The sequence below is a fragment of the Vipera berus genome, assembly GCF_964194415.1.
Source record: "Vipera berus genome assembly, chromosome: 1".
NCBI classification, from domain to species: Eukaryota; Metazoa; Chordata; class Lepidosauria; order Squamata; family Viperidae; genus Vipera; species Vipera berus.
Genome location: NC_138202.1, coordinates 50,653,098 through 50,940,953, shown reverse-complemented (window position 1 = coordinate 50,940,953; position 287,856 = coordinate 50,653,098). Strand labels below are relative to the sequence as shown.

Sequence of the window (287,856 nt, the reverse complement as noted above, 5' to 3'; positions counted from 1 at the left end):
TTGAGGACTACTCGCTGAGTACGGTTTGTCAGCCAGCTGCAGATCCATCTGATGGTGTTGTCTATCCCATCTTTTTCTAGCTTACTAAGCAGCAGGTTGTGGTTTACTTTGTCAAATGCCTTACTGAAGTCTAAGTATACTATGTCCACAGTGTTTCGCTGGTCTATTAATTTGGTTACTTTATCAAAGAATTAAATAAGATTCGTTTGGCATCTGTTTTTAACAAACCCTTGCTGGCTATCAGTTATAACTTTGTTTGCTTCTTTTAAAAAAAACAAGTTTTATTAATTTTCCAATTTTACATCAAAATATCAAAATGCTTAGAAAGCAACGTGGTGATTGGGTAATCAATAATCCAGTAATAAAATCATTTGTACCTATCTCAGGTTAAATCATCTAAAAATTCCGTTTCCCATAATTACTATGTCACAATCAAATTAATACATTTCTAGTTATAAACCCGTGGTGGCGAACCTATGGCACGCGTGCCACAGGTGGCACGCAGAGCCCTCTCTGTGGGCACGCGCTCCGTCACCCCAGTTCTAGGCCTTCAGCTGGGTTTTATAAAACCTTTCCAGTTTAGGCCTCTGCCGCTGTGTGCAAAGAAAAAAAAAGGTTCAATCAATTTCAACTTCTGGTGGGGAAAAAAAGATCTCGCAAAGTTGGAATTGATTGAACTTTTTAATCCCACCCAGTCTGCCATTACCACCGCAACCATGCCCACCAATGGGCCACACCCATGCAATGGGCCACGCCCACCCAGCACCCAACGATACATAACTGGCTTTTGGGTTGCAGTTTGGGCACTCGGTATCTAAAAGGTTCGCCATCACTGTTATAACCCAATCAGTTAAGATATTTATCAATATATTTTTACTTATAGTTATCATATCCTGTTTTTAATATTTTACCAATTTTCAATTAAAGGTAAAGGTAAAGGTTCCCCCGCACATGCGTGCTAGTCGTTTCCGACTCTAGGGGCCGGTGCTCATCTCCGTTTCAAAGCCGAAGAGCCAGCGTTTGTCCGAGGACATCTCCGTGGTCATGTGGCCGGCATGACTAGACGCCAAAGGCGCACGGAACGCTGTTACCTCCCCACCGTAGTGGTCCCTATTTTTCTACTCGCATTTTTACGTGCTTTCGTACTGCTAGGTTGGCAGAAGCTGGGACGAGTAACAGGCGCTCACTCTGTTACGCGGCACTCGGGATTTGACCCGCCAAACTGCCGACCTTCTGATCGACAAGCTCAGCGTCCTAATCCACTGAGCCACCGTGTCCCTTAATTTTCAATTACAGTGCTCCAATTTAGCCTTTAAGATCCATAGTATTTAACTTTCAGGCAACCCAAATTTCCCCTATTTCATTATATAATAGTTATCATATCTAAAATACACATATTGCTTAAATACATTCTTATTTTATTTCACAAATATATTTCACAGATATATTCTGTCATCCTAGTACCTCATCACTTACTAATAAAGTATCCTTTATTGCCTCAATCCAACTTCCATATTATAAGTCAAAACTATATTCTAATATAGCTAATTTTAATTTCCCTTACAAATCTAAATCCTAAATATTAAATTAAATAATATCTTTTAAAGTCTCCATTAAGTAAAATTTTAGGCTCTTCCATTATAGATAAAAAAGGGAAAAAAAGAAAAAAACCATTTTTTTTAAAAAAAAGTCTATCTCTGGCTTTCTTTTTGTGCCAAGCAGGCTTCCATACCAGTGCCTTTAAATCCTCAAATGGATCTCCCTTCATTCCTACATGTTATTTGAATCAAGAGAGACCATCCAGTTGTCAATTTTTCAAAGGAACTGGTCCCTTTGTAATCATTAAATTGTTGCTCTGATAGATCAAGTCTCTGTGTTTGGATCAGTATATTTGTCATTAGTTCAGTCTGGTCTTCTTCTTCTTCTTCCAGTTTCATCTGGCTTGGGTGAGAGGTCATGTCCAGAGTTGAAGTTGTTGTATGGTTGTCTAGGTTTTCAGTATGTTGCAGTTGTAAGTCTTTAGAACCCTCCATCTTAGTGCTGTTTTCTTCAGTTTGTGTTGTTTTTTGGGTTGCAGGTTCTATAGTTGAGATCAAGATTTGGCTATTGAGGTTCTCAGTAGATTGTACTTCTTGTTCTTTAAAGTCCTCTGTCTTGATATTAATTTCTTCCTCTTCTGTTGCTTTTTGGATTGTAGATTCGTCAGTTGAAATCAGGGCTTCATTTTGTAAATTTAGGCTGGCACCTTTGACTTTCAGTCTGGATTTCGTCTGCTCAGTAATTTCAAGGATTGTTTCAAGTATAAGTTTATAGTTGTGGATAGTATTCCTCCATTTCTAAGATGTCTACAGATAGTTCTTTAGTGGAGGCTATTTTTAATAGAAGTCAGTGAATGTCCACCTCCACTATTCCTGGGAGTTGTTTTGTCCGCCAGCTGTTTCAAATTATCTTTTTTTTAGATAATGCCAAGGTCAGCTAGGCTGTAGCCAGGTCTCACAGTAAAAGGTAAATTTCCTTGCTGTTCCAGGCTTCGCCACAATATGTCCTTAATAGCATATAAAATCCTTTTCCAAGCTCCAGTTAAGCTTTTTTCCAGTAATTTTTCCTCTTTTTTTCCAGTTTAACAAGTAGATAGGGTAATAGGTCCCTGTAGAAATAGGAACTTTTTGGGACCCCAAATATCCAAAAGGTGCAAGTCCAATTTTTTAGTTGTTTGTTATATTTTTCTTTTCTTTTCAAAGCTTTAAATCCTCAAGTAGGCACACGGCGCTATTCCAAAGAGGGGTGGGGAAGAAATTTTCAAAACGCTCCCACAGGAAAGTAGTTGGGGGAATAAGAAATGTAGGGCCTCACCCAGTTCCTCTGCGTTGCTTTCTTCGTGCTTGTTAGTGCTTTTGGCTTTTGGCTGGTATGGCTTGATGATTGGCCATGTTGATGGCCAATCTTTTCTTTGTCTGTCCAGAGGAGCTGCTCCAGATCAGAGGGGCTACTGCCCCTCCGCGATCAATCGGAGGGCCTCCTCATGGTCATCACCCCTCCAGGGAGACTTTTGACCCTTTTCAGGGTCTTCCAACGAAGGAAAACCGGGCGGCGGGGAGGAGAGCTCTCCGCGCATGTCCGCCAGCACCACGAGTGCAAACCAGAAGCCCTAACTTTGTTTGCTTCTAGTTGTTCGCAGATCTGTTTTTTTATTATTATCTTTTCCAGGATCTTCCCAGGTAGTGATGTTAGACTGATTGGTCTATAGTTTCCTGGGTCTGTTTTCCCCCCCTTTCTTGAAGATGGGAACCACATCAGCCCTTTCCCAAACCTCAGGTACTTCCATGGTGCTCCAGGATTTTTGAAAGATGTGGTGCAATGGTTCTGAGATAACATCTGCCAGCTCCTTCAGAACTCTGGGATGAAATCTGTCAGGCCCCGGTGATTTATATTTGTCAAAGTTGGATAGGTGTTCTTTTACTATTTTCTTGTTTATTTTTTGTTTCTAGTTTGTCTTTTGCAGTGGTTTTTTTTGGTATGTTGTACTACAGTTTCTTTTTGTGTGAAGACTGATACAAAGTATGAGTTAAGCAGTTCTGCTTTCTCCATTGCCTGTTATTTCCTTGCCATCTTCTCTCTTTAGTAGACCTACAGTTTCCTTGACTTTTTTCCTTGTTGTTAATGTGTTGGAAGAAACTTTTTATTGTCCTTGATTTCTGTTGCAAGTCTTTGTTCATTCTGAGCTTTTGCTTTCCTGACTTCATCTTTGCATGTTCTGGCTGTCTGCTGATAATCAGCCTTAGTTATGCATCCCTCTTTCCATTTTTTGTACTTGTCCTTTTTGTCTTTCAGTTTGTCGGAGCTTTTTGAAGCTATGCTGGTTTCTTCTTGACTTTGTTTTTCTTTTTCAGTGGTATTGTACCGGACTGGGCTTTTATGACATTTTTCAGAGTTTCCCATGCTTCTTGCGTTGTTTTTCCCTTTAGTATTTTCGTCCATGGAATCTTTCCTAGGTTCTCTCCAAGTTTGTTAAAATCATCTCTTTTGAAGTTTAAGACTAGATAGATGTGACCTATGACCTATGTGGATACTACGGTATGTAATTATTTGGATCTATGAGGATCCTTGCCTCTGATCTCATTTTTGCACACAATTGCCAAAAATAATCAGATCTGACTGATATGACTTGTCTGCAGATTAAATATGTGTTTCATTTAGATCCCATGTAAAATTTATATGGACCTATATATCTGATCAAGGCTTACCCATCATAGTAATGTACAAAACTATTCCATGATGTGAACAGTGATTTAACAAAATTTTCAGTAGATAACTGGTTAAAATCAAGCAAAAGGGAAAGAACCATTTCTCAGATTCACATTCGTCTTGGTGGCATTTAGATCCATTATTGTGATAGTGCATTCATTGCTGACCAATATATCAAGTTGGTTTCAGATACATCACATCTATCAAATCCATATTTAAATTTCAACCTTTTCCTTAAAAAATCATTATATTGGGATAGTTGTTACTCAGTAACGTTGTTGAACTCCAAACCCTATGGCACCAACTCTTTGGCAACTTACTATTACTGACTGTAAGTGGATGTGTAAAATGTAAACATTTTTGATCTCTGTGAGAATGATAATTTGAGGTCACTTCCTTCTGCCTTTTTCCCCAGGCATAAAAACACAAGAGCACATGTCTTTTGATTCTTCTAGTACAAAATAGTTAATTAGGCACTCTACCTATAATCTATAAATAAATTCTTATAGCTACTTCATTAATTATTAACTCAAGTCAGATTCCCACTCTCAGGAATGCTGTCTCACATAGAACACTTCAGGCCCAAATAGATACCTCCAAACTTTAACTGAAGAAGTGGATGTTGTGTGGAGTTATTCTTAGCAAGATTGTTGGGCTGGGAAAATGGGGCATAAGGATTACCCTATTTCATGTTAACAGTCTTACATAGGTGGAGAGGAAGCAAGGGATGCAAGGCTCAGAAGTAATTTCACTTTCATTCTACTACTCAAATACTTGGTTTGTGCTCTGCTTGTACTGCAAGAAAATTTGAAAATTGAATTGAAATCTTAGTATGTTTCCTTGGCCAACGTACACTGAATCAGATGAATCTTCCAGAGCGGCCCTATATAGAACAAATTGCAATAGTCCAGCTGCAAAGTGACATAGCCATGAATAATCATGACCAATATTTTCTGACCCACGAATGGCTGCAACTGGCAAAGAAAATATAATTGTGCAGAGGCTATACTTGCTGTTCAAGTGGGAGCCAGGAGTCAAGGACAGCCTGCTTTATCTAAGGAAGCATCTTGCATCCAGAGTCAGAGATGGACTGTTCCTAGATGACAGTTCTACTAGGCAGACCAGAACATGAAATCAATTCCACAGCTATCTTTACTGACATTGGCTATAATAAAAGAACCACTCAAGTCTCATTTTGCTGTAAATTCTCATTCTAGACCAGGGGTGTCAAACTGCCAGCCCACGGGTCAGATGCATCATCCGGAAGCTGCACCCACCCCATTGCCAGCAATGGCAAAACTCTCCAGATACGTTGCGTGACATCACGAGGTTGACATGTCTGTTCTAGACCAATGACTTAAGGAGGTATTTGTCTGAACTACTGTACTTCCAAACTTTACCTGAAAGTTTGGTGCTTTAGCTCTTGCTACTTTGCGAAATGGTCTACTTTCAGACTTGCAAAATTTTGTTACTGTAACTTTACAATAAAGTTAGAAAAAGTGTTCAATCTCATAGGTTTCAACATCTATGAGCATTCTAATTCTATGATTGCCTGGCAGATAAAAATGTGTCACTATTATGGCTTTTTATTCTGCAAGGAATTTTCACCAACTTTTTCTAAGAAATAAAATGTTCTGACACCTTTTTATGAACTCTTTATTAAGCAGAACACAAGTAGATTTTGTCAAGCAGTTTCTCAGCTTAACATGCATTGTTATTTTCTTAAAAGTCATTGTAAAATCTGCTTCTCTTTCTCCTCCCTTCCCATACGGCACCCAAGTTTGTATGACTTCCTCACAGTGTAAAAAAGTTGTATTTCTGGAAGAAATTAAAAAGTTAATTAAAAAGTTCATTTAAAATGTTTAACATTTATTTTAAAAATCTTGGATAGATAGATATATACACGCGCACACACACACATTATTACCAACAGAGGAGAGTAGGAGCACAGTGCAATTTAAGATTTTCAAATTGTAACTTATAGTGCAAGCCTGTTTACTACCCAAATATGGGCCACCATTAGCTAATAAGCCTCTGGCTCCATATGTGGGGTTTTGTGGGGTTTTTTTTTTGCTCAGTTTATTTCCCAACATTTTCTACATATAAAATGCAGACAATTTTAATAAACAGTTCAGTGAAATACTGGCCCAAGAAGGTCCATCTGGCAAATGGACAACATAGAGATTTGCATTTTTCAATGCACTTATGTAGTTCGAGAGGATTTTGGTAATGATGTCACTTTTTGACATACTCCGACTGCTTTATACACACTTTTATTGAGAAAACATCATTTTGTCAGCTGCCACAAATAGCTATATACATAAATTATTTTTTCCATCAGATCATAATTCTAGTGGTCCCCAAAAGATCAATATCATGTGAAGCTCATAGAGACAAAATTGGCTCTTAATTTTTAGTTCAGATTCTTCATTCCTTTTCATAATCAGATCTAAACAATCTAAAATCATCATATCAGCAACTGAAATTCAGAACTTTATATAGAAAATGTTTCATACAGAAAATTCTAATATAACCAGTCAGAACTCAACCTTCAATGTTCATTCTATGATGAAACTTGCCCAAGATAATTTAGTATGTTAGATTTACATGGTAACTATTATAGCTTCACTCTGTAGGATGTGATAATCATATATTTACCATATTGGGGAAAATACATACTCCTTGATGGAATACATCAACTGAATTCACAAGGATATAATTTTGTAATACCCTCTATGAAGAAAATAAGAACAAGTAGAGTATGCATGAGTAATTCCATTGAAGAAAAAGAGAATGCTCACATAAAAATCTCTCCTGCTCTCAAATATTATTTGCTACTTACCCAAATACAGAAAGCTTAATACTCAGCCTGAAAATCCAAAGTGGCCAATGGTCTGGAAGACTTCTATTATGCATTGATGGACATAATATTCCTTGTCAATCACCATTTTACTAATAAAAAGGCACTCTCCCAACGGCATGAAATAATGGGGAAAGGAAATATTTAGGTTGATTCTTTCTGTTCAATATATGTTAATTAGCTGTCAACAATCTCTTCAAGAACCTTAACTGATTCATTTGACCAGTCATATATTCTGAGGAAGATCAGACATTTCTAATGAGAAAAGGGGAAAGTAAAAGAAACACTGCAGCATTTACTAACACCAACAAAGTCTCCATAACAGAATGATAAATAATGCAGATGTGCCAACAGAAGTCAATGCGATCTTACTGCAACATAAATAAGGAGGCAGCATTTTAAAAATGCAGATCAAGCACCCACCTACAGCTGGACCTTGGAAGCAATGAGAATAAAATCCAGTTTTGTTTTGTCATTTACCACACATACTTTAACAGCTCTTGTGGCCACTTCAGTTTGGTGAGTAAAAAGTCATTCTGTGTATGCTGAGCAGTCATTAAGTGTTGCATTCAAGAATCTTGGTCTTTGAGCCATATAAAGTTCTAGGGAGCATACTCAATTCACAGAAGACATCAAAAGAGTTCAGTCATCTGTCTCTTCATATGTTGTCTCATCAAAAGGTCGGTCAAGGAGAGGTACCATTCGATGACGAGAATATTTCAATAGCAAGAGGTTTCCAACTTCATCTATTTTCTTTAAAGCCTGGAAAAATAAAACACATATAAATTAAGATTACTGCTTGGAGTAGAGAAGTGCCACAACTAGGATTTAAAGAGCTAGGTAATGTTATGAAGAGGCTTATGAGAAGGACAAGTGTTTTGCGGTTTTTAGTTCTTTCAAATGTTCCCTTTTGTTTCATTAAAAATGATGAAAACTCAGGAAAAAGTTTCTTATTTTATAACATCAAATGCACAGCCAATGGAATTATGATTATATCTATCCTGTACCACAATCTAACACAGCTATGGTGTGACTTTGTATTTATTTCATGAAACTATTTAATTGCAGTTTGTACTGAAATGCAGTAAATGCTGCATTTGAGTGAATAAGCATACCACCAGAAAACCATTATATAAGTTATGATACTACAGGGCCAAGTGTAGAACTTGAAAATCTCAGCTTTAATTTTAAGAAAGCAGAGTTCAAGCTCTTAAACTAAGGTTTGAAAGTGGCAGTATCCAATGAGATCTCTAAAATAATCTTTAGGATAATAATGTTTAGGAAGACACCCATTCAAGACTAACAGAAATAGATAAGAGGGCAGTCAAATGTTGATCCCAGAAAAAACTGAATTCAATTTGGAATTTGAGTATTTGAGTCCCTGCTCATTTTTAAAAAATATACTCTTAATTTTAATGTTTGCTACAGTTTTTTTTATTCTTTGCTGAATAGGAATATGTGGCAGTCAGAGTTAGTAACAATTAGACCAGTAGGTAAACCAAATAGATAAGTAAAATATTCACTCCAAACACTTGGCTCTTGCAAGATTATAGAAAATATTCTTAACTGTTTTTCATTTATACTATAGTTTTTTTCTTGTTTTTATTTAGACAGATGTATTCATTCAAGAGTTCAAGGTGATATACACAGCATTTCCTGTTTCTTCTCCACAAAACAACCCTGTGGGGAGGGAGGGAGAGGGAGCGGGAGAGAGGGAGAGAGGGAGAAGGAGAGAGAAAGAGAGGGGGAGGAGAGGGAGACTGCCACCCTGTGAGATTTATCTTTTCATGTTTGCTCCAATTTATGAAGTAACGTGTAGGAAAGCTGGGCCAAACTTATTTCATCAACAATTCAGTAGATCTTATCCATTCACAAACACTTGGTTTCAATAGTCAGCAACATAAAATTAACAACTGAGTACCACATATCAGGAAACCTCCAAATTGGTGAAATAGTTAAGAGCTTTTTCTTTCCCTGCTCATTGCCCCAAGTTAAATAACCTTCATGGATTTGAAAGAGGGCAAGAAGAAAAGAGGTATAAAAGTAAACACGGCCAAATATATCTTAGCAGTATTTTATTATTTTATTTTATTTTAGGCAACAGCTCAGCCAAAAATAGCATATGGAAATAATTTGTGATTGATTTTTTTTCTTGAAAGACTGTTATTCTTGAAATTGGATTTAGGATTTTATTAATTTAAAACAAAGAGAGGCTTGTGACTTGCAGGGACTACAAAGGAAAAGGCACCAGTGAACTGTGATTTCAGGAGAGTATATTTTTCACTCCTGAAAAGAAATTAAGAGCCCACAGGAATATATTTTATATATAGAAAATCTTTGCTCTGGTTCAGGGCCAAAATATTTTCAGGCAAAGTTATATCAAAATACCCCTTCTGAACAGAAACCGTGTGCATGCAGAAGAATGGAATATAATATTTTATATTACTTCCTCTATGCAGGTGGTCGCCAGGAATTATCACCTCTACTTTTCACTAAACATTCTGATTGTTCTGATTCATTCTGTCTTATGTTGTTACTATCTGATCAATCTGATCTTATTTCATTGACCACCTCTAACTACTGCTCTATAGTTTGTACAGTATGTTATAGTATTTCCTCCAATTTTTCTTAAATATTTAGAATTCTATGTTGTTTCTTTTTACCGTAATTGTGATTTTTTTTATTTGCTGATCAAATAAATGATTTATTTATTTATTTATTTATTTATTTATTTATGATCAAATAAAGATGTTTGATTGATTGAAGCAAAGAAGATACATTTATATCACCTACTTATATACTATAACAGGGAACCATTCTTTATCATATGGGATGATTTTATAAGGAGGTATTACAAATTTAAGCTTGTTAAGAGAAATTAGTATATTCTTGACAATGAAGGAGAAAGAAAAGAGCAATATTCACTTTAATAAGCACAGATAAGATCCAGATATGATTAGACAAGCTAAAAATGGTATGTCTTCACACTTCTTCAGTTTACATTCTGGAAAGCTGCTTTAGAGTCCATTTATCATGTAATAATTCAATAAAACCAACCCAACTTAACTACTTTTTTTACAGTATCAATATTTGAAAATAAGAAAAGATTAAGACTCCATGATGATTTTCCTAATATGAATTTTCTTCCAATACTCATTATTGATCTTATCAGTGCCTCCATTTTCTACTGCTATTATTTGAGTAAAAATGGACCCGTTACTGACATCATATAGTTAAGGAAATTACACACTTAAAAATATATGGTATGTTCACTACAGCATCACAAATTTGTGAGATTTTAAAAACCAATATTTACATAGGGGGTATGTTTTAATGGATTATACTCTGCTTTGTCAAAAGCAACAGTGAGATCAGTTTATGAAAGCATATACCATGAAACATTTTTTTAGTTCTTTACATATGAAAGGGTACTTAAATACTGGAAGAAGTACATTTACTTAAAAAAAGTTTTTATTCAAATGACAGTTTTTCAAAACAATATAAATATTTAGAATACAGACAAGCTACGGACATATTACAGGAAAGACATAGCATAAGCTAAAAGAAATGCTTCATCAAATGAGTAAGGAGAAGAGAGAGACAAGATAAGTCAGTTTACTTGTACTATTAATATCTTAGGCATCTGTCCAAATATTAACACAGTTAATGATTTTCTAAGACTGGGCTGTAGCAAATCAACTGTTCAGTTAACAGAATAGCTTGCTGAGAAAGAGAATGTACCTTTTAATCAATGTCTACAAATTCAAATAGTAATTTTAAAATTATCCAATCTACTATCAAAAAGACTGTGACATTAGGAGCTGCTGCCTAATTGGAAATGCTGATACTTCAAAGTACATTTGTTATGTTTTTACATAATTTTTCTTACTCTGTAAACATATACACACTTGCACATATATAAATGCTCGCACTTCTCTTTATTTTTTCCAGACTGATTCTATTAGCCATGCAAATGTATACTATAACCTATATTTTTGTACATGAAGCAACGTATGTATGTATGTGCTATTTATTATTTAGGTCAAGATCTTTTTAAATATTTGGCAGTGTTTTATTGAAATAAAAGCCAAAGCAATGAATTTCTCAAGAGTTATTAAAGAGCAATCTTTTCACAATACAGTATACTAAAATACTGCTATTGTTAAATTAAATTATAATTTGGCATATAAAAGCAAATGCTTTCATTGGCACAAAAATCCCCATTAACTGTTATATTGAACTTAATGTTTCCAAAAGGAGATATTATAATGTTGCAGAACAAAAGTTATGTAGAATATTTTCATATGCCTATCTTTTTAGCTTGCAATTTGATTACTACTAGCACATAAAACAATAATTGATTCAATACAATAGCTCAAGTAATAAATATATCAAGTCTCTAACTCAGTAACAGACCTCTCCACTTGGATTTATTGATGTGTCCTAGACTCATGTGATCCACTTCTGAACAAAGTCTTTTTTTGGTGTCTAATTTCTATAGCTAATTATAATTAAACAAAGAAGAACATACTGATTTTAGAGAAGGACAAAATAGACACAAATGTAGGTACTTACAGTGTCTAGTGTCTCTTTGTTATGAGATGCAGACAAACAAATTCTTGCTCTGGATTCAATGATTGGGGTAGCAGGAAAGCCCACTACAACAACAGCTACCTGCCGTTTCAACATCTCTCGTCCAAATGCACTGCAAAGGGACCAAGGCAGAACTAATGAAATCATAACAAAAACAAGATCAGTGCTGTTTAACACAACGGGGTGGTGGGGGTGGTGAAGAATGTCTGAGAGGTTGCAGTCAACTGCTTTAACTTAATATCTGTACATAAAGTCCTCTTTTGTTCAGTCTTAAGGTGGTCTTCTTAAAAAAACTGTATTAAGTTCTCAGAGTTGAAAGATTCTATGTGGCAGGGGCTGTCTTTCAGCAGGCTACTGGTAACTTAAACATGAAGCTCTCTGCTATAACACAGCAACTTCAGCTTGAGCATTAATTTATTAAGAATTCTACTACATTCCTCTCAAGTTGATGACAGTAGTATTACTCAGTACAAATACTAATAGTGGATTTACTTGATACTCTGCAGTTCTACACTGCTGCAAAGCAGAAATCTAAGCATGTTGACCTTAAATACAGCCTATTAAAAATAAGATTTGTCTCCAGCATTAGGAATTTTTAATCTTGTGCCACATGTTCTCTTTAAAAATGACTACATTTCAGGATATATAGTAGGAACTATTTCTAAAAGTTACCCAATTTTTGCAGGCATATACAGCATCAGAGGTATAACAGGAGAATCTTCATTTCCATATATTATAAATCCCATTTTCTTAAGTTGTCTTCGGAAGTATCTAGTGTTCTCCGCCAATTGTTGTATGCGTAACTTGCCTGGAAAAAATAATGAATCTAGTGTTATCACATTTTTGCAAAACCATGCTATTACATTAATGTGAATTTGAATACTTCAACAAAAAGTCCTGCCTTCTTCTGACAGAGAGGGTGGCTAGTCCAAGGTCACCATGCTGGCTTTGTGCCTAAGGAAGGACTAGAACTAGGTTTTCTGGATTCTAGCCTAGGGCCTTAACAACTACATAAAAGTGGCTCTTATTTGCATCATGGTATCATTTAACTTCATTCTAAATGGAAACCCTCAAACCACTCCATTAATTCCTTCACCAAAAATATCCTCCTTCCAAAGGGGAGGTTACAACTTCCCTTTTGGAAGGCAGATATTTGCCACTATTGCAAATTTAAATACTAGCTGAGAATTCAAAGGTTAACTAGTCACTCTCAGATTCATATCGGCACAATACAAAAACACAGAAGCAAAATCCTTCAACATCAATATTATGAAGAACTGACATATCCCAATTTCATTTATATGAAAAAATCAAATTAGAACCTTAAGATGGAAAATGTATTTTGATTTTTAGAGACCTCTAACCATAAAATACAAAGCAAGGATATAATCTTATTATATTATTGATTTTCCTACATATGTAAGAAGAGACTGCAAAACGATTTTGACAATCTGAAACATGTAAAAAAAAGCAAGTCTAATTTATGATTGCGCTATTATGCCCATGTTCGCTGTCTTCTACTGTATGCAGATCATGAGTGCTAGCTGGATAAACCCATCACTCATCCTCTGTATATTCACCTTGTATCCATTCATCCACATTTCTTGAATTGCTGAATAATGTATATGTAGATTACATAGATACATTTGCTCAGATATGTAATTGTACTCTAGCAACAGAAAGCAATACTGAGTTTGAGAGCTGATTCCCCAACAGATTTAGCAAGTCAGATCTTTTTAGTTCCTGCTGAAGGTCTTTCCCTTCTGCCAAAGTTTCCATCAGCAGGGAGAACTCTGAAGTGCAAGTTTCTTTTACTGCTGCTTACATAACACTAGTCCACTGGGGAGATTTCTCTCTCTTTCCCCAGTATCCAATAACGAAAAAAAAAAGAATATCCCACCTCTAAATGTGAACTGTTTATAGCCTTTACATGTGTCATTAAACAGCCCACAAATAGATGAACGCTACAACAGAATAATAGGAACTAAAATATCATGTTAAAAATCTTTTTAAAGGCAAGAGTATATTTCTTCTATCACTTTCTTCCTTTTCTCTGGCCCATAAGAATCTAGTCTGTTTCTCCTCTTGGCTCACCCACCAACATTCACCTCCTATCTGAAGCATCCCCTGAATAGAGAGGACTGTGCAGGCTCCTCTGCTCCATATTAGGGAAAAATGTCGGCTGATGTTCCTAGATTCCTTATGCCAAGCTTCACATCTTTTTTCCAGCTATTGCTTGCAATTAGTCCTTCTGCCAATAAGGGGGGAGGTTCCAAGGTTTCTTTTATTCCTTTTTTCTCTGTTTTGCCAGAGCCTGTTTCTCAGCTAGCGCTCTCCCTCCCTCTCCCAAATGGCCTTTTTTTCTTCCACTGTATTTGGCTTCCCACTACCAGGCTTTCAGAGGCTGGGACTAACTGAACTACAACCTGGAGCCAGTAGGTCTACCAGCTTATCTGTCTCTTTCCAAAACCTGGTCTTCTATTTACCCACTGTCTCCAAGAATCCTGTTATGTGCATCCCACAACCATTTAGATTAACAATTTTTAATTTTTCTTGCCTTGCATCAGTTTCTCTGTAAACCACTGGTTGCAGAAAGTATCGCTCAAGCTTGCTGAATTAATGTATGCTTCTGCAATAGGTCTTTCAGCTGTTTAGATTTTGCACTGTATTTACTCACTCAGAAAGAGGTGTAGGAATAGATGGGGTAACTGGTGAATTGTTAAAATATGCTTTGGGAGTGCCTATGCAACTTATTCATCAGGTGTGTAAATGCTACAGGGGTGCCTAATGTATACAGGGGCTCAATTAAGATTCTTTCAAAGGAAAACACAACAACATTCAATGCATGTTAGTTTTTGAGGTAGATCAGGTCAGAAAACAAATACAAGAAGTACTAGAACACTACATTATTGATATAAGGTAAAATAACGGAATCTTAAAAGCCTGATAGTATTTCCACTTTGTTCTCTCTTATACAAAAGAGTGTTAAGGCATGACAAATTTCTTAAAGGGGAAGGGGGGGCTCTCTAGAGGGAGTAAAGAGACATTCCAACTTTCTTCCATTGAGTTACATCTGCCATTTCCCAAGGACAGGCAGACAGTCTGGGGAGATTCTTGTAATATAGGTGATTAACAATAAAATATCTACTTGGGCCAGTCTGCAAGTGGTTCTGATTGCTTGTGACTGACACAATCTAGATACTCAGCTCATGATTTCAATGGTCTCAATGAACCATAGTCACATGATCATGAATTCTGACATTCCTTGTCTGCTTATCATAAGCAAAGTAAGTGGGAAAGCCACCAGGAAGTCAGAAGTCACAGTCAGGGGAGATCTTTGCTTACTAATACACGTGGTAATTCACTTAATAACAGTAACTAGAAGTGTGGTTGTGTTTTATGACCATGTCGCTTAGCCACAGCAATTCTGATCCCAATTGCCATTGTAAGCCAAGGACTCTCTGTATGTCCAATTTGTTTAGAAAACTTTGGAACAGATTCAGTGTAGGGTAATGAGAATGATCAGAATGCTAGAAGCTAAGTTGTAAGAAGAATTTGGAGCGCTAAAGATACTCAGCCTTGGTTTAAAAAATGAAGGAAAAGGAGACAGGAGATATCTGATGGAATGTCATGTAGGTCAAATCTGATCTCCTTTACTGCAAAACACAGAACATTTATGAATGGATTTCAATTACAGGCTTCTATTCAAAAGTCAAATTATTATGGGCTTAAAGCTGACAATTAGCCTAAATACTGGGAAAATAGTTAAATTCATTGCAATTTAGACACCCCCAGATTACAGTGCAGCTGTTTTTCAGGATTAACACCTTCAAAATATTATGTAAACACCAAACAATAGCGTAACTGAAGTCTGAACTAGATGATTATGGGAATATAGTGATTCACAGTGATGTAGAAAATGACTCAAACATGTGGCCTGAAAGCCATGAGTTTGTGATCCCTGCCATAAACAAAGGTATTTTTTCTGTTTATTTATTAAAAAGAACAAAATCAAAACTAAGCAAAAAGGTAATAATATGATCTCCACTCTCCCTTCGAAGGTGCTATGATACTACACATAAAATTTCCAGGCTGTATCATACATAGACTGAAAGGGCACTAAGGAGCTATCAGGAACCATTTCTATGGACATGTATAATATATGTGTCAGCTCTATATTATAGATCAGTAAAAAACAACAACAACTAAGAAATCAATTAGTTTCTTGTAATTATTCTAAAGCACATTTGTATGATTGTAGTCTTGGTAATGGATTTTCCCATTGCCTCCAAGACCATTCCCTAAACTCAGTACATTTTTTTTTTCAAATGTCAGTATTATTATTTTTTAAAATTGTTCAAGCTAGGAATTGCAATCCAAGAATTCTGGAAACGTAACAGCAGCAGCAAGCCTTTCTTCATCTGTATTCTTAGATGAAAACCAGACAGAATGGAGAAATGAAACAATATGTTCAAGTCTGTCAGGAAGAGCTATTGCAGAATCTCTTCACTAAAGAGGTTTCCAGGTCCCTAGATGAAAAGCAATTGTGATAAACCTCATGGGAACCAGTGATACAACCAGACACAGCCATGAAGACACTGCTAGGAACTATATAGTGCTTGGCAGAAGGGTGAAGGAAGTGGGGATATATTATTATTATTATTATTATTATTATTATTATTATTATTATTATTATTATTATTATTATTATTATTATTATTATTATTATTATTAAATTTATATACCACCCTTCTCCCGAAGGAGTCAGGGCGGTGAACAGGGCATATAAATAGAAATACAAAAGTTAAAAAAGGATTAAATAATTGCCCAATTAAAACAATCACAATATAAAACCCATTAAAACCCTAACGTTCCCCCATCAGGCCAGGCCAGCTTGTTCAAATAAATGGGTCTTTAGTCCGCGCCGGAAGGAGCGAAGATCCGGTGCCGTCCGGAGCTCAACCGGCAGTTGGTTCCATAAAGCCGGGGCGCCCACAGAGAAGGCCCTGTGTGGGCGCCCAGCCGGCATTCTCTGACCGGAGGCACCCTGAGGAGGCCCTCTCTGTGGGAACGCACAGGGCGGAGGGAAGTCGACGCCGGCAGCAGGTGGTCCCCGAGGTATTCCGGACCCATGCCATGTAAGGACTTAAAAACCATCACCAAGACCTTGAACCTCACCCGGAAGACAACTGGTAACCAATGCAGCTCGCGGAGCAAAGGTGTAACATGGGAGTACCGGGAAACTCCCAAGACAACTCTCGCGGCCGCATTCGGTACCAGTTGGAGCCTCCGAGTGGTCTTCAAGGGAAGCCCCATGTAAAGAGCATTGCAGTAGTCCAGACGAGAGGTCACGAGCGCATGAGTGACCGTACACAGGGCATCCCGGTCCAGATAGGGCCGCAACTGACGCACCAGTTATATAACTTTCCTCATTTCTTTTTACAAAATTATGAGGCCTTGGGAAAAAGTCAAGAGTATAAGAAGTGAAAGACTGGCTAGGACAATGCTGTCAATGGGAATCATTTGGATTCTTTGATAATGGAATGTATTCCCAAGAGGAAATAAGGGAGTAGTTAGTAACTTACAAGTTAATAATGCTGTGATAGATATATCTATCAGTTTACATTCCAATTCCAAAGAAAGGCAATGCCAAAGAATGTTCAAACTATCGCACCATTGCACTCATTTCATATGCTAGTAAAGTTATGCTTAAAATCCTACAAGCTAGACTCCAGCAGTATGTGGATCAAGAACTACTAGAAGTACAGGGAGGATTTCAAAGAGGCAGAGGAACTAGAGATCAAATTGCCAACATATGCTGGATCATGGAGAAAGCTAGGGAGTTCCAGAAAAACATCTACTTCTGCTTCATTGACTATGCTAAAGCCTCTGATTGTGTGGATCACAACAAACTGTGGCAAGTTCTTAAAGAGATGGGAGTACCAGACCATCTTATTTGTCTCTTGAGAAACCTATATGTGGGTCAAGAAGCAACAGTGAGAACTGGACACGGAACCACTGATTGGTTCAAAATTGGGAAAGGAGTCCGGCAAGGCTGTATACTGTCGCCCTGCCTATTTAACTTATATGCAGAGCACATCATGAGAAAGGCAGGGCTAGATGAATCAAAAGTTGGAATTAAGTTTGCCGGGAGAAATATCAACAATCTAAGATATGCAGATGATACAACTCTAATGGCAGAAAGTGAAGAGGAACTAAACAGCCTCTTGTTGCGGGTGAAGAAGGAGAGTGCAAAAGTTGGCTTAAAACTTAACATTAAGAAAACCAAGATCATGGCATCTGGCCCTCTCAATTCCTGGCAAATAGATGGGGAAGAAATGGAGGTAGTGACAGATTTTATTTTCCTGGGCTCCAAGATCACTGCAGACGGGGACTGCAGCCAAGAAATTAAAAGACGCTTGCTCCTGGGGAGGAAAGCCATGGCAAATCTAGACAGCACACTAAAATGCAGAGACATCACCCTGCCAACAAAAGTGCGTATAGTCAAGGCTATGGTCTTCCCAGTTGCAATGTATGGCTGTGAAAGTTGGACCACAAGAAAGGCTGAGCGCCAAAGAATTGAGGCCTTTGAACTATGGTGCTAGAGAATACTCCTGCGAGTCCCTTGGACTGCAAGGCGATCAAACTGGTCAGTCCTAGAGGAGATCAACCCTGACTGCTCTTTAGAAGGCCAGATCCTGAAGTTGAAACTCAAATACTTTGGCCACCTAATAAGAAGGACGGACTCACTGGAGAAGAGCCTAATGCTGGGAAAGACTGAGGGCAAGAGAAGAAGGGGACGACAGAGAATGAGGTGGCTGGATGGAGTCACTGAAGCAGTAGGTGTGAGCTTAAATGGACACCAGAAGATGGTGGAGAACAGGAAGGCCTGGAGGAACGTTGTCCATGGGGTCGCGATGGGTCAGACACGACTTCGCAGCTAACAACAACAGATATAATTTACTTTTATATTCAGGTCTCTTGCACTAAGTGGTAAGCTTTAAAAAATTAAGCTCTTTCTCTGCAATGTCATTTCTTTACTCAGCACAATGATTTTGTACACAGTCCTACACTACACTTGCATTTTATTAACATAGCTTTAGCCACTCATATTGGAATATCATACAAACATGTAATATGTACAATTCATATTGGTACATAGATAAAATATGGCATTAATGTTTTTAGCATGCATATATGTCTATATCAATGATAGAGAAATGAAACACCTTAAATGCCAGGTTACACAATTTAGCTGCTTTACATGTCAATGTGGAGCATAGTTGCCACAAATTTGCTACTTTTTTCTCTAGGGAAATCAATAATGTTAATTATTTTCTTGCACCCAGGCTTACTAGCAAAATGATTTTGGTAATTGTTTGGATGACTATCACAGAGAGGAGGAAGATTTTTCTGTTTTATTTAGGGCTTTAAAATGTGCTTATTATTTTCCATTTTTTCAAGTCCATTGCTAATGCAGCAAAGAGTTTCAATATTAAGCAAAATTCAATAAATCCAAACATCCTAATTAAAATGTTTTTTGAACTAGGACTGAAAGTGCATGAACCTATTTTAGATAAGAAATGGATAAGAAATAAAACAGCATTCACATACAATCAAGAACCATAATTTACTATGAAAAACTTGAAGAAAATATAGGATAAATAAGGCCTGATCACCGATAAGACTGAAAGTTGTTTAGTTATTGATTTAGTATCAAGTCTACAGTTTTGATAATGCAGACAACTTTTTCATTTATTTTCAGAAAAAGTAGCAACTTGGGTCCTCCAAATGTTTTGGAATGAAACTATTTATCTGTGATGATGCTGACGGGATATAAATGGGATTAAAATAAAAAAAAATAAAAAAAATTGTTCAAACAAATTTGTCCTTTGGCAGTTAGCATAAGTTCAAACATTATCCTTCTTACAGAAAAACAGATGTCTACCACTTCCTTTACACACAGACAATTTTTTCAATTTTTTAACATTTTCAGTGTTTCAGAACTACCAATACATTTGAAACCCTGCTAAATAGCCGAATGAAAAGTCCTATGAGCTCAGCATCTCTGAACATTCCTCTGCAAGGACCAAAACATTCTACCTGGACCAAACAAAGAGAACTTTCCAAAAGCCACTTTTATGCCTCAAGGAACTGCAAGGGGAAGGAGCAGTCTGTTAGATTTAAAAGACCCCCTGCCAGAACCACATCCCCACTAAGTGATGTTTTAAAGTTGTCAGTCCCCTGAGGAGAAGCAGGAAACTCTTTATGACCTACAAAGTATTTGTTTTCCCAACAGCTCTTTGGCACAGCTTGGGATTCTTGAGGTCAGCAACAACAACAACAAAAGTTTGCTCTGTTCAAATTAGTTTTGACTAGTTTCCGAGTTCCCAAAGTGATAATTCAACACTATATTAAAAATTGTGTTACTGGAGGAAATTCAAAAGAGAAATAGCTATGGTACAACCAAACATTCTTAGCTTTGATTTAAGTTTTTTAAAAAATAATTTATAAGTAATCAAGAGAAAAATAATCTAATTTCCATATTACGAAAAAAATTACATTAAAGTGTATACACAATTTTGTTTTGTCAACTAAACAACCTTCGGATTTATTATTCCAGAAGAATCCACGTATTTTATAACTTAACAAGTTTCTAAATTCTTGATTGAAAAGTTACTGAATTTAACCTTAGCATTTTTGTAGCATTTTTATTTTTTTCAACTTCTTTCAATAATACCTCTTAGGGAAAAACTACAATAATTGTCACAACTCCAAAGTATGTTCCCTATGATTACATCTTTTCTATTATTATCAGATTGCTAGACATTAAAATTCAATTTCCCAATTTTATAAGTTAATTAGAATGTAAATCATTGGCCAATTTAAATCTTAGGCAACCTTTCTTGGACTCTTTATAAAAGTTTGTGTCATTACTTCCAAAATGAAACCTTTTTTCTAATTTGATAGAAATTCAATCAGTTGCAAGTGACTTGTTGCAAGTATTATATGGAAAATATTATTGAAAGATAAAAATAGTATATAAACATAATTCTTCAAGAGTTTTCACAGTTATGGTATCTCTCAAATTTGCTTTTCATTTACTTTTCATATATGGCTTTTAGAATGGGGAGAATATACCATATTTAATTAACATTCAGAGTTAATTATAAAGATTGAGTCCCAATGAACTTAAAATGGTATTATGCATAGAATTAGATCAGGCACTCACACTGCACCATGTACCACAGCAAAATCAATGAAGAACTGGTTTATATATATGTACACTGAAATAACCAACCTGTAACTAAAGCAAGCAACTGTAAATATTAGAACCGGAATAATTTCAGAAAGATGATGCATAATTCAGTTTCAAAAAAGTGTACTGCCTGTCTACATCTCTTTAAAGCAGCAATATCTTTTCCCAGAATCACGTAGTTAGAGCTGCACAGTCTCAGAAAAAAGCATGCCTGCTTCAAAGAGTTGGAGACAATTGCTAAGTTCATGGTCCTTCTATGGATCCAGTCTATTCAAGAGAGAAACTATACCATGAAATAATTAAAAAGACGTCAAACTTTGAGGACTAATCAACCAATTTGAAGTCTTGATAGTATTGTGGATATTCTTACAAAACACTCTGGGGTGAGGGAGTCTGCTCTTACCATGGGCATGGTAAATCATGAAACATGCATTTACTGGACATGAGAACATTGCTCATAATTTTGTCTATTTCCAGCTTTTATCTGTCCCTTTTCTGAGCAAATGGACACAATTCAAAACCCTGAATGCCTATCTCCAGCAATTTTATTTTTTTCATATACTGAAGGACCAATGTCAGGCCCATATACATTTTTCAAATAAAACTGATGTTGAAGACTGTCCATCTAATTTGCTGTAGAGGTCTCCGGCCATTAACTAAAAGCGTGTCTTTAAAAAAAAGTGAACTAAAGCAGAAAGACTAGATCAACAATATAGAAATACTTGGAGTAACTTCAAGGGCAAGGCAAAGGAGAAACCATTGATTCTTCCACTGTTAAATAGTCGCTGCCACCCACCATGATTTAAATGGTGTAACAGATGAATTTGCTTAAGATGAAATATGGATTGGGTTGGGAAAAGAAACAAGGGAGGGCTATGATTCAGAAGTAGAAAATGTGATTTACGAACAAGTGATATGTTTACTGGTTCCTCACTTAAAACTGAATCATGGGCATAGTTCCATCAAAAAAAACTACCACCTATCTATTGATTGCCACCAGTCAATGGAAAACACTAGAAACCTAAATGGATCAACTGGCTGACTCAAAATGAGGAAGATTATACTTCATACTCATATTTACTTCTCAAGAAATTTACTACTAATCTCTCTTGGTAGTTTACAAATTCCTACTATACATATGTGAACTTAAACCATGAACTATTAACTCTGTTCTTTTGTATTCCCAAATGAGAAAAGAAATGGAATACTTTTTCCTTCCCCACTTTCAAGTTCTTTGAGTGATGTTGGCTAGGATAATGCAATATACAAAGCTAAAATATTTAGTATACTGGGGGAATCCAACCATTGTGGTTCATAAACAGTGATTCATAGCTTACGTGATAGATGAACCTAGCAAATCAAGATTTATTTTACAAGCTACAGTTAGCAAGCCATAGCTAAGCAAGCCATAGCCATGAATCTAGTCTATAAATGTACATAATGAAAGATAATTCCTTCAAGCAGATTAATGTGCAGCAATGACTGCACATCATATTTACATTTTTTCAGATTACTTATAGTTTAGTCAATTATAGCTAGATAGGCAACTCTGGCTCAGCTATGGACTACTTTTTGCTATTATGTAATTTTTTGCAAATATTAAACATTGCCATTTGAATTCATTTAGTAATTATTCAATTCATGAATTGGGTAAAAGAAAATAAATCCAGCATTTTAAAAAAATTACACAATACCTTTGGACCAATATTTTCCTCTTTTTCAGATCCCTATCTGAAGTTATACACAAAATGTGTCCAAAAGTTTCCTTTAAATTTCCTTCTACCTGTATAAACACAATCTTCTCTAACACTCAAGGTTTTAATTAAAATCTCTTCTCCAAAGAAACCATATTTTCTCCATATTTCAGTTCTTTTTGGTTCAGTTGAACATTTATATAGATAGTTAATTTGTCTTAAAAGAGCCTTACTATGGTGGTTTAAACATGCGTATTTTATTTTAAGTTAAATGTTACAAAACAGAAGTTGGTTGGGGGTTGTAGGCTCTTATGAATTCTGAAAATAGGGACATACAAGTTAACTGGAGAGCAATATCTAATATGCTAAATATAAAAAATGTGGAAACAGATTTTAAGAACATAGCACCTGTATATAAACCAATTCATGTTCAGTTATGAAATTAAGATACAAAACTGTCAGAAATTGTATTCTTAAATTGCATGAATTATTTGAGACAAATCCCTGGGGATTATCATTATGAGTGCTAGACAGAAACACTAATGGGAATTGAAAGATTTGTTGAAACAAACAATAAGAAATAAAAGAAAGGAAGCCACTGTCCCCTTTCCAAATTGCATGTGCTGTCACCTAATTACAACTATTCACTCTTCATTAGCATCTTGTCCCATTCTGGAAATGCTATTTTCTGAAGCATGTGTGTTCTCTCCATAGGTCTTCTATTACCATCCTGTTTGGCCAAGGATCTTTTTTGGAATAATTACAAATATTTAGCAATATGCTACGGACATTGAAAATAAGTGAATTTCAAATTTAAAAATCTACCAACTGATTATATAGCTTATGAAGAAAATTCTCAAGAAGCCTACCCACAACCTCTCCTCATGGAGAATGTAAAACTTCTGTCAGACAGATTTGATCAAAACTGATCGGACAAACCAATTATCAATTCCCATAATAGGAGGCCTACTTAACCTACTTAATCATATATGGGGCTTCACTGTCTATGTGAAAAAGGTTATAAAACCAACATGTAACAAGATGCAATTTGAAAGTCCAAGTACTGAAAATAGCGTAATCAACTTTATACACACATCTCAATACTCACATTCTAATGTTATTTCATATCTCTTCCTGCTTCATACATACTGTAAATGCTACACAGCCTCAGCAATCTGATTATTCTGAGAGAGATGACTCTGTCTAGCATACAGGTAGTCCTCAACTTACAATCATTCATTTAGCAACCATTCAAAGTTACAATGGCACTCAAAAAGTGACTTACAACTGGCCCTTGCACTGACACCTAACAACCATTGCATTATCTCCAGAATCATGTAATCAATATTTTGGCGCTTGGCAACCAGCATGTATTTACAATGGTTGCAGCATCCCAGGATTGTGTAATCACTATTTGCAACCTTTTCAGCCAATTTCTGACAATCAGAATCAATGGAGGAAGATGCATTTACTTAACAACCATTACTTTGGGTAATGCCTATAGCCTCTGAGCAGAGCCACCTAGCTGGCCTTTTCAAAATGTTTTGAAGAGCTGATTTTGTGTCTGAAACTAGGGACCCAGGTTTGGGGCAGAGCCCATTTTTGGTCATGTTGGAGGTTTATTTATGATAAGCTGCTAAGCTTTATTTTAATATTTGTATATATTTTATTTTTTTAACTTTATGAACTAGCCAGTCACATACTTGTGATGGGCAGTTATGTAAATCAAGAATAAATAAACAATTTTATTTTCCAAATTTAAGAACACCGTATTATTATTTGATAAACTGCCACAACTTCTATTTTCAAAACAATCTGAAGCAAACTACCTCATCAAATTTTTGTGGCTGCAGTTCTAAAGGTTCCAGTAAGATAGCAATGGCAACTTTCCAGATACATTTTAGAGGCAATCTGAAAGACTCAAACTAAATTTTTTTTATCTACAAACATATAAGCACACCACTATAGTGTCAGTGAAGACAATCTATTCCCTCCATTTAGTTTATTGAGAAATCTGATAGCGCATAAGATACTTTTCATGTAAACATGAACATGGCTATACAATCATGAACATTTACAGAGTAACAGAAATATTCAAGAAGATACTTATATGCCATTTAAACCAAGGCATTTATCTTTTATCAAGTTTTCCCCCTGATAAAAAAGAGATATCCTATCTTTACCTGGCAATGATGTCAAGTTATATTTATATGAAATAAAAAGGATAAAATTATCTTTTTCCAAAACAGTCTTCTATAAAAGATTAAGACAAAATTTTAACAAGTTCCATAACTAGTGCCATCTCGTGGCCAATAGCAAAATTTAGATAGCTTTAATTAAATTGTGAGTTTAGAGGCCTTTTGTGTTAAGCCCAATGCTTTACATATCATCCCATATCATCCTATTAATATGAATCAAGTATTTTTAATATCCTGAATATAGCTGAGTAGGAAGAACTACTCAAATCCTGTGAAAGCTGGCAAACATACTAAATTTTCAATAAAAAGTGCATTAGTTTACTTAAATCCATCTCTAATCTCAGCACAGACTCCATTTCTAAAAGATCTGAATATTCAGTACCACATTCCATTAGTACCCAAGGCAATCAACCTGATTACTAAGGTTGTGCAATATTTTTGCAAATAGAGTTTTGGAATTCATAAGGATGTATATTAAATGTCTCTATTTCAATTGTTAAAGCAGCTACGGTATGTCTTTTTCATGTACGGTGGCTTCGGAAACAGGATGCATACATGTGTATCCTGTTCACAGAGCATGCGAAGACAACTGGGATTAGCTTCTGATACTGTTATATAAGCCTTAAAAATGACAGAGTTGTTTTACAAATTTCAAAAGATACTTTGTATATGTTCTGAAAGATCTACACAGTCTATGGATTTCTATAGTACAACTGTTAAAAGATTGATTCGTTATGTATAATGAATTATTTTTAGGCTTTTGCCAAGCATTTGAAGGGTGCTTTTGTAAAACATACTAGTGCAAATGAAGCATCACTCTTAGAAGCATTAAAGTAGCTGTTTCCTTTGCAAGACTCATACAATTGCTTTGCAGGCTGCCTTTTTTTGCTCACAGGTGTACATGCATAGACAATATTGATGCTGAACAGCCAGGAAAATGAAGTTGCTATGCAGAGACATAGATGCAAAGGCAACAGGGAGCAGGCTCCTAAGCAGTTTATATTATGATTCTTTGTGAAGTGCCTCTTTCAAATGCCTTATGTAGACCTATTCTTTTCTTCATGCTCCTGGAAAAAGTTATTCCCTTATTTATGCCAAAGCTAGAAAACCTATTTCCTTAGGTATAGATACACACACAAAAAAACTACTGTAATGACTGACTCTCACCAAGTGTTGTGCCATCTTCACCCATAATACACTTCATTGATGCAATGATTTGCTGAAGAACTGGAGGGGAAAATGATGTGGCATATACTGTACTGTGTGAATAGACACGAAGGTAATCAATCAGCTCCTGGTAAAGCAAATATAACAAATTATTAGATGATATATTCTTTATAATAGGTAAATTAGAACTGGTTTATTGAAACAGTATCTTGGAACTGAAAAGAAGTAGGTGTGAAAAGAGAATTCACTTAGTTGATGGTATTAACTAAGGTTCTGTAAAAATACACCAGTCATTGCAGTTAGCCAAATGGTTTTAGGAATAAATTCTATATAAGAACTGGATTAATATATTGAAAAATTACAAGACACTGTCAATTGTTAACTCTAACAAAACACATTATTATGCATTTGATTTATAGCATTTTTGCATATGCAGTATTTATTATTTTAAAATTATGCTAAAAAAAAGTTGAGGGATAATTCAAAATTAATTTCTTCCTGGTGACTACCCTAATACAAAGTTAGCTCAACAATTTTCAAGATATATTCAAAGGAAAGAAAAAAAACAAGGAATATTTCCTAGATTTTTGAATTTGAGTTCTTAGTATATAAATCAATTTCTGCATTTTTCCATGATTAACCATTATAGGCTTCCACCAAAGTATGCTATCACCAAGACCTTTGCTGAATTCTATTATAGTTTCTACTATAATAGAAACTATATTAAGCGTACTGAAGTGTGAAGCAATCTTAAATATGTCATATAGTGCTTTCAACAGGATTTTGTTCAAAGCACGTTTAGCTGAATATAATCTCTAAACATTTCTGACAACTTTGTTGAAAACTGACTATACTATAACAATTGAAGATTTTTTTAAATATAATTTTATTACTTATCAGAGTATAAAATAACCAATGAAACTGAAAATAGTGGAAAAAGAGAAAAAGTGTAGGATGAAGGGAGGAGAGGAGAAAAAGTATTAACTTCCAACTCTTTTCAGCACAGTAGACTAACACTACAAACTCAACTTTTTACTTTACATACTCAGTATATACTAACCATTTCTGCAGTAAAAAACATATATCAGTAAATCCCAAAGTCAAGGTTTCGTTTTTTTCTAACTTAAGCACAAAATCCAGGAGTGCTTTCCAGATAGGAAAAAGTTAGATGTATTCTTTTCTTTGATAAAAACAGTTAATTTGGCCATCTTCGCTAGTTACGTCAGTTTCTGCAACCATTCGTCGTCCATTGTGGGAATTAACATCTCTTTCCATTTTTGTGAATAAAGCATTCTTATTGCTGTCAACATAGACAACAAGAAATTTCCCATTTTTTTCAATGTAGTTATGATTTTGGAGTAACTGATGTACTGTACATCAATTTTCCAGATAACACCAAAGTGTTCAAACTTTTAGATGGCTGCAGCCTCATGGGATGGATCTTTTGAGGTGGTGCAAGAGATTAACCAAAGCCCCTAAAATTGAAAATATGACAAGCCAATCGTGAAATGAGGATGGGAGAAAAGCAAAGTGTACAGGAATAGTTTAAGTATTTAAGTATAAAGCCTTGCTTTCACTGAACTTTGAAAATTGTACTAGGGCTGAATTTCATTATACTGTATTAAATAAAGTATACAGTATTAAAAGTGAGTATGTAAGACTACTATTGTAAAAGGAGATGCTTTTATTAAAACAAAAAAAATAACCTTGAACAGCAATATTTTACTACATTTATATGTCATTCTTTGAGCAAAATACATCTAGCACCTAGAACAGACTACTGCCACTAATCTTCTGGCTTTAAAAATTTTAAATGCTGGCAGTAAGTAAATACGTTGGGCTATTTATTTTTTAATAGGAACACTGTGAAAAGAGTACAAAGAAAAACAGCACAGTACAAAACCACTTATCTGGTTCTTTCTTGTGATTTTCAGTAAACTTGTGCACAGCTTTTTAAAAACAAGTCTTTTTACCTAAGATTCTAATGGCCAGCTTCGGCATTCTGAAATTAGTAAATTGCTAATATTACTGTTAGAACTCTCTCCTTTTACAATTAATCAAATTCTCAATAATTATTTTTTACCTTCTTGCCTCCAACGTATCCTCCAGCAGCTCCAAAGCTCTTGGTGAATGTCCCCATCATAATATCCACATCTTCAGGGTTAAGTCCAAAATACTCGACTACACCCCGGCCATTGGGACCCAGCGCTCCTATACTGTGAGCTTCATCCACGTAGAGGTAAGATTTGTATTTTTTCTTAAGAGCAATTACTTCAGGCAGTCGGACTATGGATCCCTCCATGCTGTTACAGAAAACCACAAATCAAATTGAGAATCTCCCTAATAATGCCAAAATCATCTTTAAAAATGGTTTGCCTAATATTTTCTAAAATGGGCAGGAGATCTTATACACAGCAATCAGGCACAGAGTCATAAGTCCCAACCGGGAAAGAAAATAGAAGTGACCAAAATCCAAGGATCAAATTTTGAGTACGGTTAACTATTTCCAAAGGTTGGGAGGCTATGTTGCAACCATATATATTTAAAGGAGGACAGGGAACTTAGCAAACCTTTTAGTATAACACATATTTAAAAATCAGAATGTCAGTTGCTTTACAAATCATGGCAAGGACTTTTAATACTGCCATTTTAAAAACTGTTACTTAACATTTTAAATCCAACAAAACCAGTTCATTTTTTGGTTTGTGGAAAAGTATGATTAAATTTGTAGTAAATCTAGAAGCTTCTGTTCAAAATACTGAAGCACTCATTCATTTCACCAGGATTCCCCAAAATGTCCATGTGAAGAAAAAAACAGACTCCATTGCTGCAGAGCTTGAAAAGTAAAAGTAGTTTTACTGGTATTAGTACTACTTGGGGCATGCATGCTTATTACTGCTACATTAAAGAGAACTGCCAACATCAAGTAGTGAAAATCCTATATTTTGTCTTTCGTTACATTTTGCCTTAAAACAGAAATGAAAAAGTGAATATGGTGAATATAAATGGAATGGTGTTGTAGGGTACCTATATATGCCTTCAACAATGATGAGAATTTTTTTCCATGGCCTGTGAGTGCGAGGTTGCCCATATGCAATGGCATCTTTCAGGAGCTTCTCCAGGCTTTGCATGTCTATACACAAAGAGCATAGTTACAAACCTTTGTTACTTCAGAAAGGGACTAAAAGCAGAAACAAATAAAAAAGCACAATTGCAATAAGTATTTAGATCACGGGTCACCAACACCTGGGCTCTGGCCCATTACCGGGCTGCGGCCTATTTGGAACTGGGCTGCTCAAGAGGCTGGCTGGCACACGCAGCTAGACTTATGCGAGCAGCAGGCCGATGCGCATGCACACAGCTTGACTTGTGCGAGCGGCGGGCCAGCATGCACGCACATGTGTGGTGGCCTGCTGCTTGCATAGGCTGGTTCCCCTCTCTCCCCCACGCCAGGTCGCCAAGCCGTAAAGGTTGGGGACTGCTGATTTAGATCAACTAGTAACTCAGAAAGCCGTATTCTTATATGGATTAAAGGAACAATGACATGCGAAAATAAAATTGTATCTATATTTATGATGTTTATATAAGTCCAAATGAAATTAAACATTTTACCATCATGTTAACCATAGAGGAAACTGAATCAGATATGCGTACAGTAGAGCAATGTCTAAACTGATCCAAGAGAGAAAAACATTAGAAGCAACTAATGTGAGGTGAATTGATGAATACATTGGGAAAGCTAAACATGTGATTAGGCAGAAGAATTATCTAATAATACCATGACTTCTTAAATCACTTTATAAATTAACTAGAATTAAAGGTAAACAATGAGATCACTATGTCAACATAAGTATTCAGATGGTAAAAATGAAAGGTACTGTGAAAAGTTCAAAAAGGATATGTACAAGATGAGTAGTCATAGCAACATGGGAAGTGAAACTCAACATAAACATAGATGATACAGATAGTATCAAGTCTCAGTACTGATTTACTGTGCACAGCAATACTGATCGTCCATTAAAAAAAGAACTATTACCAACCTAGTAAAGTCAGTCAAATCATCTGATAGCTAGAAAATTTCCTCTATAAAGAAAAATTAAAATATCCTTATTTTAGAAAGATTAATAATAATAATAATAATAATAATAATAATAATAATAATAATAATAATAATAATAATAATAATAATAGTTGGAAGGGATCTTGGAGGTCATCTAGTCCAACCCCCTGCTCAGGCAGGAAACCCTATGCCATTTCAGACAAATGGCTGTCCAGTGTTGGAGCATTCACAGTTTCTGGAGGCAGGTTGTTCCACTGGTTAATTGTTCTAACTGTCAGGAAATTTCTCCTTACAGGTGAAACTCGAAAAATTAGAATATCGTGCAAAAGTTCATTTATTTCAGTAATGCAACTTAAAAGGGGAAACTAATATATGAGATAGACTCATTACATTCAAAGCAGGATAGTTCAAGCCGTGATTTGTCATAATTGTGATGATTATGGCGTACAGCTCATGAAAACCCCAAATCCACAATCTCAGAAAATTAGAATATTGTGAAAAGGTGCAATATTCTAGGCTCAAAGTCTCCCACTCTAATCAGCTAATTAAGCCATAACACCTGCAAAGGGTTCCTGAGCCTTTAAATGGTCTCTCAGTCTGGTTCAGTAGGAATCACAATCATGGGGAAGACTGCTGACCTGACAGTTGTGCAGAAAAACATCATTGACACCCTCCATAAGGAGGGAAAGCCTCAAAAGGTAATTGCAAAAGAAGTTGGATGTTCCCAAAGTGCTGTATCAAAGTACATTAATAGAAAGTTATGTGGAAGGGAAAAGCGTGGAAGAAAAAGGTGCACAAGCAGCAGGGATGACCGCAGCCTGGAGAGGATTGTCAGGAAAAGGCCATTCAAAAGTGTTGGGGACTTTCACAAGGAGTGGACTGAGGCTGGAGCCACCACACACAGACGGATCCTGGACATGGGCTTCAAATGTCATATTCCTCTTGTCAAGCCACTCCTGAACAACAAATGACATCAGAAGCGTCTTACCTGGGCTAAAGAAAAACACACCTGGTCTGTTGCTCAGTGGTCCAAAGTCCTCTTGTCTGATGAGAGAAACTTTTGCATCTCATTTGGAAACCAAGGACCCAGAGTCTGGAGGAAGAATGGAGAGGCACACACTGCAAGATGCTTGAAGTCCAGTGTGAAGTTTCCACAGTCTGTGTTGATTTGGGGGGCCATGTCATCTGCTGGTGTTGGTCCACTGTGCTTCATTAAGTCCACGGTCAACGCAGCCGTCTACCAGGAGATTTTGGAGCACTTCATGCTTCCTTCCGCAGACGAGCTTTATGGGGATGCTGACTTCATTTTCAAGCAGAACTTGGCACCTGCCCACACTGCCAAAAGCATCAAGACCTGGTTCAATGACCGTGGGATTACTGTGCTTGATTGGCCAGCAAACTCGCCTGACCTGAATCCCATAGAGAATCTATGGGGCATTGCCAAGAGAAAGATGAGACATGAGACCGAACAATGCAGAAGAGCTGAAGGCCGCTATTGAAGCATCCTGGTCTTCCATAACACCTCAGCAGTGCCACAGGCTGATAGCTTCCATGCCACGCCACATTGAGGCAGTAATTACTGCAAAAGGGGCCCAAACCAAGTACTGAGTACATATGCATGCTTATACTTTTCAGAGGTCCGATATTGTCCTATGTACACTCCTTGTTTTATTGATTGCATGTAATATTCTAATTTTCTGAGATTGTGGATTTTGGGTTTTCATGAGCTATGCCATAATCATCACAATTATGACAAATCACAGCTTGAACTATCTTGCTTTGCATGTAATGAGTCTATCTCATATATTAGTTTCTCCTTTTAAGTTGCATTACTGAAATAAATGAACTTTTGCACGATATTCTAATTTTTCGAGTTTCACCTGTAGTTCTAGGTTGCTTCTCTCTTTGATTAATTTCCATCCGTTACTTCTTGTCCTGCCTTTGGGCGCTTTGGAGAATAGCTTGACTCCCTCTTCTTTGTGCCAGCCCCTGAGATATTGGAACACTGCTATCAGGTCACCCCTCGTCCTTCTCTTCATTAGACTATACCAGGGGTAGGCAACCTTGGCTCTTTTATGACTTGTGGACTTCAAAACCCAGAATTCCTGAGCCAGCATGGCTCAGCTTGGAAACCTCTCCCTTTCCCCACAGCATGGCTGGCTCAGAAATTCTGGGAGTTGAAGTCCACGAGTCATAAAAGAGCCAAGGTTGCCTACTCCTGGACTAGACATATCCAATTCCAGCAACCGTTCCTTGTATGTTTTAGCCTCCAGTCCCCTGATCAACTTTGTTGCTCTTCTCTGTATTTCTAGCTTCAACATCTTTTTTACATCGTAGTGACCAAAACTGGATGCAGTATTCCAAGTGTGGCCTTACCAAGGCATTGTAAAGTGATATTAACACTTCACGTGATCTTGATTCTATCCCTCTGTTAATGCAGCCTAGCACTGTGTTGGCTTTTTTGGCAGCTACAGCACGCTGCTGGCTCATATTTAAGTAACTGTCCACTAGGACTCAAAGATCCCTCCCACAGTTGCTACTATTGATGCTATCACTTATACTATACCTGTGCATTTGGTTTTTCTTGCCTAAATGTAGGACCTTACTTTTTTCACCATTGAATTTCATTTTGTTAGATAGCACCCAATATTCAAGTCTGTCAAGATCCTTCTGTATGTTAAGCCTATCTTCTGGAGTGTTAGCTATTCTTGCCAGCTTGGTGTCACCTGAAATTTGATAAGTTCCCCATCTATCCCCTCATCCAAATTGTTGATAAAGATGTTGAAGATCACTGGGCCCAGAACAGAGCCCTGGGGCACCCCACTACACACTTCCCTCCATGTAGATGCAGTTCCATTGAGGACCACACGCTAAGTACAGCCAGTCAGCCAGCTACAAATCCATCTAGTGGTGATGCTGTCTAACCCACATTTTTCTATTTTATCAAGTAGTAGGTTGTGGTCTACTTTATCAAATGCCTTACTGAAGTCCAAGTAAATTATATCCACAGCATTCCTCTGGTCCACTAATTTTATCACCTGGTCAAAAGAATGTAATAATATTTGTCTGGCATGATCTGTTTTTGACAAACTCATGATGGCTTTTGGTAATGACTTTGTTTGCCTCTAAGTGTTCGCTGATTTGTTGCTTGATTATCTTTTCCAAGATCTTCCCAGGTATTGAGGTCAGGCTGATAGGTCTGTAGTTTCCTAGATTCATTTTTTCCCCCTTTTTTGAAGATGGGAACTACATCAGCTCTTTTCCAGTCCTCCGGTAGTTCTCCAGTGCCCCAGGATCTTTGAAAGATATAGTTCAGTGGTTCTGAGATCACATCTGTCAGTTCTTTCAGAACTTTAGGATGTAGTCCATCTAGTCCTGGTGATTTGAACTCATCTAGGGTAGACGGGTGCTCACTTACCATTTTTTTGCCTATCTTGAGTTTCTATTCTGTTTTTTATGGCACTTTTTGATAGGTTGGACTGTTTTTTTCCTCTGTGTAAATACGAATGCAAAAAATGAGTTGTTCTGTTTTCTCCCTGTTGCTTGTCACCTTCTTGCCACTTTCTCCCACTAGTGGACCAATCATTTCCTTAACTTTTTCCTTGTTTTTTCCTTGTTGAAAAAAAGCTTTGTTATTTTTGACTTTTAAATAGGGAGGGAAATGAATAGAGGCATAGACTTTTGTTGTTCTTAATAAAGTGAAGAGAATATCAGTGTGTGAAAGACATGTATATATTATTTCAGTTTTGAGCACACCTGACTCATAGCAACTTAGAGATAAAGATTTTAGAAAAAGCATCAGTTCTGAAGATCTGCACATTGGTTCTAGGAGGTTAAAGGATCCTCTGGCCGGGAAATACAGGGGCATGGAAATTGCCAAAGATGGTTTTCTATTTTCTGCCAACAGAAGTGTGCTCAAGTGACCTCCACTTTGGAATTCTACTGTTGGAACAACAAAAACCTTGGAACGAACTGATTAAAATTCCAGAAATTAAAGATGTAAAATCCTCTGAACAATATTCATTACTCATTAATGCTTTGAAAAACTGATATTGTAAGTTCAGAAAAGAAGACTTAGCCTTATAAAAAAGGCATAAGATACCATATTCAGAGTGAAGTCAATAGTATGCATATGTACACCATAACGTAAAGAGAAAACCCAAAATGCATAAGCTGTTTAATGAGGGTAAGAGACCAGGCAAGCTACTGAACAGCAATCAGATATGACTTTAGAATTGTAAAGTAGAAAGTCATGGAAGAAAACAAGTTAGATAAAATTCAAGCGCAATTAATAGAGGTTGAATGTATGTTTTAGACAACATGGATGGACTGCCAAACAGGAAGTAAAAAGATGGCATATAATGTCAAAATTTGACTTACTGTAGCTTGAGAATGGATCAAATGCCTACATTTCTAGTGTGAAGATTATTTATTTATTTTTTTAATAATTTAATTGCTCATGGGCTTTCTTTTTTGTTTCACAATGCCTTATTTGGACACTTATATGCTATGATATTTCATTATTGAATTTTCTTTTATCTGTATTCTACTCATAATGGTGCAATTTAATAAATTACAATATAAATTTCCTATGTAATAAATGGCAATTCTGGTCATAAACTTACTTTTTATTTATGAAAACTGAGTTGGGAGAGACACAGTAAAGAAACAAAACTGGAGCCGAGCTTGATTCTTTGCTTTTTCCTAGCATGGCTTTACACCTGACAGATAATGTCTGGATTAAATATTTTGTAAGAGGATTAACAGTGAAAAGGGAATAAGACAAGGATGTACAATGTCTTATTAGTTTGTAATGTATTTATAATCTTTGAAGAATGCTTGTGGAAACATCAAAGAACTATTGACTGTGGATGTAAACATACTGCCTTTGGATCAGATTATTGATATATCAACCCTCTTAGAGTAATAGCAGTTATTGATAGATCAATCCTCTTAGGGTAATACCTATTTTGAAATTGTTGCATCAGGCCTAGTAGTCATGGTGCTAGTCATTCCCGTAAAAACTATTATGATATAGTGTTGCAATATATCCCTTAGCCCGCGAGAGACCACCGTCCCTCAGATGGTCGGGTGTGAGTCTCTCCTACTGAGATACGGCCCAGGGGCGCAGTTGGGCCTGCTGCTGGCGTACCTACCACCTAATCGTGCAGCGGCGGCCCTGCCCGAGCTACTCGATGCCCTCTCAGGGTTGGTGGTTGAATTCCCAAGACTCATGGTCTTGGGCGACTTTAATCTACCGTCCCTGGGAGGATCGTCAGAACTGGCTCGGGAGTTCATGGCTTCCATGGCGGCCATGGACCTGTCGCAAATAATTTCTGGACCGACTCATGAGAGAGGCCACACCCCAGACTTGGTGTTCTTGTCTGGACGGTGGCGTGATGATATCGGTGGGGGCACCACAACTGTTACGCCCCTGTCATGGACCGATCACCACCTCCTGCGGCTAGACTTCCCCCTTGCCACCCCCCACCGTGGGTGCACGGCGCCAGTCAGATGGTACCGCCCTAGGCGCCTAATGGACCCTGATAAGTTCCAGGCAGCGCTTAGGGACACGCATGCACTCCCTGCTCACAGCTCGGCGGATGCCTTAGTGGAAGCCTGGGAAAAGGCAGCCACGGAGGCTCTGGACCGAGTTGTACCCTTGCGGCCTCTGACCCGGCGCAGATCCCAGCGAGCCCCATGGTTCACCGAGGAGCTCCGGGAGATGAAGCGTCGGAGACGGGGCCTAGAGAGCCGTTGGAGATCCAGCCGAACCGAATCCGACCGATTGCGACTAAGAATCCTCACCAGGTCTTATCTCGCTGCGATAAGGGTGGCAAAATCCAACTATTTTTCCACCCTCATCGCGTCCGCAGATAATCGCCCGGCTGCCTTGTTCAGGGTGACTCGCTCCCTATTAAACCAAGAGGTGAGGGAGGAACCCTTGCAGGGTCGAGCCGAGGAATTCGGTCAATATCTGCTGGATAAAATTGCTCGGATTCGAACTGGCCTGGACTCCAACTGGGCTGAGATGGAAGAACAAGACATGGACAGTCTTGTCGACGTCATCTGGGATGAATTTGATCCTGTAACTCCTAAGGAAGTGGACAGGATTATGAGAAGGTTGAGCTCCTCCACATGCTTACTGGACCCGTGCCCTTCCTGGCTGGCCTATGCAGCTCGAGAGGGGACACGTGGATGGTTCCTAGCGGTCATCTCTGCTTCTCTGAGTGAGGGTCACTTCCCCACCGCCTTGAAGGAGGCGGTGGTGAGACCTCTCCTCAAGAAGCCCACCTTGGACCCATCCTCTTTAAATAACTTTCGTCCAGTCTCCAATCTTCGCTTCCTTGCGAAGGTTGTTGAGAGCGTGGTGGCGCACCAACTTCCTCAGATCCTGGATGAAGCGGTTTATCTAGACCCGTACCAATCGGGTTTCAGGCCGGGCTACAGCACGGAGACGGCATTGGTCGCTCTGATGAATGATCTCTGGAGAGCCCGGGACAGGGGCTATTCCTCTGTCCTAGTCTTATTAGACCTCTCGGCGGCTTTCGATACCATCGACCATGGTATCTTGCTGCGACGCCTCAGGGGACTGGGAGTGGGAGGCACGGTTCTGCGTTGGTTCTCCTCCTTTCTCCAGGGTCGCTCGCAGTCGGTGCTGACAGGGGGACAGAGGTCGACCCCGAGGCCTCTCGCTTGCGGAGTCCCTCAGGGGTCGGTCCTCTCGCCTCTCCTGTTCAACATCTACATGAAACCGCTGGGTGAGATCATTCGCAGTTTTGGAGTAGGGTTCCATCAGTATGCTGATGACACCCAGCTTTTTATCTCAACTCCAAACAATATCAGTGATGCCCTAGACGTGATGTCCCGCTGCCTGAAAGCGGTCCGGGAATGGATGGGGAGGAACAGGCTTCAACTGAACCCGGACAAGACTGAATGGCTGTACGTTCCGGCAAACCAGGATATTCAGAATGTCCCATTGCTTAACATCGGGGACATGTTACTACCCCGTTGATAGGGCCCGCAACCTGGGTGTCCTCCTAGACTCGCAGCTCTCCCTAGAAGACCACATAGGAGCTGTGACCAAGGGGGCCTTCTCCCGGGTTCGACTAGTTCGCCAACTACGGCCTTATCTAGACCTGGATTCCTTACGTACAGTCACCCATGCCCTTGTGACCTCTCGCCTAGACTATTGTAACGCTCTCTACATGGGGCTGCCCTTGAGATCCACTCGGAAGCTTCAGCTGGTGCAAAGTGCGGCGGCACGGACACTCTTGGGAGCCTCCCGATACTCCCATATCACACCTCTCCTCCGTGCGCTGCACTGGCTTCCGGTTGCCTTCCGAGTGAAGTTCAAGGTGCTAACAATGACATACAAAGCCCTACATGGCATGGGTCCGGACTACCTACGGGAGCACCTTCTGCCGATGTCAGCACCCCACCGTCCTGTGCACTCCCACAGAGAGGGCCTCCTCAGGGTGCCACCGCTCAAGGAATGTCGGCTGGTGGCCCCCAGGGGGAGGGCATTCTCAGTGGGTGCGCCGGCCCTCTGGAACAGTTTACCAACCGAAATCCGGATGGCCCCCGACCTCCGTACCTTCCGTCGCGACTTAAAAACTTTCCTGTTCCAGCAGTCTGGCCTGGCATGATAGCGTTAATTGGGGTCCCAGTCTGTTTTCACTATTGTTTTTATTACTTTTTATTGTTCATCTGTATACCTTCCTTCCTCTGTACACCGCCCCGAGTCCCTCGGGAGAAGGGCGGTTTATAAAAACTAATAAATAAATAAATAAATAAATAAATATCAAATAATGCCCTGCCAGAAGTGATGCCTGGTGTCTGGGCTGGGCATCAAGGGAAGCTTGCGGCAGGCGTCCACTCTTTGTAAGTTACATGATACAGAGAGCAGGTGATAAGCTTTCTCAATAGCATTTTATAGTGTATCCTCCCCACTCCCCCCACCAAAAAAGCCACAAAAAACCTAGGATGGTACTGTCTCTGCTAGCATTTGATAAAAAAGCCAAGGAAGATCTGTTTCAGTTTGCAGTCTGCCCTCAAAATTAAATTAAAATTTAAACATGAAATCAAATTAAATTATTTTCATTGTAGGGATAATTATAATGTATAGGTTTTTGATATTCTTATTTTAATTATTTACTGATTGTTTTAATTGCTGGTTTTCATTTTGCATTATACAGTTCAGATTCTATTAGGATTGGACAAGTTATAAATACTGTAAAATAAATAAAAATAATCCTTCCAATTCTTTAAGAGTGACCAGGTATATTGGCAGAAAATACATTTGAATAATAACCCAATCTCCTCCCAAATACTCACTGTTGTGTTTAAAGATCCGAATTGTTGCTCCTGACAGTCTTGCTCCTAGAACCAGTGATGCATGATTCAACTCATCACTCAGTATTAGACAACCCTGAACATAAGGAGACAATGCAAAAGAAATAGTTCAGAAAGATAAAGATAAAGTTTGGTGGTCCTTCAGAATCTATTTCCATCTAATTTGAAACATAAAGCTTAGAAGCAACAGCAAAGTTTCTTCTATAATGTAATTAAATCCACATATTCCAACCAAGAATACATAAATGGCTCTTCACAGGATTTTTTTCTACTTAACCACCACACACATGAAATTGTGGATACCTTGGAAAAAATATTTTATGCCTGCACAACAGACAACTACGGTACTCTGTGGGCGCGCCTGCCCTATGGAATCAACTGCCAACGGAACTCCGGACTGCCCCCAACTTTCGTTCATTTCGCCGGGACCTAAAAACCTGGCTCTTTGAGATTATCTGGTCTGGACTGAGGGGTTTAATGTTTTTAAATTGTGATTTTAATTTTTGCGGCTAGACTTAATTTAATTTAATTTTAATTTTATATTGTATTGTTTTTAAATTTTGCCTTGTAAACCGCCCTGAGTCCTTTGGGAGTAGGGCGGTATATATACCGAATAAATAAATAAATAAATTTACAACCCCCTGAATACTCCAAAAATCCTTCTCCAAAAAAAGAACCATATACCCCAAACTGCAAATACATGAAAATCTTTGCACAGATAACAAGACCAGATCTGTACTTACTAACCACAGATATTCAAAACTACAGACAATATAACTGCAGATATTATTCTCTGGTTGTTTTTTTAATTTAGTTCATTTTCATAGGATGGAATATATTCATGCAAAGGTAGGTAAGCAGCATTACAAAACAAAAGGTTGTTTATCCTGAATTCTAGTTTATGATAATAAGAAGGCAAAAATAGTGCAGTAATTAGATCACATAAATTTATAGTTTTGCTGATAGAATGTTTTCATGAAAGGAAACTTTTCAAATCAATGAATATTCCATCTTTTATAAATTTCTCAATTTATTTAATGTTACTTGAAAGACAAAGAATATACCAAGTTAAGAAGAAGCTTTGATGTATTAAAAGTTAAAAACTAGCACTGGGGTAATGGTTTTGGAATGTAAATATTGGCATTGTGTCTATATATTGCTAATGAATTATTTATATGAATGATCTGTTATCTTTCCTGCTATCATCACTTCTCACCAAGTTGAGATATTAAATAATATTGGTTATATTTGAAAGATATAATGGGAGAGCTATAAAACTAAAAGAATTGACCATATTCTGGACTGCAAAATTTTCTTCAGATATTTACTATGACCAAATATTTATGTGATTATCAGCAGATACTAGGTAACAATCATTTTTTTAAATTAAGAAGATGAATAATATCTTTAATTATTTAAAGCTCATTGATATCTTCCTGACTTATTGCAGCCTTAAATATTGAAAAGCTGCTTCTTTAAAATTATAGTCGTGTTAAGTTCTCCTATAATAATTTGTTTTTTCCTCTAAGTATTTGTTAACAAATTGTATTTGTTAAACACAATTGTATTAAATACTGGAATTTTCATTCTTCTTTTTTATCAAACACATGTTTAAATATTTATTCAGCTATTGTTATTTATTTATTTATTTATTTATTTATTTATTTATTTATTTATGGATGGATGGATGGATGGATGGATGGATGGATGGATGGATGGGACTTATATGCCGCCCTGTCTCCCGAAGGACTCAGGGAGGCTAACAACAATAAAAGACAATAATACAAATGTTTTTAAAAAAATCTATATATTGTGATCTATGTTACTGTGATCTATATGGCTCTAAACAATTTTTACAAAGAGAGGTTTACCAGGGACTTGCAAAAACAGGATCAGGTCAGTCCCTTCTCCTGAAATCATACCTTGCCAACCAAAGCAGGAATATTCATCGAGTTTGTAGCAAATCCCATCCCATATGCCAAAACTGATTCCACACCAAGAAATCTGGCTATTAAACTTTCTAGTTCCTCATGTTTGTCCAGGTTTCCTGTAAATATGAAAAAAGTAGGCTCACATTAGGTAAAATACCATTGTATATCCAAAAGGATTTCTTTTATGGTAAGAATAAAAAATATTGGAATTATTAGAAGAATTCTATTTAACTGAATTAAGAAACGAAGTGCAACAATACATTTTGTGAAGTCTGGGTGAAGAAGCTTGTCTGAACTTACCCATCTCTTGCCTAGTACTGCATACCCCACATCCATATTTTGAGAGAATTTTAGCCACTGCATCTTTGCAAACACCAGTGTTTTCTGCAAATCCAAGATAGTTGTAGGATCCCATGTTAATTACATCTTTTATTACGTTTCCTGTATACCTACATTTTAATTAAAAACACAAATATTTATATGGAGAGCACCAACAGTATCAAGTACATTAACAATCAGTTAGGGCTATTACTTTTTAGTTCACTAGCAATGTCTGAAAGCTGAATGTCTGCTATGCTGAAAACTGTTTTTTAAAACAAAGACCTTCAAATTTACAGCATAATATGATGTGGATAAAAGCTACTGGCATTAGTAATAAAAGCTAACTAGTTAAAATCTTCAGTATCTTTTGTCCAAAACCTACTAAGGGCCAGGTTGAAATAGCAAAGACAAATTATGTAATTTTGGTCTTTTTTCACAATTAGATTAAGCATCTTTTTAAATGTTTTTTAAACATTTCTAATATAATTGTCTTTGAGCAAATAAAATGAGTACAATACCAGTGTGCAGATTGAAAAATGAAAGCTCTCTTAAGAATTAAATCTGATCAATCAGCAATTTTAAAATAGCTTGATCTCTCTTTGTATTAATTTCAAAATGATCCTGTTCACAAGGATTTTGACTTATTTATTTGTCACTTCCTCACACAGGATATGCCCCATCAACTTAAAGGAAGTGACTCTGAAAGTCAGTGAACTGCTGTAATAAGGCCAGTGCTAAAAGTATATTAATACAGAAGCATATTAAAGCAGTCTAGAAGCATGTTAACTTAACACCAAATCATAGAACAATTATTCCTGATCAATTAGATTGATCCCAAATGCCATTCTTCTTACTTATCACATCTAGAACTTTTTATTACTTAAACATAGGCCAATCTGAAAAAAATATAATAATTTCCACCTAGAAATAATTTTCAACTCCAAATAGAAATCGGAGATCTTTCAATTATTAAAATAGTATTCATTCCTATTGTATTTGTCCTTCCAAAGATTGTATAGCACAAATAAATAATTGAAAGGGCAGAACATTTATTAGAATACTGGTGAATTTGCTCGAGTTCCAGATTACTCTCATTATTATGATGCTTGGTGGACATGCCATAAAGCTAAAAAAATGTCCAAAAATATACTTTGATACAAAGGATTTTAAAGATAAATATTCTATTGAAGCCAGAACTTTTCCTTTTAGGATTAGTAGACAAGCAGTTAGAAAAAAGCCAGGGAAGATTATTTTAATATATCATCACAACAGATTATTGTAATGCAAACTTTTCCAAGATGGAAAAGTTTGGCACTATCCACTATGGAGGAATGGTTAGTGAAGTTGACAGATTTTTCTGAAATTGATAAATTAATTTCTTTGATTGGAGGAAAAACATTATCTACATTTATTGCTGACTCAAAGCAGTCTTATGGACTTTTTGCATAAAAATGAAAAAAAAATGAACTTGTGACTTACGTTTTTACAATTAGGATAAATTATAGAAGGAAGAGTAATATGATATAAGTTTAGAGAGAGAAGTTAAAATATTTGTACTTATAATTGCTGTGAAGAATATCGATAGTCACTTTATATCTTCTTTATTTTCCATTTTTCTTAACTTCTTTTTCTTAACTTTTTTGCTTTTTCCTTGCTCTTTCTTTTCTTTTTCCGTTTACTACTTGTCAGGAAAATTCATTAATGCAGAATTACAAAACATAAAATGAGGCTTTCAAGCCCACTTAATATGTTGGTTACCATTCATAAAACATGGCCCCAAGATAAGTCAGGGACTAAGCATGACCTCTCTTATTTGTCCAAAACTGAAAAGCACTTGCTAAAGATCCTCCCCGCCTCTGAAGGAAGCTTAGAAAGGAGGCATACTGTGGAATATGCTGCCCCATGAGGTACGACTTTTGTTTAGGAGGCCCTAGGAAACATAAGAAAGGGCAAATTATGTCACCAAATTCTGCAACAAGTTCTAAAGTTGAACTGAGGATGTAGCCTACCTCTAAAACTAACTGTTCAAGTCCTCTAAAGATTAGCTACTTATGAACTTTTGAAAACTTTTTACTCACTCAAATGTCCAATTGTAATCATGAGAAACTCTTTCCAATATATCCATTTTTGCTCCAGGAACACTGCAGATTGCTCTGTTCCAGTTATCTCTAATGCGCATGTAAAGATTCCTTGTATAGAAATTCTCAAAATCTTGGTAGAGAGGAACAAAGTCCTAAAAACATGAGAAGTGCATTAATATAAATGGTAAGTCAACTTTGCAAATTATCTGGAAGCCGTAGATCAGACATGTCAAACACAAGGCCCGGGGGCCAGATCCGGCCCGCGAAGTGGTTTCATGTGGCCCGCAAAGCCATCCTGGAAACAGTGAGGGAACGGCCCCCACTGCCTTGGCCCTGGCCCAGAGACCCTCCTTCTGCCAGAGACCCTCAGATCTGTCCCACTCCTGCTCAGGCCCCCATAGGCACCCTTGATGCAAACGACGTAGAGCTGGCCACGCCCACCCAGTAGGCCATACGTACTCTAGCTGCGCCCAACCAGTAGGCCACGCCCACCCAGGCCATGCCCACCCGGCCCCCTGAGGGCAACCGCAATGCTGATGCGGCCCTCAATGAAATTGAGTTTGACACCCCTGCCGTAGATGATCTATTTACCAGATTCTCATTTCAATAGTTGAATATGTATTAGTCAATCCCCAGGGAATATAAGACTCTTATTTTGAGAAGCTTCAAGTATTAATTATTTATAGGCTTTTTATCAGTTAGCTAAATAGGTAAGAGCTCATTTTTACATACTTTGGCTTGCACTTTACACTGAAACAAAATTTGATATCCCAGCATTGATTTTCTCAACATTTTATTACTTGGAAAATACAACTTGATGATATCATCTGTTAGGTTACCTCCAAGCAGCATACCAAATTTGTGAAGCCTAGTTAAAATGTGCACACAATACAATATTTAAAATACTACTTGACACTCCTAGAACTGAAAGCCAATTTTAGCAACACAGTTCACTTTTGTTCATTTTAACTTGTATAAAAAAATTAAGTTCAAATGCAAAAAACAAAAAACAAAAAAACCCCTTTTTATATGCTTAGTCAAATGCTGTTGAATGCTCAGATTCTTGGTTCGCAACATGTGTGCATTTTTTCCACATTTAATAGCACTTCTTTGCCTGGACTATTCTTTTTAATTAATCTATTTTTTCATTCCACCAAGTTTCAATAATATTAATGGATCATATTGTTATTCCTGTGTGAAGACATGTAGTACTATTTTCTGTTTGCTCCCCATTTTCTGTGCATTATACAGACACAATGGGATCCTTGGGTTATATACACTAACCTATTCCTTTTTGTATCTATGCTCTTATTACTTAGTGCCTCCTCTTCACGTAGAGAGAGAGTTTTTTCTCAGTACTTGGCATTCATTTTTTCTGGGATCTGCCCTCCCTCAATCATAGGTTTGAGTTTAAGATCTTCTGAATCAAGATTAGAAGGCAAGGGATATCATGCAAACTGTCATCCCAAAATTTTACTGCGTTTATAAGTACCACTACATATTTGTCAAAAATATCAGAAAATATTTCATTCATGATTCTGGAGAGCAGACTATGTATTCAGATTTGGCATAATGTGTGCCCAGTGCTAAAATATTCATGTCCTTTTTTCATCCTAATCAAATTGTACTTCTCAAATCCAAGTCTATGAAAAAAGGGTGTTCTGGAGGATGTACAGGTGAGGCACCAGATAGATGTCCCTAATGATCACATGCTTTAGGACTTTATAGGCGTGCAATTTTAACAGAACCATTTCTCTTAGGAATGAAAAATGTAGGTTATGAATATAGAGATTTAGAAGGGTAGTTAAGCTCTTTTTTCAAATTGTCACCCAGAAATTCCTTCAAGAAGGCAGTAGATAGGTTACTGCCTCTCTACTGGCATTTGGGCTCTCTGTTTCAATGTGGAAGCAATGCAGTTGATTCCTTATCCTCAAACACATCTGCAAAGCCTGTTTTCCTTGGTGGGAGGAAGGGTAAGAGTCAAGAAGCTTCACAGGCATGGAAGCTGAGAATGGGAAGGTTGCAACTGATATTGTTAACATTTTGGGGATGGCAAAGAAATTGTTCCTTGTTTCCCAGTATATATCTATACTATTCATTTGTCACCAATCAATCCCCAGCACAATGGGAATGTGCTAGGAAGCAGTCATATAGAGTAGCAAGAATTATATGTGATCTTTTATTAACAATTGTAAGGGTGTGATGTGTGGTAATATAGGACCAGCTCATGATTACATTCTTATACAATCCAGATTATGCATTTGTAGCCAATAAGTATCCACCATAATAGAAAAAAGGAAAGTAGTAGTTCACATAGAATGGCAAGAATTCCATTTATCTTTTATTGTCAATTGGGAGAGTGCACTGTGTGTTAGGACCAGCTCGAAGTGCTTAGGCAGCTAGCTGAGATGACTCTTCTCTTAAATCAGTGATGGCAAACCTTTTAGAGACCGAGTGCCCAAACTGCAACCCAAAACCCACGTATGTATGGTCGGGTGCCGGGTGGGTGTGACCCATTGGGTGGGCATGGCCCATTGGGTGGGCGTGGCTGCAGTGGTAATGGCAGACTGGGTGGGACTAAAAAGTTCAATCAATCAATTCCAACTTTGCAAGATCTTTTTTTTCCTGCGAGAAGTTGAAATAGATTGAACCTTTTTTTTTTTTTTGCACAAGTAGGCGGAGGCCTAAAGGGAAAAGGTTTTATAAAACCTAGCTGAAGGCCTACGACTGGGGCGATGGTGTGTGTGCCCAGAGAGGGCTCTGCGTGCCACCTGTGGCACGCGTGCCATAGGTTCGCCACCACGGTCTTAAATGCTCTGTTAATTGCAATCTGGCATTTTAAGTGTTATTTGTAAATCCCTTTGTTGATGTTACAGTAATAGCGCAGTAAGATATCCCATGGACAGTAGGGTGCCCTGAAGGCTTGACATCATTTCTAGCGTGACAGATAAGATTCTCAGTCTCTTTTAAAGAAGAATATGAAGATTTTGATATTGATCTCAGCTCTGAGAAGTTCAAGTCAGAAAGCAGACTCCGTAAGTTTGACTGGAATTAAGCTTTATTGTGCTGACTGTGTATTCCATCTGGAGTCACTTATGTATGAGTTGGGCAACGATACCAATTTGTCAAACAAACACACAAATACCTATGTATAAGTTAGGCCAGGGTTTGGCAACCTTAAACACTCAAAGAGCCATCTGGACCTGTTTCCCACAGAAAATTAACAATTAACAATCAACAACAAATTAACAATTAACCAGTGGAACAACCTGCCTCCAGAAGCAGTGAATGCTCCAACACTGGAGGTTTTTAAGAAGAGACTGGACAGCCATTTGCCTGAAATGGTATAGGGTTTCCTGCCTGGGCAGGGGGTTGGACTAGATGACCTCCAAGGTCCCTTCCAACTTATTATTATTATTTATTATAAGAAAACACTGGAAGCCACAAAACCCTTTTGACATCTAAAATGAAGATAACACTGCAAATATCATTTTTTTACCTTTGTGCTATGTATAAAAAAACTATAGTGTGTTGCATTTATGAAATGAAGGCTACAAAGAAAACAAATTTTAATTTCTGCATGCAACAAAAACATTTTGAACTCCCCAAAAAAAGATGCTGGGTTGAAGGTTACTTTCAAATAAAATAATGTCTATTTGAGTCCTCCTTGTATTTATGAAAGAAGCAGCCTGTGGAAACTATAAAAACTACAAATAGAAAAATAAAAAATACAGGCGGGGGAGAAAAAAGGACAGAAGAGGGGAAAAAACCCTTTCTCCTTCATCCCAATGGGTAAAAACAATTTTAGTAGCTTATCTACCATCTTTAAATACAGCATAATTATCCCCATACCTTATCTCTTAATTTAAAAAAAACCATCAAAATATTTCATTAAATGTTCTTTACTAAAAGTCCAGTAAGGACAACCACATATATTCATATTCTCTCTCTTTTTCTCTCTCCCCCTCCCTCTCTCTTTCTCCCTCCCTCTCTCCCTTCCTCTCCCTCTTTCTGCCCTTGGTCTGCCAGTCCTCTTCCCCCACTCTGTGTGTGTGTGTGTGAGAGAGAGAGAGACAGAGAGAGAGACAGAGACAGAGAGAGGCACTTGCGCTTCCCTTCTCTCTCTCCCCTCCCTCTCTCTCTTTCTGCCCTTGGTCTGCCAGTCCTCTTCCCAGTCCCCACTCAGTGTGTTTGTGTGTGTGTGTGTGTGTGTGTGTGTGAGAGAGAGAGACAGAGAGAGAGAGAGAGAGAGAGAGAGAGAGAGAGAGGTACTTGTGCTTCTCTTCTCTCTCTCTCTTGGGAGGGTGGGGCTTTAAGGCTGCAGACCTTCTGGATCTCCGTCTTCTTACAGGTTCCAACCAACTGCTTTGTATCTCGCCGAGGTCCCTCAGCTGTAGCCAAAACAGCTGCGATTGGAATATGCAGATAAAGCAGCGTTACACTGGCATTGAAGGCAAGCGGAGGCAGAGGATGGAGCAGGCAGAGCTCACTCCCAACGTCCAGCCTGGGATTTGGGGCAGCTCCTTTGGATTAACAGACTGCCTGCTTGCTAAGCACTCGGAACTGGCAGCCTGGCGAGTGAGTCTGACTGCACGCCGTGGTCAAGTTGCTGCCAAAACAGCCACCCCCATTTCTCCTCTGCTGTGTGCCCTTCCCGGGATGGCCTCGCATGCTCTCTCGCTCGCTTCCTGCAGACGAGGCAGTGGCGTCCCGACTGCAGTAGATAGAAGAGCTCAGCTGGGCAGAGGTGCTGCTAAAGAAGCGGGACCTGGGTGAGGGGGAGTGAGGGAAAGGCAAGTGGGCCGGGAAGGTACCGCAGGCATCGCACCGCTAGCAGGAGGAGGCTCTGCTGCAAGCGGCAGAAGAGAAATTGGGGTGGCCTTTTTGGTAGCAGCTCGGCCGCGTTGTGCAGTCAAACTCGCTCGCCAGGCTGCCAGCTCCGAGTGCTTAGCTAGCAGGCAGTCTGTTAGTCCAAAGGAGCTGCCCCGGGTCCCAGCTCTGTCCGCTGCCTCCGCTTGCCTTCAATGCCAGCATAACGCTGCTTTATCTGCGTATTCCGATTGCAGCTATTTTATTTATTATTTATTTTATTTATTTATTTTTTATATACCGCCCTTTTCCCGTGGGACTTAGGGTGGTTTACAGGGCAAAATTAAAACAGTACAATATATACAGGTTAAAATTAAATTAAATTAAATAGCCCCAAAGTAATTTAAAATTAAAACCTTAACCCAAAACCCTCAGTCCAGGCAGGCTTGAATAGCCAAGTTTTTAGGTCCCGGCGAAACGAGCAAAGGTCGGGGGCCATCCGGAGTTCCACAGGCAGCTTATTCCAAAGGGCAGGCGCATCCACAGAGAACGCTCTCCCCCTGGGGCCGCCAGCTGGCACTCCCTGACCGGCAGCACCCTGAGGAGGCCCTCCCTGTGGGGGCGCACAGGATGATGGGAAGTTGATGCTGGCAGCAGGTGCTCCCGAAGATAGTCCGGACCCATGCCATTTAGGGCTCTATAGGTCATCACCAGCACCTTGAATCTCACCCAGAGGGCAACTGGAAGCCAATGCAGCTCACGGAGAAGAGGCGTTACATGGGAGTATCGGGAAAACTCCATCACAACTTGCGTGGCAGCATTCTGCACCAGCTGAAGCCTCTGAGTGGTCCTCAAGGGCAGCCCCATGTAGAGAGTATTGCAGTAGTCTATCCGGGAGGTCACAAGCGCATGAGTGACTGTACGTAGGGACCTCGGCGACATACAAAGCAGTTGGTTGGAACCTGCAAGAAGACGGAGGTCCAGAAGGTCTGCACCCTTAAAGCCCCGCCTCCAGAGAGAGAGAGAGAGAGAGAGAGAGAGAGAGAGAGAGAGAGAAGGGAAGTGCAAGTGCCTCTCTCTGTCTCTCTCTCTGCAAATGGCGGAGGACTGGGAGCCGTAGTAGAAGGCTGAAAGAGCCACATGCAGCTCCAGAGCCACGGGTTGCCAACCCGTCAGTTAGGCCATGATGATTGATAGATAGATAGATAGATAGATAGATAGATAGATAGATAGATAGATAGATAGATAGATAGATAGATAGATATCCTCTCTTTTATACTCCAGACAGTAAGGGTAAAAACAATTTGGGTATTTTATACTTTCTTCATTTCCATGAGTATAAAAGATGTTTTGTTTTTGTAACTATCACTGAATTGATTTTTGAAGATCATCTCAATGACTTTCTATTGCTCAGATTCGGGCTGGACTCTGACTGGGCAGTATCTGACGAGAGGAAAACGATGAATTTGACCGAGTACATTTGGGAACAGTTTGATCCTGTGACTCCGGATGAAGTGGACAAGATCATGGGGAAACTAAGTGCCGCCACATGTTTGTTGGACCCGTGTCCCTCCTGGCTAGTCTATGCATCTCGGGAGGTTACACGAGGCTGGCTCCTAGCAGTTATCAATGCCTCACTGAGTGAGGGGTACTTCCCTGCCGCCTTGAAAGAGGCGGTGGTAAGGCCCCTCCTCAAGAAACCGGCATTGGACCCAGCTGTTTTAAACAACTTCCGTCCTGTCTCCAACCTTCGCTTCCTTGCGAAGGTCGTTGAGAGCGTGGTGGCACGACAGCTCCCTTTGAACCTGGAGGAAGCTAAATATCTAGATCTGTACCAATCGGGTTTCAGACCCGGGCATAGCACGGAGACGGCATTGGTCGCACAGGTGAATGATCTCTGGCGGGCCCGAGATAGAGGTTATTCCTCTGTCCTGGTCCTATTAGATCTCTCAGCGGCTTTTGATACCATCGACCACGGTATCTTACTGCGTCGTCTTGAGGGGCTGGGAGTGGGAGGCACCGTTCTGCGGTGGTTCTCCTCCTACCTCTCGGACCGTTCGCAGACGGTGTTGGCAGGAGGGCAGAGGTCAAGCCCTAGGCCTCTTAGTTGTGGAGTGCCTCAGGGATCGGTGCTCTCGCCCCTCCTGTTCAACATCTATATGAAGCCGCTGGGAGAGATCATTCGTGGCTTCGGGGTGGGGTATCATCAATATGCTGATGATACCCAGCTATTCATCTCCACCCCGAACCAACCCAGTGATGCCCTCGATGTGATGTCCCGTTGCCTGGAAGCGGTACAGATTTGGATGGGAGAAAACAGGCTTCGACTCAACCCGGCCAAGACTGAGTGGCTGTACATACCGTCATCTCGTTTAGTCCAAGAGGTTCCATCTTTGACTATAGGAGGAGAGATGTTACCTCCCATTGATAAAGCACGCAATCTGGGCGTCCTCCTAGATTCACGACTCAGTTTTGAAGATCATATTGGAGTCGTGGCTAGGGGGGCATTTGCACAGATTCGCCTTATATACCAATTGCGCCCCTTTTTGGACCGAGATGCCCTACGTACAGTCACCCACGCACTTGTTACCTCCCGTATAGATTACTGTAATGCTCTCTACATGGGGCTGCCCTTGAAAACCACCCGGAGGCTTCAGCTGGTGCAGAATGCAGCTGCACGGGTTGTGATGGGAGCACCCCGATACTCCCATATTATACCCCTCCTGCGTGAGCTGCATTGGCTACCAGTTGCCCTCCGGGTGAGATTTAAGGTGCTGGTACTTGCCTTTAAAGCCCTACATGGCTTAGGCCCGGAATACTTGCAGGACCATCTGCTGCCGGGAACAAATTCCCATCGTCCAGTACGCTCACACAGAGAAGGCCTCCTCTGGGTACCATCAGCTAGGCAATGTTGGCTGGCGACCCCCAGGGGGAGGGCCTTCTCTGTGGGAGCGCCAGCCCTATGGAATCAGCTCCCCCCTGAGCTTCTGACGGCCCAAAATCTCCAATCCTTTCGCCGCGGCCTCAAAACGCTCCTGTTCCACCAGGCTGACCTGGACTGACAGGCATTTTAATTAATTATATTTAGAATTTTTAATTTATTTTTAATTTTTAATTTTAATTTATTGCACAGATGATTTTAATTTCATTTTTATCTTGATTTCTGTACTTATTATATGTTTTGTTGTTAGCCGCCCTGAGTCCTTCGGGAGATAGGGCGGGATATAAATCCCATCAATAAATAAATAAATAAATAAATATACAGTAGCACCATCAATCCATCTTCTAAGCAGGTTTTAGTTCTCTGTCACTGATTTAAGACATACATCATCATATATTGTAGCAAAATGATTGAGTCTATAAGATAAAAGGCTGGCAGTCTAAAATAATATCTGCTGAAGGCCCTTTAGATTCTCACACCCTGATCTGAGACAGAAGTTTGATAGTTTCCACTGCTGCTACCTCTCTTTCAGATGAGCTTCACCTAGCATTGTCCCCTCAATTCCTGGTGAGTGAAAACAGTAGTTTCATAACTTGTACTTCAATCATGATTTCAGTAATCCAACCTCTTAACTGTGAACTATATAGAGATTTTAGCCCCCATCCCAGGAGATAAACCCATCTTACAACTGAATCAGTTGCCCAGAGTCAATTTTGAGATGACCTTATAAATCACAACTATAAATTATAAATATAAATTTAAAAACATAAAACAAAACTTCATTTAAACAAAGTACTGCCTGTTTTTACATATAAAATGGAAACAATCCTGCTGAGGGGTAAAAAAAAGTAACTGTTTCTTCATGATTTAAAAGATAAAAAAATACATCCGTGTCGGTCAGATCACAAGTTTTATGTATTGGTTTTTAATTCAGAAACAATTCTACAGTTAATAATATTAGGTAAAGGTAAAGGTTCCCCTGCACATGCGTGCTACTCGTTTCCGACTCTAGGGGCTGGTGCTCATCTTCGTTTCAAAGCCGAAGAGCCAGCGCTTTCTCCGAGGACATCTCCATGGTCATGTGGCCGGCATGATTAGACGCCAAAGGCACACGGAACGCTGTTACTTTCCTACTATAGTGGTCCCTATTTTTCTACTTGCTTTTAATAATATTAAAAACATAAATAAAACAGGTGCTACTGGTTGGCTACAAAGCCTTCATAAACAAATTGGAGGTATACTTTACTATACATTTGTCATACAAATGAAACTATTCATTCTCAGTGTGAAGCAGACACAAAATAAAACTAATATCAAGCATCAACATTCCTAATATATCCTAATGTATCCCATACAACTGTCCGTTGAACATTCTACTACCTGTTATTTTCTGCTGCAGAGTCAAACAAGAGAAGTTGGTGACTTGCCCTTCAGAGTTGCAATGTACCAAGATTTGTTCTTGGTCAAGTCTCCAACCCTTCTCTATAATATAGCTTCCTCCAAACCAAAAGAAGTTCATGGACAGAAACATAAACCTATGAAAATTGCAGGGATAGGCTGAGTATGGCAGACTCAGCTCTTGTCCTTCCAATCCTGCAAAATATACTATACTTTTCTGGAAAAAATGCCTGCCTACATTTATTTTATTTTATTTTATTTTATTTTATTTTATTTTATTTTATTTTATTTTATTTTATTATTTTATTATTTTAATTTAATTTAATTTTATTTTATTTTATTTAATTTTATTTATTTTATTTTATTTTATTTTATTTTATTTATTTTATTTTATTTTATTATTTATTTATTTATTTTTGGGACTTATATGCCGCCCTATCTCCCGAAGGACTCAGGTCGGCTAACAACAATAAAAAACAACAATACAAAAATTAAAAAAGAATTAAATAACAGCCCCAAAATAAATTAATTACACAATTAAAAATTAAAACATATTTAAAAACCCATCATCAATCCAGGTCAGCCTGATGGAAGAAGAAAGTTTTGAGGTCGCGGCAAAAGGACCGGAGGTCTGGGGCCATCCAAAGCTCAAGGGGGAGTTGGTTCCAAAGGGCTGGTGCTCCCACAGAGAAGGCCCTCCCCCTGGGGGTCGCCAGCCGACATTGTCTGGCCGACGGCACCCTGAGGAGGCCCTCTCTGTGTGAGCGCACTGGGCGATGGGAAGTCGTCCCCGGTAGCAGACGGTCCTGCAAATATCCCGGGCCTAAGCCATGTAGGGCTTTAAAGGCAAGTACCAGCACCTTAAATCATGGGGAACCAAAGCATTTTGAGATACACACAATAAAGTATCTTTCATTGGCATGCACAATTCCAGAGATCACTGGCCTCCTGGCTAGAATAATGCAAAACAGCCCCAGTTTCAGCAAGATAGGCTATTTATCCCCAGAAATGTCATGTAGGGATGATACAGGAAATAGTGTCTATCATATTGTGACCTTTAAACTTGGAACGTAGCATCTAGTAACACTATAGGCTGCCCAAGCACTTCTAAATTACATTCTACTACAGGACACTCTAACCCTCCCCCACCCCCACAGATGCTAATACCATAAACAATTACTTTTATTGTGTCTGTATACCGGCTTCTTTCAAACCAAAGAAAAGCAATAATTTGCTTTCTATTTGTCTCTTCCTCCTCCTTCCTCCGGGATCATCAGGTAATTTGCTTGTTCCTTTTTCTATTTCTAAGCCATAACAGAAATAATGAAAATGAAGGAATGAGGTTTGCCTAAAAAACTCAATGTGGAATTCCTAATTAATTTTTAAACCTATCTTTGCCAAAATAATTATCTGAAATATCTTCCTTCTGCCTCTATTATTCTTGAACTACCCACTATCTGAGGATTAAAGTTACTGAGGAGGAGAGCCAAGTCTTTTTCCTGACTTTAATTACTACCTGTAGCTCTTGCCTTACAAAACAAAACAAAACAAACAAAAAAAACCCAAGACTTTTCTCTATCTTCTGCTCTAAGAGAGTAAAGGGTTAGAGGAATCTGCTTACGTCTTTGCAAAAGATAACACACTTCTGTCTTATGCATGTTTATTGGGGATGTCTCTGTGACAATCTAAACCTGCTGACTGGGAAAGAGGGTACATTTATTTATTTCCAGAACTATGGCTGCCCATCTCATGTCATAATTCTAAGCAGCTCACAGCAACAATCATAGTTTGCATCACATTCAAAACTGAAAGAGAAATATAGAAAGTCATCGATTTGTAACCACAATCGGGACAAGAATCTTGGTCATTCAGTGAATCAGTAGTTAAGCAAAGTGCAACGTAATGGTCTTCAGAATTTTAACTCCTGTCTGCTTGCTTTGCTTGCAACCTTTCCTGCCGGCTTTCCCAAGTGACTTTTTTGGGGAAGTCAGCAAAGAAGATTGCAAAAGGCAACTGCATGATTGCAGGGTGCTTGGCAACTGGTCATATATGCAAACCAGTTGCCAATCACCAGAAATGCAGTGATGTGACCATGAGGGGTGGTACTGTGACATTTTACAACATACAGAAGTCTTTTATGGGCTATAAAACACCATGTCCAAGACCATTATAACTTTGAATGGTTCTTAAACAACTGTACCCTTTATAAACCACAAAATACTCATGCCACTTTTGAGCATACATAAGGCAGAGTTTAATAACCTAGAAAAAGAAAACTAAATGATATGTAAAGGTAAAGGTAAAGATTCCCCCGCACATGCATGCTAGTCGTTTCCGACTCTAGGGGCCGGTGCTCATCTCCGTTTCATAGCCGAAGAGCCAGCGCTTGTCCGATGACGTCTCCGTGGTCATGTGGCCGGCATGACTAGACGCCAAAGGCGCACGGAACGCTGTTACCTTCCCACCGGAGTTGTCCCTATTTTTCTACTTGCATTTTTACGTGCTTTCGAACTGCTAGGTGGGCAGAAGCTGGGACGAGTAACAGGCGCTCACTCTGCTACGCGGCACTCGGGATTCGACCCGCCAAACTGCCGACCTTCCGATCGACAAGTTCAGCGTCCTAACCCTGTAGCCCTGCAGATATAAAAATTACAATTCTCTGTTTTGGTACAAATTTGCCATCCACTTACTTACCCTTCTGCCAGTATATTATTTGCCACAATTACTAGAGTTTGATAATATTTCAGAAATATATTCTGTTATAAATTACAGCTAACTTAATATTCCCAATAAGCTTTATTAATCAAGCAACAATAGGTCAAATTTATACAATTCAGTTATTCCCTAAAGGTGGTAGATGATAACTATGTGACCATAGGAATAACAGGTTCAAATATCCCATATTTAAAACATGCTCTAAAAATCAGAAACAAGTTAGTTTTATTCTTAGAATGGAGCTAAAATATTGTTTTATCCAATGTCTCTGGGAATAGTTAGTTGCAGTTACCTTGTGGTTGGAAATACAGTTCAAGAACTGGAATATTAGTGTGTGTGTGTGTTTGTGTGTGTGTGTGCGCGCGCGCTTGTCTTAACTATTACCACATATTGGGCTAAAACTGATAAACTGCTAACAAAATTTCAGAGAAATTGCTGCTTGTCAAGGATTTAAAGATCTCCTTGGCTAGAACTTCCTATAGTGGAACATCAAAATGCAACATTTTGGGCTCTTTGCATATGAATTACGCCTAAAAGACTTCTTATACAATAATGGAAGGATAGGTGTTTTATACTAGTGGATTGCTGGATGTTTTTCAGAATAGAATAGAATAGAATAGAATAGAATAGAATAGAATAGAATAGAATAGAATAGAATAGAATAGAATAGAATCTGAAAGGGACCGTGGAGATCTTCTAGTCCAGCCCCCTGCTCAAGCAGAAAAACCTATACCATTTTAGAAGAACCTATACCAATTCAGCGTTATATACATATAGTCAGCAAATATATATATATATATTTTAAATAGAGAAGCAAAGAAATATAACCTTTTCCAATATGGTCAAATTTGTAGGGAGGAGTTTTATGTTAAACAATTCCAGCATTTTTTTTCTTTTCTTTATTTTTAAGAAACATGAAAAAAGAAATGTATATTAGAGAAGCAATAAAAAGGAATCTGTCTCTGAATATATTATTTTTACCTCTTCCAAGATCTGCCCAAAAAGGCAAGTACATCTTAGCTGGCAGCCAAAAGCAAGAGTATGCTGTAATTCACATGCTGATACTGGGCAGTACTGTATGATTTAGAATACTTTCAGAGGAAAAGAGGAGGAGCCTGAAGCATCACAAACCATGATTTAACTAATTTAAAATATGTTGAACTACAGATAATTAAGCATGCTTTGGTCCATGTTTTAACGCTAACTAGTGCAAATTGAAAATTATACTTGGAAAACAATATTGCCTATTCTAACATTTGCATCCATTTCACTGCAAGCATATTTAACTACTACTTTGCTCTAAATCAAAACATTACCTTCTGTTCCTCTCTTTCTGATGCATTATCGCATTTCTCAATTTTCCATTGGCGTAGAAAGTCTCGAAGATATCCAAAAAGGGTGAGCACACCATAACCTACGTAAGTCAGCACAGCAACCAGCATTGGTGTTTCTTCAAAGGTTTCATTGAAAGGTCTCTTATATAAACCTCCATTGTGTGTAATATGATGAATCTGGAGGAAACAATAAAATGTAAGAAAAATATGGGAGTAATCAATTTCCTTTGAGCTCTTATTCTACGTAGAGACAAATAGAGTTAGTATTATGTTTTGCTTATTATACCTCAGGACCTAATATCCCATTAGCTAATAATCACATTTTAACTCTGTAAATTAATTTTAAAACAAATATTAATTAAATTCAAATTTGGGGTTGCTTTTCATAAGATAATTTGAAAATATTTATGAACCAATTAAACCCAAAGGTACCATACAGGGCTGCCTTTTATCACCTTTACTATTCACTCTAGCCATAGAAGTGTTGGCAATAACATTTAAATTTAGTAATCAGATTTTTGGAATGAAAGTGGCATATAAGATGTTATCTTTTAACTCTATTTACAGATAGTACCGTATATACTTGAGTATAAGCCGACTCGAGTATAAGCCGAGACCCCCAATTTCACCCCCCAAAACTGGAAAAAGTTATTGACTCGAGTATAAGCCGATCCGCCGTTCTGCAAGCCTCTGCCGCCAGCAGAGGCTCGATCCGCCATTTTGCAAGCCTGAATACACAGGAATACCCTGTGTGGCCGCGGCTCTCGGGGAAGCCCTGGCTGTCCGCTTCCTCGCTCCACGCTGCCATTCGGGGCCCGCGCGTTCCCCGGGCAAATCGCGGCGCCCAGCAGGCGAGGAAACACGCCCGCTCCAGTCGCCCCCCCTTCCCTCAGGAGACGCGAAGCAAGTGACCGCCCGGAGCTTACCGAGGACTTGCGCACGGCCGAGGCTTCGGTGCTTCCAGGATTGCGCGCACCTCTCCCAAGCCGCCGCCGTCCGGAGACCTGCCGAAGTTTGGGGAGGTTTGGGGAGATGCGCGCGCACCTCCCCAAACCTCCCCAAACGTCGGCAGGTCTCCGGACCTCCGCGCCCTGCCTGCCTGCTTCTTTCCGCTGCGGAAAGAAGCAGGCAGGCAGGGCGCGGAGGAACGGAGACCTGCCGACGTTTGGGGAGGTTTGGGCGCCTCCCCAAACCTCCCCAAACGTCGGCAGGTCTCTGTTCCTCCTGCCGACGTTTGGGGAGGTTTGGGCGCCTCCCCAAACCTCCCCAGGTCTCCGTTCCTCCGCGCAGACCTGCCGACGTTTGGGGAGGTTTGGGCGCCTCCCCAAACCTCCCCAGGTCTCCGTTCCTCCGCGCAGACCTGCCGACGTTTGGGGAGGTTTGGGCGCCTCCCCAAACCTCGGCAGGTCTCCGTTCCTCCTGCCGACGTTTGGGGAGGTTTGGGCGCCTCCCCAAACCTCCCCAGGTCTCCGTTCCTCCGCGCAGACCTGCCGACGTTTGGGGAGGTTTGGGCACCTCTCCAAACGTCGGCAGGTCTCCGTTCCTCCTGCCGACGTTTGGGGAGGTTTGGGCGCCTCCCCAAACCTCCCCAGGTCTCCGTTCCTCCGCGCAGACCTGCCGACGTTTGGGGCGGTTTGGGCGCCTCCCCAAACCTCCCCAGGTCTCCGTTCCTCCGCGCAGACCTGCCGACGTTTGGGGAGGTTTGGGCGCCTCCCCAAACCTCCCCAAACGTCGGCAGGTCTCCGTTCTTCCTGCCGACGTTTGGGGAGGTTTGGGCACCTCCCCAAACCTCCCCAGGTCTCTGTTCCTCCGCGCAGACCTGCCGATGTTTGGGGAGGTTTGGGCACCTCCACAAACGTCGGCAGGTCTCCGTTCCTCCTGCCGACGTTTGGGGAGGTTTGGGCGCCTCCCCAAACCTCCCCAGGTCTCCGTTCCTCCGCGCAGACCTGCCGACGTTTGGGGAGGTTTGGGCACCTCCCCAAACCTCCCCAGGTCTCCGTTCCTCCTGCCGACGTTTGGGGAGGTTTGGGCGCCTCCCCAAACCTCCCCAGGTCTCCGTTCCTCCGCGCAGACCTGCCGACGTTTGGGGAGGTTTGGGCACCTCCCCAAACGTCGGCAGGTCTCCGTTCCTCCTGCCGACGTTTGGGGAGGTTTGGGCGCCTCCCCAAACCTCCCCAGGTCTCCGTTCCTCCGCGCAGACCTGCCGACGTTTGGGGAGGTTTGGGCGCCTCCCCAAACCTCCCCAGGTCTCCGTTCCTCCGCGCAGACCTGCCGACGTTTGGGGAGGTTTGGGCGCCTCCCCAAACCTCCCCAAACGTCGGCAGGTCTCCGTTCTTCCTGCCGACGTTTGGGGAGGTTTGGGCACCTCCCCAAACCTCCCCAGGTCTCTGTTCCTCCGCGCAGACCTGCCGACGTTTGGGGAGGTTTGGGCACCTCCACAAACCTCCCCAGGTCTCCGTTCCTCCGCGCAGACCTGCCGACGTTTGGGGAGGTTTGGGCGCCTCCCCAAACCTCCCCAGGTCTCCGTTCCTCCGCACAGACCTGCCGACGTTTGGGGAGGTTTGGGCGCCTCCCCAAACCTCCCCAAACGTCGGCAGGTCTCCGTTCTTCCTGCCGACGTTTGGGGAGGTTTGGGCACCTCCCCAAACCTCCCCAGGTCTCTGTTCCTCCGCGCAGACCTGCCGACGTTTGGGGAGGTTTGGGCACCTCCACAAACGTCGGCAGGTCTCCGTTCCTCCTGCCGACGTTTGGGGAGGTTTGGGCGCCTCCCCAAACCTCCCCAAACGTTGGCAGGTCTCCGTTCTTCCTGCCGACGTTTGGGGAGGTTTGGGCACCTCCCCAAACCTCCCCAGGTCTCTGTTCCTCCGCGCAGACCTGCCGACGTTTGGGGAGGTTTGGGCACCTCCACAAACGTCGGCAGGTCTCCGTTCCTCCTGCCGACGTTTGGGGAGGTTTGGGCGCCTCCCCAAACCTCCCCAGGTCTCCGTTCCTCCGCGCAGACCTGCCGACGTTTGGGGAGGTTTGGGCACCTCCCCAAACCTCCCCAGGTCTCCGTTCCTCCTGCCGACGTTTGGGGAGGTTTGGGCGCCTCCCCAAACCTCCCCAGGTCTCCGTTCCTCCGCGCAGACCTGCCGACGTTTGGGGAGGTTTGGGCACCTCCCCAAACGTCGGCAGGTCTCCGTTCCTCCTGCCGACGTTTGGGGAGGTTTGGGCGCCTCCCCAAACCTCCCCAGGTCTCCGTTCCTCCGCGCAGACCTGCCGACGTTTGGGGAGGTTTGGGCACCTCCCCAAACGTCGGCAGGTCTCCGTTCCTCCTGCCGACGTTTGGGGAGGTTTGGGCGCCTCCCCAAACCTCCCCAGGTCTCCGTTCCTCCGCACAGACCTGCCGACGTTTGGGGAGGTTTGGGCGCCTCCCCAAACCTCCCCAGGTCTCCGTTCCTCCGCGCAGACCTGCCGACGTTTGGGGAGGTTTGGGCACCTCCCCAAACGTCGGCAGGTCTCCGTTCCTCCTGCTGACGTTTGGGGAGGTTTGGGCGCCTCCCCAAACCTCCCCAGGTCTCCGTTCCTCCGTGCAGACCTGCCGACGTTTGGGGAGGTTTGGGCGCCTCCCCAAACCTCCCCCAAACGTCGGCAGGTCTCCGTTCTTCCTGCCGACGTTTGGGGAGGTTTGGGCACCTCCCCAAACCTCCCCAGGTCTCCGTTCCTCCGCGCAGACCTGCCGACGTTTGGGGAGGTTTGGGCGCCTCCCCAAACCTCCCAAAACGTCGCGCAGACCTGCCGACGTTTGGGGAGGCGCCCAAACCTCCCCAAACGTCGGCAGGTCTGCGCGGAGGAACGGAGACCTGGGGAGGTTTGGGGAGGCGCCCAAACCTCCCCAAACGTCGGCAGGAAGAACGGAGACCTGCCGACGTTTGGGGAGGTTTGGGGAGGCGCCCAAACCTCCCCAAACGTCGGCAGGAGGAACGGAGACCTGCCGACGTTTGGGGAGGTTTGGGGAGGCGCCCAAACCTCCCCAAACGTCTGCAGGTCTGCGCGGAGGAACGGAGACGTGGGGAGGTTTGGGGAGGCGCCCAAACCTCCCCAAACGTCGGCAGGAGGAACGGAGACCTGCCGACGTTTGGGGAGGTTTGGGGAGGTGCCCAAACCTCCCCAAACGTCGGCAGGTCTGTGCGGAGGAACGAAGACCTGGGGAGGTTTGGGGAGGCGCCCAAACCTCCCCAAACGTCGGCAGGTCTGCGCGGAGGAACGGAGACCTGGGGAGGTTTGGGGAGGCGCCCAAACCTCCCCAAACGTCGGCAGGAGGAACGGAGACCTGCCGACGTTTGGGGAGGTTTGGGGAGGCGCCCAAACCTCCCCAAACGTCGGCAGGTCTGCGCGGAGGAACGGAGACCTGGGGAGGTTTGGGGAGGCGCCCAAACCTCCCCAAACGTCGGCAGGAGGAACGGAGACCTGCCGACGTTTGGGGAGGTTTGGGGAGGCGCCCAAACCTCCCCAAACGTCGGCAGGTCTGCGCGGAGGAACAGAGACCTGGGGAGGTTTGGGGAGGCGCCCAAACCTCCCCAAACGTCGGCAGGTCTGCGCGGAGGAACGGAGACCTGGGGAGGTTTGGGGAGGCGCCCAAACCTCCCCAAACGTCGGCAGGAGGAACGGAGACCTGCCGACGTTTGGGGAGGTTTGGGGAGGCGCCCAAACCTCCCCAAACGTCGGCAGGAGGAACGGAGACCTGCCGACGTTTGGGGAGGTTTGGGGAGGTGCGCGCGCACCTCCCCAAACCTCCCCAAACTTCGGCAGGTCTCGGACGGCGGTGGCTTGGGAGAGGTGCGCGCGATCCCGGAAACACCAAAGCCTCGGCCGCGCACAAGTCCTCGGTAAGTTTTTTTGTTGACTGGAGTATAAGCCGAAGTGGAATTTTTCAGCCCAAAAAGTGGGTTGAAAAATTTGGCTTATACTCAAGTATATACGGTATAACTTTGATTCTCTCAAATTGTTCAGCCAGCCATATTAAGGAGTTAGAGGAATTTACAAGGTTGTCAGAACTTTGTTAATTTTCATAAATGACATCTGATTTATTTTCATGTTCTCCCAAAAACTAAAATCTCCATAGTTTTAAGGATTTCAATAGGATATAAATCTTATTTAGATATTACTATTACTAGAATATTAATCTTGGAATTATATTAATGCAACTACCTGATATTGTAAAGAAAGTAACTACTCCTTCAAAAATCATATTATTTAATTCTCTGATTGGTTTTCAATTCATAACAATGATTCTCTGAAACATTAATCCAGCAGGATTTTAAACAAAAGCAAGCCCCATGAATTGATATTTTGTTAATTCTGGGAATGATGAGTAAATTGTATCCTTCTGAGAGTGAAGAATTGCAAAACAAATTGTTTTGTCAGAATTCTGGCTTTCCAATGCCTATCCACTGACATGAATAGTGGACATTAAGGACCGTATTAAAAACTAAAGCAGCAGCGTCAACACCTTGAGCAGATCATGATTAAAAGCAATAACAGGATTTCCATTATACTGATGAACACTGAGAGAGGTTACATAACAGTTGTAAAGCTCTTTATGTAGCATTAAGTTCAGGAAGTGGAAAGAAAGGGACTTTGAGAGATACGAATGCAAAACTATGATTACTAAGAAAATCATTACATTTTAACAGCCATAGACAACCACCAAGTTATGATTGTACTTTGTATAGGATATAAAACTTACAGTTTCTGAGAGCAAAGTACTAGTATAAAAAGCATGGGACCACAAGGATTGCTTTTACTCCTATACAAGTCTACCTGATCATCAACATTGGACTCAGGTTCTGATCCTCCAAATGCTCCAATCTAGAAGAGCATGTATGAACTGCGTGGCTTTCCTGCTGAATGTTATTTTTTAAATAGATTTATTAGCTGAATATTATTAGAGATTTGTAGAAAATCTGGTAAATTACTTTTATCTTTTTACATAGCTTGCTGAACATTGATTTTAAAACTGGGTAAAAAATTTAAATCTTGCACAAGCTAGAGGCCTGTATTATTAACAATAGATATTAAGAAATTAACCGTTTTGTTCCCTGGGTGATTGTAAAGATTACTTCTTTTTAAAATATAACTTAACCTTTTAAAAAATAAAAAAACTAACAGAAAACTAATAGCCAAGAGAGAAAATAGAAGTAGGAATATAGAGAGAAATAGCATATAGAGGAGCAGTAAAATAAAAGTATAGGAACAAAAATACATAAAAACAAATGACTTCCAACTTCTTTTACAGCAGCTAAAAGTTCTACTAAAATTAAAATGTAACCCCATGTTTATAATATACATATATATGTCACTAATACTCAAATCCGTATGTTGTTGTTATTATATTATATTATCATTTCATTTTTTCTATTTTGTGCAGAAAATCCAAAAAGTTCTTCAAATTGGTATTAAATTTAGCTAACGTCTTTTCTCTAATCACTCATCCGTTTAGTCATCCCATTCAGCTCCATCAACTTTACCAACCACTCATTGAATCCATCCAACATTGGACTTATAGAAGTCTTGCTGCTATTATCATATATGAGGACAAAGTACCATGAAATTTTTCAAACTTTTGTCCACCAGTTCTAAAAGAAATGTCTCTGGTCTGAATTGTATTCTGATCTTCAAAAAAAATTAATATATGTATTTCAGTCCAGTAATTATTGAGTCCGCCAAAAGTGATAAAGAGTCCCTTCTTGATGTTTACATTTCCAGCATGTTAGCAGTTCCATTATATGTATCTTTCAATATGTCTGGTGATAAATACTATCTATACATTATTTTATAAAGATTCTCTTTCAGACTGTAACTGTAAATTTCAACTCCTTGGTTCACATGTTTTCCAACTGCTGCATTTGTATACTATACAGCAGGGGTGTCAAACTCAATTTCATTGAGGGCCGCGTCAGCATTGAGGTTGCCCTCAGGGGGCCGGGTGGGTATGGCCAGGGTGGGCGTGGCCTACTAGGTGGGTGTGGCTAGAGTGCATATGGCCTACTGGGTGGGCATGGCCAGCTCTACAGCGTTTGCATCAAGGGTGCCTATGGGGGCCTGGGCAGGAGTGGGACAGATCTTGAGGGTCTCTGGCAGAAGGAGGGTCTCTGGGCCAGGGCCAAGGCAGTGGGGGCCGTCCCCTCACTGTTTCCAGGATTTGCTTCGCGGGCTACATGAAACCACTTCGCGGGCCGGATCCGGCCCCCGGGCCTTGTGTTTGACATGTCTGCTATACAGTATATAACATTTGTAATCCACCTTATTGTTGTTAAATTTATATTTACAATAATTTGTGCTTTTTGTGAGATATATATTGATTTTATGCATGTTATAAAGTTCTCACCAAAACCATAGTTCATAGAGCTTTAAACAAGAAAGACTATTTAAGAATGTCAAAAGCTTTCTCTGTACCTAAGAAAATTAATACTGCTTGCTTTTTGTTGTATTGTTCCAGGTATTCTATAATTTCCTCACATTATGTTTCAGGTATTTTTTGGTAAGAATTCACATTGTAGACCTGTTTTCAGTCTATCAGCAAATATCATTGTAAATATCTTATAGTCACCATTCAGTGATATAGATCTACAATTTTAGTTGTCTCTCTTTGGGTATTAATGCAGTGCAATTCTTTCCATGATTCTGGCATCAGTTCTTTGTATAATTTAGAAGAGTTATGAATGCTCATTTTCAAAACATCAATTACAGTTCCTGAGAGTCCATCTGGACCTGGTACCTTTTCTGGTTTGATCTTTTTATAACTTCTAAAATTTCCATTATTGTCACAGGATAATTCATAATCTGTCTTTGTATATCTGCTAGTCATGGTAAATTTTGCTTTTTAAAATAAAATTCTATTTTTCAGGAAAATATATTATTATATAATATATATTATAATATAATATATATTATAAAAATAAAATATATTATTTCTGTATGTAATTAATCTTTCCCAGTATGGATTTATTATTTTTGAGTGAATCAAGGAAAAAACAAGAAGAAAGCAAATAACAACAACAAGGAAATTATAAAAAATCAAGAGAAACAAAAGATCAGCTGCTCACTGACAAAATGGTACTTAAAAATGCAAAACAATGGAAAACGAACTTAAATATGGCGTGGACTGATTACAAGAAGGCATTCGACTCATTACTCCACAGCTGGATTGATGCGTGTTTGGAAAACTTTGGAATCAAGCAAAAATATCTGTACATTTTTGAAAGCAAATATGCAAAAATGGAAACCAGTCCTAACAGCAAATGGGGACAACATTAGGGAAATCAACATCAGATGAGGAATTTTTCAAGGGTACTCACTTCACCACTACTGTTCAACATTGCATTAATTCCATTGACAATAATCTTACAAAACACAAAACTGGGATACCACATCTCAAGCCAGCACGGCAAGATAAACCATCTACTATACATGGACAGAACCATCACAAGAGGGTATAGCAATACATCACAATCAATGGTGTAATCGATGGGTGACCAAGGTCTGCCTAGTTTTACAGGCAGTATATCAAAAACAAGCTATGTTCAGAAAACATCCACGAAGTGACATTGACAGGTTGTAACTGCCAAGAATCACCAACCCAGTGATGCCCTCGCCGTGATGTCCTGTTGCCTGGAGGCGGTCCAGGTCTGGATGGGGAGAAACAGGCTTCGTCTCAATCCCGCCAAGACTTAGTGGCTGTGCATACCGGCATCTCGGACTAACCAGTCCATTCCACCTTTAATGATGGGGAGTGAGGTGTTACCCCCCCCGTCGATAGGGCTCGCAACTTGGGCGTCCTCCTGGATTCGCGGCTCAGTTTTGAAGACCATATAGGAGCCGTGACCAGGGGGGCCTTTGCCCAGGTTCGCCTGGTACACCAGTTGCGGCCCTACCTGGACCGAGATGCCCTGCGCACAGTCACTCATGCACTCGTGACCTGCCAATTGGACTACTGCAATGTTCTCTACATGGGGCTGCCCTTGAGGACCACCTGGAGGCTTCAGCTGGTGCAGAATGCAGCCGTGTGGGTTGTGATGGGGGTTTCCCGATACTCCCATGTAACACCTCTGCTCCGTGAGCTGCATTGGCTTCCAGTTGCCCTCCAGGTGAGATTCAAGGTGCTGGTGATGACCTATAAAGCCCTTAATGGCTTGGGTCCGGGATATCTGAGGGAACACCTGCTGCCGGCATCAAGCTCCCTTCGTCCTGTGCGCTCCCACAGGGAGGGTCTTCTCAGGGTACCGCCGGTAAAAGATTGCCGGCGGACAATACCCAGGGGGAAGGCCTTCTCTGTGGGTGCGCCGGCCCTTTGGAACCAGCTGCCTGTAGAGCTTAGGACTGCCCCTGACCTTCGCTCATTCCGCCGGGACCTGAAGACCTGGCTCTTTGAGCTTTCTGGCCTGGACTGAGAGTATTAACTGGGGTTTCAATTGTATTTTAATTGGGGTTTTTATTTCAAGGTTAATGTAATCATTTTAATTGTTTTTAATTTTTGTAATTTGCTGTATTGTTTTTTAAAAAACCTTGTGAACCGCCCTAAGTCCTACAGGAGAAGGGCGGTATATAAGTCTAATAAAATAAATAAATAAATAAATAAGAAAAAGAGGGGGCAGAGGACAATTGCAAATCCACCAAACTGTAGTAGAAGAAAAACGAAGTTTGAATGACTATGTGAATCAAAGTACAGAAAAACTCCTGCAGGCTGTGAAAACAGAGAGCATTATAAAAATAACAGGAACAAAGGCAGAATATAAGGAAAAATGGCTGGATGACAGATTAAATGGATGGAAAACCAAAGCTTTGCATGGACAGCATTTGAAAAACATTGAAGGAAAATATAACAACTTGACATGGGCATGGCTTAAGATGGGAACCATCAAGAAAGAAATGTTAAGCTTAAAATAATGCAAGATGCACGTGAGAGAGGGGGTTTGAAGATGCCCAATCTGAGATTATATTATGATGCAGTTGTTATCAACAATTAGTGATTGGTTCAATTTAACGGATGAAAGAATATTGAATATTGAGGGATATGATTTATTGTATGGATGGCATGCGTATTTATTTTATGACAAAAAGGTGGATAATATTTTTAAGACTCATATTTTAAGGAACGCTTTGTTCCGAGTTTGGAAAAAGTACCAATATATATTAAATAATAAAATACCTATATGGGCAATACCTAGACATGCAATAGGAAATATAAATGTGGAGCAGAAACAAGATGTGATTACTTATAAAGAACTTCTATAAAGATCAGAAAATTGGTATAATAAAAGTTGATGAAAATTTGATAAAGCAAATTAGAGATCAAAGTCAATCGCATATAAAAAGGTTATATACTGCTCTTATAGATTGATTCAGAATCGGAGTTAGTTAAAGACTGTATGATAAAATGGGCTCAGAATATTCAAGAGCCCATAATGATGGATACTTGGGGAAAAATTTGGGTTAGAAATGTAAAATTTACACAAGCACAAAACCTAAGAGAGAATTTTTATAAGATGTTTTTATAGATGGCATTTAGATCCTAAAAAGTTAGCATGTATGTATCCAAATCAACCACCTAAGTGTTGGAGATGTGGTAGTGAAGAGGCAACTTATCATATATGGTGGCCTCCTCAGGGTGCCACCGGTCAGAGAATGCCGTCTGGTGGCCCCTAGGGGGAGGGCCTTCTCTGTGGGTGTGCCAGATTTGTGGAACCGCTTGCCGGTTGAGCTCCGGACGGCGCCCGACCTTCGCTCCTTCCGATGTGATCTAAAGACCTACTTGTTTGAACAAGCCGGCCTGGTCTGATGGGTTTGGGTTTTATTATTGTTTTTAACGTATTGTATTTATTGTTGTATTGTATTGGGCATTATGTTTAATCTTTTCTTAATTTTTGTATCTTTGTATTTTAGTATTTATTGCCCTGTTCACCGCCCTGAGTCCTTCGGGAGAAGGGCGGTATACAAATGAATTATTATTATTATTATTATTATTATTATTATTATTATTATTATTATTATTATTATTATTATTATTATTATGTAAAAATGTTAAAGCCTTTTGGATAAAAATATGGTGGATTTTTCAGAAGGTTTTTAAGAAAAAAAAAACAAGATTTACTCCGCAGCTATTCTTATTGGGGATTATTTTGGATTGTACTGTTATAGAAACTAATAGAAACTAAATTAATGTTAGTTCGGTCACTTTGTCGAAGAAAAAAATAAGATTTGTTTGGCATAATATGTTTTTGACAAATAAAAGTTGGCTTCTGGTTGTAACTTTGCTTGCAGATTTGTTGCTTGATTATCTTTTCTAGGATCTTCCCAGGTATTGATGGTCTGTAGTTTCTGGGTGTGTTTTTTTTTCTTTTTTGAAGATGGGAATCACATCAGCTCTTTTCCAGTCCTCAGGTGAAAGTTCCCCAGTGCTCCAAGAACTTTGAAAGATATGGTACATTGGTTCTGATATCATATTGCCAGTTCCTTCAGAACTCTGGGATGTAATCTGTTAGGATCCAGTGATTTGAATCCTTCTAGAATGGACAGGTTTTTCTTTTTTATTTTAATTTACATTTCTAGTGTATCTTTTATGGCTTTTTGGTAAGTTGGGCTGTATTTTTGCATGAAGACAGATGCAAAAATGAATTAAGCAGTTCTGCTTTCTCTTTATTGTCTGTTACTTCCTTGCCATCTTACATCAATAATGTAATCTCAACGAGATCGCTTTTGAAATGATTTTTCTTAGAATTATCAAGTTTTTATCTCTCATGGATCTTAGACTTTTGGGCCACAGACTTATTATTATGAGACTTAAACTGAGTGCTATTGGCTCCTGGGGAAAAGTCAGTTAGATAAATAACTGCACAACTAAAAAATCTACAATTACAGAAGTCAATCAAACAGGGAGCAGTCAACTGGGATGATGTTGTCTATTTAATGGTTTGTTAATATATAGCTTTGAAAGGAATAAAAGTGGTTAAATTAAGGTGATCCATGTTTTGGAAACTTCCAAGACCAATTAAGAATACAAGTGTCTATGATAATCATTTGATCTTGGATAAGTGTAGTAATTTGATCTGTATCATGAAGATTAGATGATTGACTGGACTGTGGAAATAAATTTCTTCCAACTTTGACTATCTTCATTTCTGTACAATGTAAACAAAATGCAATGGATAGAGAAGTGGAGTTAAAATGTTTACAGTGTTTATTATGATTATTTTTCCAGACACTTATGCACAGTTTTGGTTGTCACTTAAATAATAGAAGAAAAAGGTTGGAATGGACCTTGGAGAGCATTTGTTTAATTTCTTTCTCAATGCAGGAATCCCCAAATAGATGACTACCCATCTTATGTTTAAATAGCTCCACAAAAGAAAAACTACCAACTTCCAAAGGAGTTTTTTCAGTCTATTTTTTATCTATATCCTGCTGAAATAAAATCATTTTTTCTATTTATTACTTATCAATTTATATAACCATCCATCTTCCAATCATGATTCTGGGTGGCTCTATAAATTCTATCGTGCCAAAGAGAACTACAATAAGCTTTCCTAAGCTATGGGGAAACATCCAGGTCATCAAGAATTTACAAAATGCCGACAGAGTTGAGGCAAAAGAAATCTCAGGATGTAGGAGCTGTGGTGACACAGTGGTTAGAATGCAGTACTGCAAGCTAAATCTGCCCACTGCCAGGAGTTCAATCCTGAACGGCTCAATGTTACTCAGACTTCCATCCTTCCAAGGTCGGTAAAATGAGGGCCCAGATTGTTGGGGGCAATATGCTTACATTTGTAAACTGCTCAGAGAGTGCTATAAAGCACTATGGAGTGGTATATAATGCTATTGCTACAGTGCTATATTCTACAAGGCAGGCATTGCAACAAAAAAGGCCCACTTCCTGGGTCTACCAAACAGCATTGTTTAATAGTGGGAGCTGGAATATGCCCACTCTTTCAGGTATACTGGGCTGGGCAGAAACAATTGAAGAAAAGTGGCCCTGGCCTCATACTATGAAACACTTTATAAGTGGTAACCAGCACCTTGAACTGCACCTGGAAGCTTATTGGGAGGCAATGCAGTTCATGGATTGATTGTTTAGATTTCTCAAGCTGTATATTGATATTGATTGGTCCCTAAGAAAATATTTTTGTGTTATCTGCAAATTTTCTAACACTTTGTATCCTAAATCAACTATGACTGTGACTTGCCAAAGAGGCTATGGTGTCTAATCTGAAAAAAAGCCCAACCAGGCTGAAACTTTTAAATGTACAGTCATGGCCGAAATTGTTGGCACCCCAGAAATTTTTCCAGAAAATCAAGTATTTCTCACAGAAAAGTATTGCAAGAACACATGTTTTGCTATACACAGGTTTATTCCCTTTGTGTGTATTGGAACACAACAAAAAAAGGGAGGAAAAAAAGCAAATTGGACATAATGTCAAACAAAATTTCAAAAATCGGCTAGACAAAATTATTGGCACCCTTAATTTAATATTTGGAAAAAATATTATTGGCACCCTTTGGAAAAAATAACTGAAATCAGTCGCTTCCTATAACCATCAATAAGCTTCTTACACCTCTCACCCGGAATTTTGGACCACTCTTCCTTTGCAAATTGCTCCAGGTCTCCCTTATTGGAAGGGCACCTTTTCCCAACAGCAATTTTAAGATCTCTCCACAGGTGTTCAATGGGATTCAGATCTGGACTCATTGCTGGCCACTTCAGAACTCTCCAGCACTTTCTTGCCATCCATTTCTGGGTGCTTTTTGACGTGTTTGGGGTCATTGTCCTGCTGGAAGACCCAAGATCTCGGACGCAAACCCAGCTTTCTGACACTGGGCTCTACAGTGTGACGCAAAATCCTTTGGTAATCCTCAGATTTCATGATGCCTTGCACACATTCAAGGCACCCAGTGCCAGAGGCAGCAAAACAACCCCAAAACATCATTGAACCTCCACCATATTTCACTGTAGGTACTGTGTTCTTTTCTTTGTAGGCCTCATTTAGTTTTCAGTAAACAGTAGAATGATGTGCTTTACCAAAAAGCTCTATCTTGGTCTCATCTGTCCACAAGACGTTTTCCCAGAAGGACTTTGGCTTACTCAAGCACATTTTGGCAAACTGTAATCTTGCTTTTTTATATCTCTGTGTCAGCAGTGGGGTCCTCCTGCCATAGCATTTCATTTCATTTAAATGTCGACGGATAGTTCGTGCTGACACTGATGCTCCCTGAGCCTGCAGGACAGCATGCATTCCTTTAGAACTTGTTTGGGGCTGCTTATCCACCATCCGGACTATCCTGCGTTGCAACCTTTCATCAATTTTTCTCTTCTGTCCACGACCAGGGAGATTCGCTACAGTGCCATGGGTTGCAAACTTCTTGATAATGTTGCGCACTGCGGACAAAGGCAAATCTAGATCTCTGGAGATGGACTTGTAACCTTGAGATTGTTGATATTTGCCCACAATTTTGGTTCTCAAGTCCTCAGACAGTTCTCTTGTCCTCTTTCTGTTGTCCATGCTTAGTGTGGCACACACAGACACACAATGCAAAGACTAAGTGAACTTCTCTCCTTTTTATCTGCTTTCAGGTGTGATTTTTATATTGCCCACACCTGTTACTTGCCCCAGGTGAGTTTAAAGGAGCATCACATGCTTGAAACAATCTTATTTATCCACAATTTTGAAAGGGTGCCAATAATTTTGTCCAGCCCATTTTTGGAGTTTTGTTTGACATTATGTCCAATTTGCTTTTTTTCCTCCCTTGTTTGTTGTGTTCCAATACACACAAAGGGAATAAACCTGTGTATAGCAAAACATGTGTTCCTGCAATACTTTTCTGTGAGAAATACTTGATTTCCTTGAAAAATTTCTGGGGTGCCAACAATTTCGGCCATGACTGTATTATTGCAAGAGTGGGAAAGTTTCAACTCTGTGGAAATCTAGAAAGCTTTATGAACTAGACTGCACCAGAACTTCAATTTGACTGGGGACAATACTTTTTGCTAGTTTTGTTAGCAGGCTTTCCCAGTTAAAAATAGGGAGGAGGAAAATATTGTTTGATTTCATTTCAGGCTATGATTTTGATTAACATTTACATTTACAATCTTGGATTTTGTGCAAACTCTATTTCTGAGCTTTAACATTTGGACAGACTAAATGAAATAAACAATGAGGAAAAGAATAGCAGGATAGAGTATCACTTTTTATTCTGGATCCAAGCCATTGTACTGTAATTAATCTCTTGTTAAGACTTTTATGGTCTATATAAGCAGATGTCATTAACATTAACAGCTCTCTCCAGATAGTGGAAAACACCTTTTATCATACAGAAATACCTTTATTGCATGTAGAGTCGAATACAGTAGGTGGGGTGCATTACGATGATGTTTGTACAGCATTTCCAAGATATTTCCAAGGTCAGAAAATGGTAATACTCCCAGTGTCTGCACATGTCTGCTGTTGTCACATGTTAGCTGGTTAATGGAGGAGATTCTCTAGGGCATGGGTGTCAAACTCAATTTCATTGAGGGCCACATCAGTATTGCGGTTGCCCTCAGGGGGCTGGGTGGGCGTGGCCAGGGTAGGCGTGGCCTACTGGATGGACGTGGCTAGAGTGCATATGGCCTACTGGATGGGCGTGGCCAGCTCTACATCGTTCGCATCAAGGATGCCTGGGCAGGAGTGGGACAGATCTGAGGGTCTCTGGCAGAAGGAGGGTCTCTGGGCCAGGGCCAAGGCAGTGGGGGCCATTCCCTCACTGTTTCCAGGATGGCTTTGCGAGCCACATGAAACCACTTCACGGGCTGGATCCGGCCCCCGGACCTTGTGTTTGACATGTCTGCTCTAGGGACAAAGGAGGAGGAAGTCCATCCCAGAAAGGGGAGGGAAGAGGAAATACATCATAGGGTAGGAGGGTCTGACTGCCCACATTGTAATTTCTCCAAAACAGCCACGTGGTGGCAGCACACTTTTCCTTTAATAAATGCAAGAGCTAAGACTATGAACAAAACAAACATGGGAACTGACAAAAGAATTTTTAAGTGCATACTGTTTTTAAGTACATGGCTTAGGCCCGGGATACTTGCAGGGCCATCTGCTGCCGGGAACGAATTCCCATCGCCCAGTACGCTCACACAGAGAAGGCCTCCTCAGGGTACCGTCGGCTAGACAATGTCGGCTTGCGACCCCCAGGGGAAGAGCCTTCTCTGTGGGAGCGCCAGCCCTGTGGAACCAGCTCCCCCCTGAGCTTCGGATGGCCCAAGATCTCCAGTCCTTTCGCCGCGGCCTCAAAACACTCCTTTTCCACCTGGCTGACCTGGACTGACAGGGATTTTAATTATGTTTACAATTTTAACTCTATTCTTTAATTTATTTCAATTTTTAATTTTAATTTACTGTACAGAGACCTTTAAGTTTTGTTGTTGTTAGCCGCCCTGAGTCCCTCGGGAGATAGGGCGGGATATAAGTCCCATTAATAAATAAATAAATAAATGTTACTTAAGTGAATCCCTCCAACTTGTTTGTAACTTCCTTTTGTGTATAAAAAAATTAAAGAAGTGGGGAAGAATCATCCACAGAACAGCAATGATTAAAATTTTAGCTCAAATTTAGCACATTTTTTTCTGTTGCAGTTCTTTGTGACACTCATATTTAAAACACAACTGAGAACTCCTGAAAGCTTTCTGAGGCCATAAGCATTGTACTCTATGAAAACACATCACTATCTTGCCAAAATATAATTTAAAACTATTAATCTCCAATAAGCCTCATTACAACACGATACCAATCTACTTGTACAAGTTACAAAATGTTCAGAGGATTATGGGAGAAAGCAATGACATGCTAGCCATAAATCAAGGCAGTTTTACACTGCTTACAATAAATAAATAAATAAGTATAGTGTATACTTTAGCAGGTGTTCTAGAAATAAGCTGTAGGTTCAATACTAGAGATTCAACGTTTTGCTAGTTGAACATCTACTCACATTCCCAGCATACTCATGACATACCCTGCCATAGTTAGCCGTAGAAAAGGCAATACTGTTTGCACAACCCCCAGAAACACAAACGAGGGCAGCCTGTGTGGTTATTTTATGATTCAGTGTGCCATGTATACCTAGCTAGAGCCAGTTAGGAAAAACAAAAAACCAAAAACGGGAAGGGAAACTTTTGCCTCCGACACAAGTCAGAGCGAGGAGACGCCAAGCCGCCGGGACGCCCCAGGAAAAGAGGGCAGAAAACAAGCCACTGAGGAAGCCGACCGCTCAAGGCCATCCTTTCCTCACTCCGCCGCGTGACCGACAGCGAGAGATTCCAGCAAGGCACAGCCCGGTCCGGCCCAAGGCCTCTTGACTGGGAGCGCGAGCACCGACCAGGCCTCCGCCATCCCAAGAGGCATCCTGGCGGGCGCGTCTTCGTGCAGATAGATGCTCCGACCACCGCCTTACCTGGCCGTGAGCCTCGGGCCCGGCGAAACCTCGCACGTAACCGTTTTTCCGACCGCAACCATTCGCTGAGAGGCTGCAGCCGTTGGCACGAGGTTGTCCGCCTCCCTTCTTGGCGCTGCGCTTCATCTCGTCGGGCTCGGAAAGGAACAGTCTAGGAGGCACCCACTACCGCCCGTCCCAGGGCTGCTTGATCGCACCGGAAACCCAACCGGGACCCTTCGCCAATCGTAGGCCAGAGCGTCACTTCTGAAGCGGGGACGACGCGCCCTTGGCCCGAAGCCGCGCTTGCCTCGCCCGGGAGAAGACGCTCGCGGAGGAGGAGGAGGAGGAGGAGGGAGCGGCTTTATTCGCAGCCGAACGGCAGCAGGGCCCAGAGGCGGAAGCGGCGGATGATGATGATGATGATGATGTTCCAAGTTTCGAGGAGACCAATCACGAGAGGGAAAGTGCGTTTAGGGGCGGGGGGAAGAAATAATTGGTCCAATCGTTAGGTGCGGATCCCACGAGAGGGAGGGTGTGTTTTGTCCTGTGAAGAAAAGCGGGGTGTGGACCGATGGCGGGCTTGTTCCCTCTACGAGAGGAAGAACAGCGCTTTTAGGGGCTTTTGTGTTCTCCGCTTGTCCTTGAATGGCGGAAACTGTAGCCGCATAGAATTTGCCGTTCCGGCCAATGGCGAACTTTTTCCCTGTTACTCTCCACTTCTCGTTTCCCCCTAAAGCAGGGGCAGGCAACCTCGGCTCTTTTATGACTCATGGACTTCAACTCCCAGAATTCCTGAGTCAGCGTAGCTGACTCAGGAATTCTGGGAGTTGAAGTCCATGAGTCATAAAAATTTATTTTATTTTATTTATTTTAATTCCATTTATATCCCGTCCTTCTCCAAAGACTCAGGGCGGCTTACAAGCTTAGCAGTAGCCTTCATTCTATGGATATGCCTGCTTATTAGGGCTTTCACACACACCCCAAGCGGCATTATTACAAAGTCAGCTTAATTGCCCCCAACAATCTGGGTCCTCATTTTACCTACCTCAGAAGGATGGAAGGCTGAGTCAACCTTGAGCCTGGTGGGATGCGAACCTGCACTAATTGCAGGCAGCTGGTGTTACTTAAGGAGGCATTAGCCCACTGCTCCACCAAGGCTCTAAAAGAGCCGAGGTTGCCTACCCCTGCCCTAAAGTACTGTTTCTCAAACTTGGCGATTTATTTATTTAGCTAGCTGGATGGGGAATTTTGGAAGTTGAAGTTCATCCATTTTAAAGTCGCCAAAGTTTGAGACACTCTAATGCTCTAAAATAATAGGCGATCAATTTTTTAAAAAGATTTTATTGAATTTTTATAGGGTTAGGGATAAAATAGGATCGGGTTAGAGATTAGGGTTTAGGGTGGGGTTGGGATTGGGATTAGGATAGGGTTGGGATCAACATTCAGGTTATCCCCCAATGACACTCATTCTTTAGCAAACAGGCTATTGTCCGGGTACATATGTTCAATTAACAATAGTTAATATAGTAATAGATAACTGTAATATAATAATAATAAATAATAAACCTTTATTGTCAAAGTACAACATGTGTACATTGAGATTAGCTGAGCCTCCCCCCCCCCCCGTGCTCTCTCCCCCCAACACACAGTGACAACAAACCCTCCATCCCACCACACTATGTGAACCAACTACACCACACACCGGCCTCCCAAGTCAATTCTGCATGTTGTAAAACGATAATCAAAAACTCAGTTAATAGATGTCATTCTTACTAATATATATATTCAAAGTAACATACCACATTTATTTCTCACTAGTTCGTTTTCCTAACCATTGGTAAAAATTATCCCATGTTCCATAATAAACTGAATCTTCTTTCTCTTTAATCTCTAACGGTCAGTCTATCCATTTCTGCACATTCTAACATTTTCTTAATTAAAACCTCTTCAGTTGGTAAGTTTTCATTTTTCCAGTATTGGGCAAATGCTATTCTCGCTGCTGTCAGTACATGCAATATTAAATATTCTCCTCATAATTAAATCCTAATATTCCTAACAAAAACAATTCTGGCATAAATTCTGTCTGCCTTTTAGTCATCTTTTCCAACCATGTATGTATCTTAACCCAAAACTTTTTTGCTTTAGGGCATGTCCACCAGATATGATAGTAAGTACCTGGCCTTTGTTTACATTTCCAGCAATTATTCAAAGTGTTTTTAAACATTTTCGCTAATCTTACTTGTGTCATATGCCATCTATGAAACATTTTATACAAGTTTTCTTTATATGAGACTGCTTTAATCAATCTGATATTTCTATCCCAGTTTCTGCCAGTCTTCCAAGTCTATAGAATATCCAAAGTTTTTTGCCCATGTTATCATTTTATTTTACTTGTTCTTCTTCCATCTTTAAATTTAGCAGAAATCTACAGACTTTCCTAATCAGGTTTTCATCTGTTTTTAACAATGGTTGATCAAATTCTGTCTGTTCTTTATAAAATCCTGTTGTCTTTAGATCTTTTCCATTTAAAAGTATGGCCACCATGCTAACTAAATCAATACCTTGTCGTCGTAAATCTTGTCTGTCTTTCAATTTCTCTTCATTATCCAAGATATCTTTATAAGTCACAACTTTGTCATAGTTAATTAAATTTGGGTAAACAAAAGCTTCCATTGTTGAAAGTCATTCAGGTAGCTTAGTATAAATTTTCTTCTTTATTCTTTCCCATTCTAAAAGAAGTACATTCCTTATAAGATGGCTTTGAAAATATATCTGTGTTTTATTCTTCCCATACCGTAGGAAGGCATGCCAACCAATTTGTAAGTCATGTCCCTCAAGGTACAATAGTCTTATTTCTCAGCATTATCCATTCCTTAAGCCATGGTAGAATAGCTGCTTGATAATATAGTCTCCAATCCGGGAGCCTAAATCCACCACTATCTTTAGCTTCTTGTAACATTTTCACTTTACTTCGTGTTTTTTCCCCTTGCCAAATAAATCTCAGTACTATTGTATTTAGCTCGTCAAAAAAGACCTTTCCCAATTTTACAGGAAATTTGAAATAACAGTATTTTCGGTAAAATATTCATTTTCACTGTAGCTATTCTTCCTAACAGTGACAGTTGGAGATCTTTCCACTTTTCCAAATCCAATTTTATTTGTTTTAGCAGTCTTTCATAGTTATCTTATTTTAATGTTACACATCTTGCTGTTAAATAGATTCCTAGGTACTTAACTTTTTTAGCTATTTGCAGATTTGTCTTTTTTGTAAGTTGACTTTTCTGTTTATCTGTTAAATTCTTTGTTAATACTTCAGTCTTTTCTCTATTTATTTCCAATCTGCAAACTCTTCTATTTTCTCTAACAATTTAGTAGTTGTTTCAAGTGGCTCCTCCAAGATTAAAAACCAAATCATCCACAAAGGCTTGTAATTTATATACTTGATCTTTTATCTTTAATCCTTTGATTTCTATATCCTGTCTAATATTTCTAGTCAATACTCCCAATGTTAGTATAAATAACAATGGGGATAATGGACATCCCTGTCTTGTACCTTTTTTGATGTCAAAGTTTTCTATATAATCTCCATTTAAAATTATTCTAGCTGTTTGTGTATGGTAGATTGTTTGAATTGCATTTATAAAGTTTTTTCCAGTCCATTTCCACCAATTGCTGAAACATAAATTGCCAGTTTAGATTATCAAAAGCTTTGATAATAAAGCACACATTGCCTTTACTCAATGGTGGCAAAGGGTCCACAACCTCCATGGCTATTTTAGAAAAAAGAATAAGATTAAATGCACTCTCTCCATAGCAACTCTATCATGTTCCCCTTTCGGCTTTACCAATTAACACACAGGAAAGGCTTTACACTAATGGGCCATATCTTTACAAATTTCTAGCTAATAAAATCTATCCAAAATTCTGTATGTACCAGTATGTCTAGACCAATATGTCTACGATATTGGATTGTTCCAGCATCTTCTTCCAATATCCCTGGTGATCTAGTATTTGTTCCATTTGTTCCTTTGTATATGGACGAAACCTTATTCTTCTCATCTTTCTTTCTGATCTTTTTCCTGGCATGTAGTGCATAGCCAGTTCTACTGCCCTTTTTTGGGTTGTGTTCTTGCAACTAAAAGGAGTATCATGGAGTATCTCTAGAAACTCTTCTAAAATTACCTTTCTCTACCACTTTTTCTTTGCTCCTTTCATCTAGCCTCATTTACTTACTTACTTATTCAGCTTCTATGGCTGCCTATCTCGGCTAATGACCGGGCAGCATTTCTTGCCTAAGTCACCCAATCTTGCCCAGAATTCACAAATCCGTTTGTCATATATGTAGCTCCTAAAATTCTGCTTATAGGTATTAGGGGTTACATGATATCTATATAAGATTATCTTTTTAATATAGTAATCATTATTTTGTTTGCTGGAAGACTGTTTTAAGCTGTCAAAAGACTTTCCCGTTAAACACAGTTATTCTGTGAAATTGAATCCTGGGACATCTATATTCAAGGTGCTGGTTATCACCTATAAAGCCCTACATGGCCTGGGTCCGGGGTATTTGAGGGAACACCTGCTGCCGGCATCAAACGCCCTTCGCCCAGTGCGCTCCCACAGGGAAGGTCTGCTCAGGGTCCCGCCGGTAAGAGATTGCCGGCGGGTGACACCCAGGGATAGGGCCTTCTCAGTGGGGGCGCCTGCCCTCTGGAACCAGCTGCCGGTGGAGCTGAGGACTGCTCCCGACCTCCGATCATTCCGCCGGGGCCTGAAGACCTGGCTCTTTGAGCTCTCGGGCCCAGGCTGAGGAGATATTCATTTTAATTGGGGTTTTTTAATAGTACAGGGTTGATTTAATATTTTTTAAATTGGGTTTTAACTTTTGTATAGTTGTTTTTTAACTCCCTGTAAACCGCCCTGAGTCCTCAGGGAAAGGGCGGTATATAAATGCAATAAATAAAATATATTTGCCTTCATTCGAAAGAGCTATTCTGGCCATCCATTTATTCTCAGAGGTAACAACTCTTTTAAATAAAGTAAAATAGGTTTCCATGTGCCCCTTTTGGTAACTGGACTCCTTTAAGCAAATCTACCAGCCCCTAAACTCTTCTCTTCTTGCCTTTTTTACCCTTTTCTCTTTCTAACCATGCTGGCTGGCTCAGGAATTATGGGAGTTGAAGTCCACAAGTCATAAAAGAGCCGAGGTTGCCTACCCCTGATTAAAACTATCACACACTGGAATTAATCTGAGGAAAGACCAGAGTTAAAAGCCAGCTACAGTAAGGTAGAAAGGACTTTTAAGAAGCAGCCCAGATTTGTTTGAACAATTGCATAGGCAACACAAAATACGTATTGCAATTTTTTTTTTGCTGATATATGAAATTCAGATTTGAGTCACATGCTTTCTTTTATCTCATCTGGATATTGATGAATAGCCCTGGACTATTGAATAGAAACACTGAATGTATTTGACCTTGGATTAGATTTATGATTAAACAGGATATCTTGAACTATTTTTCCCTGGAGATATATTTCTATCAAGCTGATGTTGAATTTTAGTGATCCCATAGCTAAATTTTCTCCTGGAGCTTCAAGTCCTCCAATAGTGCACTCATTATCACTGTGACTGAGTCCATACACTTTGCTGCTGATCATATTCTTCTCTTTCCTTCCACCTTTCCCAACATGGGATCATAATGTATCCAAGGCAGGATGATATAGGCCTGGAAACCTGTGCCTTGAGTGACAACTCTGAACTGATTTGTTTGATGGTCCAATTGTTTTCTTGGTGAACCAAGGAATCTCCTCCAACATCCAAGTTCAAGCATGACAATATAAATGTTATTAAATTAAATTAAATTAAATATTCTTTCTATCTTGCCTCTTCAAAGACCAACTTTTGCTTCTGAAAAGTTTCAGAGGGAAAACCATTGTCTGTATGATTCTGATTGTACACATCATGGCATCTGAATATCTTTTCCAAGACCTTCAAGTCTACCATGTAGTAGTCTTTGGTGTACGGTATATGGTTATATTGATGTCAATCCTAAAAGGTAGAAGCTATTAACTGTCAAGTGTACAGCTGGTTTCTACGTGTGTGTGCTGAATCTTTGTGTACCAATGACTAAGCAAGGACATATATTTTTTATCACATACATCATGCACAACCAACATAAAAAACTTTGCCCCAATATTTGTGACTCATTTAAGGGCTGTACTTCAATTAACCCCATTTAACTATTGAGTGCTACACAGTCTGAAGGGTTTTCATTAATAATAATATTAAGTAACTTGGAAGGGACCTTGGAGGTCATCTAGTCCAACCCCCTGCTCAGGCAGGAAACCCTGTACCATTTCAGGCAAATGGCTGTCCAGTCTCCTCTTAAAAACTTCCAGTGTTGGAGCATTCACCACTTCTGGAGGCAGGTTGTTCCACTAGTTATTTGTTCTAACTGTGAGGAAGTTTCTCCTTAGTTCTAGGTTGCTTCTCTCCTTGACTAGTTTCCATCCATTGCTTCTTGTCCTGCTTTCAGGTGCTTTGGAGAATAGCTTGACTCCCTCTTCTTTGTGGCAGCCCCTGAGATATTGGAACACTGCTATCATGTCACGCCTCACCCTTCTCTTCGTTAAACTACAAATACCCAATTCCAGCAACCGTTCCCTATATGTTTTAGCCTCCAGTCCCTCAATCATCTTTGTTACCCTTCTCTGTATCCTTTCTCGACATCTTTTTTACATCGTGGTGACCAAAACTGGATGCAGTATTCCAGGTGTGGCCTTACCAAGGCACTGTAAAGTGGTATTAGTACTTCATGTGATCTTGATTCTATCCCTCTGTTAATGCAGCCTAGCACTGTGTTGGCTTTCTTGGCAGCTGCAGCACACTGCTGGCTCATATTGAAGTGATTGTCTACTAGGACTCCGAGATCCCTCTCAGTTACTACTATTGAACAAGGTACCACCTATACTATACCTGTGCATTTGATTTTTCCTGCCTAAATGTAGAACCTTACTTTTTTCACCATTGAATTTCATTTTGTTAGATAGCACCCAGTGTTCGAGTCTGTCCAGATCCTCCTGTATTTTAAGCCTATCTTCTGGAGTATTTGCTATTCCTGCCAGCTTGGTGTCGTCTGCAAATTTGATGAGTTCCCCATCTATCCCCTCATCCAAATCGTTGATGAAGATGTTGAAGATCACTGGGCCCAGAACAACCCTGGGGCACTCCACTACACACTTCTTTCCATGTAGATGCAGTTCCATTGAGGACCACACGCTGAGTACAGCCTGTCAGCCAACTACAAATCCATCTGGTGGTGATGCTATCTAACTCACATTTTTCTATCTTATCAAGTAGTAGGTTGTGATCTACTTTATCAAATGCCTTACTGAAGTCCAAGTAAATTATATCTACAGCATTCCTCTGGTCCACTAATTTTGTCACTTGGTCAAAGAATGTAATAAGATTTGTCTGGCATGATCTGTTTTTGACAAACCCATGTTGACTTTTAGTGATGACTTTGTTTGCATCAAGGTGTTCGCTGATTTGTTGTTTATCTTTTCCAGAATCTTCCCAGGTATTGAGGTCAGGCTGATAGGTCTGTAGTTTCCTGGATCTATTTTTTTCCCTTTTTTGAAGATGGGAACTACATCAGCTCTTTTCCAGTCCTCTGGTATTTCCCCAGTGCTCCAGGATCTTTGAAAAATATAGTTCAGTGGTTCTGAGATCACGTCTGCCAGTTCCTTGAGAACTTTGGGGTGTAATCCATCTGGTCCTGGTGATTTGAACTCGTCTAGGCTGGACAGGTGCTCACTTACCATTTTCTTGCCTATCTTAACTTGCATTTCTATTCTGTTTTTTATGGCACTGGTTTTGGTAGGTTGGACTGTTTTTTTCCCTTTGTGTAAAGACAGATGCAAAAAACGAGTTAAATAGTCCTGCTTTCTCCCTGTTGCTTGTCACCTTCTTGCCACTTTCCCCCACTAATGGACCAATCATTTCCTTAACTTTTTTCTTGTTTTTTATATGTTGAAAGAAACTTTTCTTATTTTTGACTATGGTCACAAGCCTTAGTTCATTTTGAGCCTTAGCTTTCCTCACTTCATCTTTGCAGTCACGGGCTATTTGCTGATATTCTGCCTTAGTTATATGCTCCTCTTTCCAATTCTTATATTTGTCCTCTTTCAATTTATCAGAGTTCTTTATGCAGCCATGCTGGTTTCTTTTGAGAGCTGTTATTTTTCTTCTTTGTTGGTATTGTGCTAGACTGGGCCTTTATTATCTCACTTTTCAAAATTTCCCAAGCTTCTTGAGTTGTTTTCCCCTTTAGGATTCTCATCCATGGAATTCTTCCCAAGGTCTCTCTAAGTTTATTGAAATTAGCTCTTTTAAAGTCCAAGACCCAGCCTTTTCTTTCCCAATACTGTAAGCAAGTACAGACAGTTCTCATTTAATGAGATTAATTGGAGTTGTAAACTCCATCACTAAGCAATGTAGTCATTAAGTGCAACATCATATGACTACTCTGCTTAGTGATGGCTGTTGCAGCAATCCCAGTTCTGTTGTTGAGTGAATCCTATGCGGTCTTTAGGCAAGGATGTACCCAGATCCAAGCAATTCTTGGAAAAAGGTAAGGGACTGCCTTCACTTCAACCCTGCCCTCCCCCCATCTCTCTCCCCCCATCTTTGCCCTTTTGCCTGCCTACCTGCTGCTGCCAGAGATCCCTACTGCCCAGACTTGCTTGTTGCTACATCTGCCACACCATGTCACTACTGTATCTGCAAGGCCATTCTTTTGTGCTATCTTCTTTTGCTCAGGTGCAGAATGCAAAACACCATCAGAGTGGAGGCCCTGGCCAGCAGATACAAAGGCCTTGACTTACATGAGAATGGAGGGCCTGGCTAGTGTACAGAGGCATTGGGTGGAGTGCCAACAGAGGTTTTGCAAAAGAAGGCAGTATGAAAAAGAGGCCTAGCTGGTACAGTAATGGCATGCAGTGGTGGGTGCGACAGAACCAGCTGGCAGCAGTGGGTAGATGGGCACCAAAAGGTGCTTGTAAATGCAGATGGGCCTAAATGGGTCTAAATTATGTTCATGTGACTGCAGGTGTGTTGTAATGGCCAAAACACCAAGGACTAGTCTCTTTAGCACCATTGTAATTTTTAATGGTCACTGAATGAATGGACATTAAGTGAGAATTACCTGTAAGCCATTGGGAGTAGCAAGAGTAGCAGCTGTTCCCAATATGTTGCTGCTATGCTTTGAGGCCTACTTTTTAATCTAGATTTGCCTTTTTCTCAACTGTAATATATCATTCCATCTAGCTACCTTTAATAACCTGTTCAGGTTACCTAATGAAATTAGGTTTATAGATTTTTCGTAGATTTTAGTCACAGAGTACTTCTGAGCAATTTCTGTTAATAGTAGCAAGTTTCACATTTGAATGTTTCCGTTGGCTATAATGTTCTTGGTTGCTGTACCAGGAACAACCATGGGATGGAAGAATTGCATTATGAATGGCAACATATCATTTATAAGGCAAGCCTCCCATAAACCTGACCTGGGGCACCTAAAACAATCTCTGACAGACAAAAACACTGTTCACATATTATAAGAGGGGACCAGGGGGGCAGGCCTGGCTGCCAGCAGAGCAGTATCTGCAGCTTTCAGGCTGTACTGTCTTCTTTTCAAGAGATAAAAACAAATTCCTTTACCTTGTGATGTAAAATAATTTTTTTCAAAGGGAGAGTACATTTCATAAAAGAGAAGGAAAAGGTACTTTTTTCTTTTAGCTTGGGATGGCCAAACGCACACGCAATTAGAACATTGACACTGATAAAAATGCAATTAGCGTTGCTAACTTCATCTTCCATAGCATACTGTGGGAAGACACAAAAATCTAATAGTAAACTTAATATAATTCGTATAAAGGTCAGTAAATGTCTGATAAAAAAATCAGGCAAATTCCTTGATACAATTGCAAAATACAGTATAAATATCATAACTGAAAATCAGATAAATTAAAGGTAAAGGTAAAGGTTCCCCCGCACATGCGTGCTAGTCGTTTCCAACTCTAGGGGCTGGTGCTCATCTCCGTTTCAAAGCCGAAGAGCCAGCGCTTGTCCGAGGACGACTCCGTGGTCATGTGGCCGGCATCACTAGACGCCAAAGGCGCACGGAACGCTGTTACCTTCCCACCGTAGTGGTCCCTATTTTTCTACTTGCATTTTTACGTGCTTTCAAACTGCTAGGTTGGCAGAAGCTGGGACAAGTAACAGGCGCTCACTCTGCTACGCGGCACTCGAGATTCGACCCGCCAAACTGCCGACCTTCTGATCGACAAGCTCAGCGTCCTAACCCACTGAGCTACTGCGTCCCTTCAGATAAATTAGCATACCTAAAATAAAGTGATCTGAATACAGACTCTGATATAGAACTTTTATTTGTGGTAGAGAGGAAGGATATCCCACAGCTCCTTTCTGTAGTTAGATGGACCTAACTAATCCTTAACTTTCATAGATTGCAACTTTCCGTTAAAGACTTTAGGAGCACTTCCTCTTAGGTCCTGTTTCGAGTGATTGGTGATTGATCAATTGATTTTATGCCATCATATCATTTTTGACTGCTAATAACCACACAGATAGATTTTTCTCCATGACAATATATCTCTAACCTGGTCTTTCAATGCTCCCAACAATGCACTCATTGTAATTTTAGCTGAGTCCATCCACCTTGGTGATGGCCATCCTTTTCTTTACTTCCACTTTTCCCAGTATTAGAGCCTTTTCCAGAGAGTTTGGTTTTACCATAATTTGTCCAAAATAGGATAATTTGAACCTGGACAAGGGTGACCTCTGGCTTGATTTTTTTGATGATTCATTCTGTTTGTTTTCTTGGCTATCAAGTATTCTCAGGAGTCTTCTCCAAGAACAATCTTCAAAAAGATCAATAACCGCTGTTAGTTTGGTACTCCTAATTTATTGGTTCCAGGAGGCATGGTGATTTTCCTCATAATCGAGATCCCACTGCCAGCAGGATGTCAGTTCACCATTGCACTCCCTGGAAATCTCAAAGCAGCCAGTTTTTCCATACATGCATACCTGACTCAGATTTGTTGCCCAGTTGTCTTTAAAATGCAAAATCACACTGCTCTGCAAAACTGCAATTATTTTATGAAATAAATAACAGAATTTACAACAATGTGGTCAATACGCAATAACAGAGGGTACAACAATAGTGCTATCAACTAAGACATCTTTATTATGTGCTGCAAGGACAATTCCCCTCCCCCCACCAAAAAAGGTCTGTTTTATATGGAAAAACGGCTATTACACAGACTAGATTGATCACAGTAAAGTGCTTACTATAGTAATCCCCATCATACGGATTAACAATGCCAGGCCAAACTGCATTTTTAACTGTCCTGGGATTAACTGATTGATGGAAGTTTCTTTTAAAACAGACTTCCTATAAGGTATCCTTTTCTGCTTAAGAAATATTTCATAGTACCTTAAGTACATTTTTATAGGAAGAACATTTTGAGTGCATTCCTGGACATACCTGCTTAGAAAGAGGTCCTAGATGCAAATATAATTATTACACTAAGACAGGCATGCTGTACTTCTGTTGGCTTAAGAGTTGTCCTCCAAAAGGAATGGGACACAAAAAGGGATTAAATGATTTTGGTGTATGGAGAGGGGGGATGAAACAGGGATGTGAAGTGTTACTAAGTCATAAGATGCCCATTCTGTTTCTTAAAATTCTGTTCTTGCCTAAATCATTAAAAATTGAGTATCTGCCCACTAAAAGAAGTGTTAGTAGACCACCCTTTTCATACCCATGAATTAAATCATAGCTTAGTACGAAGACCACAGTAAGCAGGGTTTATACAACCCTATGGGACCATCTCAGGCAGAAAATGAGAGCGGATGCCCCCTTTTCTGCAAAGAACAAGTAAATAGCATAGCTAAATAGAGAACGGAGAAAAGGGTGAGAGTTTTGCACAAAGAAGCTTAAGCAATACAGGAAAATAAGGTGAGGAGAGGATAAAGAGGGATGTGATGACAGAAACTGTTCTTCAAGTTAGATATAGATCTTTAATTTAAAATAAGAGTAAGCTTATTCATGGGGAAAGTATGACAAAATACCTGTGGGATACAGCACTGCACTCTAGCAATTAAAACTGCATTAAAAGCTAGATAAGGAAGCCAGGATACTAAAATAGATGGGCATAAAAGACTGTTGTCCTTATTTGTTTCAATATATTTACCTTTTGGGGAACAGAGATAGTCACTGATTAATTTTCTTATTGGGTGCTTCTTCTACAACTCCATTGTTCCCATTTGTAAAGTCATTCTCTTCAATCTCCTCCTAAAGAAAGCAGGCTGCAAAGATTGCATTATGTATGCAGATAAATGGTCTGATGCTGATGGAACAGGGCTGCTTTAGTATTCATAGACAAGGGAGAAAAAAAGGACATTTAAAAAAGAAAAATCACCAGATAATTTCTAATTATTTTGCTCCAAGAATGGAAGATGTTTTAAATAAAACAGCCCGTCCTGCTCACAAAATGAATCCTTGATATCACTTAATAGATTATATATATTGGAAAATCTTATAGCATTTCTCTAGACAGCACAGCATGGCTCCAGAAAAGCCAACATTGAAGAGTTAGTATTCAGGGAAGTTGATGTACTCATATGCAGTGAGCAAAGTGCCTCATGAGGTTTGATGATTATTAAATTTATAGGCTGTCAGTGACATATGGCTCATTCCTCAGGCAGTGTCAGCTATTAATGAGCTTGCGGTCTGAGGACTTCTAAACAGATCAGGATAAAATGGGCTTTAGCATCAGTTTGCTGACAGGACCCGTGGTGCAATGGACAACTCCATTCCTCACACAGATCAGCCCGCTCCTGGATGATTTTGCAGGATTTTGTGTGCAGCTGAAGAATATGTTTGAAGACCCCATTAAGTCCCAAACAGCAAATAGGTGACTGCAGGAGTTGAAACAGGGTCATTGTCCAGTGACTAATGATATTCAGAATGGGACAACTTGTCGAGGCCAGGTCGTTGCAGTCAAGTTGTCCTTGCTGACTGGATGTGAAACAAGTCGTCCCAGCCAATGGCATATGAGGACAACTTGCCGCCATGGGACAATTTAGACAAAGCAGGGAGGGGAAGAGGCACTTCCCCCCTGCCACCAGAAGAAACATCAGCCCTACTGTGCCAAATGATGGGACACAGCGATGAGGACAACTCACAGGGAGGTGAATTGTCTTCTCGGGACAATTCAGATGAAGAAGGGAAGGGCTAATATTCTGCACATTTATTGCACATAAAAATATCTCTAGTAGACAAATAGTAAATGTAAAGGTTTCCCCGCACATGCGTGCTAGTCGTTTCCGACTCTAGGGGCCGGTGCTCATTTCCGTTTCAAAGCTGAAGAACCAGCGCTTGTCCGAGGACGTCTCCGTGGTCATGTGGCCGGCATGACTAGACAAATATACAGGACAAATATTCACCTCTAGCAGATAGGTATCAAAGCCCAGTACGATCTTAAAGCTTCAAATGTATATTTATCCCAATGAAATGCTACTCCAGACCATCCTGTATATTATGTAAATTTTAACTGACACTTCCTATCTCACCACAATAGCTGGTGAGGAAACCCTCACAGAGGGAGTCTTGGGAAAAAGAAGTATAACTGATTCTCACGGGAAGCATGATCTGCCAGCCAAAGTCAGGTGTGACATTGTTGGTGTTATGTACTTCCTCTCTCACTCTTTCCTTCTCCTTCCTCCTTGATCTGGCTTATTCCTCTCCCCCACACACTGGCATTAATGGATGATAAAAATAAACTACAGTATGGCATATAGAATCTTTTATTAAGCAATTTGATAATTATGTACTCTGGCATATAAATAGCCAATAGGGTTTTGGTTGCTGTATTCACTGGCAATCCTGGCAATGTGTTTATCTGTCATGTGGTAGTTCTTTAGTTTCAATGGAGCACCACATCCTGAACGCAGCTCTTCTTAAAATCTGTCTCTGCCTTTCTGGACTTCCTGCAGCCCATTGATGAATTTCCAAATGATCAGATGGCACATTCCCAATTGGGCACGCAGTCACCAATGAGCAATTACATGTTCGTACTTAACCTCTCGACCCACATTTGTTTCCCATATGGCCATCGGGAACAAAGGTGCTTGTCTTGCTTGTCCTCTTCTGCCTGGACGACTTATGTAGTTGTCCTCAAACTAGTTCAGAACAGTTTGCAGCTCTCCTGGCAGATATTCTTCTAAAACAGCAACGTATTCTTCTAGGTCTGGGACAGGCACAAAAGCCAAGGCCACAACCATTTTTGCCTTCACAGCGAACTCTGCATTGCTAGTGAAGTCATGGGCAGCTCCATTTCTTATCAAATGCTTCCTCATGTTGTGGGCGAGGTAGAAGAAACAGCCTTTTAAAGTGACTTTGGGGAAGCATCCCCTGACGGCATTCATGGCAGCCACTTTAAAATCACAGTAAATGGATTGTGGGTGGGTGTTAGCCATTAGGTTTTTCACGAAGCAGAACAGCCGTTTGTATGTAGCATGCTATTTGTTAGGCAGAAGTGCATGCAACAAAGGTGCATGCCCTGGTACTGCTTTGCTAGGATGACATAAACCCGAGCAAAGAGTTTGGGAGCAACTGGAAAACTGTCGTTGACATGCCCGGTGTCAAATGACTGCAGAATGTACAACCAAGTACCTCTGCCAAATATTTGGATCCTCCTAGGTTCCTCTCTGAAATTGCCCAGTAAGAATGGCTCTTCTACACCCAGTGTTGGCAAATAGGTCTTGTATTCCTCAGCTAATACCACATCATCCAGGCTGACTGGTCCGAAGTTACTGCCTGTATTTCATTTTGCCTCTGCCAGAGATTTTTCGTAAGGCTGAAGTTGCAGGTATTACAGCATAGACTACTAGGCTCATGTTAGCCAGACAAGTATTAATAACGTGGAATATTCCTTCCACTGTCTCTTCAGCTCAGCACTTCATCCTGGTCAGGAATCTTGCCACTTCCACATTTGCTGCTGAAGGACAATGGTAATGCTCGTTGACCCTCTTGATTACGTTTCTGGTGTGAATTCTACCTTGCACTGCTCATGCTGCTCACAGCACCAAAATCTAACAGAAGAATCAACTGTGCTTAGCTTGTTGATTACATAAAGGTTTCTATTAGATGCCTTCCTCTTTAGCTTAGAACAGAAGCATGCATCTCACAAGGTTAGGGAGCAACAGCTCCCGCCTGTGGCCACATCTTTGTGGTGTGCTGCAGGGCTGGGTACTCTCTCCGCTCCCTTTTAACATCTAAACGTAGCCCTACATAACACCATCACCATGGGATGAAATATCATCAGATCACTGATGACTCAGCTTCACATCTCCATGCCAGGTGAAATAAATGTTACTGTTGCTGCCCTTTTGCGGTGCCTGGGGGCTGGATGAGGGACAACAGACTTCAGATAAAACTGTAGGCGGAGTCTCAAGATCCGGGAGTTTAACATCTTTAGTTCTGGATGGAGTTGCACTTCCCCAGAAAGATCCCATGCATTACCTGAATGTTTTTTGCTAGTTGGCTAGCAAAGCTTTTGCACAACTTCATGTTGTGTTCCAGTTGTGCCCTTTCCTGAATTATGATGCCCTGAACTCAGTTACTCATGCCCTGGTTATCTCATGCTTGAATTGCTGCAATGTGCTCTACATGGGGCTAACCTTGAAGCGTATTTGGAGCTGGCACAAAATGCAGTAGCATGAACAGTTTCAGGAGCCCTTATGGTGGCTCATGTAATACCTCTGTTGCATGAGCTGCACTGGTGCTGGTTTGTTTCCAGATCCAATTTAAGGTATTGATTATCACATTTGAAGCCCTTTTTGACAAGGGTGCAAGCTACTTGAGAAACCAACTCACCCCAGTGGGACTGGCCCACCCCACTTGTGCTTGCAGAAGAGGCATGCTGTGGATCCCATCAATCAAGGAGTTGCAGTTGGCCAAGTCCATGCCTCTCACTCTTTGGAACATCATCCCCTTAGAAGTGAGAATTGTCCTCACGTTCTTGGTTTTCTGTAAGGGCCTAAAAACTTGGATATGTCAACTGCCTTGGGGTCCAGAAGGAATGTCATATTCTGGAGGTGGTTATGTTTCTATTTTAATTGTTTGCATTGCTTTTATGATACTGTAAGCTGCCCAGAGTTGCTCGATAATGAGATCGGCAGCACACATTTAATAAATAATGAATAAATAAGATTAGAAAACCAGTAGAGAACTTTCAAACAGCTTGTGTAGAAGCTGTTAAAAACAGGTAGAATAGGAAAAAGAATCAGAAGAGAAAAATATGGGAGCTGAAACCACAATGGTACCAGTGAAATTACATAGACTGGGGGTGGAGGAAGATTCACGGGACTATCTTGCTACGTTTGAGAGAGTGACTAGAACACAGGGCTGACCAAAAATGGATTGCTTCCATTTTTGCTGGAAGAGCCCTTTGAGTGTTCGTGCAATTGCCAGTAGCTCAGGCAGGAAACAATGCTATGAGGGAGGCAATTGACCAACACTATGAGAAAACTCATCAGATTTACAGTTGAAAATTCTAAGACTATGTGTTCAATGCAGAACAAGGCTTTCATAAATCATGGGCTACCCTGGAGGAGACAACTGCTAATTGGTGATAAGTGGGTGTCCCAGGGAGAATTGTGTACAATTTATTACAGATTGACAGTGTTAAGAGTTATTCATGAAGATTCTACCTAGATCATTTCTGAATATAGGAGCTGCAGAGAGGTACAGTACAACTAATTGAGGGCTATGCAGCAGGCCAAAAAGCAGAGAAGACTGGAAGAGATGTAGTAGCTGTTGACAAGAAGAAAGGAAGGTTGGGAGAAAATCAAATTCCCCTCCTCCCCAAAAGAACAAGCATTTTCTTCTTAAAAAGGTGAAGTACCAAGAAATACCCCCAAGGGAGATAAAGGAACATGAAATAAGATAACTCCCATTAAATGTTCGAAATGTCAGAAATCTGGACAAGGAAGTAAAATGTGCCCAAAGAAGAAAGCGCAAACACCTAATTATGCGAGGTTTCAGACAACTGCATGGTCCTGGCCATGGACCCAGTCAGGCTCAAGAACACCACTACAGGTAGTCCTCAACTTACAACCATTTGTTTAGTGTCTGTTCGAAGTTACAATGGCACTAAAAAGTGACTTACAACTGTTTTTCACACTTACGACCATTATACAGTATCCCCATGGCCATGTGATCAAAATTTGGAAGCTTGGCATTTATGACAGTCGCAATGTCCCGGTGATTGCCTTTTGCAACCTTCTGATAAGCAAAGTCATGGGGAAGCCAGATTCACTTAACAACCGTGTTACTAATTTAACAGTGGCAGCGATTCACTTAACAACTGTGCAAAGTAGATCATAAAATGGGGCAAACTCATTGGCTGTCTCACTTAGCGACAGAAATCTTGGGCTCAATTGTGATTATAAGTTGAGAACTACCTGTATGCAGGCTTTAGATGACACAGGAAAACACAGGGAAAAGCAATCAGACAATGCAGGGGAATGTTGATCCAGAAAGGAAGCATCTTTGGAGACAAAGGAAAATATCCATTATAGAACAAGTGATATGACAGAATGTCTGAAAATCACTGCTATGTTGGGAGATGTCAAAGGTCACTTGATATGGTGTTGGGGATGAACATATCTATAATTAGGGAAGTGGTGGCTGGCATACTAGCAGTCTTTCACGTAGCTCAACTGACACAGACACACACACAGACACACAAATTCAGGCACTACGGGACCGCTAGACCCAGAGAAAGCCGCTGAGGTAACTACGAATATCACAGCCAAAGGGAGGCATAAAATTCATCTGCAAAAAGCAGATCAGTCTTTATAAGACCGTTGGAAGAAAGTCTTGCCTAATGACATGATGTGCAAAGATAAGCTAGTTTTTGTGTGAAGAGGAATGCTACTGATGCCCAGAAAGGTCCCAAATACAAAAAAAGTGAGGGAACAGGCAATTGTGCCAAAGAAATTCAGAGTTAAGCTGACCATCTGGCACTTTATGGATTACCCAGATATGCTTTTTAACTTGAAACCTCCCCTCTGATAGCTCAAAGCAAACCACAAGAAAGTTATAGGCTAAGGAAAGTTTTGATTTCTGCAAAGCATCAAAATAACTTAGCTCAAAATACATAGATTTGCTATCCTGAGACTGAAACAGCACTGATATTCCTCACCTGAGCCATATACTTTGGCTTTGAAGTTCATATACATACTTATTTTCAGAGTTAATCAATTGTCTTTCAATGGCATATCCCATCTCTTCTGTGAGGTGTTGGCTTTTCGTGCATCTGAGATCATGGTGAAAAGAAGAGAGGCTCATCTGTTGGTAATAGGCTTGTGTGTTTTGGTTTCACTAAACTTTCCACAATGGTCTGTGGAGAAGGCATTTCGTTCGCTCTCTGTCCTAGTTGCAGTCAAGAAGCTCTGACCTTCAGCTAGTACCTGTCTCACAGTCACATTAATACGGGATGCTTCCAGATATCTGGCACATGTTTGCCAATCGTCATCGGAGCAGGGCTCAATCACAGAGTCTGCAGGCAGGTCAGCAGAGAGAGGTGGCTCTAAGGAAGATGGCAAAGGCTTTCCTTCTAGATTGGGAAGGATCTTGGGAACTGCGTGATACAGTAGGCGGCTGAAACCAGACATTATCATAATGTCTCCACTATGTGTGAACAGGGCCACAGGGGTTTCATCTCGTTTCAATCCTCCCAGCAGAAATATGGATGACTGTCCAAAGCTAGGAAGTTAAAACAGAAAAAAGAAAGAAGGGTTAGTAAAACTATAGCTACGCACAAATATGGGACAACTTTATACTTTTTAAGGGATATTCTCCTTTTAGTAAGCTATTCAGAAACTTCATTATAATTAAGGACATTGACACTACCAGGCCTATATCATATTGGCTCTTGTTTTTGCAAAGTATTAATTTACAAAAAAACCCTTAAAATCTAACATTATTTGTCAGAGCACGCAGAGTCTTATTGCACTGAGATAACCGAGGAGTAAACACAGTAAACAGTGGTCTATATTAAATGGCGGTTTATTAGGAGGTACGCCATTATTGCTACGTTCAGACCTCCTTGGTATCATGTTCCTGTGATTTCTCTCTTTACCTCAGGTCTATCCTCTTCTATTCCTACTATTTCCGACTTGTTATCCTGTCCTTCCTTCATTGGGATTTGTGTAGTCTCTCCTCCCTGAGAACTAGCGCTACATGTTGGCATGAATACCTCGGTGTTAGCATGCACCCTGACCCAATTGTTTTGTTCTGCAAACTAGCAGACCTTGAAATCACAACCTTTTTTGTTCCATCTGCGAATCTATACCCTTTGGAAGCTGGCTCATATCCAACAAACTTAAGTTTCCTGGCCCTTTTCTGTCCTTTCCTTCTGGTGCTTTTGGGAATATGCACCAAGGCTTAACTGCCAACTTCCTTAGGTGAGCCAATGAAGGTTTCCTTCCATGTAACAGGAAATATGGAGTTTCATTGATAGCAATGCTCCATACCCTGTTTACCAAGTAGTTGGCTGTTTTCATGGCTTCCCCCCAGTATGTTTTACTCATTCCTGCATCTGCCAACAGTATTTCATGTTTTGCAATACGCCATTCCTCCGTTCAGCCATATTGTTTTCTGCCGACGAGTATGGGTTTGTACGTCTATGCCTTATGCCTAAATTCCTCAAACACTTTTGGAAGTTGTCAGACATGAACTCTGTTCCCGTCTGTTTGCAGCTGGCCATACGACCAACTAAATCAGCGTGCACTAACTGCAAAACTCTGTTTGTTTGCCTTTAACTTTTCTTACTTACAGGATACACTCTGGACTTTGACTCCTTACAAATAGCGCAATCTTAATATGTGTTGCATTGCTTAATTTTAAGTCCTTCAGCTACGTCTGGTATCCTTTGCAGCACTCTAAAACTTGCATGACCTAACCTCCGTTGTAATAAATGTATGCAATTATTATGTGTGAGAGTGTTTTTAAGTGTTCGTGCACAATCACCCTGCTTCTTTCCTAACATGTATAAATTATCCAGCTTAACACCTTGTGCACAAATCCTCCCACCTTTCCTAATAGTGTATTAACCGTTTGCAAACAGTACTTCATACCCCATGTTATCCAAGCTCGAAATACTGAATAAATTATGGTCTGTGGTACACATAATACATTATCCATTTCTCCTATACCAGTTACATAAACTTTACCTTCCCCTTTAACAGCAGACTGTTGTCCATTTGTCAAGCTAACAAATGTTTGTTTAGCTCATGGGTCGGCCAGCCACATGCGGCTCTTTCAGCCTTCTACTGCAGCTCCCAGTCCTCCTCTGCCATTTGCAGAGAGAGACAGAGATAGAGAGAGGCACTTGCGCTTCCCTTCTCTCTCTCTCTGATCTTCTGCTCACCTGGCCAGCCAGCCTCACACTCTTCTCTGACAAGCTAACATACCGTGGACATTCCAATTGGGCTGGCTTTACACCAGCACTCCACTCCCATTAGAATCTATGTCCCACGATTGGTTGACTCCCTCAATGTGTCCCTCCCCCACAGAAAGGGCGTGGCTCTTCATGCAGGCTTGCCCCCTCGCAGGGCTCCTGATTGGCCCTGCGCCTGGGCACCTCGCCCCCTGGGAGAAGCGCGGCCAGGAAGTCCCTTTCCCGGGCTGGCCCCGTCCGAGGCGCACGTGGGTGGGGAGCCGCATGGGGCATCCCCAGGATCCCCGCTGGGAGTGGCCTGCTGGAGCCTCCACTGAGTAGACCAGCCCTCCCACAAGCCGTGGCCCTGAGGGAGCGCAGTTCATGTGATCCCTAGCTGGTGCTACCATTGGCCCTGCTGGCCGGGAAGGCGCGCCGGAGTCCTGGCTGCCGGGAAAGCGATCAGCCCACTCGTCTCCCATTGCCTGCTCTGCCCAGCTCGAGCCTGGCTGGAGCAATGTTGGTTCTTCCAAAGGTGGCCGCTTCAAGGTCACACGAACACCTCTCGGCCGCTCACCTCCAAATTGATTCCCGGGCCGCCGCCTGCGACCCCCAGCACCCTTGGCCAAGTGGATCTGCGCAAACGGGCTACATTTCTATTTGCCTGGGCCTGCAGCTTTGAAATGCAGGTGACACCCCCCACCCCCCGTGATAGGCATCTATCAATTTCCCAAGAGCTCTGGCAGGCTCAGGAGCGAAAAGAAGGAGGGGAACAGTGAGAGAAAAAAGCTGTAAGAGCCAGGGGGACCTGAATGGCCACCCCCTTCCCCACCTTCTCGCAAGATACATTCCCCATTACCAGGACCTCAGACCTGTGTAGCCCTCCCTCAAGGCATGAGAAATGCACAGACGTTTTAAGAAATCTTTTTATTTACAAAGGGGGTGGGGAACAGACATATGGAATGTGGGATGAAGGATGAGAGGTCAGGAACTGCTTGGCATCCCAAGATGAAGAAAAAATCAATCTGGAATCAGGAAGAGTTAACAATTAGTCCACAGCGCTGGGTTTTCCCCGCAAGCAGAATGCAGGACAGGGCTTACATTGGTGGCCTCCCCGTTAGGTGGTGACACACTTGGTGCAGAGAAGGAGGGTTCCAGGCACAGAGCAGCTTCCTTTGCTGCCTCCTGGCTTCTAGAGTGGAAGAACTTTGTGCCAAGTTAGACCACAAGGAAACTTGCAAGCTTTGCTCTGTGAGCGGGGTTCCAATCCTCCTTGCTGCTGAGAGGCCATGTGGGGTGCCAACCTTCCACCCCAAGGGCAAGAACATGGCTACAGTTCTGACTTGCACTGCAGACACATGGAAATGTGCTGTGTAAACCAGTGTTGCCCAACCTTGGCAACTTTTAAGACCTGTGGACTTCAACTCCCAGAATTCCTCAGCCAGCATGGTTTTCATTATGTTTCTTGACCCAACTCTTTCTCCTGTCCTTTTCTCCCCCCCCTTGCAATTTTTTTCTTTTCTATTTTTCTATTTTTAGTTTTTATAGTTTGCACCTGCTTTTTATTTCATAAATACGAGCAGGACTCAAAGAGACATTGAGTATTTTATTTGAAAACCCAGCATCTTTTTTTGGAGTTCAAAATGTTTTTGTTGCATGCAGAAATAAAAAATTGTTTTCTTTGTAGCAGTTCATTGATTTCATAAATGCAACACACTATAGTTTTTTTATACATAGCATAAAGGTAAAAAACGATACATGCAGTGTTATCTTCATTTTAGATGTCAAAAGGGTTTTGTGGCTCCGTGTTTTCTGTGGGAAATGGGTCCAAATGGCTCTTTGAGTGTTTAGGTTGCCGACCCCTGGTTTAGCTGGTCCTAGGTTTGAAAACATTTGTGGGTCATTTGCAATATGCTGACTTGCCCCACTGTGCAACACCCAATAGTGTTTCCCTGTTAAAGTTGCTGCCAAGGAAAATGTCGGTTGTGTAGTTCTATGATCATGTTTCGTTGCTCCTCTGTTTCTCTTCTCAGGGCATTGTGTCTGGAGATGTTCTGAAGAACCACATGTGAAGCAGCATTTCACCACACAAATGTTCTCAGCTGCTCTACTGGCATCTTTGGACATTGCAGTTGTAGGCCTCGTCTGTACGTTGTTACCCCCTCTCTGCTGCCTTTTCAGCAATTTCTGTTCCTCCTCCAGCAACTGGCCAGTCAAATAACTCATGGTTAAGTCCTTCTCCTACATGGAATCTAAACGGGTCACTAGGATGTCCCATGAAGTGTCCAATGAACTGAGCACCACATACACCTTATGTACATCAGTAAAAGTCATTCCTCTTTCTTCTAACTCTAGGAACTTCTTTCTCATGGACTGCAAATGAGTAGACATGCTCTTTCCTGGTTTCAGCTGGGCTTTATATAGCTTTCTTGTCAGCATTACTTTGCTGCTTGCAGTCTCTCTCATGTATACACTGCACAAAGCTTCCCAGCACTCTTTAGCAGACTGGAGACCACTCACAGGTATCAGCAGGCTATCCTCCAAACTCAGGATTATGCTGGTCAATGCTTTCTCATTCTTTCTCTGGTCCCCATCATCCAGGGCTGCAGGTGAATCAGTAACTATTATCCACAATTCCTCCTTTCTCAGGTACATCTCCATTGTCAGACTCCAGGAGAGGTAGTTTGTCTCATTCAGACGAGATACTACGAAACCTTCTCCCATTATGCTGACGGAGTCCATGTTGCCTGCTACCACCACAAACCACAAGCCTTAACTTCTCAAGCTCTCACTGGGTTTCTCCTCACTCTGGGCCCATAACCTGTCAGAGCATGCACAGTCTTATTGCACTAAGATAACCCAGGAGTAAACAAAGTAAAACTGGCCTATAGTAAATGGTGGTTTATCTTACACTATCTACAATATCATACACCAGGAACAATATACATACATGAGCTAATACATCAGGATCCAACAGTAATTACAGCAGGAAACAAAAGAGAGAGAACATAGCAGCAGAGCCTTCCCTTTTATACAAAGCTCTTAAAGGGATACAGACCCAGCTGGCTCTTAAAGGGACATAGACCTTAACTTCTCAAGCTCTCACTGGGTTTCTCCTCACTCTGGGCCCATAACCTGTCAGAGCATGCACAGTCTTATTGCACTAAGATAACCCAGGAGTAAACAAAGTAAAACTGGCCTATAGTAAATGGTGGTTTATCTTACACTATCTACAATATCATACACCAGGAACAATATACATACATGAGCTAATACATCAGGATCCAACAGTAATTACAGCAGGAAACAAAAGAGAGAGAACATAGCAGCAGAGCCTTCCCTTTTATACAAAGCTCTTAAAGGGATACAGACCCAGCTGGCTCTTAAAGGGACATAGACCCTGCTGACTCATTCCCATCATTACATCATACATTTCACAATCCATCAGCTGGTTAGCTTCTAAATCATTACCTTGACATCATCAACATCATATTCTAAAATACACCAGTACAAATGATTTATTAAAGAAAAATAATGAAAATGAAGATTCAGCTGAATAATTAAAGCTTATTTAATTAAATTAACTATTAAATTAATTATTAAAGTTTTGCCTAGCACTAGTTTTTACCTTGTAAAATTTCAGATGAGCAAGCTACTTAAACTATCTAGAAAGAGTGGGAGCTAGTCACCCTTCTCTTGGACAGTGTTCTGTAACTGGCTATTCTCTTAGTGCTTACATTGTCCGCAGGCCAATAGATGGGTTCATGAGCAGGGTCTACCCAAGTGATCTTAACATGCGATGGATGGTATGAATTACAGAATAACAGAGTTGGAGGGGATTTTGGAGGTCTTCTAGTCCAACCCTGTTCGCAATGCAGGAGACCCTATACCATTCCAGACAAATGGCTGTCCAATGTCTTCTTAAAAACCTACAGTGATGGAGCACCACAACCTCTGGAGGCAAGCTGTTCCACTAATTAATATCCCCTCAAAATTTCAAATGTACCCAACAACTTGGAGACCCCTAGGTAAACAGATAGCCTGAGTGGTAGCGTTCATGTAGATATATCATAAAATTATGTGAGGCAAATAAAATGTGCCACTGAAAAAAGAAAGATGAAATAAATAAAATGCTACTATTTTGGCTTTCACATAGTATAGGTAACCTTTGGCCCTAAAATGCCTAGTTTCTAGTTATTATATCCAGAAATGTAGGTCTGCACCTGTCAGAATGTGTGAAACATACATATCTGTACATCTAAAAATATTTGCACTGCTTACCTGAATGATAAAAGAGGTGGAGAAAAGTCCAGTTCAGATTCATCCACATGAATTCCTAAAGATGAATCAAAGTGGTAATAGTTCAGGATCCCTGCTTCTGCTTGGAAGTTGGGAAATCCACAAGCTTTAGACACTTGCTTTGACAGGAAAGCCAGATCAGATGGGAAGGGGGTATAGTTATCTGCTGAATATTTCTAGTCGAAAGAGCAAAAAAGTTGCAAATAGAACTTTTAAGTAATAAAGCCAGCGTATAAGGAATGTTTCAAAGTGATCTAAATTTAAATTATGCTACTTTTTAATAATCTAAAGTGAACTTCAGGTTACCATCTGGCTTAAAGCCCAGAATGCCAAAGTTATAGAAGGAAAATAATCAGATTTCTTTATTGCAAGCTCAAGTATAACAACTCTTTAAAATATGAAGTCTTATTATCTGAATCAATTTCTCTGTTATAGTTTACAAGAAATTTAGTTAAATGTTTTTAACTGAAACAGCAATTTTGCAGTGTGATTTAACTAATTTTCTCAATTGTGACTTAAAGCAACTTCAGAGCATCAGTGTACACTGTCCTCATAGTTGTTTTTGTCAACAATGCTTAAATGACTTAAAAGACCGATTATATAATTAGCAGTTTTTGTAACATTCCATAAGATCAGCCCCTCTTTACATTATCAGGGCCCAGAATTTTATACTTAGAAGGTTGGTAAGAGGTCAGTTTCTTATGAAGACCAGACAATAAAAAACTCAAAGCTCATTGAGTTAACCTTGTCTGTAGCTGGCTGATAAAGAATGTTTTCTTTTTAGTCCAGGTTTATATTCTGAATAGAATATTTGGGGTTTAAAACCCTGATGTCTGATTGTTGCCCTTGGTGCCATCCACAGAAAAAATAAAAACAAATATCTGCTGTCACATCTTTTAAGAGATTCTATTGCCCCTTGCATACCTTTGTATTCCAGTTATAGTGGTAACCTAGAGTTACCCAGCGCAACCTTTCCAATAAGCTTTTTGGCTGTGATTTAGTGGCACTTTTGTTTCTAAAAAGATAAAGAACAACACAATCACAAGCAGTTTCAGTTATAAAAAGCTTTGCATAAGTTTGCCACGGAAAAGTTGCCTTATCGGAGAGATGGATAGCATAACAAATTAATAAATAAAATGAAATCCCTGACATAGTTCTAAATAAAACTGGTCAATAAATTTAATACAGGTAGTTCTCGACTTATGACCACAACTGAGCCCCAAATTTCTGTTGCTAAGTGAAACATTTGTTAAGCAATTTTTTCCTCATTTTACAACCTTTCTTGCCGCAGTTATTAAGTGAATCACTATAACTGTTAAGTTAGCAACATGGTTGTTAAGTGAATTTGGCGTCCCCATTGCTTGTCAGAAGGTTGCAAAAGGTGATTTACATGACTCCACGACAGTGCAACTGTCATAAATACGAGTCAGTTACCAAATGTCTGAATTTTCATCAGGTGACTATGGGGATGCTGCAATGGTCAAAACTTTTTTCAGTGATGTTGTAACTTTGAAAGGTCACTAAACAAACTGATGTAAGTCGAGGGCTACCTGGAGTTATCTGAAGAGAGAAATGTGATCTATAGTGCATTTTTAGAAATCCAATGCACACACAAAAAATATTCACCAAGGTGGAAGAAGGATAGTTTAGGAACAATGACATATCGATTACTGTGGATAGGATTCAGCTGAAGCCTGTTCTTCCCATCCAAACTCTTACAGTTTCCAGAGATTCAGGCAGAACCTTGACAATTTCACTTGGATGGCTGGGGCAGAGATACAGAAATGAGTATATCAGCATACTGGTGTTGATGTTCTCTGATCCAGTGGAAAACCTCTTCCAGTGGATTCATGTAGATTTTAAAAATCAGAGTATGTAACATCTGAAGTACCTCAGAAAACAAGGGTCTAGCTAGCACTAGACTTATCTCACTACCACTGTTGACTGGAACTAGTGATTTATCCAGGACTACTGGTGACTGATGAGTGTGGGGCATGAAATTCCTGGTGGAGTCTGCTCTCTGACTGCCAGAGATTTGCTGGGGAGCAAACTTTACCTTCTGTAATTGTGCCCATTGCCGGATTAGAAGGATCTGCTCATGATTATTCATGATTTAGTTACCTCTCAATTGGATTTTGGAATACACTCTACATGAGGCTACCCTTGAACACTATCAGGAAACTTGGTTCAGAATGCAGTGGCTCAGGTAGTTTAAGGGTGTTTCACAAAACATATCTACTTTATGAGTTACACTGGCTCCCCACAGAGTTCCAGGTGCAATTTTTCAATATTAAAAATATTAAATAGGAGGAAGAAAGAATAGTAGATATATTTATGCCTTGAGATGGGCAACCATACAGACAGTCATTGCTTACTAAATCCTCATTTAATGACCATTCTAAGTTACTATGGGGTAAAGCCTTTGTGACCAATCCTCAATTTACAACTGTTGCAGCATCCTGTGATCACCTGATCGTCATTTGTGTGCTGCACAAGAGGTTTACAATCAGCAGAGTACATGAAGAAATAGAAATCATAAGTCATTGTCATATGATGTCTCATTTACAATTATGGTGATTTGCTTAACAACTGAATGTGAAATAATGGGTTATAAGTCTGTTATCATCCCACAAGAACTTTGGACATAATATAGAATTAGAAAATTGGCAAAGATTATGGGAAAGAAATGCTAAATTAATGAAAGTGGTGGCTTACAAAGAAAACTTATACAAAATGTTTTACAGATGGCATCTTACACTGGTGAGATTAGTGAAAATGTTGAAAAATATATCAAATAAGTGTTGGAAAAGTAAACAAAAACCAGGTACTTATTATCATATCTTACCAAATATGTTATGAGATAACTCAGAGATAGGACTTACCGAAGCTGAAATTTACTCTTCTCCCAGATATCAGTAATTTCCTCAGAAGACATATGCATATCCAAATTACACACATTAGGTTTCTGGGTATATTTCTTTAGACATTGCTTCACCCAATGGCACTGAGAGCCCGGAAGAAAGGGATTATTAATATATATGAATCCTAGATAAAAAATAAAAATGGGTGAAAAAGAAAAAATATAGATGTGGCCTGACTCGGATATTTAACTTATGAACACTGAAAAAACCAGAAACGTAAGTATTATAACATGTCTCTTCCAAAAATGTTGCATACATTATCATTTGCTCTAGTGACTAAATTTAGATTTCATGTATGCTGAGATATCCCAAATATGCTCACCTGGATAATTATCTAGACCATAAGCTTTCCACTGGGTAACTGGATGTAATCCTGCTCTGTAGGCATCTTGATCACTTACTGAGGTTAACTTCAGAGGACAGCTGACTACCTAGTTAAAAAAAAAATCTTGAATATCAGATACCCAGAAAGATATTCATAGATTCTTATTGAAAAGTAAAAGTAAAAAGAAGTAAAAGAAACCAGAAGTAAATACTACCAACTCTACCCATTCCTCAGAAGGGTAAAGGAATGTAGCAATAATTTTGATGAAGAAAAGATCAAGCCTTTAAGTAAAGTGAAATGGCAACTGAATCTGGGAAAATGGAAAGCATGAGAAAAAAATTCAAAATAACTTGTCTTGATTCTGTTTGATGTAAAATGAGACAAAGAGAAACTCTTGACAGCCTGTCAAAATTCTATTATAATTTACAAAGGTTAAATAGTATTCCTGGAATCTTTGTGGTATCTATTTCTAGACCTGATTTCACAACCATGAAATTAACCTTATATTTGTATGTATATTTGTATTAAAATGTATCAAAGAACCCCAGTTTGGTACAGAAGTTAAAGCACCAGGCTAGAAATTGGAACATTGTGAGTTCTAATCACAGCTGGGTGACCATGGCCAGGCACTGTATCAGCCTTAAAAAGAAGGCAATGGCAAACCACTTCCAAAATCTTGCCAGGAAGACTGCAGGGACTTTGTATAGGCCAGGGGTGTCAAAGTGCCAGCCCACGGGGTGAATGCATCATAGTGAAACCGTGCCCACCCCATTGCCGGCAATGGCAAAAAAAGTCACGACACATTGCGACACGTCATGTGATGTTGCGAATTTGACACCCCTGGTATAGGCAGTCACCAGGAGTCAACAGTAACAAAGATGAATACTTTATTTAAAATATCTTAAATGTCCCAGTAACGCATGATTATTTGGATTCTGAATGCTTGTAAACCACATATATTTAAACATACAATATATGCTGATTTTTAGCTTTTCAAAAGCGATGTAACGATATGAAAATGGTCAAGTACCAGAAAATAAATAGTACTTAATTAGGAACTATGAAGAAGTTCATTACATTTTATTCCTGATTCAATAGTAAGATAATTCAATCTGAAATCACAACGTTCTGACAAATAGCTTGCTTTTCTTCCTGCAAATAATTTGATATTTATAATAACTAATAACTCTGGAAATGCTAAAACCAGTAAGCCACAATTTATATCCTGTGATAGACCAGAATTCCACTCTGAATGGGATAATGGATAAACATCCAACTCTTGCAGATACAGGATTTTAATTTAAATTACAAATTATGCTAGAGTATAAATAGGTAATCCTATGATCCAAACAGTTTACTTTCTATGTCAGAAAGTCTCTTGGGAAAATTGTTCCTATACTGCATTCATTACTTTATTAACTGAGGACTAATTCACCTGTCCAAGAACTGGCACAAGTCAGAAAACAATACTTTGTTGTAATTTTAAATATGTTATTGTTAGTTAAATTAAAAGGGATCTTTTGTTATTGAAGACAGGACTTAATCCTTATCAGGCTGCAAATATCTGGTACATGACTGATTTTCTCTTCAACAGATAAATTCTAACTATCTTGAGAAGATAATGGTATCAGGATACAAAAAGAAATATGCAAAAGATTTTTCTTTCTGATAATACCAAACTTGTTTAAAAAAATAAGAACCTGTACATAATTTTACTCAGCTAACTAGTAGGATGCAAAAAAAATTTCATATGGCATCATAGTTTCTACTGTATGTTATGCTCCTATACAATTTCTTTTAGAATTGGTTACTGAACTTTTATCACCTGTTATTAAAAGTCAAAGATCATAAAAGGAAACACATCTTCCTTTTTGGTACATTATGGTACAAGCATAGTATACAAGTCAATGTTTACAATGCAGTAATCTCTCTTCAGACTAAAAATATAACAGTACAAGAATACAATTATCTGGTGTACATTAAAACAAAGTTCTGTTTGATCAGGGTAATATTCATGGTTCGTATTGTCCATCAGAAGGCTAAGATCCCAGCAGTTCTTGAAAGGAATGTGATCATTGTGTTATTTCATCCAACATTAATCAAGTGGATTTTCACTCATTCACTTACAGGTGAAACTCAAAAAATTAGAATATCGTGCAAAAGTTCATTTATTTCAGTAATGCAACTTAAAAGGGGAAACTAATATGAGATAGATTTATTACATGCAAAGCAAGATAGTTCAAGCCGTAATTTGTCATAATTGTGATGATTATGGCTTACAGCTCATGAAAACCCCAAATCCACAATCTCAGAAAATTAAAATATTGTGAAAAGGTGCAATATTCTAGGCTCAAAGTCTCCCACTGTAATCAGCTAACTAAGCCATAACACCTGCAAAGGGTTCCTGAGCCTTTAAATGGTCTCTCAGTCTGATTCAGTAGGAATCACAATCATGGGGAAGACTGCTGACCTGACAGTTGTGCAGAAAACTATCATTGACACTCTCCATAAGGAGGGAAAGCCTCAAAAGGTAATTGCAAAAGAAGTTGGATGTTCCCAAAGTGCTGTATCAAAGCACATTAATAGAAAGTTATGTGGAAGGGAAAAGTGTGGAAGAAAAAGGTGCACAAGCAGCAGGGATGACCGCAGCCTGAAGAGGATTGTCAGGAAAAGGCCATTCAAAAGTGTTGGGGACTTTTACAAGGAGTGGACTGAGGCTGGAGTCAGTACATCAAGAGCCACCACACACAGACGGATCCTGGACATGGGCTTCAAATGTCGTATTCCTCTTGTCAAGCCGCTCCTGAACAACAAACGACGTCAGAAGCGTCTTACCTGGGCTAAAGAAAAACAGACCTGGTCTGTTGCTCAGTGGTCCAAAGTCCTCTTTTCTGATGAGAGCAACTTTTGCATCTCATTTGGAAACCAAGGACCCAGAGTCTGGAGGAAGAATGGAGAGGCACACACTGCAAGATGCTTGAAGTCCAGTGTGAAGTTTCCACAGTCTGTGTTGATTTGGGGAGCCATGTCATCTGCTGGTGTTGGTCCACTGTGCTTCATTAAATCCAGGGTCAACGCAGCCGTCTACCAGATCTGGAGCACTTCATGTTTCCTTCCGCAGACGAGCTTTATGGGGATGCTGACTTCATTTTCCAGCAGGACTTGGCACCTGCCCACACTGCCAAAAGCACCAAAACCTGGTTCAATGACCGTGGGATTACTCTGCTTGATTGGCCAGCAAACTCGCCTGACCTGAATCCCATAGAGAATTTATGGGGCATTGCCAAGAGAAAGATGAGAGACATGAGACCGAACAATGCAGAAGAGCTGAAGGCCGCTACTGAAGCATCCTGGTCTTCCATAACACCTCAGCAGTGCCACAGGCTGATAACTTCCATGCCATGCCACATTGAGGAAGCAATTGCTGCAAAAGGGTCCCAAACCAAGTACTGAGTACATATGCATGCTTATACTTTTCAGAGGTCCGATATTGTCCTATGTACACTCCTTGTTTTATTGATTGCATGTAATATTCTAATTTTCTGAGATTGTGCATTTGGGGTTTTCATGAGCTGTACGCATAATCATCACAATTATGACAAATCACGGCTTGAACTATCTTGCTTTGCATGTAATGAGTCTATCTCATATATTAGTTTCCCCTTTTAAGTTGCATTACTGAAATAAATGAACTTTTGCATGATATTCTAATTTTTCGAGTTTCACCTGTAGATTTCAAAATTTCACTTGCAATCTAGTTTCACAGAACAATGAGGTAAGTTGGACTGACAGGCAGCAGCAACTCGCTGCAAATCACCAACTTTCTGTAGTTGAGGATCGATTAAAATCCGATCTTCCTACTCCCCTAACCGATACGCCATACTACTTTTTTAAAAAAATTATGCCGAGTTTTGAACCAGAGACATAACAGGCAAATGTTATCTGACCAGGATACTTTTAAACATCGTTTATGTTAACTAGAACATGATTTATCCTCAAGGCTGCCACTGTAAGTAGTAAACAATGCTTTACGATTTAGCAGGTTCAAATACGGCCAATACTTTGCTTAACGCTGCACTGGGGAGGAGGGGGGGCTCTTAGACACTGAAAACATGAGGTATCGACTAATTAAAATTGGCCGAGCAAGTCTTTTCGCGCAATAATGTTTCAGTGTCAAATGGAGACCCTCCCCAGATTGTTACTGCTAAGCCTTCACGCCGATATACACACAATCCGCCGAATGACGAAAAACGCGCAGCACGTGCAGGGGAAACGGGGAGGGTCTCTCGAAAGGAAAACCTTCCTGGCAGCAAAGACTGGCAGGTTCCGCCCGGGCGAAGTGCTGGAGGGCTCCCTTCGGCTTACCTGCCGCCCGGCTGGCTTCGAGAAGTCAATCACCCCGGTAGGATCCGACCCCTCCCACCGCCGATAGAAACGAAAGAGGCGACGAAACGCATCTTCTTCCCGCGTGGCCGCCGCCATCTTAACTCAAGGCGTGACCTTGCACGCGCTCCACCGAAGCAGCGGAAACTAGCTTCCCATTGGCTGGAAACCGCCTGAGCCGGACAAGATGGTCCGTCCCTCATTTTAAGATGGCAGCGAGGGGTGTTTCTCGGCGTGTCTTCGAGGTCTTTGTTAGGCGAATACCCTGGAACGTGGAGGAAAGTGAGTGAGGGAAAATGCATTTTCTTATGATGGTTAACGGGGTATTAAGGATTTTCCCTCGCTGGTGGTTTCAGTGACTGAAGCTTTCGTTCTGCCAAAGGGTAGGGTTATATCTCCGAGACATCTCTTAACTGGGCAGAAATTCCAATTTATTTCCTGTGAAGAGGCTGAAGCGGATTTTTCCTACCTTTCTATCTCAGCCGATGTCTTCTTTGCCAATTCCTCTTGCTTTGAGGAGATATTCCGGGTTTTGACTGCGATCACTTGTCTTCTTATCAAGGTGCCTACTAGATGGCGCCAGTCAGGGGAGGATGACGCTGATGAGCCCGTATGGAAATTTTCAGTGTGGTCGTTTGTATACTGTGGCTATGTGGCGAAAATTAATAATAGTAATAATAAAAGGTGATTAATAATAATAGGTGGAAACTAATCAAGGAGAGAAGAAACCTAGAACTAAAGAGAAGTTTCCTAACAGTGAGAACGATTAACCAGTGGAACGATTTGCCTCCAGAATTTGTAGGTGCTCCATCGTTGGAGGCTTTTAAGAAGAGACTGGACACTTACTTGTCTGGAATGATATAGGCTTGAGAAGGGGGTTGGACTAGAAGACCTCCAAGGTCTCTTCTAACTCTGTTATTCTGTTGTTTTTATTATGTTATTAATTGCCCGAAACAAATGAGTTGCCGATATTGTGTAGTTTCCCGTACAGATTGCAAGGTAGAACAGAATTACTGTAGTGTGCTTGTTTTGGTTTTATGTACACTAATTCTGGAATAAATGGACATGATATAAAGATTGGAACTTATATATATCTAGAATAGACAACCAGTGTGCATAGTGATAGTTCATTGTCTTATATGAACCCAGAAGATAGTTTCATTTTATTATTTTTATTTATTTGTTTATTAATTTTTTTATATTATGAGTAAACTGTGGTCTCAAGCAATGGGTTCCATCGTTAATTTGAATTTGAATCTATTTTTTCTTACTGACTGTTGATTATGTTTGCTTTTTTATAAAAAAAATACTTTTTGGCCTTTATCTATTATTGTATGGATAAAGGAGCAAAGTAATCCTTTCTCATTCAGGGACTACATTTAATCTGTGTTTCATTTAAATTAAAATCTGTAATTTTAACCCTTTCTTATAATGTTGATCAGAGAGCTATTATTAGGCAGGTTAAAAATTAATCAAATGTACAATTTTGTGAATTGTAGTTCGGTTATATGTTTTGAGCAATTGGAGGATGTGGTTTCCCCAAAAGCTCATTGCCATTGCTATTTGCTGTGTTGTAGAACTTTCTGAAATTTGAAGCCAAACATTTTGAGCAGCATCAGTTACATTTAGTCACTCATTTCCATCAAATGTGTGTAATGTATTATCCCAAGGGTGGCTAGCCCTGCCCCTCAGTCATTTTCTTAAGCCCACAATAGTTCACCCATTGATTGAGAAATTGGCTCTTAGAAATGTAGTGCATCAAATGATCTATACCAGGGCTTTTCAACCAGTGGTGCATTGGCACCTGGCAGGTGGTACGCAACCATCCTAGGAAAGTGGTAGCGTGGGACGGGAATGGCAGCACCGCACAAGCCTGAGCTAGAGATGGCTGGAGCTGCAGGGCTGTCAGGGCTCAGCAGAAGTGGAATGTTGCAGCATCTCCAGGGTCTTGTGATTTACATTCAGATGCTTGGCAACTGATTCATATTTATGATGGTCAGAGTGTCCCAGGGTCATGTGAAGTGAGCAAAACCTGCTGTAACCACCCAGCAGATGGGGGGGGGAATAAAAACCAAACACACCCCCACCCCTGCTGCCAATCCTCAACAGAAATGCTCACAACAATGAAAACCTCGGACAGGAGGAAGAGCGCCACCACGCAGGCAGGTGTCTTGCTCTGCTGTGGCTTGGGCACTTTTTTCAGTGCCATTGTAGCATCAAACAGTCACTAAGCAAACTGTTGTAAGTTGAGGACTACCTGTATTTCATCACTTTTTTCCTTTTTTTTTTTTTTTTGGTCATCAAGTTTTTGACACCTTGCTAGGCTACTGGTAGTACTCAGATGTTGCCATATACTAAAAGTGGTACAATGGGTGAAAAGATTGAAAAGCCCTGATCTATACTTTACTGACCACATGCTATTTTTTAAAGATGAACTACGAGAATATTTTACTCAATTTGGACCTGTGAAGAAATGCATCCTGCCTTTTGTAAGTATCATGGTCCTTAAATGATTTATCCAATGTAAACATATTCAAATTGTATTTGAACAATAGTATTGTAGGTAAATAAACATAAGTAGATATTTATCAAGGTTTTCTGGCAGTTTCCTCTAACGTTGTCTTTTACAGCAGTGTTTCTTAAAGTGCCTCTCGGGTTCCTGAAATCAAAACTATTTGCAAACTTACCGGTATGTTGAAAAATAATCCAGTATTAAAATCCCATCAAACAACTGTGAGAAGAGGTAACGCCAGTGAATGTGTAACTTTAATTTTTTTAATATGGTAAATATAAATAAATTAACTCATACAAACAAAAGCTTTTTTGGAGTCTTCCATAATTTTTAAAAATTGGAAGGGATCCTGATAGAAAAGAGTTTAAGAAAAGTGCTCTAGGTTATTTTAATGTAAGTGGTTAAAAGTTTGGGAATTCTTTAAAACTCTTTAATCTGGCAGTACTGTGATCTACAATTTGGTGCAAGCCGCATCTGTGGAATGAGGACATCAAGCATATCATGAGTTTATTTGAATACGTTTGAGCCCACATTCACATTATTTAAGGGGAAAAGTATGTGAAATTTTAGTGAGTGGTAGCATCTCCTTTAGTATCAGTGACTCCAATCCCCAGAAGACAAACTCAGGATCCAGAAAGGTCTTGACAAACTTGAACAATGGGCCCTATCCAACAAAATGAGTTTTATTGTGGAGAAAAGCAGTTTTACCTTTAGGTAGGAAAAATCAAAGGTACAAGTACAGATTGGGCAAGACCTGGCTTAAAAACACTAACTGTGAGAGGGACCATGGAGTCCTACTAGACCAGGGGTAGGCAACCTCGGCTCTTTTATGACTCATGGACTTCAACTCCCAGAATTCCTGAGTCAGCTATGCTGACTCAGGAATTCTGGGAGTTGAAGTCCATGAGTCATAAAAGAGCCGAGGTTGCCTACCCCTGTACTAGACAATCACTTAACCATGAGCCAGCAATGTGCAGCAGCAGCCAAAAAAAAGCCAATACAATCCTGGGTTGTATAAACAGGCATAGAATCAAGATCACACGAGTTATTAGTACCACTTTATAAAACCCTGGAAAGACCACAACTGGAATACTGCAGCCAATTTTGGTCACCATATCACAAAAAAGATGTTAAGAGTTTGGAAAAAAATCAGAGAAGAGCAACTAAGATGATCAACGCCCTGGAGACTAATACATACGAAGAACGGCTGCAGGACTTGGGTTTGGCTAATCTAGAGAAGAAATAGGGATGACATGTTAGCAGTATTCCAGTATTTGAGTGGCTGCTACAAAAATAGGGGGTTAGGTTATTGACCAAAGCACCAGAGGGCAGGACAAGAAATGATGGGAAGCAACCTAGAATTAAGGAGAAGCTTCCTGACAGTGAGGACAATTAACCGGTGGAACAGCTTACCTCCAGAAATCATGGGCGCTCCATCACTGGAGATTTTTAAGAAGAGACTAGACAGTCACTTGTTTGAGATGGTATATAGATTCTCCTGCTTGAGCAGGGGGCTGGACTAGAAGACCTCCAAGGTCCCTTACAGCTGTATTCTACTCTATTCTAGTTATCTGTTGATCAGTGCTGCTCAGTAGTTTCAAGATATTTTGACTATTCATTTTTACAGAACTTCTTCAGCTCATTTATATTTTTGAATATATTAACTATTGCAAATTGAGGCCACGAATTCCACCTTAATCTCACTGTCTATAAAAAGTTTTAGTAGCCTACTAGACTATTCAGGCTCCTCTATCTAGTTTGCCAACATGCTTTTGGGATAATATTTCCTTCGTATTCTCCCATGTACATCACTTTTATTCAATGTTTTCCTAACACACAAACAGTAATATTAGATAATTAAAAAGTGGCCTTTAGATCCTTTGCCATTGTGAATGTTTGCAGTTTCCTAGTGTATTGCATGCCTTGCTTTTTAAGTGATTTTGGGTAACTGAAAAAACGGAAAGCTTAGGAATGTTATTGCATTTTCGTACAATCTGTGTAATGATGCAAACCAGAGACTTTGCCAATAGATCTGTAGCCCTTTCTACCTTCATAAGTAGAGACAAGAGGTTTGTAGAGATCTTTTGGTGAGGTATTATTCACTACCATAAAGTTGTGTTAATAGCAAAAATTGGTAGTAACAACCAATTAGTTTAATTTTATGGAGTGGATCCTTCATGTTTCAATTGCATCTGACTGGTTTCTCTTCAGATCGTATAAATCTTTTGCATCTGACTTCTTAAAAGACCTGATTACTCTAGTTAAATTTTCCAGTGAAAGTATTGGCTCAGTTTATTCAGTGGACATGCTGCAGCATTTGTGCTGTTCATTTAACCAGAATTTCTTACCTGAATAATTCTTATTCAAGCACCATGAACATTGTAGGTCAGGGGTCCCCAACCCCGGTCCATGGACCAGTACCGGGCTGCAGCATGCCAGCAACCGGTCCACACAAACAAGCAAAGCCCCATCCGTGGGATGCAGGCAGCACACAAAACCACGCACTCTCCAGTCCGCAGAAAAAATGCTTTCCATGGAACCCGTCCCTGGTGCCCTAAAGGCTGGGGACCTCTGTTGTAGGTCGCAATACTGCAAGCTTATGGATAAAGATTCAAACTTTTCATCACTACTGTACTTTCCATAATTCTGAACCTGCATAGTTTATTTTTAGCCACTTTAGGGATTATGAGGATTGTAGTTTAACATACTTGTAGGACACCAAATTGATGAAGCTAATGCAAGTACATAAATAGATACTTCAGTGGGAAGGTATCAGTGTTTCGTGAGCCTTGGCATATAGTCCTACTGTTCACATGATCACAGAAATGTGTTCAGACAATGCTGGCTCCCTCAGCTGAGCACCCCCCCCCTAGAGTCGGACACAACTGGACAGTCATAATACTGTCCAGTAAAACCTTTACTTTTATCTTTTTAGTTTAACATACTTGTAGGGCAGCAAATTGATGAGGCTAAATTATTTACTTCCCCATTTTCTTAGTAAACATTTTTCTAACTGGGGAGAATAAGTTATTTTTTATAAAGACAAGAAGCTTTGTGTAAAGATAGTGATTATCCTTTTCTGTGGATAATTTCAGTTCTATTTTTTTCAGGTTTTGAACATAAATGTAAGGTATGAGATCCAGGACAAAATTATCATATAAAAATTACCTTCTCTTCCATGATCATAGTGGGAATAATTCAAAGATAAAAACTGTTCATTATCAAGAATGCAATCCTAATGTTTTAATGGGTTATCTTATTTTTTACTGGAATGATTTTGTCATTATTGTAACTTAGGTGTTCTGGAATTAGAAATGCATAAAAATATTTTATACAGATCTTACATTTCACTGTACAAAATAAAGCATAAGTATTAATTTATGATACACGTACTGTTGTAAAGCTGACATCTTTAGCTTTTAGTACTTGGCATACCAATGCTTTTTGTAGTATTACTTGCTACAAATGTACAATGCATGAGAAATTGAACACTTGTTCATCACTGCTTTAAAAGAAAATACACTGTCTTGTTTGGCTTTCTTAGCTGATTGTAGACACGGTTTAGTTATCCTTGAGTAATTTGACTTCCAGTGATTAATACGATAAGTACACATTTGTTTTTTGTTGTTGTTGTTGTTAGTTGCGAAGTCGTGTCCGACCCATCGCGACCCTATGGACAACGTTCCTCCAGGCCTTCCTGTCCTCTGCCATCTTCTGGAGTCCATCTAAGCTCACTCCTACTGCTTCAATGACTCCATCCAGCCACCTCATTCTCTGTCGTCCCCTTCTTCTATTGCCCTCAATCTTTCCCAGCATTAGGCTCTTCTCCAGTGAGTCCTTCCTTCTCATTAGGTGGCCAAAGTATTTGAGTTTTAGCTTCAGGATCTGGCCTTCTAAAGAGCAGTCAGGGCTGATCTCCTCTAGGACTGACCGGTTTGATCGCCTTGCAGTCCAAGGAACTCGCAGGAGTCTTCTCCAGCACCAGAGTTCAAAGGCTTCAATTCTTTGGCGCTCAGCCTTTCTTATGGTCCAGCTTTCACTGCCATACATTGCAACTGGGAAGACCATAGCCTTGACTATACGCACTTTCGTTGACAGGGTGATGTCTCTGCTTTTTAGTGTGCTGTCTAGATTTGTCATGGCTTTCCTCCCGAGGAGCAAGCGTCTTTTAATTTCTTGGCTACAGTCCCCATCTGCAGTGATCTTGGAGCCCAGGAAAATAAAATCTGTCACTACCTCCATTTCTTCCCCATCTATTTGCCAGGAATTGAGAGGGCCAGATGCCATGATCTTGGTTTTCTTAATGTTAAGTTTCAACCCAAGTTTTGCACTCTCCTTCTTCACCCGCAAAAAAGAGGCTCTTTAGTTCTTCTTCACTTTCTGCCATTAGAGTGGTATCATCTGCGTATCTTAGGTTGTTGATATTTCTTCCGGCAATCTTAATTCCAACTTTTGATTCATCTAGCCCTGTCTTTCTCATGATGTGCTCTGCATATAAGTTAAATAGGCAGGGCGACAGTATACAGCCTTGCCGGACTCCTTTCCCAATTTTGAACCAATCAGTGGTTCCGTGTCCAGTTCTCACTGTTGCTTCTTGACCCGCATATAGGTTTCTTAAGAGACAAATAAGATGGTCTGGTACTCCCATCTCTAGATGTTTTTCTGGAACTCCCTAGCTTTCTCCATGATCCAGCGTATGTTGGCAATTTGATCTCTAGTTCCTCTGCCTCTTCGAAATCCTGCCTGTACTTCTGGTAGTTCTCGACCCACATACTGCTGAAGTCTAGCTTGTAGGATTTTAAGCATGACTTTACTAGCATGAGAAATGAGTGCAATGGTGCGATAGTTTGAACATTCTTTGGCACTGCCGTTCTTTGGAATTGGAATGTAAACTGATCTTTTCCAATCCTGTGGCCACTGTTGAGTTTTCCAAATTTGCTGGCAAATTGAGTGTAGCACTTTTACTGCACTGTCTTTTAAGATTTTGAATAGCTCAGCTGGAATACTGTCACCTCCACTAGCTTTGTTGTTGCTCAGCTTTTCTAAGGCCCACTTCACTTCACATTCTAGGATGTCTGGCTCGAGGTCAGTGACCACCTCATTGTGATTATCTGGGACGTTAAGCTCATTCTTGTATAGTTCTTCTGTGTAATTTTTCCACCTCTTCTTAATCTCTTCTGCCTCTGTTAGGTCCCTGCCATTTTGGTCCTTTATCATGCCCATTTTTGCATTAAACATTCCCTTCATCTCTCCAATTTTCTTGAAAAGATCTCTGGTCCTCCCTATTCTATTGTTTTCTTCTATTTCTTTGCACTGTTCATTTAAGAAGGCATTCTTATCTCTTCTAGCTATTCTCTGGAATTCTGCATTCAATTGGGCATATCTTTCTTTTTCTCCCTTGCCTTTCGCTTCCCTCCTTTCCTCAGCTATTTGCAAAGCTTGCTCAGACAGCCATTTTGCTGTCTTGCATTTCTTTTTCTTTGGGATGGTTTTGGTTGCTACCTGTTGTACAATGTCGCGAACCTCTGTCCATAGTTCTTCAGGCACTCTGTCTATCAGATCTAATTCCTTAAATCTATTTGTCACCTCTACTGTATATTCAACAGGTATATGATTTAATTCATATCTGAGTGGCCTAGTGCTTTTCCCTACTTTCTTCAGTTTAATCCTAAACTTTGCAAGGAGAAGCTCATGGTCTGAGCCACAGTCAGCTCCTGGTCTTGTTTTTACTGACTGTATAGAGCTTCTCCATCTTTGGCTGCAGAGCATATAGTCAATCTGATTTCTGTGTTGACCGTCTGGTGATGTCCATGTGTAGAGCCGTCTCTTGGGTTGTTGGAAAAGAGTGTTTGCTATGACCATCGTATTCTCTTGACAAAATTCTATCAGCCTGTGCCCTGCTTCATTTTGTACTCCAAGGCCAAACTTGCCTGTTATTCTAGTTATCTTTTGGCTTCCTACTTTAGCATTCCAATCCCCCATGATGATAAGGACATCATTTTTTGGTGTTAGTTCTATAAGGTGCTGTAGGGCTTCATAGAACCGGTCAATTTCATCCTTTTCAGCACTGGTGGTTGGGGCATAGACTTGGACTACTGTGATATTGAATGGTTTGCCTTGGATTCGAACTGAGATCATTCTGTCATTTTGGGGATTGTATCCCAGTATTGCTTTTCCTACTCTTTTATTGACTATGAAGGCTACTCCATTTCTTCTGAGGGATTCTTGTCCGCAGTAGTATACCTGATGGTCATCTGAATTAAATTCACCCATTCCTGTCCATTTTAGTTCGCTGATACCTAAGATGTCGATGTTCAGTCTTGTCATCTCTTGTTTGACCACGTCCAGCTTTCCTTGATTCATGGATCTTACATTCCAGGTTCCTATGGAGAAAAAATCTTTACAGCATCGGACTTTCCTTTCACCACCAGACACATCCACAGCTGAGCGTCCTTTCGGCTTTGGCCCAGTCGCTTCATTCTTTCTGGCGCTACTAGTACTAGCCCTCTGCTCTTCCCCAGTAGCATATTGGACGCCTTCCAACCTGAGGGGCTCATCTTCCAGCATCATATTGTTTTGCCTTTTGGTACTGTCCATAGGGTTTTCATGGCAAAGATACTGGAGTGGGTTGCCATTTCCTTCTCCAGTGGATCACGTTTTGTCAGAACTCTCGGCTATGACCTGTCCGTCTTGGGTGGCCCTGCACGGCATAGCTCATAGCTTCATTGAATTACGCAAGCCCCTTCGCCACGACAAGGCAGTAATCCATGAAGGGGACATTTGTTTTAAACTCCCCCATAATTAATAGGACTTGGTATGTAATTTCAGGTATTGTGCTGCAAATTATGCATTTTTAACATTTTTTTAAAAAGATTAACAATTATATTACTGTAAGCCATATAGAATCTCTGGAAGTGGAGTAGCACATATACCAACATATATAAACAGTCAAATACATGTTATCTAACTAACATTTTAAAATCCTTTATTATTAATTAACATTGTGTGATCATACACAAAACTATTCAAAAATATGCAGAATTGAATTGGGGGTTACTTGCTGAAAATGCATATATTTTAGTTTTCTGTATCAATAAAAGAAAAAATATCAATACCATTCTCAAATTATTATTCCATGAAACAGTTTCTATCAAATTTGTTGTTGCGTATTGGAAAATGGTTTCTAGTTTACCTGACAGATAATATAATTTGTGTATTCATAAGTTTGAATACAAACTCTTAAGCAGTAACTAACATGAATAGTGTTTCCAAATATAAAAGAGGACATTTATTCAGATATCTGGATCAACTAATGTATTCTCTTTAATGTTCAGAATGTACAAACAGGATTCCATAAAGGTTTTGGCTGGATTGGATTTGCTACAGAAGAAAGTCGCAATAACGCTTTGTTGAAAGATCATACTTTTGAAGGGTCACAGGTAATTTCAGTTCTTTTAAGATATATCAAGTACCTCTCTTTATTTCAAAGAAAGCTTCATTAGTCTGTTATTTATACACATTTAAGAAAACCCAGTTTCTACAATTAAGAAGTAACAGTAAAAGCAGGATATACAAAGCATTTTGGGTGTGGACTGTCCATGCTAGAATGAAAATGTACATTCTGAGATGGCAGGCAGCAAGGAAAAGGGAAAGCCAGCAATGATAAAAGGTAACAGCAAAGGGAAGACATTGAGACAATTGTAGAAAGAACTGGCATGCTGGCTGGAGCATAGATATTGTTATGCTTGAATTTATGTAAGGTTGTTGCAACAACCAAAGGAGAGGAAGAGGCTGGTGCTTCAATGATCAGGAAAGAGCATGTACGTTTGATAAAAGGAAGGGAGGAACAGAATTGTAGTGGCATTTCTTTACTTGTCCTGCAAGACAATCCAAAATTTGTCTTGGCTAAAACCTACAACAAAGCAGCTCCAAATGTTGGGATAATCTACCCAGAATAGGTCTTATAAATGGTGTTTTTTCTGCGCCTGGGACAAGATAAAAGTTCCATATCATGTGCATCTCTAATTAAAAGTACACTGCTATAGGGATAGCTTAAGTTCAATGTGTATCAATATCTGAAAGGTATACAGTAGTAATCTGCATACATAATGCAGACTATATTGTTTAACAATGGATAATATATAGTCCAGATATTTGGATAATACATAGTCCAGATATTTATTTTGGTTAAAAATTGAAAATGGGTATTGAGTTGTTTTTTGTATTATTTTTCAGCTTGAAGTTAAACGTCAAGAAGACAAAACAGTCAGATGAAATACTTGCTAATACCAATTAAAAGGAGCCTTTATTTAATTGCTATGTAAAGAAATTAAAATAAACTTTGGTATGTATATATTCATCTTAGTTAATTTGAGTGCAGCTGCTCCTATAAAGGTTAAATGGAACTGGACAGTTACATCAGAGCAAATCAATTAGTACTCTTCCCTTTTTTCAAGTACAATACATAGCAGAAATAGACAAAATTATATACAAAAGAATATATCTGGAATAACATTTTAAAGTAAAGAATAAATCACTCCTCTGAACATACTTAGAAACCAAGATGCAGAACCTATGTTATTCAGCAGTCTGCTTTTTCTTTCCTCTATTCCGTAGGGAAATGTTACCTTTGAACACTCATGGTACATTATTTTCAGCACAGAGCTAAAGCTCTGAATTCAGTCTCAGCAAGCCAGAGAGAAATCAGTTTTTCACTCTTTCCTTCTCTTTTTGCCTTCATGATCGTGTTCTTTAGGACGGTTGCTGTCAGAAGGTCTTTTAGAGCCCCCGTGCTGTTTTGCCTCCTCCAGAAATTTGTCTAGACCAAAAGGATCTTCCTCAAATTGAACTGGTCCTTCTCTTCCTCTTTGTCTACGATCTGAGCCAGAAAATTCCTTATCAGGAACAAACCTGCAAGAGGAAAAAAAGAAATATGTAATATATTTCTTGCAAAAATCCAATCACTGAGGTTCACATTAATTTCCCTACCTGTTAGTAGTTTTTATTCTTGATTCCAAATCATCACCATACACGTCCTTATCCACATTTTTACTTGGTCTGTATATATTTTGGGCCATGTCTTTACCACTTCTCCAGGGCTGATCGTAGACATTATAAATTTCATCCTCTCCTCCTGCAAAGCCACTGTCCATGCCCTGTCAAATATAGGAATAATTCACACTGTTAGGATAACAAGAAACAAATTCCAGAAATGAGTCATCTCAAAAACCAACAATTACATTGACCCACCAACTTGATATACTACTGTTATTAAAAGTTAAATTGGAGAACTATGAAGTCTTTAGAGCTACAACATGACAAGCCTTCCTTTTTTCCACTGTTTTAATCACTTTTGCCTCTTAAAGTGGCTATGAAAAAAAGGCAGAACATACAAAGAATGCAAGATGTGGATAAAGGAGAGAAGCTTAATTTCAGTGAAGTTTTTGGCAAGGTTTCCTGCAACATTTTCATTGTCAACTCTTGATATTTGGATAGCCCTATAGAAAAGGAAATCTCAAATGGCTGGCATATCACACTTAGGAAGTCAGCAGTAAGGACTTTACATTGTTGGACAGCAGTAACCAATGTGGTTCCAGTGCCCAGGGTAAAAGTTTGAGACTATAATCTAATCTGGGCAGGTTGAAGGAGAGCCAAGGGGAACCAAATGTTTTAACATAAGGTATTTAGTAGGAAAAAAATGTAGGGAATTACGGCTTGGGGACACCACATTTGAGAAGAGAACAAATGAGAAAAAGTACAGAGGAGGACATAACTGTTCCAAGTATATAAATGTAAACTCTGGGGAAGGTAACCAAAAACTTTCAAGGCCACAGAAATTAATACCACAATGGTCAGAAGTGACAGCTAACTAGATTTCATTAACATATACAGGTAGTTCTCAGTTATCAACCACTTGTTCAGCAACTGCTGAAGTTATGACAGCTGAAAAAGACAACAGGTCAAAGTTGTAGCTGTTGTAGCTTGGTTATGTGATCACAATTAAAGCAGTTGTCATCTGATGTGTATTTACAATAATTGTAGCATCCTGCAGTCACATGATCATTTGTGAGCTTCACTGCCAGCTTCTAACATATTTACCCCTTCCTGCTTTTGATGTGTCGAAGAGCAAACGGAAAAGAGAGACTAAGTCCCTCTCCAATTTCTGTTTTGAGGGGGTGGGGGAAGATAGCTGAGGAAAGGAGATTTCCTACATGAATCACTTGCTCTCCTCCCCACTAGCAGAGATTGGAGAGAAAAAGGATTTGACACGAATAATCTGTTTGCGTAGAGCAGGCATGTCCAACCCATAGCTTGTGAGTAGCATGCAGCTCTGGACAGCTAGTAATGTGGCCTCACAAGATCATAAAATTTTAATATGATTTTTATACATTAACAATGTTATATATTTTATATGCTGCCCAAGACAATTCCTCTTCACTGAGGCCCAGGAAAGTCAAAAAGTTGGATACCTATGGCATAGTCTGGCTCTCATGCTGTAGTGTGACTGCATTACTTTCAAAGTGCACAGAACAGTAAGCAGGCATCCCCAGCTTTGCAGGGGATGTGGGAGTGGTTGTGATGGAATGTAGTCTGGATTCCCAGAAGGGAAAGAATGCATTCTGGAGGAATGAGAAGTCAGCACTGATAATTTGAGAGAAAGGGTGAAGATGGCTTCTCCCTAGCAGTTGCAGAGTATAATAGTTCTTGACTTCTGACCATTTGTATAATCACCATTATACGGTGGTGAAAAAAGTGACTTGTGGACGGACTTCCGGTTTGTCAACGCGACCACCATGGGTGCTTGGGAGATGAGCTCCGTCTCCCTCGCCCAGTTTCGTATCACTGGGGGCCCCTAAAAGGGTTGAAAAGTCACCCCGGAGAGGTGACCAGCAAGGAGGGGCTTTCGCTGGATCGTGGGAAAGCGGTAGCTCTCCCGTTAGAGCTGGCGTTCCCTCCGAACCGGTGGACAGCCGAAGTCACACTTACCATCAGGCAACATTAAAGCAGCGTGGAAGAGACTGGATGACATCTACCTCTCTTAAATTCTAACTTCTTTTTTTACCTACAAAAGCTGCAAAGTACTTTTCCCCCCTGTGGAGAGGGAAGCGGGATTTTACTCCTCCCTCTAAAAACAGCAGTGACTGATGATCCAGGGGCGCTGAAAACGTTTGAAAAAATAATTGGAGCCCAATTGGGACTTTATTTCCTAAAATTTGTGGATTAAAAGACTCTTCATTATCTATTTCTTTACTCTCTATTTTTATTGAAGATTGGGGCTTTTCCTCATAAAATAGAAGAAAAACTGAAAGGATTAAAATAACTTTAGATTCAAAGGAAATTTTTAAACAGTGGGATGACATCTTGTGGCCAAACCTGAAACTGCAATCTGTTATTCTTTAAGAGACTACAATTCAGAAAATAAGATAAGATTCCTGTAACCTTGAACACCAGCTGTTAGAGACTTAGCTCTTTATCTACTGAAAAAAAACCTAAAAGTTTTTAATTTAACTCATCATTATGAAAGAAGACCAGGAACAGACTTTTCTTATGAAGAAAAATTTGGCACAAATTCTGGATACACTAAAAGCAACTTATCAAATCCTTCTTACAGCTGGGAATGAAATTAGAGCCTTTGGAGAAAAATGAGAAAGCAGCTCAGATACGCAAATTCAAACTGTGATTATAACTAAAAAATCGACTATACAGAATACTATAGAAAAAATGGAACATGTTGTATCTGATTGATAGAATAAGAAGTATACTAATAAAAGACAGTACATATTAAGAGAATTAGAGAGGAATATTGGCTGAATAAATGGAGATTTGTATAGAACTGAATCACTGTAACTCAGCCGACACGTTGATTTTCAAAGATATAATTCTAACATTAGAAAATAAACAAAAAGTTTAATTATAAAAAGAAAAAAGTGACTTGTGGCCAGTCCTTGCACTTATGACCACTGCAGCATCTCCAATCACGTGATCAAAATTCAAATGCCAGGAAAATGGCCTGTATTTACAACACTTGTTCCAGCTTGGGTCATGTGATCACAATTTAAGATCTTTACAGAGGAAGCTAGATTCATTTAATGACTATAATTCACTTAATGACCATGATTCACTTAACAAAGATAAAATTGGGTGCCACTCACTTAATGACTGCCTCATTAAATGACATAAGTTTCTATCTCAATTTTGATCATAAACTGAGGACTACCAGGGAAGGTATAATTATCAAAACTGTAAACGTTCTTTTGTATACTCACATATTATCCAATTCTGCCTATACTAACCAGGATTTAAGCACAGGCTCAACAACAAATTAAGAATTAACTGTAAGGTGCTCTGTATACCAGTGGCCTGGTATATTCTTTATCAGATAGAGAAATTGATGTTCCATGTACTCCTGGAATTCCTTACCTTAGTTTGGTTGAACAGTCTCTGGTCATACTGAATTTCATTGGATGTCCGAGGATTAGGAACGCCCAATGCGATGACTTCACTAATATCTCTGTTCTCATTTCTCTGTAGTTTTGATCTGAATTTAACAGTATTGCATCTCTGTCAATTATTAACACTTAGCCACTTATTAACAATTATTAGCTGCACTTCAGTTTAAAAAATTAGATTAAAATTTGCCTGGTAAATATGAAGGATGAAAATGAAGGAAAATGTATAGGATGCAACATACAAGTTTTATGTTCAGAATGAACTTTAGTCCTGCTCTTTGGATAAAACATCACAGGTTTTATATCTTATGATAGTGTCGGGTGCTTACCAATGTTCTTTTGTGCAATAATGTAATAAAGTAATAATTCAATGCTACAAACTCTTGGTTTTTCTGTATCATTTTGAGAACTATCCGTAATACTATTTTCTCAACATTTCTGAAGAGATTACTGCACTGCATAAAGTAGGAGTGTCAAACTCGCAAGTCACATAACATGTCGCGATGTATCACAGCTTTTTTGCCATTGCTGGCAATGGGTTGGGTGCAGTTTTGCTACGATGCATCCGGCCTGTGGGCCGGCAGTTTGACACCCCTGGCATAAAGGATAATTCTGGCAAAGAAGTACAATCTGAGACAACAATTACAAGGCAACTGTAGTTTTTTTTATCTTCATATACTGGAACTATTTTTGTGTGTGTGGTAGAAGAAAAAGTGTCAGCTATATACTAGTTGAATAATTTTACCTTTTGTCAGGGGCTGCTCTGGAAAGATTCCGGTCATGCTGCCTTTCTTTTCGCCTGTCATGCCTGATTTCATCACGTTCCCTAACTTCTCCATCCTCTATAGGTAAATTTGAGATACAAGTTGACTCAAAATTGAAAAATGATCAAATTCATTACAAGTTATTTATGCAATAAAAATCACTGAAGGTTAATATTTGGGAATAAACATCACTAAATTATGGAATTTACCTCTAGTTTAGGGATGGGCAACTTTTTTGGGACAAAGGGACACATGATTTTTGGGGACACTGATGTCTACAAAGTGTGTGGGACCTGGAATTATTTTGGGAATTAAAAGTTATGCTTGCTTTTAGGGCTTACACTACAGCTTTCCTTTATTTCCCACTTCAAAAGGGAGGGAAATTTAACAACTGTGACTAGATAGGGAATGTGAGGGGACAAAATAGGATTGGTTGCATCTGGCTCTAGGACCACAAGTTCTCTAATTCATTTTTACATGAACATACATGCAATCAGGTGGCAGTCCTGTATGTGAAAAGCAGCATACATCAAAAGGTAGAGACTGATAAGCACACCATTCCTGCAGATTCATTGCAATCTTCCCAACAAGATTGTTCAACAGGTTTAAGTAAAAATATTTGAAATATTGTGAAATGGAACACTTGAAAGGTGGTACCTTTCTCCATGTGAGTTTTGATTCCAGCTCTTCGTTCCCTGGCCTTCTGGGCCATTTCCCGAAGTTTCTCCTCATGTTTCTCTTTTTCCTTCTGAGCCATCTTGCGTTCTACCTGGGCTCGCATTTCTACAGCCTCACGAGCCTGTACAAAATTCAGAATTTAAGCAATTATAATAGCAACGTTACTTTACATTTTGGATTGTAATATAAACACGGAGAATTTAGCCAGATAGAATATTAGGCAGTGGAGATGGGCAGCATATAAATTTGATAAACAATGACCTTTCTATCAGCAATGTAAAGAGCTTCTGCCAATTTAGCAAAATTTTCATTAATGTGTACAGTCTGCAGTCCTCTACCATCTGCAGCCAGGCGTTTGTCTAATGGGATAGTGTAACCCTGTAAAAAAGAGAAAAGGCATTTAATGACCATAAAAAGTATTTGTACTACAAAAGCAAATCCATAATTTTAATTTAATTTCAGTAGAATGCAGCAGGAAAGTTAGTCTACACGCGGCTTAATAAATACTCATTTTGAACTTTTATTATGGAGACACTTAAAATACTTTTGCTATTATGCTATGTTTTATTACACTGAACAAGCCTCTATTTGTGGAACTAATTTCAGTGATTAGTAACTGACATGGTTGCCCTACTACCCTATCCAAGTTGTTATTCTAATATCCGTCTAATGGGAAAAAATAAACTACTTTTTAAAAGTAGCTTGTTTACTCAGTTCTAGATATTTCAAAGTAATCCAAATTGTTCATTTTTCAGTGAGATTCTTAGGATGCTATCTGTAGGGTATGTCACCATAACCAATTAATTACCTTTGCATTTTTCCAGTTTGAAATACAAGGTGGAATTTTCCATTCTTGCTGCTCCTTTACAGTCATCTACACAGAAAATAGAATGGTTTTTTTTATTTTTATCAATGGAAATTTCTCAACACTATAGCAGAATAATAAATAGCAAGTACCAATTTATATCAGAGTGGTTTTAAAGATCTGTCTTTTGGAAAGTGAAAACTAAGAAGAACTTTTCAATAATTTGAAGTACAAAGATGGACTTTTTAAAATCATCTAATCATGTTCTTTTTTAGAAGCACCAAGGTTTGAGGACTCAGCTTACGGTAGGTCAGCTTTGAGTTGTAAATTGAGAATTTCTATGCATCCTCACTCCTGATAGTTTTCCTAATAGTTTTGAAAGCAACCTCAGCCACCTATCAGCTCAAAGAACATGCTGTTTTTCTGTAAAGTGATTACACCACCTGAGCAGTTGATAGGAATGTACAGCGCTAACAGTGCTGAAGTATATACAGAACTGTTTACTTTTTTTGCCGATTATATAAAGCATGCCTTTTCTAATGCAGCCCCAATCCTATGGAACGTCCTCCCTCCAAAATCCAGGAGGTCTCCTCTCTTTTAACTTTCAGGGGAGACCCGGGTTAAGATTTGGCTCTTCACTCAAGCATTGGGAGAGGGTGAGGTTAGAGTGGGAGTGAAAGTGTGGGTTGCATTAGAGAAGTGTGGATGTGTGCTAGAATTATTTAAAACTATACAGGGTTTGTGGGAAATTAACAACAAAAACAATAATATAAACATGAAAACAAAAGACAACTTGGAGGAAGAAACCAGCTGTGAAAGCATTACCTTTCTACTGGGAGAATGCATTACTGGAGCAGGAGGAGATGGCGGCCCACGAGGAATTTTCTTATTAATCCTAATATGTGAAAATCATAGCATCATTTTCTTATTAATCCTAATATGTGAAAATCATAGCATCAATACCTCTTATTTCTGAATAAGCAGTATTTCTAAAACCCACTTGAATCTTGGAGGCTCCATGGGATCCTTTTGCATCTCCACCATTCTAATAACTCTCTGCTTTGCACCAGAATTAAATGCCACTCCCTGCTGTGATGGTGTGTATCTGACAAAGTGAGAAAAAGGTCTTAGTACAAACTTTCATTACATTTACCGGTTTTGTTACGAGATCGGCGGCAAATAAATAAATTTTCCAGCATTGCTGTACTTTTAGACTGTACACACATTTGTTTAACTATCAAATTTATTGGCCGCCCATCTTACCACAGGTAAGCTGTTTCACACCCAGAACAAAACTTGACATTTCACATTCTATCGAATTTTATTGACTATATACAGAATAAAATTTCCAGTTAAATGTCCTATTGCTTCATAGACATTACTGTGCTTATTGACCTTTTATGGACCATGAGACTGATATATATTTCCAAGATAAAATTCATTACCAGGAATGAACACAAATAACATGTTTTTCAATTTTCCTGTAACTGCTCCTGTTTTCACATAATCATGTGAAGAAGGCATATATTATAGCTATATAAAAAAATAAACAATACAAAAAGTATTGTATACCGAATATACTGAGCTGGAGCTAGTTTATCAGCTGCTCGGACTGGCATTGCTGCTGCAATTTTTTGAGAGACGGACTTTTCCAGTGCAACTCGTGTCTTTTCTGTAAGCTGCAAATACATATAATACATTAAACATTTGGACAACATGTGCATGCCTCCCTCAGCTAAGAAACAGAGATGAGCACCATGCCCTGGAGTCGGACACAATGGACGGGGCAGATCTTTACCTTTTTTACCATGTTACATGCATCATCATTAGCTATACCTCTTTGACAGCATCCTCATCTGGCCTTTGAAGCTCAGGGTCATCCACATTCATAATTTCTTTGGGAACGAGGTCTGTGTATTTGCTGTAAATGACCTGAAACATGAAAAAGATCACTAAAGAAAAGGAACACCGTAGATTAAAAAAAAGGCTCTGCAGCTTTTTAGAAGGCTGGACTAATTTTCCAGCATTGAACAAGCTCCATCATATCTAATATTATGTCAGCATAAGATTAAAAACTATCATATAATACTCTTAGCTTTAGATAGGAGAAATATGCATAAAACTTTCCTGAATTCTGTTTTTTGGTAATCAAAGGTCTAGGAATGTTTTCCATTTGGAACTACAGTTATCTTGTTTATCTACATTTTATGATGCAGAAATACAGAAATTTGGCTAAAGAAAAAGTGCAGGGACTTGTTCTGGCAGTCTCTAAGAAGACACAATTTAATGAAAGAAAAAAGTAATCTAAACCATCTTTCCAAGCTTTTATGATTGTAACAAGATGGCATATTCTTGGATTGGAACAGTATGTTTCTATATGGTCTAGATCAATTTTGCACATGTAGTGTGTGCAGGCTGTGTCTTATGCAGTCTTGTGGAGCCCACTGGCATTTTTTGAAAAACAACCAATCCATGCCTCTGGGAAGGAGTGCCACTACCACATAGGCTCTTGCAGCCATTTTCATTATGAAAAACACAACACCTCCAAGCCTCACATACACTGTTAGCTCCAGTGATGCCTGATCGGTGCACCAGCTATTGCTTGGGGGCTCACAATTATTTTAAAGATTTCAATCTGGACCTTTCCCCTCAAAGAGTTGTTCAAGCCTGTTCTACATTTTTTTCTGTTTAAACAACTTTTACTTTATCACCAATATAAACTTTTTATATCATCACATTGTTTTTGCTTGTATAGTATTTTTTAAAATATATTTTGTCCATGTGATGACATTAAACTGTTTTACGTATCACATTTTGCACTAATGTTACCTTTATTCACTCACACTGAGTTAGTTAATGAAATGTCTACAAGCAAGCACCAAGCTTAAACAGCACCAAGGACTCCACAGTTCAGCCCTGAGCTACTGTATATAGTCTTCTATCACAACTACAATTCTTTGTTCAAATGGATATATATTGCTCATTAGAGATTGTTTTAAATCTTTGTTCATTTGTCTGCAATAAAAGAGACTTGAGTCCTAATAATAATTTAGCATAGGAGACATTTATCAATTCTCATCCAGGAATTTCCAAAATTAACAATCCCTAAAATGAGTACCCACAGAATCACATTTCACAAAGTGAAATGAAAGACATTTAAAGAGCAATTATTTCTTTATTGTAATTGCCCATAAAACTCACAAGAATCTCAATGCATAAAGAACCAAATCTTACTTCCAAGACCAAAATAAATAATCAGTCAACCCTAGGAAATAAAATGCAAAGACATTCTTCCAACATTAAAAAAAAGAAGTTCTAAATAGAATAATTAAAATAAGACCACACTTTAAGATAATGGACTTTAGTGTGATAAACTTTGAATAATCATTTTAGAATTAGCCAGTGGCCTACCTATCTGTGAAAATTGCTTCAAATCACCTAAATAATCTCCATGTGCCATGACGATACTGCATAACCTCGTACTGTACTTTAGAATAAGCTATTTTTCAGAAGTAGTCCTTGACTTATGACCATTGGGACAGGAATTCCCTGACACGGCACAATTTTCATGTGCTGTGGAGGCTTCCCAGGTGTTTGGTGTTTCCTGGGGGAGTTGCTGCTTCACTATCTGTTGTAGAGGATTCTCCAGCATTGGACACTTCCTACAGGTTGGCTGCTTTGTCCCCCTCCCCCATCACCGTGAAGGCTTCCCTAGTATTGGACTTTTCCCAGAATGTGGTGCATTTTTACTGCAATGTTGGGTCAGGCTATGGCAGCTGAAGCTTCTTTCCCAGTCTCCCTGCCCTTGTGCCGCACTACAACACCCCCAACTCTTGTGCAGCCTGTGCTTGGCCTCGCAGGAACCTTCATCAACCTCAATACATCCCCGTGTTCCTTAAGTGGGCCTCCCTCCACTTAACAGCTTGTGATTCTTGCCTAACACTGGAAGCTGGGAGTGCCAGATGTTAAGTGATGTGGGCATGTGACATCTTGCTTTACAATGGCTTCTCTTAGCGACTGAAATTCCAGTCCCAATTGTGGTTTTAAGTCAACATGACTTAAACATGGCTTATACTGTACATGAGTGAAGATTATTTATAATTTAAATTTTATAATCACCCTTCTCAATATATGGTTCTAAATGGTTCACAATTTAAAAAAGCACAAAAACACTAAAAATATAATTCAAAAACAATATAAACAACTATATAAAACATGTAACAAAATTCATAGTTGAGGTAGTCAACACTCATTAACAATAATCAATACAGCAAACAATACAGGCTCCAACAATCATGGCCAGAAGTCTCTTCTATCCATAGTCCTGAAGAGACAGCACAGAAATAGGCAGACCAATAAAACAGTGTAGGTAATAGTTAGGTAGTAGTAATACTTAGGTATAGAAAGAGAAATATGTTCCTTGACTATTCTGTATATGGACAAATATATTGCTTCGGAATGAAATTATTTCTTCAGTGCTTGCTTACACAAATAAATTAATTTACTACTTTATTCCATATGTAGCTAATAATCACAAAACCCAGGAGTTGCTATATTACTAAGGGTGTAATTCAGAAAAATATTATTCAAAATATAATCCCATTTTCCTAAATATACTGCAGTACAGACAGAATTTCTAAAAATGTTATATAGTTGCTTCTTGAATTGATACATATATTGATTTGTTTCACAATAGTTTTTTGTTTGTTTAAAAATAAAATATTAGGGCATATTTCACGTTTCATTTTTTATTTCATTCATTTCATGATTTCATCTCTAGGAAAAAAACAAAAACAAAAAACATCTTCAGAGAAAAAAGAGAAAGATCTGAATTTCTTTCCAAACCTTTCAGCACTTTAAAAAAGCCTTTACATTTTTTCTTCTGAACACCTTCTCCATTATTCATAGCAAAACATTTTAGTAAACTGAAGCAATTATACTTTAAATATAAACTTTTGAGAGTCCTATTACCTTGTCTTTTGATTGTCCCTGCCGAGCTATAGCATCGTATTTTATTTTTCCTTCGGAATCCACCTGAACAGCTAATGCATTCGACATTTTCTTTTTTCGGCCCATATCCAGAGGATATTGGGCAACATGGATTTCTGGGAAAGCACCTCCATCTCCAAAATCCTACACAAAAATAAAAAAATGAATGTGATTAGACTGTAGACAAGAGCACAAAATACTGTAATTAAGAGCTGAAAGTTTATTTAAAAAATAACAGAAATTAAAATCACAAGTTTTGGAACCATCAGGACATTTTTGGTTTTCTGTGTATTATTCTCATCCAACATAAAATGTTTCTGAAAGTTGTTTGGTTTCAAAACTGATTTTTCCATTGATATGTCGAAAAGGTTTTCCTCCAAAAGCCGTATGTTTAGGTTGAAATTGCGTAGTTGTCATGTAGCCAGTCACATCCTATGCTGTAATCCTAAACCAGGGGTGTCAAACTCAATTTCATTGAGGGCCACATCAGCATTGCGGTTGCCCTCAGGGGGCCGGGTGGGTGTGGCCAGGGTGGGCATGGCCTACTGGGTGGGCGTGGCTAGAGTGCGTATGGCCTAGTGGGTGGGCATGGCCAGCTCTACAACGTTCCCATGAAGGGTGCCTAAGGGGGCCTGGGCAGGAGTGGGACAGATCTGAGGATCTCTGGCAGAAGGAGGGTCTCTGAGCCAAGGCCAAGGCAGTGGGGGCCGTTCCCTCACTGTTTCCAGGATGGCTTCGCGGGCCACATGAAACCACTTCGTGGGCCGGATCCGGCCCCCGGGCCTTGTGTTTGACATGTCTGTCCTAAACACATTTATTAATCACGTATATACTTTTGAAACGATGTGCTTAGCAACAAACAGATATTATACAAGCAAGATTATAGCATATATTTCTAGCATTTCCCCCTCCCCTCAGAAAGGCTCCAAGGGGAGGAAAACACTACCTCAGAACCTGATGTTTGCTATCATTTTCCCTTTCCTCTGGGAGGCTCAGAAAGGTTCTGGAGAAAGAAAAATGCCAGTGATCACCAGCTTTCTGAAAGGTTCAGAATCCTGGTGCTTCCTAGTGGTTTTTGCCTGATTTGAGGTCCGTTCCTCCCTTCTTGCATGGAGGGGAGAGAAATCCCTTTGGGCACCTGAGGAATGGACCTCAAATCTGGTGAAAATGCTAGGAAACAGCAACATTCTTGTGACTGTTCTCCCCATTAAGGTAAGAAGAGGGTCTGGGCCTTCTGGAGGTGGTTGGCGGCCTGGGTCCTCTCTCTGCCCCACCATGTCTGGGGAAGCCTGGGCCACTTCCACTGATCCACTTAATGACTGCAACTGGAAGAACTGGGTTGCAGTCACTAAGCAAACTAGTCATGAGTCATCTCATTTAATGACCACTCTGCTTAACAACAGATTCTGAACACAACTGTGGTTGTAAATGAAAGACCACCTGTACTTTATTTCTCAGGTGATCAAACATGTATCCCTAGGTAGCTTTTGAAGATCTGCCCAGATTATTGTCCCTTTTGAGATCTGGATGGTACTTTTTATGCTGGGGATTGGCCAGAGATAAAAATCATGTTGGGCAGTGGTCTGCCATAAAGTGAGAAAACACAGGGGACGGTTCTTTGTCACAGTTAAGTGTGGATTCCAGACGATAGTTAAGACACGAACTTGGTCTTACTAGATTGGCTGGACAGTTGTCTACTTCTGTTACAGATGAAGGACCTACAAAGACCCTCATAACGTGGCTCAAAGACATCTTCAGGACTTTCTTGTATAGAAGTATTTAAAATCCCTTGAGAGATTGGGGTGCAGAGACTATGCTTTTCTGGTACAGCTTTCTTCCACTCTCGATGTCCTTGAGGAAGATTATTCAATCTTGAATGGTTATTACTGGACCGAGCAACAATGGGCATTAATTAATTTGGTATCTAACTGTGTTATTGTTTATTATGCTTTTATGCTTCACAATAAAGAGCATAGTAAAACATTTTAGATTGCAAAATGTTTGACAACTAAATTTGAGCAAAATGCACCTAGACAGCAAAATCAAGGATTCTGAATTTGGAACATCTAAGTTGACCTTAGGAGAAAAAAGCATTTTAAATAAAATCTACATATTGCATTCAAAAGTCCAGACTTATCTTTTAAGATGGAAATCATTTTTGGTGGCTAAATGAATGCAAACTATTATTTACCTCCAACATTCGTGGTATCCATCCTTTCCGATAACCATAAGGAGGAGGCTCCCTTCGTGATGACACCAATGCAGTCTGTCTCACTCTCTGAGATCTTGCTCTCTCTTCTAATTCCAGTTGGTCTTGAGACAACTGGGTTGGTGCTGGTAAAAAACTAAGCAAACAGAAGAATTTAATATTGTTCTCTTTCTTTTTAACATGTAACTTTTATTCCAACAATTTTTTTTTTAAAAAATGATTCTGTCTTTCACTATAAAATACCCACAATGCTTAACATTTTTCAAATATTTTGGCAACTGCATCCATGGAGGAAAGATTCATTTTCTCTTTTGTCATCTTCAGTTCTGAATTGTTGTTTTTAGAGTGGTTTAGGAACTCAGAAGCTACAAGTTCTATTTCAGTTATTCCAAATAATAACTTCAGATTTTGAGCTTTACAGATTGAGCTTTACAGGAGTGCTTTATACACAACTGACAAATTAAAACTGAAGATATAGTTAATATATGAAAAATGCTTTCTTTGGGGCTTGCTAGTGTAAAAAATCCCCTTCATGGATTACTGCCTTGTCGTGGTGAAGGGGCTTGCATAATTCAATGAAGCTATGAGCTATGCCGTGCAGGGCCACCCAAGACGGAAAGGTCATAGCAGAGTGTTCTGACAAAACGTGATCCACTGGAGAAGGAAATAGCAACCCACTCCAGTATCTTTGCCATGAAAACCCTATGGACAGTACCAAAAGGCAAAACGATATGACGCTGGAAGATGAGCCCCTCAGGTCGGAAGGCGTCCAATATACTACTGGGGAAGAGCAGAGGGCTAGTACTAGTAGCGCCAGAAAGAATGAAGCGACTGGGCCAAAGCCAAAAGGACGCTCAGCTGTGGATGTGTCTGGTGGTGAAAGGAAAGTCCGATGCTGTAAAGATTCTTTCTCCATAGGAACCTGGAATGTAAGATCCATGAATCAAGGAAAGCTGGACGTGGTCAAACAAGAGATGACAAGACTGAACATCGACATCTTAGGTATCAGCGAACTAAAATGGACAGGAATGGGTGAATTTAATTCAGATGACCATCAGGTATACTACTGCGGACAAGAATCCCTCAGAAGAAATGGAGTAGCCTTCATAGACAATAAAAGAGTAGGAAAAACAATACTGGGATACATCCCTCAAAATGACAGAATGATCTCAGTTCGAATCCAAGGCAAACCATTCAATATCACAGCAGTCGAAGTCTATGCCCCAACCACCGGTGCTGAAGAGGATGAAATTGACCAGTTCTATGAAGCCCTACAGCACCTTATAGAACTAACGCCCAAAAATGATGTCCTTATCATCATGGGGGATTGGAATGCTAAAGTAGGAAGCCAAAAGATAACCGGAATAACAGGCAAGTTTGGCCTTGGAGTACAAAATGAAGCAGGGCACAGGCTGATAGAATATTGTCAAGAGAATACGATGGTCACAGCAAACACTCTTTTCCAACAACCCAAGAGACGGCTCTACAGATGGACATCACCAGACGGTCAACACAGAAATCAGATTGACTATATGCTCTGCAGCCAAAGATGGAGAAGCTCTTTACCAGGGGTCGGCAACCTGAAAAAGGAAAAGAGCCACTGGGAACCGGTTCCATCACACACACACAAAAAGTGGGAACCACGTGCGTGTATCCATGCACGCGCATGCGCAAAAAATGTTTTGCGCATGCGCAAAACATTTTTTCTTGCGCATGCACGGACGCCCACAGTTGCCACTTTTTTTGTGTGTGATGGAACCGGTTCCCAGTGGCAGCAGCGCCGCTTGTTCAGAAAGCTGCCACGGCTCATTTGCAGAGCTGCCGCCTTCGGCAGCCTGCAAATGTGCCGCGGCAGCTTTCCCAAAGAGCGGTGCCGCTGCCCGTTTGCGCGGAGGTGCGCGCGCACCTCTCCAAAGGTTTGGAGAGGTGCGCGCGCACCTCCGCTCGTTCGGAGAGGTGCGCGCGCATCTCTCGGAACGGGCAGCAGCGCCGCTTGTTCGGAAAGCTGCCGCGGCCCGTTTGCAGAGCTGCCGCTTTCGGCAGCCTGCAAACGGGCCGCGGCAGCTTTCCCAAAGAGCGGCGCCGTTGCCCGTTCGCACGGAGGTGCGCGCGCACCTCTCCAAAGGTTTGGAGGTGCGCGCACACCTCCGCTCGTTCCAAGAGGTGCGCGCGCACCTCTCGGAACGGGCAGCGGCGCCGCTTGTTCGGAAAGCTGCTGTGACCCGTTTGCAGAGCTGCCGCTTTCGGTAGCCTGCAAACGTGCCGCGGCAGCTTTCCCAAAGAGCGGCGTTGCTGCCCGTTCGCGCGGCAGTGCACACGCACCTCTCCAAAGGTTTGGAAAGGTGCGCGCGCACCTCCGCTCGTTCGGAGATGTGCGCGCGCACCTCCGCTCATTCAGAGGTGCGCGCGCACCTCTCAGAACAGGCAGTGGCGCCTCTGAAGGCGGCAGCTGTGCAAACGGGCCGCGGCAGCTTTCCCAACGAGTGGCACCACTGGCTGTTCGGTCGGAGGTGCGCGCGCACCTCCGCCCATTCGGAGAGGTGTGCGCGCACCTCTCCAAAAGGGCGGTGCCACTCTCCATTTGGAGAGGTGCGCGCGCACCACTGCCTGTTCGAAGAGGTGCGCGTGCACCGGGCGGCTGGGAGCCGCAGGAGACAGCTCAAAGAGCTGCATGCGGCTCCGGAGCCGCAGGTTGCCGACCCGTGCTCTATACAGTCAGTAAAAACAAGACCAGGAGCTGACTGTGGCTCAGACCATGAGCTTCTCGTTGCAAAGTTTAGGCTTACACTGAAGAAAGTAGGGAAAAGCACTAGACCACTCAGGTATGAATTAAATCATATCCCTGACGAATATACAGTAGAGGTGACAAATAGATTTAAGGAATTAGATCTGATAGACAGAGTGCCTGAAGAACTATGGACAGAGGTTCGCAACATTGTAGAACAGGTAGCAACCAAAACCATCCCAAAGAAAAAGAAATGCAAGAAAGCAAAATGGCTGTCTGAGGAAGCTTTGCAAATAGCTGAGGAAAGGAGGGAAGCGAAAGGCAAGGGAGAAAAAGAAAGATACGCCCAATTGAATGCAGAATTCCAGAGAATAGCTACAAGAGATAAGAATGCCTTCTTAAATGAACAGTGCAAAGAAATAGAAGAAAACAATAGAATAGGGAGGACCAGAGATCTTTTCAAGAAAATTGGAGAGATGAAGGGAACGTTTCATGCAAAAATGGGCATGATAAAGGACCAAAATGGCAGGGACCTAACAAAGGCAGAAGAGATTAACAAGAAGTGGCAAAATTACACAGAACTATACAAGAATGAGGTTAATGTTCCTGATAATCACAATGAGGTGGTCACTGACCTTGAGCCAGACATCCTAGAATGTGAAGTGAAGTGGGCCTTAGAAAAGCTGAGCAACAACAAAGGTAGTGGAGGTGACAGTATCCCAGCTGAGCTATTCAAAATCTTAAAAGAAGATGCAGTAAAAGTGCTACACTCAATTTGCCAGCAAATTTGGAAAACTCAACAGTGGCCACAGGATTGGAAAAGATCAGTTTACATTCCAATTCCAAAGAAAGGCAGTGAAAAAGAATGTCCAAACTATCACACCATTGCACTCATTTCTCATGCTAGTAAAGTTATGCTTAAAATCCTACAAACTAGACTCCAGCAGTATGTAGATCGAGAACTACCAGAAGTACAGGCAGGATTTCGAAGAGGCAGAGGAACTAGAGATCAATTTGCCAACATACGCTGGATCATGGAGAAAGCTAGAGAGTTCCAGAAAAACATCTACTTCTGCTTCATTGACTATGCTAAAGCCTTTGATTGTGTAGATCATAACAAACTGTGGCAAGTTCTTAGAGATGGGCGTACCAGACCATCTTATTTGTCTCTTGAGAAACCTATAGGTGGGCCAAGAAGCAACAGTGAGAACTGGACACAGAAACACTGACTGGTTCAAAATTGGTAAAGGAGTCCGGCAAGGCTGTATACTGTCGCCCTGCCTATTTAACTTATATGCAGAGCACATCATGAGAAAGGCAGGGTTAGATGAATCAAAAGTTGGAATTAAGATTGCCGGAAGAAATATCAACAACCTAAGATACGCAGATGGTACCACTCTAATGGCAGAAAGTGAAGAAGAACTAAAGAGCCTCTTGTTGCAGGTGAAGAAGGAGAGTGCAAAAGTTGGGTTGAAACTTATTAAGAAAACCAAGATCATGGCATCTGGCCTTCTCAATTCCTGGCAAATAGATGGGGAAGAAATGGGTAGTGACAGATTTTATTTTCCTGGGCTCCAAGATCACTGCAGATGGGGACTTTAGCCAAGAAATTAAAAGATTATTATTATTATTTATTAAACTTATATACTGCCCTTCTCCCGTAGGATGCTTGCTCCTCGGGAGGAAAGCCATGGCAAATCTAGACAGCACACTAAAAAGCAGAGACATCGCCCTGTCAACAAAAGCGCGTATAGTCAAGGCTATGGTCTTCCCAGTTGCAATGTATGGCAGTGAAAGTTGGACCATAAAAAAGGCTGAGCGCCAAAGAATTGAGGCCTTTGAACTCTGATGCTGGAGAAGACTCCTGCGAGTCCCTTGGACTGCAAGGCGATCAAACCGGTCAGTCCTAGAGGAGATCAACCCTGACTGCTCTTTAGAAGGCCAGATCCTGAAGCTAAAACTCAAATACTTTGGCCACCTAATGAGAAGGAAGGACTCACTGGAGAAGAGCCTAATGCTGGGAAAGATTGAGGGCAATAGAAGAAGGGGACGACAGAGAATGAGGTGGCTGGATGGAGTCAATGAAGCAGTAGGTGTGAGCTTAAATGGACTCCAGAAGATGATAGAGGCCAGGAAGGCCTGGAGGAATATTGTCCATAGGGTCGCGATGGGTTTGACACGACTTCGCAGCTAACAACAAGAAGTGTAAAAAATAGCCAATTCTGCTTAATATATCCAGCAATGGCTTCTAATCCCACCTGGAATTAACGATTTGCGCACATGGAAGCCATAATTATCACCAATCTCTCCTATACCATCCTTGCCTGGTGAAAACCATTTTAAATTAGAACTTCAATTTTCGGTACACTATGATTAATCAATCACACCCTACCGATACTAACTAAGGGGGGGGAGGGCAAAGAAGGGGTGGCCACCCAGCACCTTCTTTTTTTTACTGGCTAGTAGACCAATCCCGTGTGGCCAAACATTTATTTTTTGGTGAACCGAAGCTTTCATTTCTGAAAGGATTTCACTATTCTTATTAAGGGCACTAAGTAGGGGCGGCGACGACGCGGGAAACAGGCCGGCCGAAACGGCCTGTGGAATAAGCGCTAAAGAAAAATGCCCGGATCACCTCAGACCTCCGTAACGCAATCTTCCCGTAATCCATCCACTTTGCCACAGTCCACGATGTGCATATATCTAGGCTTACAGCACACACACACACACACATATATTTAAAAACACGAAATGCGGGAACAAGTCAACAACCTGTCCCTATGTCGTAATAAACTCCCGCTTCTTCCCCCTCCCCTACCCACCTGGTCAGCGCCATTTTGTTCTTCTCCTCCCTCCTCTGCGAATCCTGTGTTGCTGATGGTGAATGATACCCACCCAGAAGGAAGTGAGGTATCAACGGCACTCTGGGAGTTGTAGTCTTTAGGGGTTTGTTAAACTAAACTAGAATACGTGAGTCTCACTTCGCCAACGCTTTACGTACTAGAACGCTTCCGCGGAGGGTTTTTTTTTATTTTTTTGTAACGGATATAAAGAAATCGGTAGTTGAGGACTTCGTTGGGAATGTGATTCTTCTGGATACAGATTGTCTTTCACATCTATCTTCATTAAAAAAAAAGGGGAGGAGAGGTGGAAGTTACTTTTAAATGTACTGTAGTCCAAAATGTAAAAATGGAAAATAGCTGAAAATAACTGCAGGTTACAGAAAAACTACTGTAGGAAGAAAATTTCATGTAATTCTTTAATAGCACGAGATATATTTTTTTGCAGGAAAAAATAATTTGGAAGGATTGGGGCAATACAAAATACAAGAAAGCCTTTTTAAAAAACTTTTTTTATTGTGCCTTTATTACTTTAGAAATAACAATGCAGGGAACATATCTAATAGTCCTTCCTCCTCCTATTTTCCCTGCAACAACAATCCTGTGATTTGGGATGGGAGAGAGTGACTTACCAAAGTAAGTCAATTAGGTTTCATCCCAAAGGCAACACTAGAACTCACAGTCTCCTGGTTTCTAGGCCAGTATCTTACCAGCACCTCAAACTGCCTCTCATTCAACACTGAGTACTTACATACTGAGGACAAATTCCTTGTGTGTCTAATCATACTTGGCCAAATAAGATATTCAATTCAATTCTTTACAAAACTCACAATATATGGAATGTAAAAAAAATTAAAATTCCTTGATAACACCAGTAGAAGTTGATATCAGTTCAAAGTAAAAGCATAGATAAGCCTAACGTACATACGTTTTCACAATATTTTACCTAACCCACGATTAACTGAAGAGTGGCCTGCTCAACCAGAAAAATGCCTGGGGTTTACATAAAGCACTGAACCATCTATGACTTGTTTGCTGAGTTCTCACAACACACACAACCCAACCTTTTACTTTAGTTTAACATGATGGACAAGCCAAGTGTTGTGTAGCTGGTTCCTTGCAGGCATTGTGCGAGATGGAAGGTTCAAAACAGCAACATGCTTTATTGAAGGTCAAACAGAACAAAAGCAACAAGGGAGCTGCTATGCAGTTATTTATATGGTTGGCCGATAGGCGGCGACCAATAGGTTTGAAGCATAGGTTTCCCACCCAAAGACCTACTTAGCCGGCTGGAGACAACCAGTCTGGGCCAGCTAGCAACTGTTACAAACATACAGGTGAACTAGGACTTAGCAATTGAATGCAAGCAATTAGCAAGCAGTGCAGCATGAGCAAAAACAACATATACAAAAAGGCCAATACATTACAAAGTGAAATATTCTTAACTGGAGGCAAACTGAAAATACAGCTCTCTGAATTATCTGAAATAATTCAATAAGGATTTTTAGCTACTAATTGTTTAATTACGGCACAAAAAAGGTTGGGATTGTACAATATGCAAAGTCAAAATGAATCATTTTTATTTACTGTACTGTATTGTGATATGTGAATTCAGCTAAAACTTTTTACCTTTCTCCCAAATTAAAAATAATCTCATATACCTGAGATTTCCCCGTTTTGCTCTACATCGCTAAAATTACTCAAATTTTTTTATAAGATTATTTGGAAGCACAGTAGACATAAATGTCCAATGTCTTACTTTCAGTCTAAATATGTATGAAATTACAGCCTCAATAGGTTAGAGAAGATTAATACTTAAGAGCTAAGTATTTTGGTTGAAGGCTCTGTCACATGATATGCTTACCCACATTTAACTATAGTATGGTTTGTTTATTCAGTATAATTTTCTAGGTTCATATAACATTGAACTATATATTAACCACAGATTGTATTCACACATCATTTCTTATATTTATATATCACCTTATTTCCTGGAATTCATGGTGGGAAACATGATTTTGTCTATTTTGTTTATTTATTCTCATGACAATATCATACAAATACAGTCGAGATACTGGAATGGAGTTTGGACTGGATAAATGTGCTATCCTCACCATCAACAGAGGGAAAAATAGAGAAAACTGGAGGAATAAGATGCCCTAGGAAATAACATTGAGACTCAGGATGAAGACAATGGTCACAAATACCTGAATGAAGATCAGAAAGTCCAAATTCTGTGGAGGCAATACTATCAAGGCAATTAACCTGGGCAATTCCAGTCATTAAACAGGCAGCTAGAATAGTGGACTGGACTCAAGCAGAACTAAAAGCTCTGGATAGGAAGACCAGAAAAACAATGATAATGGATCATGCTCTTCATCCATATTGAAGGGTTCTGTAACTGGAACAAAAAGAAATTGTTTTAGCCTAACTATTGCTATCTTGCTTTTGTAATCAGTGTTTCTGTCAGGGACAAATTTCATGCAAGTCTGGTACACGGATGGGATGTACTGAAGGAGGGAATAAGGGAGTGATTGATGAGGTAATGGTTCTGTTGCCTGAATTTCATTGGCTAACAAAGTTTATAAAGTAATGCTACTAACTTTCTAAGGTGTGGCACTTCTGGACATAACTGCCAGCATTCCAGATTGTTTGCCACCCAGCTGTTTTATTTGATCAATTAAAGCACTGTTTCCTCAAGAAGCCTTCATTTGAGTTGATTAGACTTTTAATGGTACCCCATATTTAAGTAAGGGCCAGTGACCTTACAATACAGTGATACTGACAGACTCTATCTGCCAAGGAAAATAGATGGACTTGGAATGTTCCAAGTATAACAGTTAGTTTGAAAAGAAAAAGGCATTGGAAGAATATCTGAAGGCTGCTGGAAAAGATGAATTGAAGTTAGTATATCATGAAGGCTTAATGAATACCAGAGAGACCAAACAAGAAAGACCAAAGGAAGAATATAAGAGACATGGCAATACATTAAAAAATAGCATGCAAAACAGATAACAATACCTGCCACTGCCTAAGAGCAGGAAAAGAGATGGGGCTAATTCTGGCTTCGCAAGATAAGCTTTAAGGACAAATGCATCAAAGCCAAAATCGAGAAGACAGCAACAAACAGGAAATGTCATCCCCTGCAAGGAAGCTGAAAAAACAGTGGACCACTTAGTTGCTGCAAGAAGATCGCACAAACTAACTGCAAACAATATGACAATGTAGCAACAATAGTGCACTGGAATATCTGCAAGTAATACTTTTTGCCTGCATTTTCAACCTTCGATGTTGGCTTCCCACAAGCAAAGTCTATGAGGAAGCTGGCAGATAGTCACAAGTTTTGTAACTTGCTCCTGCTGCTTTTTTACTGTTCTGTGCTCTGTAACGCCTGCCTGTGGCACCTGCTCCCCCCCCACCCCCATGCTATGTAGCACATGCCTGCAGAATCCACCCACCCACACTCTTTGGTGCCTCCTGTACCACCTATCTGGAGCTTTCACTTGCTGACCTACTTGCTTGGAACTCCTGTCTTTTTCCACATTGCAGTCCCATGAAGTCCCCGCCTAACAATGGACATGGCCCTGGAGTTACGACGGCAGTTGGGATTGCTGGGATTGCCATTGCTACACGATGCAGTCATGTGATGTCAATCTTTACTCCTATATTCCTTAGTGATGTAAATTCCAGTCCTGATCGCAACTGTAATTTGAGTACTATCTGAATACCCAGTTGGCTTATGGGCAACACCGACTTGGCCTTCTGATGTGAGCCTGCCTAAGATTTGATAGGTGCTTTGAGCAATATGTTGACTATACATTAGGTTGAAGAGAGATGCATATTAAAGTAAGTTATAACATTTGGTATAATTAACAAATGAAATGCACTAATATTGATAGTGTTTTAAGAGTTTAAAACAAATTGTATTTTACATATTACTACATATTGTAGTTTGTATGATTTTCTATTTATATTGTGGTTTGTATTATTTTTATGGAATTATATAACGGAGATCCCATTAAATTATAAAAGTGACTCGTTCAAGAAATCGTGCACATATGTGCCCTCTAGAACAATTTCATTTTAACTGCCCTCCTAAAAGTCCTAGGGAAGATAGCATTCAGATTCTGCAGTATGGTGGCTCCCGAGGGATGAGCATATAATTAGAAACATTAATTCCAGCCATCCTTTCTGGATCATACATAGCATTATCTCTAATCTGGATGAACACCCTGGACAGATCTTCCTTCCAAGTAAATAAACTGCTTTCCAGTGCTTCCAGTCTGTTTCCTTGAGTTTGCAGTGGTTCAAACTGGAGGTGAAAGGGGCAAGAATAACTGTTGCCTAATCCTCTAGTTCCATTATTGTACTGAAAAAGCATAGAGGAAGGGATAGGATATATATAGGAAATCCTTCTCAATTCTTCTATATAGTCAATAATGCAAAATTGAATTTTTTAAATTGCCATTTCCATGTTTTGCTGGATGTTCACAATGTAATCATGGGTGCCCTTGCTTCTTCTGTATCCAAGTAGTGTATATGGCAGTTTCTGTTGCATGGACTTTGAAGTTTGGATTGCAAGATCGTGAACATTATCTTACTGGCATATGAAATAAGTGCAATTCTTCAAAAGGATTTTTGGCACTATTCTTTTTGGTACTGGAATATAAATTGATATTTTCCAGTTGCCTGGTCACTGTTATATTTTACATACTGTATCTGCTTACAAACGGCAAGAAGCACTTCAACTGCATTATCTTGTAAGATTTTAAATAGTTCTGGTGGTTTTTCATTAACTCCTGCAGCTTTGTTGCTGATATTTCCTAAGGCTTATTTAACTTAATTTCCCAGAATATCCAGTTGTAGTTCACTGATTAAGCCTTTATACTGCATGTATAACTGATTTGCAATATTGTTTTATACAGTTCTTCAGTATATACATGTCATGTGTTTCTTTATATTTTTCTCTAGTACTGTAATTCTTTACTTCATTTGTCTATAACTGTGACTATATTTGTATAAAAGGTTTCCTTGAAAAAACATATTTTATAAAAGACTGTCCCTGAAATGTCCTTTTCAGTCAGAAAAATGGGAAATGCAAAGCAGAATTATTGCTGCCCTAGATCTGGTGTGCCTTCCTTTAAAACTTTACTGCTCCATCAGATTCTATTTTTTCTGATTCTTTCTCCCATAAAATGCATTTAAACTTTTCAGTATCGGTTTTATCATCTTCATCATTATTCTAGGGCTGCTTTAGAAATCAGTGATGTTTGCCATTATTCTTTGTTCTGATGATAGGGAAATCTCAGTTAGGCACCAGCTGTACAGGAAGCTTCAGCTCTCACACCTGCAAGCATTTTCCCTTGTCATCAACATTTCCATTGTTTCTAATGAGCATATTTATCTTTGATTATTGACAGCAATAATGGTGATGTACAGGAAATGTTCCAGTTTATTGAGAATCTTGATAAACTATATGGGGACAGAAGTGGTGGAGGAAGGAATACTAAATTAGTGTAAACTCTTGGAGGTCCGAGGTCAAATTTTGAATTGTATATGCCATAGGCTCTTAAAATGTGCATTACAGATTAAGTTCCACTTCTAGTTTTCTCTTGAAACTCCATGGACACAGTTGGGATGACATTAGAAAAAATTCAGTCAACTCCTGCTCCTGAAACTTTTATGCCTCATGATATAATGGAGATTGAACAGGTCCCTGACCACCCTAGCTGTCAACTTTGTTGTCCAAAAGATAGAGGAGGGAACTAGAGGGACAGTCATACATAATTCTTATTAACAGAGAAGTGATAGAGGGAGATGAAATTACAAGAACCTTGGTTGTGTTGAAGGAAAAGTCTTCATCATGGTTCAGTCCAAGCTGGGAATAAACAACATGGTGACTGCTTTAGAAAGAAGGTTGCAGTTTATTGAAGAGGAGAGCCAGACAGAAAGATGGCTCTGGAAGAAAAGGGAGCACATGTAAGGGAGTGGGTTTTTATACCCTCTGGGTCTCTTGAGGTTATTTCCTGTTCCTGTTTGAAGCTTTGTATTTCCTGTGTCATGTATTTTGCCCTGAGTCTAGGTGTGCCCTTTGGCATCCATGGGTTAATCCTATTATGCCCTGTCTTAGACTTTGGGTGGGGTATGTAGATTTTAGGTGTCTTTGTCTTCCTAATCTTCTAGCTGGGGGCCTCCAACCTTACTGGATTACTTACATTTCTACAGATCTGATTTCTGCTTGGGGGAGGGAGACTTGGGACAATTAAGAAAACTGGGCATGCTTTTCTGCCTCTTTAAGATCCTTTAAGGAAATATATTTTTCTGCCCTTTTAATATTTCCTTCTCTGGGGGGCTAGCCTACAACTCTTGATATTTTCTGACTAAACAAAACTAAACAAAGTAAAACTGTTTCCCAGATTTGCCTGGTGCTGCCAGATTGCCTTAAATGTGGTGTTTCAATAATTTAATTAGACTAACATCTGTGATAAAATTATCATTGCTGGTAGATGATTTGTGTCCATTATCTTCAAATTAATGTGTTTTCAACTTTATTTTTTAATTCTAACAACAAAGCCACACGTGGATTTTCATTTACTTTTTAATATTGCAGATGGGATGCCTAGATAAATGAAGTTGATAGGACATTAATTTCTCTTTTCATGATTAGTCTTTTAGTGCTAGTTGGATAAGGAATATGAGGATTTTCAGTTCAACGTGTACACACACACACACTTTCAATTAGGATGCAGCACACAAGAGTCACAGAACAAGCTCTGCTATTTATGTACGTACTCTATAGATCCTAATATTGAGGATCTTTGTTTAACGTTTTGGTCTCGTTTTCATGGTCGACAGTTACTGAAAACACCACTGGCCTAATTCTTCAGGGCGCGTGCTTCTTAGGTACAAAGCATTGGTTTCCCTTCCCCCCCCCCCCAAAAAAAAATCCAACTCCCAGCATCCTCTACGAAAAAGTCTGTACCACGTGGAAAGAGAAGTGTGTGTGGGGGGAACCTTTATTTTCCGCCAATTAAAATTGTCCTGGTAAACTGTGCCCAGGAAGCCGGTAAGTGCGGTAGGCGGAGTGGAGGGGTCGATCTGACTTTTATTGGAGGTGGCCGGAGGGACAGATAAGGGGGAAGAAGGAGAAGGAGAAGGAGGGAACACCTTTGAAATGATTCCTGCGGATCTCGAAACCTTCGTGGAATTTAGAACGTTGAATAAGAACAGAGGATTCTAATGAATTGGATTGGAATAGACTCTACGCCAGTTTCCCCTTCCCAGTTATTAATGTGATTCGATAATTTCGCTTCCGCCCTTTCTAATGCAGTACGGAATTCTAACTGCAGACCGATGCATGGAATCTACTGCTTCAGTAATCTGCCAGGGTTGATTTTTTTTTCCCCATCCGATCGATGTAATCTGCCTTCAGTTTCCAAAATACAGGCAATCCTTTATTCATAACGCCAGTCGGTTACTTCTCATTCATTTCTATAAAACTCAGTAATTTACTGGACCCAAAGAAAATTCACTTGAATATTTCATATTATAGATTTTCTCAGTCGACCTATTTCCGATTCTTATTTCATAAGCGGCTAGCGTTAGAAGTGTTCTCACGTGTAATGGTTGAGTAATGCGATCGAGGATATTTTAACATTTTTAAGGTGAACATTTATTATGACATAAACCTTAATGGACAAGGAACCCTTGGTACAATATTTCTTTATGTTGTGCTCAAAAGCTAAATGTGAAAGGAAAAGAATATCAATTACATTAGAATATACTAACTATGATTCAGGGAACTGAACATAAAGTTTCCTCTTGAAGATGCTATCATGCTTGGAATAAAACCTGTACAATGATTTTATTGACTCATTTTAAAGAAAAGTGGTTTTGTGTTAAATGCTGAGATCAGCGCACTAAATGCTATAGAAAATTAACCATGGATGTGTGTGTGTGTGAATGTTGAGTTAGGAATTTAGTGATATTAAATGTTAAAAATTTACAACATAATAATACTGCAATTTACTTTTAACTGTAAATTATTCACTGCTTTATCATTTTAATGTTTACTGATTTTTAACATTTGTAAACTGCCTGAGTCAGCTCTAGTTGAGATGGTTGGTACACAAGTCTAATAAATAAATATAAATAAACCTATATTATATATCTCCTCAGGTATCAACTACATGAAAGTCAGTGGAGCATACTTTCCCTTTCCCCATTCTGCTATCTTTTATCATGGAGCACAATCATGCTGAATTCAGTTGGACTTACTCTTGAATAGACAGTTATTAATGGCTGTCATTGCAAGAAAAGCTTTTGTAGCCTAATCCTTTTTCAGAATATTTCAGTGTTCATATTCTTTGATACTTTTAGAAGCAGACTTGAACAAAAGACTGTTTTCCTGATAAAGTACATAGTTTCTTTATATTTATCAGATCAAATATTAAATTCTATCAAAAGTAGTTACAATTTTGTCTAGCTCTGTCATAATGTGGTTTTCTTACACTGAGTTGTGATTCCCCTATGTATGTTTTTAAAAGTGAAATTTGAAGATTTGGGGATGACACTTATTGAACAGATACATTTTGTCTGAGAATTGAATTAACAACTTTTTGCCATTTACACTTAACCATATCACAAACATGTCCCACCAACATAGGGTTTTTTTGGCTGGATTTCTATGATGTCTCCATCTTGTTCTTGGCCTATGAGTAAAATAGGCTTAAGTTCTTAGCTGTATCAGTATTAAAATAGTGTTTCTCCCTCAACCCCCATTCAATCACAGACTAAGAGAAGCTGCAAGTTATCTAACATCTTAGAGGGTAGACTGTAGTGACTCAAAACAGGCAATGGACGAATGGGGTTAACAGGAGGAACAGCAAATTTCATAGTTTTCTGCTGACTCAGGGATGAGTGGATAGTACTCAGCAGTGGGGAGAAGCTTGAAAGGGGGAAAGACATTCCTTTTTTTCAATCTGTATATGCATTTCCTTGGGCTACTTAACTGCAAAGTTTTCTTTGTAGTATTTTCTGCCAGTATATAAGCTTGCCATTAGGATTAGGTTGATGTGTACTTGTTAAAATGTCAGCATAGAAAACATGTTTTCAATATTTGTAAATTTTACTAATTAAGGTCAACTGTATTCCCAGAGATAATTGAATGTCTGTAAAGAACTATTTTTAATTTTAGAAAATGTAGAGATATAATAAAGATTTAAACTATTTTTATATCTTTGCAAAGGTGATGTGAGTTATTGACCTTAGAAATGAGCAATTTAAATAATAAATAGCCTGGATAATCAGAGCAATAACTTAAAGATCTTTACTACAGTTGAATTGAATTTTGAAAACAATGCTCCTATGGAGATTCTCAGTCACTCACGTCGTGGTTGTCCCAAAAATGCTTTTTCAAGAGGTAACTGGACTTTGTTTTCCTTTGAAAACATTTTGCTTCTCGTCCAAGAAGCTTTTTCAACTCTGATGCGAAAATGAGAAGTGAAACATTTTCAGAGAAAAATAAAAAAAGTCCAGTTACCTGTTGAAAAAGCACCTTTGGGAATACCCACTTCTGCTTTTTGGCAGAGTTGTCATTTCACTGCCTATACTACATTACATTGAATATAACACTAAAAGCTGTACATAGAGAAATCATAAACACATTGACCTCCAAAAGGTGGTGCCATCTTGTCATTCCATGAAATCAGAGGGGTCTTCTCATGCTGAGCATCTGGATATTGGAAACATATTCTGAGGCTCACAAGGTTTTAAGCTTTTCCTAACCTCTGACATGCTAGAGCTATACCAGTTGTCACACAGAAAATTGCCAAAGCAATTTATTCTAATGATTTCTTTTACCTTATATTTTAATAACTCACTTTATTGCAAAAAAAAACCCAAAACCCACACACAAAGCAGGTGTCTTTTAATAGCTCAGGTTCCCTACTGAAGCTATCATCCTGTGCTAAGTATTGTAGTAATTTGAGAACCTCAATAATAGCAATAATACAAATGGCCCCATTTGACTTCAGGTGAGAATAAAGTAGAACACCAAATGGAGTTTTCAAGGCACAAGTTCTTTAAAAAGATAATAAAAGAAAACAGGAAAAAGGTGAGAATAAGAGGTATCTGAATTGCTGTTGGAAAAAAATCTCTCCAACAGAAAACAGAACAAATCAGGCATAAAATATTAGTCATTTCAATTAAATAATTATATGACATAGAAATCTCTTCCCTTAGCTAAGTAGAAAGACTCATTGGAAGATTGTGCAGCCATCAGGGTTATTTATTTGAGTTTGAAGATGTGTAGTTAAAAATACTTAGTTTTCTTTCTAATAACCCTGCCTCTGCATTTCTGTTATTTAGAAGAAGCCTGTTTACATTTCTGGTGAGTTAATAACTGTCATCCTCAGAAACTACCTTTACGTGGTATGTCTATGCTTGTTTTAATCTACTTGGACAAATAAGGGAATTGCACAGATCTAATTAAAGCACATGAGGCCTGTCTGCCTTTTTGCCATTTGTGGCATCTATGTTGCAGGTTCATGTTTCCCCTGTTTTTATTTCCAAGCAGTTTGCTACCATGGTCAGAAGAGCTTTAAAACTAGTGTCACTTGTCAGTGGAGCAGGGGCCATTGCTGGTTTATACATGCACAGCAACAAGCATCTGGATCCCAATGATTTTGGAGTTGTTCGAGTAGGCAGAGCTGTTGCCACAGTAAGTTTCATGCTTAATGCAAAACATTTAGGATTAAAAATGATGAATCATTTTAAAAGAGAAATTGATTTCAGAGAATATATTTGCTAATGTTATAAAGGTAAAGGTTCCCCTGCACATGCGTGCTAGTCGTTTCCAACTCTAGGGGCCAGTGCTTATCTCCGTTTCAAAGCCGAAGAGCCAGCGCTTGTCCGAGGACGACTCTGTGGTCATGTGGCCGGCATGACTAGATACCAAAGATGCACGGAACGCTGTAACCTTCCCACCGTAGTGGTCCCTATTTTTCTACTTGCATTTTTACGTGCTTTCGAACTGCTAGGTTGGCAGAAGCTGGGACGAGTAACAGGCGCTCACTCTGTTACACGGCACCCGGGATTCGACCCGCCAAACTGCCAACCATCTGATCAGCAAGCTCAGCATCTTAACCCATTGAGCCACTGCATTATACAGTATATTAAATGTGGATTTTTCTGATTTACATTTGATGTCAGTCATTGCAAAGCATATTTTCAATGCTGGCATATTTGGTAGAAAATGCAAAATCATTGTTTGACCCCCACTCCACCCTCTTAATTTAGGATTACAGTACTATTCTTCCCCCCCCCCCCACTTAATGGTCTTTGCTTTTAACTGCAGGCTTATTTTTTTACATCACTATTTTTCCATGGCAGAGAAAGCACAGTGTTTGGGGATTCTGTTTGTCATGACATTGTTAAAGCTCCAAAATCTTTGTCATAAAATCAGATTGCAAAACATTCTTAATTACATGACTCACTGATTTTTTTAATCACCTTTCCTTGCCTGGTATTTTCCAAGTGTGTTAGAGTTCCAAATGACAGGCATGGAGACTGACACATTTGAAGGATATTATGTTGGTGAGATGATCTAATAAAAAGAAAAAGTACGGTACTATAGAAAAGACATTTGCTCCAGATATAGCACCATATGAACTCTTTTCTCTACACTGTTCTGATGTATGATGCATATCAATACTAACAAGTAAGATTTAGTCATTGTGAGAACAAATATGATGCCACTATTATAAATTATGATGCAGTTCTAAAAAGTGGGTAGAAGGAAAATTCAAGGGATTGGACAACAAAGTTTAGTTTTGTTCTGTCATGACTCTATGAAGTAGAAATTGAGCTAAGCAAGGCCCTTATCTCTTGGATTTTTATCTAAGAGACTGAATACATCCTTCTGTTACTTTCTAATTCTGAATGTTTGAAATAGAAATCCTTAGTCTACTTTGTAAAAAGTCTTGTTATTTGGACCATTTTTGAAATGTCCCCATGAATGCTTAAGGCTTTATTTCTGCTATGCATTTTAAACTGAAACTGAATGTGGAAGCTGACATTGAAAAAAAAATCTTTGCCAAAAAGTTTAGCAGAAAGGCAAGTATGTAGATTTGACTGTGCTTTGAATAATATAGAGTTGGAGAGGGGCACTTAGGCAATTCCCTATTTAGTGTGGGTTTCCAATTTCAGACATTTCAGAGATGGTTATATTCTTTTTCAATACATCTAGCAAACATATCCACCATTTCTGCGAGTACCTGGTTCCATTGTCAAACTGACAGTGCAGTAAGAACGTTTCCCCCCAATATTTAATTGGCATCCATTATTCCATTTGGAGAGAGGGAGAACATATGTTAATGTTCTTTGGAACATCCTTTGACATATGTGCCATTGCACATACTTATTCACAAGGTTAAAATATGTTGTCTTCATAAAACTTTGTTTCTACTGTCTTGATCATCTTTCTTGCATTTCTCTGAACATATTCCAGTGCATCTATATCCTTAAACTAGTGTGTCCAGAATTTAACATATTACTGAATGTGGGATGTCTGACTAATGTAGAATAAAGTGTACAGTAATGTGTTGAACCGTGAGTGGTTTTTATTGTTCATTGAGAGTAGGAGAACATAGTGCAAGTTCTGACTGAAGAGCTATACTTCTAGATATGGAATCAGAAGTGTCAAAATGCTTTTAATAGAACTCTAGGAAACAGAGAATGTGATTTATGATTTTGTGTCTGGGTTGTTTTCTAGACAGCAGTGATTGCCTTTGACTACCTTACTTCTCTTCGAAATTTTCCACGTGGGACAGAAGAGTATGACTATGTCAAATCACAGGTAAAGAGTCAATAGTGGAGGGACAGAGATTAATATAAGGCGTTCTTTAATGATCAATGGAATCTCTAATTTAGCAGTTTAATTTGAATTTAACTCCCATCTTTCATGAAAATTTTAATAGCCCGAATGGTATATAATTATGATAGCTATGGCAATTATAAACTTATTGATGGGGGTTGCAGTAAGAATCTTGATATCATTGGATAAAGATCAGTAGAGAACAATGGTTGAAGGTTGGAACAAATTAATGTGCATAAAGGGGGTGTGATGGTAAAAAGGTTGCCTGGATGATTAATGTATCTAAAGAAATGAAAAATAACAAAGCAAACTAACAACAACAGCTGTTGTAGCTGTTTGGATATTACTGAATAGCCCAATTAAAAATAACATCTGCCATGGTATCAGGATAGATATTCACAGTATTTCTAGTGATGTCCTTCATTTCTCAGTCAGATTTGCTTCTGCTCTTGCAGAAGTTGAAATGATGTCAAGTTGTACAATGTTTTCCTAGTGAACCTGTCAAGCCTATTTCATTTGCCCTGGATTTATCATGAACAGTGCTCTAAATTCATCAAGTAGGCACTCCTTAAATGTTTTGATTGACAAAACCTAGAATATAAAATTTTCTAGAAGAAATAAAGTTTTCTTCATTATTTTTTCTAAACATATTGCCTTTCAATTAAAACGCAATGCATTCTATAAAATACAGCAAATATACCAAAATCTGAATAGTTAAATAAAATAAAACACATGACAAAAATATAAACTTATTTATTAGATTTCAGATCCTACTGTTTTATATGATCTGAACTGACACGATAATTACATACATAATATAGAAAATTTCATTAAAAAAACTAAAGCAAAAGGAAAACCATAATTATGGACAAAACAGATCAAGCAAATCTGACTAAATTTGTTTTAATTGTTTTTATTTTTTGTATTCATGGTTTTAACTGCCCTGTAAACCACCCTGAGTCCTATGGGAATAGGGCGGTATACAAATCCAATAAAATAAATAAAATAAATAAATAAATAAATTGCTATAAAAAAATCTTTTGTGCCTTATGAAAAAAAGCCATTTCAGATATTTAAAAAATATATAAATTTCTGCAAGTTTGGAGTAGCTTTATTCTCCCAATGTTTTAAAATACTACTCTTAGCTACCTGCCTCTCCATATATGATATATTCAAAGACTTAGATTGTAGATAAATTCCATATGCTACATGCTAGGTAAGCACTAATAGCTATTGAAAATCATGTCAAGGATTCTAGAATTTTCACTTCAAAATGTCAGAAAAACAGGCAATATGAATGTTGTTCCAACTAATGAATAGTGGTCTTAACAATCAAAAGAACATAACGAAATATTATTTGAGAAGTTTACTAAGTGTAAATTTTGTTGTTGCTGTATTTATATTTTTAGTACATCTTATTTCATAGTATTTAAAATAATTAGCCACCAGTGTTTATATTATTCCAAAGATTTGAATTTGAGTTTATTAAATTTATATGCCGCCCTTCTCCCTAAGGACTCAGGGCAGCTCACAACAATAAAAAGTTAAAAAACATAAAATACAAAATTTAAAAAAGAATTAAACCATAAATGTAATAAATACATAACAACCCAATAAAACCAAATTTAAAACTATAGTCAGTCCATGTAAATAATGATCATATAAATATAAATAAAAAACTATTTTAAAAAATACAATATAGAATAGAATGACAAATGGTTGTCCAATCTCTTCTTAAAAATTTCCAGTGTTGGAGCATTCACCACTTCCGGAGCCAGGTTGTTCCACTGGTTAGTTGTTCTAACTGTCAGGAAGCTTCTCCTTAGTTCTAGGTTGCTTCTCTCCTTGATTACTTTCCATCAATTGCTCTTGTCCTGCCTTCAGGTGCTTTGGAGAATAGCTTGACTCCCTCTTCTTTGTGGCAACCCCTGAGATATTGGAACACTGCTATTACCCATTTGTGAGCAGTAACCCGTTTTGTTAGTCCCTAACCTAACAAAACTATAAACATCCAAAGGTATTGAGGAAACAAGCAGAGGGCCTTAGTTGGAGAGGTATTGAATTATGTGCCCTTTTAAAGTTTAATTGTTAAACTTCCTTTCTAAATCTTTGTACAGAATTTCTGGAATTTTACAGTTTTGTATCCCCTGAAACTGTTTAATAGATTCTTGAAAGTGGTGTAAGCGACTGTAAGAGGATGGCTTGCCATAGCAGAAACAGTTTAAACAAATCCTTCTCCATGCCTCGTCGGTCTGGAACTCTGCATTTCTGCAATTAGAGCAAATTATTGGGGTATGATCACATTTAAAGTTTTTAATATCCTACCACCCCTTTTTTGAAATGAGATTAATGATAACCGCAAATTGTTTATCTAAAGCACAGCGATAAAATTCAGCAATAAACCTGTTTTTCCCACAATCTTGCCTTAAACCAGCTATAGCACTTTTCACTGCAGGGCCGTCAGAGTACAGTTTTAATAATTGAGGGGTTTGGCAGATCTCTTTATCGAATCTGATTAATAGTTGAGCCACAAGTGCTATTTCGTACTTACCCTTATACGGTTTTCTGTTGCTGTGTGTTAAACTCTTCCATGTGCAACCTAACTTTGTACATTGAGGGACACTCTGTTACAACCCTGCTTTCTGTCACTAACTATCACCTACCTCTGGTTATTGTGCATCGATATAAGGTGCTCGTACTTTCGGTCAACCTCCTTTATGATCATTTGTGGCTTTGTGGGAGTCTCATCAGGAACAAGCCCTCTTTCAATGAGAAGTTTTAAGATCTCTGGTTTGTTCATAGTCGATATGCTTTTGATATTGTTGTCTTTCATTATCTACTTTAGAGTAGGAAACGTATATTTGTTTACTATAGACATGGTGTGTGTGTGTGTGTGTGTGTGTGTATGTATGTAGGTAGGTAGGTAGGTCTTGGCGTATTCGGGTCTTTTCCCGTGTAGGAATGAGGGTGTCTTGGTGACGTTTCGACGAGGTCCCACTCGTCATCTCTCAATCTTACATGGGAAAAGACCCGAATATGCCAAGACCTACATACCTGTACCCGTGAAAATCTACAAAAACATATATACATACATACATACATACATACATACATACATACATATATATATATATATATATATATATATATATATATATATATAACATATACACATATATACTATAGACATGGTATAGTATATATATAAGGGACGCGGTGGCTCAATGGGTTGGGACGCTGAGCTTGTCGATCAGATGGTCGGCAGTTTGGCGGGTTGAATCCCGAGTGCCGCGTTACTCGTCCCAGCTTCTGCCAACCTAGCAGTTCGAAAACACGTAAAAATGCAAGTAGAAAAATAGGGACCACTATGGTGGGAAGGTAACAGTGTTCCGTGTGCATTTGGCGTCTAGTCATGCTGGCCACATGACCACGGAGACGTCCTCGGACAAGCGCTGGCTCTTCAGCTTTGAAGCCGGCCCCTAGAGTTGGAAACGACTAGCATGCATGTGCGGGGGAACCTTTACCTTTACTATAGTATGTGTGTGTGTGTGTGTGTGTGTGTATGTAGGGCCACCCAAGACAGACAGGTCATAGCAGAGAGTTCTGACAAAATGTGATCCACTGGAGAAGGAAATGGCAACCCATGTGAGTGAAGAAGGAGAGTGCAAAAGTGGGCTTGAAACTCAACATTAAGAAAACCAAGATCATGGCATCTGGCCCTCTCAATTCCTGCAAATAGATGGGGAAGAAATGGAGGTAGTGACAGATTTTCTCTTCCTGGGCTCCAAGATCACTGCACATGGGGACTGCAGCCAAGAAATTAAAAGACACTTGCTCCTGGGGAGGAAAGCTATGGCAACTCTAGACAGCATACTAAAAAGCAGAGACATCACCCTGCCAACAAAAGTGCCTATAGTCAAGGCCATGGTTTTCCTAGTTGCAATGTATGGCAGTGAAAGCTGGACCATAAGAAAGGCTGAGCGCCAAAGAATTGAGGCCTTTGAACTATGGTGCTGGAGAAGACTCCTGCGAGTCCCATGGACTGCAAGCCGATCAAACCAGTCAGTCCTAGAGGAGATCAACCCTGACTGCTCTTTAGAAGGCCAGATCCTGAAGTTGAAACTCAAATATTTTGGCCACCTAATGAGAAGGAAGGACTCACTGGAGAAGAGCCTAATGCTGGGAAAGATTGAGGGCAAGAGAAGAAAGTGACGACAGAGAATGAGGTGGCTGGATAGAGTCACTAAAGCAGTAGGCGTGAGCTTAAATGGACTCCAGAAGATGGTAGAGGACAGGAAGGCCTGGAGGAATGTTGTCCATGGGGTCACGATGGTTCAGACACAACTTTGCAACTAACAACAACAAAAAAATAAATGTTAATGTAAATTTCACTTTTGTGTTATTATTATGGAATGCATGCGATGGTGTTTATCTCTTAACATTATACCTTGTTTTTGTATAGCTCATTAACTAGTGTTTAGAGGGCTTTGAGCTCTTGGTTCACAAGTCTCTTTGGTTCTTTAATAATCCAATCAGTAATTGTTTTGTTTGTAGATTTGGTCTTGTCGTAAAGGTTTGTAGGCACTGGTTTATAAGGAATCTGTATATCTGGAACTGACTCATCGAGTAATTGTTTGTTAGCCATTTTTGTTTTATATGTTCCTGGTTTAAGTGTGTTGTGTAGTTTAAAGGTTTAGTAGGCTAGAGTGTGGATGGGGATTTAGTAAGCTAGAGTGTGGGTGGGACTTAGTGGTTTAGAAGGCTAGAGTGTGAGTGGGGCTTAGTGGATTAGTAGGTTAGAGTGTGGATGAGGCTTAATAGGCTCGAGCAGGGGTGTCAAACTCACAACGTCACATGACATGTTGCAATGTATCATGACTTTTTTCCCATTGCCAGAAATGGGGTGGGTGCGGTTTTGCTGTGATGCATCCAGCCTGCGGTCGGCAGTTTGACACCCCTGGGCTAGAATGTGGGTGGGACTTAGTAGTTTAGTAGGCTACAGGGTGGATGAGGCTTGGTGGTCCATATCTCTCTATACTATTTATACTACTCATCTATATATTCCCACATTTATAATGCTCATCTGCAGGGTGGCTAGGAGAGAGATACTGAAATGTCCCACAATAGCCACCCCCTTCCTACTATTGTACATGAAATTCAAAGGACATCTCTTTTGGATAGATATCAACAGCTCAAAATTCACTGTGTGTACATGCTGCTTTCAACATTTTGGTTATAAATTCGAAGTAGAATTTAAAACAGAGAGCCAGGCTTGTTTAGCCTCTGATTACTTCACAGAGAGCAGCAAGGAGGCTTCAGGAAAGAAGCCAAAAGAGGAGATTTCTGGTTTTGTGCGGTAGTGACTGCAGGCTTGCGGATTCTCTGCACCCCCACAGCTAATTTTGCCCTGCCTGGGGACCCTAAATCGGTCTAAGTTGCCCCGGAGAGGCAACGAAGAAAGAAGGATGCTCAACGATTCTGGAACGGTGGCAGCCATTCCATTTGACTTGGGGAAAGCCTTCTAACCCGACAGCTAACCCCAAGCTACTTGCAACCAAAATCCAAAAACACTAACGAACACAACTTTGAACAATGTGCTTGAAACTAGGTGAGGAATTTGATCTACTCTTTTCTATTTTACATTTAATTTCCTGGAAAAGATCTCCAAGAAGCAAAATACCTCTGAAAGGGAAGGAGGGGGATTTCCACCCCACTCTTATACTAACGGAAGTGGTGAATTAATCTTTTTCTGGAGGATCAAAATATTTGGAAGTGAAATAAATATAAAACCTGAAACTTAAAAGTTAAATCTGGATAAATCTAAAATTGTTTTAATGATTAAGACTCTCATTTCAAAGATAATTGTTCATTTTGGAAATTGAAAAACAAATAGTTGCTGACACCTAGTGGCAGATGAAGACTATGACAGCTATGACTTTAATAAAAGACTTGGCAAAATCTGGGAAAAGCTAATCTGTGTGACCTTCAAAGCTTTAAGAACAAAAAACAGCTGTGAAAAAAGAAAAACAATAATCTGGGCTGTAAACAAAGAGAGAATTATAAATTTTAGAAAAAAAAACTTTTTTGAACTATTTGGATTACAAATATCTATTTAATTCGGACTCTAAAGCTATTTACAGAGAAAAGAAAGGAAGAGTAAAATTCAAATTCCTGGCTATTGTGGATCAGAGACAAGTAGAAAGAACATATCACGAAAACATAAATACGTCACAGGAGGAGATATATTGTATACTGCAACTAATTGAAACAACAATGACTAAACCACAAAGAAATACCAAACAACTTTGAAAATATAAATCAATCTATTTCCAAGTTTACAACAAAAAAATTCCCAGAAAACAACAGAGAAGGAGCAGATAAAACATAAATGGATATAGAATTGAGAATAGAGACTTAAAGATGGAACTTAACAGAACAAGGAAGCATGATTTAATCCTAGTGGAAAAAAATTCACAAGAATTGGAAAAAAACAACTTATCCCTTAAGACTACAAAATAAGTCTGAGGACAAGAAAACAGACCAGATAAAATGGACTGTAGAGATGTCAGGAACATTGGAGAGAAAGAAAATAATAAGAGAAGTGGAGAGAAAGAAAAAGGAAAAGATTTTCAACAAACAAGGAAAGTCAGAAGTCCTGTACAAAGACACTTCTCCTGATTTATTTTTATACGTACAGCAACATTTATGAACATACAGAAAAACTTTTTGATTCAGCAAAATACATTGCTTAAGAAAAACACTGGGCAAAAGAAAAAGACTAAAGTGGAAACTATGAAAATAGATGATGGGACTTACCAGAGAGAATACTTAAAAAAGAAACATTTGTTTGAATATGGTTAACGAAATAGAAAAGTTTTGGAATATATATGTCACTCTAAGAGGGATGAATTCTCTAAATATAATATAGTATGCTTTCCCTTTTTTGTTCTTTTGATATGAGTAGTATAAAAAAGTTGAAATGACTTAGATAAAGGAAATGTTTTAGATATTTAAATGTGATTGAATTTAAGAAAATTATACTGGATAAAAATATTTTGATTAAGAGTTGATTAAGACTAGATGTATTAAATGGAATGTTTAAAGATTAAACATTTTTAATTATGGTTAAAAAGAATAAATTTAGGAAATAAATACATACTAGCTTAGGAGGGATATATATTTTAAGTAGTTTGTTATTTTTTATGCTTCTTTATTCTTTATTTCTTTCTATTGCTTTATCTATTTTTAAAGAAATGTAAATGTGTGAGATGGTTCATATGGAAAAATAGAGTTAAATTCTTAAATGTAATTAATTTTTGAGAAAATCTTAACTAGTAAGAATATCTAGAATCTGGTGGGAGAAATAAATTAAAATAAGGACTGTAACAGGATCTATGATAAGGCAACCAGAATGATTGGATATAAAAAAATATTATATTGATGTGATTATTATTTTTAGGACTATTGGGAAAAAATATTTAATTATTATCTATCAAAATAATAATTGTATTAACTCAGTGTTTGCAAAAGAGGATATTTTGGGGAAAGAGGAAATCAGCTAAAACTATTACGTGGATTATGAATTATAGAAATCAATTGTTACTGATTGTTTTACAAATGTAACCCAGACAACACACTGTTCACCAATTATTAAGCGATTTATGTTTTTTTAAAAAAATCAATAAAATATATTACAAAAAAAGAGTAGGAAAAACTAATTAAAGCTTACTCTGAAAGTATGATTATTCCTGACTCGCATTTTGATAGCATATTCCCAAATGTTGTATATTCCCTGCTTGAGCATCCCCATTGGTTTGAAAACTAGCAGTTCCTGCTAAGCACAGAAAATGGGAATTGGGAACTCAAAGGTTATTACTGTAATCTGTGTGGAATCAGGATTTGAACTTAATCAGCACCTTATCTTGGGGCACTTCTTTTGTTTGGGGGCTGTATATAGCCGTATGTTTCTCTCAAAGGAAACAGAACAATTTAGGAAAAGAAATGGAAAGAGGTAATTTAAAGTTTGTTAGTTTCAATTTCAAGAGTGCAAAGCTAATTATGCAGTTTTCAATTACACATTTAAACAAGTGTATTTCCATCTTCCTTTTCTTCTTTGGCCATAAAGGGATAAGAAGCAATACTGATTTACTGTTACTTATGCCAGTAAACTTGTGTTTCTAGATTAATCCTTCTCTGGTTGACATGTGCTTAGTTTAAGCTTATAGCTGGCTCTCTGCGTAGTTTTCTCTGTTCTTCCATATTTAGACATTAGGGTTTTAATTATACCTGGCTGGCAATTTCCGAGACTGGCAGAATATCTTCTTCTGGAACCTGATCTATTGATTGTCTGATCCCTCCTTGCTGTGGCTTAGATCACTCTGGAATGCTTTGGCTTTCTTGGGCTGCCCCAAAGCAAGTAAAACTCCAGCAGCTTTAAAATGGCCTGATTAGCAATGTTTTGTGATGCCATGTCATTTTCTTTCTCCCCTGTTTTCACCAGGTGCCTTAGCACATGTTAACTTCCAGTCTCCCCTTGTGAGAAGTGCTATGTAAAAGGGTAAAAACATTTATTTTCCAGGCAAAAGGACTGGTAGCTTTATTCTGGGCATTTCCTATTATTATTACAGTTTCTCAGCATTCTCATTCTTTCCCTGCTCTGGTCCAAAAGTACTTAATGAATTATATGAAGTAATTCCTTGAAAGGTGTTCCCCATACAAAGACCAGCTTTGGAAGAGCCATTTTTATCAGGATCATAATAAAGGAATTCTCAACACTTTCACCTCTAAGCAGTAGTTGTATCTTACTGGCAGACAAAGGCAGACTGACACAGTAGTAATGGACTACATCTGCAAAGTTGAAAACCATCTCAGTGACACTAATACCTACCAAATAATCCACAATGATCCTACAAAACAGCTAAAAAACAATAAAAGACATCCTAAGAAAAATAGAAAAAGGAAAATAGCTAACATCACTAGAGAGAAAGCACATCCTCCACACCCAGGTTCTACGGACCCCAAAATGCACAAAAATGGGATCTCCTTATACCCAATTGTCCCTCTACCTGGAACACCTAGGTACATACAGACTAGCAAAAATCCTGCAGAGGAAACTCAGATACCTGGTCAATGACTCAACCCACTCAATAAACTCCCCAGAACAATTTCTCCAATGCATCAACAAGGAAGAAATTATGGTCTCCTTCGACGTCACTTCCCTCTTCACCTCGATTGACATTGCTCTGGCTAAACAAACCATACACCAGCTACTCACCTGAACATCATACCCCCAAAGAGGATGCCACTACAGAGCATTCCATGTCCACAAAAATCATCATGAAACTCCAGGATCTATGCCTCAACACATACTTCAAGTTCAATGGGAAAATGTACAAGCAAGTACAGGCACCCTGATGGGATCTCCCATATCAGACCTCATAGCAGGAGCAGTCATGCAACGACTCAAATCCATAGCTCTACCCACCATCCAACCAAAATTATGGACATGTTATGTTGATGACACCTTTGTCATCATCAAATGCTCCCAAATTGAAGAAACACACCACCTATTTAACAACATATTCCCTGGTATCTAATTTACACATGAAGAGGAAACAAATAACAGACTCCCATTCTTTGACATAGATGTAAGGAGATTGGACAATGGAGAACTGAAACCTGCATCTATCGTAAACCTATGCACACGGACCAGATGCTCAGCTTCACAAGCAACCACCCGATCACACACAAAAGAAGCCGTGTCCAGACCCTCTTCAGAAGGGCCAGGACACACTGCAGCACCACAGCACTAAGAAAAGCTGAAGAAAAATGGCTGCTTGATGTCTTTCTCCGTAATGGCTGTGCCAAAAACTTTGTATCCGGCATATTGCAACCAAACTACCACAAACCACACAGCTAACCGGCATGCAAAAACAAACCCTACCACACACAAAAGGGGTGTCAGAAATGACAGCCAGAATTCTCCAACCCCTAGGAAAAGCGATAGCCCACAAACCCACAGCCACACTCCGTCAGGAATTATCTAGAATCAAAGATAAGACACAGAAGGATGAAAGAAGCAATGTCATCTACAAAATCAACTGTAACGATTGCAACCACTTCTACATGGGTCAAACATCATGTCAGTTAAAAACCGGGATCCATGAACACTGGCTAGCACTCAAATGCCACAATCCCAAATCCCTAATCGCTACCCACACTGACACCAAACAACACCAGTTCAATTGGAGCAACACTAAAATCAGCAGCCACGCTACCACCCGCCACACTCAGGAGTTCATTGAAGCCTGTCACTCCACAAGCAATTCCATCAACAGACTCATTGATCTTCAACCAGCATACAAACCCCTCAGAATCCAAATTAAACATCCATTAAAGGGGCTTGAGGGTTGGAGACAGCACCAACTCTCAAGCCCCTTTCCCCTCCCAGCACTTCCCCTTCCAATGACTCTGACCTGACATAATCTCCCCATCACAAGACCCATTACCATCCTCTGACTGATGAATCTCTGACCCAGTGATGATTCACACCCTCCAAAGAACCTGACCTGAAGTACCTCCCCATCACAAGCCTCTCTCTGATGACTCCCACCTGGCCCATCACAAGACCCTCACTTGACACTCTCACACCTTATATAAGTAGAACATTGACGCAGACATCCACTAAACACCAATGAAGATGTTACCTAGCCTAGTAACGAAAACTTTGGAAAGCAACCCTCAAGCTCAGAGAATGAACCCTTCATCCTCATGCTACACCCGAGTTACAGATATTCGCCACTATTGCCCTAGCTGTATGTTTAAAATACATTGGTTAAAATAAATATAATTTAATGTCTGTTTTATAAACATTATAATGTAGGCATTAAAACAGAGGCCAAATACTGAATTACGGTAAGTAGACATTGGGTAATTCTGAGAATATCAAGAGAACTTGCATGACAGTCTTGTCCAGTTTGTAATAGAGAAGAAAATGGCTAAAAAGTACAAAATGTAAGAGATGGAGATTTAGTGCTGTCCTCTGTTCATGAGTTTTGTGATGTGCTAGGTGGCCTTTCCCCAGACAATTCCTTTGTCTCTGATAGTTCTTGAAACTGGCAAGCTAATTCTTAGCAAGCTCAGACTAAATATGCAGTTAAAATTTATCCTTCCACCAAGGTGCGTAGACCCATCCTAGGGATACCAAATCAGGACTGCACAAATCCAGATCATTACAAATTGCAGCAAAGGGAATATCTTTGTTGCCATCTAGTGTTTTGCAGCCTAGATTGGATAGTTATGGTCTACACGTTGCAGTAATATAACTTACTGTAATGTTTGAATGGCTTATATATGAGGGTTTATAACTAATGCAACAATGGGGAAATTTTATTACATTTATGCGGTATAATCATATTAATAGTAATTAATTCAGTTTGAAGTACTTTTACATTTTAATTATATAAAGTCAGATTTAGTTTTTGTCTTGAACTCACTGCTTGAATCCACTTACCTGATAGAGTACTATACTTGAAACTATATTCCAAAGCTAAGGGAAGCTCTTGCCTTCAAGAAGTTGAGTATAGCTGGCTTAATACATGAGCCTTGAGAAAAAGAGAAAGAAGGTTCTCTGTTGAAAGGAGTGTAAGTATTTTAAAAATGCAAAACTCGTCAAGTTGTTTTTCTGATTGATTGATTGGTTTTCTGGAATCTTCTTTGGTCCTATCAAAATTGACTGGAAGAAATAGTGACCCTAATATCTTCTGTCTACCTGGGAACTGATGTTGGGGTTGTTCTTGTACTGTAGTCATTTTTGTGGCTTGATAGCACTTGTCAATAGCCCCTGCAGAGGTTTGAGCCTTGGTCTTATGTTTCTGTGGCCTCATTAACCTCTGACAGACATTGGCTGATAGATTTTCATTTAATGCATGGGGAGGAGGCCCACTTGGTTTCATTTGCTTCCTTTTAACTAGCAGCCTAGCTGTCATGATTCAGCATTAAAGCCTAGTCAAGGTGAAGGCTTCATTAATTCAGTATGTTACTTTACTGCAAAATGTACACAATTTTTATGCTTCTGTAGTGCTAAACAAGCCTCTTCTAGCTGAGAACATCCAGTAGCATTAAGACCACAGTATAATATACAGAATACCCAGCTAGCAAGAGTAGTATAAAAGTCTTAAATGCTTATATACAAGTGCTCAAAGCTTGGGGAACAAGCAGGGTGAATTAGAAGCAATAGTACATGAGGGCAGGTATGACATAGTTGGCATTACAGAAACCTGATGGGATGAAACCCATGACTGGAATGTACTGATGGATGGATACAAAGTGTTCAAAAGAAACATATTTACAAGAAGGGGAGTTGCACTATATATAAGTGAACACTACATATCTACAGAAATGCACATGATCAACGATAAAATCCCTGCAGAAGGTATATGGGTCAATATAAAAGGGAAAAAAGTGACATTGCCATAGGTGTATATTACAGGCCACCCAACCAATCAGAAGAAATAGACGAACTCTTTGCCAACCAGTTAACAAATGTATGTAGGAAGCATACCACAGTAGTAATGGGAGACTTCAACTATCTAGATATCAACTGGAAGACAAACTCTGCAACGAATGGGAGATCAAACAGATTCCTAACTAACCAACGTTGTCATCCAAAAAGTGGAGGACAGAACTAGAAGTAAACCTAATTCTTACTAATGGAGAAGAAGTGATAGAGGCAGTTGAAGTTGCTGGAACCTTGGGTGAAAGTGATCGTGTCATACTTGAATTCAATATAATGCAAACACAGGCAATAGAAAATAATCCAACCAGCGTCTTAAACTTCAGAAGAGCCTAGTCCAGCACAATACCATTGAAAAAGAAAAACAAGAAATTCAAGAAAAAAACAGAATAGTTGCACAAAGATCTCTCTGACAAACTGAAAGACAAAAAGGACAAGTACGAAAAATGGAAAAAGGGACACATAACTAAGCCTGATTATCAACAGACAGCCAGAACATGCAAAGATGAAGTCAGGAAAGCAAAGGCTCAGAATGAACAAAGACTTGCAACAGAAATCAAGGATAATTTAAAAAAGTTTCTTTCAACGTATTAATAACAAGAAAAAAGTCAAGGAAGCTTTAGGTCCACTAAAGAGAGAAGATGGCAAGGAAGTAACAGGCAGTAGGGAGAAAGCAGAGCTGCTTAACTCATTCTTTGCATCAGTCTTCACACAAAAAGAAATTATACAAAAAAAAAACTACTGTGAAAGACAAACTAGAAACAAAAATTAAAATAAGGAAGAAAATGGTAAGAGAACACCTATCCAACCTTGACGAATATAAATCACCAGGACCGACAGATTACATCCCAGAGTTCTGAAGGAGCTGGCAGATGTTGTCTCAGAACCATTGCATTTCAAAAATCCTGGAGCACTGGTGAAGTACCTGAGGATTGGAAAAGGGCTGATGTGCTTCCCATCTTCAAGAAAGCAAAAAAACCAAACAAACACAAAAAAACAGACCCAGGAAACTACAAACCAATCCGTCTAACATCAATACCTGGGAAGATCCTGGAAAAGATAATAAAAAAACAGATCTGTGATCAACTAGAAGCAAACAAAAGTTATAACTAGTAGCCAGCACGGGTTTGTTAAAAAGAAATCATGGCAAACCAATCTTATTTCATTCTTTGACAAAGTGACTAAATTAGTAGACCAGTGAAATACTGTGGACATAGTATATTTAGATTTCAGTAAGGCATTTGACAAAGTAGACCACAGCCTGCTGCTTAGTAAGCTAGAAAAAGGTGGGATAGACCAATTTTGGTCACCATACTACAAAAAAGATGTTGAGACTTTGGAAAAAGTTCAGAGAAGAGCAACTATAATGATCAAAGGCCTTGTGGCCCCGACCCCCGAGCCTGTCCTACCCGAGGAAGAGGACTCTGAGGATGATGGGGAAGAACTGGCAAGGCCTCCCTCTCTGGGACCCTCCCCTCTGGCAAGGCCTCCATCTCCATCTGAAGGCCAACAGGAGCAGCCTGTGATTAGCCAGGCTGGGAGTGAGCCAGAGCAGCTGCAGCAGATGGAGAATAGTGGAGATGAATCATGGTTAGATCCCCGAGAACGGTGCAGAGCCAAGCGTTTACAGCAGCATAGGAAGAATAGGAGGGTCAGGGATCAGCTGAGTCACTGAGCCACACCCCACAAGGTACAAAAGGGGGTGTGGCTGCTCTCAGGACTTTGTGATGAACAATAATTTAATCAACTTCTGGTTACATCTTCGGAATTCTGTCAGAATTACTACCTGTTTGAAACCCTGGCCTGAATTCTTGACAACGCTTCTGTACTTTTGTTTCTGGACTGTTTGCTTGTTTGCTTGGACTCATTTTGAGTAATTGTTTGGAAGTTATCTCATTCCAGCCAACGCTTGAGGTAACGAGCCTATTTTGGCTGACTGTTTGTATTTTGCTGCCAAGGCCTTATCAGAAGGCAATTACTAAATCCTGAGGAATTAACCCTTGCTAGTCATGCCTGCTTGTCTGTCTGTTTGTACCCTGGGGGGGGGGGGAACAGAACAGGCCTGGAGACTAAAACATATGAAGAATGGCTGCTGGACTTGGGTTTGGCTAGTCTAAAGAAAAGAAGAAACAGGTGACATGATAGCAGTATTCTAGTATTTGAGGAGCGACAAAGAAAAGGGTCAAATTAGTCTCCAAAGCACCAGAGGGCAGGACAAGAAACAATGGTTGGAAACTGACCAAAGAGAGAAGCAACCAGGAATTAAGGAGAAACTTCCTAACACGACAATTCTGCCTTCAGAAATTGTGGGCGCTCCATAGTGGAGATTTTTAAGAAGAGACCAAACAATCACTTGTCTGAAACGGTATAGATTCTCCTGCTTGAGCAAGGGGCTGGACTAGAAGACCTCCAAGGTCCCTTCAGATTCTATTCTATTCTATTCTATTCTAGTCTAGTCTATTCTAGTCTAGTCTAGTCTAGTCTAGTCTAGTCTAGTCTAGTCTAGTCTAGTCTAGTCTAGTCTATTAGTTGTGAACGGATTCAATCCTGAATTTCAGTAACTTTCCAGGATTAAAATTCAGTGCACAATATTAAAAAAGTTAAAAACTCCATTTAGACTTTCATAATGGTATCCAACAGTATCTGCCATCGTTACTGGTCTTTTTAAATTTATTGATGTGGCTTTTTAAACCAAGGTTGTACAATATTGAGTAATGAAAAAGATGGTATAAAAGCTGAGGTCTAGTATATTTAGCAACATGCATCCAAAAACATGATGACCAAAAATTATCAGTAGCAGTTCCTGTGACTTTCTGCCTTATGAGAAAAGCTACAAATTATGAAGTTTATCATTTTCCAGGTGAATGTGCTGTATGAATGAAGATGTATTAAATTTGGCATATCCTGAGGTATCAGTATACTGCATATATATCTCTTAGATGAGTAAATGATAAAAGGCATGAATGAACAAATAAAGTATAAAATAGTAGTTAGATGTACAGATAAAAGATGGGAGGTACCTTGCTCAAAAGTAGTATTTGTGAAAAGTATGTGTGTATCTTAATAGACCAGAAATTAAGCATGACTCAACAGTGTGCTGTGGTTGGTAAACAGCCAATGCAATCTTAGGCTGCATCAAAAGAGATATGTTGAGGTCAAGAAAAAATAATATTATGTTCTGTACTGTGCTAATCAGACAGTACAGTATATGGAATACTGTATATGGAATACTGGGAAGGTAACAGCGTTTCATGCACCTTGACATATAGTCATGCTGGCCACATAACCACAGAAGTGACTTTGGACAATGCTGGCTCCCTTGGTTAAAAGACAGAGATGAGCACCACATCCCTAGAGTTGGACATGACTGGAAGGGAAAACCTTTACCTTTATTTTTATATGGACACTATGACAAGTTTTGATTTCCATAATACAAGAAGGGTGCTGAAGAACTGGAAAGAGCGCAAAGAAAAGCAATGAAGATGGTAAGGGGCTTAGGGGCTAAATGAAGATCAATTAAATGAATTGAATATGTTTAGGTTAAAAAAGAGAGGGCTAAGGGGGGGGCAATATGTAAAGGACAGTCACAGTGGAGAGGGTATACATTTATTCTTCCTGGTACCTGAAGGTAGCACAAGAACTAATGAGTGGAAATTTATGGAGGGAGATCCAAAGTAGAAATAGAGGAATATTCTCACCACGAGTGCTATTAAGCAGTGGAATAGTCTATATCTTGAAATTGTGGGTAATCTATTAATGGAGCAAAGAAGTAATTGACTGAAATGGCCATAGAAATTGAATGAATGAATGAATAAATGAATGAATAGTCAGGCAGTTATTTGTCTGGAAGGACCTAAGGATTCGGGGCAGATGTTAGACAAGAAGACTTCCAAGATCCTTTCCAAACATATTTTTTCTGTTATTTCAATTAATGGGTACATGGTTGTCCAAAATTAGACTCAGCCTGCCGTTAATTCCCAGTTACTGATGAACAACTATTTGTAATCTCTTTTTAAAGAACAATGTCATTATAGAAAAGAGAAGATGAATCAGATTGGCATCTTATCACAGGTTCTATGGGTTCCCCCCCATCTCTGCCTTGACCTGGAATGTAAATTTATCTGAAACAATTGGAGAATTTTATTTTCTTTGAGTCTAGAACTCTGATGCCAAAGAAGTGGGATGGAGTTGCTGCCTGCTTGGATTATAACTTGTTATTCCAGAATCTTGGTTAGGCCTCAAATCAGCTTTTCAGTTCTTTTTTTCTTTCATATTCTTGAATCTTCTCTACTTGGTTTGCTGGGATTTTTTTTGGAGTATGTGTGTTGTACTTTCTCCAAATCCATCCATGCATCCATCTCTACCTATTGTATCTTAAAACATCAGAACAATAAAATTGAAATAGAAGATATATAATGTATCCAGAACACCTCTGTCTCTGTCTCCATCTCCATCTCAACATAAAAGTCATACAGAGGCTCACTCACCATGCTGCCCTAACTCCTGGAAGAATAACTAGGTTTTCAGCAACTTCTAGAAAATTATCAGTGGAGCAGCCATATGTATCTCTGGGGGAGTGCTGTTCCAAAGGACAGGTGCCATGCAGAGAAGAAACTTTTCCAAAGCCTTAATAACTGACATTGTTTAATTAAGGGATCTGAAATGTATCCATTCTGCCAAATCTTACTGTACAGGCAGAAACTACTGGAGATGGGTGTTCCCTCAGATAGCTAAGCTTTATGCCATGAAAGGCTTTATAGATCATAATCAACACCTTGAATTGGAAGAGAAGCCAAATGAAAATCTGCGCAGTTCACGGATAGTGGTGTCACCTAGACATACGGTGGCATGCCCATTACTTCACATGCTACCACATGTTGAACTACCTGTAGCTTCCAAATGTTTTTTCAGGGACAATTCTATATAGAACACATTGTAATGGCCCATATTTGAAGTGATTTGGGCACATTTTGACACTGAAGTGTAGTAGCTGCATCATATTTGTTACAACTAAATCTTCTGTCATTAAAGCTTTACGTGCATTTCAGTTTCAGAATTCTTTCCGAAATGCGAAAATCACTGAGCCATCATTTTAGAAGAGAAAATACGGGTGCCCTGAATAGCTGTTGCTTTACCTCTGAAGATTCTTTGCTGTGAATGTGGACAATGTGCAGCAATTAATAGGATGCACTGTTTAATGGAATAGACATAATAGTTGTGAGGAGATGGGAGATGTCAGTGTCAGTCTTTTCCCTGAGTCTGCTGGGGCCAAACAAGGACATTGTCATTAGGAAACAATTACAGACTGAGCAGATTAAGAAGGAAATGGGATCCCTGTGGATTCCTAGTCAGGCTCCTACTTAGCTTCAAGGAGACATCTCTGGTTCCTCTCCATTTTTTCTTTCATATGTGAATTACTCATGCTGCTAATGCTCACAGCCAGGCAGTTCCTAACATCTTTTTATGGGCAGCAAATTGGGGGACTATTTTCTTTGTAAGAAAAGAGAAACAAACCTGCTTATATGGAGCCTCAATTACTAACCAACATCATTCTTCCTATTAACACTGCTGGCTTCAGTTCTCCTTCGTCAAGAACAAAGAATTTAATACCCTTTTCTCTCTTGTTTGAGAGGGCTGGATGGTGTCTGCCCCAGAAAGGCATTTTTTTTAAATATTGAAGATCATTGATTAATTTGGTCTGATGTGATATGAGGAGCAGCAGTGATTCTGTTTTGTTTTTCAGTGTTTTGAAAATGTGTCCCAGAGCGAATCTAATCTTGCTGAACTGCTCTCTCCTCATACCTGATTTAGACTTGATCACTAATTAGGGAAAACTAAACTTCATTCTCTTTCTAAAACTGTGGACTCTGCTACCACTATTTCTTAGGCAGAACCTAAGGGAAGAGATAAACAATTTCCTTGAAGAATATAGCAATTTATAAAATCAAGTGGTCTTTTGAAAATTAGATCTTGTATCTTGCCTTAATGTCTTCTCCCTTGTATTTTGCTGTGGAATCGCATCAGGTGAGATGTGTAGGGTTGAGAGAGAGAGAGAGAGAGAGAGAGAGAGAGAGAGAGAGAGAGAGAGAGAGAGAGAGAGAGAGAGAGAGAGCGCCAAAGTCCTATGATGAGCTTCTGCAGCTGAGGGTAGACTAGAATCTATTTTCCCTCTCCCTCAATTCCTGATCCAGCAGTTTTACCATTATACAACTCTGGAATCCATTTTACCTTCTGGCTGTATCTATTGTAGCCTTAAATTCTGAATTCTGCAAACTAGACAGATTTATTTTATGACACCTATGATTGCAGTTGATTAAAGGATTTGTTTATTGACTTGGATTAACATGACTCCTGTAAGGAAAATAACTGGTGTATTAACTAGCACCTTACATGTCGTCGTCTTGTATCAAATTAGTAGAACTACAAACTTTTAAATAACATTTAAAGAGAGAGCGTGGTGGCACGGCAGCTCCCTTTGGTCCTGGAGGAAACTGAGTATCTGGATCCATACCAATTGGGTTTCAGGCCCGGGTACAGCACGGAGACGGCATTGGTCGCACTGGTGGATGATCTCTGGCAGGCCTGAGACAGGGGTTATTCCTCTGTCCTGGTCCTTTTAGATTTCTCAGCGGCTTTTGATACCATCGACCATGGTATCTTGCTGCGACGTCTTGCGGGGTTGGGAGTGGGAGGCACCGTTTTACGGTGGTTCTCCTCCTACCTCTCGGGCTGTTCGCAGACGGTGTTGACAGGAGGGCAGAGGTCAACCCCTAGGCCCTTTAGTTGTGGGGTGCCTCAGGGGTCGGTACTCTCGCCCCTCCTGTTCAACATCTATATGAAGCCGCTGGGTGAGATCATCCGTGGTTTTGGGGTGAGGTATCATCAATATGCCGATGATACCCAGCTTTTTATCTCCACCCCGAGCCAAGCCAGTGATGCCCTCGATGTGATGTCCCGTTGCCTGGAAGCGGTACGGATTTGGATGGGGAAGAACAGGCTCCAGCTCAACCCGGCCAAGACTGAGTGGCTCTACGTACCGGCATCTTGACTTGTCCAAGAGGTTCCATCTTTGGTTATGGGAGGAGAGGTGTTGCCTCCCGTTGATAGGGCGCGCAATTTAGGCGTCCTCCTGGACTCACGACTCAGTTTTGAAGATCATATTGAAGTCGTGGCCAGGGGGGCATTTGCCCAGGTTCGCCTGGTGCGCCAGTTGCGCCCCTATCTGGACCGAGATGCCCTACGTACGGTCACGCATGCACTCGTTACCTCTCGGATAGATTACTGCAATGCTCTCTACATGGGGCTGCCCTTGAAAACCACCTGGAGGCTTCAGCTGGTGCAGAATGCGGCTGCGCGGGTAGTGATGGGAGCATCCCGATACTCCCATATTACACCCCTCCTGCGTAAGCTGCATTGGCTACCAGTTGTCTTCCAGGCGAGATTTAAGGTGCTGGTACTTACCTTTAAAGCCCTACATGGCTTAGGCCCGGGATATTTGCAGGACCGTCTGCTGCCGGGGACGACTTCCCATCGCCCAGTGCGCTCACACAGAGAGGGCCTCCTCAGGGTGCCATCGGCCAGACAATGTCGGCTGGCGACCCCCAGGGGGAGGGCCTTCTCTGTGGGAGCACCAGCCCTTTGGAACCAACTCCCCCTTGAGCTTCGGATGGCCCCGGACCTCCGGTCCTTTCACCGCGACCTCAAAAATTTCCTCTTCCATCAGGCTGACCTGGATTGACGATGGGTTTTTAAATATGTTTTAATTTTTAACTGTAGTTAATTTATTTTGGGGCTGTTATTTAATTCTTTTTTAATTTTTGTATTGTTGTTTTTTATTGTTGTTAGCCGCCCTGAGTCCTTCGGGAGATAGGGCGGCATATAAGTCCCAAAAATAAATAAATAAATAAATTTAATTTAATTTGGAATATACAGTTAGGCTATGTGACATTCATAAGCAAAAAATATTTATCTCCAAACTGGTTTTGAAGCCATTCCACTTCTTTCTCCTTATTTAGCCTGATTTTATATGTACAGCATTTCCATTTCTCATCTCCAGGTGGGGCTGTTCCTTTGTTGTTGGATCAAGATAGGCCAATAGATTTATTAGCTTAAAGGATTCTGATCCTTTTATAATCAATTATAAACAAAACAGACCCATTTCACAATATTTTCTCATATTAATCACTTTAATTCAGTTGCAGTATTGTTTCATCTTGGTCAATTATAGTAGATGGGAGGTTCAAAGACATATATAGAGCCTTGCTGTGAGGGAATGCTATGTTAGTCTTTCTGTTAATTAAAATCAAGATAGGCTTGAAAGGAAAGTAGAGTGGACTAGGTTAGTACCTGGATGGGAATAAATACCAGAGCTATAAGCTAAACTGAACAGTTAAAGAAACATCCTGGAAAAAAGCATTGACAAACCATTTTGGTATAGCTCACAGGTCTGCAACCTGCGGCTCCAGAGCCGCATGCGGCTCTTTCAGCCGTCTCCTGCGGCTCCCAGTTCTCTGCCCATGTGCAGTTTGAAAAAAAAAAGTGGGACTAAAAAAGTTCAACCAATCAATTCAAATATGCAGGGTAAGTACATATCTCGCCTTGTCTCCACTCTTCAGTCAAACCCTGTTCTGCGCATGTACGTGCATGTGCACATATTTTTTTGCGGCTCCCAGTTTTTCCTTTTGTGAGGGAACCGGTTCCGAGTGGCTCTTTCACTGTTTCAGGTTGCTGACCCCTGGTATAGCTGCTGAGCCCTTAGAGCAGAGATGTCAAACTGCCAGCCCGCAGGCTGGATGCATCACGCCAAAACCGCGTCCATCCCATTGCTGGCAATCGGAAAAAAGTCACAATACGTCACGACATATTCTGTGATGTCGCAAGTTTGACATCCGTGCCTTAGAGCTAGGCCAGGTCAGGAAACAGGCACCTCAAGAAATGCTAGAACTTAATTGATGGAGGTTATAATACCAGTATTGAAAGCCTGACAGCGTTTCTTTTTCTTCTTCCTTCCCTCTTATATCAAAGAGTATGAAGACAGGACAATTTTAAATTTCTTTCTCATGCTTATTTATTCAAACTTAGATCCTGTTTTTTTTAACGTTCTGGAATCATATTTTACCAACGATCTCCATGAATTTTCTACAGGGCCATCTACATGCTCATTTCTACCAAATTTTATGGTTGTTTCCACAAAACACCAAGTCAGTTTAGTGTAGTGGTTAAGACACTACCCTAGAGGAGGATCTGGGTGTCCTGGTAGACCACAGATTAAGCATGTCAGCAGTATGCTACAGCTGCCAATTACCCAATATAATGCTACCTCTGCATCAACAGAGGTATCATATTAAGGTCATGAGAAATTCTGTTCTAAGCTTTCACTAATCAGAATACTAATCTGGAATGCTATGTCAGGTACTGTGGGAAAGAAAGTACCAGCTGGGTGGCCTTGGGCCAGGTAATCTCAGATCTAGAAAGAAGGCAATGGAAAACCTCTTCTGGAAAAACTGCAAGGACTTGTCCGGGTAGTTGCCAGGAGTCAACACTGACTCCAAAACACACACACACACACACACACCATGAAACTCTAGAATGAAACTCTAGTTAAAGGAGACTTTACCTTTGAGTAAAGATGACCCTAATAACAGGCATTATATCTATAGCAAAAGACCATTATCATATGTGCAGATTTTCAAATCAGAAAGCCATTGCTTAATGCCTCCCTATTCTTTATTTCTTATTTTCACCAGAGTTTCTCAGATTTTTAAATCAGAGAAAGCAGTTTAGTCAGGTAATGCATTCAATTGCAAATGTAAACTGCTTTTACAAGAGATGTCACTGAAGGCTCTTTAAATATTTTTGCAGTGATTACATGCTTTTGCCAGTCAATGTGTTGTTGATGATAATTTTTAATAAGAGTTCAAACGCTAACAGCTGTTGTGACAACATAGAAGGTTTGTTAGACTATTTGCAACACTATAGTATTGTTGCTCAAAAATGCAATCCTGCTTTAAGCAAAATAGTATTATTCTTGTTTTTCAGTCACTGAGTAGGTAAGCTGTCCTAAATATACAGTACATTATTTATCTAGGCTGCACAAATCTATATTGATTTTGTTTGGTATTCATATTAAAAACAGACACAATATCTTAATACAAACAAAAGGTATCATAGCAGTAAACATAAGGAAATGTGGATGGGGAAACAGTCTTACCCTAACTAAAATAGACTTTACATACCAGATGGGCATAGCCTGATCTATCCCATAAATAGGGAAACAAAACATGTTTTCAGGGTCAGGACAATCTGTTCTTCTGTAACAGATGATGTATCAAAGGGCAGGTGTTCTTTCTTGGTCCCATCAGATAACTGCTTAATGAATTGGATACAAAATGCACCTATTCTGTCAATGTTATGGGATAGGCAGGAATTATAAGAGACAAGCAGTACCTTAGAACAGGAATCCCCAACTACAGGGCCGCGGTGTGGGACAGGCTGGCCATTGTGCGTGCACACCCCCTCACTTGCACTAGTGCCATGGATGTGGGGTGCAAAAAACGGGCCACCGCCGTGCCTTGGATGTGAAAAGGGGACACTGATGCACCTTGCCCACAAAAATGGGATGCCGCCGTGGCACCATGGGGCACAGAAACAGGACGGCGCTGCCATGCCTCGGGGCATGAAAATGGGACGTCACGCCTCAGCTGCAAAAATGGACTGCTGCACCTCAGCCACAAAAACTGGATGCTGCGGCCGTGCTGCAAGCCGCAAAAATGGATGTGCCGCGGGGTGCAGAAATTGGACACTGCTGCGCCACGGGGTACAAAAACAGGGTGCTGCCGTGCTGCAAGGCACAAAAACGGTCACCGCCGCACCACCACATGCATGCACACTTGTAAAATATTTTCCCCTCCTTTTTCCTCCAGTCTGCCAACCAACAAAGGCTGGGGACCCCTGCTTCAGATAATTAGAGCTTATGCCATGAATGGGGTTTTTAGGATATAACTAGCATCTTGAATTGTCTCTGGAAGCATAACTAGTACAGGTAGTCCTAAACCTACTACCACAGTTGAGTCTTGTCCCATTTTATGACTTTTCTTGCCACATTTGTTAAACGAATCACTGTAGTTGTCAAGTTAGTAACACAACTGTGATGTGAATCTGATTTTCTCCTTGACTTTGCTTATCAGAAGGTTGCAGAAGGTGATCACATGACCCTACAACCATCATAAATGTGAGTCAGTTGGCAAGCATTCAGGGGTAAATCATGTGACCATGGGGATGCTACAATGGTCATAAGGGTGAATAATGGTCAAAAGTCACTTTTTAAAAGTTCTGTTGTAACTTTGAACAGTCACTACGCGAACTGTTGTAAGTCGAGGACTACCTGTACTGCTTATGTGGAAGAGATGTTGTGTGGGCATATGAAGATGTGGCCATAACTACTTGTACTCTTGTATTCTGGATCAGCTCTAGCTTTGAGTAGCCTTCCAGCACTCAGACTTTAAGCCAGACATGTCAAACTCCTGACATCACGTGACGTCGTGAGACATATCGGGACTGTTTTGCCATTGCCAGCAATGGGGTGGGCGTGGCTTCCGGAGGACGCATCCAGCCTGCGGGCCAGGAATTTGACACCCCTGCTTTAAGCAGACCCATCTAGAATGCATTGCATTAAATCATACATGAAGTGATCATTAAGAGGAATTTCTGGTCCAACATGCGCTCGTGACCTCCCGGCTAGACTACTGCAATGCTCTCTATATGGGGCTGCCCCTGAGGACTACTCGGAGGCTTCAGCTGGTGCAGAATGCAGCCGCGCGAGTTGTGATGGGAGTCTCCCGATACTCCCATGTAACACCTCTTCTCCGCGAGCTGCATTGGCTTCCAGTTGCCCTCCGGGTGAGATTCAAGGTGCTGGTGATGACCTATAAAGCCCTAAATGGCATGGGCCCGGATTATCTAAGGGAACACCTGCTGCCAGCGTCAATTTCCCATCGTCCTGTGCGCTCCCACAGGGAGGGCCTCCTCAGGGTACCGCCGGTCAAGGATTGCCGATGGGCGATCCACAGGGGGAGGGCGTTCTCTGTGGGCGCGCCTGCCCTATGGAATCAACTGCCAACGGAACTCCGGACTGCCCCTGACCTTCGTTCATTTCGCCGGGACCTAAAAACCTGGCTCTTTGAGCTATCTGGTCTGGACTGAGGGGTTTTAATGTTTTTAAATTGTGATTTAATTTTTGTGGCTAGACTTAATTTTATTTTATTTTAATTTTATATTGGATTGTTTTTAAATTTTGCCTTGTAAACCGCCCTGAGTCCTTCGGGAATAGGACGGTATATAAACCGAATGAATAAATAAATAAATAAATAATTGCAATACCATACTTCCATTCCCAGACACTGTTATCAGTGCAAAATGATACTAAGATTGATAGTATCAAAACTTGCTGAGAAATCAGGAAGAACCAAGACAGTCATACCAGCCCCAGCTGAGCTCCACCAAAGGTCATCAATTCTGTCTCATACTGTTCGCAACCTGAAACATAACTGAAATGAGTACGGATAATCTACTTCTTCTCGGGTCTTCTGGAACTATAGTTTGATCACTTTCTCAACATCCTTACTGAAAAGGGAAACTTGGCGACTGGACAAAAATTGTCTAGAATTGTTGGGCTCAGTGATGGCTTCTTGAGGAAGGCTACACATTGCCTCTTTTAAGGTAGGTATTGTTGTGACTCAGGGCCAGCCTGTGGGTCCGGCAGCCGGCTCAGATGTCTCGGATGACTCAGATGAGGGGGAGGAGGAGGGTGTGGAAGACGAACTGGCTGATGACGGCTTGGAGGCTTCGCAGAGCCCTCAGCCGGGGCCCTCTTCTCAGCTGCGTGAGCCCGATAGTGCGGAGGATGATGACCCACAGCTGGCCCTGTTCAAGGACGCCCGACGCAGGAGGCAGTCGAGCAGGACCAAGCAGAGAAAGGCTGTGGGACTCCTCGGGAGGAGGCACAGGGAGACCACGCCCTGAACTCTAAATAAAAGGAGTGTTTGGGGAGGGGCTGGTTGCTGAAAGCAACCCTTCCGTTTGAGGATTCAAGTTCCAGTGTTTTTGTTTCTTGTTCTGTTATTTGAGTAATAAATCTTGGCAGACGCTTTCCAGCCTTAGACGCTCTCCAGTCTCTACTGTTTGAACAGGGGTTTGCCTTAATGCAAGGCCGGTAGCAGGCTGGTTCAGAACAGGTATTACCATCCGGGCTCACTTTTTTCGTATATTTTTTATTAAGGATTTTGAAGACAATACTAAAAACTAATACAAAGTAAACTGAAAGAAGTAAGAAAGAATACTAATAAAGAAAAAGTGCAAGAAAAAAGAAAAACTATGGTAAAGAAAAATATATATAAAGAAATGACTTCCAATCTTTGTTGCAGGGGTGTGAAACTGCTGGCCCGTGGGCCGGATGCGTCATGCCAAAACCACGCCCACCCCAGCTCTGGCAATGGGAAAAAAGTTGCGATATGTCACCACGACACGTCACGTGACGTGGCAAGTTTGACACCCCTGCTCTATTGCAACATGTAGACAAATTTAGTAACTTTTCACCCTTTGTAAGGTAACAGACAGCTATATCTCTTCATCCCATATCTCATCACTATAAGTACTGTAAATCGACAAAATATCAACTTTTCAATCCCAGTCAGAAAAAAAGTCTATAAAGGTTAGCAGAATTTTGCAAATATCTTACCGGTATTTTACCTTCATCAAATAAACCAAAGTTATATTCCATCCTTTTATTTCTAGCAGTCTTAACCTTTAGTCCATTCAAATATTGTAAGATTTGATTTCTCTTCAATTTTTCTTTATCTCATCATACAGATTCTTCAAGGATTGTAATCACCCTCTTGTAAAACATTTTTAGGTCATTTTTGGTTTGTCATTTGTATTTCCATTTTAATTTTTAAAATTCCAGTAGGTTTCTTTTGTATAATCCAGTAAAGCATCTTTTTTCAAATCATTCTCTTTTTGTTATTTGTGGTTCTACTTTTGGTATATTTTCTGTCTTGTCCAACAAAATATGCTCCATATCTGTCATTCTCTCATTGTCATCTTTTGGACATTATTCATAGAATTGGACATCATTACTGACACTGTTGATATTGTACCTATTAATTTCTGACTTCATTCTTCAAATATCTCCTTTAATATTTCCAAATTTTATAGTTTTGTGTCATTTTGTAAGTACTAGCTAACCAACACTAAAAACTGGCTTGTATTTTTTTAGTTTCCTTGATGTTTGGAAGAAAAATGATAGACTGAAGATGTTCTTTGCCAATGAATGTGGCTAAAAGCTGATGAATAGACAGTTTGTCAGGACCCACCCCAATCCACGTCTTAGGAAAACAAAAACTCTTGGAGTCAGTTCTAGTCCAAAAGGAATTTTTAGTAGGACATGCTTGGTTGTGGAAATACAAGACAGGACTTGGTATTGTTTTACAAATTGAAACTTTATAAAGAGTTCCCGGTTCAACCCCCCCTTCCCTCAACCCCATTTGGTCAGCCCCCCATCATTTTACTTCATGTCATCCCTTTCATGGGAAAAAGGGAACTTTGAATCTTTATGGTTATTGCCTTCTTCCTTTACAGATTCAAATGGAGACACAGGCCAGATGCCTTCTTCCCTAACCCTCCCTTTTGTTCCCCCAGTTCAAAAGGTTTCCCTTGGTCTTTGAAATAACCTAAGGCAGGCTGAATCCACATGCGCTCCTCCTTCCTCGGGAGATGGCAGAATCCATGGGGGGGATAATGTTTTAAACATACATTTATGAATGTGATATAAATGGATTCTGACACAGTTTCTTTGAACCACTCTGGACAAAATGAGGATGGGAGATCACAAGTACTCCAGACAATTGCTCCTTGCAACGAGACCATAACACAGTGATGATGGACATGTAATTTATCCCAAGCATGTTTAAACTGAGTGACGGAAGTTGGTTCCAAGCTTCCACTACTCTTTCAATGAAGTAATACAGTACTTTCTAGCAGCGCTTTTGAACTCTTGTCAGTTTGAAGTTATGCCACATGTTCTTGTTTTTTGCTTAATATTGAAAATACTGCCTTCTAGAACCTTATTCATACCTTTAATATATTTAAAGGTTTCAATTTTGTCACTCTTTTCTCTTCTGTCTTCCAGGCTGTACATATTGAGTTCCTTCAATCTCTCTTGATATGTTTTGTCTCTCAGATCTTATATGGTTTTTGCTGCCTGTCTCTGAACTTGCTCAATCTAATCAATATCTTTTTTAAAGTGAGGTCTCCAGAATTGGCCACAGTATTCCAAATGGGGGTCTAACTAAAGTCCTATATAGGGGATTAGGACCACCTTTTCCTGCTGGTGATTCTTCTAGTGATGCATCCCATAATTTTGTTTGTCTTCCTAGCTGTTTGGCCACACTGTTTGCTCGTTTTGCAATCATCTGCTATGAGCACAGCTAAATCTTTTTCTTCTGCTATTCTGTACCCCAAATACTGTACTCTGCCAGAGGATTCTTTTCCCCAAGTGCATGATCTTACAATTAGAAACATTGAATTTCAGTCTCTGCATATTTGACCAATTTTCTAGCAATGCCAAATTGTTTTCCACATCCAAGAATATCAACTCTATTACACATCAGCAAAAATACAAACCTTACCTAGCAGTCCTAATACTGTAGTGTTAGAAATACTGAAGGATACTTTTGAAAAATGTAGATCAAAAACTTATTTAATTTTTTGCTGTTATTTCATTTTTTAAATGTTCTTAAGCTTGAAATTAGGGATGCGGTGGCTCAGTGGGTTAGGACGCTGAGCTTGATCAGATGGTCGGCAGTTTGGCGGATCGAATCCTGAGTGCCACGTAACAGAGTGAGCGCCTGTTACTCATCCCAGCTTCTGCCAACCTAGCAGTTCGAAAGCACGTAAAAATGCAAGTAGAAAAATAGGGACCACTACAATGGGAAGGTAACAGCGTTCCGTGCGCCTTTGGCGTCTAGTCATGCCGGCCACATGACCACTGAGATGTCCTCGGACAAGCGCTGGCTCTTCGGCTTTGAAATGGAGATGAGCACTGGCCCCTAGAGTTGAAAACGACTAGCACGCATGTGCGGGGGAACCTTTACCTTTACCTAAGCTTGAAATTAATTTTTCTTTTTTTCAGAGTTGAAGTTAAACTCACTTGGTGACTTTTCAAAGTTGTTGCCCTAATAGCTTTAAGATAGTTAATACACAATTTCCAAAAGTGATTACAAAGTGAGGATTGTTAACAGTGTTCTTTAAAAAGCTCTTTTGTGGTTGTGAGCAAGATGGCTAATTCCTGTCTATTGGAGCTCAAACTTGCAGAAGACTACTGTCCTATGTTCTCCTCACAAGAAGCAGCTGCCTGGAGTTCATATGGGTGATATCCTGTATTCTCTTTATCTGGACAGATTCTGAAGAACTGGTCTATTAATTGGTTCATTGGTCTTTTGCCATAGTTGCCTGCTTTGCTTTTACAGAGATGTCTTCAGTTCACCACATCTTCTTTGGAAGTTCACATTCCCCTCTTTCATGAAGGATTTTACCATCAATGGATTTAATCATATGCCACCTTTTGGGAGCCTTAACCTACAAGAATGGACATGGTCTAATACAGGGGTCCCCAACCTGTGGTTCGCGGCTCACTACCGGGCTGTGGCCTACTGGCCACGGGGCTGCGGAACAGGCTTGCCAGTGCACGCTATGCAAACGGGGCGCTGTGTGGCAAAAATGAGCTGCTGCTGCTGCTATGCAAACAGGGCGGCACACAGTGTGAAAAGTGGGTTGCACACAGTGCGAAAATGGGGGGAAACCGGGCAGCGTGCGGCACAAAAACTAGGCAGTGCGCAAAAAACGGGTGCCGCACAGCATGAAAATGGGGCGGTGCTAGCGAGTGTCACACAGGTGCTAGCACCACCCTGTTTGCATGGCATATGCTCGTGGCCCCGTTTGTGTGTGTGCGCACGCATGCATGTAAAATGCTTCCCCCCTCTTTCCCTCCTGTCCGCCAACTGAGAGGTTGGAGACCTCTGATCTAATAAACGGGGACAGATTAATAGTTTTGAGAAGCTTACCTACTTCCTTAGAAGTCATAGGATCAAACATTTCCTGGGTAACATGACAAGACCATGCCCTTAGAATACTTGGCAGGACCTGCTTATCCAGAGCAGATTTGAGCAACTTTATCTGTAAGATGCCTGGAGTATTCATTGCAATGGCCCTTTGTGGTTCCAGTTATCCATCCCTTCCCAGCAGAGAATGCATCTCTTTAAACACAGCTGCCAACTGGCTTATCTGCAGATTTGTTAAAAGTAGAAAAATAATCGCAATTTGCTACTCTTATGACCATGATATAATCCCTAATATGAGCTTTACATCTGCTTTGTGGGACTTGTTTTTTCTTTAAGAACACTTTAAATATCTTTGTTATATATCAAAGCCTGTCCATTCTTGTTTATACATGCCAGATCAGCTGCCTCAACCATAGTGAATCCTGTTACATACTGATTCTTCCCTTGGAAATCCAGAGAATCCAGAGAATGGCTCAAGGAACAGAGAAGGCCACATAGGAAAACTCCCATCCACAGTCCTCATCATGCCTCCATTTCAGGGGAGACTAAAGCCCCAATTGAACTGCCTATCAGATCCAGAAGAAAAAACCCCAAGCTCTGTCTGAAAGTCATCCAGGTCCATTAATTGCCAGGAGTAGAAAAATTGAACAGATCCTGATTGGAAATGTGATTACTTCCAGGAATGCAGAATTCATTTCTGCATCATTAGCTGCCATGCACAACAGTCTTTTTCACTTTCTTTGAACACTTTGCAGGATCCTCCTCGATGAAGTAGATCAATGATTATTAATAAGGGGAGATCAAAATAGTACAATGTTTTGAAAAAGATCCTCAAAAGATTTCTGAGGTCATAGTATGTCTCTTAGATCAGGGTTTTTCAACCAGTGGTACGGGTACCACCTGTGGTACATTGGCACCTAGCAGGTGGTACACGACCATCCTAGAAAAGTGGTAGCGGGGGAAGGGAATGAGCTGAACCAGTGGCAGCACCGCACAAGCCTGAGCGAGAGACGGCTGGAGCTGCAGGGCTGTGGAAGCGCCAGGATCAGCGCCAGGCTCCAGCTGGAGCTGGGGGCTGATCTTGGCACTTCTGCTGAGCCCAGAAGAAGCACCGATCAGCTGAAATGTTGCAGCATCTCCAGGGTCTTGTGATTTACATTCAGATGCTTGGCAACTGATTCATATTTATGATGGTCACAGGGTCATGTGAAGTGACCAAAACCTGCTCCAACCACCCAGCGGGGGGGGGAATAAAAACCAGACACCCCCCCGCCACCCCACCCCTGCTGCCAATCCTCAACAGAAATGCTCACAACAATGAAAACTCGGACAGGAGGAAGAGCGCCACCAGGCGGGCAGGCAGGTGTCTTGCTTGGCTGTGGCTTGGGGGGCACTTTTCAGTGCCATTGTAACTTCGAACAGTCACTAAACCAACTGTTGTAAGTTGAGGACTACCTGTACTTCATCACTTTTTGCCTTTTTGGGGGGGGGGTCATCAGGTTTTTGACACCTTGTTAGGCAACTGGTGGTACTCGGATGTTGCCATATCCTAAAAGTGGTACAATGGGTGAAAAAGTTGAAAAGCCCTGTCTTAGATTGCAAACCAAATGCCTCAGCTCTTTTTAATGAGTCTGCATATCGGACACTATTAGAAAGCTGAAAATGAAACACGTAGGCTTGGGGGATCTGATATGAAAAGGAGAGACACAGTATTATCTCCTTGGTGTCCATCTAGTCCCCTGATTCACTTTAAAATCTAAACATATTATTTTAAGTAAAATTTAAATATGATTTTAATTTTAAAAAAAATTAAAGGAGTTTTTAAAACATAAAACAAAAAAATTTGAAAAATTGGCTGCCCAGGAATAAAGCATGAGCTTCCAGAATTATCTGTAAAATAGATCATTTTATCCCAAATGTCTTTAGATTTAGTTAAGCCCCATATGCATTCTTAAAATATAAATGAAAATATTAGTGGATGCAGCCCAGTGCTCTGCGTGTATTTGTGTGCGCGCGTGTGTGCATGTGTGTGTATGTGAGAGAGAGGGAGAGAGAGATTGTGAGCTACTAGTCAGTATCACTAAGGTGAGGAATTAGAGAAAGAAATCACATTTGCCTTCTTCAATTTGCCTTGTGGTATTGACATTTTGTGTTGGCATTGCCCTCTGGAACAGCCAGTTTTGAATGGGAATGGCTTTCCCTTTGTGGTGTTGTTTTTCTTTGAATGCCTACAATGTTCTCTGAAAATGTCAAACTTGCCCGCTAACCCCTAAAGGTTAGGCAGATATATTAGAAGGTGGTGTTAGGGAGGAAGCAGGTTACCTAGGCAACAAAAGAGAAGGTAATTGGGACTTGTATATTTTGTGTGTGTGTGTGTGTGTGTGTGTAGCTGCAGAGATGGAAAGGAGGTAATACAAAAAGAAGAGGAATCTGAACAAACTCTTCTGAAGAAACAAGAGGGAAGAGGGAGAAAGAAGGGAAAAATAGTTACCTGTATGGGAACTCATTATCTAAAAGATGGGATATCTTTTTCTTTTTTTTTAAAGCCAGATACATGCTTGGAGCTTATTTTAGAATGTGGGGTTTGGGGGACAGTTTCTGAAATGGGAGCAGGAGTCATTTATAATCACCATTTCCAGTTGTATTATAATGACGGCAAGATTAACTTCAAAAGAGGACTTCAATCCTTCCCCTGCTTTTTCAGTGGACAATGTAACAAAGAAGGGAATAAATGTTTAAACCACGTTTTCATTTATTGATTAATAATGTTTCATATATGGTTATTCACCAATATGTGTTCCCCGCAACAGTTTATCAGAACAGGAAAAATGCAATACGCTAGACATATTTAATTGTAAATTATAAATAGCCGTAAACTAATTCTAGAGTAGAAATCAGTGTTATTTCCAGAAAACTTGAATATTGCTGTTCTCTAATATAAATATTCTTAATGAAAATAGATGTCTTCAGTCATGCAGTGTTTTTCAGCCTTGGCAACTTTTAAGATGTGTGGACTTCAACTTTCCAAGCACACTAGCTTGGGAATTCTGGGAGCTGAAATGCTTTAGCTTTTAGTATATTGGAATTCTTGAAAATGGCTGAAGCTTCATTCATTTATTTAGATTTTAAAATATAGTTACAATATATAATATTTATTTGTAAAGTTTTGCATACCAATTTTTAGCTCCAAATATTTAAAACAGCTTATTTGAAAAAAACAAGAAGTCCAAACTAAGCAAAATATATAAGTTGCAGTTCTGTCAAACTTCCCCTGCTTTTTTAATAAACAAGGCAACAAATAAGGGGATAAATGTCCATGTCATACCTTAATTTATTTATAGTGTTCTATTTATATAGCTGCTTACCAATATTGTATGTGTTCCCTAAGCAGCTTATTAAAATAGGAAAAATACAGTATAGTAGACTACTGTCACCCTGTACACTGGCAGCCTTTGATGACTACTTAGAAACTCCTGTTGGTACAAAAATATTTGTGTTATAATTAACTAAATCTGTGTTACACCAGAGCTTTTCAACTTTTTCACCCATTGTACCACTTTTAGGATATGGCAACATCCAAGTACCACCAGTTGCCTAGCAAGGTGTCAAAAACTTGATGATCCAAAAAAAAGGAAAAAAGTGATGAAGTACAGGTAGTCCTCGACTTACAACAGTTAGCTTAGTGACTGTTCAAAGTTACAATGGTACTGAAAAAGTGCACCCGAAGCCACAGCCGAGCAAGACACCTGCCTGCCTGCCCGGCGGCACTCTTCCTCGTGTCCGAGGTTTTCATTGTTGTGAGCATTTCTGTTGAGGATTGGCAGCAGGGGTGGGGTGGCGGGGTGTGTGTCTGGTTTTTATTCCCCCTGTCTCTACTGGGTGGTTGCAGCAGGTTTTGGTCACTTCACATGACCCTGGGATACTGTGACCAACACAAATATGAATCAGTTGCCAAGCATCTGAATGTAAATCACAAGACCCTGGAGATGCTGCAACATTCCAGTTGATCGGCGGTTCTTCTGGGCTCAGCAGAAGCACCAGGATCAGTGCTGAGCTCCAGCTGGAGGCTGGCACTGATCCTGGTGCTTCCACTGAGCCCTGACAGCCCTGCAGCTCCAGCCGTCTCTCGTTCAGGCTTGTGCGGTGCTGCCACCAGTTCAGCTCATTCCCCTCCCTCACTACCATTTTTCTAGGATGGTCGTGTACCACTTGCTAAGTGCCAATGTACCACAGGTTTGTATCCACATATTGCTGCATCTTTCATTTCAAGGGGGGGGGACATAGCATACATTCTTGATTGTGGAAGTTTGGCCCCCGTCAACAGTTCAATGGAACAATCATTGGGCCGGTGAGGAGGCAAGGTATCACATTCTTTCTCACTAAATGCCTCCACTAGGTCCCAGTACTCACTGGGGATGAGTGGCTCGCTTGGTGGCCATGAGGTAGCCATGTGCATTCGCTCATTGGGTGGGCTAAAATTCCCTGTAACATCTGTTGAATCAATGGGGGATTGGGCCTTATAGATAGTCTCACAGTTCTCATTCCTTTCTCCCACCAGATAAATGGCTTCCATTTGTCCAACCAGGCTAATTCTAAGATCACAGTCCCAGTCATTTTTGGGGCCACCAGGAAGCAAATAAATTCCCAGTGCTCAACTATTTCTAAGTGTAGGGTATCCATTAATTGCGTGACTATAGTCCCTCCCATCAAGGAGCCATCGGCTTGCTCGAACCTCACAGGTTTGGAGAGCAGTTTTGCTCGTATGCCCAGTTTCATGGCAAATGGCAAGCTAATGATGCATCGGGAGCAATCAGAATCAACTAGCACCTTTAAATCTACCTGCATACCCAACTTAGGGATTATGAGCTTGGCAGGTAGTAAAAAAGGTGGGACGTGTCGGCTCACCATCAGGTCATTCTCTCCATCGTCACTCTCGAAAGAGGGTAGAACGGGTGTGGATCCAGCCTGAGTTCTGGCGTCTTCCCATGTGGGGGATGTGACTTGGGCAACAGGTTCCTGTGTCATCCAGTTGGATTTTTCTTCCATTAGCCGCTGTGCAGGTTTCTTTCTCACTGCTGCTCCTGGTCTGTTCTGCTGTTGGGGGTAGGGGACTGGGCATTTCGCTGCTCGATGTCCCTACTGTCCATACCGGAAACACTTAATTGCCGGGCCTACAAGTGGCCTGGGTCTTTCAGCCATCACAATAGCTGGGGATTTTCGTGGGGGTGATTGCCATTCGGGTTGTTCTGACCTCGGCTTTGCTTCAGGTAGGAGAGGCTTCTTATAGCGGGTAAGCTGAACATCTAATCTTACTGCTGCCTGGTACTATTAATGCAACTGGTCAGGTACAGCTCGGTATATGCAGGCTTGAGAAAGGTGGTTGTCCAACCCTTCCCTGAAATGATGAATTATGGATTGCTCAGGCCATCTACCTATCCGACTGGCTATTTTGCAAAACTCCCGTACATACGCCAGGGCAGGCCGGCCAGCTTGTTTTATCTTGTGGATTTGTTCTTCCACTTTGAGGGCAATGGATGGGTCCTCAAATATCTCTCTCAGCCCTAGGAGGAAGAGGTGGGGGTCCTCCAATTCAGGGGCTTGCTCATTATATAAATTGTTTAACCATTCGGATGCTTCTCCCTCTAGGCTGGACGCAATCACATCGACTATAGCACCTGGGTCTAGATAGAGATAGGCCCAGCTTTTCAAATGAGAGCGTACTTGGTTTAGGAAAAATATCAGTTTCTTTGATTTGATTTGATTTGATTAAATTTATATGCTGCTCTTCTCCCTGAGGGCGGCTCACAACAATAAAAATTAAAAAACATAGAGTAAATTTTTTTAAAAAAGAATTAAATAATAGATGCAATAATTATGAGACAATTTAACCCAGTAAAAAGCCTAATTAAAAACTGTAGTCAGTCCAGGCCTGCTTGTTTGAACAACCAGGTCTTCAGGTCACGGTGGAAGGACCAAAGGTCAGGGGCCGTCCGCAGCTCTGGGGTCAGTTCATTCCAGAGGGTCGGCGTGCCCACAGAGAAGGCTCTTCCCCTGGGGGTTGCCAGCCGGCATTGCCTGGCCGACAGCACCCTGAGGAGGCCGACTCTGTGGGAGCAAGCCGGGCAATGGGAGGTTGACAATGGCAGCAGGTGGTCTCGCAAGTACCCTGGGCCTAAGCCATGTAGGGCTTTAAAGATTATTACCAGCACCTTGAATCACACTCGGAGGGTAACCGGAAGCCAGTGCAGCTCGCGCTGGAGTGGTGTTAACATGGGAGTACTGAGATACTCCCATAAGTACCTGCGCGGCCGCATTTTGCACCAGTTGAAGCCTCCGGGTGCTCTTCAAGGGCAGCCCCATGTAAAGAGCATTGCAGTAATCCAGGCGAGAAGTGACGAGGGCGTGGGTAACCGTGCATAGGGCATCTCGGTCCTAAAAGGGGCGCAACTGGCGCACTAGGTGAACCTGTGCGAAGGTCCCCCTGGTCACGGCCATTAGATGATCTTCCAAATTAAGCCGTGAATCCAGCAGGACACTCAAGTTGCGAGCCCTTTCTGAGGGGGGCAATACCTACCCCCCATCAAAAGAGATGGAAGTTGTTGAACAATACGAGATGCCGGTATCCACAGCCACTCCGTCTTGGATGGGTTAAGCCTGAGCCTGTTCCTTCCCATCCAGACCCGCACTGCCTCCAGGCACTGGGACATCACGTCAAGGGCATCACTGGGTTGGCTCGGGGTGGAGATAAACAACTGGGTATCATCCACATATTGGTGATACCTCACCCCAAAGCCATGGATGATCTCACCCAGCGGCTTCATATAGATGTTAAACAGGAGGGGGGAGAGAACCGACCCTGAGGCACCCCACAAGTGAGGGACCTCGGGGTAGATCTCTGTCCCCCTGCCAATACAAACTGTGAGTGGCCCGAGAGGTAGGAGGAGAACCACCATAAAACAGTGCCTCCCACTCCCAACCCCTCGAGCCGTCGCAGCAGGATACAATGGTCGATGGTATCAAAAGCTGCTGAGAGGTCAAGTAGGACCAGGATAGAGGAGCAACCCCTGTCCCGGGCCCACCAGAGATCATCTGTTCTGTACCAGCCTGCTACCGGCCCTGCAGCAAAAGCAGGGATGACCCCTTTACAAACGGCAAGAGGCTGGAATAAAGCCTGCCAAATTTATTCACATAAAACAAGAGCAAGACAAGACACCAACCATAAAACACAAGCTAAGAAGCAGGAACAATCCAAGCGGTTGCCTTCAGCAAACCAGCCCTCCCACACATTCCCCTTAAATACAGTTCAGGGCGTGGCCTCTCTGCCTCCTTCCGAGGTGTCCCATTGCCTTCCTCTGTTTACTCCTGACTGACTCCCTCCTGCGTCGGGCGTCCTTGAACAGGGCCAGCTGTGGGTCATCTTCATCCACGCTGTCAGGCTCACACAGCTGGGTCTGCATCGTGACCAGATGAGAGGGGCCTTGCTGGGGGCTCTCATCAAGCTGTCCAATCCCCTCAGCAAGCTCTTCAACATCCCCCTCCTCCTCCTCTGAGTCGTCCGACCCAACTCCTGAACCCACAGGCTGACCCTGAATCACAACACTATCCCGCACCGCAGGGCCCTTCCCCCGGGTCTGCCGATCCGGATGCGGTTGAGATGGAAATTGTTCATGAAAAGCGGTCACCAACGCAGGGGCATGAACGGCGGTCGCGTCTTCCCAGGTGAAGTCCTCTGGTCCGTAACCTTTCCATTCAATCAGGTACTGGAAATGACCTTTCAGCCAACGGGAATCCCTGATGCTGGCGACCTCGTACTCGGGGGTGCTGCCTCCATCACGAGGTCCTGATGGGGGAGGTTCCGCTCGGCGGAGTGGACAGGCCGGTTGCTCGGGGACCAACAGAGACCGATGAAAGACTGGGTGCACGCGCAGGGAACGTGGCAGAGTTAAGCGATAGGAGACCGGATTGATGACAGCCTCGACTGGGAACGGTCCTAAATATCGGTGATCTAACTTTCTCACCGGCTGTGTTGACGGTAGGTTCCTGGTGGACAACCAGACCCGATCTCCCACCGATAGTGGAGGCGTATCCCGTCTTGACCAATCAGCAAACCTTTTGTAATCGGCCTTGGCCTTCTCTAACTGACGTTGCACCAATCGATGGATCGCCTGTAACTCTGCCATGAAGTTGTTCGCTGCCGGCTCCGGTGAGTCCACGGGAGAAAGGGGGAAAAACCGGGGGTGATATCCCACATTGGCCAAGAACGGTGTCATCTGTGTGGAGGTGTGCTGCGAATTGTTAAATGCAAACTCAGCTATGGCCAGATAGTCCACCCAATTGTTTTGCTGCAGATTGACGTAGCAGCACAGATATTGTTCCAGGATACCGATGACCTTCTCGGTTCCCCCGTCAGTTTGAGATGATGCGCGAACAAGAAGCAAATCTTGATATCCAACGCATGCATCAACTCCTGCCAGAAGCGGGCTGTAAACTGGGCCCCCCTATCAGAGACGACTCTATCAGAGAGACCGTGCAGCCGAAACACCTGCTGAATGAACATACGACTAGTGGCGCGGGCTGACGGTAAGCCGCGACGGGATGAAGTGCGCCATCTTGGTCAGCATGTCCACCACAACATACAGTCGTAAAACCAGAGGATGGGGGTAAATCCGTCAGAAAGTCCATGGACACAGCCCCCCAGGGTCTTTTGGGTGTCGGCAAAGGCTGCAGTAATCCAGGCGGGGCCCCTGTCGCTGACTTGGCCTGCCTGCATGGGATACAGGAGGTAACATAGGACTGGACGTCGTGTCGGACTCGGGGCCACCAGAAGGTATGGGAGACCAGGTTCAGGGTCTTGAACAGGCCAAAATGCCCCGCGCTGGGTTATCGTGACACTGGCTGAGGATGAGTCCCCTGAGTGGCCCTCCCGGAACGTAGAGCCGGTCACGATAATACAAGAGTCCATCCGTGACCGTCCAAGGAGAGTCTGGCCCCACCTCCTCCTTCCGCTGAGCCACCCACACCTCCTGCTGCTGTGCCTCCCGGATCCGAGCCCGTATATCAACTGGCTCCTGCACCGCAGCAAAAGACTCAACGGGGATCACTGTCCTGGGCAGAAGCTTGTCTTCCACTCGGGAATATTCGGGCTTCCTGGACAGAGCATCCGCTCTTTGATTGTGCCCGCTAGGTATGTACCGAACCCGGAAGTCAAACCTTGCAAAGAAAAGAGACCACCGGATCTGGCGTTGGTTCAAATTCCGAGCGGTCTGCAGGCTTTCCAGATTCTTATGGTCCGTCCGGACCTCGATTTGATGCCGCGCTCCCTCCAGATGATGCCTCCAGGCCTCTAACGCCACTTTGATGGCCAGCAGCTCCTTCTCCCAGATTGTATAATTGCGCTCCGAAGGGTTCAGTTTTCGTGAATGGTACGCGCAAGGGAAGAGGGTACCGCTGGGCGTCGTTGCCTAGAGTAACACCGCCCCAATGGCAATGTCGGAGGCATCCGCCTCCACAACAAACGGCCGTTGCGGGTCAGGATGCTTCAAGATGGGCTCCTTCATGAAGGCTTCCTTCAAAGTCTGGAAAGCCTGTTGTTCTGGAGCGTTCCACTGGAACCGAGTCTTCTTCTGCAGGAGCCGGGTGAGGGGGGCTGTCAAGGCAGCAAACCCAGGAATGAAAGTTCGGTAATAGTTGGCGAACCCAAGAAGTCGCTGAACATCCTTCACGCGACGCGGGGGTTGCCAACTCTGCAAAGACTCAACCTTACTCGGCTCCATGGCGATGCCCTCAGGAGAAATACGGTGACCCAGGAAATCGATGGTCACCCGGTAGAACTGGCACTTCTCCAACTTGGCAAACAGCCAATGTTCTCGGAGTCGCTGCAGGACCTGATGGAGATGCTGATGGTGCACCTCACGCGACGGGGAGTAGATCAGGATGTCATCCAAGTAGATCACGACAAACTGATCCAACAAATCCCGGAAAATGTCATTCATGAAATGCTGAAACACAGCGGGGGCGTTGGTCAGGCCAAACGGCATCACCGTGTATTCAAAATGTCCATAGCGAGTACCAAACGCCATCTTCCACTCATCACCCGGCCGAACCCTGATGAGGTTGTAAGCTCCACGCAGGTCCAGTTTCGTGAAGATCTTAGCCTCCCGGAGTCGGTCCAAGAGTTCGGGGATGAGGGGCAGCAGGTAACGATTGCGCACCGTGATGGCGTTGAGTTTCCTATAATCGCAGCAAAGCCGCAATTCGCCCGACTTCTTTTTGACGAAGAGCACGGGTGCAGACACTGGCGAGGACGAGGGCCGGATGAAACCACGAGCCAAATTCTTCTCCAGAAAGTCCCGCAATGCAGCCAACTCGGGGTCCGACATGGAGTACAAACGCCCCACTGGGAGAGGCGCATCAGGGACTAAATCAATGGGGCAGTCATAGGGCCTGTGCGGGGGTAATTGATCCGCCTCTGTCTCACTGAACACATCAGCAAAGTCGGACAGTTCGGGAGGCAAGGAAACCCCTGGGGAACCCTCCACCAGGCCGGCACAGATATGGCGGGAGTGGTCCAGGCACTGCAAGCTTGGGAAGGTGACCAAGTTCTGTGACCAATAGATCTGTGGGTCATGCGCCCGGAGCCACGCCAGTCCCAAGACCATGGGGAAATGCAGATCTGAGGTGATATAGAACTGGATGGCCTCCACATGGGAACTGATGGCCATACATAATGGTTGCGTGGCGGCCGTAATTGGCCCAGACAGGAGCACTCGACCATCGATAGTCTCCACTAACATGGGCGGATCCACCGGGCACTGGGGAACAGCCCATTTGGCCACAAATGCTGAGTCCATAAAATTTGTGGTGGCCCCAGAGTCAATTAAGGCATGGACTGGAATCCCCTCTGGCTTGCCAGGAAGGATCAGACGTGCCTCCAAAATCAGATGCCGTGGAGGTCCACAGGCAGCATCGGAAAGACGTCGCTCAGTGTTGTTGTGGGACGCCCGATCTATCACACCGTCTAGATCGGGCTCGGGGCGTTTCCCGACAGAAAAGTAGGGGACTTTCTCGGGGCAGGCTCGGTCACTGATGCCCGCTGTCGCTTCTTTGGGCAAAAAGCAGCCAAATGCCCAGGGTCCCCACAGTAAAAACACAACCCCCCCGATCGTCGTCTGTTCATTTCAGTTACTGATAGACGAGACCTGGCGGTACCCAGCTCCATTGGCTCCTCCCTTTGAACTGGGGGCTCACGCACAACAGGGGCTGCAGGGGTCTGTGGGGTGGCACGGCGACTCCTTTGCTGCTGCAACCGAGCATCGATCCACAGGCAGAGATGGATCAGCCCATTCAGGTCTGAGGGAATATCCACACGGGCCAGCTCATCCAACATCTCCTCCGACAATCCATCCTGGAAGGCATCCACAAGCGCAGCCTCATTCCAGGCGGAATCCTGGCTAAGCAGCCGAAAATCGCTGATATAGCCCTGTAGGGGGCGTTGACCCTGCCTCAGAGCTTTCAGGCGTCGAGTAGCAGTCTGCGTCTTAATAGGGTCCTCATACATCAGACGCATATGATCACAAAACCCCACAAAGTTGTCCAACAATGGGCTAGGTTGAGCCAGCAGAGGCGTGCCCCAACGAGCTGCATCAACCGAAAGAAGGCTTAACACAAAACCCACCTTATCCCGGTCAGTGGCGAAATCAGCTGCTCTCACGCTGATAAAGAGCTGGCATTGTCCCAGGAAAGCAGGAAACAGTTCTGGAGTGCCTGTAAATTTATCCGGCATTGCAACTTGGCATTTTCTCCTGGGTGGGGGTGATGGTGGGGGTGCAGCATGAACCTGAGCTTGCAGTTGAGCCACCTGAGCTGCCAGCAAAGTGAGATGCTGGGTGAGCTGGGCATTCTCAGCACGTAGCTGCTCCATAATATTAGTAAGGGGTGGGAGGCTGAAGGCAAACTGTTCTGTACCAGCCTGCTACCGGCCCTGCAGCAAAAGCAGGGACGACCCCTTTACAAACGGCAAGAGGCTGGAATAAAGCCTGCCAAATTTATTCACATAAAACAAGAGCAAGACAAGACACCAACCATAAAACATGAGCTAAGAAGCAGGAACAATCCGAGCGGTTGCCTTCAGCAAACCAGCCCTCCCACACATTCCCCTTAAATACAGTTCAGGGCGTGGCCTCTCTGTGCCTCCTTCCGAGGTGTCCCATTGCCTTCCTCTGTTTACTCCTGACTGACTTCCTCCTGCGTCGGGCGTCCTTGAACAGGGCCAGCTGTGGGTCATCTTCATCCACGCTGTCAGGCTCACACAGCTGGTTCTGCATCGTGACCAGATGAGAGGGGCCTTGCTGGGGGCTCTCATCAAGCTGTCCAATCCCCTCAGCAAGCTCTTCAACATCCCCCTCCTCCTCCTCTGAGTCGTCCGACCCAACTCCCGAACCCACAGGCTGACCCTGAATCACAACATCATCTACCAGTGTGACCAATGCCATTTCCGTGCTGTAACCCGGTCTGAAACCGGACTGGTATGGGTCCAGATAGTCCGCTTCATTCAGGAATTGCGGGAGCTGACGCACCACAACACTCTCAACAACCTTCGCTACAAAGCGAAGGTTGGAGACAGGACGGTAGTTATTCAACGAGGCTGGGTCCAGAGCAGGCTTCTTGAGGAGGGGCCTCACCACCGCCTCTTTTAAGGCGGAGGGGAAGACACCATCAAAGAAGCATTGACAACTGCCTGGAGCCAGCCCCCTGTCACCTCCCAGGCGGCCGAAACCAGCCAGGAGGGATATGGCTCCAGTAAACAAGTTGGGCCCCATCGAAGGTTGTTCTGAAGGGTGGGGCCATCATTGATTGCTGGGCCCCCCACTGCTGCTGGCCCCACTGGTCCTGCTGTATGATCAGGGGTTGTAGGTTCGGGCCCTGCTGCTACCACCTTTGCTGTTGTCCTCCCACCAGCTTCTGATATCCAGGCTTCTGCACCACCCCCAGCTGTTGCAAGGGCTCTATTAGCTGTAGCAAGCTCAGAGGTTGTTGGCCTTTCACTTGTGGGGGTTCCCCAACCTCCCATTGCTGCAGAGGCCCCAGGCTGGGGTCCTCTGTCTCTGTGGGTCTGGAGGGCCTGGCAGGGGACTCCTGGGGCTGGCAGGCTGTCTAGTCTGCAGACAGGATTTTCCACTCACCCAAATGCTCAGTGGCAGATGGTCTGGTAGCTCTCCACCATTCTGCTTTTGAAGACTCTGGCAGTGCAGTCTCAAGGCATCTGTAGTCTCCGCTGGAGTGGTTCCAGCCTGACGAACAGATAGGCTCACTTAGCTGCTGAGGGTTGGAGAGCTGCCCAAACTTATCTTCCCACAGCAAGCTGTCTATTGCTCCCTCCTCTGAAGTTTCATAAGCAACCAGGCTTCCTCTTCCCATGATGAAGATTCTTCCCTGAATCTATGCCCGCTTCTCTCCCTTACTAGAGACAGTGGTGGGGGCTCAGGACTGCCCAGGATGTTTGAAACAAAGGAGATTCTGCCACCGTGTTGGCTTTTTTGGCAGCTGCAGCACACTGCTGGCTCATATTTAAGTGATTATCCACTAGGACTCCGAGATCCCTCTCACAGTTACTACTATTGAGCAAGGTACCCCCTATACCACGGGTCGGCAACCCGCGGCTCTGGAGCCGCATGCGGCTCTTTGAGCCGTCTCCTGCGGCTCCCAGCCGCCCGGTGCGCGCGCACCTCTTCGAACGGGCAGTGGTGCGCGCGCACCTCTCCAAATGGAGAGTGGCACCGCCCGTTTGGAGAGGTGCACGCGCACCTCCCCGAATGGGCGGAGGTGCGCGCGCACCTCCCCAAACCTTTGGAGAGGTGCGCACGTACCTCCGCGCGAACGGGCCACGGCGTCATTCTTTGAGGAAGCTGCCGCGGCCCGTCTGCAAAGCTGCCGAAAGCGGCAGCTTTGCAGATGGGCCACGGCAGCTTCCTGAAAGATCGACGCTGTGGCCCGTTCCGAGAGGTGCGCGCGCACCTCCCCGAATGGGCAGAGCTGCGCGCGCACCTCCCCAAACCTTTGGAGAGGTGCGCACGTACCTCCGCGCGAACGGGCCACGGCGTCGTTCTTTGAGGAAGCTGCTGCGGCCCGTCTGCAAAGCTGCCGAAAGCGGCAGCTTTGCAGATGGGCCACGGCAGCTTCCTGAAAGAGCGACGCCGCGGCCCGTTCCGAGAGGTGCGCGCGCACCTCCCCGAATGGGCGGAGCTGTGCGCGCACCTCCCCAAACCTTTGGAGAGGTGCGCGCGTACCTCCGCGCGAACGGGCCGCGGCGTCGCTCTTTGAGGACGCTGCCGCGGCCCGTCTGCAAAGCTGCCGAAAGCGGCAGCTTTGCAGATGGGCCACGGCAGCTTCCTGAAAGAGCGACGCCGTGGCCCGTTCCGAGAGGTGCGCGCGCACCTCCCCGAATGGACGGAGCTGCGCGCGCACCTCCCCAAACCTTTGGAGAGGTGCGCGCGTACCTCCACGCGAACGGGCCGCAGCGTCGCTCTTTGAGGACGCTGCCGCGTCCCGTCTGCAAAGCTGCCGAAAGCGGCAGCTTTGCAGATGGGCCACGGCAGCTTCCTCAAAGAGCGACGCCGCAGCCCGTTCCGAGAGGTGCGCGCGCACCTCCCCAAACCTTTGGAGAGGTGCGCGCGTACCTCCGCGCGAACGGGCCGCGGCGTCGCTCTTTGAGGAAGCTGCTGCGGCCCGTCTGCAAAGCTGCGAAAAGCGGCAGCTTTGCAGACGGGCCGTCGCCGTCGGGCAATCGGGAACCTGTTCCATCTCACTTTTAAAAAAAATGGCAACCGCGTGCGTCCGCGCATGCGCAAAAAACCATTTTGCGCATGCGCAAAACGTTTTTTGCGCATGCGCGTGCATGGACACACGCACACGGCTCCCAGTTTTTTTAATTTGTGATGGAACCGGTTCCCGGTGGCTCTTTTCCTTTTTTAGGTTGCCGACCCCTGCCCTATACTATACCTGTAGATTTGGTTTTTCTTGCCTAAATGTAGAACCTTACTTTTTTCACCATTGAATTTCATTTTGTTAGATAGAGCCCAGTCTGTCCAGATCCTCCTGTATCTTAAGCCTGTCTTCTGGAGTGTTGGCTATTCCTGCCAGCTTGTTGTTTGCAAATTTGATGAATTCCCCATTTATCCCTTCATCCAAATTGTTGATGAAGATGTTGAAGAGCACTGAGCCCGGAACAGAGCCCTGGGGCACCCCACTACATACTTCCCTCCATGTAGATGTGGTTCCATTGAGGACCACACGCTGAGTACGGCCGGTCAGCCAGTTACGAATCCATCTGGTGGTGATTCTGTCTAACCCACATTTTTCTATCTTATCAAGTAGAAGGTTGTGATCTACTTTTCTATCTGCAAAGAAAGAACAGAATCTTATTTCTTATTTCTTTTTTTACTATGATTTTAGGAGTCAGTCAGGAGTGGGGAGACCCAGCTTCTTTTTCATTCTTAACCATGGAGTTTACCAAGTGATGTAGGATCAATTGTTTTCCCTCAGGCAACTTATTTCACAGAACTGCTCTTGTGGGGACAAATAGGAGAAAATACATACATGCCACTTTGAGCTCCTGTGCAAAAACTGGTTATAAATCTAATAAAGAAATATATGCATTTATTTTGCAATATTGACATAAAAGAGAAAGCTTTACTTATTTAATGAAATGTTGTTTAAGAAGCATAAACAAATTTCAGTGATTCCAAGGAATTGCTGATGGAAGTTTAGGTAACTACTGATGAGTCCCATCTGATACATAAATGGTCTCATATGAAGAGGAAAAAAAGTAATTATTTTTCTAGCTACCAAAATACAAACAGCAGCATTATACCAGTTACAGAAATATATACTGTATCAAATAAAGGATCTTTACAAAGGCTGAGGATGAGATTTATAAAATCTGGAGACTTTCTCTGATAAACAAGTGACCTTATCAAAATTTCCCTAAGGTGCATCTGATGAAGAAATGTGCTTGAGGCTAACATACAATTAGCTTACCTGTCAATTCAACATCTTCATTTTACCTACTCTGTCAGTGTCAAGTGATAACTGAAATTGGTATTGGCTTGGGGTTGGTTCTTCAAATTATAAAAAGATCAAGGTTGATTAATATGACTGTTGGATTGATAACAGCTTTGAAGGCCTTCTGATGGCAAGTAGCCTAGAAATAGTAAACAAATATGTGCTTTTAGTTGCTGATATCTGAAGAAGAAAAAATAAGTCCATAACCTTTTGTTTGTGTGAAACTGAGGATATATGCGGGTCTATGTTTTGTTGTTCTTAATATAAATGCACAAAATGTTAAGTCTGTAAATGGTGCACAAGAGATTTATTCTCAAAGGAGGAACTCAGTACTTATTATTGGGTGACTACTGGTAGAGAAATGATATGTACATTTTTTGCAGATGGCTACTCAACTGGATTACGTAAATCAACTTTCAAAGAGCTGGAGTTTATTCTGAGCTTTAGTTGAACTCTATGATATAATGGTCTGATTTTACTAAAGACAGTAGCTCCTGGTTTTAACTAAAATCAGTAAAAATAGAAATGGAGTTTTGCAATGGTGTTATCCATAGCCTTTGCTAATTATTGATTATTGTTTGATATTTCATTTACTTAACTAACTATGGGTTATTGTCTGATGCTCCATGTTGCTTCTATAAATCATACTGGATTATCTTAAAATCCAGTCACAAATGGTTACTACAGCAAATCTTTCAGAAGTATATATTTTTTTAAATGGCAGTGTGGTTAGGTAAAATAGGAGGTGCAACTTTGCATCACAAGTTTTCTTTATAATATATTCTGAAGTCTTGAAGGATTGGAACAATCCAGGTAGGAGTATTTCCCTTAGCTTCACAAGCAAGCATGATGATTTGCAGAACATTAAATAAATCCAAACCATAAACAATTAAGAAAAGAAAATTTGAGAGTGTAGTGCAATATCCAGACCATGATTGGGTAGCTGGAATGTTACTGTATGTAGTAACTAGAAACATGCAGAATTATTTAAAGAGATTATTGAAATATTTCAGGATAATTACTAGTTAATTCAAGCCACTTTGATTTAATGGTTAAGGCACCAGTCTAGAAACGGAGATTGTAAGTTTTAGTCCTGCCTTAGGCATGAAAGCTGGCTGGGTGACCTTTGGCTAATCCTGCTTTCTCATCCCAGTCCACTTCACAGGGTTGTTGTGGGAAAAGTAGGAGGAGGAAGAAGCATTAGGTATTTTGCTGCCTTGATTTATAAAAATGATAAAGGTGGGATAAAAAAAATCTGTTAGTAATTACTTTCTTGTTAAAGCAAAAATTTTGCTTGTAGTAGAATAATTGTGGGGCATGTGTGCCTTTAATAATAGTTTCATAAATATATAAGTGTATTACTGACTGCTTGTAAATTGTGGAACATATTTGCAGCTAATTAAAAAATAATGCATAGTTTTGACCACGTCTGCTCCCATTTCTCTCCTCTCCCGCATCTATTGACAGACATATCTTTCTACCTAGGCTAGTTTATCTATAGATGGAAAATGTAGTTTCAATCATAACATGCACTGTAATTAATTGCACAGTAATTCCTGTGCAACTCTGTCACCTATGATAGAAAAGGGGAAGTGTGGTAAGTGTTGATATTTTTGTTGATGGTTAAACATTTGTTTTCCTCATCTTTTTGACATTGGAGGTAATTGTCATCCTGAAGTATTTTGTTACTGTTATTATATAAAACTGTTAGGCACAAATTAATTAAGAAGTATCTTGTTATGGTAAATTAATAAGGTGGTAGAAGATATTTCTTCTCATCTTTCTTCATGTTTTGGCAGGTGTTGTGTTAGTCAGTGATGTACTACAAATAAAATTTCTCCCAGATGTCTGATGTAATGCATATTATCTATATCAATTTATTGCCAAGGGCAAACTGCAAATAGGAATTATAGTAGGTCCAAATGGATTATGAAACATTTTTGTAGGGAAATTATTTCCATTCTTTTTTAAAAGGGCATTTGTATGCCATCCTCTTTTACAAAATATGTTTATACACAGATGTAAGAGTACGCCCCCGCTGTCTCCAAGCGGTGGCGCGCTCCGACCCTCCAGTCAGGACCCGTTTATCTGGGAGTGAGGGGGATCAGGCCCCTGATCTCAGGCTAGTGTACTTTAATGCCAGGTCCGTTGTGAATAAGGCTCCCCTCGTTCGGGATCTGATCGAGGAGGAATGTGCGGACCTGGCATGCATTACGGAAACCTGGTTGGGCCCAGAGGGAGGTGTCCCTCTGACTGAACTTTGCCCTCCAGGTTTCCATGTGCTTCACCGGCCTCGGGCTCAGGGCAGGGGTGGGGTGGCGGCAGTGGTTATACGAGAGACCTTATGTCCGCGGGAGGCCACTGTCATACAGATAGTCGGGTGTGAGTCACTCCTCGTGAGGTGCGGTCCTGGGGCTCAGTTGGGCCTGTTGCTAACGTACCTGGCACCCAGCTGCATGGCAACGGCCCTGCCCGAGCTTCTTGACGCCCTTTCAGGGTTGGTGGTTGAGTTTCCCAGACTTAAAGTTCTGGGGGACTTTAACCTGCCTTCCCTGGGGGGGGTCGTCAGAGTTGGCTCGGGAGTTCATGGCCTCCATGACGGCCATGGACCTGACCCAAGTAATTCAGGGTCCGACTCATGGAGGGGGTCACACACTCGACCTTGTCTTCTTATCTGGACAGTGGTTTGATGATCTGGGAGGGGTTTCGCCAACTATTGTCCCCCTGTCATGGACCGATCATTATCTCCTGCGGTTGGTCTTCCGCTTTGCCACCCCTCGCCGCTGGGCTGCGGAGCCGACCAGGTGGTTCCACCCCAGGCGCCTAATGGATCCGGAACGGTTCCAGACGGCGCTTGGGTCTATACCTATCTCCCTCACTCACAGCCCAGCCGACGCCTTGGTGGATGCCTGGGAAAGGGCGGCCACCGAGGCGCTCGACCGTGTTGTACCCTTGCGACCCCTGACCCGGCACAAATCCCGTTGGGCTCCATGGTTTTCTGTGGAGCTCCAGGAGATGAAGCGCCAGAGACGGGGTCTGGAGAGCTGTTGGAGATCCAGCCGGTCCGAACCTCATCGATTGCGGTTAAGAACCTCAACGAGGTCTTATCTCGCCGCGATGGAGGCGGCGAAGTCTAACTACTTCACTGCCCTCATCGCTTCCGCAGATAATTGCCCGGCCGCCCTGTTTAGGGTCACTCGCTCCCTCCTTAATCAGGAGGTGAGGGAGGAGCCCTTGCAGGGGCGGGCTGAGGAGTTTAGTCAGCATCTGACGGATAAAATCGCTCAGATCCGGGCCGGTCTGGACTCTGACTGGGCAGAGTCGGACGGGGGGAGACGAGTGGTCTTGGAAATATTATCTGGGATGAATTCAATCCTGTGACTCTGGAAGAGGTGGACAGGATCATGGGGAGGCTGAGTTCCACCACGTGTTTGTTGGACCTGTGCCCCTCCTGGCTGGTGTATGTAGCTCGGGAGGGGACACGAGGCTGGATCCATGCAGTAATACTGCTTCTTTGAGGGGGGGGTAGCTTCCCTGCTGCCTTGAAGGAGGCGGTGGTGAGGCCTCTCCTCAAGAAGCCTGTCCTGGATCCAGCTGTTTTGAACAACTATCCCGCCAAGACTGAGTGGCTGTGCATACCGGCATCTCGGATTAACCAGTCTATTCCATCGTTAACTATGGGGGGTGAGGTGTTATCCCCTGTAGATAGGGCCCGCAACTTTGGCGTCCTCCTGGACTCACAGCTCATTTTGGAAGATCATATAGGAGCCGTGGCCAGGGGGGCTTTTGCCCAGGTTCGCCTGGTGCACCAGTTGCGGCCCTATCTGGACCGAGACACCCTACGTACAGTCACTCATGCGCTTGTGACCTCCCGGATAGACTACTGCAATGCTCTCTACATGGGGCTGCCCTTGAGGACCACTCGGAGGCTTCAGCTGGTGCAGAATGCGGCCGCGCGAGTTGTGATGGGGGTTTCCCGATACTCCCATGTAACGCCTCTTCTCCGCGAGCTGCATTGGCTTCCAGTTGCCCTCCGGGTGAGATTCAAGGTGCTGGTGATGACCTATAGAGCCCTAAATGGCATGGGTCCGGCCTATCTTCGGGAGCACCTGCTGCCAGCATCAACTTCCCATCGTCCTGTGCGCTCCCACAGGGAGGGCCTCCTCAGGGTGCTGCCGGTCAGGGAGTGCCGGCTGGCGGCCCCCAGGGGGAGAGTGTTCTCTGTGGGCACGCCTGCCCTTTGGAATCAGCTGCCTGTGGAACTCCTGATGGCCCCTGACCTTCGCTCGTTTCGCCGGGACCTAAAAACTTGGCTATTCGAGCTTGCCGGCCTGGACTGAGGGTTTTGGGTTAAGGTTTTAATTTTTAATTATTTTGGGGGCTATTTAATTTTATTTTATTTTAACTTGTATATATTGTATTGTTTTAATTTGCCCTGTAAACCGCCCTGAGTCTCTCGGGAAAAGGGTGGTATATAAATTCAAATAAATATATAAATAAAAATAAATAAGAAAATTTTGTATAATTACAGTAGTGCTTGAAAGTTCATGACACCTCTTGAATTTTCAATATTTTGCATTAATATGACCTAATTATGATCTGTATCCACACAAGTCCTAAAACTAGATAAAGAGAACCCAAATAACAAATTAGTGTGAGATTATTTATTTATTTATTTATTGGGGAAAATGATTCCAAGCTACATATTTGAGTGAAAAAATGTGAACTTCTAGGATTATCATTTTTTTCAATCGATGAGACAATAATCAGGTGTGAGTGTTGGAGGTCCTAACTTATTTAAAGAGCAAAATTCTGTGTATTACTGTCAAAGCAGCCCAGAGTCGCCTCCAGATGAGACAAATAAAATAAAATAAATTAAAATCCAATAAATAAATAATGTCTAATCTTCACAACACAGGTATGTGGAAGCATGTCATGGTTTGATTTTGAAGTATCTCCAGAAAATAGTTGTTCAGCCTGATATGATCAAAAGAAACAAAATGGCAGTCTTGATAGCATAGTCAAAGCTCCACCCCTTTTGCATATGTATCATATTGATTGTGCTATTGCAAGCCTTTCTTGATTTCACTACAAAAGCTCATGCTTATAATATCAGGCTCACAAGCAAATCTTAAGGCCCCAGCGGATTCATCTGTGTCAAGATTGGACAATATTTTGGTGCTACAGGGTTGTGCTTAACATTTCAAGGGACATTAAGAGTTCTGGTGGACACAAACACTGACTGGATTTATATTTTGCATTGAGGCTGTAATTAGTTTTATTTGGCTTTGGCTCACTGTGTCACATTAATCAGTTAGCTATGGCTTTTAAATATGATTTATAAAGCAGTTTGTTTTGTGACCTAGTCAGTGGTTTTATATACAATGAGCTAGTATACTTAATTTAACCCTATTGTATTTATTTATTTAGCAAATTTATATAGTTAAATGTGTTTGAACCAAGTCACTGTAATCAGGCCCGCTATATTCAAACTGAATTGCGTTAAGCAGATCATATGCAATCTTAACAATTGCTACTCCCTGTGCTTCTTGCAGGGCTACAAATGTGGTTGTTTATGGGGAGTTAGGTCTACTAGAAAAACTGGACTAAAATCTTTGAGACAACCACTGAATGATATCAACAGCAGATTGAAGTCCTCAATACCATGAGCCTGGGAAACTCCACCACCAGATTGCTGACAAAGTCAGCTGGTAAACAAACTTGCTGTGTTTGGGGTGTGGGTGAGGGTGGTATAGTATGCAGGCAGCAATTTCATCTGAGGCCTATAGCCCAGTTTCACAAACAGGATTTCAGATCTGGTTATCTACAGAACAGCAACCCAGGAAGCTTCCAGAGTTTCCTGAATGATGATGGCTACATTACCACCCCTGCCCTGGAGTCTTGGCTTATACTACACCAGAAACTCAATAGAATACATTTCTGAGTGGGGAAATCCTCCTCAGCCACTTGTCATATGCACATGTTCAGCTTTCAGTGTTATTCTTTAGTAAATTTGACAATCTACATTAGGTACTGCCTTCCTAATAGATAGCCATGGAATCCCACTTTTTGGAAATCTTCTTTGCTTCATTTGTCCATGACATTTGTTCATGGCTTGCCCTTAATTGAAAAAAAAATTGTGCAAATAATCTAGTGTTGTACTCTCTAACCTTTCAGCACCATTAATTTTAGCCGAGCTTGAACCAGTTGGCAGTTTTTATAATAACAGACAGATTTCTGTTTAGTGAGCAGCTGAGGTCAAATGTTCCAACCTTTTATGCCTTTCTGGGACAAGGACAGCAATAAAGATAATGGGTTTGAAGGCAAGACACATATATACCTGTTAGGTTGGCTAAGTTTTCAGACGATTGTTGGAGGTCAGAATATTTGAAAGGCTATGATAAGAGTAGGAAAGAAAGGGGGGAAAAGGGAATGTTCTCTGTTGCCATTGTAGGTAAGGCCAAAAAATTGCTGTAGTGATGGGGTTACACAAGTTCAAAGACACCAAATGCACCCAAGTATGCAGTAATTCTTTTGTGAAGCCTGCCCTTCACAGCCAGCCTTTCAAACCAGAGACTGACAAGCTCAGCAGTGATGACCAGAAATTTACTTCTGGTGATGATCAGCAGAGTGTCCAGTATATTGTGCCAGGAATGATGATATTACAAAATATTCACATGCAGTGCAGGTAAATAGAGAATATCTGGTTCAGAATAATGTCAGAATAATAATGCCAGTCTGTGAGTTAATACTATGCAGAACCATCAATACCATAGGTGGGAGAGAAACTTCTATAAATATAGGGCTTTGCTTTGCAACTAAGAAGAAGTGCTATTCAGTCAACTTCGAGTTGGCAGAAAACTGTACTGGCATGATATTTCAGTTCCTTGTCACTACTAGTCACCTCACTTTCCTCCAAGATAAAGGATGATAGAGCTGAACGAAGTTTGTATATTTTGAATGATGTTAGGAAATATTACCTTAACATTTGTTCAGTTATGAATTACCTATGTCTGTCTCATCCCTGGACCAGAGGTGAGATGAAGTCAATGTTATTAGGACAGAGCTAGCAAATGATGTCGGCAGAGCATTTTTTTGTGTGTGTGATTAGGTGCAATTGAGGACAAGGCTATAAATATATACTTATCACTTTAGATGTCAGATTGAGAAAGAATTCTCTTCAGCTTTATGGAACAGGAAGCTTTAATAAAAGGTTGACTACTATTGGCTATTAAGTCTGACCAAATAAGAATGTGCCAAACTGTATGGTTGTTAACAATTTGAGGGGACTTCATTATGAGTGGAAACAAGGAAGGAGCTTCTGATGATGTCACTGCAGATTAATTTTTCCAAATGAAATTGGCAACATTTATTACATCGCAATAGTATTCTTCAGAACATTAGTATAAGTGCTTAGACAAATTTATTTATTTATTTTTTGGGGGGACTTATATGCCACCCTATCTCCCGAAGGACTCAGGGCGGCTGACAACAATAAAACACAATATTACAAATGTTAAAAAAGATTAAACTAACAAGCCCCAATGATAAAATGATAAAATATTAAAAATATTCTACTTAAAAATCCCTATCGTCCGTCCAGGTCAGCCTGATGGAAGAGAAATGTTTTAAGGCCGCGATGAAAGGACCGGAGATCCGGGGCCATCCGGAGCTCAAGGGGAAGTTGATTCCACAGGGCCGGCGCTCCCACAGAGAAGGCCCTCCCCCTGGGGGTTGCCAGACGACATTGTCTAGCCGACGGCACCCTGAGGAGGCCCTCCCTGTGTGAGCGCACCCGGCGATGGGAGGTTGTTCCTGGCAGCAGACGGTCCTGCAAATATCCCAGGCCTAAGCCATGTAGGGCTTTATAGGTAAGAACCAGCACCTTAAATCTCACCCGGAGGACAACCAGTAACCAATGTAGCTCACGCAAGAGGGGTGTAATATGGGAGTATCGGGATGCTCCCATCACAACCCGCGCGGCTGCATTCTGCACCAGCTGGAGCCTCCGGGTGGTCTTCAAGGGCAGCCCCTTCAAGGGCAGTAATCTATATGGGAGGTAATGAGTGCGTGAGTGACCGTACGTAGAGCATCTCGGTCCAGATAGGGGCGCAACTGGCGCACTAGGCGAACCTGGGCAAATGCCCCCCTGGCCACAACTCCTATATGATCTTCAAAACTGAGCCGTGTATCCAGGAGGACACCTAAGTTGTGCGCCCTATCAACAGGAGGTAACACCTCTCCTCCTATAACCAAAGACGAAACCTCTTGGACTAAATGAGATGCCGGTACATAGAGCTGGGTTGAGCTGGAGCCTGTTCTTCCCCATCCAGATTCATACCGCTTCCAGGCAGCGGGTCATCACGTTGAGGGCATCACTGGGTCGGTTTAGGGTGGAGATGAAAAGCTGGGTATCATCAGCATATGATGATCTTACCCAGTGGCTTCATATAGATGTTGAACAGGAGGGGAGAGAGGACCGACCCCTGGGGCACCCCACAACTAAGGGTCCTCGGGGTTGACATCTGCCCTCCTGCCAACACCGTCTGTGAACGGACCGAGAGGTAGGAGGAGAACCACCGTAAAACGGTGCCTCCCACTCCCAACCCCCCAATACGTCGCAGCAAGATACCATGGTCGATGGTATCAAAAGCCACTGAGAGATCTAATAGGACCAGGACAGAGGAATAACCCCTATCCCGGGCCCGCCAGAGATCATCCACCAGTGCGACCAATGCCGTCTCCGTGCTGTACCCGGGCCTGAAACCCGATTGGTACAGATCCAGATACTCAGTTTCCTCCAGGACCAAAGGGAGCTGCCGTGCCACCACGCTCTCAACAACCTTCGCAAGAAAGCTTTTTGTGAGTTGGCACTTCTTGTTTTAAAAACATATTCCCCATAACAAGTGACCCTAAACATTCAGCTCAAAAGCTAGAAGTTTGCTGTGTACAAAGAAATGTTATTGCAGCTTGTTCAAGGTTTTCTTCCCTTTCCAAAAGAAGTTTATGTTATCTTAGTATACTTTATTGGTGTTTAGGTATTTATTCTGATTTGCTCTTGGTGTTTTTGAATTGACCTTACTAATGGAGTTAACAGAAAATGCTATGGATGCTCCTGTTTTCTGTTACAAATTCTTCCATCATTCTGAAGCTTTTGTAGCCACCCACACTTCTGAATCTGAAAAAGCCTACTGGGAGGAGTTCCCAACCTCATAATGTCTTCTCGTGTTATTTAATTAAAGCATAGGAAGTTAGAAGCTGCCAACCACCTAGATGATAGTACAATGAAGACAAACATCCTTATATACCCTCGGTTACTCATGCCTAAACTAATGCAAAATCATTTTGAACAAATATCAAATTAGTCTTTTGTTTGGAAGACATTTTAAAAGCAAGTTTTTTCATTTAACTGGAAGAGAATTAATAAAAGAATTGCAGGATAATTTGTGCCATTAATGAAAAATGCTTCTTTAAATTTTATATCCTTTTGGTGGAGAGATGAATTGAATCCCCCAAATTTCTCAGGGATGGATGGAGCCATCACCAGGATCCAAATTTTTGTCACAATGAACAATGCAAATTCTTCCCCTTTTGTACAGTATATGTATATAGTGTGAAGAGGAACTAAAGAGCCTCTTGTTGCGGGTGAAGAATGAGAGAGTGCAAAAGTTGGCTTGAAACTTAACATTAAGAAAACCAACATCATGGCATCCGGCCCTCTCAATTGCTGGCAAATAGATGGGGAAGAAATGGAGGTAGTGACAGATTTTATTTTCCTGGGCTCCAAGATCACCGCAGATGGGGACTGCAGCCAAGAAATTAAAAGACGCTTGCTCCTGGGGAGGAAAGCCATGGCAAATCTAGACAGCACACTAAAAAGCAGAGACATCACCCTGCCAACAAAAGTGTGTATAGTCAAGGCTATGGTCTTCCCAGTTGCAATGTATGGCTGTGAAAGTTGGACCATAAGAAAGGCTGAGCGCCAAAGAATTGAGGCCTTTGAACTATGGTGCTGGAGAAGACTCCTGCGAGTCCCTTGGACTGCAAGGCGATCAAACCGGTCAATCCTAGAGGAGATCAACCCTGACTGCTCTTTAGAAGGCCAGATCCTGAAGTTGAAACTCAAATACTTTGGCCACCTAATGAGAAGGAAGGACTCACTGGAGAAGAGCCTAATGCTGGGAAAGGTTGAGGGCAAGAGAAGAAGGGGACAACAGAGAATGAGGTGGCTGGATGGAGTCACTGAAGCAGTGGGCGTGAGCTTAAATGGACTCCAGAAGACGGTGGAGGACAGGAAGGCCTGGAGAAACATTGTCCATGGGGTCGCGATGGATCGGACATACTTTGCAACTAACAACAACAAATGTATATAGTATGTGTCACAACAAATGTATAAACTTGGGGATGAAGTATATCATTATCTGTTTTTATATTGTCCACCACGCTTTTGATTTAATAATATGAAAGAGGAGCGGTATGGTTAGGATTTATTGTAACCATTATTGCAGTTGTGTATATTAACTATCCCATAGGATTATTCTGGAAATATGGAGCATAGATCCTTATTTTCTATTTCTTTAATATAGATCTCTCATACAAATCTTATAACCCATCCACACAAAGTGTAAAAGTACTGGAACATCACTGCACATTTTCTTTTGCTTATTTGGATTACCCCTCAGTGAAGGGAATTGAGTGATTATGTAACAGAAAATTGGTACTGATTCTTATCAATCTCATCAGTAGACTTTCTCCAGGATGATCTGTCCTCAGTTTGATCCTTCAAGCCTTAGCCATGCATCCATTCATTGGGTCCATTCATCTTCTTGCTGAATGTTTTCATCTCTTTTCTTCCACCCATTCCAGCATCATACACTTCCCTAGAGAGCTAGGTTTTTGCATAAAATATGATACATTGAGCCTGGTCATTTGTTCCTTGAGTGAGATCCCAAGTTAAATTTTAGAGCTATTAGAAAGTATATATAAGTAAAAAGGAAAGGATCCATTTTGCCCAAGAAGGAAAAAGTAGAAGAAAAAGTTCTTACTAAGGCAATTCCTCCAAGTTGACATGTTTTCTGGAAATTGGAAAGCTGACATATTTCATGAGTTTTTAGTTGAACTAATGAAAATGTTGCTTTAATATGGATTATGAATTTAAAGTTGAGAAAATTTATAATATTTTTATTTAGTTGCTGGTTCTTTCTGTGTAGCTGTAATTTAATCAGAAAATTTCTAATTCAAGTCTAGTATTTTAGTGATTGAATGACATTGATAAGCGAAAGTAGGTGAGATATTCCAAATTAGATTGACTTTTTCTGGATTGGCTCCAGTAGTCCATATGCCCGAGAAAACCATTGACCACAAAATTACCCATACTGCATATACTGAAATGAATGAAATGCTCAAGGGTGCCATGAGGGAGTCCCACTTGGGAAAATTTCTCAATGAATTGTTCAAGTATAATTTAAAACAAAATAAAACCTAAGGTACCAAGTTTTTCTAAAAATGCCTTCTATGAAGAATCTATTGTGTTTTACTGATATTTAAAGACCAGCCTCTTCCTATACACATTTAAACTTTCCCATAATAAATAATTGCAGCACAGATACTTATATTAGTTATTTATCCAAAATCAAGTTAGCTAATGAAAATGTTTTTAATTAGTAAAAGGGAGATTAAAATTGCAAGTTCATTAGTAAATAAGAATTGATCAGGGCACAAATGACCAAGCTTGGAACAAACAACAACAACAACAACCAATAGTAATAGGTGCCTTGGGTGCAATCCCAAAACAACAGGAGCACCACTTGAACACCATTGGCATTGACAAATTCGCCATTAGTTAATTGAAAAAGGCGGCCTTACTAGGAACTGCTTCCATCCTGCGATGATACCTCTAATACCATCAAACATCCACATCTGGCTATCCCAGGTCCTTGGTAAGGACTCGATAGGTAGACAAAAATACCAAATCCAGTCTGAACATCTGGCTGACTATGCGATGATCAATAATAATAATAATAGAGTTGGAAGGGATCTTTGAGATCTTCTAGTCCAACCCCCTGCTCAGGCTGGAAACCTTATACCATTTCAAAAAAATGATGATAGTATGTGGCTGTGTATATATCAAGCGACAATGGAAGAAGATATAGGCATAGGCTAAACTGTGACCAGAGGCTTTCTTTAAGCTTTTGATGCAGATAGGTGGCCATTGCATCCCCGAATGTCATCCTCTCTGGTCTGCATGATATTTTCAGTTTAAGGTTCGTATTGGAAATCTGATGTAAAAGTTTGCAAAATCACTTTGGAAAAAAAAAGAAAAGGATTTTCCTCATGTCTAAAGGTGATCTATCTGCATCACATTATTATAAATCTTTGTGAATTATAGCACAAACATTAATTCTTGCTGTAGGCAATCCTTCAAATTTTAATGTAACAGCATGTTTTGTGCCACTGCATCTTAGTTTGTAATACTTTGTTAGACCAGAAGAAAATTTGCCACTGCACAGGCTGACACAAAAAGAAAATGATATTTACAGTACCACATTGACCTTAGACACTTGGTGGTTGGGATTCTGAAAATATGAACTTAAATTTTAAATTTAAATTTACTTACATTCCTGGACTTGTTTTGCCTAGATGGCTGTGATGAAGGGCTAATGAAACAGCTTCTGCTAATAGGTGGATGATTGTTGATATTATTTATAGCAGGTGGCATGACATTCTTAGGGTATTTTGCAACTCTGAAAGTTAAAATCAGTTTACTTCAATCTGACCTGCTCAGATGAAGAAACTAAGAGTCAGTACAGACAAGAGGGAAGTTCATTTTGTCTAGGTCGGGATAAACAGTTGGCAGCATTCCAGATGTTGCTGAAGTACAACTCCTAAAATCCCTTATCACTGACCATATTGGCTAGAAGTGGTAATTCAGCACCATCTGGAATGCCTCAACTTGCCTACTCCTGATCTAAGTGAATGCTGTTTATCCATTTGCATAAAGAGCTGGAATTTCTTTAAAGTGTAGATACTTCTAGCCTATGACTTGGGACCATAGCCTATTGTGTGCTCAGCTTCTGAGAGTTGCTCCTGTCAGCTTGTTCCTCAGTTGTATAGTATCAGTAATGCTGGTAATATATCTAATGGGACTTATTTTTCCTGCCAAGCATTTTTCATAGGTAAATATTTCCAGCCTGTGTTTCTTTGTAGGCTAGGGCTATGGTGATAGTGATGGAGAGAAAGGGGAAAATTATTTCTGTAAGCATTCTTCCTCTGCTGAATTGTGTTCTTGCTAGCCTTCCAAGTGTGGGGTTGGCACAATTGGATTGGGATAGAGAGGAATGCATCTGTGCAGAGTAATCTGGGCATTTCATTCTCTTAGACTAAATCAACCTGCACAGAGGAAGTTGTGTGGGGAGAGTAATTCCTCATTCATCTCCCCACCCCATTTAGAATTCAGATCAGCAGATTGAGCTTCAGGCAGGAGGGAAACATGATGAGGTTTCAGTGTATAAAACGAGGAGAGATTCAGAATTATATTCCCTGAGGGAGGAACAGAAGGAATGAATCTGTCTTATTTTTTTCTATGAGAAGAATAGGTATTTAAGTAGCATTATAACTGCTGTTTTTGCTGCGAAAGACTGATGTCTTTTGGAGAACAAGAGTTTCTTGCCTCCTCCCCCCCCCCATATTTATTTAAGATCACTACCTAAAGCAATTCTGTCTCTTACCTCTCTGTGTTCACTGCTCCTCTCTAATAATTGCAAGTTCTCACAATATTTTAATCCTAAATTTGGGCTAATGAAATACAGAATGAAAGCCCACTCCTTGATTGAGAGGCTGGGAACGGTTAACTGGCCAGTGGTGGATGCTTGGGGTCCTCTACCCAGAGTGAGAGTCAAATGGAGGGGTTGGATGAGTCGGCACTCCTCCAGCGGGGCAGTGAGAGGGACCAGCTTAGCAGGGAGGATGCTGTGCATATTGGGGGGGGGGGAAAGTGGAGAGGTAGGAGCCATGTTGGTCTGAGACCTTGAGCTAAAGTACTCTGGGGGTTCCCTTCCTCATCTGTCTCCCAAGGATGTCTGAAGGAATGAATGAGAGAGGGGGATGGCAGAGCTCTTTGCTCTGAGAGGTCAGGGTGGGAGGGGGAAGATCACCTCTGGAGATCGTGGGTGGGACAATGCATAAAGGTGGTGACAGGCATGGGTTTCTGTGGGAGCCAAAGGGCAGACTGTTAAAGGGAAAGATCCCCCCAGTGTTTGGAACTGGTGGATGGAGAACCCTCTCAATCATGGAATTTAGGTAGCCATGGTCTAGGAGAAGAGCCTTTTCTGCTGTGATTCCTGCACTTTGGAACACGGTAAGATCGACACCCATCTTTTTGGCCTTCGAAAGGGTGAAGACCTGGCTCTGCCAACTGATCTGGGGTCCCAATAGGGGGTGCATAATTCTGGAGGTGATTAACAGACCAAAATAAAATCCCACCTCCCTCTCAGGTGCATCTTGTTTCCTTCCACCGGATCTTTGTCAATTTTAAATTATTTTGATGTTACTATTTACGACTTTAATATTTTAACTTTTTATTGGTTTTTAATTATTGTTAGATGCCTAGAGCTGCCTCCAGGAGAGATGGGCAGCTTAGACATTGAATAAATAAATAAATTCAAATAACATGCTTGGCTAAAAGAAATCACATTACAAAGGGAAGCTGGGTTGCCATAATACATATAATATTGGGTGGTTTACTTTTAACTGAGAAAACTAATAGTTAATGAAAATTCTTCCAGTAGCTTACTCTCACAAATCCTGTTTCAGGATTTTGAAATAATCAGTTTGGTTTATAGTCTGCAGTTTCTTACAAGAAGGGCTCAGCTCTGAAGAGTGAAAATTGTGGAGGGCAACTCTATTTTTTCATTGGATGAATCCCAAGGCTGTTCCTCGGTCTCAGAGAACAGCATCTACCTGGACAAGCTGCAAGGTCCAAAATAGAGGGTCCTATTGGAGAATGACCAGGCTCTGCTTCTGTCCCCTCAGAGCTGCTGCAATAAGCTTATGAATCTTCTTGGGACTGTAAAGTTGAGTTCTGTTTTTTAATGACATTTTCTAATCCTTTTCACCTAAACTTTATAACAGACTTTCTACTGTACTGCAAATATAATGTCACCGCAAAGAGCAAAATGGGTGGTATATTAAACAAACAAATAAATAAATAATCTTTATTAACCTGATCTCTTTTCCTTCTTGTTGTTAGTTGCGAAGTCGTGTCCGACCCATCGCGACCCTATGGACAACGTTCCTCCAGGCCTTCCTATCCTCTACCATCTTCTGGAGTCCATTTAGGCTCACGCCTACTGCTTCAGTGACTCCATCCAGCCACCTCTTTCTCTGTGGTCCCCTTCTTCTCTTGCGCTCAATCTTTCCCAGCATTAGGCTCTTCTCCAGTGAGTCCTTCCTTCTCATTAGGTGGCCAAAGTATTTGAGTTTCAACTTCAGGATCTGGCCTTCTAAAGAGCAGTCAGGGTTGATCTTCTCTAGGACTGACTGGTTTGATCGCCTTGCAGTCCAAGGGACTCGCAGGAGTCTTCTCCAGCACCATAGTTCAAAGGCCTCAATTCTTTGGCGCTCAGCCTTTCTTATGGTCCAACTTTCACAGCCATACATTGCAACTGGGAAGACCATAGCCTTGACTATACACACTTTTGTTGGCAGGGTGATGTCTCTGCTTTTTAGTGTGCTGTCTAGATTTGCCATGGCTTTCCTCCCCAGGAGCAAGCGTCTTTTAATTTCTTTGCTGCAGTCCCCATCTGCGCGGATCTTGGAGCCCAGGAAAATAAAATCTGTCACTACCTCCATTTCTTCCCCATCTATTTGCCAGGAATTGAGAGGGCCGGATGCCATGATCTTGGTTTTCTAAATTATAACTTTTAAGCCAACTTCTGCACTCTCCTTATTCACCCGCAACAAGAGGCTGTTTAGTTCCTCTTCACTTTCTTTCATTAGAGTGGTATCATCTGCATATCTTAGGTTGTTGATATTTCTCCTGGCAATCTTAATTCCAACTTTTGATTCCTCTAGCCCTGCCTTTCTCACGATGTGCTCTGCATATATGTTAAATAGCCAGGGCGACAGTATACAGCCTTGCCGGACTCCTTTCCCAATTTTGAACCAATCAGTGGTTCCGTATCCAGTTCTCACTGTTGCTTCTTGACTGGCATATAAGTTTCTCAAGAGACAAATAAGATGGTCTGGTACTCCCATCTCTTTAAGAACTTGCCACAGTTTGTTGTGATCCACACAATCAAAGGCTTTAGCATAATCAATGAAGCAGAAGTAGATGTTTTTCTGGAACTCCCTAGCTTTCTCTGTGGGATTCAGATACCAGTCTATGCAGGGTGTCCCAAATATGTCTGTCTGCCTATGCAGAGTTTATTGTATTTATACAGTTTAACAAGCAGGAAACTATGCACAGCAAAAGCATTGTTTATTGGTGTACTCCCTAGTCAATCTTAGAGAACATCCAAAACATCCAAGCCAGGGCAGAGTCTTCCTTATCTAGCTGGTTCTTGGCAGTCCTTGGCAAGGCTAATTGGAATGAGCTCATAGACATGTGGATAATAGGATACTGAGGCAGGCAGTTTTCTGCGCACGGTCCCTTCATATCCTTGACCTCCATCTCTACATTTCTCCATGATCCAGCGTATGTTGGCAAGTTGATCTCTAGTTCCTCTGCCTCTTCGAAATCCTGCCTGTACTTCTGGTAGTTCTCGATCCACATACTGCTGGAGTCTAGCTTGTAGGATTTTAAGCATAACTTTACTAGCATGAGAAATGAGTGCAATGGTGCGATAGTTTGAACATTCTTTGGCACTGCCTTTCTTTGGAATTGGAATGTAAACTGATCTTTTCCAATCCTGTGGCCACTGTTGAGTTTTCCAAATTTGCTGGCAAATTGAGTGTAGCACTTTTATTGCATCGTCTTTTAAGATTTTGAATAGCTCAGCTGGAATACTGTCACCTCCACTAGCTTTGTTGTTGCTCAGCTTTTCTAAGGCCCACTTCACTTCACATTCTAGGATGTCTGGCTCGAGGTCAGTGACCACCTCATTGTGTTTATCAGGGACGTTAAGCTCGTTTTTGTATAGTTCTTTTGTGTAATTTTGCCACCTCTTCTTAATCTCTTCTGCCTTTGTTAGGTCCCTGCCATTTTGGTCCTTTATCATGCCCATTTTTGCATGAAACGTTCCTTTCATCTCTCCAATTTTCTTGAAAAGATCTCTGGTCCTCCCTATTCTATTGTTTTCTTCTATTTCTTTGCATTGTTCATTTAAGAAGCCATTCTTATCTCTTCTCGCTATTCTCTGGAATTCTGCATTCAATTGGGTGTATCTTTTTTTTTCTCCCTTGCCTTTTGCTTCCCTCCTTTCCTCAGCTATTTGCAAAGCTTCCCCAGACAGCCATTTTGCTTTCTTACATTTCTCTTTCTTTGGGATGGCTTTAGTTTAAGGTGCTGTAGGGCTTCATAGAACCGGTCAATTTCATCCTCTTCAACACCAGTGGTTGGGGCATAGACTTGGACTACTGTGATATTGAATGGTTTGCCTTGGATTCGAACTGAGATCATTCTGTCATTTTGGGGATTGTATCCCAGTATTGCTTTTCGTACTCTTTTATTGACTATGAAGGCTACTCCATTTCTTCTGAGGGATTCTTGCCCACAGTAGTATACCTGATGGTCATCTGAATTAAATTCACCCATTCCTGTCCATTTTAGTTCGCTGATTCCTAAGATGTCGATGTTCAGTCTTGTCATCTCTTGTTTGACCACATCCAGCTTTCCTTGATTCATGGATCTTACATTCCAGGTTCCTATGGAGAAAAAATCTTTACAGCATCGGACTTTCCTTTCACCACCAGACACATCCACAGCTGAGCATCCTTTCGGCTTTGGCCCAGTCGCTTCATTCTTTCTGGGGCTACTAGTACTAGCCCTCTGCTCTTCCCCAGTAGCATATTGGATGCCTTCCGACCTGAGGGGCTCATCTTCCAGCGTCATATCTTTTTGCCTTTTGGTACTGTCCATAGGGTTTTCATGGCAAAGATACTGGAGTGGGTTGCCATTTCCTTCTCCAGTGGATCACCTTTTGTCAGAACTCTCTGCTATGACCTGTCCGTCTTGGGTGGCCCTATACGGCATAGCGCATAGCTTCATTGAATTATGCAAGCCCCTTCGCCACGACAAGGCAGTAAACCATGAAGGGGTCTCTTTTCCTTTGGAACATCAATTAAATGATTTAATAACTATTCAACTTCAGTGTTGAGTTCATGGTGATTCATCTTTAACTATGTTGCCAACGTGATCCTCTGTATGCTCCATTACCATCCACTGCATGGTAATATGCTTTCTACGTCATTACATACAAGAGTTTACAAATCATCCATCCAAACCAAAATTGTATAAATTTTGATGATGATGATAATACTATCCGTTCAAACCCTTAACAATTACTATGCTTGGATTTTTTTTTCCTTATTCAATATCTTCTTACAGTTGTCTTCTTTAATATGTTTGTTTTTTCCATACTTCCAGTGTTATAATAGGCTTAATTGTACAGTTCCATTCTTTTATTTTTACACAGTTTGTTCTGGTTAGTTCAGCCTTTGAAGAGCTATAGGATTTTTCCCTCTGAAAGTAGCTTAAGCCATACCAAGGAAAATCATGCAACCTTGAAATAATATTCATGGTAATTTTCAACAAGGACATCCATTCACTACTCTTGCTGTATTTTGTGCATTTTATTTGGCATGTGTTGAACCTTAATTCAAGTTACTATACTTTCTTAGGGAGATATTCTATCGCTTGGGAGATATACAAGGGAAGATTCCCTCCTGTTTATCCAAGTAGTAGGCCATCTGGCAGAGATGTGTCTTGATAAAGATCTTTGCTGATCTGAGGAATTAAGAGAGCTTTGTAGTGGTAAAGGCAGTCCCTTAGATCAGGGGTCCCCAACCCCCAGTCCATGGACCAGTATCAGTCCGCGTAATGCCAGCAACCGGTCCACACAGACAAGCAAAGCCCCATCAGTGGGATGCAGGCAGCACACAACACCACACACTCTCTGATCCGGGGAAAAACCTTTCTCCATGGATACCCAAAAGGTTGGGGACCTTTGCCTTAGATAATTGGGCTCTAAGCCATTTAAGACTTCAAAAGTCAACAGAAGCACTTTAAACTGTGACCAATAAGCAAATGGCAGCCAGTGTGATCTTTCAATACAGGCAATATATGATCCCTGTCCCTTGCATTCTGAACATGCCAGGTGTCACTGTTTTTACCAACTGAGTGCATGAGAAGTGCGGTGTGAATAACCGTTGCTGAAATCAGGAGCGGTTCACAATTGGCGCACTATCTGTAGTTGTGCGCACATTTTGGTTTCTTCAGCCACCACTTGCAAATGCAGCGACCTTTAGGGATCAAAGAACATTTCCACACACCGTCTTTTGAGATAATACCTGAAGTGTGTTCTGTGGCTTCTCCTTCTGTCTCAGCATTCAAGAAAGGTTTTTAAGTCCTTACATGGCATGGGTCCGGAATACCTCGGGGACCACCTGCTGCCGGCGTCAACTCCCCTCCGCCCTGTGCGTTCCCACAGAGAGGGCCTCCTCAGGGTGCCTCCGGTCAGAGAATGCCGGCTGGTGGCCCCCAGGGGGAGGGCCTTCTCTGTGGGCGCCCCGGCTCTGTGGAATCAACTGCCGGTTGAGCTCCGGATGGCACCGGATCTCCGCTCCTTCCGGCGCGGGTTAAAGACCCACCTATTCGAACAAGCTGGCCTGGCCTGATGGGGAGTTAATTTAGGGTTTTAAATATTTGTATATTTTATTGTTTTATCTTGGGCATTAATTTAATTCTATTTTAACTTTTGTATTTTTGTATTTTTATTATATGCCCTGTTCACCGCCCTGAGTCCTTCGGGAGAAGGGCGGTATAAAAATTTAATAAAATAAATAAATAAAATAAAATAAATCAATGTGCCTCTTCTAAACACATTGCTAAACATTATTGTTCAATCTAGGATACTTATGGGATTAGTAGGCATGTATTCACTTGTCTCTAATTAGACAAACATGTTGGCTGATAGTACTTTACTATATCTTTGCAGTGATGCGGGTTGTGATTTTCTTGATGCTTCCTAATAAACGGCTATCAAAAATGTTTTTGAGGCAGCATTTTTAGGGAACAAATTAGCATATTTAAATGTATATAGGCATGTACTGTGTGTTCCCAGCAGCCTCGCCTTCGTGCATATTTTGTAGAGCAACAGGGAATATATTTTTGCTTATTAACATGAGCTATTAAGAATATAAAGATTTGGGACTAGGATGGCCTCTTTTCTTCTCAAATATACCCCATCTTGTGTTTCTTTCCCCCTAGAGTACAGGTTAACTCTGGAAAGCTATAGATAGACCTCCCCTATTTTGGCTGCTGCTGATTGCACGCCCTCCCTTCTCCTCTGCTGGAGACAGTGTCGAGGACAATTATCCAAGCTGCATAAAAACTGTTTCCCTGTAATGAGTTGAACTCCTTGTACTGTGACAAACTGCCCAGCTGCTCTGACTTCATCCCTTCTTTTTTTTATTTCCATCTGCACCTTTTCCATTCCATTTTTTTTGGGGGGGTGATTCTTTTTCTCTCTCCCCCTTTCGCATCTCTGCTATTCAGAGAGGAACAGGATGAACAGTCCAGGCAAGGAGTTAAATATATAAAACAGGGTCTTTTGTCCTCCTAAGGTCATACTACACGTGGCTGGGGTTTTTCATGATGAAAGCATACTGTTTGTTCTGAGGGAGTCCTGGTGGTGACCTTGCCCTTTGGCATGCCGTGGCTCAGCCCATACCAAGAAAGCTCACAGAGGCTTGTAAAATGGAGGATCCAAGCAGAAATGGAACAGCTGTTAAGCACCAGACCTTGAGGGGCACTTCTTTTTGCTGCATATTTTTGAATACCCTTAAGGAATATGTCAGGGGGACTGGAAATACGTCAAACCAAACATTTAAAAGTCTGCACATGCTGTAGGTGTCAGCTCCTACTGATATGTTTTTGGGGATAATGCAGGTGCGGTGGAGGCATTGCAAACAAGGATATTGACCTACGGTTCTTTTAGTAGGGGAGAGGCTTGTTTTCCCCCTCCGGAAATATGCTTTCTATCCTAATGATCCAATTCAGGAAGCTTCCTGATTACCATTATATCTCAAAGACTTGGAAGAGGATGTATGGAAGGATGCAGTATACAATTTGGAGAAAAGGTTTCAAGCAAAGGTTCAGAGTTTCTCCCTCCCCCCCTTCTTTTCTCTTTGCAGGTGCATCTGCGTTCTGCAGAACGTCTCCGAGATTTATGCTGTGCCAACCGAGGCACCTTCATCAAAGTAGGGCAGCATCTGGGGGCTCTTGATTACCTCTTGCCTGAGGAATACACCCGCACCCTCAAGATTTTGCACAGCCAAGCTCCTCAGAGCAGCAGGCAGGAAATCGAGCAAGTGATCCAGGAGGACCTAGGCAAAGGGGTATGTCAGGCAATTGGCCTTTCTTGGCTGTCATTCAAGCAAGACAGCAGAATGTAGTTTGATTAGTCTTAGGAGCCCGCTTACTGGTTTTCTATTAAAAAGACACAGTTATATACATAACAGTTATACATTTTCTGCTGCTTTTCACTCCCTGCAGGTTACAAGCGCTTTCCTCAACACAAAATAGTACTTCTGCTGCAGAAATACTCCCATATCGGTTTTCTTTGTGTGTGTGTGTGTGTGTATTTTGTCTTATTTTTTTGCAGTGCATAAAATGAACTATTTGGTCTTTTAAAACGCTGGCTCTTTTTTCTAGTTCTCTTTGTTTTGATTGCTTTGTATCATGTTCAGTGGGTGATTGTCACAGAAAATCTGTTAAAGCTTGCACAATTGTCAGTGACAGGATAAACGGACTGCATTATTTTGTATATATTAATTTAGTGGGTTCCTCCCCCTAACACTCAGTTCAAGAAGTCAGGGTGACATGTCTTATTAAGGCTAGCTGTAGGAGTTTTCTTTCAGGACCGACAGTATTTACTGCAAACAGTGCTATTAAAGTCTTTATTATAAAAGTCCAGTTAGTTCAAAAGGATCCAGGAGTGAATTGCTGAACCTGGAATGTAGAATAGATGAGTGGCATAAATAGAACAAAAAAGGAAAGATCTGTCAGGAATCCAATTACTTGATAAGACTGATGCCAATTTGGGGTCACATTGTGTCCTTAAGTTAAATCCAAAGAAGTGATCTGATTGGCAGCAGTTTTAAAACTGCCCCACAGTGAATTGAATGCTGAGCCTACTTCATATGCTAAAGAATTTACCTAATGCAGTTGTGGGACAAGTGAGCCAGTGTAGTCTAATGGTTAAAGTGCTGATCTAAAAACCAGGGCACTGTGACTTTTAGTCCCATCTTAGCCCTGAAAGCTGGCTGGATGACTTTGGGTCAATCATTCTCTCTCAGCCTAACTCATCTCACAAGATTGTTGTGGTGGGGAAAATTAAGAGGAAGAAGGAGTATTAGATTTCTTTGCCACCTTGAGTTATTTTAAATAATAATGACAGAGTAAAAAAACAACCCAGGAGTGCTAAGATATAGAGGCACAGGAGGATCATTGGGAGATATACAAAAGGTAGGCAAAACAATCTGACAGACTGCAATGCAGTAAAAATGATCTAGCCTGGCTAATCATGGCAGGCCTTCTGCCTAATTAGCACAGAATGGCTTGTGGCCCTTTAACACTGAGCTGCCATGTTTTGCTGCAGCAGGTCTCTGACTGAGCAAATCCCAGAAGCAACTACGGTAGAAAGGGACATAGTTGCAACAAAGCAGGATTCAGAGACACGTTTATTACTCCTATCGTATCATCATCATGACCATATTATCTCCCCTTTCCAAGCGTTCTAGAAGTCCTTTAAGACATAGCTTTGGTCTCAGGCCTGGAGTTAAGGTGCATGTGGAGCTCCTGCCATTGTTGTTATAATAATAATAATAAGTTGGAAGGGACCTTGGAGGCCATCTAATCCAACCCCCTGCTCATGCAGGAAACCCTATACCATTTCAGACAAATGGCTGGCCAGTCTCTTCTTAAAAACTTCCAGTGTTGAAGCATTCTCAGCTTCTGGAGGCAGGTTGTTCCATTGGTTAATTGTTCTAAGTGTCAGGAAGTTTCTCCTTAGTTCTAGGTTGCTTCTCTCCTTGACTAGTTTCCATCCGTTGCTTCTTGTCCTGCTTTTGTTAATGTTATTGTTGTCCCAGGCAGTTATGTTTTGTTATATTTTTAACTGTGTTTTACTTACATGTATGATATTGTATAAACTGCACAGATTCTTTTTGGAATTAGATGGTCTTTATCAATGTATAAGTAAATAAATTAATATAGTGCAGACAGAACAGGTCTCCAAAATGTTAGAGACTTCACTGAGGAAAACACTTTGGCTGAAGTGATTTTCGTATGTGGCAGCTCATAAAATTTAAGACAGATTTCTCATAGAGGAAGTAGAAAATGCAGGTGGAGCCCTTGCTTCCTTACAAACTCATCAAAGTGACAGTAATCTCCCTTTTAAATACCTGTTAGCTAAGAGACCATCATGGCTTGGACATTTGATAAGCATGCCTGTTTTGCTCAATCACTGTCAATTCAGATTCCTGACTTTCAATGTTTCGAAAGTTCTGCTGCTGAGAGAAATTCATCTTTTTAGAAAGTTCTTTCACTTTTTGTACCTCTGACGTAGAACTTATAAGCAGAAGATCGTAGAAATAGCTCTGCTGGTTCTGGCCAAACTTATCATAGTCCAAATTTTTGTTTCTTAAGTGATCAACAGTCTCCCATCGCCGTTTCCTTGCAAATAGTATTATGCTGTCTGTAACCAAGAGGTAACATTAGGTCTTCAAGCCCAATAGCCCTCAATAAGCCTGCCCTCCAGAAACTTATCCCTGTTTAAATCATGAAGTAAGTGGCTATCATACACCTTGTGGTAACAAATGCCACAGATTAATTATATATTGCGTGAAGAATTTCTTTCTGCTGTCTCTTCTAAACCTATTTCCAGAGAGAGAAAAACCTTTTCCATATCTACGTGTTCTAAGCATGCATGATTTTATACATCTCAGTCATGTCCCAGTCTCAATTCTAAATTAAACTCCCCAAAGTTCTAGTTCTTTTTCCAAGAGAAAGTGTTCTAGACCCTGAACAAATTGGTTGCCATCTTCTGCACAGGCCTCATCTGATCTCAGTTTTGCCAAATGACTCCTACCAAACTCTGCATTCCATCAGAAAACAGAGCAAATACAAATGAAATTGTAGACTCATAAAACATGGGAGCAGCAGTCAGGCAACACATATTATCTATGACAGAGCCATTGAGCTTTCTTCCCTTTGAAGAGCAGCTTTAGCTAAAAGCAGCAGAAAAGTTGTTGGCAGAAAGCTATTCATGGGCAGTTTGTGCTGCTTCTCACTGCATTTTACCATTTCCAGATAAGCACTGTCAGCCCTTTACATTTTCATGCTCCTTAATTAACCCCTAAGTGAAAAATAAATAAATCCCTGTAATAACAACATAAATCGTTGCTGCCTTTCACACTGAGGCCATTGGGTATAAAAAAAGCTGTGTCATTGTTAACTCTTGGGAACTGGGAATTACACTGACTTTCAGGCTCTCTTTGCTTCCTCTGTCTTCCTCTTCACTGATGGTCATATTCCAAGTCTTTAATTTATTTATTTATTTATTTATTTTAATCCCATTTATATCCCGCCCTTCTCCGAAAACTCAGGGCGGCTTACAATTTAAGCACAAACCAATGTGCTTAGCAATAGCCTTCATTCTATGTATATGCCTACTTATTAGGGCTTTCGGGGGCCCCCAAGCATCATTATTACAAAGTCAGCTTATTGCCCCCAACAATCTGGGTCAGTTTAGGAAAGGTTGTACCTAAACCAGCAGCAGGAATAACAAGATAACCAGAGAAAGTGCCCAAACCTGGAGATGTTTTCTATATTTGGAGGAATACAATTTTGGTGGCTATTAGAAGACATTTGTGTGCACTGAATTCATGCAGTGAATCTCTGTCATACAAATGAAACTTCATTGAGTGGCTATATCTCATAATATATAACTCTCAAATAAGTCAACCATGTTCTAGCCCTACTGCTGGGCAAACTTAGCCTATGTAGTTAGTTTCTGGTTTAGTTGTCATACAACTCAAGAAATTAAGTTATTTGACATTATTTGCATTATTTGTAAGCCGCCCAGAGTCATCTTATAGGGGAGTTAGCCATGGATAAGTGAATCATGGATCAATGCGCCCGCCCTTTGGAACGAACTGCCGAACTGCCGATGGAGCTTCGGACTGCCCCCGACCTTCGCTCGTTTTGCCGGGACTTAAAAACCTGGTTGTTCAAATTGTCTGGCCTGGACTGAGGGATTTTAAATTTTAAAGTATTTTATATTAAATCATATTAAATTATATTAAATTAATTTTAAAATTTTAATTTTATTGTTATTATGAATTGTGGGCTTGTATTAATTTAATTCCATTTTATTCTCTTTTTGTATTGTTTTAACTGCCCTGTGAACCGCCCTGAGTCCTTTGGGAATAGGGCGGTATATAAATTCAACTAATAAATAAATAAATAAATAAATAAATAAATAAATAAATAAATAAACAAACAAACATCTTGTCTACACACAACTTGTATTATTTTGGCTACCCCCCCCCCCAAAATGGCTTCCATCTTAACCTATGCTGTGCATAAAGAAAGCATTTAGTTTTGTTTAGCTCTGCTCATAGGCCTTTGACTGAACATGATTTTTGTGACAGGGACTTTTTTCTTCTGGGATAAATACATTTTCAGTTGCCAGTGAGCCATCCCAGTCTTTTTCAGCATTTCAAGAACCAAAAAGAGCCCTCCACGCCTCATTAATTCCCAGTGAGGAAGCCTGAATCTCTTCTCAGCCACAGATTTTCTTCTTAGCATTCCTTCGCTCTCATGGTCTGTGCCAGGTAGACATTTAGTTTTAAAGAGATGGAAAGAAAACAATAAAAGATCAGGAAGAAAATAAATGGGAAAGGAAAGAATGAATAAGCAAAAAGAGGCAAGGCAAAAAGGAGATGGATTATGGTTCTGAATTGTTATAAGCTGAGATGACTTTGGTATTTCTCTGACAGATTTTGTTTGGAAGATGAAATACAAAGTATTTCCTATCTGTTGATCATTGAATACACCTCAATAATGTTTTTTTAAAATAATCTGGATCATAAAATATTTCATTACTTGTCATTGATAGTTTTTTGGGGGGATAGTGTGGATCATAAATTATTTCAAAAATATAATTCAGATACCTGCTTGGCACATAATATTAAATTTGCTATTGTTGATGGACTCAGTTCCCTGAAAATAACTGGCTGTATCTCCTAGAGTTTGGATTTTATTTCTGGTGTTTTTAACACCTACAAATAGAATATATTTTTTTGCCGGAAAGCTATAGTGTTTCTGGGTGGGAATATCAAAGGCTGAATGCTTGGTGCTTTAACCACTAGACCACAGGTCGGCAACCCGCGGCTCCGGAGCCGCATGCGGCTCTTTGAGCCGTCTCCTGCGGCTCCCAGCCGCCCGGTGCGCGCGCACCTCTTTGAACCGGCAGTGGTGCGCGCGCACCTCTCCAAATGGAGAGTGGCACCGCCCGTTTGGAGAGGTGCGCGCGCACCTCCCCGAATGGGCAGAGGTGCGCGCGCACCTCCCCAAACCTTTGGAGAGGTGCGCGCATACCTCCGCGCGAACGGGCAGAGGTGCCGCTCTTTGAGGAAGCTGTCGCGGCCCGTCTCCGAAGCTGCCGCTTTCGGCAGCTTTGCAGACGGGCCGCGGCAGCTTCCTCAAAGAGCAGCGCCCCTGCCCATTCTGAGAGGTGCGCGCGCACCTCTCCGAATGACCGTAGGTGCGCGCGCACCTCCTCAAACCTTTGGAGAGGTGCACGCGTACCTCCGCGCGAACGGGCAGAGGTGCCGCTTTTTGAGAAAGCTGCCGCGGCCCGTCTGCAAAGCTGCCGAAAGCGGCAGCTTCGGAGACGGGCCGCTACAGCTTCCTCAAAGAGCGGCACCTCTGCCCGTTCGCGCGGAGCTACGCGCGCACCTCTCCAAAGGTTTGGGGAGGTGCATGCGCACCTCCGGTCGTTCGGAGAGGTCCGCGCGCACCTCTCAGAATGGGCAGGGGCGCTGCTCTTTGAGGAAGCTGCCGCGGCCCGTCTGCAAAGCTGCTGAAAGCGGCAGCTTTGCAGACGGGCCGTCGCCGTCGGGCAACCGGGAACCGGTTCCATCTCACTTTTAAAAAAAATGGCAATCGCGTGCGTCCGCGCATGCGCAAAAAACATTTTGCGCATGCGCAAAACATTTTTTGCGCATGCGCGTGCATGTTTAAAAATAATATAAAGTGACCAGGGTTAAAATACAGATGTTGTAGCTTGCGGTAGTTATTAATGAAACTTTTTAAAAAAGAAAATTAGTGCTGAATGACAAAGCTTTAAAGATTTGTTTATAAATAGCAGATAAGATATGGGGAGAGATTTCTTTTGCTTTATTTTTTAGAGAAAATATTAAGTTGGAATATAAAATGGAGTTATTTAAGGTTAATATATATATATAATGTATGAGATCCGCAGTAACAATTTACAAAACCTATAATCTGACATGTATTGTGAAAAATATAAAACTACTGTGTAATGACTTTTTTTCTAGGATCAAGAAGGTAAAGATCTGTGCAAGAACTATTTCTGATCATAGTCCAGTTTGGTTAGAGATCAATAAGGACAATAGGGATAGGCGCTCTTGGCGCGTAAATGAGAATTTGTTTAGAAATCAGAGAAATGTGGAAGAATGTAAACAGCAGATGAAGGATTTCTTTGAAATTAATATGAATAAGGATACTTCTATGGATATGGTTTGGGATGCTAGCAAGGCCTACATGAGAGGGGTGTTGATATATATGAATAATAAATACAGACATACTTTGGAAGTCAGAAGGAAAGAACTGGAGAATGAAATTAGGGAAAAAGAAAAGGCCCTAATTTTGAACCCATTGGATGTGAAGATTAAGGAGGTTATTAACCTATTAAGAGGACAATTTGATAAGTTGATGGCTGATCAAGTGGCAACCAATCTACGCTTTGTTAGGCATAATACTTTTTGCAATGCTAATAAGCCAGGTAGATGGCTAGCCTACAGGTTAAGGAAAAAGCAAAGGGCTTCTAATATAGATAAAATTGAATATAAGGGAAAGGTTGTGTTTCAACAGGATCTTATTAAGGAAGCCTTTGTGGATTTTTATTCTAAACTATATGCTAAGGAGAAGATTAATGAAAAAGACATTGATGTATATCTGAAGAATGCTAGCATCCCGGTTCTTACGCAAGAACAAAAGGAGGAGATTAATCAATTGATAACAGAAGAAGAAATTCTTGTAGCAATTAAGGAACTGAAGGTGGATAAAGCGCCAGGTACGGATGGTCTGACTGCGGTTTATTACAAAAATCTACAATTGGAGCTGATAAAGCCGTTAAAGGAATTGTTTCAGACAATTCAGAGGGGGGGAAAGGTGCCTCCGTCTTGGAGAACTGCTTTTATTTCTCTGATTCCGAAGGAAGATCAAGATGCTACTCAAGTAAAAAACTATAGACCGATATCACTTTTAAATACAGATTATAAGATATTTGCCAAGGTGTTAGCTAATAGATTGATGAGGGTTCTGCAACAGGTGATTCATGGGGATCAAACCGGGTTTATTAGTGGTAGACAAATGAAAAATAATGTGAGGCATATAGTTGATGTGGTGGAGTTTTTGGAAAGGAACAACCAGATCCCTGCGGCGCTAATTTTTCTAGATGCTGAAAAAGCTTTTGATCAATTGAATTGGCAATTTTTGATGAAAGTTTTAGAAAAAATGAATTTTGGGGATAAATTTTTGCAACCAATTAGGGCATTATATCAAAAACAAACTGCCCGAATAATAGTTAACAATAGTCTGACTGAAGTATGCAATATTGAGAAGGGCACAAGACAAGGGTGTCCGTTATCACCTTTATTATTTGTTTTAACATTGGAGATATTATTGGTAAAAATACGGAATTCGGAAAGAATTAAGGGTATTCAAATTAGAGATCAGGATTATAGACTGAGGGCGTTTGCAGACGATCTGGTTGTTACGGTGACCCAGCCAGAAAACTCTGTTGTGGACCTGATGGAGATAATAATGCAATATGGGAAGATTTCTGGATTCAAGGTTAATGCACAAAAAACTAAAATTTTGGCCAAAAATATGACAGTATCGCAAAAGGCCCTTTTAGAAGGATTAACTGGATTTGAGATTGTTAAAAGGGTCAAATATTTGGGGGTGTTTTTGTCACCCTCTAATACAAAGTTATATAAAAATAACTATGAAAAGTTATGGTGAAAAATTCAAAAAGAATTGGAGAGCTGGGAAAAACTGCAATTGTCTTTGCTGGGAAGAATTGCAGCAGTGAAAATGAATGTCCTGCCTAAATTTTTATTTTTATTTCAAATGATACCGGTCCTTAAAAAAGATTCTAATTTGGAAGAATGGCAACGGGGTATCAATAAATTTGTTTGGGCAGGGAAAAGGCCACGAGTTAAACTTAAGATTATGCAGGATACTCGTGAAAGAGGTGGTCTTAAAATGCCTAATCTTAAATTATATTATGAAGCTGCTGCGTTATCAGGAATAAGTGATTGGATTAATTTGACACAAGAGAGATTATTAAATCTTGAGGGCCATGACTTGTTATTTGGCTGGCATGCATATTTGTTGTATGATAAGAAGGTAGATAATGTGTTTAAAGTGCATATTTTAAGACAGGCATTGTTGAGAGTTTGGAAGAAGTATAGACATAAGTTAGATTACAAGATGCCGTTGTGGGCAATCCCAAAACATGCAATAGAAAACATAAATGTTGGCTTCAAACATGATGTGACTACGTATAAGGAGATTTTAAGCTTGGAAAGAAATATCTGGTGTTTGAAGCCGTACAACCTCTTGCGAGATGAGAAGATTGTTCAAACTTGGTTTCAATATACTCACTTACGGGCCAGGTGGAAAGAAGATCAGAAAACTGGTTTTGCAATGACTGATGAAAATTTGATAAAGCAAATTAGAAACCAGGGTCCAGCACATATTAAACGGATATATCTTGCATTGATAGAAATTGATTCAGAAACAGAACTTGTTAAAGACTGTATGATAAAATGGGCTCAGAATATTCAAGAAGTTATTTCAATGGACACGTGGGAAAAGATCTGGGTGAGGAACGTAAAATTCACGCAAGCCCAAAACCTAAGAGAGAACTTTTATAAAATGTTTTATAGATGGCATCTAGACCCTAAAAAGCTTGCAAGTATGTATCCGAACTATCAACCTAAATGTTGGAGATGTGGTGGAGAAGATGCAACGTATTTTCATATATGGTGGACCTGTAAAAAGGTTAAGGCTTTTTGGATAAAAATTTGGTGGAATATGCAGAAGATCTTTAAGCAAAGGATAAAGTTTTGTCCGCAACTGTTTTTGTTGGGCATAATTACAGATGCTACTGTGGTGGACGTTAAGTTGATGCTGAACTTAATCACAGCAGCAAGACTTTTAATAGGTCAATATTGGAAGAAGGAGGAACTGCCGACTATAGAAGAATGGACTCTAAAAGTTTCTGACCTGGCAGAAATGGCAAAGATTTCGGCTTACCTGAAAGATCATTCGCAAGAACGTTATATTATGGAGTGGAAAAAGTGGATTGATTATATTCAGAACAAATATGGGACTAAGAAATTTCATTTAGCATTTGAGTAAGTCTTCCTTTTCTGTTTTCTTTTCTTTTTATATGTAATATTAATATTGATTGTAATCATATTATATGAGCTAGAGGGTGATAGAATTAATAGTTTATTGTTGTTAGCATATGGATGCTGAAGATTGTTTTTTGTTCTTATACCCTGTATTTAGCTCTGGGAAGTCAGGGGGGGAGGGGGGAATGGGTGGGAGGGATAGGAAGGGTTAGGTAGGGGTGGGGGGAGGGGGGATTGTTAAAGTTAAAATGTACTGTAAAACTTTTCAATTAAAAAAAACAAAAAAAAACTACTGTGTACTAAATTGCTGGTTTTTGTTTAAAACAAAATTAATCTTAATTTTAATTAATTAATACAGATGACCCTGAATACAATACGCTGCCAATTCCAAATGAAACCATTCTGGAGATCACACCCTCAAATGCCCGCATATTACCCCCTTGCATGCATATATAGCATATAAATATCCTAGAAGCTGTACTCCAAAAACATTACATTAATATTAATTGAATTAATAAGTAGGGGTTTAAATTAATTGCCTTAGAATCACAATAGCTTCTGTTGCTTAAACTTAGCTCAGTGCGGGTGAGAGTCTGCAGATATTTGTATATATGTATGTTTTCTACTCTACTGCTTTTTTTACTTAGAGCAACAGAAATTATGTAGATTATACACATTTCCTATTTTTATCTTTCCTGTCTTTTTTAATTGACATATTATTTATTAATATGCATGCCAGCATGAATCAATTTATTTTTAGAACTTATTGGATGGTCTCCCTTTGATGGAACAATTGTTGAATTGCTGCTGGTAGATCAATTTTTAGCACCTTAAAGGAAGTGGATTCTCTGGAGCTTTTTTAGTCAAGATTTAGGCTTTAGTTTGTGATGGGACAGCATTGGTCTCTTAGGTGACCTTTGTTGAGACCTAGATGAGGTTTTCCTGGACCTCTCAGTATCTTTTGTTACCATCAACTTCTATATCTTATTGGGCTGTATGCAGAAGCTGGGGATAGGAGGTGCTGTTCTCCAATAGTTCCACATGTTCCTTAGTGGTCAATTCCAATCTGTGATGCTGGGGGAGGGTAGAACAGCTCAATGGTCTCTGGTATGTGGGGGGCCACAGGGATTGATCCATGTCTTCATTGCTCTGTAATAGTTATAAGAAGCCATTGGGAGATGCCATCTGATGGCTCAGGGTGTATTATCATCAGTATGGGCTCATACAGGACTGTGAGGGAATGTCATTAGTTTCCCAATGCCAAGGTGTGATTGGAATCAGGCTAGCCCCCTCCTTATTGTTATTCTGGAAGCTTTAAAGATGAAGTTGTTTCTGAGAACCTTTTCTTAGATTTATCCTACCATCTTCATTTTCTATTTTTATTGCTTGTAGTTTCCAGTTTGGGTAATGTTGTTTTATGGTTTTTATAGTTGCTGTACTGTGTATATTTATTGTTTTTTGTACACCATGTAAGCTGCTGAAGTCTCTGGATTGTGGAAGGATAAAAATATTGAAAATCAATCAATCAACTAATCAATCAGTCACTCTTTTCTCTGCATTATTCTGGGGGAAGAATAGAAAGCAGTCCTGCAATGTAATGTCACAAATGCTCCTCCTATAAATATAAACAACATTTACTGCAATAGCCTTGAATGTGGTATGCAGGGGATTATGGTAGTGAAGTCCAACATACAGTATTTGGTGATCCCCATATTAGGTACGGCTAAGTTGCAAAAAAAAATGTCCTTGGGGGCATATACAAAGGGAGCAGAATGATGAAAGCGGTACTTTGGTGTTGCAGTGTTGTATTCTGTAGATGTGTCACACATCTCTATGAAAGGAGTAGAGCAGGGGTGTCAAACTCAATTTCATTGAGGGCCGCATTAGCATTGCGGTTGCCCTCAGGGGGCCGGGTGGGTATGGCCAGGGTGGGCGTGGCCTACTGGGTGGGCGTGGCTAGAGTGTGTATGGCCTACTGGATGGGCATGGCCAGCTCTACATCGTTCGCATCAAGGGTGCCTATGGGGGCCTGGGAAGGAGTGGGACAGATCTGAGGGTTTCTGGCAGAAGGAGGGTCTCTGGGCCAGGGCCAAGGCAGTGGGGGCCGTTCCCTTACTGTTTCCAGGATGGCTTCGCGGGCCACATGAAACCACTTCGCGGGCCGGATCCGGCCCCCGGGCCTTGTGTTTGACATGTCTGGAGTAGAGCTTGTAGTTTGAAGCTATAATGCTGATGAAAGCACCACAGATGCTCATGAATGCCCTCAGTCCTCTTTTGAAATCAGTTGACTTTCAGGGTACAAAGGAAGAGCATGGACAGGGATGATGAAAGTTGTAGACTAAAATATCTGGGAAGGCTGACTTATGAATCTTTGCAATCTGTATCCATCCTGTTATTCCATGTGTTTTTTTGTTTTGTTTTTTACTGATGATCCTTTCTTCATGCTGGAAGTTCTAGAAAGGCTGGCCATTTAATTTAACTCCTCGAGATAATGAAGATAAGGATGGAAGTTTAAAACAGGACAGGGCTGCTGTGCTCACTTTCTTTGTTACTCTCTCAGGGAGCATTTCAAGTACATATCAACAAAAACTACATTTATATTAAAACTAAAACGAATGAAAAGAAAAACTCCATTTTTTAATAACATAGAATATAAAAAGCAGATTTTTATCAATTATGAAAAAGATTTCAGCCATAAAATGATAATTTAAAGAGTCGGAGATGGATGGCATAGAGCATTAATGTCAGCCATAACAAATGGGCCTACATTAGTCAAATGCAAAGTTGTGCTGCCACTGCTGCTGCCTAGATTTCAAGTGATGTCCCTATTTTTTTCCCCCTAAGCTTGATGATCTTGTTGTACCTTAAAAAGGAGAGGGCATTTGAGGGCATTCCCATCAATGAACATTGAGCTAAAATTGTTTTCAGTAAAGGCAAAAATCAATACATACCTAGTAGCACAGGTATGACCCTTGAAGTTAAAGCCTTATAAATACTTCCAATATGAACTTCCAACATAGAGAAATAGTTCTGTTGCTTGCTTTCAGATATGGCCACAGCTACGAGGCACACATAGGGAGCTACTCTGGGTGAGTAGCTTAGATAGAAACTATCAAAATACATCTCCTGAAGACCCCAGTAGCTACTGTGGTTTGTCTAATGGCTGTATACTTTTCTACTAAAATAGTTATTTTTGATCCATGTGAGATGGAAATCTGATCAAAATAGATACCGCATCCTAATATAGTTTGATGTCATCTTTAGATGCCAAAATATCCCTCAAAGGCACCAGAATGAAGAAGGTAGTATGGGAGAATATTTGTAGCTCAGGGTTGAAATGAGGGGTCTTTGCTGCTCCCCGAGCTTGGTTGTTTTCTTTCAGACACTTCATTACCCAAATTAGGTAACATCATTAGTGCTAGAAGAAAATAGTGTCAGTTTAATAGTATAACTACTAAAATATAGAAAGGCAACATTTTGTTTTCTCTGCAAGTCTACACTGTTTGCCTCTAAAAATTTTATAGGATTTCCCCCAAAATTTTTAGTCTAGTCTACAAGCTCTAATATTGTTTAATAATTTTAGTTGTTTAGTAATTAGGAATGGAAAGAGGGCTACTGTTTGGCTGTGGTAGCAGCTTTTGTTCTTGGCGTATGTTCAATATATAGTTAGAAAACTTAAAGGCTGTGTGTAGAAGATCCTTGGCTCAATCCCTACCATGACTTGAAGGGCTGGACAAGCCTTGTCTGACCTTGAAGAGCCAATGAACAACAATGTAGGCAGTACTGAGTTTGACAGACAGTCTGATTTGATATAAGATAGCTTCTGATGACTTTCTGTAAGGGAGAAAAATGAGCACAAGCTGTTATATCCCTAACCATCCTACAAACCTATTGTAACATCCATCAATATAAGATCATTTCCTTTCCCTTGCAGATGATATCCCTGAAGAGCAGTAGCTGTAGCACTGGGCCCATAACTATAACTGATTTATGTTAATAGTTGAAATGATAATGTTAATATGTTAAGTGCTAAATCTATTTTTATGTTGATTATGAATAGGCCAGCTGTGCTTTTTTCCCTATTCATAGAGTTATTGAACAAGCCCATTTTACAGGCTGGGCTTTAAGGATGATTAACATGCAAGCTTTAATAATCCAAAATCAGCTGAACTTCATTGAAGCAGCCCTCTGGCATGTTGGGAAAAAGAAGAAGAAGGAGATGTAAAAAGCAAAGGGACATAGATTTGAGGAAGGGGATAGTGTGTTTGCTTTCATGGCAAATCCTTCAATTCATCATCTAACCTTGAAAATGTAAAAATGCAAAATCCATGCCACAAAAGTGTAATCTTAAATATGTGAAACAGAGGAAAAATCTGCTCCTATTGTGCAATAAACTGATTTCACTGAATGGCAGTGATTTTAAAAAATAAAACAATTAAAACTTGTGATATATGAAGCATTCTATATCTTCTTGATACAGATATTGTATAAAACCAGTGGCCAGCATGTAACCTCAAGTTCCTTCTGCCTTTTGTACCCAAGTAATGGGTACATGCCATTTTATCCCTCCTCCATGCTTTGTTGAATGATTTTCTATTCATTAAAAATGTCCTCATCTATTTAAGGTTATTATTTCATTATTTATAATTATTATTTGTTGGATGATTTGTTATGAGTTCATTTAAAATATGACAACACAGGAAGCTAAATTTATTCCAAGTCTGTTTATTAATCTTCTGTTTCAGTATTGCCTAAAAATGCTTTCTCCAACCATTTATTGGGCGTTATTTGGAATGGGCTACCTGTGGATAGCAGCCTAGTTCCTTTTTTGCATCTGCCAGGGTTCCTAAACATTGTGCCACAAAAATGTAATGGCAAATTGCAAAACCATGCCTTTTTTTTTGGCCTTTTTCTGATTTTCATCAGAAAGTCCAGTGATACAAGTCAGCTAAGCCTCCAATAGGTTTTGTATCCTATTCTTATATAAAAACAACCCTCTTAATAATACAAAAAATAGACAAAGCTTCCAGTCCTGCCCCACCCATTACCATATCATGGCCACAAGGGCCCTTATTATGTAATATTTTGTAGTTGTTGGCTACAAAAAAGTTGCCGCCTTTGGAACTCAGTGCATTTGGAAAGTACATGGTTGTAGTAAGTGGGTCATACTAGAGGTATGCACACAAAGGATCTCCACTAGTTGATGAATTTTGACTTTTGACAACAGTTGAGAAAAAATATATTTAGAGTCATCACAATTAAGCTTAATGTTAGTTTTAGTTTTGTTTGGGCCCTTTGTATTCCTTTGTCCATCTCTGCCTGTTATTTTTGAGAATTGGCTTTGGAATTTCAGTCAAAGCCAAGGTACAGCCATCACTCCCAAAGTGAAAGCACACACTGATGGCTTTCTAGAATTTTCTAGAATCTAGATCATTTGGTGAAGCAAAGTATTTAACCTTTCCATCATTCCAAGATTGGGTCCCTTTGTTACAAAACCCTTCTTTAAAATATAGCATCTCACCTTTATGTTTTGAATGCCAAAATTGTTCTGTTCAGTGAGTAACAGTCAATCAAGAATCGATATAAACCAGCAGAACATAATCTTCTGATCACAATGTTCACAGAAGATGCACAAACTCCGTGGATATATTTAAAATCTTCTTTCTCTAAATGAATTTAAAACACATTCTTTATTCTGACATGCCCTCCAAAGTTTTCTTTTAGATTGTAAAGGAGTCAGAAATATGCTCAGGGGGTTACTTGCTTGTACTTCTCCATCTGCTGTTGCTGTTGCTTTGAATATCCTCAACCACAAAATAGAGTTGAATTCCTGGTTTGATTGAATGAGGCAGATTTGTTGCTCCTAAAAGAGGTTTAATGAAATGAAGCAGAAGTCCAGCTTTTACATTTAGGATTATATTATTTCATCTTCTTCCTCCAGAAACCAGAGAATGCCATCCATAGCATCCTCTGTAATACAGATTAGACTGAGAACAAATGGGGATTTAAACCCAGATTGTCTTTTAACTGGAACACTACATAAACTCTTAGTTGCGGGGCAAATGTTATACTGAATAAATATCAAGACATTTAAAACAACTTTTGAATTAAAGTTATTTGAATGGATTTATTCTTCATAGCCTAGTGACAGTTGGAGAAATAACTGCCTTGAATGATTAATAGGAAAAGTCATTACCAACAGAACAGCTCTTCACTGTTTGAGAAGTAAAACCAATTTCGTGCCTCTTTAAAATGGTAAAACTGAAGGAGGAAAAGTTGCACTACATTTGCAACTTATTATAAAGAATTGTGGGCTGTTTCAAGATATATTTTAACTAGAAAAAACATGCTATTTATAGAATGGCTGAGATTCTCACCCTGCCCTCTCAGGGACAGGCCATTTTTATTTTAGCAGTGGAGCCATTCCTACCTCACATACCCCAACTCTCAAGCTTCCACCAACAGTCCTGAATGCAAGTTTAAAGGAATAGTTTCAATAAACACTCAGCTTATATATTCTAATGATACACAGTTAAGTAGGATTAATTAACATAGCCAAATGTGACAGATGTATCACCTATTTTGACTTGGAATAATTATTTAGATACATTTTAAAATAAAGGTTTATTAAAACAATAAATATCTTAAAAGATAACATTATTTCATTATAATTAAATTTGAATGTCTTTTTCTATATTTACAGTATTATTTAAAAATATAGTTTGTTTGTTTAAATAATAAATATAGTGGGTAGCTACTGAATAGAAGGCCTTTGTGATGTTAATATCCAGAATTTGGAAATATAAAATATAGAACACTTTTGGTCTAATTTTTGTTCAGTCACAGATAAGCAGTTGCATATGTTTTAATTTTAATAAATTTCCCTGGCATATTACTTTCCCTAAAGTTTTAAAAATCTTTGTCCTTTTTAAAACCATGACATTGTTGGTAATTCTATTGTTTTAGTTTGACTTCATGATGTGCTTTATAGAAAAACAGGGAAGAAACAACAAATCAATATTACAGCATTATAAAATGCATGTAAATTGCTTATTATTTTTCTGTTCATCATAACTTTTAGAAAACATGTTAGTTTTTTCCATGATTTGTTAACCAGATGTCTCTAGAGTACTTGCAAGCAAGAATCTTCTGCTCTTCCTTTGCAATCGATGTTTGGAGGTGTAATGTCCGTAATCCCAAAATAACACCTAGTCTCAAAAGTTTATCCAATTCCCTTCCAAGTCATACAAGGCAGTAGCCACCACCCATCTTATGATAATTAATTCCACAGGTTAATTATGTGCTGTATGAAGAAATAACATACTGAAACACCATTCATTTTAAGAAGAACATTCACTTAAGTGTGAACAACCTGACAAAAGGTAATTTATGTCAGTAATGTGGGAAGGGGAAGAGGAAAAAAAACCAAAGATGTAAACTAGTGGAGAAAGGGAAAAACAAATCGGAATATTGAAATTGGATCCTGAACTCAGGAAGGGAACTACTTATCTAGAATTAGGCTGAATTTTCACATGTAGATTATAATCAAGCATGGAATAACATGTGACAATCTCCACTTTTCAATCCCCTGTGACTTCTGATAATTGCATTGGTGAAATTTCCTAAAATGTTGAGGCAAAAACATACAGACAAACTGTAGTTTAAATCCTGAAACAGGCTGCAGAAATGAAAAGATGCTTGCTCCTGGGGAGGAAAGCAATGGCAAATCTAGACAGCAAACTATAAAGCAGAGACATCACCCTGTCAACAAAAGTGCATATAGTCAAGGCTATGGTCTTCCCAGTTGCAATGTATGGTAGTGAAAGTTGGACCATAAGAAAGGCTGAGCGCCAAAGAATTGAGGCCTTTAAACTATGGTGCTGGAGAAGACTCCTGTGAGTCCCTTGGACTGCAAGGCGATCAAACCGACCAGTCCTAGAGGAAATCAATCCTGACTGCTCTTTAGAAGGCCAGATCCTGAAGTTGAAACTCAAATACTTTGGCCACCTAATGAGAAGGAAGGACTCACTGGAGAAGAGCCTAATGCTGGGAAAGGTTGAGGGCAAGAGAAGAAGGGGACGACAGAGAATGAGGTGGCTGGATGGAATCACTGAAGCAGTAGGCGTGAACCTAAATGGACTCCAGAAGATGGTAGAGGACAGGAAGGCCTGGAGGAACATTGTCCATGGGGTCGTGATGGGTCGGACACGACTTCGCAACTAACAACAACAACAACAACATTACTCAACAATCTGGGTCCTCAGTTTATCATCTTCAGAAGGATGGAAGGCTGAGTCAACCTTGAGCTGGTCAGGATTGAGCTCCTGTCTTTGAGCAAAGTTAATCTGCAATACTGCCTTCAACCATTGGGCCACCAGAGCCCTTCACAAAATTTGCCAAAATTGTTCTTGGTCCAAACAAATTGTGGATGGGATTGGCAGTGCAGATCTTGCTTCTTCAGCTGGTGTTCAGACAGATATAGAGATTGCTGAAGTGATCTAAGCATATCTTCATACATTTAACTAGATATGTATAAAATCTAGATATAAAAATCCTATAAACATGAAGAGACCAGTGCATTTATTAATAGGGGATGTTTCTCTTCCCTTTCAATCAGTTTGTTTTTGCTGTCTATCTTAGGCTCTGCAGTAACTACAGGAAAGTACTCACTAGGCCAAATATATAATTGGCAATTATTATAAGGGCATGCTTCATCTCTATTAACAGTTGGGGAGAGAAATTTGATATCAGGCCTTAGATTGGAGAAAAAGACACTATGTTGCACAGAAGTTATTATGAGGAATACTTGATAAATATAGACTTTGACAAGCAAGCTAAAGTCTCATCAATTAAGTTTGGCATTCATTAGTCAAGAAGAAGTCCAATCAGATTTCATAGACCTGGTTTCTATAAATTGTGAATGGCTTCTTCTGACATTTGATGAATTATTCTTCATAATCCACTATCTGCTATGATAAATCTAATCTTTCATCTTCTGCTGTCTTAATAACTCCTAAAGCAACAATTCAACACTTGATTTCTGAGCACAGAATGCATAAATTGATGGAAGAAAGAATTGTATTTACTGTCCAAATGTAAAGTAGCTCTTTTTTTTAGTTGAATATTTGATTGACCTTAGACCTCTAGGTCTTGTGAAAGCTAATGAAGTATGGGACTTGTGTTTTAATGATTCAGCATCTTATTTAATTTTAAAAATAGTTGGGACAAAATGAAGTAAGGTGGTATATAATGGATTTGTTTCAACAGGAATTTTCAGAAGCTTTCTGAATGCTGCTGTAAAAACATATAGCCTTCTTTCTCCAAGTCAGACAAAGCTGGTCCCAGAAAAACTAACAAATTTATTAATAATATATTTTGTGGACCAGACATCACATACATGAAAACCTATGCTATAAATCAGGGGTCCCCAACCTATAGTCCGTGGCCCAGTACTGTTGGCCACTGGGCCCCGGGAATAGCTGGTGAGCCCTGCCCCACTCACGGTAGCAATGCTGCGTGGGCATGCACGGGGATGCTAGCACCGCCGCTAATGTCACGCGCGTGCCATGGGTGTGCATGGCCCACTTGTGCATGCATGTGCATGTTAGTTCCATCATCATGCATATGCCTGTTTGCAAATGCACACGGGTGAGTGGGGCAGGGCTCGCCAGCTATTCCCGGGGCCCGGTGGCCTCTCAAAAATAGTGTTGGTCATTAGGAGCATAAATATCTGGGGAGGGGGATTTTGAAGACTAGCTAACAAGTAATACCCTTCCCACTGTAAATATTCCTGTATTTGAGTGAACTATTTTTCCCTGTAGGGTTTTCTGGAATACAGTTTAAAACGTTCTGCTGTATTATGACTTTAACATGCCACAAGACTGTTGTTTTTGCTGTGAGACAAGCATAGCTTCCCTTCTAAAGCAATTGCCACATGACCGATCTATTGCCACTGGCAGTGACTTTGCTTGGTTTCTGGCCAAGTTTTCTTCCCATCACCTGCTAGCTGATCTTTTTAACTAGGGGTGGCAGGTATTGGAGCTGCATCTTTTCTAGGCAAAGCATATCAGTGCCATTGAGTTACTGTCTGTTCTCATCCTCATAAAATAATGTCTAAATATATGCATGTCTGAAGTGAGGAATTTTACTGATTCAAATTTCAATCCAATATGTATTACCACTCTCATCATGATTATTATAAACATTATTTCTATCTTTACATTTATTATTTGCATGATTAAAAATCAGCCTCAGCAGTGAAAAATGTTTATAATGTAAATTATCTAGCTGTGCAGATTGAATTTTAATATTCAGTGAGGTAAATGTTTCAACACATCTCAACAGCTTAAAATCAATATGGCAGTGCAATAAGGACTCTATTTGGGCTGCACAATTCAGTAGGGTCGTTAAGTCACAGCAAAGACTTAGAATTAACTGCATTTCTTTCCCACCATCTAGTGGCCCTGTAGATTTATAATTATAATAGAGCTGGAAGGGACCTTGTCCAGCCCCCAACCCCCTGTTCAGGCAGTAAACCCTATACCATTTCAGACAAATGGCTGTCCAGTCTCTTCTTTAAAACTTCCAGTGTTGGAGCATTTATAACTTCTGGAGACAGGTTGTTCCACTGATTAATTATTCTGTCAGGAAATTGCTCCTTAGTTCTAGGTTGCTTCTCTCTCTCTCTCTCTCTCTCTCTCTCTCTCTCTCTCTCTCTCTCTCTCTCTCTCTCTCTCTCTCTCTCTCTCTCTCTCTCTCTCTCTTTTAAAAAAAATTAAATTGATTTTCTAGTTTTACATTTAAGTATTTAAAAAGCAATGTGGTGGCTGGGTTATTCAATAATTCAATAACATGCAAGTATCTTAGTAAAAATCTCAGACTACCACATTAAATATTTCCTCTCTTTTCCCTTAGTATTTACTGTCTCATGTTTAAGCTAATAAAATTCTTATTATATCAATTAGGTAAAAGTAACATTATTACCTTTATCAATAGTTTTTAGCTTATACATATCCTAATTGCTTTAACATTCAATCTTTATAGACTATCAATATCCTGTAATTAGTTTTTCCCAGTTTTTAGTTTCCCATCAATATTTAAATTGAACATTTAATATTTATAATTTCCAAGTTTTAGGTAACCAAAGTTTTCTTTACAACAATTCATCACAAAATCTAATATTCAAGATACATGTCCTATCTGTTTGAATATATCCTGTTTCTCACCATCTTACATCATCTAATGGATAATACAGTATAACATTCTTATTTTCTACTAATTTTCAAATGTCTTAAATTTAATGACCAAAATTTCCCTTATTTCAATATCAAATACTTCCTCTCTTTTTCTCTTAATATTTATTATCTCATTTTTAAGTTAATACAGTTCTTATTATATCAACTAATTAAAGACATATTTATTACATTTATCAATAAATTTTTATCTTATATATATCTTAATTACTTTTACATTCAATCTTTATAGACAATCAATATCCTATTTATTTGTTTTCCCCAACTTTTAATTTCCCATCAATATTCAAATTTAAATAACCAGTTTTCTTTATCTCAATTCATAGCATAATCTAGTATTCAAAGTACACATCTTGTCTGAGTATATTCTATTTTGATTAGTAACATAACATCCTCACTAATAAATCCAAACCCCAATTTTCTTCTGCCTTATTGTAAGCTTGCTTTCTTTGCCAACTCACCTTCCATGGCCGTGCTTTTAAATTATCAAATAGATCCCCCTCTGTTGTTGTATATATTATTTGAGATAAAAGAAACCATCCAATCACCATTCTTTGGGGAGGACTAGCAAATTGTCTCTCTATTATTCCATCTCCTCATAGTTGTCCTGGAATGTTTATCTTCCCTTTGGTCTGTTCTTCTTGCTCCTCAGATTTCTTCTGGTTTATACAGAGAGTTTCTATTTTCAGTGTTATCAGTGCCTTTTGTGGGTTTTCCATTAACTGTGTTTGTTGGTCCATTGAGTTGTCTATCATAGTGTTTGATTGTTCCACTTCTACTATTGTGTTCTGTGTAGTTGATTCTTTAATTGTAGTCAAAGTTAGGGTTTGAATATCTAGGTTGACATGTTGTTCTTTTCTATAGCGTCTTATTTTGTCAGAAGCTGTAAGAATAGTTTCATGAATTGCTTTCAACATAGAAAGAATCTGTTCCTGATCTTTATCCATATTCTCTTAGTGGTGTATTAAATTAAAAGCTTTACAGTTGGGGTGAGAATAATTTTATCACTGGGTATAGAACACAGCTGAGCTTCTTACTGCTGATATCTGCCAAGCTGATATCTGTAGTCTGGGCTTCAAGCCAAGTCTCTTTTAGACAATAACGGGTTGTAGTATCAGGTTTAGCCACAAGATGTCACCAATGCCGTTTAAGGTTTTTTAAGTCCAAAATTTGTATAATTCTTCTTCCAATTTTACTTCTTTTTTGTAAATAAAAATCCAAATCTTCAGTAGGGATAAGAAATCTTTTGGTCCCCAAATTTTAGAAACATATAAATCCAATTAAAATAAGGTTATTCTTTCAGCGTTTTAAACTCCCCTGAATAGTCAGTTGCCGCTGCTCTTAGAGGATGGAATAGGATTTCCCTTCCCTCTCTCCACAGAGGGAAAATGCTTTGGGCAGCTTATACAGGTAGAAAAAATAGTTAGGATTGAAGAGAGGTTCAGATCTCACCCAGTCTCATCCGTGCTGCTTTAGAAGTGCCTGGTGGTAAGTTTGACTTCAGCTGTTTGCAGCCTAGTGACGAGCCATATTTCTATGGCCGGTATTTCATCCACCAGTTTGGAGGGCTGCCCCGGATCAAGCAGAAGGGTTACCGCCCTCCCGTGATCAAACGGGGATCCCCTCCTTGCTTGTTGCCCCTACAGGGTGACTTTTGACCCTTTCCAGGGTCCCCCAGCAGTGCAAAATTGAACGTGGAAGACTGAGCCTGCCTTCCAGTGGCTGCGATGGCAAACTGGTAGTCAGTTGCTTCTCTCTGATTAGTTGCTATCCGTTGCTTCTTTGGAGAAGCACCTGAAGGCAGGACAAGAAGCAATGGATGGAAACTAATCAAAGAGAGAAGCAAACTCCTTAGAAGAACTAAGGAGAAATTATATAATAGCATAGGTTGCACTGGAGCAGATAAGTAGTTGCTTGGCTAAAGGCCAATTATAATAAGGTGATGCTGGCCTGCAAGCTGGTTTCATTATACCGAAGCCGCACCTACGCCATTGCTTGCAATGCAAAAAGAGTCGCAATATGTCGCGACACGTCACGTGACGTGATGAGTTTGACACCCGTGCTATGGAGTCTTAGACCATAAGACCTAGCAGTGACACATAGGCAGATACAGTATGGCTGTTGGAATGTGACGTAGCTCAAAGATGCAGCTTGATGGACGTAAAATCAGTCTTTTTAGCAATAAATCTCATTTAGCATGTAGCAAATTGTAAAGAGCATTGGATTTTGAAGACTACATTTCCCAATGACCTTTCTTATTTCTGAGTGACAGAAAAGGATTGGTTTCCTAAAGGAATTTTCAGAGACTGATTGGGTTCACTAAGCCGTAATTTGTTTTGTATTTGTTGATCTAAATAATTGCTATAGAAACTATATTTCTACCACGCTTGGAAGAACTGCCATCATGTGTACACTAACTATGGTATGTGATAGGATATGATGCCATGTTAGATTAAAATATGTAGACTACTTTGTGGCTTAGTGTATCTATCATGCTAAGCCATATTTATGATATATGAACCTCTATTCAACTATAGTAGTTTTAGTGGTAGTAATTTCTCCAAGCCATCTGACTTCTGACTAAACATTAACTTGAGTTTAATAGGGTGGGGAACAAAAAATGTAATCTTAATTATTTTGTGAAATATATGAAAGGAAGACAATTTTTCTTGCAGCAAGGATGTCAAAAGGATGAATCATGCATCCACTGTAATTATGAAAAAATATGTAACTAATTCTTTTCAAATGCAGTTGTTCTATTTAATTGATTTTGCTGGCAGAAAAATAAAATAAATAAATAAAATTAAAAGATCCCCTCCCTGTGAATTACTGGAGGCAGCTGAGAACTCCATTGGAATCTAATTGCTGCAAACGTGCCAGTTAGCTGCTGGTAATATTTATTGTGGAAGCAGTGGAGAAGGGGGTGGCCAAGGTAAGACGTGGTGTGTCTGTGTGCTTGGGGGGGGGGAAGGGAGGGAGGGAGGGAGGGAAAGCTGCTATCAGCAGCTGCAAGTAGGCCTGAGTTTCTTCTTTTCCTCCCTTTCATCAACACAAAAGGTTTCTGTTGGATGCTTTGCATGTAGGCTGCTTAAAAGTGTTTTATTCATATTTAATTGCTGGCTTGCTACAGTTCCCATCTTTAATTACTGTGTTAAAAAGTAGGCTATAAAATGCATTCACACTCAATTTGTTTTCTTTTAATTTCTGCATATATAATGTACTCCTTGACTGTTGGCTGTGTTAGATGGGTTTAAATGTGTATGTGTATGCATATATGCATGCATGCATATGAGATAAGTAGGGAACAAGAAAACAGTCTTTTTTTTCTCAAATCTGCTACCAGATTTTTAAACAAGCTTGGCCAAACCCCAAGGGATTCAAAATAGCTTTGAAGCCAATCCCAGTTGTAAGGTTGAACCTTCAGTGGAAAATGCCTGTATTTTCTTTCCATGCTCTCTGATAAGTCCAATTCCCTCATGCACTTATCCGGTTAATCCTCTTCTTAGGACTTCCCTAACTGAACACCAAGAATCTAGACAATTGCTAGACAGCAGGAAAGAGTTCAGATTTACTTCTATTTCATGGTTGTCCAAATGTTTGCAGCCCAGATACGGCAATCCTACCTATTCGGCTTTTCATCTGTCTAGCTTTTCACTGTCTGTTACATCTTTCATTGAATGGGATTTCAATTAACACAGAACCATGGCTATATGCAGAGTTTGAATCTGTTATCCTTAATTAGGGTCGGGTTAATCATCAAAATAAACCATGTTTGGTTTAATTATGGTTATTTAAATAAACATTGATTGGTTAGGTTTGCACAGTACACTTACTCAAAGTCAGCCACACAGTGACATAGCACAATGTGTGAGTTCAGCCATTATCCAGATAAAGCACATTCTGGTCTCATACAGTGTACTAAGTTATCATGTGATCTGCTTGATTCTTGCTCAGTGTGGTTATGAGCCTCACCAGTTAAACTGCTATGTCCATTAGCACTTATTTAGCAAATTATGATTTTAAAACATTGGTTTATAGTTTTATATATGAACACAGTCAATTAGAAAATATGTGAAAAGCCAAAAATTCTGCTAATGTAAGAATAGCATTGTTGGATCAAACCTGCATTTGGTTTTTATATTAATCAAATAAATACATATGGAAAGGCCATAAGCAGGGCATATCTATTCTGTTTCTTTCACTTTAGAATTGTTGTGTCACCTTTGGGTGTACAGGGACAGTGTACAAGAAATATACATATTGAAACAATACCATTTAAATCTAAATTAAAAGTGTGTCTTATATACCCTTTTGGAAAGCAGAGAACACAGCTCAGTGTTCAGAGACAGAGGCATATCAGTGGCTAGTTGTATTGTGTGTGATTCTGACTTCCTTTTAAGCCAGGGGTGTCAAACTGCCAGCCCGCGGGCCAGACGCGTCATCCGGAAGCCACGCCCACCCTATTGCCGGCAATGGCAAAACCGTCCCGATACATTGCTAACAAAAAACAAGTGACGTTTGTGTTATATTAAGAGTAATTCTAGCAGCACAAAGTGTGATTACAAAGAAAATCGTGATATAATAATAATAATAAGTTGGAAGGGACCTTGGAGGTCATCTAGTCCAACCCCCTGCTCAGGCAGGAAACCCTATACCATTTCAGACAAATGGCTGGCCAGTCTCTTCTTAAAAACTTCATATGACTATGAATTTCAGCCCACTGATTATGGAACATTTTGTGGTAAACCTGGTTGGTTGTTGCCTAATGAAAGAGATTATCCTTACTAGCCAAGGTTTACCGTATATACTTGAGTATAAGCCGAATTTTTCAGCCCACTTTTTGGGCTGAAAAATTCCACTTCGGCTTATACTCCAGTCAACAAAAAAACTTACCGAGGACTTGTGCGCGGCCGAGGCTTTGGTGCTTCCGGGATCGCCCGCACCTCTCCCAAGCCACCGCCGTCCGAGACCTGCCGAAGTTTGGGGAGGTTTGGGGAGGTGCGCGCGCACCTCCCCAAACTCCGCGCCTTGCCTGCCTGCTTCTTTCCGCAGCGGAAAGAAGCAGGCAGGCAGGGCGCGGAGGAACGGAGACTTGCCGACGTTTGGGGAGGTTTGGGCGCCTCCCCAAACCTCGGCAGGTCTCCGTTCCTCCGCGCAGACCTGCCGACGTTTGGGGAGGTTTGGGCGCCTCCCCAAACCTCGGCAGGTCTCCGTTCCTCCTGCCGACCTTTGGGGAGGTTTGGGCGCCTCCCCAAACCTCCCCAAACCTCGGCAGGTCTCCGTTCCTCCTGCCGAACTTTGGGGAGGTTTGGGCGCCTCCCCAAACCTCCCCAAACCTCGGCAGGTCTCCGTTCCTCCTGCCGACCTTTGGGGAGGTTTCGGCGCCTCCCCAAACGTCCCCAAACCTCGGCAGGTCTCCGTTCCTGTTTGGGGAGGTTTGGGCGCCTCCCCAAACCTCCCCAAACCTCGGCAGGTCTCCGTTCCTCCGCGCAGACCTGCCGACCTTTGGGGAGGTTTGGGCGCCTCCCCAAACGTCCCCAAACCTCGGCAGGTCTCCGTTCCTGTTTGGGGAGGTTTGGGCGCCTCCCCAAACCTCCCCAAACCTCGGCAGGTCTCCGTTCCTCCGCGCAGACCTGCCGACGTTTGGGGAGGTTTGGGCGCCTCCCCAAACCTCCCCAAACCTCGGCAGGTCTCCGTTCTTCCTGCCGACCTTTGGGGAGGTTTGGGCGCCTCCCCAAACCTCCCCAAACCTCGGCAGCTCTCCGTTCCTCCGCGCAGACCTGCCGACCTTTGGGGAGGTTTGGGCGCCTCCCCAAACGTCCCCAAACCTCGGCAGGTCTCCGTTCCTGTTTGGGGAGGTTTGGGCGCCTCCCCAAACCTCCCCAAACCTCGGCAGGTCTCCGTTCCTCCGCGCAGACCTGCCGACCTTTGGGGAGGTTTGGGCGCCTCCCCAAACGTCCCCAAACCTCGGCAGGTCTCCGTTCCTCCGCGCAGACCTGCCGACCTTTGGGGAGGTTTGGGCGCCTCCCCAAACCTCCCCAAACCTCGGCAGGTCTCCGTTCCTCCGCGCAGACCTGCCGACCTTTGGGGAGGTTTGGGCGCCTCCCCAAACGTCCCCAAACCTCGGCAGGTCTCCGTTCCTCCGCGCAGACCTGCCGACCTTTGGGGAGGTTTGGGCGCCTCCCCAAACGTCCCCAAACCTCGGCAGGTCTCCGTTCCTGTTTGGGGAGGTTTGGGCGCCTCCCCAAACCTCCCCAAACCTCGGCAGGTCTCCGTTCCTCCGCGCAGACCTGCCGACCTTTGGGGAGGTTTGGGCGCCTCCCCAAACGTCCCCAAACCTCGGCAGGTCTCCGTTCCTGTTTGGGGAGGTTTGGGCGCCTCCCCAAACCTCCCCAAACCTCGGCAGGTCTCCGTTCCTCCGCGCAGACCTGCCGACCTTTGGGGAGGTTTGGGCGCCTCCCCAAACGTCCCCAAACCTCGGCAGGTCTCCGTTCCTGTTTGGGGAGGTTTGGGCGCCTCCCCAAACGTCCCCAAACCTCGGCAGGTCTCCGTTCCTCCGCGCAGACCTGCCGACCTTTGGGGAGGTTTGGGCGCCTCCCCAAACGTCCCCAAACCTCGGCAGGTCTCCGTTCCTGTTTGGGGAGGTTTGGGCGCCTCCCCAAACCTCCCCAAACCTCGGCAGGTCTCCGTTCCTCCGCGCAGACCTGCCGACGTTTGGGGAGGTTTGGGCGCCTCCCCAAACCTCCCCAAACCTCGGCAGGTCTCCGTTCCTGTTTGGGGAGGTTTGGGCGCCTCCCCAAACCTCCCCAAACCTCGGCAGGTCTCCGTTCCTCCGCGCAGACCTGCCGACCTTTGGGGAGGTTTGGGCGCCTCCCCAAACCTCCCCAAACCTCGGCAGGTCTCCGTTCTTCCTGCCGACCTTTGGGGAGGTTTGGGCGCCTCCCCAAACCTCCCCAAACGTCGGCAGGTCTGCGCGGAGGAACGGAGACCTGCCGAGGTTTGGGGAGGTTTGGGGAGGCGCCCAAACCTCCCCAAACAGGAACGGAGACCTGCCGAGGTTTCGGGAGGTTTGGGGAGGCGCCCAAACCTCCCCAAAGGTCGGCAGGTCTGCGCGGAGGAACGGAGACCTGCCGAGGTTTGGGGACGTTTGGGGAGGCGCCCAAACCTCCCCAAAGGTCGGCAGGTCTGTGCGGAGGAACGGAGACCTGCCGAGGTTTGGGGAGGTTTGGGGAGGCGCCCAAACCTCCCCAAACAGGAACGGAGACCTGCCGAGGTTTGGGGACGTTTGGGGAGGCGCCCAAACCTCCCCAAAGGTCGGCAGGTCTGCGCGGAGGAACGGAGACCTGCCGAGGTTTGGGGACGTTTGGGGAGGCGCCCAAACCTCCCCAAACAGGAACGGAGACCTGCCGAGGTTTGGGGACGTTTGGGGAGGCGCCCAAACCTCCCCAAAGGTCGGCAGGTCTGCGCGGAGGAACGGAGACCTGCCGAGGTTTGGGGACGTTTGGGGAGGCGCCCAAACCTCCCCAAAGGTCGGCAGGTCTGCGCGGAGGAACGGAGACCTGCCGAGGTTTGGGGAGGTTTGGGGAGGCGCCCAAACCTCCCCAAACAGGAACGGAGACCTGCCGAGGTTTGGGGACGTTTGGGGAGGCGCCCAAACCTCCCCAAAGGTCGGCAGGTCTGCGCGGAGGAACGGAGACCTGCCGAGGTTTGGGGAGGTTTGGGGAGGCGCCCAAACCTCCCCAAACAGGAACGGAGACCTGCCGAGGTTTGGGGAGGTTTGGGGAGGCGCCCAAACCTCCCCAAAGGTCGGCAGGAGGAACGGAGACCTGCCGACGAGCCTTGGCCACACAGGGTATTCCTGTGTATTCAGGCTTGCAAAATGGCGGATCGAGCCTCTGCTGGCGGCAGAGGCTTGCAGAACGGCGGATCGGCTTATACTCGAGTCAATAACTTTTTCCAGTTTTTGGGGGTGAAATTGGGGGTCTCGGCTTATACTCGAGTCGGCTTATACTCAAGTATATACGGTATATAAAATGACAATGTTCTAAAAACAGTGAGAAAAGACTTCAATTCTCCATGGCTGAAGTGACTGATCTCAAAGTGGACCTTCCTGGATAAAAGAGCAACAGAGAAATGTTATTGTAGAAAGTAAAATTGTCGGTTAAATCTTATTTTCATGGAATAAATAAGGATGAAGTGCTTGTAATATTACTTATGCTATGCAGCTCACCAGTGCTAGAATGTATATATCATACTAAAACACTACTTTCGGTTATTGTTGAAGAAGTTGAATGTAAAAATTATGTAATTAAACAGCCAAGCTTCTTCTTAATTATGGTTCAGTGTATGGAGAAACTACATGATGACAACTATGGCTTTCTGGAGTTTTTTTGTATGAATTTTCTCAGTGACAGTTTCCCCCCCCCCCCCCCCCCCAAATATTACAATAGAATGTTGCTGTATAATTGCTGGTTACTGCAGAAGTCCAAGGGCTAAAATACTGGCTGACCTAAACATCAGCAAATTTGAGATATCTCTTTTCCTTACAGATCAATGAATTGTTTGCCAGTTTTGAAGATGTTCCACTGGGGGCAGCATCTTTGGCTCAAGTCCACAAGGCTGTGCTACAAGATGGGAGGACAGTTGCTGTGAAGGTTCAACATCCTAAGGTCGAAGCACAGAGTTCTAAGGATATTCTACTGATGGAGGTAAATCAGTAGCTTTCTGTGGCCACCTTAACTATGCATTCCATTGTTATAATTATGGTACTTTTATTTCAGTGAAGATGTCTTTAGCATCTTAAAATGTTTCAGGAAATAAACTGCATATTTATCTGAAAGAGAAGTAGTGTATACTATATCTATGTGTGTGTGTGTGTATATAATCAAATATTGCTAAGCACATTGTGCTTTAGATTGTAAGCCGCCCTGAGTCTTCGGAGAAGGGCGGGATATAAATGGGATTAAAAAAAATAGAGAATAGAGTTGGTTTGTGTTTTCAATCTCTGTGACTGTATAACTCTTATCTGAGCATTTTTTTTAATCCCATTTATATCCCGCCCTTCTCCGAAGACTCAGGGCGGCTTACAATCTAAGAAGCACAAATCAATGTGCTTAGCAATAGCCTTCATTCTATGTATATGCCTGCTTATTAGGGCTTCCCCCCCCCCCGCGGCATTTTTACAAAGTCAGCTTATTTCCCCCAACAATCTGGGTCCTCATTTTACCTACCTCGGAAGGATGGAAGGCTGAGTCAACCTTGAGCCTGGTGGGACTTGAATCTGCACTAATTGCAGGCAGCTGGTGTTACTTAAGGAGGCATTAGCCCACTACTCCACCAAGGCTCTTTTATTTTATTTAAACCATAAGCAGACAACCAATCGCCAGTAGATCCAAGAGACTTTCTGTAACCTTTTCAACCCCTCCATTATGGCCTCTGATTTATGACTGCTACCATTGGCTTTTGTTGATTTGTTGATATGTATCCCAGTTTTCTTTGATCCTCTAACTTGCTGGTCCTCTCTCACTATTCTCAAATTTCTATTTATACTGACTTCTATTGCCACATATGGCATTGTTGCTGAAAAGATTGTGGATATCACATTTAACATAAACAGAACACATATATCTACCACAAAGGCAGTATCACACAGCATGGCTAAACTGTCTTGTGTTTTCTTTTTTGGGCTCAGTATGTTTTTTGAACCTGTCCAGTTTGATTTACAAGTGATAGGTTTTGGCTTGGTTGTTGTGCCTTTGTGGTGCTCTGGTTAGAATGGAAGGCTGAGTCAGTCTTGAGCAGGTGAGGATCAAACTCCTGGCTGTGGGCTCAAGATTGACTCAGCCTTCCATCTTTCCAAGGTCATTAAAATGAGGACCCAGATTGTTGGGAGTAATATGCTGCCTCTGTAAACTGCTTAGAGAGTGATATAAAGTGCTATGCTATTGTGTCAACTCACCCAATATGATTTGATTATGTTGAGACACTTATTTAGCACCATTATTATATATCACAAGTTATGCAATGACTGAAGAAGTCAGTTCTGGAGACTATTAAGCAAGAATAAAGACCTTTCTTTTCCTCAATTTGATGTTCAGCCAAACTGGAATCCTGGTGAGGGAAACCAAGATTGTAGACAGTTCACATATTCACAATTGACAGTTGTGTTCTTCTTAGCCCTACATTGTCAATACATCAGAATTTTTGTTAACAGAAACAGGATAGCCAGATTTCTTCCAGTTTCTTTAACTAGACTTCAGTAATGCAAACTAAAGTGGTTTCTTCATCATATGACCACATTTGAGGAAATATGCTTTAAATGTACATTCTTCTCATCTATTTCCCATGTTGTTGTTAGCTGCGAAGTTGTGTCCGACCCATCGCGACCCTATAGACAACGTTCCTCCAGGCCTTCCTGTCCTCTACCATCTTCTGGAGTCCACTTAAGCTCACGCCTACTGCTTCAGTGACTCCATCCAGCCACCTCATTCTCTGTCGTCCCCTTCTTCTATTGCCCTCAATCTTTCCCAGCATTAGGCTCTTCTCCAGTGAGTCCTTCCTTCTCATTAGGTGGCCAAAGTATTTGAGTTTTAGCTTCAGGATCTGGCCTTCTAAAGAGCAGTCAGGGTTGATCTCCTCTAGGACTGACCAGTTTGATCGCCTTGCAGTCCAAGGGACTCGCAGGAGTCTTCTCCAGCACCACAGTTCAAAGGCCTCAATTCTTTGGCGCTCAGCCTTTTTTATGGTCTAACTTTCACAGCCATACATTGCAACTGGGAAGACCATAGACTTGACTATACGCACTTTTGTTGACAGGGTGATGTCTCTGCTTTTTAGTGTGCTGTCTAGATTTGCCATGGCTTTCCTCCCAAGGAGCAAGCATCTTTTAATTTCTTGGCTACAGTCCCCATCTGCAGTGATCTTGGAACCCAGAAAAATAAAATCTGTCACTACCTCCATTTCTTCCCCATCTATTTGCCAGGAAATGAGAGGGCCGGATGCCATGATCTTGGTTTTCTTAATGTTAAGTTTCAAGCCACTTTTGCACTCTCCTTCTTCACTCGCAACAAGAGGCTTTTTAGTTCCTCTTCACTTTCTGCCATTAGAGTGGTATCATCTGCATATCTTAGGTTGTTGATATTTCTCCCGGCAATCTTAATTCCAACTTTTGATTCATCTATCCCTGCCTTTCTCATGATGTGCTCAGCATATAAGTTAAATAGGCAGGGTGACAGTATACAGCCTTGCCGGACTCCTTTCCCAATTTTGAACCAATCAGTGGTTCCGTGTCCAGTTCTCACTGTTGCATCTTGGCCCACATATAGGTTTCTCAAGAGACAAATAAGATGGTCTGGTACGCCCATCTCTTTAAGAACTTGCCACAGTTTGTTATGAACCACACAATCAAAGGCTTTAGCATAGTCAATGAAGCAGAAGTAGATGTTTTTCTGGAACTCTCTAGCTTTCTCCATGATCCAGCGTATGTTAGCAATTTGATCTCTAGTTCCTCTGCCTCTTTGAAATCCTGCCTGTACTTCTGGTAGTTCTCGATCCACATACTGCTGGAGTCTAGCTTGTAGGATTTTAAGCATAACTTTACTAGCATGTGAAATGAGTGCAATGCTGCGATAGTTTGAACATTCTTTGGCAGTGCCTTTCTTTGGAATTGGAATGTAAACTGATCTTTTCCAATCCTGTGGCCACTGTTGGGTTTTCCAAATTTGCTGGCACTTTTACTGCATCGTCTTTTAAGATTTTGAATAGCTCAGCTGGAATACTGTCACCTCCACTAGCTTTGTTGTTGCTCAGCTTTTCTAAGGCCCACTTCACTTCACATTCTAGGATGTCTGGCTCGAGGTCAGTAACCACCTCATTGTCATTATCAGGGACGTTAAGTTCATTCTTGTATAGTTCTTCTGTTTAATTTTGCCACCTCTTCTTAATCTCTTCTGCTAGGTCCCTGCCATTTTGGTCCTTTATCATGCCCATTTTTGCATGAAACGTTCCCTTCATCTCTCCAATTTTCTTGAAAAGATCTCTGGTCCTCCCTATTCTATTGTTTTCTTCTATTTCTTTGCACTGTTCATTTAAGAAGGCATTCTTATCTCTTCTAGCTATTCTCTGGAATTCTGCATTCAATTGGGTGTATCTTTTTTTCTTCTCCCTTGCCTTTTGCTTCCCTCCTTTTCTCAGCTATTTGCAAAGCTTCCCCAGACAGCAATTTTGCTTTCTTGCATTTCTCTTTCTTTGGGATGGCTTTAGTTTAAGGTGCTGTAGGGCTTCATAGAACCGGTCAATTTCATCCTCTTCAATACCAGTGGTTGGGGCATAGACTTGGACTACTGTGATATTGAATGGTTTGCCTTGGATTCGAACTGAGATCATTCTGTCATTTTAGGGATTGTATCCCAGTATTGCTTTTCCTACTCTTCTATTGACTATGAAGGCAATTCCATTTCTTCTGAGGGATTCTTGCCTGCAGTAGTATACCTGATGGTCATCTGAATTAAATTCACCCATTCCTGTCCATTTTAGTTCGCTGATTCCTAAGATGTCGATGTACAGTCTTGTCATCTCTTGTTTGACTACATCCAGATTTCCTTGATTCATGGATCTTACATTCCAGGTTCCTATGGAGAGAAAATCTTTACAGCATCGGACTTTCCTTTCACCACCAGACACATCCACAGCTCAGCATCCTTTCGGCTTTGTCCCAGTCGCTTCATTCTTTGTGGCACTATTAGTACTAGCCCTCTGTCTTCCCCAGTAGCATATTAAACACCTTCTGACCTGAGGGGCTCATCTTCCAGCATCATATCTTTTTGCCTTTTGGTACTGTCCATAGGGTTTTCATGGCAAAGATACTGGAGTGGGTTGCCATTTCCTTCTCCACTGGATCACGTTTTGTCAGAACTCTCTGCTATGACCTTTCCATCTTGGGTGGCCCTGCACGGCATAGCTCATAGCTTCATTGAATTACGCAAGCCCCTTCGCCATGACAAGGCAGTAATCCATGAAGGGATACCATCTTTATTTTTCCAATATGGGTGTTTCCATGGTAAAGCAACCATTCTGGTGAGGTACTGCTTTTCCAGTTTCCAGTATCAGGATTTAAAATAGCAATTTCATGCAATAGTTCCGTGCTATGGTTAATACGATCCTGGATGTATTTAATCTTGATTGTTTTGCAAAGCCCCGCTGCAAAATTAATTAGTAGCTTCTTTCTCTTAGCTTCCGTTACTGTTTTTTTTAATTCAGCAAGATGTTATTATTACTAATGTATGTTTCTTTCTTGCCCACTAATTAGTCAGTTTCCTATATTATTTTCCTCTTTTTCTTTGCTCCTTTTCTTTCAATAAACAGTAAGATTTCATTGTTGACTTTACAAAAAGAATTGGATAACTTCATGGAACACAGGTCTATGAAGGTCTATTATTTTTCACACTCAATATTACCTGTGGCTTGGGAGCAGTGTATTGTTGAATACCGTTTGTAGGGGAACAGTGGTAAAAGGTTATGTTTCCATCTCCTGCTTAGAAGCAGCTCAGAGGTATCTAGTTGCTCATTGTAAGAAACAAAAAATGTTGACTACAATGAACTTTTAGACTGATAAAACAGGGCTGTTCTTCTTATAAAGAACATGGAAGGAATTAATAAGGAAAAAAAATCCTCTGCAGGAAACAGAAAGGCATATTAATTAATTAGCAATAAAAGACTGTTTTTAGCAGCCTCTGCTGTCATAGTGAACAATTATAGAATAAAAGCAAGAGGAAACTTCCAATTAAAGGCACATTGCCCCATTGAAACTCTGATAACAATTAACTAATCCATATTGAAAAGCTAGCCCTGGAGATTTTTAACCTCACAATGTTGTAATTCAGCCGAGAAAAGAAAAATAGAAAGATGGAGAACTTATATTGCCCTGTTCTCTATCATACTTTCTCAATCCTACTAAATTAAACCAACAGAGTGATTCATTGTAAAAAAGAAACTGATACGGAGTAATGCTGTGTTCTTTCATCCCATTTAAATTAGAGACCTGTACAAATTACATCATCAACATGTAATTTACATCATAGGTGATTTGAGACATTTCCAGTCAAAATTCATATCATGGGTATATATGCAAGGGCATATACAAGGGAGGAGAGCGGGGAGAGCGTTCTCTGTGGGCGCGCCAGACCTTTGGAACCACTTACCGGTCGAGCTCCGGATGGCCCCCGACCTTCGCTCCTTCCGGCGCGATCTCAAAACCTTCTTTTTCGAACAAGCTGGCCTGGTCTGACGGGATGGGGTTGGGTTTTTATAAATAGTTTTAATTTTAATATGTATTAATTATTACGGGCATAATGGTTTAATCACTTTTTAATTTTTGTATTCTGTTTTTTATTATGTATTGCCCTGTTCACTGCCCTGAGTCCTTCGGGAGAAGGGCGGTATACAAATTAAATTATTAAATTAAATTTCTGTAGATGTGATGCAGTCTTGTAAAACAGTACACTATCCAATACATGAAATGTTGCATCTTTGTTATATATTGTACCTCAAATATATCATGTGCAGTATGTCTCTGTGTCTGGGTTGCAAAAATATGCATAACTACAAGTCGACAGAGTTAGAATTGTTTTTAGTCTGTTTGGTTTGGTTCATAAACTATCTTGCTCCATCTTCAAATTCATTCAGTGTAGAAACTCTTGTTAACTTAAAATAGTTTTCGAGATTAAGACTATAAGCATATAATCCAATCTACGGAAAATGTGATATATGAATTTTTGCTTCTATAAGTTGCTTGCTTGAATTCAAAATACAAACTTTTTTTCTCTTTAGTGGCAGTTTGGAAAAAGGATTCCCAGTATTGTAGGATTTCTCTCTCTCTATGTTTGTATTTATTATGCAGTGCAATCGTTTCATTAAGTGATTTGATCAGATGTAAGCCTGCCCATCTCTTTTCAATCCTGCCACTTTAAGTGGAGAGCTCCTGTCCCTTGAGATGGATGCCTGCTTCCTAGAAAGTAAACAGAGACTATAAGAAGAACATAAGACAACCATATTCCAGGGAGCAAGCTCACAAAACATTTGAATAGAAATTAGTTAGACAGATTTTATGGCAATTTAAAAGGGACTCCAGAACAAATTTCTCCACTAACTACTGTAAAGAATTCATGCTAATCTGAACTCTAAGAATTAAAGCAGAAACAATAGTTTTTTCCACTGATGATACCCTAAGAAGCAAAAGTGAAAATGAATGGACAGGATTCTGTAATTCTGATCTGAAGCGTTTATTTTATTTTATTTTATTTATTTTAATCCCATTTATATCCCGCCCTTCTCCGAAGACTCAGGGCGGCTTACAATCTAAGCACAAATCAATGTGCTTAGCACATTGCCCAAGTTTGCCTCTTTACCTGAAAACAACATGGCATATAGTTGCAGCAAATGCAAGCTCACGGTAGTTCTGAAAAAGTCAAAGGATTGGAGTAGCAAATTGCCCCATTTCAGCTGATGGAAGGTGGCTCCCCAATAGAAGGTTAGAATAGAAGTTTCAACAGAGTGAAAGAGATCTTGGAAATAGTTGATTGCAAACCAAAGATGGGGGCAGCAGAGTGGCTTGACTGCAAAGAAGAGAATTTCAGTTTCAACCTGCATTAACAGAAATATAATGTGCAATTAATAGAAAGGAATGCTTTCACTGTATTTGGTTTTGTCCCATCTCAAGTACCGTATCCACATTTTGAGGAGGATTCAGAAAAACTGAAGCAGATTCAGGAAAGAGTAACAAGGATGATTGGGGAATAAAAAATTAATTTCTGTGAAGGAATTAGGTAGGTTTAATCTTGTGAAAAGACAACCCATGGGAGATGGGAAAGCGCTCTTCAAATACTTGAAAGGCTGTCATGTACAAGAAGAGCAAGATATGTTCTTTCTTGCCCCAGGATACAGGGCACAGAATAATAATTTAAATTACAGGAAGACAGATATGGTTGAATGTTAGAAAACATTTCTTAACAGCAAGAGTGGCTCAGAAATGGAACCAATTATACAGAAATGTTGTGCGATATGCTCAGTCAGAGGCTAGACAATCATTTCTCTAAAATGCTTTACCGGTAATTTGGATCCCTGCACTGGACAGAACGTTGGATGCAATGGTCTAAATCATACCTTCCAATTTATGTTAAGAGTTCACTTATAACAATAAGGATTCTTTTCCTATTTGCCAAAAGTGGGGATGGTTAGATCATATGACCTCATGTAGGTGTAGGAATTGATCATGTGCAATGATAGTCTAACCATGAAAGACTTTTGAAATTAAACTACTTTTAGCAACTCTTCTTTGAGTGTAGTTTCAAGGAGTTTCTGGTCACAGAGATTTACCGTATTTAGTTCTTGACGTGGTTGTTATTCCCCAGGTGAAGCTGGTATGTAATTTGGGGAATGCTCTTAAACTTTCAGTTCCTGCTTAATGGACAGGTGGCAGTCTTTCCATAATCCCATATTCAGTGTCAATTTCATCCTTTACTGTATCAGGAACCATTCATGTTCTACAAGTAGCCCTTGACTTATAACTCATTCATGACTGTTTGAAGTTATGGTGCTGAACGAAGAGACTTATGATTGGTTCCTGAAGTTATGGCCATTGCAACATCCCCGTAGTTACATGATCAAAATTCAGATGCTTGGCAGCCTACCTGCATTTACGACCACAGGGGTGCTTCAACTATCCCTCCCATCCACTTCCACTCATTTATGCCCTTTTGGCCCTCAACACTCCCTAGCCGCTGTCACCTTAGCTGGTCCTCACCTGTCTTCTTGTTCCTGCTGCTGACAAAGCATGTTCAGCCTTGTCATTGTGAGGCAGCTACTGATCACATGCGGCTTTCTTCCCAAGGTTGTGCATTTGGTTTCCTCCCAAGATCTAGGGAAGATGGCTTCACATGGCTAGCAGCTGCCTCACGAAAGACCAGGATGAGCGTGCATTGTCAGCAGTGGGAGCAAAAAAATGGCTAAGGTCAGCTGGATCAGTGAAGTGCAGGGTAGTAGAAACCTCGGAGTATAGGATGGCAAGGGTGACTGCCTGGAACTGATCTGAGACACTGGCTTTGCATAATGCTATAAGGGTTTTCTGGGAGGTGGCAGCTTTGTCCTGTGCTACTGGGGCTTCCCAGGACACTATGAATTTGCACGCTGCTGTTGCAGTTTCCTGGACTGCAGGGTGGCCCAAAGGGCAGAGGTTGCAAAGTAGATGGTTGGGGTTAGTTGGAGGCAGTCCCTTACCTTACTGAAGCTTGGGGCTGAAAGAGACCAAGCTTGGATCCTTGGCTAACTACTGGTAGAAATCACTTAACAACAGTTATAGGGAATGCCGGGGTTGCTGTCATATGGTTACATGATGTCGCACTTTATAACAAACTAACAGAATAACAGAGTTGGAAGGGACGTTGGAGGTCTTCTATCTAGTTCAACTCCCTGCTCACACAGGAAACCCTGTACCATTCCTGATAAGTGACTGTCCAGTCACCCATCTCATTCACAGTTTTGCTTTTGGAGCTTTGCTAATTGGTAAAGCTACTCATTAATTTGTTTACAATTTATACTATGGGCCTCTGTGCCCATAGTGTAAAGGTAGTAGGCAAAGGGAGAGAATTATGTACTTTTATTTCCATTAAACATGGAATCCTTCCTTTGCATCTAGGACAGTTCTGGATTTATATGGATGTACTCCTATTGCACGTAAGTTGTCTCCCTGTGCTAGTTATCTGTGGCATAGTAACCAGCTAGGTTATTGATTTATGATTTCAGATCCTTGTCTTGGTTGTGAAGCAAATCTTCCCAGACTTTGAGTTTATGTGGTTAGTGGACGAAGCTAAGAAGAACTTGCCTCTTGAACTTGATTTCCTTAATGAGGGAAAGAATGCCGAGAAGGTAGCCTACATGCTCAGATGCTTTGACTTCCTAAAGGTATGATGTATATGTGATTGTATGGATGCTCATATATACAGTAAAACCTTGATTCAATGGGCAAGCAGGTTTTCCTACCATTCGGCTGCAGTCAACCCACCTGTAATTTGAGTCAACTGGAGATAAGCCGTTGTCCTGGATAGCATTGGAGATTTCCTATCACAACAGTCCTTTTTCCAAAAATGCATGTACTGAATATTTACAGCATTCATTCAGGTGACCATGGGTATTACTGCCATGGGTACATAGCTGGATTGCAAATGCACATCTTTAGGTAAGATATGTGTTTGTTTACAAAGAACACATGCGACTTTCTTTCAAAAGCACTGAGCCAGGCCCAAAGTCATCTGATCTTATAGGATTGAACAGCTATTAGTATTGAACAGCTTGGAGCCCATCTTGTAGGGCCACATACCTGACTTGCATGCATCCGGACAGTCACTATCTGGCAGCAAAGAGATAAAGAATAGAGAAGTATGTTTGTAGCTCAGGGTTGAAATGAGGGGTCCTTGGTGCTCTCTGAGCTCGGTTGTTTTCTTGCAGACACTTCTTTACCCAAACTAGGTACACTGCTGACGTTACCTAGTTTGGGTGATGAAACATCTGCAAGAAAACAGCTGAGCTCAGAGAGCACCAAGGACCCTTCAGATAAAGAATCTGTTAACTGTGTACTGTCAGACAGTAATTGTCTGAATTTGAACAACCTGGATAGAGTTGCCCCACCTTTCTCAACCTGTATACATGGCCCAAGCATTTTCAGTGTTGAACAGAGCCTGGGAATGCTCCACTCAGGTTGAATGCTGAAGCAAACAGGCCTTTAAAGGGCAGAAAAAGCCAAAAGCTGATAATAATAATATAATATAATAATAATATAATATAAAGTTGGAAGGGACCTTGGAGGTCATCTAGTCCAACCCCCTGCTCAGGCAGGAAACCCTATACCATTTCAGGCAAATGGCTGTCCAGTCTCTTCTTAAAAACCTCCAGTGTTGGAGCATTCACCACTTAGAATGATAGCTCATTCTAAGTGGATGTTTATCACAAATGTTGCACCTATGTCCATGGCTGGTGTAACAACTTGGAAAGTGTGAAGCAGATCCCCATGGAGACCGCCAGTCACATCTTTGCTGGGTGAAAGAGCCGCTGCAGTATTGATTCAGGGAACAATAACAAATTATTGCAAAAATGGCTTAATAATAGATTTCTCCTGTCCAGCTTGTCAATTCCAAGACATTTTCATCAACACTAAAGACAGCAAGGGAATTGTATTACCGTGTAATTTTTTTTCCTTGAGGGATGGGGAACCCTGTGGCACAGCGCGGAAGTAGATTTCTCAATGTGAACCCAGTTAAGCTTGTAAAGCCAAAGATAAATTGTTTCAACACACAGGCATTAGGGCCCAATGTCTGTGCATATTTTAAGCTTGCCAAAGACTGTGATTTTGTGCAACTGAGACTTAACAAAGCTTAGTAAGATCCATTGGCTGTTGTAAATTTTGAAATAAGGATAAGCGTTGATTTTAGGATTAAAATAAGCAATGCCCTTTTGGATCAGTGGATTTAAGGGCCAATGTATAGTAACATCAGGATTTTTTTTTTAAAAAAAGAACTGTTAGCATCAGGAATCAGTGTGTTTTTTTTAAAGTGAAAAACGAAAAGAAAATTTAGAGATAATTCTGAGCAGGGTTAGAAGAAAAAGGTCCTTACCTTTCTTCATGTCCTCTGAATGACAGCAACAGAAAAAAGTCTTTAGACTTATATACCGCTATACAACACTTTACAGCACTCTCTGAGCGGTTTAAAATGTCAGTTTGGGTTCTTATTTTACTGACCTCAAAAGGATGGAAGGCTTGGAGTCAACCTTCAGTCAGGATCATTATTTTATTTATTTTTCACATTTTGAACCGCCCATCTCAGAGATTACTAGTAATGTTTGCGGTTATGATAGCAGTGTTCATAGAACATGCTCTCCTATAGCTAAGTGAACTGTATTAACCCAATTGCATCAGATCTTACTACACTACCAAATTATAAAGTAACTGTAATATTTTCTTTGACTAAGAAACTTGCCAGTTTTTGAAGCCAAGTCCTGGATTCTTCGGAGCAAGTATGCTATGCACAGAAGCGAGGTGTTGTGCTGTATCACTGAACTTAGGTTGTCCAAGGCAGATCTGAATTGGAATTCAAGTTTCTGAAATTTAGCATCGGCTTTTGTTTTACCAAACTGCAATACATTTAGAGAATGGTCTGTGGCTGGGAATATGCAGTACTTTATAACTGGTTTTTTTTTATTAAAGAGTTTTAAAGTTTTACAATACATTTTAAACATAAACATAACATACATTATCCAATACATTTTAAACATAACCCCAATTCCCCCCTCCCCCCCCCGACTTCCCAGAGCTGAATACAGGGTATTGCCTTTAACAAACTTAAACTAAAATATGCTAAATAACTATAATTAAACTTTAAATCCTGTTTTTTTTTACAATTACAATTACTGTTAGCGAAATATTTCCAGTCCTGAACTCTCTTAACTATTTCCTGTAGCTACTCTTCAAGGGATGAAGAAAGGTTAATTTGATCTGGATGAATCTACTTACATATTCATATTTCCAAGACAAAAAGGACCAGTCTGCTCAAGTGTTCCTATCTCATGCTAAAAAAAAGATGGCTTGTCTATTTTTAGCTTCCTCTGCTTCCCTTAATATCCTTCAGAGTCTTAAGAGTCCTCTGTTATAGGTTCCAAAAATTTATTGGGAGCTTTCAACAAGACGTGTTCTTTTCATGGAGTTCATGGAAGGTGGACAAGTGAATGACAAGGACTACATGGACAGAAACTGCATCAATGTCAGTGAGGTAATATTCCTTTTGACTATGTCAGCAACCAGTGAAGGTGAGCTAAAAGTGTGCTGTTTATGATATTCAGTGGTGACATCTGAAAGGTTTAATTAAGTTGAGCTCTTTAACGTTGAGAGTTTCCAGAATTTAGGAGTTTAAGAGTTATTGAAATTTGGGGAATAATGACACAAAGGCATACCTAAGGGTTGCATTATTGAAAAGAATTAAAACATACATTCAGAAGATTAACCTGCAACAGAGTTAATTTTTTAAGTATAATGCTGTAATTGTATTCATTCACAGAAACTACTAATTCTAATCATTATCACACATATATTGAAAGCAATAGTGTGGTTTAACTGTCCTTATGGAAATTGTCCAAGGGGTAGAGACAAGCAGTCATAGAAGTCTAAATTATGTTGTGACATTGCCAAAACCAGTTGACTATATTAAGGTAGATTGTCATGTTGTGTTTCCTGATTGGCTATGCTATTGATGTAATTATTCTCAGGAAGAAACCAGAAAAAAATTTTCAGGTAAGAAAATAAGGGATAGCGGGGGGGGGGGGAGAGCTGAGAATTGTATAATTGGTTGTAGAAACTATTTCAGTACTATATCCTTGTGACTCAGTTTTTGGCTTATAACAGGAAGTACACCACTCCTCAGAGTTCTACATACAAATTTGGTGTTCAAATACCATTTCTACTATACGCACCACACCTTTACCCTAATCAGGAATATATGTTTAGAGATGTCACACTTTGTTCCAGATGTAGTCATATTTCATAGCCTGATGCATTTCTTGATTATAGGATGCACGTGGCTGGCTATTTGTGGATTAAAGTGTATGTGATTTTTCAGGGAAGAGGCTTAGTTTTATATGCAAAAAATAGGGCAAATTGAGGCTGTCAGATTTGCCCTCCAAGTCAGTGAATTCTGACTGAATTAGTGCTGCCTGATTTTTTCCCTGTGCACTATTGATGAGCGTCAAAATGCCATTTGGCTGACTAGCTATCAGAGTGCTCCAGCATAAAATCAATTGTACTTAATCTGTCTGTCTCTGAAACCCTTATGCTCCTTTCCCATCATCTTTTTATGCTGTGGTAGAGGTCACTCAACTTCATTTATATACATTCCAGCCTAAATTCAGAAGGGAAGTCAGGTTACACACTCATTATCTATTAAAAGCCAACATCTATATATTTTCCTACTTTCCACTAGAAAGAGTTATTTGCAAAGGTAAGTAAGCACTCCCAAATTACATTAATTCACTAATTGGCAATAACATAAAGGGGAATTGACATGCAGAATAACTGCTTCTATGCCTTTGTTGCTTCGTGTGTGTTTGTGCTTTGAGTCTCAATATTTGGGATCACAGAAGCCACTTGTGTCAAGGAGCAGGTTTAGTAACAACCTCTGTGTTGTCCTTGCCTAATTATTTTATTTTATCCCTTATAAGTGGTGGTTTCAGACCCCCCCCCACCTGAAACCACCAATTATAAGGGATGAGTATATTATAAAGTATGTGAAACTTATACTTTTTCAGGTTAATCTGAAAAAGAGCCAGGTTTTGTTTAATAGATTCACTAAAGAATTTTTATATCTGGAAAAGAACTAGATATAGTAGACCACTACATATACTTTGGCCAATGGATCTCAGTGGAAGGTGATACAATAAAGGGAATTGAATGGTGTGTTAAATGTGGTTGGCAGGCATTCAGCAAGCTAAGCATAATTTTCAAGAACAACCTCCCCCTATGCCTGAAGAGAAAAGTTTTCAATCAGTGTGTGCTACCTGCTCTAACATACTGTATACCAGTGAAACATGGACACTAACCGCACAATCGATACAAAAATTATAAAAAGAGCCATGGAAAGATACATGCTCGGCATTACAAGACAAGATAGAAAGACCTGCACATGGATTAGAGAACAAACGAAAGTATACGATATCATTAAGACAGTAGAAGAATTGGAATGGAAATGGCTGGTTACATAGCAGGAAGAACTGATGGCAGGTGGACCAAGGCAGTCCACTTGGTAAAAAGTGTCCATAAAAGAGACCTAAAATTAAATGGATTGATGACATCAGCAAGTATTGTAGGCCCAATTGGCAAAACAAAGCTCAGGATGATGAAGTGGTGGTTATTCATTGGTATGAAGAAAAGTACAGCTCTTAGGTCACTGTGGTAGAGCTGATTTAAAAAGAATTCTTCAGATTGGATTCTTTGTACCATTTTTCTGAGATGGTAGTTTTTATATCAGAGGACGGCGTTTTGTATGAACACATATGTTGTTAATATTAAGCCACTGTCTTGAACCTTTCTCATTCTGTGCTAAGGGATTGTTGGAGTTGTAGTCAAACACCTGGATCACAACAGATTTCTGCCTCTATTCTGAACTTTTAATAAGATGTTTCATACCTTCCTTGTATAAGTTTTAGATTTGCAGCATATAATGTAGGTCCATTCATTTTAGAACCTGAACACTGCACAGTTTTATTAATAACCTCTTATTATTTTCATTATTACAAATGAGGGTTAGTGCACATTCACATCATAATTGTTTTTCTTAGAACTAACATTTGTTTTATGCCTTTAGACTGAAATCTGAAGTATTTTTATTTTAAGTTTATTTTGTATTAGGTCTTCACCGTGGCTTGTACAATTATATTCAAGAGTTGATTAACAACTACTATAAATTAATACAGGTTACCTTTATGAACGCTAAGACATATTTTACAGTCTTGCTAAGAGAAAATAGGAACCTGCCTTATATCAACTCAAAAGCATTGATCTTTCTATCCAGGCAGCACAACCTGCTATGATTGGCAGTAATTTTTCGTCAGCCACATTGAGATTAATTTTGTATTCTCAGAGTTCTGAGGATTAAAGTGGAATTTTGTGTACTAGTGTTGAGCTATACAATCCTAGGGCATTCTGGGCATTGATGTCCAACATATTTGGAACAGATTCAGTCAGAGAAAGAAAACATGACACATCACTTGTGAACCCATGATTATAGCCAGACGACGTTTCTTCAGAAAAGTTTTTAATCATATTTAATTGGGAGAGACTGAAACAGATCATCTGTTATACAGTATATTCTTTGCTTTTTTCAAACAAAAGACGCTTGAAAAGCAATCTGAGTCTTTCTCTTCTAAATGAAAAGGATCCTTGAGGTGAAAGCTCCCTTCAAACCAGGTTACTGACATTTATTTTATGCCATCTGTAGCAGGATTGTCATTAAAGCTACCCCAAAGCACATTAATCTGTTTGGATCCATCCAGCTTCTGGACTGTAATAGCATTTAATCAGAGAAGCTTTTGATTTCTAAAGACAAGTGCAAACACTGAAATATCTGACTGTTGCTTGGTCATGTGTGTGAGCGCAGCCTAGAATGAAAATTAGCTGGGAGACTAAGAAAAAGGGAAAAGTAGAAAGACTGAATGTAGAAAGTGAGGTAAAAGAAAAAGAAGGCCAAGGATATGAGGGACTGAGATATTTCAAGAAAGGAACTGTCTGGAGTCAAATATTTTGGAAGCCAATGTTGGAACAAAAAGTTAAAGTTTTCTTTGGATTGAGTTGGACTTCATGTTTTCTTGACATCAATATGAAATGATTAACCATTAATTTCTTCCAGTATACTTACACTTCTTAGTCTAGTCTATGGCCTTGTATGTATTATAATCAATGATACTTAGTTTTTCAAAATTGGTCGTGGCTGTCTATTTGTTGCCACTTGCTGTGATATATATCTGATTCATGTAATAAAATTTTAAGGTAGCTAGATTTCCTTTTCTCCACATTTGGGGTGAGTTTGGGAGAATGTCAGGGTCAATATTTTAAGTGCTGAAGTTGCTAAGAAATTGCTGATCCTTAACATAAAATACAGAAATGTTTCCATTTTTTGCAACTTGACAGTTTTTACCTTTTTCCAGAGTAGAACTATTGGTAACATTTTTAACCAGGATAAGAGAAAAATTGGCAGAGTCATAATAAAATAGACGAGTTTACTTGTTGGCCTACCAGTTAGTTTTATAATTAACAGAAGAGGTTTGTGCAAAAAATCTAGGTTTTTAAGATTACTTTTCTGAAGAGATACTCCCTGTAGCAAATTCACAATTTTCTATGCCACATGTACACTTTTAGCAACTCCTAAACTCCCAGTGAGGTTCAAACAATAGGATTTTAAAACAATATTTTTTAAAATACTAACATCAATCAAGATTAAAACTTTGCTTTTTGGTGAGAAGTGGTGAGTACCTCTGTGTCCCACTTTTCCATCCCACTCCAAACTGAGAATATGGAGAGAAAACACCAATTTCTAGCTATTTTTCTGGTACAAATAACAGTTCCCAGTTATAAAAAAAAGAACAAGAGGCAAAGGGTTAAGGATCCCAACCCCTTAACCATGAAACTTGTCTGAATTGGGTTCCTTCTGCTGATCATTACAGAAAAAGCATCCACTCCACTCCCCATTGTTTGTTGATTATTTGGGTGCCATTGAGTTAAATTTGATAATAACTGTAGGCAAATACTTATTATTTTTCTTGTTTCTGGTAATAATACATAACTATTTCAAGAATATTCCTGCAATATATTTCAGTCTGGCCTAACTCTGCTTGATTGGTGTTCTTGAATTCATGGTACTGTTTGATAACTATCCCCACATTCATAAGTTGATGGCTTCTCATATTATTTTCTTTGCTCTTTCTCAGACTATTATTTTAACTATTTTGTTCTTGTCAGCGAAGCATCCCTACCTTCATCATTTTATCAATCTTAGGCATTACCTTGCTTTTTAAGCATTGATTTTCTTTTTATTTCCCAGCATATTGTCCCTCTGTAATCTGGATCTCAGCAAAAAAGACTTATTTACCATTTTCATTTCTTTGCCATCAACTATAAATTGATTAACAGTAAGTCCATGGTTTGACACCACCAATATTTCTCAAACTTATGTTCTTAAAATAATTCTAGTTCATTGTAAAGATTCCTTAGAAAAGTAATCAAGGGGTTTGCTTTGCCCTTTATCCAGAATATATTTCACATTTTGACATGATCTACATAGTCAAAAGCTTTGCCATTGCCAATGAACCAAAAATTCAGCCTTTAATATATTATTATTATTATTATTATTATTATTATTATTATTATTATTATTATTATTATTATTATTAATTAAATTTATATACCGCCCTTCTCCCGAGGGACTCAGGGCGGTGAACAGGGCACATATAAATAGCAAATACAAAAATTAAAAAGAGAATTAAATAATCGCCCAGTAAAACAATACAGTATAAAAACCCATTAAAAACCCTAAAATCCCCCCATCAGGCCAGGCCAGCTTGTTCGAATAAGTGGGTCTTCAGACCGCGTCGGAAGGAGCGAAGGTCCGGTGCTGTCCGGAGCTCGACCGGCAGCTGGTTCCATAAAGCCGGAGCGCCCACAGAGAAGGCCCTCCCCCTGGGGGCCGCCAGCCGACATTCTCTGACCGGAGGCACCCTGAGGAGGCCCTCTCTGTGGGAATGCACAGGGCGGAGGGAAGTTGATGCCGGCAGCAGGTGGTCCCCAAGGTATTCCGGACCCATGCCATGTAGGGACTTAAAGACCATAACTAGAACCTTGAACCTCACCCAGAAGACAACTGGTAACCAATGTAGCTCACGGAGCAAAGGTGTAACATGGGAGTACCGGGAAACTCCGGACCCATGCCATGTAGGGCTTTGTAGGTCATTACCAGCACCTTGAATCTCACCCAGAAGGCAACTGGAAGCCAATGCAGCTCACGGAGCAGAGGTGTAACATGGGAGTATCGGGAGACTCCCAACACAACTCTCGCGGCCGCATTCTGTACCAGTTGGAGCCTCCGAGTGGTCTTCAATGGAAGCCCCATGTAAAGAGCATTGCAGTAGTCCAGACGAGAGGTCACGAGCGCATGAGTGACCGTACACAGGGCATCCCGGTCTAGATAGGGCCGCAACTGGCGCACCAGGCGAACCTGGGCGAAAGCCCCCCTAGTCACGGCCACTATATGGTCTTCCAGAGTAAGCTGTGAATCTAGGAGGACTCCCAAGTTGCGAGCCCTATCTACGGGGGGTAAAAGCTCACCCCCCGTAGAAAGAGATGGAATATTTTGAATGTCCCAGGATGCCGGAATGCACAGCCACTCAGTCTTGTCAGGGTTGAGCTGAAGTCTGTTCCTCCCCATCCAGACCCGAACCGCCTCCAGGCAACGGGACATCACGTCGAGGGCATCACTGGGGTGGTTTGGGGTCGAAATAAAAAGCTGGGTATCATCAGCGTACTGATGATACCCAACTCCAAAACCACGAATGATCTCACCCAGCGGTTTCATATAGATGTTGAACAGAAGAGGCGAGAGGACCGACTCCTGAGGAACTCCACAAACGAGAGTCCTTGGGGTCGACCTCTGCCCCCCTGCCAACACCGACTGCGAGCGTCCCAGGAGATAGGAGGAGAACCACCGAAGAACTGTGCCTCCCACTCCCAATCCCCTGAGACGCCGCAGCAGGATACCATGGTCGATGGTATCGAAAGCCGCCGAGAGGTCTAATAGGACTAGGACAGAGGAATATCCCCTGTCCCGGGCCCTCCAGAGATCATTCACCAGAGCGACCAATGCCGTCTCCGTGCTGTACCCGGGCCTGAAACCCGATTGGCACGGGTCTAGATAATCCGCTTCATCTAGGAACAGGGGGAGCTGATGCGCCACCAGACTCTCAACAACCTTCACAAGAAAGCTGTTCTGTACCAGCCTGCTACCGGCCTTGCAGAAAGGCAACCCCTGTACAAACGGCAGAGGCTGGAGAGCGTCTGAGGCTGGAAGGCGTCTGCCAAGATTTATTACACAAACAACAGAACAAGAAACAAAACACCGGAACTGTGATCCTCAAACGGAGCGGTTGCTTTCAGCAACCAGCCCTTCCCCAAACACTCCCTTTATTAGAGTTCAGGGCGTGGCCTCCCTGTGCCTCCTTCCAAGGAGTCCCACAGCCTTTCTCTGCTTGTTCCTGCTTGACTGCCTCCTGCGTCGGGCGTCCTTGAACAGGGCCAGCTGTGGGTCATCATCATCCGCACTGTCGGGCTCGCGCAGCTGAGAAGAGGGCCCTGGCTGGGGGCTCTGCGAAGCCTCCAAGCCATCATCAGCAAGTTCGTCTTCAACACCCTCCTCCTCCCCCTCGTCTGAGTCATCCGAGACATCCGAGCCGGCTGCCGGACCCACAGGCTGGCCCTGAATCACAACAAAAGCGAAGGTTGGAGACCGGACGAAAGTTATTCAATACAGCTGGGTCCAGGGCGGGCTTCTTGAGGAGAGGTCTCACCACCGCCTCCTTCAAGACGGTGGGGAAATTACCCTCACTCAGAGAAGCCGATATAACCGCCTGGAACCAGCCTCGTGTCCCCTCCCAAGCTGCATAGACCAGCCAAGAAGGGCACGGATCCAATAAACATGTGGTGGAGCTCAACCTCCCCATAATCCTGTCCACTTCCTCAGGGGTCACAGAATCAAACTCCTCCCAGATAACATCGACAAGACCGCCCGTGTCCTGATCGTCAGACTCTGCCCAGTTGGAGTCCAGACCGGTCCGAATCCGAGCGATTTTATCCAACAGATGTTGACCAAACTCCTCGGCACGACCCTGCAAGGGTTCCTCCTTCACCTCCTGATTAAGGAGGGAGCGGGTCACCCTGAACAGGGCGGCCGGGCGATTATCTGCGGACGCGATGAGGGCAGAGAAGTAATTACACCTCGCCACCCTCATCGCTGCGAGATAAGACCTAATATGGGTTCTTAGTCGCAACCGGTCGGATTCGGATCGGCTGGACCTCCAACAGCTCTCTAGGCCCCGTCTCCGACGCTTCATCTCCCGGAGCTCCACGGTAAACCATGGAGCTCGATGGGATCTGCACCGGGTCAGGGGCCGCAAGGGTACAACTTGGTCAAGTGCCTCAGTGGCCGCCCTTTCCCAGGCTTCCACTAGGGCATCTGCCGAGTTGTGAGCAACGGAGGCAGGTGGGGACCTCAGCGCTGCCTGGAACCTATCAGGATCCATTAAGCGCCTGGGGCGGTACCATCTAATTGGCTCCGTACCCCCACGGCAGGGGGTGGCAAAGCGGAAGACCAGCCGCAGGAGGTGGTGATCGGTCCATGACAGGGGCATGATAATTGGAGAGCCCCCACCAAGATCATCAAACCACCGTCCAGATAAAAAAACCAAGTCAAGGGTGTGGCCTCCCTCATGAGTTGGTTCAGAAATTACCTGCGTCAGGTCCATGGCCGTCATGGAAGCCATGAACTCCCGAGCTAACTCAGATGAACCTCCAAGGGATGGTAGATTGAAGTCTCCCAAGACTATGAGCTTGGGGAACTCAACCACCAACCCAGAGAGGACATCGAGTAGCTCAGGCAGGGCTGCCGCTGCGCGACTAGGCGAAAAGTACACCAGCAGCAAGCCCAACTGCGCCCCTGGACCAAATCTCAAAAAGAGCGACTCACACCCGACTATCTGGGGAACGGTGGTCTCCCGCGGACATAAGGTCTCCCTAATAACTACCGCCACTTCCCCGCCCCTACCATGAGCCCGAGGCTGGTGTAGCACCCGGAAACCTGGTGGGCAAAGATCGACCAAAGGAACACCACCCTCTGGGCCCAACCAAGTCTCCGTGATGCAAGCCAGGTCGGCATGCTCACCCTCAACTAAATCCCAAACGAGGGGAGCTTTATTAACCACGGACCTGGCATTCAGGTACACCAGCCGGAGCTCAGGAGGCTGCACATCCTCGCTCCCGGGACCCTGGGGAAGAAACAGAGGGTCAGAGCGCATCACCGCTTGTAAATAGCGGAGACGACCCTCCTGGTAACAATACAGCCCTCTGTTCATGCGCCTGCTGCCATTCCCCAACGTCGTGGGAATAGGTAGTCCCACGACCCGCTCATGAGCCCCGGAGGCAACCACACCCCGCTCTCCCCCCACGCGATCAGATCCAGGCCTGGCCTGAGCAGCGGTTGATAGACCACCCCCCATAGCCGAACAACCACAACCCACTCCCACCCCCCTCCCTAATCCCTTAAAAATTTTTACTAAAAAATTAACCAGGGGCCTCTTATTAAATTTATATTGGAGGCCCCTGCCCCTACCCAGCCATCTCTCAGGGTCCCAATAATCGGGCCCTTCATCGAGGTTGGAGGTGGTAAAAAAGGCGGGTCGCACCCAGGAGAGGGGGGCACCCCTGAGGGCGAACAAGTCCGTGCCAGTGTACCGATACATGCTAGTCCTAGAGAGTCCAGAGAGGCAGTCCCGTAATTGATGAATTCAATAGGAGGGTCGAATCATAGGAGGTGAATATCTGGACCATCACCCAGCTTCACTGCCACTCAGCTGGGTGCCCCCAGGAACAGGCTACACCCATCCTCTCACGACGGGTTACAACTCTGTTCCCGGGGGTGGTCCAAGATATGCACCCTGGGTAAAGCACATTGTGAATTTTGTTTTGGTCAGCCATCATATATGTGTCCAACAAATGATGTTAGATATGTGCAGCAAGAAGCCCACTCTGGATCTTGCTCATCTGATCTGATTAGCAAAAATTTCTAGCTTATTCTGTATATAACCTCATTATCTCTGTCTCTATTGATAATAGCTCTGTTCATTTAGATTTTGTTGTGCATGTTTTGTACTTCTAGAAAAATATACAATATTACTGATTAGAACAGTTAATTCCATATGCTTACCATAACCTATAATTTTCTGCTCCCCTCAGTTAGCTTCCACAGTCCTAGAAATAATTTTATATGTTTCGTGCTGGATTCAGGGTTATTCATACTAAGCAACTATCGTTATACCAATAGTAAAAAAAAAGTAAACTGAATTTATGCAGCCACATGTGATTTGCATTTATAAATGCATACATAAATGCTATTATCCCCTGCAATCTGAAATATTAGATTTCACTTAGCTGCTTCAGAATATTTCCAGTTCATTTAACTGAAAGCGTTGACCACGCCAAACATTCTGCCGCTTTGAATATAGAAATGGGCTTTTTACTCTGTCAGTGTCCCTCAAATTTGTGGCCAATTATTAATTGTAAAGTATCCTAAAGTCACAGGCAAACATTTTTCCAAATGCACAACAAATCTATGTAATGTTGGACTGTAACTTTCCTAAAGAAAAACCCCTCAGGGTTTTTTGATTAATGTTTCTATAAAACTCTATAAAATTAACACTGGGTGTTGCCCAGATGTGATGGGGGTCAAGACGACATGTTCAGCCACCTACATCCTTCACTGCCTTTGCTAATTTCACACCAGTGTCACTGGGGAGCCCGCAGTAGTGGATTTTTTTTAAAACAATCAACATGTTTACTAATCCAATTAACCTTCGATTAAGGTTTTAAAATCAACACTATTCTTTTGGCCTGAGGAGGTAATATCAAGCCCTAAGAGATGAGCTACACCATGACCTTTACTTTTAATGAGATCAATAGAAGTTAGTGTCGCCATCCCTTAAAATAATTGGCAAATATTATGGCTGAATTAGAGCCAATGGTTAGCGGGTTTTCTAAATTGGAACAGACAGGAATAAACAGACATGTTGGTTCCCATCTTGTACCACTTGTTCCATGGTAGGCAGGGAGATTAGATCATTACAACATCAGTTTGTTTCCAGATATAGTAACATGAAATACCTCCAGGCTAAAATCTCTATATTTTATATGATTTCCTTTAGAAAAAACCCCAAACCCCAAACAAAATTCTAGTTTCTGTGGGGTTTTTTTTTAAATCCCATTTATATCCCGCCCTTCTCCGAAGACTCAGGGCAGCTTACAATCTAAAGCACAAATCAATGTGCTTAGCAATAGCCTTCATTCTATGTATATGCCTGCTTATTAGGGCTTTCCCCCCCCAGCGGCATTTTTACAAAGTCAGCTTATTGCCCCCAACAATCTGGGTCCTCATTTTACCTACCTCGGAAGGATGGAAGGCTGAGTCAACCTTGAGCCTGGTGGGACTCGAACCTTCACTAATTGCAGGCAGCTGGTGTTACTTAAGGAGGCATTAGCCCACTGCTCCACCAAGGAATGGAGTAGCAGCTTGTAAACCTTATATAAAGAGTTATGCTAAAATTCATTGATGTGTTCCTTATACAGGGATGGTGGCTAAAATAAGATGAACACAATCCTTCCTCTGCAGAGACTGTCCCTGTGTTCTTCAGAAGCAATATATTCTATGACCTAAAAGATTTGTGCACTGCTTCAGACAGACCTTTAACTATTACAATATGCCCTACTATTCTAGTAATTCTGTAGTATATCCCTAACGTATCATCCTGAAAGCACTGCATGCTTTTGTGTGTTTTTATTTTCCTTAATGAGGACAATTTTAGTTTTGATTATTTAGGCAAAAAGATTTAGCATGCTATACAAATCCTTAATAATCTGGATGTTCAGTATAATTTCGCTTCCATAGTTTTAGGAGGAGTGGCTTTGGCAAATTTGTGACACTTAACCTTCCTTTCTTACTCTGTACCTCCTAGATTCTGACCACCTGCCCTAACATTTGAACTGTTATCATAATCATAATATCATTAACATATTTTAAAATTAACCTATTACCTATTTTTTAATCTTTTCCGTTTCAAGGAATTATCTATGAATTGCTATTGTCATCTATTTGGCCCCTGAGAAGGGAAACCAATATGCAAAGCAATCCTAAACAATGCTTAGTATACAATTTTTGAGCAATTATTCTTTAGAAACAATCTTTATACATTAGTTATCTTAGCTGACTTTAAAAATTCACTAAAAGAATATCTTATTTCATTGGCTTTGTTCACATAACATACTTAGTCATACAATACTTCAGTTATCAATCCAGTTTTATGGGTTTCAGTTATCAATCCAGTTTTATGGCTTAGTGGGTTAGGACGCTGAGCTTGTCGATCGGAAGGTCGGCAGTTTGGCGGGTCGAATCCCGAGTGCCGCGTAGCAGAGTGAGCGCCTGTTACTCGTCCCAGCTTCTGCCAACCTAGCAGTTCGAAAGCACGTAAAAATGCAAGTAGAAAAATAGGGACCACTGCGGTGGGAAGGTAACAGCGTTCCGTGCGCCTTTGGCGTCTAGTCATGCCGGCCACATGACCACGGAGACGTCCTCGGACAAGCGCTGGCTCTTCGGCTTTGAAACGGAGATGAGCACCGGCCCCTAGAGTCGGAAACGACTAGCATGCATGTGCGGGGGAACCTTTACCTTTACCTTACAATGATATAGTGTCATATAGGGCCTTGGTGGAGCAGTGGGCTAATGCCTCCTTAAGTAACACCAGCTGCCTGCAATTAGTGCAGGTTCGCATCCCACCAGGCTCAAGGTTGACTCAGCCTTCCATCCTTCCGAGGTAGGTAAAATGAGGACCCAGTTTGTTGGGGGCAATTAAGCTGACTTTGTAATAATGCCGCTTGGGTGTGTGTGTGTGAAAGCCCTAATAAGCAGGCATATACATAGAATGAAGGCTACTGCTAAGCTTGTAAGCCGCCCTGAGTCTTCAGAGAAGGGCAGGATATAAATGGAATTAAAATAAAATAAAATAAATATCAGACACTATAGCAATAGCAATAATACTTAGACTTATATACCACTTCATAGTACTTTACAGTACTTTAAGCGGTTTATAGAGTAAGCATATTGCCTCCAACAATCTGGGTCCTCATTTTACCAATCTTGGAAGGATGGAAGGTTGAGTCAACCTTGAACTGATGAGAATCGAATTGCTGGCAGTTTGCAGAATTAGTCTGCAATGCTGCTGCATTCTGACCAATGCGCCACTACGGCTTAATGTATTTAACTAGCTTGTTCATTGTTTCATGTAAATACTAAAAGGGAAATAGTGATAATTTTATATTATGGAAAGAAATCTTTCATTGTTATAAGCTTAGGAATGTTGATGATAGGCAAAAGGTACAAACACCTAAGAAGATTCACAATCATATAGCAAGTGTGGTAAACAACTGTCTATGTGCTCAAAACAATTGCAGTGTTTGAAGATAAGTTGAAGTCAAGTATGTAAAAGTCCTCATATCTATTTTAGCTATTTTTATCATTCCATTAGAATGGATGAGTTATGGTAAATTTAACAAAAGTAATTAACTAATTGTGTGGATGATACCTGACAACTTTATAAGTCATAGCTGTGGTAGCACAAGTGAGTGATTTCTAACCTTGTGTGCCCAGTGGAAAGATACGGTCAATTTGAAATGATATAGAATACAATAAATAGTGCTCTGAAGTCAATGTGTTAGCATTGGTACAAATTCATATGTTATATTATTTTTCCTTACAAAACCTGGGGGGGGGGGCAGTAAGTGGGATGGATTACTCACAGATAATTCTCATTACACCCTGATCATACTGTCGATTCCTTGGTAGAACCTCTGCTAATTAAACTGCCTATATAAACAAATTATGTTTGTAGGGTAGAAGTATAAAAGATTTTAAAAATCAGGTACTCCATTTATTTTTCCATTGCTATATTCTTAGTTTACAGCTTCTTTTTTCATATCAGTATATGTGAAATTCAGGTTTCTTTACTTCATGCTGACTGGCCAATTGGTCCAGAAAATTAAATGTTAGACCTGCTATTTCCTAATTATTCATCCTTTCATTAGTACACTGTAATATTTTGACATGCATCCTTTTTTTAACCAATTGGATTCTGTTCATGCTTGAAGGCAAACTCAAAAGAAGTAAATGTAGTCAAATACATCTGAGTCATATTTTACTGGAAAATGTTGTTTTCTAGTCTCTGGCAGGCACAGATTTACAGTTCATTTCAGATAACACTTTACCTATAGGCTCTCATTCAGATTCACAACTGTATGTGGATGGTCATGAAACAATATATCTGAGCAAAAACAACATACAACTTACCTCAATATAATTTTTTACAATTATATTTTTCATCTTCTCTGATAACTCACTTGTAGCTATTCAAGTGCACACACAAACAAGCAAAGTCTCCTTAGTAAATAAGGAGATTTATATTTGGGGAACTCACTCACCCTGACACATATTGCTTGTGTATGCTCTGGGCACCAAGAGTGTGCTTTGTGATTAATTTTGACGAACATGTTTGCATTTCTGCTAGCATAGTTCTAGTTCTACCCAGATGAGGGAAAGGTAACGTAAATGCATTCTCTAAGTACACATGTTGGTTGATGTCATTTTCTCTTGAATATCTTATGCCATAAAAAGGAATTAGCCAGCTACTTCTCTGCCATTCCAATAGGTGGTACTGCTCTGAACTAGGTTATAGTCCTATGCTCCCTGATATTGTTGCTTTTGAGGATCTTTCATCTCCATCTTCTCTCTCCTCAGATCTCTCGCAACCTGGGAAAAATATACAGTGAAATGATCTTTGTGAATGGTTTTGTGCACTGTGACCCACATCCTGGCAATGTCTTGGTGAGGAAGTGTCCAACTACAGGCAAGTCACACATTATACTTCTGGACCATGGACTCTATCAGGTACGTAGCTGGCTTGTCAAACAGAGAGATAATGAAGTCCGCTTTTGTCATTATGCAGCAACATTTGACCACATGTAGGGAGAAATCTTTTTAGTATGGCAGCAAACAGCAGATTATTTCCATGAGGTGCCCTTTCTACCTGCAGGAGATAGATATTGTAGTAATGCCAAGAGTAGCTGAGCGGAAAAGCCTATTGGAGAGAGAGGCTGCACTAAGGTTGGGCAAATACAGCTCTAGACTGCATGGGAAAGAAAGCAGTGTTAATATTTCACCTGGAAATTGAAGCCAAATTTAGAATATAAGACAGGTTCTTGACTCAATGGTTTGTTGATTGGGAGCCACCCAGAGTTCAATATAAGATCGGCACATATATAAATGTTCTAAAGAAATATATTTTTAAATAAATAAGAGATGCCATACATGCTCACCCAATGCTCCAGAATGTAAATCAACTGTCCGTATTGGTACGAAACAAGTGTCTCAGGCCATTTAATTCCTCCAAGAACAATCTGTACTGAGGAGTCCTTGGTTGGTCTCTGAGCTTGCTTGTTTTCTTGCAGACTTTTCATTACAGCACTGATGATGTTGCCTAGTTTGGGTAATGAAACGTCTTCAAGAAAACAAGCAAGCTTACAGCAACCTCATTTCAACCCTGAGCTACAAATATTCTCCTTTATTGGTACAATCTGTACTTGAGTCCACATACTGTTTAATAATATTTTGCCCCTTTGGGATTGTCTTCTTCTTCTTCTTAAGGTCCTGACTGACAGCTTCCGCTTGGATTACTGCCGACTTTGGCAAGCCCTGATCAAGGCAGACATAAAGCAGATAAAAAAATATAGCCAGCGCCTGGGAGCAGGTGACCTGTACCCCCTGTTTGCTTGCATGCTTACAGCACGTTCCTGGGACTCTGTCAACAGAGGCATTGATCATTTGCCCATCACAAGTAAAGAGGTACATTTTCTTGTGATAATGGATAAAAAAAAAGTAACACGCAAAAATGCCACGCTGAAGATTCACTGCTGCCTCAGTTAGAATAAGCCTGGCAGCTTACATTATGCTGAGTCTGCTGTCTCCTAATTGCCCAATAACAGTTTCAGACTGGGGATCAGCCATTCCCAAATGGGGTTTTCTGCATAAAATACATAATGCCTTTCGCTGCCTTTACCAGTATAAACCAGTTCTTATGCTATATTTTTAATATAGTATAATATGTATTGTGTAATAAATATTTAATATAGTCTTGTGCTGTATATTTAATGTAGTATTTTAATATAGTATATAAATATTTTTAAAATATTTTTAATATTTCAATATGGTATTTTAATGTAGGTAATTAAGGTGTCAGGCTTGGACCAAAGAAACTGGGATCCAAATCTCAGCTCAGCCCTGAAGGTCATTGCATGACATTGAGTCAGTTGTTGTCTCTGAGCAAAGCTTCTCTCTGGAGATTGCCTTTGTACAGATAAAATTAAGGGAGACCTTCTATATAAGCTAGGGACGCAGTGGCTCAGTGGGTTAGGACACTGAGCTTGTCGATCAGATGGTCGGCAGTTTGACGGGTCGAATCCCGAGTGCCGCGTAACAGAGTAAGCGCCTGTTACTCGTCCTAGCTTCTGCCAACCTAGCAGTTCGAAAGCACGTAAAAATGCAAGTAGAAAAATAGGGACCACTATGGTGGGAAGGTAACAGCGTTCCATGCACCTTTGGCGTCTAGTCATGCCGGCCACATGACCATGGAGATGTCCTCGGACAAGCACTGGCTCTTCAGCTTTGAAACGGAGATGAGCACCAACTCCTAGAGTTGGAAACGACTAGCACGCATGTGTGGGGGAACCTTTACCTTTACCTCTATATAAGCTGCTCACAAAATGCAACTAAGTAGATAAATGCCATCAGAACTATCATAGGGGAAACTCTAAAATTCTTTTTAAAAAGGGGACATAAATCAGAGATAAAACATATGCTCTGTGTAATCAGAAAGCTCTCAGATTTTGCATTTCCTTTTGAAAAGACCTTGGCTTCTCTAAGAAAGATCCCTGTCTACTACCTTGGAAATCTTCTGTTGGTCATGGTAGACCAGGGGTCAGCAACCTGAAACAGTGAAAGAGCCACTCGGAACCGGTTCCCTCACAAAAGGAAAAACTGGGAGCCACAAAAAATATGCGTGCATGCGCAGAACAGGGTTTGACTGAAGTGTGGAGCCAAGGCGAGATATGCACCTACCCTGCATATTTGAATTGATTGGTTGAACTTTTGTAGTCCCACTTTTTTGGACTGCACACGGCAGAGGACCGGGAGCCGCAGGAGACGGCTGAAAGAGCCGCATGCGGCTCCGGAGCCGCGGGTTGCAGACCTCTGTGGTAGACAGTGCTGATGGTCTATGTGAATCTCTTCCTTCCTGGTCTCCCTTACATTTCTAATGTCAGAACCTATATCTTAGGGATCCCTTCACCCCTCCTGACCCAATCTTTTTCTTTTCTCTTTCAGCCTGACCCAAACCTCACTCTCTCCTCTTCCTGGGTTCTGCCATACTCCCGGAGGGGAGGGGGGAGTGCTGGTGGGTTATTGCCTTGACTTTCTCGATCCCTATAATGTAACACTTTGCTGTTTCTGCAATATTTCTTCTGTGAACTTTCTCTCCCCCTGTTGTCAGCTAGTAAAATGGGGGAGGGGGGAGAAGAAAGGAATGCAACCTCCGGCAACTGGTTTATTTCCGCGCTCTCAAGAGAAGGTGCGAAAAGCCGCCAAAACATTGCTACAGCTTGGAGACGACCTGATGTTATCTCCTTTTTCCCACAAGGAACCTAACACCTGGGGATTGGCCCATTTGAACCGACCGGACGAACTATGGGGTGGAGTTTTGCTTGGAACACTTTAACCTATCGATCTGAGCGGGAAATCCTCAGATCCTGTCTATTATGCCTGCTATCAACTTCTTCTAATAAAAGCCCCTTTTGGAAGAAACTGTTTCCACGAGTTCTACTTTCTTAGGATGAGGGTTTGAAGTGGGCCCTGACATCTAATCTGATTATTTCAGGATGTAGAAATCCGGACCAATGCTGCTACTTACTTACCTCAAATCACTAAGCTTCTCAGCAATGTTCCTCGTCAGATGCTGCTGCTGCTGAAGACCAACGATTTGCTAAGGGGGATTGAATCCTCCCTGCAGACACGGGCTAATGCCAGCTCCTTCCTCAACATGTCTCGCTGCTGCATACGAGCTGTTGCTATGTAAGTCCTCATTCCCAAAAGCACGATTCTTTTTTTTTTTCATTTTTACACAAAAAATCCACAAGGGATTTCCAGTCATTGATAAATGTAGATATTGTCTTCTCCAATCGAACAAGTTAATTTAGCCACTTTAACAAGTTCCATTAACTTCATCAACCATTCCTCCATTAACAAATCTTTCCATCTTTGTGCATGTAATAATCTTGTTGCAGTTATCATATACAAAAACAATCTTCTGTGGTTCTTTTCTAACATAGCCATGTTAATTGGCTATGTGATTCCTGTTTGCAATGACTTTGAAATGCAGAAGTTACAAAAAGTCAGCTTGGTGCATTTTTCTATGCAGTAGACAATACTGTAGTAGTAGTAAAATATATATTGGTTTTATGCAAATACGTTCAAAGAGATATTTTGCTTTGTGAGTGGGCATTTATGAGGCACTTCTCTAAATCATTAAAGTAGCTACTCCCAGCTATCTAAACAAACGTGTAGCTATTTCACTTCCATGTTTTCCAATTGAAACAAAATTGACATGCAATGCATATGGGAACAGCTAGAAGCAGCTTACAAAATAGTGATGTGAGTTTGGAAAAAAGCACAGCTGCTTCACTGATTCCAATGGTTAATTTGTATATCTTTCATATTGTTGTGAAATGCCTTTTTCAAAGCATTTGTCCATTCGTGATATTTATTATCTGCTGTTGTCTCAAAATAGCATAAGGAAATTCAATTAAAGTGGAGAAAATTGTTTACAGAGTTGTAGACATAGCATACCATTCATCACTTGAGGAGAATACCAAATGGGGCTTGGGGGTGTTTGGTTCTTTCTGTGGAGGTATTTCTGTTTTACCTGTCATCTTCATCAGTCTCTCCTGTTCACTCTTACCTATTCTCTCCATCCCCACCTTCAAAGTAATTCTGAAGAGTCTGTGCTTCCTCTCACAGTTTTTTCTATACAAGATTAAATAATTCATTTTCTTCTTCTCCTTTGTATTGCTACTGATGTCTTTGTCTCACTCATTCTTCTTATAAAGCATAGAGTAATCGGAGAACTTAATGCAACGGTAGATGAAGAGATGCACTTTTGAGTCCCATATGAGAAGAGCTACTGGGTAAATCAGTAAACACTACGTTTACTGTACTCAGTTGAAATTACAAAATAGTTTTGTATTTTATAAATTGTTCCTTTCTAGGTATTTTATTGTTGCTTTATAAGGCAGTTAATGAATTTCTTTTTGTGTTTTGCTCAGGTATCAAAGGAGCAAGAGTAACTCGCTGTTCAGAAAGGCCCAGATATCCCTTTCTGAGGCCTTGAGCTTGTGGCAGATCAACCTGCATGAATTGTTTCTATGGCTGAAAGTATCCCAACTGGGAAAGTGGGTCATTGCTTTCTTGAAGTGGATGCACTGTTCTAAGTAGCTGAAGAATGCGAATTGGTGAAGCTGGCCTTGATTTTGTTTTGCCTTTCTCAATGGTGGCATTCACTTCTTATTTATTTTTCCTGTAATGTTTTTGGTGCTTCTTCATGTATACTTTACATGGTGCTATAAATTCATAGTATTTTGCAGGGTCATTTTTGTAAAAATAGGAAGTACAAAATGACAGCTAGAATGAAAAGAAGCCAGACACTTGCATTTCCAAATATAGTGCAAGGGAAGTGGTAGGCCTTTGGAAGTCCTCCAGGTAAAATCTCAATAACCCAAATTAATTTTTATGGGGGCCTTCTTTTTTTAAAAAAAGAGAAACTAATTTATGAAACACAACTTTAAAATCTCCAAAGAACAGTGAACTTTTAGAAGTACTTTATGGTCATCTTCTCTAAGTTCTACTTTTAAGATATTTTAGACTATAACTACAGTTGGCCAATAGTTAAATATCAGTTGAAGTTTAAACCATGTTGAAGATATCGAGTTGGACAAGACTGTCCTTTGGGTTTCTTGAGCTGTTGTACTACATGATAACCATATTAATGTATTCTTATCTCTCCTGAAAGATGCCAAAACAAAATGGAAATCACATGGACAAGGAACTATAGCCAGGATAATTGAATAGGTATCTGTTTTGGGAAGGAAAGCCTAGGGTTGAAGATCTGTTTTCTTAACTAACTTTTAAATTGTGAGTTTGGGTCATTTTTTGTATATTTTTTTATCATAATTAGAGAAATGTGAGCCTTATTTGAAATGTAGAGAATGAAGACAATGTTAAATAGCAACATTGTTTCAAGAATTCCTTTCCAAGTCAAATATTGATTTGGAATATGTATTTGTAGAGGAAATATTCACTCATTTCTTACACAGAATACAAGTAATATCTCCCCCCCCCCAAAATAATTACATTCATTTCACTTTCTCTATGGAGAATAAATAAATACATTTAAAAATATAGTAAATATGACATAAAATCTAACATGGTTATTGAGGTTATTATTTCAAAAAGCTCTGCATAACAGGGCTTATACTAATGTATTATGTCAAAGCTGGTATAACATAAATTGTTAGCAAAATCTCAACTTTTATAAAAGTGTTGTGGTATAACATAAGAATTTTTTTATTGTAGAGAATAGTGGCCTTTTTCTGTATTAATAAGGATATGTCCATTTAATTAATTATTTTCAAGCAACTAATGTACATAAAACTTTATACACAGAAATTATGGAAATCTATGTTTAATTATTTTGTTGTATGTGACAGGATGCTTCCCCTTGTTATATTTTTTAAAATGTATAGTAGGTTCTTAGTGAGTTCTCCTATAGGATCAGATGTACTGGTGTATCAAATACTAAAAGTGTACAAGTCACAATCAAATTTTAGTCACCATTTCTTTGGATATAAATATTAGGCATATTAAATATTGCAAGACTTCTGACATTATATCTGATCTGTAATTTCAGCATTTTATTTGATAAACCATGGGTCTAATAATTAAGAAATTAACTCTGCTGAATAAATCTTATCAATTAGATTTCAAAAATGCAAAACAAAATACATTAAAACGTAGTTGGAGCATTCATTGGACCCTGCTTGACTCAGTTCCAGAATAAAATGTCTGATTCATAACTCCTGGAATGTGGAACTTGTTATTTACTCAATAATACCAATTTCAATAAAATCCTTCAAAACATTAATCCTTTGTTCCGTCCTGTACCTTGCCAAGTATCTCTCCTGTTTATTTGTTCAACGTACAAACGAAAGGCATATGGGGACAGTCCCAGGCTCAGCTTGGTCTTACTGTTTTGCCAAATAGAACAGCGTGCAGTCACAGTTACTATTTATTTTCCTTCTTTCCTCATGAGTACAATACAACAACCTACCACTTATACAAAGCTTAGGGGGCTGCTTTGCACAAGGTCAGACTATTTGCTTCTATGTTTGTCCTCACCAGCAGCAGTTCTAAAGGGTCTCCAGCTGAGACCTTTCCAGTCACTTTTGACCTGAGCCCTGTGATTATGAAGTGTCCACCTGCTTTGAACTGCACAATAGAGTGTCTTGTTCAAATCTGAAGGCCTTCCATGTATACCAGGGAATGTATGTATACCATGTATACTTAGGGAAATTTTGAATGCAAGACCATACTTCACCCTTGAATATGACCCCATTTTTCTAATTATTATCTAGCCTTCAGTGAAAGTTATATATTAATGTTGAAATGCCATGGAAAGAAATTGGAGATTGAAATATTGTTGGGAAAACTAGGAGGTCTAAATGGGCAGAAAGGAACAACATATCCTTAAAATGGGTCTGTTGATTGCCAATAAGCAGCAAAATGGTCAGCCATTGCTCATTTCTCCTAAGGGAGATATTTCCGAGACATTTATTTCATGCCAGTAAGATTTTTTGAACTAGAATTCCTCTATCAACCATTTTTATGCATATGAACTTAACTCACTGTATGGAAATAAGTGTAATTTTGTATGGAAATAAGTGTAATTTTGAACATTAATCTCTAATTCTCTATTTTTTTTTGAAAAAAATACACTGTCCAGATTTACATTTCTAGTTACGTATTTAAAAAGTTATTGATTCTATAAGTTTGATCCACTTCAGATTTGGGTCAGACTAGTCAGAATGAAAGGGACGCGGTGGCTCAGTGGGTTAGGACGCTGAGCTTGTCGATCAGAAGGTCGGCAGTTTGGCGGGTCGAATCCCAAGTGCCGCGTAGCAGAGTGAGCGCCTGTTACTCGTCCCAGCTTCTGCCAACCTAGCAGTTCGAAAGCACGTAAAAATGCAAGTAGAAAAATAGGGACCGCTATGGTGGGAAGGTAACAGCGTTCCGTGCGCCTTTGGCGTCTAGTCATGCCGGCCACATGACCACGGAGACGTCCTCGGACAAGCGCTGGCTCTTCGGCTTTGAAACGGAGATGAGCACCGGCCCCTAGAGTCGGAAACGACTAGCACACGTGTGCGGGGGAACCTTTACCTTTTACCTTTAGTCAGAATGAACTTTTTTCTATTCCATGTCTTGGAATAATTTATTTGTGTTTGCAAGGGATTTCCAGGTATCTGTCATTTGCACAAGACTGACTTCCAAGGTTAAAATTCAAGGGAATATTTTTAGAATTCTTGTACCTTGTGTCTCTATTAACTCCCTCTCCTGGTCAAAGAACATTATGTCGATGTCAAAAATAAGCATGACTCGCAAGTCTTGTTTGAAGCATATTTCTGATGACAGTGCAGGGTTTTGTTTTGTTTTTTTGGTTTTTTAAAAGTCTAAGCCATTCAAATTTTCATCAGAAGTCATTTTTAAGAGAGCTTTTGGAACATTTCTTAATAGTATTTTCCAACTGTAACTAAGCCGTAAAATAATCACACAGTTGACCTTTGCTTATTTATGCCTCCTTTTCCTTTTTATTCCCTAAATCTGCCTCACATTGTAAATCTCAGAGACAGTTTTATCACAACTTTTCTCACCTTGCATACAGAAAGAGTCTCAGTGAAATTCTTCCTCAATTATGCTAGGTATAAGCTGAGTGGGAGAATTGCTTTGACAGGCTTTCAAGACTAAAATCAAGCCCTGTGAGGCTCACAATACCCAAGAAACAAGAACCATTTGCATTTTCAGAAAGATTTTTATTGCTAGTAGGGCAGTATTACAGAATCTTGAAAACACTTCTTTCACTAAATTTATACTTGGCATAATTAAGGCAAAATTGCTCTTTTTCTGATATTTCCCTCCTCCTTTTGGCTGTCTCTTTGGCAACATTCTCGTTTCTCCCTCTGTTTTCTTGGGGTCTATTAGTCTTCCCACCACAGGTAGTGATGCAGGCCCCACCATTTTTTTATCTGCATCTGACCCAAAGAGCCAGAGATCACCTCAGGCTGCTGTTCCATAATTCCGAGAAAGGCAGCAAGACCATGTGGAAATCTTTGGTAGCTGCATTGGTGACTCTAGTCTTTCAGATATTTTCAGAACTTGAAAGGCATGGTGGATTCTACGATTTGGATTTCCAGGAGGGAGGGAGTATATTCCAGAGAACTAAGAGAAAGCTCAGCTCAGGTATGGTTTATGTGAGAGAATGAGAGTAAAGACAGCCCCAGTAGTTCTCTGAGTATAGAAGGTTAGATAGTGTGGTTTAGTTTGGCAAGATTCTGTCTAGAGGTCTGGAAGAGTAAAGAAATCTACATGGAAGTATCACTGTGTATCTTTCTTGTTTTGAGGATGTGACAAAAAGGAAGAAAAATAGTCGGCTATGGTAACTATGACATTCTAGACATACAATTTAGGCATAATAATTAGTAACCATTATTAGTTTTACAAAAACAATTCTAATTTCCACTTAAAGCTGTTTAATTTGGGGACATCACCAAACTGTAGATAGATAATCCCACAGCTTAACTACATACTGTGCAAAGAGCAACCTGTCCTGAACCTCCCTCTGTTCAGCTTTGTGGAACGACCCTGAGTTCTTTTACTATAATGGCAGGAGAAAGTATACTGTCTGCAATGCATGATTTCATGTATTCATGATTTAATATACTACATTGTATTACTATATTTCCAGTTTTGCACACTGCATTTTTTAGATGTGTACAGAGAAATTAGCACATAGAAGAAGGTCACAATCCATTTACTATCATTCCAGAGTACAGCACAGGGAATAAGGGGTTTAAATTACAGAAAATCAGATTCTATCTGAACATTAGAAAAACCTTCTCAACTGTAGCTGCTCCTAAGTTTCTAACTATTTGATAGCGGAACCAATTACCCAGAGAAGTAGTGAAATCTCCTTCCTTGGCTGTGTTCAAGCAAAGGTGAAAAAGTATCTGTAAGGGAATCTTTAATTTTCATTCTCGCACTGAGCACAAGATTGGATTTGATGCTTTGTCCAGCTTTTATGAATCAATGCCCCTTGCTTGCCTCCAGTTCCTCATAGTAGAGTTTCTCTTTCAAATTTGATCAGACATAACTATCTGATAACCCCTGGATGATTCTGGACCCTGCTTTCATTTACTCTCTGGACTAAACTATTTGGTGCATATTAGAGGTTAATATTTCTGGAACACATTTATATCAATAATAGTGATGGGGATGCTTAATAGGGCCATGTCATGTAGTTCTTAGTTGGAATTGTTGTGGCCAGTTGAATTACTGCTTTCATCTCTCAGATGTGTGAATTCTGCTGAGCCAAAACCTAAAAAACACATAGTATTAAAATCTAGTGTAAGTCTAAAATTAAATAGATGTCTGAGGTGCTTTCTCTCTTGTTGTCTACCTTGTTGCCCCATTAGGCAAAAAAACTGACCTATAAGAGGATTCCAGAGAATTGAAGCATTAACATATATCAAGGGCAGCACTAGGAAAACTAAGAATTACAAAAAGAGTAATTTGAACATTCTGTTTTATAATTCTATCTTATCTTTCGTAATTTACCGTGGGAGCAAGTGCTTACACTTCCTGTTCCATGCTGGAGAATCATGGTCTTTTTGATTTTTGATTTTTTGGCCTGCTTGGAGCATTATTAATTAAGATCATAAAACCAAATATTATACAGGACACTTTTTATGCTATTCTTAAATTGTAACATGCATGCGTATCTTTATCAGACTTGTCATTGTACATGCTTTGAAGAGAATCCTTTCAATGCACTAATTAAAAAACCCCTATAAATAATCAGTTTAGACAAGAATGTTAAATAAACTGGCACCAAAGTTTAGCATAATGCAATTTTTCCTGCTCCACTTTAGTTCCTTGAAATTTTCAGACAAAATACCTGTTCTTCTGTCAGCGCCATGTTCAAACTAATGCCTGACCTTAACCACTATATGTAGCAATCAATATATTCCATAAATTACTGTATATGAAGTACTCCTTTTTGTTTGTCCTGAATTCTCAGCCAGAATGTTTCATTGAATAACCCAAAATATTAAGCCCTGAAAACAGAATAAATTCTCCTCCTCCTCCTGATAATTTTAATCAACATTTATTGTATTCACTCTATAATTGTTTGGGAAAATGTAGCTGTGGGTGATTGCAAATTTGATTAGTGCTACAGTAATGCTTAAAGGATTATGAACCCTTTTAAATTTTTAATATTTCTGTATAAATATTACCTAAAATGTGTTCTGTTAACAACACGTCCTAAAACTAGATAAAAAAAACTGAATTAAAGAAATGAGTGAAAATATTATACTTGTAAATATTAGGTAAAACTGTTATCTAGTTTTAGGACTTGTGTGGAGAACAGATAACATTTTACCTTAGTTCTTATGACCTCATAAATCTGTTTGTTTAGTCAGAGACTGGGGCTAAGTGCCTTCAGAATTGGATATGTTTGCTGTTAAGCACAGAACCTGCTCTTTTTAAATAAAATACTTCAAAATTTCTTCAACATGTTTTTTTCTAAACAAAACTGCTATCTTCTATTTAAGCTCTGGGCCAGTATTAAGAATTAAATTTTATAAAATTTGAGTTACAATTTTATTTTACTGTTAGATTTGTTGTTTTATTTTGAAACATCATTTTCAGATTTTTTTAAAAGCAGACATTTGAATTACCTGTAAATGCTTTGGCAGAAATGTAATTTTTAAAGAAATCAGTCTGTGCCAAGAACTCTTTAAAGAACAGTCAGTGCATAGCATTCTACATGAGGCTGTACCGTATGTATACGTGTATGTGGTTATATAGTCATTAATATGCTTGCTAATTTATAAATTTATAATTTACAAAGGCTAAACTATATTTTAGACAGTCCATTCCATTCCATCCTATCTTAATACATGATACATTTTGTACAGAAAAAAATGTATTCTATGGTACAGTATTAATATTCTGGGAAAAGACATTTATTCTATCTGTCTTCTACCCCTAGATAGGTTGAACTATGGGTGTTGGAGTCTGTCATACCTGGCAAGAGGTTGAAAAAGACTGATTTATTTGCCTCTTTGTGGTGTCTTTGTACCCTTTCATTCTCTCATCTCTACACTATTTGCAAACACATTTGTTCCTTGCTTCTTCTTACTCTTATGCCCTGAGAGAATAATCTACCAGCAATCTACTGGCATCAACAAGAAGGGTATTAAAACAGCAAGGAGATAATAATAGTCTTGACAAAATGGATATTTTTGCTTTTTGCTGCACTGTCTGAGCAAGAACAAAGCAGTACAAAAGTAAGGGAAACCCAGAAATATATTTATTTCCTGTGCAATCAATGGAAAATATAGGATCAAAATAGGTATTTAGAGAAACCTGAAAACCTTTCAACAGAAAAAGCAGACAGTCATTCCAGACTTAACATTAGAAGTATATTATTATTTAATCAGGTGTTATCAAATTGGATTCAACTCCTGGTGAATATATGAACATATGACCACCATTTTCCCCTGATTCTACTGACAATTTTGGAGTTCTTCCAAGAATATTATAGTAATCTATTTGATCCTGCCATTCAACCTATCTGTTGCCCTTTCCTCCTTCTTTTTTGCCATCCTTAACTGTGCCAAGCATAGTATACTGTAGATTTCTAATTTATTATCTGTTTGTATCACATGCCCAAAGTATGTTTCTGCCTGCCATCAGCCTTTATGTAGTCCAAGGATTGGTTCTTTTTACATTTCATGGTACACTTAATAACCACCTCCAAATCCATAACTTCAATATGTGTGTCTACATTTTCTCACCCTTTCTGAGTATCTATTGAATACTAATGGAATGACCATTGCTTTAACTATTTTGATCTTTATTTAAGTTTGGCAGTGCCTTCCTCTCGAAGATTGATTTCTTTTATATCTCCCAATGAGATTTCAAATTATCTATTTTAATTTCCTCAAAATCAACTGTAAGCTCAGTAAGGTACAAGTTGATATTACATTTTCTTAATAGTTAACATTGACCCTGTTTTTTAATTTTTACTTTTGTAATTATATATCAGTGATTTTTTGTAAAATTCTTAGAAGAGTATTTACTTTCAGTTGACAAGGTGGTTATGTCAAATCTACCTCTTATTTTGATTCCAGCTGTCATTCCTTCCAATCCTTCTATTCTTATATTTGGTGGATATATTGAATGATATGGTAGCCATATGAATCCTTATCTGCTTCCTTCCTTTATTCTGAAATACTTTATTTCTCTCAATCCATTCCTTATGGTAGCTTCTTGCTCACTGTAAAGTTTCCTCAGAAAAATAATTTAGGTATCTGTTAGTGTTAATGTATTCCACATTCCTACATGGTCAAAGGATTTCTGGTAATCTTTTTCTCCATCTTATGTTAACTATCCAATTTTATATCCCCCTTACTTTCCTAAATCCTGCATCTGGTTTATGGCTTTATTTGTGTGTGTTTTAAGTAAAATGTCATTTGTATCAGGAATTATTACAATAGTTCAATAAATTGTTCATTCCTTTGCATATCCTTACTTTGATACTGATATAGTCACCAATATTTCCCCAGTTTCTATGCCACAGAGCCTTTTTTGTAATTTGTGAATTCTCTTATATCTATCTTTTCCAGTACATATTCTGATCTTTTCAAATACAGTATAACAGTATATACAGTGTGGTTAGCACTTTAACTGCCTCATTTCCTGGAGGTTTGAGCACTTCAATGGATGCTGCTTTGCTGATTGAAGCTGTTTTATTGTGTGTCATTCCTCACTTTATAATGAAGTCAGAAACATTCTCAAAAAATGTCTGTGCTATTCTATAAACTTGTTTATGAACTGTTTCACTTAACTATTGTTTTCATTTGATCTCATTTGCTTCTGCCAGCTTTCTTCTATGTTTATTTTTGAATATTCTTATCTTAGCTATAAATGTCTATGATTTCCCTGATCTTCATTTCCCCTCCCTTCTTAAATGCATTTTAGATAGATTGCATGTTTGCTTAACACTGAAAATTTACATTCAGACTTCCTATGTCCTCCTCACTGTTCATGTTTTTTGTCCTGTCTTTCCCTAGATATTATGAAATGTTGGTTTCAAAACCATTTGAATCTTTTCCTCTTTGAAATTTAAAATTTTTTTCCCCCACTTTATTTTTTAGGACATATCTTTTCCCATAGTTTCCCAAATTTGCATAAGACAAGCAACACAAATGAGTGGCTTAATCTGACTGTATATTCCAACTATATGTGCTCCAGCTCATATCCTGAAAACATTTTTAAAATTCAAGTTTAGCACATAGATTTGAACCAGTAATTCATGCTCTATAAACTGCACTTGGAAATATGTTAGTTGATCAGATTGCATATCTCTGTCTATGAATTACATAGATGTTTTGGTTCCAATATTGTCCATCAGAATTAATTCTCTTATCTTGCAATGTTGTATTTCCATTATCTAGATGTTCCTATGATTGTAGTTTGTTCCATTTGCATTCTAATCATTGATGCTACATTGATGCTCTTACAATCTGCCATGGAATTCTTTAATGTCTTTAATAATATATCACTGATTTGCAGATAATATCTTCCAATGTTAATAGATATGATCTGGTTGTTTGCTGAGTTTTAGGCTAGCTCATACTTGGCAAGGTCAACAATAATATCTAAATTGGACAATTGGTTTTGACAATCATTAATCATGTTAGCCCTACAAAATGAGAAATAGATAAGTATGTAATAATCAGGATACACCTTTATGTCTTTGTTTTTAAAGACACTATATTATTTTAAAGTTTATTAAGGTAAAAGTAGAGAGGGATTCTTAATGTGATGCCAGAAGTCTCTAAAACTCCAAATACAATTGACTTGTCTTATAACCTTGGTATCACAAATTCAGGAATCTGTCCTAAGCAATTGAATTTAACTAGAGTTAAATTGAAATCTGCACGAAATGCAATGGGATATAAGACTGACTCCATTTAACTTATTCCAGTCTGACCCTGGCCTATCCACTTGGCTAGATATACAGTTATGTGACATATTTTTTTACACTTTACTGACTTTTGCAGGGTATCACCTTACAGTATTCCAAGACTTCCCCCACTCAACTTATTCCATTGTCCTTTCCGTATATCCACCCTTTTCCTATTAACTATTGTAAAAATTGGATTCCATTCTACAGTAATCTTTAGTGCAAGATCCATTAAAATGAATGGGAACCCTGAAAAGTGTGGCAAATCATTTCACAGCAACTTATGTGCAGTTCAGTTAAGATGGCATGTTAAGCTACAATGATATGCTTGCACTACATCAAATTTCAAGCTTATTTAAAGAGCTCCAACTAATACAGCTTATATAATTCAATTTTATTTTATTGCACTGTATATTTTCTGTTGTGTTCCAACCCATTCTAATATAATAAAACACATGAACAACAAAATAAATTTGAAAGAGCCAAATATGTGTTTACCTCTTCTAATCTCTGATTCTTCTACATTGGCCATTTGCTGTTCTCTTCAGAACTAAAGGACATTTCTGCTTGGGTTCATGGTGAACTTTAACTGATTTGTTGCAATCCAGCCTCCTCTAATAGTAGTAATAACTTTTTTGGCATGAAACGAAATCTATTCTAAGCAGCAACACAAGCATTACAAGGGTCCCTGCTGTAGCTGATAATAGTACTCCCATTGGAGAAGTGAAAAAGTCACCTACGAAGGAGACCAGATGAGTAGAACTTAGGAATAAAATATCAAGCAGAAGTAGAATTACTGTACATTGATTAATGTATTTATGTTGTCTCTCTGTGTTTCCATATGTGCCTCACCTCCACCTTGACCCTTATGACTTCAGCAAAAATCTCTAAAACGAGATTCTAAATTCACTCCGCTGTCAACATTTAGAAGCATCTTCACTATGGATAATGGTGGGGGGAGTGTCTATGGAGATTCTCAGCCATCTAAGTCATGATCGTCCCAAAGGTGCTTTTTCAAAAGGTAACTTTGAAAACTTTGTCTTTGGGGAGAAACAAAGTCCAGTTGCCTTTTGAAAAAGCACCCTTGGGACAATGGTGTGGGGAGGTTTCCAAGCATGTTCAGTTGAGTGTATTAAGAAACTCCTTACACCAGATTTTTTTGCTTTTTCCTTTCATTGGCCCTCAAAGCCTGGTGCTAGTCCTTTGAAATAATCCAGACAGAAAACCAAAAACACGTCTACTCTCTCTTGCTTTTACATTCCACAGAACTAGGAAGTTCTGAGCTGCTTGTACCACCCCAATTCTTTTTGTGGGTTGAGATATGTCTTGTCAGACCGTTGTTTAGACTACAGCTCTTCCTTCTGTTTCCCAAGGATATTCTCACAGCCCTGAGCAGTGGCAAAAGCTTGTAGGAGCCGTTATTCAAAACATTTGAAGGGCATTGGATTGCTAATCCTT

The 287,856-nt window shown here is 40.7% G+C and overlaps 5 protein-coding genes across 15 annotated transcripts; 2 read left to right on the top strand and 3 right to left on the bottom strand.

The window, feature by feature from the left end:
- Positions 1-5,889: 5,889 nt before the first annotated feature.
- Positions 5,890-73,800, bottom strand: SPTLC2 (serine palmitoyltransferase long chain base subunit 2). 9 transcript variants are annotated; one of them, XR_014026668.1, is made up of 14 exons: positions 73,425-73,800; positions 55,944-56,138; positions 42,762-42,916; positions 40,663-40,811; positions 40,354-40,478; positions 38,414-38,507; positions 29,044-29,149; positions 28,100-28,319; positions 26,017-26,143; positions 12,371-12,506; positions 11,681-11,810; positions 7,529-7,867; positions 6,904-6,978; positions 5,890-6,063 (listed from the first exon to the last, which is right to left on the bottom strand). XR_014026668.1 is itself a non-coding variant. In XM_081329535.1 (12 exons), the coding sequence occupies exons 1-12, from the start codon at positions 73,548-73,550 to the stop codon at positions 7,748-7,750; spliced, it is 1,683 nt and encodes a 560-aa protein (XP_081185661.1). In that variant the 5' UTR covers positions 73,551-73,800; the 3' UTR covers positions 6,098-7,747. The 9 variants fall into 9 exon arrangements, 1 of the variants encoding a protein (XP_081185661.1); XR_014026670.1 differs by having other exon boundaries at positions 7,595-7,867; XR_014026667.1 differs by having other exon boundaries at positions 6,904-7,867.
- A 10,034-nt stretch (positions 73,801-83,834) lies between these two features.
- On the bottom strand, positions 83,835-106,048 carry ALKBH1 (alkB homolog 1, histone H2A dioxygenase). Its single transcript, XM_081313650.1, has 8 exons — positions 105,846-106,048; positions 101,478-101,586; positions 101,117-101,279; positions 99,159-99,249; positions 98,217-98,410; positions 86,798-92,260; positions 85,680-85,852; positions 83,835-84,344 (listed from the first exon to the last, which is right to left on the bottom strand). The coding sequence occupies exons 1-6, from the start codon at positions 105,960-105,962 to the stop codon at positions 91,840-91,842; spliced, it is 1,095 nt and encodes a 364-aa protein (XP_081169776.1). The 5' UTR covers positions 105,963-106,048; the 3' UTR covers positions 83,835-84,344; positions 85,680-85,852; positions 86,798-91,839.
- SLIRP (SRA stem-loop interacting RNA binding protein) lies at positions 105,980-116,846 on the top strand. Its single transcript, XM_081313651.1, has 4 exons — positions 105,980-106,145; positions 108,294-108,352; positions 115,710-115,814; positions 116,611-116,846. Exons 1-4 carry the CDS (start codon positions 106,073-106,075, stop codon positions 116,647-116,649), a joined length of 276 nt encoding a protein of 91 aa, XP_081169777.1. The 5' UTR covers positions 105,980-106,072; the 3' UTR covers positions 116,650-116,846.
- SNW1 (SNW domain containing 1) lies at positions 116,655-135,965 on the bottom strand. 2 transcript variants are annotated; one of them, XM_081313648.1, is made up of 14 exons: positions 135,817-135,965; positions 130,252-130,405; positions 128,043-128,204; positions 124,908-125,003; positions 124,644-124,750; positions 124,072-124,176; positions 123,897-123,966; positions 123,075-123,140; positions 122,528-122,644; positions 122,246-122,387; positions 121,570-121,666; positions 120,796-120,913; positions 117,364-117,530; positions 116,655-117,285 (listed from the first exon to the last, which is right to left on the bottom strand). In XM_081313648.1, exons 1-14 carry the CDS (start codon positions 135,828-135,830, stop codon positions 117,087-117,089), a joined length of 1,614 nt encoding a protein of 537 aa, XP_081169774.1. In that variant the 5' UTR covers positions 135,831-135,965; the 3' UTR covers positions 116,655-117,086. The 2 variants fall into 2 exon arrangements, with proteins under 2 accessions (XP_081169774.1, XP_081169775.1); XM_081313649.1 differs by lacking the exon at positions 135,817-135,965 and adding an exon at positions 135,630-135,791.
- A 10,445-nt stretch (positions 135,966-146,410) lies between these two features.
- ADCK1 (aarF domain containing kinase 1) lies at positions 146,411-276,690 on the top strand (the record flags this gene model as incomplete). Of its 2 annotated transcripts, XM_081313168.1 has the most annotated exons (10): positions 146,411-146,554; positions 148,607-148,690; positions 215,747-215,950; positions 245,091-245,249; positions 254,338-254,496; positions 257,238-257,354; positions 271,728-271,877; positions 272,634-272,831; positions 274,918-275,111; positions 276,362-276,690. In XM_081313168.1, the coding sequence occupies 10 exons, from the start codon at positions 146,420-146,422 to the stop codon at positions 276,528-276,530; spliced, it is 1,569 nt and encodes a 522-aa protein (XP_081169294.1). In that variant the 3' UTR covers positions 276,531-276,690. The 2 variants fall into 2 exon arrangements, with proteins under 2 accessions (XP_081169294.1, XP_081169295.1); XM_081313169.1 differs by lacking the exon at positions 215,747-215,950 and having other exon boundaries at positions 146,420-146,554.
- Between the last annotated feature and the right edge of the window lie 11,166 nt (positions 276,691-287,856).

Excerpts from the sequence above, each read along its gene's own strand:
- SPTLC2 (XM_081329535.1), bottom strand. The coding sequence starts at position 73,550 with ATGAAGCGCAGCGCCAAGAAGGGAGGCGGACAACCTCGTGCCAACGGC. Across the intron at positions 40,812-42,761 it reads GATTACAATTGGACATTTGA|GTATACAGGAAACGTAATAA; the intron begins GTGAGTAAAAAG and ends ATTAAAATGTAG. Across the intron at positions 29,150-38,413 it reads TCGGATCTTTAAACACAACA|ACATGCAAAGCCTGGAGAAG; the intron begins GTGAGTATTTGG and ends CTTTGTGTATAG.
- SLIRP (XM_081313651.1), top strand. The coding sequence starts at position 106,073 with ATGGCAGCGAGGGGTGTTTCTCGGCGTGTCTTCGAGGTCTTTGTTAGG. Across the intron at positions 106,146-108,293 it reads ACCCTGGAACGTGGAGGAAA|ATGAACTACGAGAATATTTT; the intron begins GTGAGTGAGGGA and ends TATTTTTTAAAG. Across the intron at positions 115,815-116,610 it reads ATACTTTTGAAGGGTCACAG|CTTGAAGTTAAACGTCAAGA; the intron begins GTAATTTCAGTT and ends ATTATTTTTCAG.
- ALKBH1 (XM_081313650.1), bottom strand. The coding sequence starts at position 105,962 with ATGGCGGCGGCCACGCGGGAAGAAGATGCGTTTCGTCGCCTCTTTCGT. Across the intron at positions 101,280-101,477 it reads TGGTCTAGATAATTATCCAG|GATTCATATATATTAATAAT; the intron begins GTGAGCATATTT and ends TTTTTTATCTAG. Across the intron at positions 98,411-99,158 it reads ACTATAACTGGAATACAAAG|AAATATTCAGCAGATAACTA; the intron begins GTATGCAAGGGG and ends TCTTTCGACTAG.
- SNW1 (XM_081313648.1), bottom strand. Across the intron at positions 125,004-128,042 it reads AGGGACAATCAAAAGACAAG|GTCATTTACAGCAAATACAC; the intron begins GTAATAGGACTC and ends TTCATGTTTCAG. Across the intron at positions 121,667-122,245 it reads CAAAACTCACATGGAGAAAG|AGGATGGAGAAGTTAGGGAA; the intron begins GTACCACCTTTC and ends ATTTACCTATAG.